Below are 288,358 nucleotides of genomic sequence, written 5' to 3' on the forward strand. Positions count from 1 at the left end.
GATAATCATGTCAGAGGGAATAGATACAAAATAACTAAAACACATAGAAATGAATAAATCAAAGAGTGGATGGTGAGAATGAAAACATTTCAGATAGCTTGAACATTTAGGGCACAATTTAGTGATGCTTATGAGAGAGAACACAAGAAGTTGCATAGTTTAGTTAAGTCTGGCATTGTGCTATGTGTTCAGCCGTGTCTGACTCTTTGCAACCCCATGGACTGTAGTCTGTCAGTTCTTCTGTCCATGGAATTTTCCAGGCACAAAAATACTGGAGCCAGTTGCCATTGCTTACTCCAGGGGATCTTCCAGATCCACGGATCGATTCTAGGTCTCTTGCATCCCCTGCCTTGCCAGGCAAGTTCTTTACTGCTTGCGCTGCCTGGGATGCCCAAATCTGGCATTAGAAATGAGTTTGTTAGTTTAATGAATTTGGAACCCAGGTCAGGGAACTGCACTGTCAACAATGATCTGAGAGTAGTTATCACATGGGTGATAGTTCTTTTTTTTTTTTGGATGAAATTTTCTGAGAATTACACATAATGTGAGATGAAAAGAGAGTTACGATTGAAGACAGCTGCCACTGAAAAGTCCATGAAAATCAAGGATTAAAATGTCTATTAGGTTTGACCATGTTAAAATTGCCTTTGGGAGATAAATTTAGATAGAGTAAGTGGAGCTAGCACCAGATATGAGTGCGATATAGATATTAATTACTGATATATAAAAATCACTCTTTAATATCTTTTATTTTAAAGCAACCTGATGCCACTTTAATAAATGAGAAAATTTATGAATAAATATGGCAATGCTATTATTTTATGTCTTGGAGATCATTGTCATGCTCCATGTAAGTAATTGAATGACTCTCAAAAAATATTTATCATATGGGAACAAGAAGTTTTCCAAACTTTTATCAGTATTTGAGTGGTGAATTCACCATTGGCTGATTTGAGGAGCACCAAGCACTCTGTTTTGAAGATACTCTATATTACAGCAGGAAGCTTACCTCAAAATCCAAGAGTTCTCAGGATTAGGGAGGATTAGTATTAATGGAGGATTAGGGAGGATTAAGGATTAGGGATTAGGGAGAAATAGGTCTCTTCTCCAATGGAAGTAAAAATTTCCCAGAAGAACAGCAAGTTTCATCAGTGTTCCTTACCAATGAAAAAGTTAATAGATTTTCTAGTGGATGAGGCTTTTTTTTTTCAAAGCATAGAATTTGAGTAGGATTGCTGGTTGTGTTTATTTCTCTTTATTTGTTTATTTATTTATTTGCTGATGTGTTTCTTGAGTTCAGCTCTTATTTCTCTTCATGAAACATCCAAGAGCAATAACTGTGTTGAAAGTCTTAATTTATTCCATTTGGGTGTTTTTCCTGATGTTTTAATTCTTTGTTCTAAGCATATCTTTTCTTAGTTGACTTTTGTATCTGTTTTCATGGAAACTTATTTTCTCACTGGATATTCTGTATACTTAGACTCTTTCATCATTTATTTGTTCTGGTTTTTCTGATTTGGGATATTATATCCAAACAGATACATGGAACAAATCTCTTACAGGGAAAAAAAAAAAAAAACCCTTTGCAGTCACTGTAATAGCATGGCAAGAAAGTGCAAGGTGATCAAAAATAAACCAAAAGATTGAATCCTAAAATTTTAAAGTATAAAGTTTATAAATAAATCAAAACCTAAAGTAACCAGTAACTAAGTAATAAGACTTAATTAATGGGAAATAATTGGATTTACTTTTCTGGACTTAATGTTCAAGAGGAAAAATAAACTAAGTATTTATGTTTATGACCTATATACTTCTGGATCTCTAACAACAACAAAAAATTTTAGGATAATTATCTTTCAGTATCTAAATTCTCATATTTTCAAACAACATAATTTTGCTTTCTTACTGTATTATACTTGTTGTTGTGTGACTAAGTCAAGTCCGACTCTTTGAGACCCCATGGACTAGAGCCCACAGGCTCCTCTGTCCACAGGATTTTCCAGGCAGGAATACTGGAGTGGGTTGCAATCTCCTTCTCCAGGTTATCTTCTCGACCCAAGGATCAAACCTGCATCTCCTCCTGAATTGCAGGCAGATTTTTTTACCACTGAGCCACCACGGAAGACCTTTCTTACATTAATGCTCAACTTTAAAAAGTTAAATAACAAGAAATCTCATCCTCCAAGCAGAAAAATTGCCTGCAACTTAACTATGTCATGTATATAGAGTACGTGTTTAGTAATTTATGAAATAATTTTAATACATGACAATCTTATTTCACTGCCTTAGAATGGTCATACCAAGTAGCAGTGGATATATTTACACCATGGTCAAAGTCTAGTACATCCTCAGGATTCAATAAATATGTTTTTAAGAAGCTGAATGTATTACAGTCTTGTAATTTGACTAATAATGCAGATAAGACTCAATCCCAAAGAATATGAAGAGCACGATGACTGCATTATGTCCAGATCACCCCTGGTAAGACATGTGAGATCCACAAGAGTTTAGATTGTACTCATCAACTGCTGCTGCTGCTAAGTCGCTTCAGTCGTGTCCGACTCTGTGCGACCCCATAGACGGCAGCCCACCGGGCTCCCCCATCTCTGGGATTCTCCAGGCAAGAATACTGGAGTGGGTTGCCATTTCCTTCTCCGATGCATGAAAGTGAAAAGTGAAAGTGAAGTTGCTCAGTCGTGTCCAGCTGAAGCCTCTATTTAACAAGGAAAGCAAAATAAAACATAATTTTCAAAAATATGAGAAGGTTAAGAGTCACTATTATCAGAGATCTTACCTTTTAACACAGTATACCCATATTGAATGCATTTCTGAGATGTGTGTTCAGTTGAATCAAATTTTGAGTTGCTATTTTTAGCCTCTTGTTAACTGAATTGACTGACCTTTTTAGCCCAAACAGTTGAGCCGTGTTTGCTTGTAGATGGCATTTTTACCAGCTATTCTTGGACTGAAAAGCACTCTGCACTCTGTGGCCTCAGCAATTCTGTTTATTGCATTTCTAAATGCTATAATAAAAAATCAACAAGTACTGTTCTGTTTATACAATGAACTATTATTTTGCCATAAAAAGAAGTAAAATATTGATTCATTCCATAACATGGATGAATCTTGAAAACAGTGCTTAGTAAAAAAAACTCAGACACCAAAGGTGTCTAAGTTAATTAAATCTAAGATTTAATTTAATCTAAGATTTAATTTACACAAAATGTTCAGAATATGCAAATCCACAGAGATAGATCACTGGTTGCCAATTGGTAGGGGAATGGTGGGAGGAAATGGGGGAATGACTGATAGCAGGTATGGGATTATTTTTTAAGGCGATGAAATGTTCTGGAAGTAGATAATGATGGTGGTTACATAACTATGAATATACTAAAAACCACTGAGTTGTACAGTTTAGTCTGTGGTATGGGAAAGATATTTCAATTAAATTTTATAAAAACTAGCTAGAGCTTTACCTTTCGACTATTAAGCACTGGTTCACTCAAGTGTATCTTTAACCTATTTTGCAATTTATCCTTAAAATGTGTTTTTCCTAAAGGTAAATATGTGAGGTGGCAGCTCTGTTAACTCGACTGTGGACCTCCTTTTACAATGCATACACATATCAGATCATCTTGTCATAGGCTTTCTATACTTCAGTAAAGCTGGTGGGGAGAACAGTCTAGTGAGACAAAAGAAAGACAGAAAACTGCAGCCAGAGCAGAGAGGGTTTGGAAAATATAGGTAAATGAACAGTAAATAGCCTGGTGAAAAGTAATATGAAGGAAATAAAAGATTATTTAGGGATTTCTTCTATGCTTCTAAAATGCCATCTTAATTATGACAGCATAGACCACTTTCAGAGAAGGCAATGGCACCGCACTCCAGTACTCTTGCCTGGAAAATCCCATGGGTGCGGGAGCCTGGTGGGCTGCAGTCCATGGAGTCGCTAAGAGTCAGACACAACTGAGCGACTTCACTTTCACTTTTCACTTTCATGCATTGGAGAAGGAAATGGCAACCCACTCCAGTACTCTTGCCTGGAGAATCCCAGGGACGGGGGAGCCTGGTGGGCTGCCATCTATGGGGTCACACAGAGTCGGACACGACTGAAGCGATTTAGCAGCAGCAGCAGCAGACCACTTTTATTTTCTCATATTAAAACTTCTCTACTCAGGAACTTCCCGGGTGGTCCAGTGGTTAAGAAACTGTCTTGTAATGCAAGGGACATGGGATTGACTTCTGATTGGCCAACTAAGATCCCACATGCCACGGAGCAACTAAGCCCACTCACTGCAACTAGAAAGGCCATGAGCTGCAACAAAGATTCCATTGCTATGACTATGGCCTGATGCAGACAAACAAATAAATATTAAAAACAAAAACAAACAAACAAACAAAAATGACTTCCCTGCTCAAATCAGAAACATCCAAGGCACATTAAAGCAACAATAACAACAACAACAACAAAAATGTATTTTTCTTGTGCTGATCATAGTACTAAAGTGGTATGAATTGGAAACCCTGTGGTCAGGCTGTAACAGATGCAATTTGAGGAAAAGTTCAACTTAAGGAGCACCCCAAGAATGATACTGGTGGTAGTTTTGAGTTATTAGGACCTGTTTCAATAAGTGCTATGAAAGATGTAATGTATGGTGGAAAAAACAGAAGTGCTCTATTGAAGTGACCATGGTGGGAGTTTTAGTGGACAAATATGTGCCAGAGCTAGACTTGGTTTGTGTACCACATCTATGGAAATACAGCTCCAAATTCGACAGTTAACTCTGTTTGAAGGCTCTTCATATGTACGAGACTGGATCAGCAAAGGAACATGCAATCCCTGACATCTGATGTTATTTCCAAAAGTTTTTACCTAGTCCCATTTTATGTTGGTGACATGACTGGTGAAAAACAGGATAAGTCCTCCTAAATGAATGTTTTACTTCTCTTAAAACTGGTGATGGAATGATTTACAAACTTTTCCTTTACCCATAAATGGTTGCATCTCACCAGTGACATTGTTCATCACTTAGAATACTTTCGGGTTTCACGCCCTTTCCTAAAATAAACCTTAATGTTTTCTTGTCTTACTTTTGGTGACTTCCCTGGTAGCTCTGCTGGTAAAGAATTTGCCTGGAGGCAGGAGACCCTGGTTCAATTCCTGGGTTGGGAAGACCCATTGGAAAAGGTATAGGCTACCCACTCCAGTATTCTTGGGCTTCCCCTGGTGGTTCAGCTGGTAAAGAATCTGCCCTCAATGCGGAAGACCTGATTTCAATCCCTGGGTTGGTAAGATTTCCTGGAGAAGGGAACGGCTACCCACCCCAGTATTCTGGCCTGGAGAATTCCGTGGACTGTATAGTCTATGGGGTTACAAAGAGTTGGACACAACTGAGTGACTTTCACTTTCACTTACTTTTATATTGGTGTATTGTTGCTTTAACATGTTGTGTTATCACTATGGAAAATGGTATGGAGGGTCCTTTAAAACTAAAAATAGAGCTACTTTATAACCCAGCAATCCCACTAGTAAGCATATACTCAGAGAAAACCATAATTCAAAAGACACACACTTCAAGTGTTCATTACAGCACTATTTACAATAGCCAGAACATGGAAACAACCTAAATGTCCATGGACTTTATTTAATATTTTATGAATTTGTCTTGGATAGGACAAGTAAACATTTTGCTATATATTGGGTCCCTTTCTGGAGAACTCCAAATGACTGTTATTCTTACAGTCTCCTTAAACTTTTCTTACACACGGATAATATGTTCTAGCATTCCTATCACTATATTAGATGACTCTTTTATATTGGCCGCAGCTAATGAAACAGGAAGTGGTTACCTAAGCCAAATTTGGCCAATGTAATAAAGTGGATAACAGATTAAGACCTAACAGAGATGCAAAGTTCTGCCCACTCGAAGCAGACAATTTTGGAATGTGATGGTCCCAACCATTAAATTCTTGGTTTTGTGGAGTTTAACTAGGGGACCTAGTCAAAACTAAGAGGAAAAAAAAATCTAGTATAGTCAAAGCCAGTTTTTCCAGCAGTCATATATGAATGTTAGGGAAGAGCTGATGCTTTCAAATTGTGGTGCTAGAGAAGACTCTTGAGAATTCCTTGGACTGCAAGGAGATCAAACCAGTCAATCCTAAAGGAAATCAACCCTGAATATTCATTGGAAGGACTGATGCTGAAGCTGAAGCTCCAATACTTTGGCCACCTGATGCAAAGAACAGACTCACTGGAAAAGACTCTGATACTGGGAAAGATTGAGGGCAGGAGGAGAAGGGCGCAGCAAAGGATGAGCCAGTTGGATGGCAACACCAACTCAATGGACATGAGTTTGAGTAAACTTTGGGAGATAGTGAAGGACAGGGAAGCCTGGTCTACTGTAGTCCATGAGTCGCAAGGAGTTGGACATGACTGAGTGACTGAACAACAATGACCGAGGAGCTTAGTAATTGGTAATGACAACCAGGAGACCAAATGAGGAGATTAGCAGTTGATAATGGGAACAGAAACTGGCCGTGTAGAGACATGACAAGTCTGAAGCAGTTACTATACATGGAGAAAAAGCTAGGGGAGAATAACTCAGTCATTATTCATGGAAGCAGTTGAAATAAATTAGGAGTATGTTTGAAACCCAGAGCCTTGGAATAGTGAGCCACGGAGAGTAGGAAGCAATGAGGAAGCTGTGAGGGTGTGACCAGCTGGTGACAATTACCAGTGTTCCAGTGTGTGTTTAGGATGACTTCTCAAGGTCTGGGAATACTGATTTAGAAGGCAATGGCACCCCACTCCAGTACTCTTGCCTGGAAAATCCCATGGACAGAGGAGCCTGGTAGGCTGTAGTCCATGGGGTCGCTAAGAGACGGACACGACTGAGCAACTTCCCTTTCACTTTTCACTTTCATGCATTGGAGAAGGAAATGACAGCCCACTCCAGTGTTCTTGCCTAGAGAATCCCAGGGATGGGGGAGCCTGGTGGGCTGCTGTCTATGGGGTCGCACAGAGTCAGACATGACTGAAGTGACTTAGCAGCAGCAGCAGTATTCATTTTTCATTCCACAGATACTTATCAATTGCTTCTGTGCCAAGTGCATATGCATGAACAGGAGAGAGTTCTTAGCCCTGTGGATTTATATTCCAGCAGCATTGGATTATTTTTATAATTTTCTCCATATCTTTATGACAAAACTGTGTCACCTGAATTAATACAAATGTGCCTTTTTTCCTTTCAGTCTGAAGGAGTCTAAAAACATGCTATCACAGAAGGAACTCTGCTCAATATTATGTGGCTGCCTGGATGGGAAGGGAGTTTGGGGAAGAATGGATGTGTGTATATGTATGGCTGAGTTCCTGTGCTATTCACTTGAAAATATCACAACGTTGTTAATTGGTTATACTTCAGTATAAAATAAAAAGTTAAAAAACAAAGCATTATGGTTATCAGTGGACTTTGATTATACATGTTAGCCCTATTCCTGCAGATAACTGACAGTTTAAAATCATAAATTACTTACAAAATATAAAAACCATCTGAAAGTAAACTCTAAAATTATAGCAAATAGGAAGGAAAATGAAAATAAATTTTTAAGATGTTTGTATTTCATTTTCATAAGCATTATTTAAAGTTTTTTAACAAATAATAATGCATTAAGTTTTCATGATAATTCTATTAAAATATCTAAGTTTTACATAAGAGGAAATAAAGGGGAAAGCAAAGTTTAAAGTTTTCATCTAAGATAGATGGTGCTGGTAGTTCCATGGACAATCACTAAATGGTGCAGCCAAGTTTTTAATCAGATAGTTAGGCTCCAGTGTTTGTGTCTTAGCTACTTTTTCTGCTACCTTTTAAAACATTTGTGGTAGAATACCCTTTGTGTCTGAGCAACTACATTTATATGGATATGATCCTTCTCAAAGAATACTCACCTTGTATCTCATAATTTTCTGGAGCACAGGGTTTCTATTCAGTCTTTAATATACATATCTTCACAAGTATCTCTACGTAAGGTATTATAAATATTATGGAAGGGTGAAGTGATAGTACTGTTGGTAATGTTGGTCACCAGTTATATCAGAAGGTAATAATTTTTCTTCCTTGAAATCTTCCCAGAACCATCAATCACTATAGAAGCACACATTGTCACACATAGTAACATTATGGTGAATCACAGTCATTCTCAGAGGGAAGTGCATATTAATTTCTTTTATTCATCAGAAGCTCTGAGTCACAGGGGTGAATGGACATATCACAGCTAGCCTCTGGGTACTATGGTAATTCCTCTGAAAGATGACTTGTTTGTTATATAACACCTTTGAGAAAGTTTTTCATGTGATTCTCACCTTTGCTACATAGTAAATCTCTACTGGCTCAGATACAATTATGTTTTTGCATCTCCTTTAGATTGTTTTGTTCTGTGGAATTATGCAAAATGGTTGAAAATATGCAAATGATTGAAATCCATACACAATACCAGTTGACCTCACGCTGTCTCTTCAATTTACAACAGTGCTGACACAGAACACAGAGGATTATGTCCACAGTAAATTACTTACACACATGTTTTGAATATCATCTATCTTCTCATTTTTCTTTCAATTTATTGAATTTTGATGGAATTCACCAAGATCCCCAAAGTTACCACAGATGTTTTTGATATATACTTAGGAAGCCCTTGGAGTAACGTTTGTTGAAACTTAAAGATGAACAAATCCCATTGACATTCACTAGTGCAAAATGATTAAAATGTTTAAAATGCTGCAGGTGGCTTTCAGATTTATTCCCTGAGGTATGAACTTGTTTCCAAGGAAACCTCTTGCAAATGGTAGTAAATGTCTTATTGAGTTGCTTTTTCACCTGTTCCCCTGGTTTGTGTATGCCCCAAGCACATTCTGTAGAGTGCTGCTGACAGTTTCTATCCTGCTATATTTATGAATAAATTATAGCCCCCCAAAGAACTAAGCACAACTGTCTAGGAGAAAATTCTCCTGGCTTTATTTTCTGTGAGAAAACAACAAATAGAGGATCACATTGATTAGGAATAGTTTCAATGATTGAAAAAATCTGGATAGAGTCAGAAGGAATTTAGAATAAGCCAAAAGGAAACACAAATTCAGCAATTGTAGTGGTAACAATATACAAACTAAATCATACGAAATAATCTGGATAGTGGCAAATGATTGTTGATAATTTGGGGAACAGTGTGATTAACAGACTAGGTATGAATTAAAGTTCACCTTATAATAATATTATTTGGGGAGGGCAAATAGAAAACTATTTTAAATTTTAAGGGTTTTTCTATTACATTGTTTACTATAAAAAATTCATTATTACATTTAGTGGGTCAGATTCTCTTCTACTCTCAACTTCCCAAGCTCAAGGTATGTATGGGACCATAAATTCTGAACGTGAGAGACATCTAGAGCACTAAAATGCCTTCTTTTATCAACTACGAAAACATAATTTAACTCCAGCTAATAAGAAGGACATAAGCATAAAGCATAAATATTTTTCCAGTAGTTGTTTCTAGGTATGAGAGTTGGACCATAAAGAAGGCTAAGGGCCAAATAATTGATGCTTTCGAATTGTGGTGCTGGAGAAGACTCATGAGCATCCCTTGGACTGTAAGGAGATCAAACTAGTTAATCCTAAAGGAAATCAACCCTGAATATTCACTGGAAGGACTGATGCTGAAGCTGAAGCTCCAATACTTTGGCCACCTGATGTGATGAGCTGACCCATTGGAAAAGACCCTGATGCTGGAAAAGGGTGAAGGCAAAGGGGAAAGGGGAGCGGTAGAGGATGAGATGGATAGATTGTACCACCAACTGATAAATTTGAACTAACTTTGGGAGATAGTGGAGAACAGAGAACCTGGGGTGCTTCAGTCCATGGGGTCACAAAGAGTCAGACACAACTTAGTGACTGAACAACAGCAACAACAAGCATAAAGCAAATTAACTGCCATAGACTGGATTGGTGCTTATTTCTATTCTGAATATTTATATTTAATTTTTAAAGGGAATTATTAGGGAAGCCAGGTTAGGAGCATTCTGACAGCTCATTATATGCCTCAATTTCTACAGTTGCCAACGTTTTGTACTTTGCTATAATTCATTAATTTATTTATAAAGCAATTATATATTGGTTGATCACTTACTAGATAAGTACTTGATGTTAAGGTTACAAAAACAAAGTGAAGTCAGAAAGAGAAAAACAAATATCATGTGTTAACACATGTAGGTAGACTTTAGAAAAATAGTTCAGATGAACCTAGTTCCAGGGCAGGAATAGAGATGCAGACATACAAAATAAACATGTGGACCTGGGAGTGGGAAGGGGATGATGGGATGAACTGGGAGATTAGAATTGACATAAAAATACTGCAATGTGTAAAATACAGAGCTTGCGGGAACCTGCTGTAAAGCCCATTCAGCTCAGTGGTCTGTGATGACCTGGGGAGGTAGGATGGGGCGATGGGAGGGAGGCTTAATTTGGGGGGGGTGATATATGTTTGCATATAACTGATTCGTTTTATTGTGCAACAGAAACTAACATAATATTGTAAAGCAATTATACTCCAATTAAAAAAAAAGTCTCTACTTTTAAGAATGCAGTTCTATTGGGGATATTAGAAGATTTATAGTTGCATGGTATTAGAGATATGAATTAGGGAGAATGTGTGTGTGTGTTCTGTTGATCCTGATCTTCATTTCTAGACTTTTAACTCCATCAATAGATTGTAAAAAATATTAGTCTTGTGTATAAGGAACAGCTTGCTCATGGCTTCATGTGTGGAGTGACACTAAGATTAAAGAAAGGTGCAGAGAAACACATCTAACACTAGGTAGTGGGCTGTGATTTTTAGCATCTATACCAAAGGCCAATCCACACGGTTTGGGCCTCGAATACTCTTTTTTCCACACCTCTTTCGTTGTTGTTGTTGTTCGTTTTTTCATTAGCAATGACTAGAGAAAATTAATCTGGCTCAGAGGCAACTGGACTGCTTCTTGACCACTCCCAAGGTTTAGGTAGCTTTTACATGGGTCGATGATCTCTTTTCGTGTGGTACATATAAAGCAGGAAAACTGAATCTCATTAATCTCCCCTAGATTCTAAAACCTGGTGATGACATAGGCAGGTATAAATTTTGAAGAAGCAGAAAATGTATTTATCTTGAAATATTTCAGTGAAACTCAATCTGACTTTATTGTGATGGCTTCTAACTTGCCAGAAGAAGTCATGTGAAAAATATTATATTCATTGAAAATTCTTGTGATTTATTTCAACCATGACTATGGCTTGATTTATGTGCTTGCTTTTCAGGTTTTGGAAATGGCAGCTAAGCAACAATATTATAAGGAAATTTTCTTAGTTAGTGTACAGGAAGTAAGAGTAAACTCGTAGTTTCAGCTTTTATGCTGACCATCAAACAAGCAATAAAAATGTCATAGATTTATTGAAGAATAATACGTACTTAAAGAAAGACATAAGGGTGAGTAATAGAAAGAAAAGAGGTTCCTAGTTTAACTTTCAAACATTAGGTCAATTCAAATAATTTCATGTTTGTTTTCTTTTTCCGATGCATGTTTCTACATATTACAGTTTCAGCAGGTTTAGCATGGTATTTCAAGGCTGCTGTCAATTCTTATGTTTTTAAATTATTTTGAAATTGGAGTAAGTCACCTATAATTTTTTTCTTAAATTAAAAATTCACCATGTACAAAAGTTGACTTGCAATGTATTTATTTTTCTTTGGGATGTCATAGAGCAGAGATGAATAAAGAGATTTTATCTAAATGCTTTTCAAACCCAGGGATTTGTGCATGAGATGAACGTTTTTAATGTCTACTTAAAATAGTCTCCTTTTTATTATTAAATTGAAACTGAAATTACAAATGAAATGTATCCATATATTGAAAGCTAGAGAGAAAAAGTAAAAGGAAAGATGTAAATTAACAAGTTTTTGTAGTTTAAGGAATATGATTGGGACACTGTTGCTTTTTTGAAAGTATAGATTTTAAATCCTGCATTGAAACAGACAAATGATATGACTCATGATTGAACTAAAACTAGGTCATCTTGAAAATGTATTTTAATTTTCCATAGATCATTTCTCTTAAATATGTGATATGTGGGCCTATGACTTCTACAGTATGAGTGGCCAGGTCACTCAAAGAAATTAAACCAATCATGTCAGTGTTTTAAGATGGAGTTGCTTCATATGCTGGGATAGTATAGAGACAGAGTAAGAGCTTTCGTCTTCTTTCCTTTTTTTTTTGTCTCTACGTGTACCATTTCCCGGTGCTACATTGGGGCTTCCATGATGGCTCAGTGGTAAAGAATCTGCCTGCCAGAGCAGGAGACCCAGAAGCATGGGTTCAATCCCTAGGTTGGGAAGATCCTCTGGAGGAGAGCATGGCAACCCACTCCAATATTCTCATCTGGGAAATTCCATGGACAGAGGAGCCTGGTGGGCTACAGTCCATGGGGTTGCAAAGAGTCAGACATATCTGAGCAACTGAGCACACATGTAGCATTTCCAACTGTCTGGCATCCAACCAATTGTGGAAGAGTGAGATGACATGAAACAAAGCACACAGAAGTGTGATGTGTAGATGATGTGAGACCCCTACATATGTTTTCTTGTCTTCAGATTTAACATATATCCCCAGTGGTGCGGACTCTGTGTTTATACTCCTTATATTAGCTCAGGAGCAACTGCATGGCTTCCAGCAAGAATCCCTGATAAAACTGGAATGGAGTTGAAAAATAAGGTTTCTCTCTGTGACTCTGGAATTTCTCTTTAGCATCTGATACTCATTTTAACTTTAAATTTCTTTCATGATATAGGTGTCTCAGACTCTATAGTGAAATTGTCACTCCAGAAAGATATTAATGTTTATCTTAGAACTTCTGATCAGAGCAAACCAGGGTCTTCTTATCTCCATGTGAAGATCAAGAACAAGGACCAACTGAGAGGACAGGTCTGGGATCCGACCTTTGGCCATTTCTGTAGTTACTGGGATCTGAAGCATGGAGCAAAATCACCTGTATCTTTAGGCTCCATTTCATCACTTGCAACATAAGGGTTTTGAATAGGTTATCCCTCAAAACTCTGCTTAGTAAAGCTGTTAAAGAGCAGGATTATACTGATTTGTACAATTTATTTTCAGTCTATATAAGTACACTCTTGTATGAAAATATTGCCCTAAATACTCAATGAAGTGACATTTAAAATTCCCAAACCAATGGGAGGGAGCCATCTTGTGGTTTAGACCCAGAGCAGCTTACATTTATAAATGGAAAGAATGTATATTTTTTGAAAATGTAATAAATAACAAATATATATATATGTATAATAATAAATACATTATGAACATAATCTAAAGTCTTCATTTACAGGAAATTTAAAGAAAATTCTGGATATGGAGTAATTATTCTTTAAACAATTCTGAGAACTTATTTGAAACCAAGGGTACGTAAGGCCTAGCACAAGATGGTTGTGATTTGTTTTCTTATTTAGCAAAAACAAGTCGGTATGTACTGAGTTAGTAGTTGTAATGCTTACTGAAGATGCCAAAGGTGTTTTGGCCATTTCACTTAGGAAATAATGGAGAATAATGATATTAAAACAGACAATTATATGTTACCTTTATATTCTGTAATTACTTTTCTGAGTCATAAAAATCAAGCACATTGACCAGAGAGTTAATTATGCTGATAATGGCATGTGAGCTTGTCATATTTTGTTGGTTAAGAATACAATGTATAACGCATATTAAAAGGCATACATGTTTATCATAAATAATACCAATGTAATATAAAAGGTAATAAAAATATGTTAATAATATTAAATACTATCACATTAATATTACTTCTTAAATTTCCCTTTTAGAAACTATATTGTCTGTCAGGTGAATAAGTAATATGAATATATTTTCCCTAGGTGTATTTCTTTAAATAAATAAAATAACATTTTTTATATATCCCAGTATTTTCACTAGTCAACTTTGCAGACAGTATGAAAAAGACATTTTTAACATAACCAATTTAGCATCAGCAAATAGGTTCTGATTTTTCAGACTCAAAGTATATTACAAAGACTATATTATTTCTAGTTATTTCTCATGCTTCCTCTTTTTCATTCAACATGGAAAAAATGGAATCAATATATGAATTGGAAAAGTATTTTACTTTATTAAATGCAACACATTAAGTTCCTTAGTTTTAGAAAAGATTGAGTCTTATATAGAGATTACTTATTGCTCATAAACAGTACTGACATGAAGTGTGCATGAAATAAGCTTCTGATCCATGACACATGGTTCCTGCAAATGTTTTCTTTCTTGTTTTGCTCCTGAACGTGGAAGCAGCTTTCCTGTTCACCGCCACTTGGGGTTTCCACTGCCTAATCAGGAGGGACTCAGGAAGATTTGTTGATGATGATGGGAACAAAGAAAGATAGTATTACTCAGAGATAATATTACCAACAGGTAGACTTCTGGTATTTACTAAATATGAAGTAACCAATTAAAACATTATTTCTTTCAAGGGATGCAATAATCCATTGTCAACCTCCTAGCAGCAATTTCCTAGCAACTAAAACAAAAAAAAACTATACTGTTGGAGTTTCTACTCTGTTTTAAATAATTTGGAAATTGAATTCCCTTGCTTTCTTATTTACATTTCATTCCATATTTTTTGACTAGTCACATAGTAAATGCAAGCTTGCACTCACAAGAATGATCTTTCATAGAATAAGTATTTCAAGCTAGGTCATTCTGTACAAAATTAGTTTTTTGGAGAAAAGTAACTGTTTCAAAAAAGACCCTATAAATCTATAAATATGATTACTTCTGTAACTATTTAAAAGAGCCTAATTTATTTATTTACTCTGAAGAAAATGAATCTGACATTATCTCAAAAGAATGATTGATTATTTTTTGGATGGCTTAAACAGAGACCCATTTGGAAGACCAGGGGCCATGAAGCTAGAAAAGCAGATGTTGTCATTAGATTTCTAATTAGTATACCTTGTTTGGAGAATAGTCTTTAGGCCGCTAATGCCTCTTATCACATCTGGGACCATGAGTGAGAACAACCCCAAGTTCCCAGTGTCCTGAGTGGGCTTTTCAGAGCAGCACACCACTGAGGTAAAGACTACTTACTGAGAAAACTTAGTAAGACAACACACAGGGTCAAATATAAGGAAACAATAGCAAGATAGCTACATATTTTCACTGTACCATGGTTCAGTTAATGATAGTCTCATTCCAATTTAATTTTTCCATGAACAAGTAATTAGCAATGGAAACTGTACAAAGTTAGAAACAAGAAATACATATATAGAGGGAAAATAAGTTGATCAAGAAAGTAATTGTCAGCAAGAGTAAACTGGAATAAAATACCAAGAAAAAACAAACAATTCAGTGGTACTGAAAATAGAAAATATAAGAGAATAATAATATTTTAAACCATGAAAATACACATTGATTTTTTTAAGTTATAGTTTATCAATAAGTTGTGCACATGATGCTTATTCATGTACATTTTGGTTAAATGTCTTTCACCCATGTATATCTCTAGCACTTAATGCTTAGAGATGACCTTGCTTGAGTCTATGACATGAAAGAATAAACAGGGAGTTAAACTATAACTTATGTGGCCTTCAGCGTCAAAGAACAAAATGATCATTAGCCATTGAGTAATTAAGCAACAGCAATCAATAACAAATCAGTAACTAAGACTAATATTCTTATCTATAGATTTTCCACCAGAAAAGTAAAACATGTCCCCAGTTGAGAAACCATCTGGGGTCGGTTTTCCAACCCCAGGATCATATCTTGTTTTCAAGATTATGAACTGTCCCCTCTGGACTGGTTCCAAGAGTCACATGCCTTATAGCATCCAGTTTATCAATAGTTATAAATTTATTTTGCAGTCCTTGCTGGGGCCTGCTTTTCTTTTATTCTTCCTGTCTCCTACAATGACAGCATTTCAGTCAAGAGTTTCCACTGACACTGTGGTATGAACCATTCAACTGCAACTCAAGAAGTTAGTAAAGGCCAGGTCATTAAGGAAAACACAATGCCAAAGTAGCAAGCAATTTCCAGTCCATCAATTTTCCTGAACCTTGGGCATTCCATAAACACAAAACTACATTTAAATTATAAGTACTTCAAAAATGAAAGGCCAATTGTCACAGGTCATATTGCAATAATTTCTTAATTTCTGACACATTAATTTTTTTTTATTTCTTTGCCAATTATTGTATTATCACTAAACTCTAGCATCACCGTATGGAGGAAAACACCACACCAAAATTCTAAAAATAGAAAAGACCAACATTCTATTCTGAAATGGTCTCTATGGGCAAGTTAAATAAAAGTGGTTTATTCAACAAAGAGATTTTAAGGAAAAGACTTTCAAACAAACAAAACTTATTAAAAAATAATGTGAAATAATTTTTCTATATAATCATACATCTTCTCTCATTCTATTCTAAGTTGAAAAGTTCCATTCACCAGCCTCTTTACTGTACTTTTTCTGTAATGATATACATATATTAAGTCTTCTCTGAATGGTGTATTACCAAGTTTGTAATCTCTGCATAATAACTTCCATCAGAAATGCAGAAAACATGACCCTTTCATAAAACTCAAAAAAATGGGACAAAACAGTTATTCATATTCTTGAAAAGTTAATTTTTATTGTTTCTGATCAAATTATCTACACTTACATGATAAATATTATATATTATACATGAGTTAATGACTCTGATTTGAGAATTTGTAACTTTCAGAATTGAACTAAAGATCATACAAAGAGGAACAAGTTGATAAAACAATGCATACAATTTTAAATATATTTTCAGCATAGTTTCCTGAAAAATATGACATCATCTGGACAGGAAAGTAGACAGACATCAGACTCAGGAAGACGCGTTTTAAATCTACAGAAAAAAATAAATAAATAAAATAGCTGTACTTTTTTTGGTAGTCTTTTAGACATCTTGGCTCAGGAATAATAAATCACTGTATATGACATTATAATAGTACATTGAAAATATATGGCACATTTTCTTTTCATTTTGTTTTCCACAGCAGGTTATATAATATCCATAGAAAGGCAGTCTAGTTCTATCTTTCCCAAGTATCATAATCTATCTTACATTAAAATACAAATTTAAGGAAAAGCCATTGCATAATTCATAGAGATGAAAGTGAAGGAGTGCAAAATTATTCAAGCATGTGCAATACAGTCTCACTCTGAACCTTTCCTGACCTTTGATCCACAGGTTCTTACTCTTCATTTACATTACAAGCCAGACTGAATAATGAATATGTAGTGGGTTTGCCTGAAGACACCTTGGCTACAACCATCCCAGAAAAAAAAAAAAATCAACAATTAAAACAACTTCATTCATTAAATTTTTATTATATTAATAGCTTTGCTCTGAAAATATTCAGTTCAGTTCAGTTCAGAAAATATTATGTTTGACTGATAAAGTGAAAGTGTTAGTCACTGAATTGTGTCTGACTCTGAGACCCCATGAACTGCAGCCCACCAGGCTCCTCTGTCCATGGGATTCTCCAGGGAAGAATACAGGAGTATGGGACTTCCATGGTGGTCTGGTAGTTAAGACTCCCAATGCAGGGAACCCAGGTTTGATTCCTAGTCAGGGAACTAGATCCCACATGCCACAACTAAGACGTGGTGCAACAAAATTTTAAAAAAGAAAAGAATACTGGACTGGGTAGCCACTCTCTTCTCCAAGGGATCTTTCCGACCCAGGGATCAAATCCTGGTCTCCTACATTATAGGCAGATTCTTTACATCTGAGCCACCAGGGAAGCCCATTAGGGTTTTTTTTTTTTTCTAAACAGATTCATATCATGAAATACATTGTTAAACACTTAATTGAAAATTATTGCCACATTATAGGAAGACATTTAAAATGATTTACATAGAATTTTATCAATTTCTATTTATTGACAAAGATAATTTTAAATTTCATTGTTTTATGCACCTGAAGCATCTCATTGTTGAACGCAAGTGTATCAATAATTTACTTAAATTAGAATAAAGCTAGTGATAGGGGATTAAAAAGGAATATTGATGAAGCCCCCACACAGGAAGTAGATATGAAAAAACACATGATGCACTGTCCTTAAGGGGATGGGGGAGACTTAGTTGGAATATATTAAGTAAAAGTCATTTCTTGATAAACTTTTTTTTTTAATCACTTAAAGCTGTGTTACAGTGGAAGAGGCTGCATTCAGAGTAATGAATTCTCTGTTGCTCTAAGTGTGTCACAAGAATGTGGATAATTTTGTACCAGGAATGTACCAGAGATGGTGAAGATTCTGACACTGGAAGGAAAGCTGACCTGAAACAACTCAAAGGTTTATTTTTAATTTTTAATTATAAGGATACAATGAGAAATAATTACAATGAATATGAAGAAAGAAGCATTATAAAACATTCAGTGATAAATTGAGTGTTATTAGAAGAATAGGTTTGTGTATGTTCATGTCAATTGTTCTCACTTGTGGAACTCTTGTCAATAACCCAGAATTCCATACTCACTCTGAATATACTGAATTCAACACTTACAACAATGCCAGGTACCTAGAAGGCACTTCAGGAATGTTTGTTAAACCAATGATTGAATTATAAACTCTCACGTTGAACACCAGCATGTATACATGTTCAAAAATGTGTGTAAGGGATATTAAGGTACAGCCAGGAATCAAAATCACTATTTTTTAAAATAATACTCTACCACCATCAAAACCCTTTTAGTGTGTTTTATATGTAGTACTAGTTATTACTGACTGTCTTTCGGAAGAACTGTTTGACAAATAGTTAGTCATTCTTCAAACACAGTCCAAGCAGTGTTTTAGAATTCTATCATTAATAGTTGGAGAAAAATTTGACCCACATAGCTTTGTTCTTATGTTGTTGAGCCAAAATATTCTGGTTTCATAAATAAGAGATGGCCAAATCAAATGACTACACTGTTCGTATTTCCTACCAGAAATCACTGATATTACAAAACACATCACAGAATTAAGAGCATCTTCCTAGAAAAGCTGACTTTCTTTGCATTTCCAATTTGAAGACATTTATCCCACAGCAGCAATGATAAGTGTGTGCACACACACACACGTGTGTGTTTGGGAGAAGGGAAGGAAAGAGATGAGGGTAACATAAAAATGGTAGAAGGAAAAATGAGTATCCTAGCAACTGGCTCAGGATTCTGTTTTTAGGCTGATTTCTGATAGAAGCTTCTCCAGAATATTTTCCCTGCCTGAGTTATTTTCAGATCCTTGGGGGCTATATTTTACACATGGACTCTAGGTATCCTTTTTATCAAAGAACATGTGCTTCACTTTTTTAGGTAATTAGAACAACAGCCGTTTCCTTATGGAAGTTGAGGATATTTTTAAAGAGGAATGGTAGCTGAGATAAAACTTTAATTTTAAAGTTATTAAATTAACACAGTTCCTTCCTACTGTGTCCTACTCATTTATTCATAGAGAGTTTATATAGCAATAAGAATAAAACTAGATTGCTATATTTTATCACTCATTGTTGGGCCTTCCCTTGTAGCTTAGATGGTAAAGACTCTGCCTTCAATGCAGGAGACCCAGGTTCAATCCCTGGGTTGGGAAGATCCCCTGGGAAAGGGAACGGCTACCCACTCCAGTATTTCTGCCTGGAGAATCCTGTGGACAGAGCAGCCTGGCAAGCTACAGTCCACTGGGTCTCAAAGAGTCAGACACGACTGAGTAACTAACATTTTCACTTCACTTTTCATCACTCTTTGTAGTCATTGAACCAGAAAATAAAAACCAATGCATCTGCAGAGGAAAGCAGATCAGATATTATGGGTATTTTTATTTGTATTCAGTCAAAGGGGAACCTGTGTGTTCATATACACTGTAGTTTCTAAAATATTTAATTGAAAAGCACCCCACTGTTTTCCAGACACAAACTTTAATTCTTATAATTTTTTAGCATCCCTCATTAAAGAGATGAGTTGGTGAACTTCGAGGTCTAAAATACATCATGGAAACTGAGATGGTGACTGCTTAGTTAAAGGTTGTTACTCACTGATCACTGGGATGGACAAGATTGTTTCTGCACTGTTATGAATGGTCCCAAGAAGATGATACAGTAAGGAATTATGTAGGCATTGTGGAGAATAAGATTTGGTTGCCATTATATTCAAAATTTCAGTCTTTTTTGGAATTCTAAGCCTCATGGTCTTACCTTTCCACTGCCCATTGTTCAGGAAGGTTCAGCTAAGGAAAGTGGTCTTGTCAAAAAATATTGGAAAAACTGCACCAGAAAATCCTTTAGTTTTGCTTCAGCAAATTAGACAGTTCAGGATACAGCTTTAAGATATATTGAAATTTGTCACTAAAAAGTTGTGCAATTTTTGCAACTCAATTCTTCTCTGAAATGCACACGACAGTGGCAAGTTTTTGTAGTCTGCCAGAGCTGACGATGGTGCTAAAAGTTTCAATACCTCCATAATCGCATGTAACTCAGTCCAAAAGCCAAGGGTAGGCAATAAAATGATCTAGTTTAAAAACTGAATACCCAAATGAACAAGCAAAATGTCATTACCATATTTGTGCTTGGTAAGTAAATATAACTCAAAAGACAAATGTACAATTATACAGGTGCAGAAACAATTCTTTGAGTCACTGAAACAATTTCCAACTAATCCCTTAAATGAACTAACATAAATATTAATGCATAGGCTCAGTTTCATTGATGATATTTTCCTTGGATAGACTGTTAAAATTAAAATGCCTTGAGGTGGAACCTATGCTTATTCTCTTAATGTGTTTCAGTCAAGTTCATTACCTTGAAGTCTTTGCCTTGTCAGCATTAATGAGTATGGACAGACAGACTATATAAAAGTCAGTGCTGTGTCCTTAGGGTGTTTTGCTTTTCTTTACTAGGTCAGCATCAACTAGATGAGAAATACAGATGGTATATGCTCGTAAATTTTGAGAACTTTTCCTGTTATCTTTGTTTCAAGGTCTGTGAAATCTATTTAGAGTTGGAGACAGGACCTCAAAGATTAATAATGATTCATTGGTCTAAGAACTGTGGCTTATATGCCTTCTGAGTTTCATTCTGAGAGGGCTCTAACAGGTTGTTAGGGGACATCTGTGAATGTCAGTGTTGCCCACTTCCTATTTATTTAATATTGAAAGAATTTTCTATGTTTAATATTGGCAAGTCCCATCTTTCTTTGAGTACTTTTCATGGAATGTGTACTTTGTAGATGAAAGAACGATTTAGCTGCCAATATAACTCAGTCTTCCAAAGTGAAGCAGGTTGAGGTATATCATGTTAAGAATAGAAAAAGTATATTTTTAAAAACAGGGTGAAAGACATTCAGAAAAGGGAATGTATAGTATGGAGGATACACTTATTTTTCTCTTAAAATCTTAAAAACTACATAAGTTGCACAGAGTGCTAAAACAGGTAACAACTTTCTCTCTTCCATCAAACATGCAGCCTCATTTGCTCACTGTTTTGCCCTAAAATTTCCATTATCTTCCATAAGATCCTGGGAATTTATAAGCACAATACATGTATCCATATTTTAGGGATATATAGGTTGAAAGCATCTGTAATTTAAAATTAAAGTTGTTAGAACGAATATACCTATAGAATAGAAATTGACTATAGGATAAGTAGTCAGAACAGTCCCTTAAATTCAGCAGTTGGGAGTGGCATAGGCTCTCCAGGTGAGTAAGTGTTCTGGAGAAACAACCAAAAAGTATGGAGACATTTTAGAAAGCCTTGGCTTTCTGCTTCTACAGCAACTTTCTGGAATCTGTTTTAAAAAGTAAAGAAAGTTCTAGGTCCTCACTATAATTAAACTCCAATTCTAATAGCTGGAAAAGAAAAAGATGTTACACAGTATATGCCAAGGTATCAATACAAGGTTTCCTAAAATTCACATGCAACCACAGATTTCAGTGGTTGAGATACAAAATTAGAAAAAAAGTGAAGCAAACTGCATGTAGGAAAATAACAAACTTCCTAATGTGACTATTTCAAAATGCTTCAGAATATCCATATGAGAATTTCAACCTATGTGTGGGTACTCAGGGCATATGCACACATTTTAATTTGCACATCATTAACAGATTTGCAATTGGTTTAATTTGAAATATCAGGGTTTGACACAGGGCTCATTTAGGCAAATACTGCCTTAGGATGCTAATTACAATAAAGTTTCACCATTTTAAAGGGTATCTAGGAGTTCATTTTAAAGGGTATCTTCGGGAGTTGGTAATGGACAGGGAAGCCTGGTGTGCTGCACTCTACGGGGTCACAAAGAGTCGGACATAACTGAGTGACTGAACTGATCTGAATTGAGGAGTTCATTAAAGGGGACAGGTTCCTTTAAACTTTTTGCATTCAGATATATTTGCGATGTCACTGTTACCATATGAGTGAAACATCAGAGTATTTTATTTATTTATTTATTGGCTGTACCATGTGGCATATGGGATCTTAGTTACCCTATTAGAGAGTCTTAATCACTGGACTGCCAGGGAACTCCATTTTAAATTAAAACAAATTTTTTTCAGAGTATTTTCTTTGCATAGGGAGACAATGTTAAGTATATATACCTAAGTAAAATTTAAAAATTCTTTTGAGAAAGAGAGATTTCCACCATATCAACACCCTTGCTGAAAAAGTTGTTTCATGGCTAGTATTTTTATATTCCAAGTTTCAAGCTTTAAAAAAAAAAAAAGATACTTTTAATATTCTCAAATGTAAAAACAAGTGATGTTCATAAATTTCTTTAGGGGCATAGGTTCATTGCCTATGTCTATGTATGTCTAAGCAAACACTGTACATTTGCTTCTGGCAGAATTCATTTAATTTAAGCAATGATGAAGAACTTTAAAAATAAGATGTATTAAGTATAGAAAAATGTGTTCAAGTATTTCAGAGATATGTTGAGACAACACAGAGTTTATCATCGATTCAAACCCACTAGCTTATCCTCAGAGAACACAAACAACATATCTACTTTTAATCTACCTTTAGTACAAGAATATATTTCCATGATTTTGATTCATAAACACTCAGTGAAGAAGGAGATGTTTAACCTCGAGATGCAGAGTCCTCAAAATAAAGTACATAGTAGTATCTTCTGCTGTGGCATTTTCATTTAATGGCAACCCTTTTTTCCCCCTAATTGTACTTTAAAGTACCTACAAAGTAAGAAAATTTGGTGTTTTAGTAGCAAAAAATGTCAAATATGCATTATTTTTAAATTTACTTTTTTAAAAGTACAATTAGGTAGACCAAAGTTCAATAATATTGAAACATTCTAGCTTTAAATGGCAGCTCTTGCTTTTAGTTTAATAATAGTTAAAGATCAGAAAATAGTAGTGTCTTGTTCAAAAGTGCCTTATTTATCCCTCTTAAATCTGAGTTAGTTGTTTTTTTCATGATTAAACCTTTCTCCTTCAGTAATTTGGCTTGAGTTTCCATCTAGAGAATCTGACCAGTAATTAAACATTTTTAAAAAGGATTATAGAGCTTTTAAAAAATACAATATTTATGATAAAAATAATGCAAAAAATAGCAAAACTGGAAAAGAATCAGAGTCTAGTTTAATTTAACCCCCAAACTCTGTCATATATTTTCACTTAATTACACTGCACGAAATGAGTTAATGCCCCATTGTAGTTGAAATAATTCCATGGGGTTGCTGATAAGTTTTAAGTAAAATTTTTATTTAGAATGATTCACAACTAGTGGATCTCTTATAGATTGAAACTATTAATTCAGAAATACAAAACAATCAGTTCTTATTTATAGAAGTGATTTATTTATATAATTTAGAATTAAAATCTTCCTATATTTAGGGCTAGGATTTGGAACGCATATAACTTTGATGGGAAGTCTGTTCTTATTTTAAAATATCTCCCTAAATCTATTTTGATTTTTATTAAATTCATTTTTACCAAAATGTAAATACTATAATCCCATTGAATTTTAAAGTCTCATTCTAAACTAAAATATAAAAGTCTTACTGAACTTTGTTCAACTATATCAAAACAATAAACATAATTACTTATAGATGATTAAGCAACTATTAAAAGTCTAATAAAACAAAGATGCTGGCTTGAACTTTTTCAGTGTTTGGAAACAAAGAAAAATACATAGCTATAACACTTTTTTAAAACAATTATGTTTTTAGTATATCTACATTCATTCACAGATATATAAAGTTAAGAAAAGTAGAGTTTATGTATAATATGATTGCTTTGGCCATTAGAAACATTTCCAAAGAGGGAAATTTGATATTTTAAATAATTAAATTTAGTACATAAACAATCAAAGTCTCTTACTTTAATCTTCTGATTTTAATTTTCTTTTACTTAAGTTGGTTCTATAGCATTTGTATGTACAATTTCCTATTATTATTGAGTGAATTTGTCACTTAACTATCTATTTTTCTATTTTGTAACTACAAGAATAATAAAATATTTTAAAGCCTGAAGCTACATTTTAAAAATCTTCAACATTTCTTGTTTTTCCTATTTAAAAGTTTTCTGTGCAAATTTTACTTTTGTTATTTAATACTGAATTGAAAAAGCAAAGAATTTCAAAGCAGTTTTCACATGTACTATTATGTGACATCATATTACATACAAACACATTGATAATAATATGTCCACTTGTAAAATTTACTGTGACAGAACAGATAATCTTAATGAACTAGAATCCCAATAATACATATATTTTGTATTCATTAAAGGAATCATAACTGCCTCATGACTTTGCATAGCAAGTCATAATAACACCTTTCTATATGTCACTTGAGCACAATGGTCATTATTTGTATACCACCCACCCACACACACACACACACACACACACACACACACACACACCCTTATGGCAAAAACCTTCCCTCTGAGTTGACACACTGAGTTTGTACACTTGCACACTCCCCGAGACTTAATCTTGCTGCTGATGAATATCCTCATGCCTAAGGATTTTATAGATAACCCAGTAGAAAATATTAAAAATCAAAAAGGCTAATGGGAAGCAGGCTCGTGAGATGGTGTCAATCTTCTTGGCCCGGTCGATAAAGACCTTCCTCATCTCATCTGGGCTCTTCGGCATTACTTGGACAGGATGGTTGGGGCCCTTTGGAGTCACACCTTCTTTAGTTTGCAGACACGGCCCCATTCCATAAGCTGTGAAGCTGAACCGGCTTTCCCTTATCTCATCATCCTGTCATAAGAAAAATAGAAGCACTGAAGTCATAGAATAAGGCAAGGCATGTATAACAAGTGCTTCAGAACCATTACTGAGGCTTTATAATGATAAATGGTAACATTATTATAATGAAAAGATAGACCATATCAAGGTGAGTTGACTTTTGTTCCTATTCAAGTTTTAATGATTTATCCTGCTGTATCACATAGATGAGTCTATTCAATAAAACTCTCAAGTGTTATGTTTTAATGGAAAAACTAAATATTCTGGTATTCTCTACGTATTGCCAGACCACCTAAATAAACTGGACAAGAAAAAATTCTATGTGGCTAATAAGTTATCCAACATCTGTTGGGTCATTGAAAAAGCAAGAGAGTTCCAGAAAAGCATCTACTTCTGCTTTATTGACTATGCCAAAGTCTTTGACTTGTGTTGATCACAACAAACTGGAAAATTCTGAAAGAGATGGGAATACCAGACCACCTGGCCTGCCTCCTAAGAAATCTGTATGCAGGTCAAGAAGCAACACTTAGAATTGGAAATGGAACAACAGACTGGTTCCAAATCGGGAAAGGAGTATGTCAAGCTGCATAGTGTCACCCTGCTTATTTAACTTATATGCAGAGTACATCATGAGAAATGCTGGACTGGATGAAGCTGGAAAGCTGGAATCAAGATTACCGGGAGAAATAACAATAACCTCAGAGATGCAAATAACAACACCCTTTTGGCAGAAAGTGAAGAAGAACTAAAGACCCTCTTGGTGAAAGTGAAAGAGGAGAGTGAAAAAGCTGTCTTAGGGTGATGGTGGCCTCATAGAATGAGTTTTGAAGTTTACCTTCCTCTGCGATTTTCTGAAAGAGTTTGAGTAGGATAGGTGTTAGCACTTCTCTAAATTTTTGGTAGAATTCAGCTGTGAAGCTGGTCCTGGGCTTTTGTTTGCTGGAAGATTTCTGATTACAGTTTCAATTTCCATGCTTTTGATGGGGTCTGTTAAGATTTTCTATTTCTTCCTGGTTCAGTTTTGGAATTTGTACTTTTCTAAGAATTTTTTCATTTCTTCCAAGTTGTCCATTTTATTGGCAAATAGTAACTGATAATAGTCCCTTATGATCCTTTGTATTTCTGTGTTGTCTTTTGCGATCTCTCCATTTTCACTTCTAATTTTGTTGATTTGATTGTTCTCCCTTTGTTTCTTGATGAGTCTGGCTAATGGTTTGTCAATTTTATTTATCTTCTTGAAGAACCAGCTTTTGGCTTTGTTGATTTTTGCTATGGTCTCTTTTGTTTCTTTTGCATTGATTTCTGCCCTAATTTTTAAGATTTATTTCCTTCTACTAACCCTGGGGTTCTTCATTTCTTCCTTTTCTAGTTGCTTTAGGTGTAGCTGCTGCTGCTGATAAGTCGCTCCAGTCGTGTCCGACTCTGTGCGACCCCAGAGATGGCAGCCCACCAGGCTCCCCCGTCCCTGGGATTCTCCAGGCAAGAACAATGGAGTGGGTTGCCATTTCCTTCTCCAAAGCATGAAAGTGAAAAGTGAAAGTGAAGTCGCTCAGTCATGTCCAACTCTTAGCGACTTCATGGACTGCAGCCTACCAGGCTCCTCCATCCATGGGATTTTCCAGGCAAGAGTACTGGAGTGGGTTGTCATTAGGTTATTTATTTGACTTTTTTCTTGTTTCTTGAGGTATGCCTGTATTGCTATGAACCTCCCCCTTAGCACTGCTTTTACAGTGTCCCATAGGTTTTCGGTTGTTGTGTTTTCGTTTTCATTTGTTTCTATGCATATTTTGATTTCTTTTTTGATTTCTTCTGTGATTTGTTGGTTGTTCAGCACTATGTTGTTCAGCCTCCATCTCTTGGAATTTTTAATGGTTTTTCTCCTGTAATTGACATCTAATCTTAATGCATTGTGGCCAGAAAAGATGCTTGGAATGATTTCAATTTTTTTCAATTTACCAAGGCTAGATTTATGGCCTAGGATGTCATCTATCCTGGAGAAGGTTCTGTGTGTACTTGAGAAAAAGGTGAAATGTCCTATAGCTATCAGTGAGGTCTAACTGGTCTATTGTATCACCCTAATACCAAAACCTGACAAAGATGCCCACACAAAAAAGAAAACTACAGGCCAATATCACTGATGAACATAGATGCAAAAATCCTTAACAAAATTCTAGCAAACAGAATCCAACAACATATTAAAAAGATCATACATCATGACCAAGTGGGCTTTATCCCAGGGATGCAAGGATTCTTCAATATCCACAAATCAATCAATGTAATACATCACATTAACAAATTGAAGAATAAAAACCATATGATTATCTCAATAGATGCAGAGAAAGTATTTGACAAAATTCAACATCCATTTATGATAAAAACCCTCCATAAAGCAGGCATAGAAGGAACATACTTCAACATAATAAAAGCTATATATGACAAACCCACAGCAAACATTATCCTCAATGGTCAAAAATTGAAAGCATTTCCCCTAAAGTCAGGAACAAGACAAGGGTGCCCACTCTCACCACTACTATTCAACATAGTTTTGGAAGTTTTGGCCACACCAATCAAAGCAGAAAAGAAATAGAGGACACAAATAGATGGAGAAATATACCGTGTTCATGGATCAGAAGAATCAATATAGTGAAAATGAGTATACTACCCAAAGCAATCTATAGACTCAATTCAATCCCTATCAAGCTACCAACAGTATTTTTCAGAGAACTAGAACAAATAATTTCACAATTTGTATAGAAATACAAAAAACCTCGAATAGCCAAAGCAATCTTGAGAAAGAAGAATGGAACTGGAGGAATCAACTGCCCGACTTCAGGCTCTACTACAAAGCCACAGTCATCAAGACAGTATGGTACTGGCACAAAGACAGAAATATAGATCAAGGGAACAAAATAGAAAGCCAAGAGATAAATCCATGCACCTATGGACACCTTATCTTTGACAAAGGAGGTAAAAATATACAATGGAGAAAAGACAATCTCTTTAACAAGTGGTGCTGGGAAAACTGGTCACCACTTGAAAAAAAAAAAAAGAAACTAGAACACTGTCTAACACCATATACAAAAATAAACTCAAAATGGATTAAAGATCAAAAAGTAAGGCCAGAAACTATAAAACTCCTAGAGAAAAACATAGGCAAAACACTCTCCGACATAAATCATAGCAGGTCCTCTATGACCCACTTCCCAGAATATTAGAAATGAAAACAAAAATAAACAAATGGGACCTAATTAAAATTAAAAGCTTCTGCACAACAAAGGAAACTATAAGCAAGGTAAAAACACAGCCTTCAGAATGGGAGAAAATAATAGCAAATGAAGCAACTGACAAACAACTAATTTTCAAAAACATACAAGCAATTCCTGCAACTCAACTCCAGGAAAATAAACTACCCAATCAAAAAGTGGGCCAAAGAACTATACAGGCATTTCCCCAAAGAAGACATACAGATGGCTAACAAACACATGAAAAGATGCTCAACATCACTCATTATTAGAGAAATGCAAATCAAAACCACAGTGAGGTACCATTTCATGCCAGTCAGAATGGCTGCTATCCAAAAGTCTACAAGCAATAAATGCTAGAGAGGGTGTGGAGAAAAAGGAACCCTCTTACACTGTTGGTGGGAATGCAAACTAGTACAGCCACTATGGAGAACAGTGTGGAGATTCCTTTAAAAAAACTGGAAATAGAACTGCCATATGACCCAGCAATCCCACTGCTGTGCATACACACCAAGGAAACCAGAATTGAAAGAGACACGTGTATCCCAATGTTCATTGCACCACTGTTTATAATAGCCAGGACATGGAAGCAACCTAGATGTCCATCAGCAGATGAATGGATAAGAAAGCTGTGGTACATATACACAATGGAATATTACTCAGCCATTAAAAAGAATACATCTGAATCAGTTCTAATGAGGTGGATGAAACTGGAGTCTATTACACAAGTGAAGTAAGCCAGAAAGAAAAACACCAATACAGTATACTAACACATATATATGGACTTTAGAAAGATCATAACGATAACCCTGTATGCAAGACAGCAAAAGAGACACAGATGTAAACAGTCATTTGGACTCTGTGGAAGAGGGCGAGGGTGGGATGGTTTGGGAGAATGGCATTGAAACATGTATATTATCATATGTGAAATGAATCGCCAGTCCAGTTTTGATGCATGAGACAGGGTGCTTGTGGCTGGTGCACTGGGATGACCCAGAGGGATGGTATGGGGAGGGAGGTGGGAGGGGGGTTCAGGAAGGGGAACATATGTACACCCATGGTGGATTCATGTCAATGTATGGCAAAACTAATACAATATTGTAAAGTAATTAGCCTCCAGTTAAAATAAATAATTTTTTTTAAAAAGCTGGCTTAATACTCAACATTCAGAAAACTAATATCATGGCATACAATCCCATCACTTCATGGCAAATAGATGGGGAAACAATGGAAACAGTGTCAGACTCTGTTTGCGGAGTGCTCCAAAATCACTGCGGATGGTGACAGCAGCCAAGAAATTAAAAGACGCTTGCTCCTTGGAAGAAAAGTTATGACCAATCTAGACAGCATATTAAAAAGCAGAGACATTACTTTGCCATCAAAGGTCCGTCTAGTCAAAGCTATGGCTTTTCCAGTAGTCATGAATGCATGTGAGAGTTGGACTATAAAGAAAGCTGAGTGCCAAAGAATTGATGTTTTTGAACTGTGGTGTTGGAGAAGACTCTCAAGAGTCTCTTGGACTGCAAGGAGATCCAAGCTGTCCATCCTAAAGGAAATCAGTCCTGAATATTCATTGGAAGGACTGATGCTGAAGCTGAAACTCCAACACTTTGGCCACCTGATGCAAAGAATGGACTCATTTGAAAAGACCCTGATGCTGGGAAAGATTGAAGGCGGGAGGAGAAGGGGACGTCAGAGGATGCGATGGTTGGATGGCATCACCAATTCAATGAACATGAATTTGAGTATGCTCCGGGAATTGTTGATGGACAGAGAAGCCTGGCGTGCTGCAGTCCATGGGATCACAAAGAGTCGGACATGACTGAGCCACTGACCTGAACAAAAGATGTATAAGTAATTGACTTTTGAGTAAATAAGTCTGAAATGAACGCTGATGACCCTAAGTACACGTAACTATTGTAATCTTACAAAAAAACTGGAAACTGATTTTCTAGTAGTCTTTATAAAGGATGTTCATTTATACTGCCAATAGTTTTCACTTATGTGGGATTGTTAAGGGTAAATAACTGTTTTCTTTGATTTTCCTTTTTTCTTTATGGAGAAATAATTGACACAGAACTGTATAAATTTAAGGTGTACTGTGTGATGGCTTGACTTACATATATTGTGAAATGATTACCACAGTAGGTTTAGTGAACATCTATCATCTCATATAGACTAAAAGAGAGAAAAAAATTATCTTTGTGGTGAGAACACTCAGGGTCTATTCTGTTGAAAACTTTCCTATATGTCATATGTGCTATATCTTACAGCAGTGTTAACTACAGTTGTGTTGTTCATTATGTCCCTAGGGCTTATATCTTTAAAACTGGAAGTCTGTACCTTCTAACCCTCTTCCTCCACTGACCATCCGTTCTAGAGAACTGAGTATTTTCAAACCTTCAGAGAGCTCCCCACATAGACTCTTATCTCAAAACAGAGAAAATCCTCTCCAGATTTAACATATGTCATGAACAGCTATATGTTTCTCATCTGTGTCTTTCCAGTGAACTGTGAGTAAGGGGTTAATGCCAGGCCTGGCTGTTGAGGACTGCAGAGAAACACTAGTTCTTCCAGCATCATTTCCTTGGAAATAACAATGGCCTTAAGGTAACAGGAATGAGGAGTGTGTGCCCTGTGCTGTGGCTCCTGCCCCGGGGGAGCTGTGTCGTGGCCCAAAGAGTGTGGGGCCAAAAACGCTCCTGAGTGGCTGCCCCCACCCCCACTCCCGAGAGGGAGATGCTGTGTCTGGTGTGTTGCCTGCCTTGTCTGCTCCTAGAGGACTGAGTAAACACAATATCAGGTTAAAGTCTATTGTGTCTGGAGGGTCTGACTGACAGTTTGAACCCAAAACCTCAGCGGTGATGACAGAAGGTGACTCGGCTTTCAGATCCTTTCAGCCTCAATGTGGCCCAAGTTTCTGGAAGGGAGTTCTGATGAGAACTTGACCCTATCCTCCCTGAGTTTGAGATAGCAAACCCTGCAGGGAAAATAATGGAGATAAATTGTACTGTTGGGAGACGGATGACACAGCTGTATGCCCCGTTGAATTGGCAGGAGGGTGACCATTGAGAGAAAACCAATGGGAAACTAAGTTATAAAACAGGGGAAAGTGGCTCAAGATACAACTGATAACTGATAATCTCTGTGCAACTTGGCTTCCCAGGTGGCTCTAGTGGTAAATAACCTGACTGCAGTGCAGGAGACATAAGAGATGCGGGTTCCATCCCTAGATCAGGAAGATTCCCTGGAGGAAGGTATGGCAATCCACTCTAGTATTCTTGCCTGGGAAATCCCATGGGTAGAGAAGCCTGGCAGGCTACAGTCCACGGGAGTCTCAAAGTTCATTGCAGCACTGTTTATAATAGCCAGGACATGGAAGCAACCTAGATGTCCATCAGCAGATGAATGGATAAGAAAGCTGTGGTACATATATACAATGGAATATTACTCAGCCATTAAAAAGAATACATTTGGATCAGTTCTAATGAGATGGATGAAACTGGAGCCTATTGTGCATAGTGAAGTAAGCCAGAAAGAAAAACACCAATACAGTATACTAACGCATATATATGGAATTTAGAAAGATGGTAATGATAACCCTGTATGTGAGACAGCAAAAGAGACACAGATATATAGAACAGACTTGTGGACTCTGTGGGAGAGGGAGAGGGTGGGATGGTTTGGGAGAATGGCATTGAAACATGTATAATATCATATATGAAATGAATTGCCAGTCCAGGCTCGATGCATGATACTGGATGCTTGGGGCTGGTGCACTGGGACGACCCATAGGGATGGTACGGGGAGGGAGGAGGGAGGGGGGTTCAGGATGGGGAACATGTGTATACCTGCGGTGGATTCATGTTGATGTATGGCAAAACCAATATGATATTGTAAAGTAATTAACCTCCAATTAAAATAAACTTTAAAAAAAGAAAAAAAAAGTCAGACATGATTTAAGTGACTAAACAAAAATTAATAATAATAATAGAAGGAAAATAAATTAGATTCCTCAAGGCTTATCCTCTGACCTACACTCTGGTAGACATGGTGATTCAGGGACTCCCCTAGGCCTGGGTTCCCAGGTGCAAAGGAGGGTATGTATGATTTGGGCAAAGAAGGAGGGTATGGATGATTTGTGGAGAGGTTTACCCTAGCAGTTGACATGCTGGGTTCCACTGATGGGAAAAAAAAAAAAATCTGGGCCATTCAGAAGAAAGACCTTGGCCAGAGGAGAATCTGTCTATCAGCTCTCAGGAGGTGACTTTTAAAACTCAGACTGAAAAGAACGAAAATTGACAGGATTCCTATGAAAGGTTTCCTGGCAGGTTGTCACCAGTTGGGAGGAAGGAAATGGTTTCAAGTTCCTGCAGCTGCTTCCCTTAAGGAACCCCATTCAATCTGCTATTTTCATCTCAGAAGTTAATCCAGTGATGCCAATGGGAATGCAAACAAAAGGGGCTGACAGGGTGGCTGAATTGACTCCATCTGCAAAGACAGAAAGAAGTCCGAAGGCCAAGTTCTTCTTGCCCAGTTCTGAGTGGGGTCCCAGGCTGTGCCATGGTTAACACAGAATAGCCGTGGGTGGTAAACACGGCTCTTTGGAACTGTGGAAGCTGGTGTACCATGTGCAGTCAGACTGTTGAAAAATGAGAAGATGATATTAAGAATAATATTAATAAGCTGGTGGGGCACAGTGATGCTGGGTTTGTAGGCATCATGGTCATAGCAGAATGACCATGATGACACACAGATAGGAAAATAAGGAGATAAGATATGTCCACTGGGCTTCCCTTGTAGCTCATGGACAGAGGAGCCTGGCAGCCTACAGCCGATGGGGTCGCAGGAGCCAGACACGACTTAGCTACTAAACCACCACCTAGACATATCCCTGATAGCTCAGTTGGTAAAGAATCCATCTGCAAAGCAGAAGACCCTGGTTTGATTCCTGGGTTGGGAAGTTCCTCTGGAGAAAGGGAAAGGCTATCCACTCCAGTATTCTGGCCTGGAGAATTCCAAGGCCTGTATAGTCCATGGGGTTGCAAATAGTCGGACATGACTGAGCAACTTTCACTTTTCCTTTCAAGATATGTCCAGTAGGTTGCATCAGCCAAAGACTAAATGTATTAATATAATTGGAAAGGATGTGACCACGGATGAAGGACCTGGCCATTTTCTGTCTTGAGCCTAATCTTCGGCTATTGTTCCTTGTGCCTGCTGTGTGCAGTCATATCCAGCTCTTCGATGGTTGAACACTTGAGTTCACTAAAGAAATCCCCCCAACAGCCTCTACCAGGATGGACATGGCAAAAACTGTTTAGGAGTTTCATGATAGGAATTCCAGGGTAGAATTAATTAGGTGATAGAGTCCCCATCTAGTTGCTGGCTCAGAAGGGAACTATGTGCCAAGGCGATGTCTTAGATTGGCCTTTGACATAGTCATGGTGGTGTCCAAACCATGAGGCAATGGATATAACATGTCCCTCTGTTGACCGCTGAAGCCATTGATGTGGTCGGAACTTGTCCAGAATATTAACAAGATTAAAAAAAAAATTGCTCGGGATTGCTTTTGGGTTGAATCTCCCAAGGACAAGCGCTAACACAAAGCTGACAGATGGAATGCCACTAGGGTCTTTGCCCAGGGCTCTTGGAGGAGTCAACTGACTATAGAAAAAATAGGGCTTCCCTGGTGGCTCAGATGGTAAAGAATCTGCCTGCAGTGTGGGAGATCTGGGTTCAATTGCTGGATTGGGAAGATTCCCTGGAGAAGGGAATGGCTACCCACTCCAGTATTCTTTCCAGAAGAACTCCATGGACAGAGGAGTCTCACAGGCTACAGTCCATGGAGTCACAGAGTTGGACACAACTGAGTGACTTTGAGACAGAGAGTCCATATTTGGCTTTGCTTACACTATAACAAAAGCCACAGCTGAAAATACTATTTATGGCTTGAAACAGCTACTTTCATATCAGTCTGGGCCCCTGGAATCGATCTCTTTGGATAAAGGAGCACATTTACAAATGATCAGTGTATAAAATGGCCCAAGAGCACAACATAGTAAGAGTATATCAAATTCCATCAGCTCACAGAGTAGTGGTTGAAACAGAAATTAAAACCTTACTACTAGGGACTTCCCTGATAGTCCAATGGATAAGACTCAGATCATAAACAATAGAAGCTATATTGAAACAAATTCAATAAAGATTTTAAAAATGGCCCACACACAAAAATAAAAATCTAAAAAAAAAAAAGAAAGAAACACCATTATCACTAAATACAGGATGGTCAGGACATGAACGGTTGCCTGGTTGGGTCACTGGATGAGTATGCAGACCACACAGTGACAGTAAGAAGCAAATGCCTTCAGAAAGGTTTCTGGTTTCTGGTAGTGGACATGTATGTGTTTGGCAGTGGAGGGTCGGGGGATCGGAAGGCTATTACTTAACTCTGTCCCACCTCACAGGTTTCCCTTTTCTATCCTTTTGTATCACCTGATATCGTGGTTTTGGGTCCACAACTGTATTTTCCAGTTGAACGGCTCATTTCTACTCATCATATTATATGTATTTATCTAGACTAGAAAACCATTCATGCTCTCTGTGGAAGAGGGATCTAAACGTCCTATGTGCTTGAATAGCTGAAAAGCCTCCCACTTTGATGAAAACACTTCATCTGCTGTCTCTCTTTCTTCTTATCCTATTGAAGAGCTGAGCAAATGCCATATGAGATCAAAGCTTATTTCTGTCTTGAAAGTACAAATGCCTCCTCAAACCTGTAATCAGAGCTATGGAGCTGCACTGACAAAGCTACTTTACTTTGGAAATTGATTTTAATAGAGAATGACACCTTTGAAAAATTGAAACTTCAACATCATCATGCAGCATTGGCCTGGCATGAAAGCTGGCCACAATTTGTAAAATGACCATATTTTATGTGCATGCAATAATGACAGTCCAGGCCAGGACAAGACTTCTCACACTGAGGTCCATGCAACAGCTGTCTCAGAATTATCTGGAGTGCACAGATTTGCACTCATTAACATTTAGGTTGACTCTGTCATCTGCATTTCCAAATTCTCCAGGTGATCATAATGCTCAAATATGTAGAAACAAAAATTCCCAAAAGACACAATGCAGCTATCCTAGTTAGCTGGAATTCATGGTAATGTAACATTTTTGAATTCCTCTAACACTTTCTAATTTAAATTTAAAGTGGTAGTTTACAAAAAACATACTCTGTAATGACATTTGATGCTTTTGAACTCCGGTGTTGGAGAAGACTCTTGAGAGTCCCTTAGACTGCAAGGAGATCCAACCAGTCCATCCTAAAGGAAACCAGTCCTGGGTGTTCACTGGAAGGACTGATGCTAAGGCTGAAACTCCAATACTTTGGCTACCTCATGCGAAGAGTTGACTCATTGGAAAAGACCCTAATGCTGGGAGGGATTGGGGGGCAGGAGGAGAAGGGGACGACAGAGGATGAGATGGCTGGATGGCATCACTGACTCGATGCACATAAGTTTGGGTGAACTCTGGGAGTTGGTGATGGACAGGAAGGCCTGGCGTGCAGCGATTCATGGGGTCACAAAGAGTTGGACATGACTGAGCAACTGAACTGAACTGAATGACATTTGGGCTAGTACTGAGGTATTATTTTATTTTTTAACAATTCTTGTTTTTAAGTAAGGCTGTGTCTAGGAGAGGCTGTATGTGAGCCTATTTATGTGAACTATATCTTCATTCATTTTTAAATTTATGATGGACCAAAGAATTTTTTAAGAATAGAATTTTGACAGTTACATTTTATAATGTGATTTGGTGCTGCATTGTTTTCAAAAGCATCTGGGATATGATTTCACTAACAAATGTATCACCAGTGGCTTTTCTATTAATTTTGGAGGTGAAGAAATAGAAATATCCCATTTCAGTAAAAATATTTCCCTTGTTAAAACCTGTCATTCAAACATTTATGGGGGGCTTCCCAGGTGGCACAGTGGTAAAGAACCCGCCTGCCAATGCAAGAGACGCAGGTTTGATCCCTGGGGAAAGAAGGTCCCCTGGAGTAGAAATGGCAACCCATTCCAGTATTCCTGCCTGGAAAATTCCATGGACAGAAGAGACTGGTGGGCTACAGTTGATGAGGCTGCAGAAAGTCAGACATGACTGAGCGACTAAGCACCTAACTAAAAAGTACATCGTTATTTTATGACAACTAATTTTTCTGCTTTTTAAAACTCAGTCAAAAGATTATCCTGTGTTTATGTATGTTTACAAGTGCAGTGATATTATTTATTCCAATTAGCACTCAAATATTTTTTTGAGATAATTCAATTTTCTGGAGTTGGCTTTCTAATAGAGTGAAGGGCACAAAAGCAAGGTTTACACAAGCATCTAAAACTTTTGACCCACTATAGGTTAGCTAGTGTTTAAAGTTCATGAAATTAAGCCCCTTTACAACTCAAAATATAGACAATAATAAAGATTAAATAGAATGAATTAAAAATGAACTAAAGAACATGGCTGAGTCAAAAAGTAAAATTGAAGAAACAGCTTAGTTTATCCACAAGTCAATTGTCTCAATATGCTTCAAGCAAGTTAGAAGGATAGGCAATAAAAAATATAAAAAGTCATTTTGTTGGTGTATAATTCTTTCTACAGAAGGACCTGTTTTCACTAAATATGGAAATGAGAAAAATGTTTCAGTAATTAAGCAACAATACCATACTATGAAACATTCTCAGTGCTTTTCCACTTTATTTAGAGAATTATGCCAAAGATTGACTCATGTAACATGCATATTATAACTAGAATTATTACAGAAAGAAAATTCATGGGCAGATATAGTAATTCAATTGAATTTCTTCATCTTTATCATCAAACATGATATACTATCATATATATGAGAAAAGAATTAATTTCCTATCCTCTTCTTAGTTTTAAAATAGCAACAAAAAAATCTTATTTGTTTGCTGGCATGGTGAAAGCATGAAGAGTGCTAGTGAGTAGTTACAAATCATTAATCATATAAGACAGCCTGAATGATGATTAATTATGACAATTGTTGTGAGATACAACAGCATTAAATATGTTATTTTCATCCTTATGTTTTCCCTCTAGTGGATACCTTTGAGATATTCTTTATACAATGAAGATGCTAAGTAAATTATCCTAAAGGTTGTTTTGTTTAAATAACTTTCTGTAACTTTTAACTGTCAAGTAGGAAAATGACAGAAGAAGGAAAAGTAAATTGATAGTAATTCACATTTATATGATTTCAAAGTATGCAGATTTTTTTTAATGTTTTTTAAATTTTTTTGAAAATTGCTAATTAACAAAACAATGGCTTGTTTTTGTTGAGAGAAATAAGCATCACTTAGAAAATTTTAAGGCAAGGTGAAGTATGTGAATGACTTCAAAGTTGTTCTCTAGAATAAGTGTCAGCCTAAAACAAAAATCCTGTTTAATACATCTGTGTACATTTCTGTATCATCCACCCCAATATGGAAGGCTTAAAAGAAGACAACTATGTATGATGTTAAAAATACTTGAGACTTACAAGTCAATTGTCAACATAAAACTCCTTGAAATTTAGCTCCCAGGAGAACCTTGCATTTATTATAGATGACATATGAATTAGCTGGGCTTCCCAGGTGGCTCAGACAGTAAAGAATTAGCCTGCAATGCAGGAGACCCAGGTTCAGTCCCTGGGCCGGGAAGATACCCTGGAGAAGGGGATGGCTACCCACTCCAGTATTCTTGCAGGGAGAATCCCACGGATAGAGGAATCTGGCGGACTACAGTCCATGGGGTCATAAAGACTCAGATACAACTGAGCGACTAACACTTCCACTTTCATTAAGTAGTTATAAATTAGCCAAATTTATGCTTGGTATGTTGAATTTAGATTCAGAAATGGTTTGGAGATTATTGAGTGGTAAAATATAAGCTTAAAAGGATGAATATTTTAGGTGAAACTTTATGAAAATATGATATGTATACATACATAGGGGAATTGAAAAGTCAATGAAATAATATTTTTTAAAAATCTGTATATCTGTTTCTAACAATGTTCTAGATTCTTTCAGTGCCAACTTATCATCATAGGGTGGCATAAGATAATATTTTATGGTAGATAGCATATATAAAAAGTGGTGTGCCTATTATATTTAACTGTGTGATGGAAGTCACTATACAGCATGTGAACTTAAGTAGAGACTATATCATTTTACTGAATATTATTTTCCTAAACAGATATTTCAGAGGGGATAGAGCTCTAAGAAATAGTTGTATTTAACATACACTCGGAATACTTGTTGCAGGAAATAATCAAATTTTTATAATTTTTCTTTTACATAAGAAGAAATTTCTAACCCCTGTCCATCAGTCATTCAAGTAGAATTTAGTTTGAAATTGTTGAGAAACAACTTTTTTTCAAGTATATATCAAATACTTACCTATTGAAAGAATATCTTCTATTTTAGAATATAGCATAAACTGACCTCCAATGGAAACTTTCTAAAATAATTCCGTGTATACAGGTACTACATTGCTTCCAACCATGAAGCCTCATCCCTTCAACCAAAATAGTATACTTATAATTGGGCTTCCCTGGTGGCTCAGTGGTTAAGAATCTGCCTGCAATGCAAGAGATCCAGGTTCAATCTCTCAGTCAGGAAGATTCCCTGGAGAAGGGAATGGCAATCCACTCCGGTATACTTGCCTGGAAAATTCCATGGACAGAGGAGCTTGGTGGGCTACAGTCCATGGGGTCACAAGGAATCGGACACAACTGAGCAACTAACACTTTTTTCACATTTTTCATATTTATATCTGTCCTAAATTTATACTTCATATTTATATTCTAGACCTCACAAAGGGTATTAATACAAGGCAGAAAAATCAATTATTTGTTATTCTTAATAGTTACCTTGAGTTATTTTTTAAAGTAATACAGGACATAAATACATACATAAATAAGTTTTTGTACAGATAATCAATGTGTAGTCAATTATTTTAAAAAGAAAACAAGCAAAAATATACGCTTGGCAATTAGTTTTTGAATCTAGAATTTGTGGTCCATTCTTATTTCATTTGCATACACAAGTAACAATTAATATACAAGAATAAGTAGGAATATATACCAGAACACCACACATATGTATTTTCGCTCAGCAAACTTTCATTATTACACTGCAAAGCAAAAGCTGTATGAAATGCATTAAAGCAATCCCATATCATCCATATTTCTCAACAAGTTGCATATGTTCAGAAATATTTCGGCATGTGTTTAAACCCTCCAGGACTAAAGTAATGATATCATACATGGGAAGAGCAACTTCTAACCAAAATACTTTTGTATCATGCATACACCCACACACACACACACAGCACTAGGGATAAGCATTTATGGCAAGGTGCAGTGGTGTGTGATTGGCACACAGCAGGCTAGAACAGTGTGGGGTGGGGAAATTTGGATACAAGTGCGAACGTGTATTCTTTCACAGTGTACAAAAAGGATCCCTTGTACCTTCAGGGGAAAAGGTAAGGCGTAAAAGATCGCATGCAGTGCCTAGGCCAAATGCTAAACCAAGTTAAAACTTTCCCTGGAATAATATGTTCATCAGTGTAAAGCCCTTTGTTATGTGAAGTTTTCTATAATGGGGCAATTTTATTTACTGCCTCTTCTGCCGAATTAAAATACTATGAAAAATATGCAAATCAGTACTCATGAAAAGAAAGGATATTCGGTTAATTTTTAGACTTATCTTGGTTATGTTAATTTAATGATTTAGATTGCTTAGACTGTCATTAAGCAAAGTACATACTTTTTTTTTTTTTTAATGATGAATTCATTTGGCCCAGAGGACTATTAGGTTGAGAAAAATTGTTTTCAAAAAGTGAAAATGATCAACCTTAATTATCATCAACCTGAATGATAATTAGAATGTTATAAAAATAAATGTGATGCATATATTTCCAATCAAATGTATTTGCATTTATTGTATTTGTAAAATGTATTTGCATTTTCTTAAATAATATGGTTAGTAAGCCATATTGTTTATTTTTTTAAAAAATAAGTATTTATTGACTGTTAGCAAAGGAAATCTGTATTTTCATCAGAGTTATTTTTGTACTGTTTTGTCAGGCAATATCTAATTGAATATATATTTCATATGAACATTCCTTATATACTGTTTAGTTACTGAAAATTTAAATATATACCTCTCCCAAAGAGGCAACTATGTGTTATTATGAAAATTCAAGGCAATGAATTTTTAAAGAAAATTAGTTAGGATAATCACATAAAACTAATTGGATCATGTGAATTTTTCCCCCAGGGATGAAAATTGAAGAAGTAGGTAGCTACAGTGGGAACAACTATGAAATTTTAGTAGAAAAGAAAAATAGTTGAGGAAGTATTATAATATAGGAATATATAATATAGGAATATATTTAATAACTGCTCTAAAATAATCTTTGGTCTAGATACTTGTTATGAAATAAAGATCACTTCACTATTCATCTAACAGTATGTCTGTTGTGTATTCACCTAGTTATGTCTATTCTTAACTGAGATTTGTGATGAAAATCATCTGGAGAGGTATTTTTAAATACACTTTATTCCAGAAATTTTAATTTAGTAGACTGTACTGTTTGGATATGATTTCCCAATCTAAATGCTCAGCTTTGGGTATATTTAAAATTTAATTAGAGTGATATATTATGGATCTCCAAGTCAAATAACTAATATGCTCTACTGTAGATTACATTTCTAAACAGAGCCATTCTAATTGGAGGTGTGTCCTTGTTATCTATTTTAAATCAAACATTTCCAAGAATGCTGAAATCAAAACCAAAATCATTCATTTACTCTAAAGAATCTCAACATATATTAACATTAAAAGTAGTTTCTAAAGATACATAAGTTGGATAAAGCATTTTATTTTTGACTTATTTTTAGGTCTCTATTTTCTGGCAAGAGGAGCTGTTTTTAGAACTTATTTGTACAAATAAATGTCCCATCTATTTTGCAACTACTTTTGTCAAAGTGTATGATTATTTTCTCTACAGAGAATATTATAAGATACATGTGATATTTCTGTTTAATATATATTTTTTAAATTATTTTAACCAACAAATAACTCAGTTCATAGAATGAAAGATAACATTTCAAATTTTTTTTGACTGAGTGAAGAGAGACAAAGGGAATTGTTAGAAAAAGAGAAGAGAATATCCTTAGCTGAAGGGGATTGGTGGTTGTTCAGCTTTAAGTGTTCAGGGGTCTGTGTTTCCCCACCCAACACTGCCTGAGTGCAGAGGATGCTGTCTGCTTTTTTTTTTTTTGTTTTTAACTGATGACCGCATTCTTCTACTTAGAGTTAAGAAAATGAATTTACCGTGTCTGAAAAACGGTAAAACTTCTCCAATGCAAAAGCTTCTGTCTGTGGGAAGGTAAAGTGGACCAACAGGGATTGAGAAACCAGAGAATCAAGTCATAGACGGTTAAAATATAATTGCACAATTGGCTTTCATTGCACAGATCATCTTAACAAACGTATATATCAATTAATAGTTTCTCACATACACAAGCTATCCAGCCCCAGAGTATGAAGTTAAAAAAAAATGAATTTCTTTACTGCACTATATCTTAATTACAATATATGTTCACTAAGTATTTCATATGGTGATTAGAAATATAATCAGATGTTACTGTTTTTGCACTTTGACACTTTTCTAGAGTGCCAATCACTAGAAAAATTAATCTTGCTGTCTTTCTGTGAGCTAAATAATAAAGGGTGTCAAATATCTTTATTCCAATACACTTACAGGTGGTAAACTGAATAAAGAGTTGGTATGGATTTTTTTAAGGAGGAATCAGAAATGAATGTCTAAGCTTGTAGAGCATTGGTGGGTGCAGAAAAGGTGTCAGCTCTCATCTCCCCTTGGAACACCACCTGTGTACGACTCCTCATTTCTGGTGTTGGCAGCACGTGGCTGATACATCCTACACTGAAGGAAGGAGGAGAAAGGTAGAAAAATGTAAAATAAATGTGAAAAGGTGAATCAAACTGAGAGGGGGAAATAAGTATTGCTTTACTTTTGATTCACGATGTTAGAAGGAAAAATTGTCTTGATGAGTCATTTAGCGGGGAAAAAAAATGACCACACCTTCACTCCTGGGATACGGAATGCTCTTTCTTATCACAGTGTTTCAGCCTGTGCCAGGTATCATGAGGAAAAGGAGCAAATGAGAAGTAAGGGAGGTTAGAAAGAAGTGGAGGGGCAGAGGAGGGGGCAGAGTGAGAAAAGCCTAAGGACACCCGCAGACTAGGAGAGGTTGGGGGCAGGAGATAAAGTTAATCTCTCCACGAAGATATATGTTAATATATAAATGATGTGCTTTAATGTTTATTTTAAAAAATGGCCAAATACAAGCTCTGGCATTGTTTTTCTGTCAGCCGTCTTACCCAGAGTATTGCAATGCTGAAATTTCTCCCATGCTACAGATTCACGGGATGTTTACTGGAGCAGGTGATGATTCTGAGGAGTCAGTTAGACACTACTGAATAAATTATTGCTTCAGATGTTTAAATTGAGTAGACTCAGCACTGAGAGATCATGGCTTAGGGATTTTTAAAACATTTTATAAATATATAAATTACAGTCAGTCCTTCAGAAACCATAAGAAATTCCTTAAAAATTAAATTCTTAAAAAGGCATGCTATATATAAACCAGACTATTCATTTTCAGATTTGAGCATGTTTCGACTTAACTATCTCAGTATATTGGGTTCTGGTCACAGTTTTCCCTGTAATATATGACTTTGCCATTTCTCTATAGCTTGAGACCATTTGCTTTTTTAAAATGTCAGCTGGCACATTCACATTAAACGTAAACTCAAAGATAGGTTGGCTGATAGAAACTCTTTCAGAAAAGGAAAAGGGTTGATTGAAATTATGTGCATATAAAGAGAGATGACATTATAAATCTTATTAGAGGGGAACAACCTCATCCTGTACATCCAAATCCAATTAGAAGATTGCTTCTACAGTTTCCTGTGGTCTCCCAAGGATATTCCTGATTTATCAGGTGATAGCAAGGCAAAAATACACCTTACTGTGTTTCCAGTGGGGATCCAGAAGAAATGTCTCAAAAATACAAAAATACATATAAAAAAGAGACCACATAGCTTTATGTGAACATCAGAGTATTATAAAATAAATAGATAATATTTGATTTAAAAATTCAAGGAATTAGTTCAAAAAAAGAAAAAAGTAATAGCAATAGTTTATGACTTGTGTCAAGTAAAGCCATCAGAAGCATTACAGTGATGTAAATAAGAAATGATAGATTTTACTAGTTGAAGCAAAAAATGATGTTGTTCCAGGACAGATATTAGAAAGCAGTCAATAAAGCTCTCATGTCACCAGATCTGCTGTGTAAAGTATTGTAAAGCAGCTAGATGTTATTATTTTCTCCCTGAAGCAATTTTTGACAACATAAGTTTCAGTTGGGCAAAATCAAAGAACAGTCATCTCTTTGAGTTTCTGTCTCCATTTTCTTTCTGTACATCCCTATTAAACATAACAAATTCACTTTCCAGGGAGAATTGTATCCCAAGGAACTTCATGCATTTAATCACTTACCTTACTCCTTCTCTTTCGTCGAAATCTCAGAAGTTCTTTGTGTTGTCTTGATACAAAATTTACCGCTGCATATTCCAGAAGTGCTGAAAACACAAAAAGGAGGCACACTGCCATCCAAATATCAATAGCTTTGACATATGAGACCTAATCAGGAAAGAGAGAGTGAGAAAAGTGACTTGTTACCTCCATGGAGAACAAAAATGGACATCTGTTCCTAAATTATACCATTTATATACTAGTAATTTTTTCCTTAAAATTTTTGCAAGTTTTATGTATTAGTTGTACATTAAAATGTGTATTTCTTGCTAACATTTTTTTCAAATGAAGCACTAGACCAAATATATGATGAAAGAAAATAAGATGAAATGTAATTTTATCTTCAGGGTAAGATAGTATCATACTTGAAAAGTATTCAATAACATTGAAAGCTACCTGCAGAGTAGCAGAACGCTTGAGAAAGTCTGAAGCAATATTGAGTTATAGAAAATACTATTGAACTTGTAGCTTCATATTTTCTTAAGTAAAATTTATTTTTTACTTTGAAATAATTTTAACCTTATAGACATGTTGGTGGAACGACTGGGATGTAAAAAGAACTCCCAAGTTCAAGAGTTGTTAATGTTTACTTACATTTCTCTCCCCTCCCTTAATCTCGATCTCTTATGTTTTTTTCCCTGAATTATTTCACTATAATATGCAGACATGATGCCCTGATACTTATGTGTTTTTTCTAAAAGGACACTCTCCTACACACACTCAGTTGACCCTTCAGGGCTCAGGATAAATTTTGCCAAAATCTGATGCAGAATCCTATGACATCTGTGCTTACCTGAACACACTGCACTGTAATTGCTTATTTCTTGTTTTCTTTTTGTTTAGAGTGTGAACTCTTTGAGGACAGATGGCATTCGTTTTGTTCACCACCACAGTAGTGTCTGACCGATGCGTGCATATTTGCTGACTGAATGAGCAGATAAATGAAGGAGCAAAATGTTAACACACCAGAGAGGAGGGAGCCATAGATATTGATTCATGTGGAAATTCACTATCTCGAGTGATGCTCTCTTAATACCTTGAACTGAATTGATTTTCTTTTAAAAAGAAGTGTCAACTTACACCACTTCCAATGGTGTCAACTTACATGTGAGATGTGCCAACATGCAGGCCCTCTGCATCTCCTCCTGTATCTTCAGTGTGATTTCTGCTGATCAGAAAGAACTCTACCAAGCAGAGATGTATGCCCTCAATTTATTCCATGGTTGTGCTAATTGTCCATATGTTTGTAAAGCGTAGATTTAAATCTCATGAGTTCTGCAATTGTGTCAGAAATTTCTGGCTGCCCTCAAATGCATATGATCCCAGAAGATGTAATACAGTTTTTTTCCTTGGGAAAATAGGACTCATAAAGTGTGTGTGCATTTTTTTTCAACAACCTGGATCTATAATGACATGAACCAAGAGATCAAATAAGAAATTTGGTTTTCAAATGAACCTGACAACTGTTTTCCTATGACAATAGAACTATGTAAACATCATCTATGCAGCCCACATTCTGCTTCTTGTTGAGCAATACTTGATTGCTGCGACTGAAAAGTCAACTCTCCTCATCCTCTTCTCTGACTCCCACCAACTTCAATTCTCTCTCTCCTCCATCCTCACTGACCCTCCAAAGCCAGCAAGCACAGGCCCTGGAAGGCTTGGGACTCTAGCACTAGTAAGTTTAAAATAACACAGCAGTGGGCCTTCACTGATGGTTAAGTGGTTAAGATTCTGTGTTTCCAATGCAAGGGGCATGGGTTTGATCCTTGGTCAGGGAATAAGATCCTATATGTCATAAAGTGTGGCCAAGAAATAAAAATAAATAAATAAATTTAATAATTCTACCTGTTTAAAAAAATGAATAAAATAAAACAGCAGTTTCCTCACCAACACACTGACAACATATTCATGACATACGACACTCATCGCCTGTGATTCTGGTACCACCTTGTTTCCACCCACTCCTGCCCCTGTCCTTTGTGGCAGCCTCATTCTAATCCAGCCAATCCCCCTGGACCAGCTTGCCATTGCCCCATCGTTCACTGTGCTATTGGAAACTTGACCTTATTTTAAGTAACAATCTCTCCTGGGTATTATTCCTTGGGTACAGGAGTATGAGAAAAGGAAGAGTAATATTTGCTGACTAGACACACTAGTCAGGAGGACTGTTGTCTTAGAAACCAACCCAAAGCCACGTGTGGAAGACTGCTTCCTTCCTGAAGCTCGTTCTTCCCCTGGCTCCTTGATCTGCATTCTCTGCTTTCCTCCCTCCATCCCACCCGATTTGGCTCTCTAGGCCTTTCCTCTTCTTCCTGAGATCCTCAGAGACAGGGCCTGGGCCCCTTCTGTTCTCACATTGAAACTTCTCACTTTCAGCCCTTAACTATTACTTTGGATCCAATTTCTCCTTTGCACTCAGGGCCTCCCACCTCCGTTTCCTGACTAAACCTCCCCCTAGCCAGTTTCTTTAGTAGCTTTTGGATGTCTCACGCTCTTCACACTTCATTCATTTGACTGAAAAAGAAGCTAGGAATCTCTACTGGACTCAACCAGCAAACAGACACAACTGCCTCTTCCTCCTCATTAAAGGCTAGAATCTATTCATCTCCAAATCTCACATCAAAAAACCAAGTCTGGGAATCCTGATGCTGCTGCTGCTGCTAAGTCACTTCAGTCGTGTCCGACTCTGTGCGACCCCATAGACGGCAAGCCCACCAGGCTCCCCTGTCCCTGGGATTCTTCAGGCAAGAACACTGGAGTGGGAATCCTACCTTTTAGCTATTTCTGAAATTCATCGTTTTCTGTCCTTTCTTACTGACATCGTATTGTGTATTGATCTCAACCACCATAATCTGTTTCTCAGTATCTCTTAGGGCTGAAGTTACAAAGATAGTAAGACAAACAAGGTATATCTTTTTTTAAATTGGGGTACTATTGCTTTACAATGTGGTGTTAGTTTCTGCTGTATACAACAAATGAATCAGCTATGTGTATACACACATGTATTCCCATCTGGGACCTCCCTCTTACCCCTCATCCCCCTCTAAGTCACCACAGAGCACTGAACTGAGTTCCCTATGCTATTGGAACCAACATTCTAGAGTGGGGAAATAAACAGCAAAAATAATCACATAAACAAAGATAAGTTAAGAGAACTGCAATAATGAAACCCCTGTAAGGTCATGGGAAAGGGACAGTGTGACGGGGGCTGCTAGGTGGGCACAGTTCCTGAAGGCCTCTCTGAGGGTGTGATACAACAGCCATCTCAGGCCACTTTCTTACTTGCCCATCATTCTTCACGTTTCTTCCTCTAGTTCTTGGCAAAGAGACCAACGGACAAGCTCCATCCTGCCTCAGCAGCTTTGAACTCCCTCTTACTTCTGTCTGAAACACTCCTTCCTTTATGGAAACCTTGTTAAATCCTTCAGACTTTAGCTTAAAAGCCATGATTTCAGGGAAACCTTCTCCAAATGCTCAGATCAGTACAGCCCTTCTCACCTTCTTACCTCCACTTTCCTCCTCGAACCCATCTCTCAGATGACTCATTGCAGTTGTAAAGATATTCATCTGTGGGTAGTTCTTACAAGGTGACTACTGGAGAGCATCATTTAAATGCCCCCCCCCCCTTCAGCTAATTCCTCTGTTCCACAGCCCCTAAGGGCCATTTTCCTAAAACTTTGGGTGGAGGAATGAAAAAATGAATATGTCCCTGAGGATTTCAAGGTGAAATATCTATACTGATATTTTAGCAAACTATGTGTTGACAGCAAACACCAAATAATTAATCTTATTATTGGCCTTGCCCCACTGTATCCTCATTATCCATTTACATATCTTTCTCCTTTTAGACTAATGTATCTTGTGAGTTTAGGCAAGGGCCAGGTCTTATTCACCTTTGTGTTTCAAGGACCTAACACAGTGCCAGTTATATGATGGGCTCTCAGATAATATTTAATTGATTGAACCCTGTGGAGTGATTTGCAATCACTGGCCATTTATTATTAGAGAAATAATTATAATAACTAGCATGCCAGGAATGTTCTTAGGCGTGTCTGTAGAACTACTGAGTATTCTTAGTAATTGTCTGAAAGTAACACTTTTAATCCGCACAACTATTCCCCTTTTAAAGGTGAGGAGACCGAGACATGTGAAATAACTTGTCATTATATACACTCAGTTCAGTTCAGTTCAGTAGCTCGGTCATGTCCGACTCTTTGTGACCCCATGGACTGCAGCATGACAGGCTTCCCTGTCCGTCACCAACTCCCAGAGCTTGCTCAAACATGTCCATTGAGTCAGTGATGCCATCCAACCATCTCATCCTCTGTCGTCCCCTTCACACTATCCTGTGTAAAATAGAAAGCTATTGGGCAGCTGCAGTATAACACAAGGAGCTCAGCTCAGTGTCCTGTGATGACCTGGAGGGGTGGAGTGGGAGGGAGGTTCAAGAGGGAGGGAACATATATGTAAGTATAGCTGATTCATTGTTGAATCATTGTTGCACAACAGAAATTAACACAATATTGTAAAACAATTACAGTCCAATAAAAAAAATAACATCACATAGCTACTGCTATACACTGAATATGGTCCTTCGAAAATCCTGATGTTGAAATATACCTCTAAGGTGATGGTAATAGGAGGTGGGATCTTTGGGGAGTGGTTAGGTCATGAGGGTAGAACCCTCGTGAATGGGATTAGTGTTTTTATAAAAAGGACCCCAGGGTGTGTGTTGCCTCTTCCATTATGAAAGAACGCAGCCTGTAGATTGCCATCTATGAACAAGGCAGTGGGCTCTCACCAGACACTCAATCTGCCAGCACCTTGATCTTGAACTTCCCAGGCTCTAGTTTCTATTGTCTATAAACCACCTCATCTACGATATTCTATCATAGAAACCTGGACAAACTTAGGATGCTACTAAGTTGCAAAGCTAGGATTTGAATACAGGTCATCTGGCTAAAAAATCTGTAAATCAACTACTCTTCTACATCACCTGGTTATTAGGCTCCTTCTATTTAAGCTACCACCATAAGTTAACAACTGTGAGCACACTAAATAGAAATAACTATCTGTATCTTAATATTCCAGGCTCTTCAATTTTTACATGATAGTTAAGGGTTAAGTCATCACATAGTATACACATTGGAGGGTTCTGTATGTTTGCTGATCCTAAAATCCGACAATAAACTTCCTAGTAGACAACGTAGAAAAGGAGTTGTGAGAAAGTAATTACCACATTAAAAACCAAGTATTTGCTCTGCAGAAGCAAAACTCTATCAGGGAAACATTTTATCCTTTGAAATACAGTGAGAGTCCCCTCAACAATATTCTTACATTAGTTCGAGTGAAGTGTTTTTATGAGACAGTTGTCTACTTGCTACGTGATATTCTGGGAAGAGATCAGCTTGATAAATTATCATTTGAATGTACAGATAGCTGGGTTACTGCAAAGCCTTATCTTTTTCATGTTAAAAAATAAGTTTTATAATGTGAGGAAGGAATATATAAGCATCATTGATTCTACAGACTTCTTAGATCATGTGATTTTTTTTCCAGAAAAACTGTCTATTTATTTTAATCTGAATGAACTTTTTGGCCAACCCAATGCTTTGCAATGTCATCATCAGAAAACAGAGAAAATCTGCCTCTGGAGTCCTGAAAAGATGCATATTGGATTTTATCATTATTACTTATCCTGGTTATAAAGATTGGGATCCAGTCCCCTTGACCTTGGGAAGCATTCATGTTCAGGAAACTTGCCTAAGCATGAATTTCTTTATATCTATTTCCAATGATACAAAGAAGTGGGCATAGGAGGATTCAAGCTAGGATTTGATAAGAATAACAAACAACCCCAAATCTCACTGGCTTGAAACAGCAAAGCTCAATCTATGTCCACTCAGAGCTGATGGAGACTCTGGACAAGCGTCATCACGCTGTGACCTCAGCTCCTAGTGTGGTCACTCTCTGGAACACTGGTGGTGACCACAGCAGAGGAAAACTAGGGCACAGGTCATCTCACATTTGGTAATAAATACTCCAGGCCAGAAGAGGCACAGATCACTGGGCTCAGAACTCATTGCTTATGTGTTTGTGCCTGTATGCTCAGTCATGTCAGGTTCTTTGTGACCCTTGCAGGCTGCCAAGCTCCTCTGTCTATGCGATTCTTGAGGCAAGAATACTGAAATGGGTTACCATTTCCTCCTCCAGGGGATCTTCCAGACCCAGGGATGGAACTGAGCCTCTTGCCTTAGCATTAGCCAGAACGATTTACAGTCAACATGACAAGAACAGACCTGGGAGGTGCAACCTCATCGTGTGTCTGGAAGGAGACAAAGCTCATAGGTGGCAAAGTGAGTGGAGGTGGGGAAGGGTCTGCTCTGTGCTTCTGAAAACAAACAAACAAACAAAAAAAAGGATTCTGACAAGTCCAGCATTGAAGACAAGTGTGGACTGTGATCTGCTCACTGTGATATCTTGAAGGGAGAACTAGAGCAGCTTTCTGTTCTGTTCAGTTCAGTCTCTCAGTCATGTCCAACTCTTTGTAACCTCATGGACTGCAGCATGCCAGGCCTCCCTGTCCATCAGCAACTCCCAGAGTCCACCCAAACCCATGTCCATCAAGTCGGTGATGCCATCCAACCATCTCATCTTCTGTCATCCACTTTTCGTCCTGCCCTCAATCTTTCCCAGCATCAGGGCCTAGTCAAATGAGTCAGCTCTCCGCATCAGGTAGCCAAAGTATTGGAGTTTCAGCTTCACCATCAGTCCTTCCAATGAATATTCAGGACTGATTTCCTTTAGGATGGACTGGTTGGATCTCCTTGCAGTCCAAGGGACTCTCAAGAGTCTTCTCCAACACTACAGTTCAAAAGCATCAATTCTTAGGTGCTCAGCTTTCTTTATAGTTCAACTCTCATATCCATACGTAACTACTGGGAAAACCATAATCTTGACTAGACAGACCTTTGTTGGCAATGTCTTTGCTTTTTAATATGCTGTCTAGGCTGGTCACCATCTGCAGTGACTTTGGAGCCCCAGAAAATAGAGTCTGACACTGTTTCCACTGTTTCTCCATCTATTTGCTATGAAGTGATAGGACCAGATGCCATGATCTTAGTTTTCTGAACGCTGAGTTTTAAGCCAACTTTTTCACTCTCCTCTTTCACTTTCATCAAGGGGCTCTTTAGTTCTTCTTCACTTTCTGCCATAAGGGTGGTATCATCTGCATATCTGAGGTTATTGATATTTCTCCTGGAAATCTTGATTCCAGCTTGTGCTTCTTCCAGCCCAGCATTTCTCATGATGTACTCTGCATATAAGTTAAATAAGCAGGGTGACAACATACAGCCTAGACATACTCCTTTTCCTATTTGGAACCAGTCTGTTGTTCCATGTCCAGTTCTAACTGTTGCTTCCTGACCTGCATGCAGATTTCTCAAGAAGCAGGTCAGATGGTCTGGTATTCCCATCACTTTCAGAATTTTCCAGTTTCTTGTGATCACACAGTCAAAGGCTTTGGCATAGTCAATAAAGCAGAAATAGATGTTTTTCTGGAACTCTCTTGCTTTTTCAATGATTCAGCAGATGTTGGCAATTTGATCTCTGGTTCCTCTCCCTTTTTTAAATCCAGCTTGAACATCTGGAAGCTCACGGTTCATGTAGTGAAGGCTGGCTTGGAAATTTTTGAACATTACTTTACTAGCATGTGAGATGAGTGCAGTTTTGCGGTAGTTTGAGTATTCTTTGGCACTGCCTTTCTTTGGGATTGGATTGAAACCTGTTTCAGTTCTGTGACCACTGCTGGGTTTTCCCAATATGCTGGCATATTGAGTGCATCACTTTCACAGGATTTGAAATAGCTCAACTGGAATTCCATCACCTCCACTAGCTTTCTTTGTAGTGAGGCTTCCTAAGGCCCATTTGACTTCACAATCTTGGATGACTGGCTCTAAGTGAGTGATCACACCATTGTGATTATCTGGGTCCTTAAGATCTTTCTTGTACAGTTCTTCTGTGTATTCTTGCCACCTCTTCTTAATATCTTCTGCTTCTGTTAGGTCCAGACCATTTCTGTCCTTTATTGAGCCCATCTTTGTATGAAATGTTCCCTTGGTATCTCTAATTTTCTTGAAGAGATCTCTAGTCTTTTCCATTCTGTGGTTTTCCTCTATTTCTTTGCATTGATCACTGAGGAAGGCTTTCTTATTTCTCCTTGCTATTCTTTGGAACTCTGCATTAAAATGGGTATATCTTTCCTTTTCTCCTTTGCTTTTTGCTTCTCTTCTTTTCACAGCTATTTGTAAGGCCTCCCCAGACAGCCATTTTGCTTTTTTGCATTTCTTTTTCTTGGGGATGGTCTTGATCCCTGTCTCCTATACAATGTCATGAAGCTCTGTCCACAGTTCATCAAGCACTCTATCAGATCTAGTCCCTTAAATCTATTTCTCACTTCCATTGTATAGTTGTTAGGGATTTGATTTAGGTCATACCTGAATGGTCTGAGTGGTTTTCCCCACTTTCTTCAGTTTAAGTCTGAATTTGGCAATAAGGAGTTCATGATCTGAGCCACAGTCAGCTCACAGAGCAGCTCTGTTAAAGGGCAAAACTCACTGCTTTAGAGAGAGCAGCTGTTAAGTAATGAGAGGACAACAGAGGGGGGAAAAAAAAAAAACAGTGCTGATCTTTAACTCCACATTTGTTCAAACCATGTCAGGTCAGAGTTCAGTAAAATTAGTCATAAGCAGGTTACAAAAGAATCCAGATAGGGCTCTGAAGCGTTGATTTAATCTACTTAATCTAGCAGAGATTATTCAGATTATAAAGACAGGCAGGCTGCCAGGTAAATTTAGGCATGTGAATGGTGTCCTTGTACCACACAGGGTCTCAAAAAAAAAGAAATAGACTGTGCCTCCAAGTACGGACCACACCTCACCAGTTAATACTCATCCTTGTCCCTTACTAGTTCCACCAGACCCAACTGTTTACTTATGTGTGCATATACCCTCCAAAGTCATCTGGCTGTGTTCCTCTTTGATTCAGAGGAAGAGATGGCTCGCACGTATCTCAGGCAATTCTTCATAAATCAATTTTGTAAGGCAAGTTTTTGGTGAAATAATTAAGTAGCAACAATTTTAGATTATATTCCTTTACAAGATCATTGACTGAGCTAAACTATATGAATGGCACCATCTGCTGTAGTTGAGAGGCTTCTTGTCAAGATACATAACTTCATCTTACCATGCATAGAAATGATCAAATGGATAGCCTTAGGACAAATACTGTCCTGGTGGTAGATGATAAGGCATGAATGGGTAAATATTGATTAGACTATAAGCCAGACGACTAAATTATAGCAAATTATACTTACTAATTTATAAGTGATAACCCAGACTACTATTAATCAAGAATTTCTAGAAATAGAAATTTATAGTGCACTTATAAGAAGCACAGCTTTGAAGGATAAGAAACTGATTAAACCAGAAAGCGGTGTGAATCTCCAAATCCAATGCAAACCAACACACAGGCACTCTACAGGGTTAATATCCCAGGACAGTGAGCATTTTCTCAATTCTTCTCTCAGTTCAAATTTGCTTTTTATTTGAGAAAGAGGTATAGCAAACATCACAGTATGTTGCTTTTGATTAGTTAAAACAGTCCTTTCAGTAGGGTGATTCACTCTCCATTGGATGATGACCAATCCTGGTGAATTCTCCCAGTTCCTGTGAATTGTCAAATCGATGAGTAATTCTGGCTGTGGAATGGGCAAGTGGCTCAAAGGATTTTTTCTGAGTTATGCTGAAAAACTTCCTGCCTGTGTCATGGCTTTTATCCAAGAGGGGGGAGTGGTGGTGTTTCAGATCACATTGGTATTTATTTATCTTTCGATCTGTAAAACCCTAATTGTAGTACACTTAATCCCTCATTTCTTCCAGTGTAAAAGCTGTATAAGAATTTTGAATACTGTAATGCTTATAAGAAAAAATGTTATATTAGTTTCAAAATTATTTTGAGTTTCATTTAAGACTAAAAACCAGAGAGATGAAGTAAAAAAAAATAACTTTTTTAAGTGTTAAAGTAAAATGAAGCAAACAGAAAAAAAAAAAAAAAGAACTGTCTGCAGAACTGTATTCTTGGAATTCTAGATAGTGAATCACACAGATTTTGTGAACTCTGATGTTTATCATCCTGGAGGGCAATTCACAACTGCAGAATCCTACATGTTACGTTCATACTAATTATGATCCTCATAAACTTGGTAAATGAATGATGCTTTGCATAGAGTCTTTATTTGCCATGTAAAGGCTTTTGCTTTAAGAAATGAAATGTATCAGAGAGTCATAATGGCAGAACTGCATTATATCCTAAGTCATGAACTTGACAAATCTTTCCAATCACCAGATGAGAAAAACACAATTAAAAAGGGTAAGGTATTTTGAAAGGTAACTCTGACTTTTGCTTCAGTTAAGGTAGCTTTATTTCCATCTTTTCTATAGGACATGATTCTTAAGACTAGCAAAAAAAATCTAGATGTTGCTAGAAATGCTACTTAGGTGCACATTGTTACTGGCATTTGTTAATATTTTTTGTGTGTGACCTGCTTAAGGAAAGTCAAATTATATTTGTGACTTCTCTCCCCTGTGCATTCTTGCACTGAAAGTTTTGTATTTCTAGAACATCATCTTTATTACACCTAAATACCTTTCCAATCCCTTTTCCCAACACCTCAAGATCTGACATTTTCATATTTAACTTCAACCAGAAATCAGGAAAACAGATAAAACTTGTAAGCTATGCCTAACACTGATTTGGGGACCAAATTCTTTATTCCCTTGGCAAAAGGGGAGTTTTACATCAGATTTTATCTGTTGGCGGGGAGGGTGGGCCATGGTATGGACTGTAGGATTTATGTGAACACAGTAAAGGGGGTTTAAGACATTAAATAGGGTAAAATTGGCTCCAAGTTGCATAAACACCTTTTGTTTGTAAACTTAGTTTGATGTTAAAGCTCCTGTATTATATCATTTCAAACATTTTTAAACTTTGTAATTTGATCATGTATTTTCTCCCAATTGTGCCATCAGATCTAAGAACTTACGTCATGGCTCTGTCTCTATGTCATCCACAGAGGACCTGCTTGATAATTGATAAATTCAACTTAATGAGACCTAGTAAGCCTATTAATTGTAGGCACTAAGATCAAATATAGAACCAGAGACAACTATCAATTTCTATTCTTACTCTGGGATCTACCTATGTTTAGGAATTACTTATTTACTGAAGATAGAAAAAGCAGCAATAAAATTGAATAATATTCATACGTGGTATATCTTTTGCTTTTAAAAGAAAGGGCAGGAGTAAATAATTTTTAAATTTTTTGCACCTTTTTTCTTTCTCTTTTTCCTATGGGAATAAGGCAGGGGAAAAAAAACTATTAACATATTCAATGAAAATACTTTTAAATTAAATATATTACATCAAATACTGTATTATAAACTTAAATATACTTAACAACTATTGTGTCATGTTAATGAATTAAAAATGAGCCGACTTGTATCATATTTGTATTGAACTTGATTGAAGTAATTTTTGTTAACTATACTTTGAATAGAGTCTTTTTTCAGAAGATTTTTTTTCTTTAATGTGGACCATTTTTAAAGTTTTTATTGAATGTGTCACAATACTGCTTCTATTTTATGTTTTGGTTTTTTGTTCCCAAAGCATGTGGGATCTTCACTCTCCCACCAGGGACAGAGCTCACATCCCCTTCATTGGAAGGTAAAGTCTTAACCACTGGACCTCCAGGGAAGACCCAATATTAGAATCTTATATTCAAATAGTGAGAATCAAAACATTATCGACAGTAATAGTTGATAACCTGATTACTATACAACCCCTCTCCCCATTTAATTACTGCTGATATTTACAGTGTACTCTCCTTTAAAACTTCAGGGTAGTTTTTATTTTTTTTTTAGAAGAATGAGAACTAATTAGAAATGGCAATAGTGAATACGAATACTTCATTTTCCTTCCCATCCCCTGTCTTTTCAGTGTAATGCCAATAGACCTCTGTGTGCCCACATAATCATGGTATCCAATTATAAATATCTCAGTTAGATTTATTTTATCTAATCATCATAATCACTTCTATAGTTGATGATTTCAAGAATAAAAGTTACTATGAAAGCTATTGTGATGTTTTCTAAGAATCATCATTTTTATTATACTGCAAGGTAGATACATGCAATATTTAATACCTTTTTCATTAATTTGGTGATTCTCAGGGGCACATATGATTCTTCATAAATAAAAAGTAATTCAACTGAGTTTCTACATTCTTTTTGGAGGGACAAAAAATGGCATATTCTTGCTTTCTAAGTTAACTACTAAGCAAAGTTTAAAACCTCACATTGTCTTTAAATATCTGCATGACATTTACTCTATAGACCTATATCATGTTCTGAGGATAAAAATATGTAAAAATTTTGAGGCTATCCTCTCAAAAAGCTACTCCTGGTGGGTTTCACAGACCGGAGAAGGGAAGATACCATTGTATACCTAGACTTTCCTGGAGTTTCCTAAAGCAATTCTTTCTAGAATCATAGTTTATAAATTAAAATTATATTTTGTTCCTCTTATTATTTTCTCTATTTCTACCCATCTCAATACTGAATAAAAAATATATTGAATAATTTCCTCGGTGTCAAGATCTTAACAACATATTAATATAAATCAAATATATACTAAAAATAGTTTAATGACTAACACTACTCTCTCTTTCACCTGGGTTAAAATACTCCCAAGGAGTATTGCTTTTCCACATCTAAAAAAAAAAAAAATCACAAAATGTTGGTAATCTCAAAGAGCTTGTGAGAAGGGTTTTGAGGTAAGTGGGTCTAGGCTGTAACTAAGCTGTATAACCTTTTCATGTGCGTGGTGGAGACAGAGTCCTAGGGGAAAAAAGGAGGGAAGACACTTTGAATATACAGCATATACACTAAAATATACTTTGAATATACTTCCTCCTCTTTCTGGACTTTCATTTGCTCTTAGAAGAACCATCTCTGGTCTGCTTCCCTATCAATCTGTAGTTCCCTTAAAGTTCTGACTTTTTGACAATTCAGTGTGGCTATCATACACATCTAAAAGTTAACAGGCTTAACCATAGACCTCTTTGACCTTCCTCATGAGTAAGTATTACGACTACATGCCATTACCCAGCTGAAAGCCACTTTTGACTCCTGATTTTCCCTTAATCCTCAAAATTCAGTTCAGAAGCAAATCCTGTCTCTTTCACCGGCAAATATACTTTCTCTTAAAAAAAAAAAAAAAGAAACACTACATCTTTCTAACTCCACCTGCGATGCTTCATCTCTGCAGCTACCAATCTAGCCAGATCATCCTCGGCTCTGAACTATCGTTTTCATGGTAGCACCTCTCCTTCCATTTTTACCTCTTCTATCTGATCTTCACATAGAAATGAGACTGATCACTCCTCTCAATAAAACCCTTCCAAAATCCATCCAAAATAAGCTTTATGCTTACCAAGTTTTATAAAACCCTCCATGACATGGCTCTGTGATCACCACCATTTTTCCTCATTCATTCTACTCCAAATAGATAATGTTAGGAAGTATTCCTCAAGTTTTCTAACTTTGAAAAATTGCTGGCAGTAGGATGCATTGTCACCTCTTCTGGCCATCTACTGCAGGCCCTGCGGAAATGCCAGATTGCTCCAAGCTCCAAGAATGAATCACAGGAGTTTTCTTGCTTTGGGCTATCATACTCCTGATTTATGACACTGTTGAGGCCAGTGCAACAGGAAATTTCAGAGAGGAATCTCAGGTCTATAGTTCATGAGGTGCTGGCTCAAGTACATTCTCGGAGATTTTCTACTTTGACTTTTATTTGACATATTTCCAAGCTCTTTCTTATCTACAGGAGATGTACTGACTGGCACAGCGCCTGACAAAACACTTAGCGACGATCATAAATTAGTGATTTATCATTTCTTCCTCCATCTCTGATAATCCCCTGTTGTTTTGCTGAATTTAATTTTGTTTTCCTCCTTCCTAGATTTCGTCAGTAGGAGAATGGCGGATATTTCCATGGCAAAATTTTCAGGCATCTGAGGGTTCTTTTGGGAGGGTGAGAATAGCAGGTCTTAAGGGGCATGGTTTCACACGTCTCTTCCTAAGTCCAGTGTGAGCCCTTGCCCTTCGCCTTTCCAAATCACAATATCAGGAGTGCATTTTTTTCAAGAGGCATTCTACCCGTTTGAATGATCCCATTCAATAGGAAAATTTTTGTTTATTCTCAGACTTCAGCGCATGCCATCCTGAATTCTAATGTACATAACTGCTGTACCTCACCTGTGCCTTAAGTATCACAAAGGCTAAGATAATTACTGACTCTTAAGATATCTGTTTGCGAATCAATTCTTTGTTATGGGTCAAAAATAAATCTGCTATCATATTTCCAGTGTCTCTATGATCTGAGAGATAGACTTTGTATACATCTATGTATGTAACGTAACTGACTTCATACTTGAAAATTTATTCCTTCCTTGAGATCATGATGAAATTAATGCCTTAAAAAAATTTCTTAAGAAAAAGAACGAAGTCATCTCAGACCTTTCTTCCTTTAAAAAAAACTCATGTCTCCATTCTGTTTCTTTTTAATTTACTGCTTGCTTTATTTCTGCTTCATCCACCCACCCCTTCATGCTCTCCTAATTCTGCCTTAATCTCTTTATCCAAATGTGTTTATGCTGTGCCTCATAGAATCTGTAGTTTCCTTAAACAGATCATTAAGTACCCCCACTTTCTGAATAACAATTTATGGAATGAATGCGCTTTCATTTCTGTTTAACTCAGTGAGGAAAATCAGTGAGTAAACTGGTAATTTCACTTACAAATCGACTATGAAACTTCAGTTATTACTCAGAGCCCTTGAGACATTTATACGTGTATGAATAAGCACCTAATCTTACAAGCAGATTTACAGTTTTCACTTGGACAATATTTTACAAAACACTAGTTGATATGGATCATTTTGAAAATACAATTATATGTTAATAAAAGTAAACCTTAGTTTGAAAGACAGCCATTCAGTCTTAGCAAGGCAGAGTGAACATTGCTAAATATTAATTCTTTCAATAGTAAGTAACATTTTTAATGATAAAATATTCTGCCATCAACTTTTATTCATTTAGATATTTAGCTGAATAAATTAGTCAGAGATGCAATTCATAGTAAGGGGTAAAGGAGGCCATGACAGCAGGTTTATAATTTACTTGGCATGGTGGGAAAGTAGCATCAAGCATGCAAGAAAAGTTAATACGATTTTATTACATTAGTGTACATTGTTGGAATGAAAAGAATAGTGGAGCTTGTTGGAGGCCAGACAGGATTACTTAGATAGGAGAAATTTCTTTCTTAGGAACCACTTAGGAAAAGAAAACAATTTTCTGTTGTTCTGCTGCTAAATGGATATAAAGGACTTCTATGTTTTATTTCACCACATCTTTAAAAAGAACAGTACTGGGTCTTTTACAAACCTCATACAGGAATAGTTTCAATTCTGGCAGCTCAGCACAGACTGAAATATTATGTATTAGATAAGTTTTTCTTTTTATTGACCTATAGCTGCTCAAAAGCCAAAGCAAACACACATACAAAAAAAGTAAACACTGTATTTGGCCCAGGGCATTTTCTACGTAGGGCATTTGACTACGGGTATCTTCATACAGTACTTGTGGGAGTATAATTGCTATAAATTTTTTCTCAAGGGAAATTTGGCAATACAGATCAATGCATACAGCTATCAGTGCAACAATTCCAGTTCTAAGAATTAATACTAAGAAAATAATACAAAATGCATGTAGAGTTATATATTCATGTATGTATATGTGTGTACACACTTGCACATATATATTCATGTATATAACAATCATTATATAAATATTCATTGTTATGTTAGTCCTAATAGAGAGTGCATAGATTATCATGACACATCTGTACAATGGAGTGTTATACTGCCCTTTAGTTACTCTATAGATTCAACTTACATGCAAGTTTGATATGCTTCTAAATATTTTAAAATCTGTAGATAATAAATTCTATCAAGCATAAGAGTATTATTGATGTTTATATAATTGGGGGTCATAACACAAACTATGGATAAGAGATATCATTGTTTGGTAGAATTTTTTTCCTTCACCTATGTCTCCATTTTATAATTTTTTTCTGCTCGATTATATATTACTTTAAAAACTGGTAATGAATCCAGTTCTTCCTCAGTTTATGATGGGGTTACATCCAGATAATCCCACTGTAGGTTGAAAATAACCTTAAGTTGAAAAAGCATTTAATACCCCTAACCTATGAACATCATAGCTTAAGCCAGCCTACCTGAAACATGATCAGAATACTTAGTAGGCAAAATCATCTAACCCAAAGCCTGTGTGCTCAGACGCTCAGTCGTGTCTGACTCTTTGTGATGCCATGGACTGAAACCCACCAGGCTCCTCCGTCCTTGGGATTCTCCAGGCAAGAATACTGGAATGAGTTGCCATTTCCTCCTACATGGGATCTTCCCAACATTTTATAATAAAGTAGTGACTATTTCATGTAATTTATTGAATACTGTACTGTCAGTAAAAAATAGAATGGCTATCTGGGTACAGAAGGGTTGTGAGTGTATCCACTCTTTACCCCCCTGACCACATGGCTGATGGGTGCTGTAGATGCCACAACCCAGCATCCTGAGAGCAGATACCATGCAACACTGGCCCAGGAAAAGACCAAAATTCGAGGCTGGAGGTGTGGTTTCTGCTGAATGCTTGTCACTGTCACACCATACAAAAGTCCAAAAAATTTAAGTCGAACTGTCACAAATCAGAGACCGACTGTAAATACACTGAAAAAGATCTGGCAAAAATAATGATACACATACAAATGAGTGCACGCACGTGTGTCTGCCCTTTCAGGGCACTCACCTTTGGTAAGGAAGCCCGTGATCCTGAACTCTGTGTGGTCATGGTCAGCACAGTGGTTATTCCCAAGGCTACCCGGGCTGGGGCAGCATCCATGTTGATCCAGAAGGAAACCCAGGAGAGAATGACAATCAGGAGGCTTGGAATGTACATCTGGATCAGATAGTAGCCCATTTGTCGTTCAAGATGGAATCGCACTTCTATACATGTAAACTTTCCTAATTGGTTGCAAAATAAATGCAGCGATTGGTTAAAAGAGGTCTTCACTATTGCATCAAAGGTCACAATGTTGCTTTCTTAATAGTTTTGCCCTAAACACTATAATGTTATAATGAAATGGGATCTTAAGTCATATATGCAAACTGGTTTCTGAAAAATATTTTTTTATGTTGGCATCTAGAAACAATGTAACAGGAAAATGCATTATTTCAGGAAATAATATATAAAATTATTATTTCACATTTTATTAGCACTTCATAGTTGTCTAGGTACTAAAAGGTCTATGATTTTACGTGATTCATGTCTGCTTTTGTACCTTCTTTTAAACACTGTACCTTGAGGTTCTAGCCAGGATAATTAGGCAAAAAAGTAAAAGGCATTTAGATTGAAAAGTAAGTAGCAAAACTATCTCTGTAAGGAGAAGCCATTTACTTTGTATTTAGAAAATCCTAAAAAACTCATTAAAAATCTATTTGAGCTGAAAAGTTCAGCAAGGTTACAAAGATACACTACCAATATAGGAAAAGCAATTGTGTTTCTATACACTAGCAATGAACAATCCAAAAATTAAATTGAGTAAACAATTCCATTCATATAAGAACCAAATAAAATAAAACATTTAGAAATAAAGTTAACAAAAAGTGCAAAACTTATACAATAAAAAATAACAAAACAGTTGAATAAAGTTAAAGATCATAAAAAAAAGGTCATTGTGTAGCCATTAATCAGAAGACTTATATGGTTAAAATTGCAATATTTCCCATCCTGATTTACAAATTTATTGAAATTTCTATCAAAATCCCACCTAGTTTTTATGTAGAAATTGACAAGCTGATCTTAAAATTAGTATGAAAATGCAAGAGACCTACAATAGCCAAATAGCCTTGAGGGAAAAAAAGAACAAATTTGGTGAACTCACAGTTTGTAATTTCAAGACATGCTGCAAATTTACAATAATTACAAAGTGTGGTACTGTATGATCATTTATGGTCAATTGATTTTTAAAAAAGGATTAAGACTATTCAATAGGGAAAGAATGATCTCTTTAATAAATGGTACAGGGCTTTACTGGTGGCTCAATGGATAAAAAGCCACCTGCCAATGAAGGAGACAGGGATCCAATCCCCAATCCTGGAAGATCCCACATGCTGTGGAGCAACTAAGCCCACACAGCACAGCCAAAAATAAATAAGTAAAATTATGTTTTTAAAACAGAAGCTAAAGTAAAATAAGAAATAAATGGTACAGGAAGAACTTTGCTTTTTGGAACTTTCTGGAATTTTTTTCCAAATATTTTCATTCCCCAGTCGGTGGAATCTTTGGATATGAGCCCGTGGATATGGAGGACTGGCTGTACAATGAAAGTCAGATAACATTTCTGAAAGTGTTGAGCCCGAAAGGAATCATAGTTACTCTAAGGATGTTAGTGGAAGGGCATTCACTCATCACATGGGAGCAATATTTCAAATGTGGGCAGTTTAAGGGAACTTGTAAGAGTAGGTTAGGAGTTAGAATAGATATTACAGGAATATCCCATGCCAACTGGGAAAGGTGAACAGATAACATGAGTGTACAAGTTTTGCAGTCCTTGATGTTGATAAATACATTTGATATTTATCCTCAAAGGTAACAGGCTACTGCATCAGTGTGAGTGGTAAGTGCTTAGTAAGTATCTTGAAATGCACAACATTGTGGCCAAAATAAAAAATTAGGCAAGAGCAGCCTTAAATATATATATATCTTTCCTTTTGTTAGCAAACACAATGTTTATGACCCAGGGAAAGTTGAAAAGTACATTTTGCTGCTCACATAGAAATTAAAGGAACTTTTTGGAAAAGAGCATTATTATTTAACTATAGGTGTTTCAAAAAGAGAAATTATTTAAATATAACTGAATTCCAAGCATTTCTTTTTCTCCATACAAAGCAATTATATAGCAACATGCAATGAGTCAAAACTTCTGCAAATTTCAAAGATGTCCATTTTCTGCTCGATGACTATAAAAAACATTCAGCTATAAACTGCTGAAATAATTAGCCTAGCACTATAAGAAGAATCTGGAGAGCATATAACTACAAGTCATAGGTGAAATAAAGAACACTCAACCCCTACCTGTGTTGTAATGTTTAGTGCAGTATCGTAAATCTTTCTCTTCTTTCAACAGAAACTGGGGTAAAGTGAGTCCTTCTGCCACTTGTACAGGTGCCTCATCTTGCCATTCAAATATGAGATCATTCATTGTGTACCCAACTAGACAAAACATAATAAAAATATTTAGAATGTAACAGGGCATTCAAAGATGAGAAATTTTAACAAATCACTAGTAGATTTCCCATAGAATGAGAAGACCAAATAGTGTCATCTTAACTCTAGTGACTGAGCTATGCATTGCACAGTTTCAGGCTACTGAAGTCTAGTCATATGAAATGTTTATCAAATAACATAAGAAAATGTAGTAAGCTAATAATAAGTATAGCATATACATCCTTTCCTTAGGATAGGCAGATACTGCATTCACTCAACGATTCATTTTGTTTCCAATACATTAGGTCTCCCTCACCTTTCCTCAAAGTATTCAGGGCCCTTTCAAACAAAAGCTGAAATTGTCACTGGTTAGGAAATGACCTGAACTATAACATCCAGGGAGGGAATGTACAGTGCTGATCCCTTTCTTGGTTTAATCATTAACTGCTTTCGCTTATCACATCTGTTTCTCTGCCCCGAGTCCCAAAGTGGACAAAAGAGTATTTTAGATAGAAATGTTTGCTATCCAGTGTACAAAAAAAAAAAAAAAATCCACAAGTTTGTGGAGGGGTTAAACTCTTGTACATGCAAAGAATCAATTAAGAACATAATTAAATAATGTATTTTATAGTAAGCCAGAATGTTTTAGTAAATTAAAATGCCCTCTGTCTGTAGAAAGAAAAGAAAATGAAAGTGAAGTAGTTCAGTTGTGTCCAACTCTTTGCGATCCCGTGGACTGTAGCCCACCAGGCTCCTCTGTCCATGGAATTTTCCAGGCAAGAGTACTGGAGTGGGTTGCCGTTTCCTTCTCCAGGGGATCTTCCTGACCCAGGGATCAAAGGGATCAAACCCATGTCTCCTGCAGTGCAGGCAGATTCTTTAGCAACTGAGCCACCAGGGAAGCCCTCTGTCTATAGTAGTAGTATCTTTTTCTTCCCTGTGAGTGAGAAGCTGTTGAAATGCACACGTGAAGACTGTTGCAGAGAAGGAGTCAATGTGAAATGTAACCTGTGGGGGAAGATGATTGCCAGCATTCACAACGGCCCTGGAGGTAGGCCTCTGAACTAAGTCAATCAGTTCAGTCCAGTCGCTTAGTCGTGTCTGACTCTTTGCAACCCCATGAACTGGAGCACACTAGGCTTTCTTGTCCATCACCAACTTCCGGAGCTTGCTCAAACTCCTCATGTCCACTGAGTCGGTGATGCCATCCAACCATCTCATCCTCTGTCATCCCCTTATCCTCCTGCCTTTAATCTTTCCCAGCATCAGGGTCTTTTCCAATGAGTAAGTTCTTCTCATCGTCTGGCCAAAGTATTGGAGCTTCAACTTCAGCATCAGTCCTTCCAAAGAATATTCATGACTGATTTCCTTTAGGATTGATTGGTTTGATCTCCTTGCAATGCAAGGGACTCTCATGAGTCTTCTCAAACATCACAGTTCAAAAGCATCAATTCTTCAGTGCTCTGCTTTCTTTATAGTCCAACTCTCACATCCATACACGACTACTGGAAAAACCACACTTTGCATAGATGGACATTTGTTGGCAAAGTAATGTCTCTGCTTTTTAATATGCTGTCTAGGTTGGTCATAGCTTTTCTTCCAAGGAGTAAGTGTCTTTTAATTTCATGGCTGCAGCCACCATCTGCAGTGATTTTGGAGCCCAAAAATTCTCCAAGCCAGGCTTTAAAAGTAAGTGAACCGTGAACTTCCAGATGTTCAAGCTGGATTTAGAAAAGGCAGAGGAACTATGACTTGACTCGACTTGACTATGAGGGCTATTCCATTTCTTCTAAGGTATCTTGCTGCAGTCATAGATATTATGGTCATCTGAGTTAAATTCATCCATTTCGGTCCATTTTAGTTCACTGATTCGTAAAATGTCGATGTTCACTCTTGCCATCTCCTATTGGATCACTTCCAATTTACCTTGATTCACGGACCTAACATTCCAGGTTCCTATGCAGTATTGTTCTTCATAGCATCAGACTTTACTTCCATTACCAGTCACATCCACAGCTGAGTGTTGTTTTTCCTTTGGCTCTGTCTCTTCATTCTTTCTGGAGTTATTTCTCCACTCTTCTCCAGAAGCATATTGGGCACCTACCGACCTGGAAGTTCATCTTTCAGTGTTCTATCTTTTTGCATTTTCATACTCTTCATGGGGTTTTCAAGGCAAGAATACTGAAGTGGTTTGCCATTCCCTTCTCGAACTAAGTCAAGGGGTCAGAAAAAGGAAGCAAAAGCTCTAGGTGAATGAAAACAGCAAACACGAGAAACTCCCAAACAAATTTTCTGCTAGTTAATGTTGTAGACAGGAGGCTGTGTGTGTGATAATAGTAGAAATAGCTGGTGATGCACAGATTAGACTGAACAAAGTGATGTGTCTGGAAGGAAACTGATCACCTTCCCTCCTCCCACAATACCTGGAATAGGATGTCCCTGAAAGAGCTGAATTACATCCAGCTGTGGTGGTGGCAACTGGAGCCTGACACCCACCCTACTCACCCGACCTGTGTGCACCCCTCAGAGCATCCACTCCACTGGACATGGGGAAGGTGGTACCAAGGGCATCCGTGGTGAGAAAGTCTGCGTAGACTGTCTGGGATCCTACTATCAAACTTTTAGCAGCAGCTGCTGCCATGTGATAGCTTATTATGGAGCAAGTGTGATTTGGTAGAGGTTGTCAAGTCCTCCAGATTGAAGGGGACATGAATTCTGGTTCCTGAACACACATGAGAACCTGCAGGACTGTCTTCCAGATGACTGGACTTAGCACAGCAAAGACTCGCTTACACTGGGATATATTTCACTGAACCCTGCAATGAATGATTTGATGGATAATAATAGAAGGCTTTCAATTTTATTTGTAAGTTTCTTGATATAGCCATTGAAAATATCATTTTACCTAGACAGGAAATAGATGCACGTTTCTCCAGGATCAAGAGTTAGCAAAATATACCTTGATTCTTATCTAGGTAAACATTCTTTCACACATGCAATCCCTAAAGACAAACTATGTGATACATTTCCCAACTTAGATAAATGGAGAAATGAACTGAAACCCGGTTTTGTTTTTTACATTTTAAATTTTTCTTAGAGTCTTCTGTGAAAAGAAGGTAGCTCTCTGAAATTCCCTCAAATAGAAGCTTTAGTTAGTCCCTGATGCAGTTTATAGGCAGCATACATAACTCGCTCTTATAATAATCAGCCACACTAGGTAACTTAAGGCTTGGGTATATCCTAACCATGGGGGTTTTCCAGGTGGCACAGTGGTAAGGAATCCACCTGTCAATAAAGGAGACACAGGAGACTTGGATTCAATCCTTGGGTCAGGAAGATCCCCTGGAGAAGGAAATGGCAACCTGCTCCAGAATTCTTGCCCGGGATATTCCATGGACAGAGAAGCCTGATGGGCTATAGTCCATGGGGTCGCAGAGTCAGACAGGACCGAGCACACACATGCTCTCCACATATCCTAATCAGAGTATGCTATTTCCTTAAACTATTTAAGTTTGAAGTCAGAAGAAAAATAGTGAGATGGCAAGTTCGGTTGGGGGGGTAATACTTTTATTGAGTAATTTGCTGGGTGTTCAAGGAAAATAACTGAATGGTAATTTTGCCTCAATAGGCCTTCAAATTTAACTTTAAAAAGATCAATACTTTTCCACACAGTTCACAGTGTTTTAGCATCCTTATGTTTTTGGCTGGCAGAACTTTATACAATTCTGGGAATTGCCAAGATGAACAGACTGGCTAATGAGTTCAAGGCTGTGAGTTGGATTGACTTGTATCCTAATGAGTTTCACAAGAAGGAATACTTTATGGAGGGACCAAAGACATTAACTCTACATTCAGCCAACAATCTCATAGGGGATTTGCAGGGAAGCATGCAAACAAATGACTCAGTGAAACCAAACACTTGTTTCTTCAACAAGTATTTATTGGGCACTGGCAATATGTAAAAGCAACCTACTGGGAATGTCGAGCATTATTACCAGGTACAAAGTAAGTGTCGTGGTTGAGGTACAATGTGCTATGTGCCTTCAGAAGAGGGGTCTATGATATCCACTTAAACCTCATTTGAGTTGGACCTTGAAGAAAAGCAAGACCTGTATATAAAGAACATGAGAAAAAGTGAGACACGCATGCAAAGGAAATAGTATGATTGGTTGAAAGAAACCACAAACTTCCAAGGTTTATAATAGGAATAGCAATAGAAACAGTTTGCATGAGGAAGCATATGGAATGAAAAGATGAATTCATGTAAGATCATATAAAATTTACTCTCAAGGTTGAAAAGTTTGTTTTTTTTAAAATTTCCTGTGGGTAATGGTAACCAATTGGAATCTTTTGAGCAGGGGAGTGACGTGACAAAAACTGCTTTAGAAACATTACTCTAGTAGAATCTTTTCATGGGATGTACAAGATCCAAACTGCTTTCATACTTATAAGACATTATCTGGCCTTTTTCATTGTATTGACATTTGCCCAGATAATTAAAAAAGAAAACAATAAGCAAAACTCCTAGTGTTCAGCATAGTTAAAAACAGTGGCACCAAACTCTGCTAGTGGTTTTTGTATTCTTTACGGCCACATCTTGCATTATAAACATTACCACTTTTATTTAAGAATGCCCTAAATCCTAGATAAAAACAGTAACAATCACAATCTCATTAAACTTTGACCTTTATGTCAATGTTCTTGGAAAGTATGGATAAAACACTTCAGCTGCACACTGTAAACACAATGGTTGCTTTAAGGAAAAGCACTGGTGTGACTGATTTGCAAGTAAGTAGGCTGGTTTTGTTTGAAATCCTATTTTTACTTGAAAAAATAAATGACTGGCAAACTGTGGTTATTAACCTAGAGGGATGGGGTGGGGAGGGAGGTGGGAAGGAGGCTCAACAGGGAGGGGACATAGGTATACCTACAGCCGATTCATGTTGATGTTTGGCAGAAACCAACACAATATTGTAAAGCAATTATCCTTCAATTTAAAATAAATAAATTTAATTATTAAAAGCTGTGGTTATTACAATTAGCTATATGACCACACATTTTCTTGAAAATAAAAGAAGTAACTGAACCTCTCATGTTGAGGGAAACAGAAACTATTTGTTGTCAATGGTAGATTTTGAGCTTTTTATTCAACATTAGACTTCTGGTAAAATTGTTTTTCCATCCCCTAAAAATTTTCTTTGGATGAGCTCAATGGTGATATTAACAAATGTGACTTTTCAGTCTTGTATAATGTTATGTGTTAATGTTTGGAATATCTTAATAACTCATTAAGCCACTGTTTTCCAAATGATCAAGGCATAATTTTAAAAATCATGCATATGGTAATATTGCTCTTTCCATACATCTGTAAAATAGATAGCAAATGGGAATTTGCTGTATGCCTCAGGAAACTGAAACAGGGGCTCTATATCAACCTAGAGGCGTGGGGTGGGGAGGGAGATGGGAGGAAGGTTTAAAAGGGAGGCCATATGTATACCTATGGCTGATTCATGTTGAGGTTTGACAGAAAACAGCAAAATTCTGTAAAGCAATTATCCGTCAATAAAAAATAAATAAATAAAATCATGCATAGATAAGAGATCCATTTAATATTCAAGATGGACAAACAGATTTTAACTTATAAGAGTCTGAAGAGTTCATTACAAGTATATAGCAAAATGATTCATACCACTTTGAAAAATATATATGCATTTTTTCAGATTATTTTGCTGAATTTTACTGTACACTTGAAACTAATACAATGTTGTAAATCAACAGCACTTCAACAAAATGAATTCATTGCAGGGGTTTCCAATTTCACATTGCAACCAACCTTTAAGAAACTACCACCTCTAGAAACTGAAAGGCTTTCCCCCATCTTACAGAATTTCCTTCTTTTTGACTAGTACCCTACTGTTATGTATATACTACATTTTCTTTATCCATTCATCTGTCAATGGTAAGTGGTCTCCACATCTTGGCTATTGTGAACAGTGCTGCAATGAACACAACAGTACTAGTATTTTTTCAAGATCCTGATTTTAACTTTTACAATAAATGTCCAGAAGTGAGACTACTGGATCATATGATAGTCTTATTTTTCACTGTTGCAACCCATGGATGAAGCTTGAAGATAAATTGTGTCAAGCGAAATAAGCCAGTCAAAGAAAGGCAAATAGGGCATGATTTCACATATATGCAGTATCTTAAATTACCATATTCATAGAATCAAAGAATGGAATGGTGATCGCCAGGGGCTGAGGAATGGAGAAATGAGAAAAATCCACAAGCATAAAGTTTTAGTCAAACAAGATGAATAAGCTCTAGACAACTGCTGTACGGCATTTTACTTACAGTCAACAATAATGTATTGTACATTTTAAAAATCTGTTAAAAAGGGAGATCTCATGCAAAGTGTTCTAAACACAATATAAAACATTTTAAAAGGTATGTTTGCATTCTTGAGAAGGTAAAGAAAAAACTCTCATTCTTCCTCAGTGTTTCTTCAGGAAGTCAGAGGTGATAATTTAGTACACCATTTTGTCAAAATAGGGGAAAAATATAGAGAGAAGGGAGAATAAGAAGTTATAGAACTTTTCAGTTTCAAGTCTAAGTCACTGACACATAGCTATGCCTCAGTTCTTTGCTGACATAGACTGTGAGTAGAGTAGGCTTCTCTGACCATCTTATAAAATATTTTTATTCAGTAAGTCTTTCCTGCTTATTTTTTCTATCGAACTTTTCTCTACCTGACAGTCGTGTCTGACTCTTTGTGACCCCATGGACTCCATGGAATTCTCCAGGTTAGAATGCTGGAGAGGGTAGCCTTTCCCTTCTCCAGGGTATCTTTCCAACCCTGGGATCGAACCCAGGTCTCCTACATTGCAGGTGGACTCTTTCCCAACTGAGCCACCAGGGAAGCTCTGACATGGTATATAGTCACCAACTTTTTATTTGGTTTGGTTCCTATCTAACTTCCTAGAATTTAAGCTTTATAGAAGCAGAGGTTATTCTGTTTTAATCACTGGCATGTTTTTTCAGTACCTAAAATAGTATGTAGCATGTACCAGGAACTTGAATATATATATATATATTCACTGACATATATACACTACCATGTGTGAAAAAGCAGAAGAGCTCAGCTAGGTTCTTGGTGATGACCTAGCGGGGGTGGGATGGGGAGGTGGCGGGGAGAAAGGCTCAAGAGGGAAGGGATATATGTAAATATATTTATACTATGGCTGACTTGCATTGTTGTAATGCAGAAATCAATACAACACTGTAAAGCAATTATTCTCCAATTAAAAATTTAAAAATTTGGAAAGGGTTAATTACTGTTACAGAAGGGTTTCCCTGGTGGTTCAGTGGTAAAGAATCTGTCTGCCAATGCAGGAGATGCCAGATTGATCCCTGGGTCAGGAAGATGCCCTGGAGAAGGAAATGGCAACCCACTCCAGTGTTCTTGCCTGGGAAATCCTCTAGACAGAGGAGCCTGGTGGGCTGCAGTCCATAGGGTAGCAAAGGGTCAGATGCAACTTGGCAACTAAACAGCAACAACTGTTATAGAGACAGAAAGACTGATCGAAGGAAACAAAGATAAAGTTTAGGAAGATATCTAAGCATGTATGAACACTGAAAAGTTCTGCCGCTTGCATGCAGCACTGTAAGAGGTAGGGAGTCTAGAGCATCAAGTGTAATATAGCCATGTGAATGTCTGTGGGTTGGGGTAAGACATAGGTGTAATCTTGAGGGATTCAGAAAAAGCTTCTGGAGCCTGAACTTCTTCAGTGGTACCTCTGGGGCTAGTCAAGAGTGAGCAATGCCAGAAAAATGCCCAATGTTCAGCGTTTGGTGGTTTGTTGATACCCATAGGAGTAATTGTCTATTAGCAGTCTGTCTATTAATTGACTGATAGTCAATCTATCAGTAATAGTCTGAAGATTTTTGTTCAAGACTCCCATAGACCCAAGTCGTGAAAGGTAGCAAATCATGAAAAGATATGGAGGAAACTTAAATGCTTGTTACTAAGTGGAAGAAGTCAATCAATCTGAAAGGGCTACATGCTATATAATTCCAACTCCATGACATTCTAGAAAGGGTAAAACTATGGAGGCAGTGAAAAGCTCAGTGATAACCAGGGGCCTGGGGCAAGGAAGGAGTGAATAGGCAGAACAAAGAGGATATTTAGGGCAACAAAACTATTCTGTGTGTGTGTGCATGCTCAGTCAGTCATGTCTGATTCTTTGCAACCCCATGGACTATAACATGCCAGGCTCCTCTGTCCTCGGAATTTTCCAGGCAAAAACATTGGAGTGGGTTTCCTATTCTATACAATACTATAGTGCCATTTCCTATTCTATACAATACTATAATGGAATACAAGTCATTACAGACTTGTCAAAACTCAGAGAATACACACCATCAAGAGTGAACCCTAGTGTAGGTCCATGGATTGTAATAAGTGTATCTCTCTGGTGTGGGGTGTTGATACTGGCAGAGGATGTACTTACGTGTGGGGTCAGAGACTTACACAAGAAATTGTTGATTTTTGTTCAATTTTGTCATGAACCTAAAACTGCTCTTAAAAAGTCTATTTCTAAAAGAAGTTGTAGTTGTTAAATTGTTCATTTTTATATGAACACCAAGTGACTGAACTATAATTCTGTGTGTGTGACAAAGCTGATGTTGAACCAAAAATTGTATTTCATCAAGGCATAACATGTTGTTCTATTTACTGTTTTTCATCAGCTAAATTTTCTTTTAAATTTGAACATTTGAAGAGTTACTTTATAAATCATCTTATATATTCTGCAATGGTATTAAACTTTCAGTAAATAGATTCTCCAAATTTTTGTTGTATTTATTCAAAATCAGTTAGAAATGTTTAGTCAAATTATTTTACAAATGTAGCACTAAAATTTTAGATTCTGAAGCTTTTTAGCAAAAGGAAGTTATAAATATGATGCTTATAAACAGTAACACATTGAGATTAATCCCTACAACAGAAAGAAACACTGAGGTCTCAAAAGTTGTACAATATTTATTTTTTATGTATGTAATAAATCTATTTTGGAACATGTTATGTGAAGATTATATTGATGGGCTGTTTGTTTTTAACTGGATAATTTATAGTGAAATTCAATGGAATTCAGAAGGCATATTTTCCAGCAAGTAAATTAGGTGGAGAACTTGAAAAGATTCCTAAATAAAAATGACTAATTTGACTGAGTTTTGTCCTATAAAAATTTTTTTGATGAAAGTTACTCATTGAAGAGAAAGGCAATATCTGTAAATACATATGGGTTGAACTAGTCAGCTATTAATATTTCAATACAAAGAAATTAAGTTCTAAAATTATCAAATATTTTAGCCATCTCAACTATATAGAGATTATTTTCTCAATAAGACCATTATAGTCTATACAGAAGGGTCCACCAATGGCATCAACAATTACAAATTTAGTACAAAAAATTGCAGCTTTAAAGATGGCTCCAAATTATTTTGATTTGCTTTTATATACTTTGTATATTTCTTTAGGAAGGATTGTATTTTATACATTAGAACTATAGTCATCCTCTAATATAAAAGACATCAGTTAATAGATATTACAAAGATACAGTAATTTAAATACTTGTAGTGCCCTTCATTTATCCTCATAAGCACCCCCATTTTGATGATAAATTACAAGGTCACCCTGATGATAAGGAGAAAGATAGAGACCGAGCTGGATGTAATCCAGCTTGAAATCGCCTGTTCTTAACAAACAGCTGAAATTTTAAAAACGAAAGGAAGAAAATGCTCACATTTGGCAGGTGCTGGCAGTCTTTGGCCAGAAGAGATGTTACGCCAGTAAATTTTACTGACCTGATATATGTGACTGCCATGTCAAAAAGTATTTAACTAAAACATTATAATTCATAATGTGTACATTTCATTTGAATAATTTTACTATAAACCAGACTGTTACATGTGGTTTTAAGTACTTAGGCTTGTTAAATTATTTTCTCTAAACTTCCCTGGTATAAATAACCTATAAGGATTATTCTGGGCTTCCCAGGTGGCGCTAGTTGTATAGAATCCACTTGCCAATGCAGGAGACTTAAGAGATACATGTTCAATCCCTGGTTTGGGAAGATCCCTTGGAGGAGGGCATGGCAACCCACTCCAGTTATTCTTGCCTGGAGAATCCCATAGACAGAGGAGCCTGGCAGGCTACAGTCCATAAGGTCACAAAGAATCAGACACTACTGAAGCGACATAGCATGCACAACCATTATTCTACTAGTATTTTGATTACATTTGTCTTTGAAGACCTGAAACACTTTATCATAGATCATCTGTGTAACCTTTCTCCCTTTCTTTCTTAAGATAATGTTGGAAAAAAAAATTCCTGACTCCTAATCTGTCTTCTCAAATGACAATAACTTTGTTCACATTTTTCGAAACCTCACAAAATTATCACACATTGAATGTACCATGTTTTAAAGTTCTTATGAGAAATCTCAACTAAAGTCAGAAAAGGACCTAATTTTGATCCCATTTTAATGAGGAAAAGGTATATAATTGGTTCTGGCCTGGGAGAAGTATGAGAGGGCTCTTTGGAAAAACACTGTGTCTGCCTATCAGAGTGTTAGAGATTCAGATCTGCTCAAATTTATGAATTGATTAGTTTATTCACAGACCCAAACAATTCAAACAGACTCTGAGCCAACATCAGTTTTGCAACACTTAAAGTTTGTGTAATTGGAGAAGGAAATGGCAACCTACTTCAGCATTCTTGCCTGGAGAGTCCCAGGGACAGAGGAGTGGGCTGCCGTCTATGGGTTCACACAGAGTCGGACACGACTTAGCAGCAGCAAAGGTTGTGTAAGGTTTGAGTAAAGAATAAAAAGGCACTATAAACCTTTGATAGGACCAAAGTTTTCCTGATGCCTGATATGTCAGTATAACTAATCATTCACAAGAACCAAAAGCTAGGTTAACTTTAGAGAAGGAAGTCTTACATGATATTAGCAAGAAAATCCATTTCAGAATCTTAGTTCCAGAAGCATTTGAAGAGTGTCATTACAAAATAGCAGAAATTTTAACATGGCTAGAATAAAATTAAAAATCTTTAGTTCAACTTCTCTTCAAGGTGAAATATTATAAAATGTCTCTCACTGCAATACATTCATTGCAGTACACAAGACAATATAACTAGCATTATGGTAATAAATGGATGTCAAATGTTGAAATTCATATCCAATACATAGAACAACAAAAATGAAATAATAGAATTATTATTTTACAATTTTCCATATAAACAAACTACATTTTTCTTCTCAGGTATCTTGGAATTTATATATTTTTCTTATTCTTAATCTTTTTACTTATTTTTAGAACTTAAAACGTTGCCGAATGAAGCAAAAGATAGCTGATGTTTTATATGCAATAGTAGCCTACATGTGAAAAAAACTTCTATCTAAAATGAAATGAAACTGGAGGATATAAAATGAAGAAACTCAGGCATGTATCTTCAGAAAGGAACTTAAGAACTGAAAGACTGATTTTCTGCAAAAGTCTGACTTACAGAGATGGAGACTTACCTCCTGACCAACAAACATCCACCAAGAATGTCTCCCCATCCCCAAGACAATGAACTTCCTGCTTGGACTCTGCCTGGACTTGTCCCTCTTTGCACTCCTTGCCCATAAATAGTCTTCCAAGAATAGAACCCTCTATGGACGTGCTTGGAACTTGCTACAGCATGGATTTCTCGAATTGCATTTCCTCTGCTATTCCCAATAAACTCAATTTCTGGTCATGTGAGCTTGCTTTCGTTTACTTCTTTACTTAGGTCAACATCTATAACATCAAATATACCTAAGACGAAAGTGACATGTGTGCAGAAAAGTATCTGAAGAGGAAGAAAATGACTTTATTCTTTTTCTCCTCAGATAAATTATGCAGTAAAATCAGCACTGACTCATAAAAGATAGATTTACAGGAGCCATAAATACAGTTGTGAGAACTTGCAATAATAAAATTTCAACTAAATTAGTATGTTTACAAATGGGATGGACTTTTGATGGACTCATCATACCAAGAGGTGTTGAAGGCTTTACTACTTAAAGCTGCATGTGTCTGAAATTGCTCATCACAAATGAACCAGAAGTTTAAAGCTTTACTCAGTGGGCAATATCTCTATATTATTTTAGATAATCGATATTTGTTATTTAACAAAATTTTTTGTTAAATTATTCAATTTTATTGCAATCCATGCTACCAGAGTATTTTTGTGCTCTAAGTCACTAGTTGCTAGCTGAATGCTGATTATTTCAGGTAAACGTGAAAAACTAATTTTAAGAATTGAGGATTTTTGCATCCAGAGGATTATATCGTGGCTATTTGCTAGTGGAGATGAGAGAAACAGTGATCATTACAGGATGAGAAGGAAGGTTTAATTACCATTGAGAATGTCAACTACTTCCAGAGCAATTTTTAGAAGCCTGACCCAGCCTGTGAGTGTCCAGAAGTCTCCAGTGGAGGTGTGGGTGGACAGTGGATGGCTGCAGGGTCAGGAGCACTGAACACAACAGTTCATGCACAGGCCCTTTTGAAGGAGGTCACCATTATCTTTATCACCCCTACCACAGTGTGGTCTCAGTCAAACAACAGGGAGGGTACACAACCCTGCCCATCAATAGAAAATCGGATTAAAGTTTTGCTGAGCATGGCCCTGCCCATCAAGACAAGACCCAGTTTCCCCCACAGTTAATCTCTCCCATTAAGGAGCTTCCATAAGCCTCTTGTAAGGCCTCCCCAGACAGCCATTTTGCTGGTTTGCATTTCTTTTCCATGGGGATGGTCTTGATCCCTGTCTCCTGTACAATGTCACAAACCTCAGTCCATAGTTCATCAGGCACTCTATCCATCAGATCTAGGCCCTTAAATCTATTTCTCACTTCCACTATATAATCATAAGGAATTTGATGTAGGTCATACATGAATGGTCTAGTGGTTTTCTCTACTATCTTCAATTTAAGTCTGAATTTGGCAATAAGGAGTTCATGATCTGAGCCACAGTCAGATCGTGGTCTTGTTTTTGTTGCCTGTATAGAGCTTCTCCATCTTTGGCTGCAAAGAATATAATCAATCTGATTCCGGTGTTGACCATCTGGTGATGTCCATGTGTAGAGTCTTCTGTTGTGTTGTTGGAAGAGGGTGTTTGCTATGACCAGTGCATTTTCTTGGCAAAACTCTATTAGTCTCTGCCCTGCTTCATTCCGCATTCCAAGGCCAAATTTGCCTGTTACTCCAGGTGTTTCTTGACACCCTACTTTTGCATTCGAGTCCCCTATAATGAAAAGGACATCTTTTTTGGGTGTTAGTTCTAAAAGGTCTTGTAGGTCTTCATAAAACCGTTCAACTTCAGTTTCTTCAGCATTACTGGTTGGGGCACAGACTTGGATAACTGTGATATTGAATGGTTTGCCTTGGAGATGAACAGAGATCATTCTGTCGTTTTTGAGATTGCATCCAAGTACTGCATTTCAGACTCTTTTGTTGACCATGATAGCTACTCCATTTCTTCTGAGGGATTCCTGCCCGCAGTAGTAGATGTAACTGTCATCTGAGTTAAAGTCACCCATTCCAGTCCATTTTAGTTCGCTGATTCCTAGAATGTTGACGTTCACCCTTGCCATCTCTTGTTTGACCACTTCCAATTTGCCTTGATTCATGGACCTGACATTCCAGGTTCCTATGCAATATTGCTCTTTACAGCATCGGATCTTGCTTCTATCACCAGTCACATCCACAACTGGGTATGGTTTTTGCTTTGGCTCCATCCCTTCATTCTTTCTGGAGTTATTTCTCCACAGATCTCCAGTAGCATATTGGGCACCTAATGACCCGGGGAGTTCCTCTTTTGGTATCCTATCATTTTGCCTTTTCATACTGTTCATGGGGTTCTCAAGGCAAGAATACTGAAGTGGCTTGCCATTCCCTTCTCCAATGGAAAGATATAAGCATCTGAATGCACAGTTCCAAAGAATAGCAAGAAGAGATAAGAAAGCCTTCTTCAGCAATCAATGCAAAGAAATAGAGGAAAACAACAGAATGGGAAAGACTAGAGATCTCTTCAAGAAAATTAGAGATACCAAGGGAACATTTTATGCAAAGATGGGCTCGATAAAGGACAGTAATGGTCTGGACCTAACAGAAGCAGAAGATATTAAGAAGAGGTGGCAAGAATACACGGAAGAACTGTACAAAAGATCTTCACGACCCAGATAATCATGATGATGTGATCACTAATCTAGAGCCAGACATCTGGAATGTGAAGTCAAGTGGGCCTTAGAAAGCATCACTGTGAACAAAGCTAGTGGAGGCGATGGAATTCCAGTTGAGCTATTTCAAATCCTGAAAGATGATGCTGTGAAAGTTCTGCACTCAATATGCCAGCAAATTTGGAAAACTCAGCAGTGGCCACAGGACTGGAAAAGGTCCATTTTCATTCCAATTCCAAAGAAAGGCAATGCCAAAGAATGCTCAAACTACTGCACAATTGCACTCATCTCACATGCTAGTAAAGTAATGCTCAAAATTCTCCAAGCCAGACTTCAGCAATACGTGAACGGTGAACTCCCTGATGTTCAAGCTGGTATTAGAAAAGGCAGAGGAACCAGAGATTAAATTGCCAACATCCACTGGATCATGGAAAAAGCAAGAGAGTTCCAGAAAAACATCTATTTCTGCTTTATTGACTATGCCAAGCCTTTGACTGTGTGGATCACAAGAAACTGGGGAAAATTCTGAAAGAGATGGGAATACTAGACCACCTGACCAGCCTCTTGAGAAATCTGTATGCAGGTCAGGAAGCAACAGTTAGAACTGGACATGGAACAACAGACTGGTTCCAAATAGGAAAAGGAGTACATCAAGGCTGTATATTGTCCCCCTGCTTATTTAACTTCTATGCAGAGTACATCATGAGAAACGCTGGACTGGAAGAAACACAAGCTGGAATCAAGATTGCTGGGAGAAATATCAATAACCTCAGATATGCAGATGACACCACCCTTATGGCAGAAAGTGAAGAGGAACTAAAAAGCCTCTTGATGAAAGTGAAAGAGGAGAGTGAAAAAGTTGGCTTAAAGCTCAACATTCAGAAAGTGAAGATCATGGCATCTGGTCCCATCACTTCATGGGAAATAGATGGGGAAACAGTAGAAACAGTGTCAGACTTTATTTTGGGGGGCTCCAAAATCACTGCAGATGGTGACTGCAGCCATGAAATTAAAAGACGCTTACTCCTTGGAAGAAAAGTTATGACCAACCCAGATAGTATATTCAAGAGCAGAGACATTACTTTGCCGACTAAGGTCCGTCTAGTCAAGGCTATGGTTTTTCCTGTGGTCATGTATAAATGTTAGAGTTGGACTGTGAAGAAGGCTGAGCGCCGAAGAATTGATGTGTTTGAACTGTGGTGTTGGAGAAGACTCTTGAGAGTCCCTTGGACTGCAAGGAGATCCAACCAGTCCATTCTGAAGGAGATCAGCCCTGGGATTTCTTTGGGAGGAATGATGCTAAAGCTGAAGCTCCAGTACTTTGGACACCTCATGCGAAGAGTTGACTCATTGGAAAAGACTCTGGTGCTGGGAGAGATTGGGGACAGGAGGAGAAGGGGACGACCCAGGATGAGATGGCTGGATGGCATCACGGTCTCGATGGACGTGAGTCTGAGTGAACTTTGGGAGATGGTGATGGACAGGGAGGCCTGGCGTGCTGCAATTCATGGGGTCGCAAAGAGTCGGACACGACTGAGCAACTGAACTGAACTGATAAGCCTCTTGAAAGTGAAAGTGAAGTCGCTCAGTCGTGTCCGACTCTTTGCAACCCCGTGCACTGTAGCCCCCCAGGCTCCTCCGTCCATGGGATTCTCCAGGAAAGAATACTGGATTTGGGTTGCCATTTTCTTCTCCAAGGGATCTTCCTGACCCAGGGATTGAACCCAGGTCTCCCACATTGCAGGCAGAGGCTTTAACCTCTGAGCCACCAGGGAAGCCCAGGATAAACCTCTTATCCTTATCCATAAGAGGGCAGACAGAATGAAAACCACAATCACAGAAAACTAATCAAACTAACCGCATGGACCACAGCCTTGTCTAACTCAATGAAGCTATGAGCCATGCTGTGTAGAGCCACCCAAGACGGTCGGGTCATGGTGGAGAGGTCTGAAAAAATGTGGTCACTGGAGAAGGGAATGGCAAACCACTTCAGTATTCTTGCCTTGAGAACCCCATGAGTATGAAAAGGCAAAAGGATATGACACTGAAAGATGAACTCCCTAGGACAGCAGCTGCCCAATATGCTACTGGAGAAGAGTGGAGAAATAACTCCAAAAAGAATGAAGAGGCTGAGCCAAAGCAAAAACAGCACCCAAATGTGGAAGTGACTGGTGACGGAAGGGAAGTAAAGTCCGATGCTGTAAGGAAAAATATTGAACAGGAACCTGGAAAGTTAGGTTCATGGATCAAGGTAAACTAAGTGAAGTAAGTGAAGTCGCTCAGTCGTGTCCGACTCTTCGGGACGCCATGGACTGTAGCCTCCCAGGCTCCTCCGTCCATGGGATTCTCCAGGCAAGAATACTGGAGTGGGTTGCCATTTCCTTCTCCAGGGGATCTTCCCAACCCAGGGATTGAACCCAGGTCTTCTGCATTAGAGGCAGACACTTTAACCTCTAAGCCACTAGGGAAGATACTGCTGCTGCTGCTGCTGCTAAGTCACTTCAGTCTGGAAGTGGTCAAATAGGAGATGCCAAGAGTGAACATAGACATTTTAGGAATCAGTGAGCTAAAATGAACTGGAATGGGTGAATTTAATTCAGATGACTATTATATCCACTACAGTCAGCAAGAATCCTTTAGAAGAAATAGAGTAGCACTCACAGTCAACAAAAGTCCAAAATGCAGTACTTGAGTGAAATCTAAAAAATGACAGAATAATCTCTGTTCGTTTCCAAGGAAAACCATTCAATATCACAGTAAATCAACTCCATGCCACAACCACTAATGCCGAAAAAGCTGAAGTTGAATGGTTCTATGAAGACTTGCAAGACCTTCCAGAACTAACACCAAAAAAAGACATCCTTTTCATCATAGGAGACTAGAATGCAAAAGTAGAAAGTCAAGAGATACCTGGAGTAACAGGCAAGTTTGAGCTAGGAAACTTGAAGCAGGACAAAAGCTAACAGAGTTTTTCCAAGAGAACACACTGGTCATAGCAAACACCTTCTTCCAACAACACAAGAAATGACTCTACACATGGACGTCACCAGATGGTCAAATTTGAAATCAGATTGATTATATTCTTTGCAGCCAAAGATGGATTAGCTCTATACAGTCAGCAGAAACAAGGCTGGGAGCTGACTGTGGCTCAGATCATGAACTCCTTATTGCCAAATTCAGGCTTAAATAGAAGTAGGGAAAACCACTAGACCATTCAGGTATGACCTAAATGAAACCCCTTATGATCATACAATGGAAGTGACAAATAGATGCAAGGGATTAGATCTGACAGACAGAGTGCCTGAAGAAGTATGGACAGAGGTTCGTGACATTGTACAGGAGGCAGTGATCAAGAATATCTCCAAGAAAAAGAAATGCAAAAAGGCAAAATGGTTGTCTGAGGAGGCCTTACAAATAGCTGAGAAAAGAAGAGAAGCTAAAGGCAAAGGAGAAAAGGAAAGGTATACCTATCTGAATACAGAGTTCTAAAGAATAGCAAAGAGAGATAAGAAAGCCTTCCTCAGTGATCAGTGAAAAGAAATAGAGGAAAACAATAGAATGGGAAAGACTAGAGATCTCTTCAAGAAAATTAGAGATACCAAGGGAATATTTCAAGCAAAGATGGGCACAATAAAAGACAGAATGGTATGGACTTGACAGAAGCAGAGGTGCTTAAGAAGAGGTGGCAAGAATACACAGAAGAACTATACAAAAAGATCTTTATGACCCAGGTAACCAGAGTGGTGTGATCATTCACCTAGAGCCAGACATCCAGGAATGCAGAGTCCAGTGGGCATCACTATGAACAATGCTAGTAGAGGTGATGGAATTCCAGTTGAGCTATTTCAAATCCTCAAAGATGATGCTGTGAAAGTGCTGCCCTCAATATGCCAGCAAATTTGGAAAACTCAGCAGTGGCCACAGGAGTGGAAAAAGTCAGTTTTCATTCCAATCCCAAAGAAAGGCAATACCAAAGAATGTTCAAACTACTGCACAATTGCATTCATCTCAAATGCTAGTAAAATAATGCTCAAAATTCTCCATGCCAAGCTTCAAGAGCACGTTAACCAAGAACTTCCAGATGTTCAAGCTGGATTTAGAAAAGGCAGAGGAATCAGAGCTCAAATGGCCAACATCTGTTGGGTCATAGAAAAAGCAAGAGAGTTCCAGAAAAACGTCTGCTTTATTGATTATGCCAAAGCCTTTAACTGTGTGGATCACAACAAACTGTGGAAAATTCTTAAAGAGATGGGACTACCAGGCCACCTGACCTGCCTCCTGAGAAATCTGTATGCAGGTCAAGAAGAAACAGTTAGAACTGGACATGAAATTGCAGACTGGGTCCATATTGGTAAGGTTTAGGTTTAGTCACTAAGTCGTGTCCAACTCTTACAACCCCATGTAGCCTGCCAGGCTTCTCTGTCTATGGGATTCTCCAGGCAAGAAAACTGGAGTGGGTTGCCATTTCCTTCTCCAGAGTATCTTCTCAACCTAGGAATTGAACCCAGGTCTCCTGCATTGCAGGCAGATTTCCCAAATTGGTAAAGAAGTACATCAAAGCTGTATATTGTCACCCTGCTTATTTAACTTATATGCAGAGTACATCATGTGAAATGCCAGGCAAGATGAAGCACAACTGAAATCAAGTTTGCAAGGAGAAATATCAATAACCTCAGATACACAGATGACACCACCCTTATGGCAGAAAGCAAAGAAGAACTAAAGAGCCTCTTGATGAAAGTGAAAGGAGTGGAAAAAGCTGGTTTAAAACTCAACATTCAAAAAACTAAGATCATACTATCTGGTCCCATCTCTTTATGGCAAATAGATGGGGAAACACTGACAGACTTTATTTTCTTGGCTGCAAAGTCACTGCAGATGGTTATGGCGGCCATGAAATTAAAAGATTCTTGCTCCTTGGAAGAAAAGCTATGACCAACCTAGACAGCATATTAAAAAGCAGAGACATTACTTTGCCAACAAAGGTCCATCTAGTCAAAGCTATGGTTTTTCCAGTAATCATGTATGGATGTGAGAGTTGGAGCATAAAGAAAGATTTGATGCTTTTGAACTGTGGTGTTGGAAAAGACTCATGAGAGTCCCTTGCACTGTAAGGAGATGAAAACGGTCAGTCCTAAAGGAAATCAGTCCTGACTATTCATTGGAAGGACTGATGCTGAAGCTCAAGCTCCAATACTTTGGCCACCTGATGCAAAGAGCCGATTCACTAGAAAAGACCCTGATGCTGGTAAGATTGAAGGCAGGAGGAAAAGGGGACTACAGAGGATGAGATGGTTGGATGGCATCACCAGTTCGATGGACATGAGTCTGAGCAAGCTCCAGGAGGTGGTGATGGACAGGGAAGCCTGGGGGGCTGCAGCCCATGGGGTCACAAAGAGTCACACACAACTGAGCGATTGAAGTGAAGTGTGTCCAGACTACTCACATCAGTTCCAAGAGTAATTTTGGAAAAATTTATGAAACTGCTGTTAACTTAGGGGGAAAACCCCACTATTCTTAGACAATGCTCTGACTTCTATTGATGGTGTGTGTGGCTTCAGTCGTGTCCAACTCTGTGTGACCCTATGGATTGCAGTCCACCAGGTTCCCCTTTCCATGGGATTCTCCAGGCAAGAATACTACAGTGAATTGTCATGCCCTCTTCCAGGGGATCTTCCTGGCCCAGAGATCGAACCTGCACCTCTTATCTCTCCTGCACTGGCAGGTGGATTCTTTACTGGGTTTTTTATTAGCACCACCTGGGAAGCCCCTATTGATGGCATATTTGTATCATATTAATATATAAAGAGCATATTGCAGAAACTGCTCACATTTATGAACTCATTATAACTGTATTTATTATTTTAAGTCAAAACTTCTCCAGCAGACCTAAGGACTGGCAATGATATGAGTCCTTACTCCTAACAAGTGATAACAATTTGATAGTGGGTTTGGCTTTTTATTTTTTTCATTTTGTTCTGTTTTATAGATTTGCATATGGACTCTCTTTCCACTCTGATGCAGAAAGCAAAAAAAATCAACAAATGTCTAGGGACTGGCTACCACAGGTGGGTATCTCGTGAAAAAGACATAAGCTTACTTGGGACTTAAGAGATTCCAGAAATTTGATTAAGCATTCTATAAATGCCTTAGAGACTTTAAAATTTCCTGGAATGTGAGCAGGATACGTACAACATGACACAAGCAGCCTATGGCCATAGCTGTCCCAGAGGGAAAAGCGTGAATTTGTCAGCCACTGGCATTGTCATCACCACTGGTCCTGAGTTTTGACCTCAGTATTGCATTAAAAATGCTTCTAAAGACCATCTCACCAGTGTATTCATGTAAACTATTTAATCACATTCTTGTGTTCCATTAAAAAAAAAACCAGATTATTTTCTCCCAACTTTCATTGCATATTGTTTTCTTTCTTTCATATTTTCATTTTCTTGTGTTTTAGTTTGGCTTGTTTTTGTCTTGATTTTCATTATAGATAATTCAAGTTATAATTTTTTTTCGTTGTTTGTTTTTTTCTCAATTCCTTTTAGTAGATACACCATGGTTTGTAGATGTGATGTTTTTAATGTTACATGTCAGATCTATGGTCTTGCATATTTGAAAAATGTACGGGATTCTAGAGTTGAGGGAACCTTTGTTGTCATCTAATGCAGTTCACTTATCTTACAAACCTGAAAACTGAATATCTGGAAAAATAATAGATCTGCATAGTTTACATAGTTTCTTAATGAAAGGCAAAGGTACAATGAATTTTCCTAAATTTGTTCTCTTATATAGGTAGTAGCAATGCATTGCACAGTTTAATAAGTTATTGAGATTAAACATGGGACAACGTCTGGAGAAGGGACACTCAAGTTTTGAAAAAGCATACTCTGGAAAGATCATTTGGAGTAGGTGGCAAATAGGAGGGCTGGAGGAACTGGGGTTATTTGGGGAATTAATTAAGCAAGAAAGAAAATTGTGACACTCTGAGCTATAAATAGAAAGTGGTAGGATGCCAGAAAAATGACATAACACTTTAAATTGAAGGTGATTTTGAGTACTCCTTTTATTTTTAATTGATGGATAATTGTTTTGCAATATTGTGTTGGTTTCTGCCATACATCAACATGCACCAGCCATAAGTACACATATGTCCCTTCCCTCTTGAACCTCCTTCCCAACCCATACCATCCCTCTAGGTTGATCTTGAGTATTCTAAAAGGATTGCTGAAACTCCTATCCATTGGGATGGCTACAAAAAAAAATGCAGATAACAACTGTCGGCAAGGATGGGAGTAATTAGAACACTTGTGCACTGCTGGTGAAAACATAAAAGGTGCAGCTATCATGGAAAATGGGATGACTGCTGCTGCTAAGTCACTTCAGTCGTGTCCGACTCTGTGTGACCCCATAGACAGCAACCCACCAGGCTCCCCCGTCCCTGGGATTCTCCAGGCAAGAACACTGGAGTGGGTTGCCATTTCCTTCTCCAATGCATGAAAGTGAAGAGTGAAAGGGAAGTCACTCAGTCATGTCCAACTCTTCGCGACCCCATGGACTGCAGCCTACCAGGCTCCTCTGTCCATGGGATTTTCCAGGCAAGAGTACTGGAGTGAGGTGCCATCGCCTTCTCCGAAATGGGATGACAGTTCCTCAAAAAATTAAAAATAGTGTTAGCTTATGATTCAGAAATTCTACTTCTGGATATATAGCCAAAATAATTAAAAGCAAGGTCTTGAAGAGATATTTGTACTCCCCTCTCATAGCAGGGAGAAGGAAATGGCAACCCACTCCAGTATTCTTGCATGGAGAATCCCATGGACAGAGGAGCTTGGTGGGCTACAGTCCACGGATTGCAAAGAGTCGGACACGACTGAGCGACTTCACTTTCATAGCATCACTATTCACAACAGCTAGAAGGTGGAAGCAATCCAAGTGTCCATCAACAAATGAATGAATTACATGTATATCACACACAAAATGTGGCACACAATGGGATATTACTCACACTTGAAAATGAAAGAAACTCTCATACTTTCCACAACATGGATGAACCATGAGGGTATTATGTTAACTCACAAGACAAATACTATACGATTAACATATATGAAGTATCTAGAGTAATCAAATCCATGGAAACAGAAAATATAATGGTGGTTTCCAGGGGCTGCATGGAGGAGGAAATACTGAGTTGTTTCATGGGTACAAAGTTTGTCTCACAAGATGAAAAAATTCTGGAGACTGGTTGTATAGCAATGTGATATACTTAACAATACTGAGCTGTACATTTGAAAATGGTTAAGATGGTGAATTTTAAGTTTGTGTATGTGCATACCTGCCTAGGCACTCAGTCGTGTCTGACTCTTTGCAACCCACTGAACTAGAGCCCACCAGACTTCTCTTCCATGGGATTTCCCAAGCAAGAATACTGGAGTGGGCTGCCATTTCCTCCAGGGGGTCTTACCCACCCAGGAATCAAATCCATGTCTCCTATGTCTCCTTCATTGGCAGGCAGGTACTTTACCACTGAGCCATCTTGGAAGCCTTTATGTTTGTGTATTTTACAAAATAAAAATTAAAAGTTCAAAAGAAAAACTCCTGAAAGTCTTAGGCGGAAGAAGAATGAGGAGAGCATAGCTTACAGAAGACGGTAGTGGCATCATGGCATGAGTTAAAAGTAGAGCATGGGTAAGATGATGAGTTAGCCTCAAGGCATTCACTGTATGTAGAGAGGGCACTTGTTCCACAGAGCTAATTGATAATCTCCTTAAAGAGCTCACAGCAAGGAGGGGAGGGTGGGATAAATTGGGAGAGAAAGATTAACATATATATATACTACTAGAGTACACCAAGGCTGTATATTGTCACCCTGCTTATGTAACTTATATGCAGAGTACATTATAGGAAATGCCAGGCTGGATGAATCACAAGCTGGAATCAAGATTGCCAGGAGAAATATCAACAACCTCAGATATGCAGATGAAACCACCCTAAAGGCAGAAAGCAAAGCCGAACTAAAGAGCGTTTTGATAAAAGTGAAAGAGGAGAATGAAAAAGCTGGCTTAAAACTCAGCATTCAAAAAGTTAAGATCATGGCATCCAGTCCCACCACTTCATGGCAATTAGATGGGAAAAAAGTGAAAACAGTGACAGATTTTATCTTGGGGGGCTCCAAAATCACTGCGGACGGTGACTGCAGCCACAATATTAAAGGATCCTTGCTACTAGGGAAAAAAAACTATGACAAACCTAGACAGCATATTAAAAAAGCAGAAACTTAACTTTGCCAACAAAGACCCATCTAGTCAAAGCTATGGAGAAGGCAATGGCAACTCACTCCAGTACTTTTGCCTGGAAAAATCCCATGGACGGAGGAGCCTGGTAGGCTGCAGTCCATGGGGTCGCGAAGAGTTGGACACGACTGAGCAACTTGAATTTCACTTTTCACTTTCGTGCATTGGAGAAGGAAATGGCAACCCACTCCAGTGTTCTTGCCTGGAGAATACCAGAGATGAGGGAGCCTGGTGGGCTGCCGTCTCTGGGGTCGCACAGAGTCGGACACGACTGAAGCAACTTAGCAGCAGCAGTCAAAGCTATGGTTTTTCCGGTAGTTATATAAGGATGTGAGAGTTGGACTATAAAGAAGCCTGAGTGCTGAAGAATTGATGCTTTTGAACTGTGGTGTTGGAAAAGACTCTTGAGAGTCCCTTGGACAGCAAGGAGATCAAACCAGTCAATCCTAAAGGAAATCAGTCCTGAATATTCTTTGGAAGGGCTGATGCTGAAGCTGAAGCTACGATACTTTGGCCACCAGACGTGAAGAACTGCTTCATTTGAAAAGACCCTGATGCTGGGAAAGGCTGAGGGCAGAGGGAGAAGGAGGCAACAGAGGATGAGATGGTTGGATGGCATCACTGACTCAATGGACATGACTTTGAGCAAACTCTGGGAAATAGTGAAGGACAAGGAAGCCTGGTATGCTGCATTCCACAAAGAGTCAGACAGGACTGAAGGACTGAACAACAAGAGCAATGTGTAACATAGGTTGCTGGTGGGAAGCTGCTGTAAAGCAGAGAGAGCTCAGCTCAGTTCTCTGTGATGACCTAGATGGGTGGGATAGGGATGGGTGGAGGAGGAGGTTCAAGGGGCAGGGGGATATATGTGCATGTATGGTTGATTCACTTCATTGTACAGCAGAAACTAACACAGTATTGTAAAGCAATTATATTCCAATAAAATAAAGAATCCATGGTTTAAATATAATTACAGTGGGCCACCTTAACTGCTCTAGGTAAGACATGCACATATGATTATCTGTGGTTAAGAGAAAGAAAGAGAAAATGATCTTAATTTTCATCATAATTTCTGAGAATAATAAATTACAAACAAAAAAGACAATTTCAAGGAGCCTGGATGTAGTGTCAGGGGTGGAACTCATAGGTATTATTAAGGAAATATAACAGGTATTATTAAGGAAATACAGTGATAGTTATTATTAAGGAAATATAAAAATATTGGATAGAGATTGACTTGTGAGAAAAGGTGGTCAGAAGTAGCCTGAAGAATTGCAAAGCTATCATGAGATTAAAGCTGAGAATATATTCAAGTTTATTAACAGGTAGACTGTGCATTAAAAATAAAGGAGCTTAACACCAAACCCACAAAATTCTGGAGAGGTTAAAATTTAGTCTGTGAGTAAGTAAGTTAGGAAGCCATCCATGATCAGCAGATGCCAACAGCGTCATAAAGGAGAAGCCATGCTTATTAACATCATGTCATGATCTTATGACCAAGTGTGCTAGAATTCTAAGGCAAATGTATGTATTGAATGAATTCTTATGTTATCCTTATGAACAAGGATTTCAAAATACTGTTAAGGACAATATGTGTAAGTGATTTATAACTGATTTAAAGAGCAATTGTTAATTTTTTTCTTCTGAGTAGTACTCCATCTAGAAGAATATCTCTCGTGCATTGTTGAAGCATTTTATCAGACCAGCCCTTTTCAGATTGTATGATGGTACGTTGCTCAATTCTATTAACTAGAAAAGATACAGATCATCAGGTAAGGATTATGGGCTGAATCTAACATAATGATGTTTAACTGGGGCAAAGGCAAAGTTGCAATTAGTCAAGTCATCCAGTTGGGTAGACGTGAAACAAGGTACGTAGAACTTACTTGTGGTATCCACAGTAGCTGATGTAGATGTGGTCTGGGTCAAGAGTGTTTTGCAGCTCCCTGTGATCTCAGATCTTAGACTGCACGTCACAAAATGACTGGCATTGTCAGCCAAGGTGGAAGGGGGTGGAGGGATGTGCGTTGGTGGGTGGGCAGGAGTACACTTTGGTTTGCGTGCATGCTAAGAGGCTTCAGTCATGTCCAGCTCTTTGCAACCCTGTGGACTGTAGCCTTCCAGGCTCCATGTCCTCGGGATTCTCTAGGCAAGAACACTGGAGCGGGTTGCCATGCCTTCCTCCAGGGGATCTTCCTGACCCCAAGATCGAACCAGCATCTCTTACATCTTTTGCATTGGCAAGCGGGTTCTTTACCGCTAGAGTCACCTGGGAAACCCACAGCTTGGTTTAGGCCAATTGTAATACAAGGGAAGACATTCAGGGAAGGAGAAATAGGCAGAGGAAGGAACTCTAAGCCTTTTCATCTGAGAAAGCAAGTAAAATTACTGGGTATATTTAACTGTAGAGCTAAATTATGTATATCACAGTCACACACTATAAATATTTTGAAATTGTCAGATAGAGTTCAAAGTGACTGAATGAATGCTGCTTAATGTAAGTTTGTGGGCTATTAATTCACAAGAATTTGCTTTGTTTACTTCTTAATTGTGTGACTTTGGGAAAGTCTCTTAAGCTTTGTAAGCCTTAACTTGCTGATATTTAAATGGAAATAAAACCTAGAAGGCAATGGCAACCCACTCCAGTACTCTTGCCAGGAAAGTCCCATGGATGGAGGAGCCTGGTAGGCTGCAGTCCACAGGATCGCTAGGAGTCGGACACGACTTCACTTTCACTTTTCACTTTCATGCATTGGAGAAGGAAATGGCAACCCACTCCAGTGTTCTTGCCTGGAGAATCGCAGGGACAGGGGAACCTGGTAGGCTGGTGTCTATGGGGTCGCAGAGTCCAACACGACTGAAGTGACTTAGCAGTAGCAGCAGCAGTACTAAATCAGATAAGTAATGAATATAACAAAAGTAAAAGAGGAGAGCGAAAAAGTTGGTTTAAAGCTCAACATTCAGAAAATGAAGATCATGGCATCCGGTCCCATCACTTTATGGGAAATAGATGGGGAAACAGTAGAAACAGTGTCAGACTTTATGTTTTTGGGCTCCAAAATCACTGCAGATGGTGACTGCAGCCATGAAATTAAAAGACACTTACTCCTTGGAAGAAAAGTTATGACCAACCTAGATAGTATATTCAGAAGCAGAGACATTACTTTGCCGACTAAGGTCCGTCTAGTCAAGGCTATGCTTTTTCTAGTAGTCATGTATGGATGTGAGAGTTGGACTGTGAAGAAGGCTGAGTGCCAAAGAATTGATGCATTTGAACTGTCTGTGGTATTGGAGAAGACTCTTGAGAGTCCCTTGGACTGCAAGGAGATCCAACCAGTCCATTCTGAAGGAGATCAGTCCTGGGATTTCTTTGGGAGGAATGATGCTAAAGCTGAAGCTCCAGTACTTTGGCCACCTCATGTGAAGAGTTGACTCATTGGAAAAGACTCTGATGCTGGGAGGGATTGGGGGCAGGAAGAGAAGGGGACAACAGAGGATGAGATGGCTGGATGGCATCACAGACTCGATGGACGTGAGTCTGAGTGAACTCCGGGAGATGGTGATGGACAGGGAGGCCTGGCGTGCTGCAATTCAGGGGGTCGCAAAGAGTCGGACATGACTGAGCGACTGAACTGAACTGAACTGAATGAATATAAAACAATTGTGACATTATCTTTTTGAAAGATTTTTGAAAGATGGTCTTTATTATATTGTCAAACACTCAGAATATCTGATAATTAGCAAAATTCAAATTACAAATATATGGACAAATTAGAAGAGTTAAATAGAATATGTTAAATAAATGTGTTAAATAGAATGGAATATTTAATGTTTAAGTGGGAACTGATTTTCCAAGTAGTTAGTCAGTTCATTAGTGAATATTTTTGTCTTGCGAAAACTTGCTTTCTAACCACCATTGTAACCACAGAGGCTTAAGTAATAACTACTCAAAAAATAAGGACAATTTGTATCTCTAACTAGCCAGGCAAAAAGCATAATATTATTTTGAATAATATTCACACTTTTTTAAAATTATGAAACAGCTTGAATAACAATAGAGATTATTAGGAAATAACTGTAACCAGTTGTTTTTAAAAAATTAGTCTTAACATAAATTCCAGAGTAACCAGTCTGAATCTTATCAGACATGGTTTCGAAATGAATCTGAAAAATTAAATAGCAAAGAACTCTAATCTATTTTAGATATATCTATTCGAAAACCTCATGAAAGCATATTTCAAAAGCTTCTCAAAATTTCAGTCAGTAATTTTTATTCATTTTAACTCATAAATAACTTTTACTGTAATTTTAGGGACTTAAGCTGTCCTTTGCAGAAAGAATTCTTTCATCAATGAATTATTTCTTCATATTTTCTTTTCCAAATTGAATAATTAAAATTTCTTTAACTTCTCTGGTGATGTTTTCCTCTTTCATTACCTACATTCTTCTTTAGATGTGAAACGCAGAATTATACTGTTTATTGGACATAGTGATAGCTTATGTATCCTATGCCATACTGTCGCCAACTACAAATTGGCACTTACCATCAGTTCAGTTCAGTTCAGTTGCTCAGTCATGTCCGACTCTGCGACCCCATGAACTGCAGCACGCCAGGCCTCCCTGTCCATCACCAACTCCCGGAGTTCACTCACACTCATGTCCATTGAGTCAGTGATGCCATCCAGCCATCTCATCCTCTGTCGTCCCCTTCTCCTCCTGCCCCCAATCCCTCCCAGCATCAGAGTCTTTTCCAATGAGTCAACTCTTCGCATGAGGTGGCCAAAGTACTGGACTTTCAGCTTTAGCATCATTCCTTCCAAAGAAATCCCAGGGCTGATCTCCTTCAGAATGGACTGGTTGGATCTCCTTGCAGTCCAAGGGACTCTCAAGAGTCTTCTCCAACACCACAGTTCAAAATTCTGTGCTCAGCCTTCTTCACAGTCCAACTCTCACATCCGTACATGACTACTGGAAAAACCATAGCCTTGACTAGATGGACCTTAGTCGGCAAAGTAACGTCTCTGCTTTTGAATATGCTATCTAGGTTGGTCATAACTTTTCTTCCAAGGAGTAAGCGTCTTTTAATTTCATGGCTGCAGTCACCATCTGCTGTGATTTTGGAGCCCCCAAAAATAAAGTCTGATACTGTTTCCACTGTTTGCCCATCTATTTCCCATAAAGTGATGGGACCAGATGCCATGATCTTCGTTTTCTGAATGTTGAGCTTTCAGCCAACTTTTTCACTCTCCTCTTTCACTTTCATCAAGAGGCTCTTCAGTTCCTCTTCACTTTCTGCCATAAGGGTGGTGTCATCTGCATATCTGAGGTTATTGATATAGGCACTTGCTATTTACCTCTGAAAGAAAGTGTTAGTCACTCAGTCGTGTCTGACTCTTTGTGACCCCATGGACTGTAGCCTGCTGAGGCTCTTCTGTCCACAGAATTCTCCAGGCAAGAATACTGGACTGGGTTGCCATTCTCTTCTCCAGCGGATCTTCCCAACCCAGGGATTGAACCTGTATCTCCTGCACCTCCTGCATTGGCAGGTGGATTCTTTACCACTGAGCCACCCGGGAAGCCCTCTACAAAGATTAAATCATGTGCTGCTGCAGCTGCTGATTTTCAACACCCATTGAACAGAGTTCAGGGTGGAGAATGGGAATGAGGCAATCTGTGCTCAAGGAAAAACTGGCAGAACAGGTCTTCAGATAGATATTTTCAGGAGTCAATTTTATGAGCCCAATTCTCTTATTTCCTCATAACTAGAAAAGCACTACAATCCTTCATGGAGATGACTGCTTCTTGTGACTAACAGAAACCTTCTATAAAAAAATATGTGTTTGATTGCATGTATTTCCTCTTCACCAAAATCACGTACATACCCATTCTCCCCCGCTGCCCCTTTGGCTCTTTGGAACAGCGTCTCAGAGCTCTCTGATATGTATTCTGGGCTAAGTCCTCATTTTGTCCCAAATAAAATTTAACTCACAACTCTCATGTTGTACATTTTTTAAAGTCAACACTGTCTTTTAATGAACAAGAAAGCTTTATTATGACTCAAAGAAAGTACTATCCAATATTCTTTCAAGATTAAAAATATCCTCTATTTCTTTTTTTAACTAGGGGAAAACAATTGCCCATTTAGAAAGTTTCTTTATGACATAAATGAAAGCTGAAAACTAAATCTTTTTCTTTTTCCTTACCCCTATTTCTGCACGTTGCTTTGCACTCTAAATTCCTTAGGGGCGTAGTCTAAATTATCAAATACCCGTGTTTCCTTCCCTCGTAGATTAGCTACTTATGAAGGAAACAAGTAAGATGCTTTTATAAGTAAAACAGCAATATCAATGAAAATTTATTTTTTTAAAAGATAGCCCTAAGTTTTACTTCATACAGTCAATTAAAAATAAATGAATCATGTATTGAATCTTGAACTTCAGTAAACTAAACTAGTACATCTCATTCTGAGAAGCAAAGTTAGTGGTCACTTTAATATTTAGTTCATCTTCACTAGAAATGCCACTCAGTTTTATGTATTGCCAGCAAATTATAGCTTATTTTAAAATTAAATAAAACTCTTAGTGAAAAGCAGGGCTTCATTGTAGAATGCTATATTTTATTAGGATTCTATTGATGTAAATTTTGGAAAATGCAGATTGTCAAAGTAACTGGCCTGTATTTTCTGGCTGGACTTGGAGAGTAAAACAATGACTACTACAAAGAAGGAAAAATAAGCTAACACAATTTCTTTTCAACCCAAAGCAAGCATTTACTGTATTTATTTCAGAATTCTCTTCTGAGGTTGAAAGAAGGATATTCAAGATCAGAAGAAAATGGTAGATTAAAATTTGGGGTAAATAAAAGCAGTTGGGTAAAACTGTGTTGAGATTTGAGGAATAAGTAGACCACGGCAGTGGTCTCCAACCTTTTTGGCACCAGGGACCATTTTTGAGGAGGACAATATTTCCACAGACCAGGGGGAGGAAGGGATGGTTTGGGAATGATTCAAGCTCATTTCATTCGTTGCGTACTTCATTTCTATTGTTATTACATCAGTTTTGCCTCAGATCATCAGGCATTAGATCCTGGAGGATGGGGACCCCTGGACTGTGCGACAGGCCTTTAGATTTCATAAAGGAAACATCTGAACTTGGGCCATATAAATGGACCACATTCTTCTTTTATTTCAGTGGAATTCTCAGTGATAGGATTCAGCATTTCAGGTTAATCTAAGGGTAAAGTTTCCATTTTTCCTTTTGATATTCTCCATGGGGTTCCCGCAGCAAGAATGCTGGAGTGGTTTGCCACTCCCTCCTCCTCACCATACAGTTGCGCTCATTTCACATGCTAGCAAAGTTATACTCAAAATCCTTCAAACTAGGCTTCCACAGTACATGAACCCAGAACTTCCAGACATATAAGCTGAGTTGAGAAAAGGCAGAGGAACCACAAATCAAATTGCCAACATTCATTGGATCATAGAAAAAGGAAAAGAACACAAGAAAAACATCTACTTCTGCTTTATTGACTATGCTAAAGCCTTTGATTGTATGGATCAAAAAAAAAAAAAAAAAAAAACTGGAAAATTCTTAGAGATGGGAATACCAGACCATTTTACCTATCTCCTGAGAAACCTATATGCAGATCAAGAAGAAACACTTGGAACCCTACATGGAACAACTGACTGGTTCAAAATTGTGAAAAGAGTAGGACAAGGCTGTATATTGTCATTTTGTTTATTTAACATATGCAGCGAAGAGCCGGACATGACTGAGCGACTTCCCTTTCACTTTTCACTTTCACTCATTGGAGAAGGAAATGGCAACCCACTCCAGTGTTCTTGCCTGGAGAATCCCAGGGACAGGGGAGCCTGGTGGGCTGCCATCTATGGGGTCACACAGAGTCGGACACGACTGAGGTGACTTAGTAGCAGCAGAGTATATCATGCGAAATGCCGGCTGGATGAACCACAAGCTAAAATCAAGATTGTGAGGAGTAATATCAACAACCTCAGATATGCAGATGATACCACTCTAATGGCAGAAAGCAAATACGAACAAAAGAGCCTCTATATGAGAATGAAACAGGAGAGTGAAAAAGCTGGCTTAAAACTCAACATTCTAAAAACTAAGATCATGGCATCTGCTCCCATCACTTCGTGGCAAATAGAAGGGGAAAAAAGTAGACGCGATGCCAGATTTTATTTTCTTGGGCTCCAGTGTCACTGTGGATGATGACTGCAACTATGAAATTAAAAGACACTTGCTCCTTGGAAAGAAAGCAATGACCAAATTAGAGAGTATATTAAAAAGCACAGACATCACTTTGTCAACAAAGGTCCATATAGTCAAGCTATGTTTTTTTAAGTAGTTGTGTATAGATGTGAGAGCTGAAAGAATTGATGCTTTCAAATTGTGGTGCTGGCGAAGATTCTTGAGAGTCCCTTAGACTGCAAGGTGATCAAACCAGTCAAACCTGAATATTCATTGGAAGGACATTGAGGCTCCACTACTTTGGCCACCTGATGCAAAGAGCCAACTCATTGAAAAAGACCCTCATGCTGGGAAAGATTGAGGGCAGAGGAGAAGGGCATGGCAGAAGATGAGATGGTTAGATAGCATCACTGATTCAATGGACATGAACTTGAGCAAACCCTGGGAGATTGTAAAAGACAGGGAAGCCTGTCTTTACCCCATGTTTCAGTCCATGGGGTAGCGAAGAGTTGGACACGTATGAGCAACTGAACAACAGCAACCTCTAAATGTAGGTCTTTCTTAAGACCTGGTTCTTCTTTGTGGGTTTGCTTGCATCTCTATACTCTCTCCTTTAGAAATTTCATCTTGTTGAACTACTCTGTAGATGGCTCATAACAGTACATCTTCATAACACAGTGAGCTCAGCTCTGTGTCTGTGATGAACTGGAGAGGTGGGATGGGGCATGGGAGGGAGGCTCCAGAGGGAAGGAATATGTGTATACTTATAGCTGATTCACCTTGTTGCACAGCAGAGATCAACACAACATCGTAATGTAATTATCCTTCAATTAAAATTATATTACAAAAAACAGTACATCTTCAGTGCTAACTCCTTCCTTTGGCTTTTTATGTACATTTCCCAAATCACAAATATATTAAGACTGGATTTATCAATATTCCTCTTAACATTTACTTCTCATTCTGTTTTTTTCTCTGTCAGTATTTCCAAAATGATTCTACTTATCTAAGCTCTTTGTCTCTGACTAACTGGGCACTCAGAGACTTTGCATTCCACTTTGTATTGAAGTAAATGAAAACAGTGGAATATGTACCCCTAAAATATGCCTCTTTGGCAGAAGAATGATTTTAAGCTAAAAGCACCTGGAAAACAGCAGGTGTGAGAAGGGCATTCTAATCTCTCCTTTTCTTTCTGAAAACAGTAGATTAAAAACTTCCATGTAAAGATGTACTCCTTGTACTAGGAGAAAAAGAAACACTCTTCAACAGGGGATCAAAGCCAAGAGAATTCTGTACAGATCGTGTTAAAATAATTCTCATCTTCCTTTCGCTTCCTCACATAGCATTACTTTTCCACAACTGCTTCTTGCTTTTCTTTGTTTAACCTGGTATAAAAGAATTTAGGCTTTGCCACTTCCTTGACTCTTCATTTCCTTCTGTAAAACTTATATTAAATAAATGTGTATCCTTTTCTTCTGTTCATGTTTTATTTCTGCCTAATTTTCAGGCCAAGGCTGAGGAGCCTAAGAAGGTAAAGATAACATTTTGCTTCCTCTACAGCACCAATCTGTATTGTATATACCTTCCATACTGCTCCTCTTCGCTCCTACTTTTATTCTTTTTATTGGAATATTATGGAACCTTCTTAAATAACTTGGTTCATCTGTATGAGAGAATCTTCAAGAGCATAATATTAACCAACTCATGTTCTTGCTCCTAAATCTTCCACAGCTCCTCACTATTGGATAATATTTAGTATTCTTAAATTAATAATTAGGGAACCAGTCTGTCTTAGACTATTTTTCACATGATTTTTTTTTCCTCCATACTCTCCATGTACCTAATTTTGCAACACCTGTCTCTAGAATGCCTTCAAGGTAGAGTTAGAAATCAACACTGCTAGGAATCCTGTATTGCTTCCTACTCCCAACTCCAATCTCCCATTCTTATTGCTAAATAGCTCTTCCAATTAAAACTAAATTTTTATTTTCCTTTCATTTAATTTATCCATGGGTGTGATCAATATTTAAGTTGAAAGTGAAAGTGAAGTCGCTTAGTCGTGTCCAAGTCTTTGCAACCCCGTGGACTGTAGCCCACCAGGCTCCTCCATCCATGGGATTCTCCAGGCAAGAATACTGGAGTGGGTTGCCATTTCCTTCTCCAGGGGATCTTCCTGACCCAGGGATTGAACCCAGGTCTCCTGCATTGCAGGCAGATGCTTTAACCTCTGAGCCACCAGGGAAGCCCTATATTTAAGTTAATAAAATGTAAATATTAATTGAGTAAATTAATATATTCACATTAATTAACTTATATTAATGTAATTAATCCACTTATATAATGTATTTAAATTTAACAAGAAGATATTATATTATATTCCTGCTAAATTTTATTATCAGAGAAATAGGTATTTGCACTTCCTTACTTTAAGAGAAAACCAGGGTGCAGGGTTGGCAGCAAGTCCCCCTACGAAGTAGGCATGCCCTCTAGTGTCAGATTCACCACACTACAGGCCTGGACTCATGCCACCAATTCTGAAGTTCCAGCAGCAGTTTTTTTCTAAAAGAATATGTCAAACACGCATTTTTTTCTAAATATGATTTTTCACAAATAATATTTTCACAAAAATATTACATAATGTCGCCTTTGTGTATGGCATTAAACACTTAAAACTAACCAAGTTTGGGGGTAATAAACAGATAAGTTTAAAGAAACAAAAAGACCTAAAATTTTCATGTGTTAATATTTTGGACAGAAAGAAGGACATTTCTGAGGGAAACCTGACAGATAGAAGGAGATTTCTGACAGAAAGAAGGTCTTTTCTGGGAAAGAAATTTGCCAGAAAGAAGGTGTAGTTTGTACTTACCACCTTGATAAACTGGGGTAAAAATACTCAAAGTAACGATTTACACAGGTGGAAACATGACAATAACAACAGTTCTGTTGTGTGTATGAGAAATAACACATAACAATGTTTGGATTCCAGCACACGCTTCATTTTTAAAAGTACCATATTTTTCAATGTTAGCATCCATTTTACCATTGATGAATATAAAGAGAATAGATATTTCTTAATCTTCAAAAATGGCATTTCTAGTTTGAAATTTACTTTAAATAGCAATATAGAGTGTATAGAATGTAAGACAGATACCAATCCATAACAGGTGCAAAATAACATGTCTTTTCAGTAAATGTCAGAAAAAAACTAAAAAACAAATAATATATATCATCCATTATTATAAATCTACTAATTTTTTACATGTTTTTTCCTAGAATATTTTTTGGGAAAAAAAAAGAGAATTCAGATAGAAACTAGATAGGAAGGAGATTTCTGACAGAAAGAAAATGTTTTTCTGAAGAAACCCGACAGAAAGAAGGCAATTTCTGACAGAAAGAAGGACGCTTCTGAGGGAAACCTGACACAAAGGAGGAGATTTTTGACAGAAAGAACGTCTTTTTCTAGAGAGAAACCTCACAGAAAGAGGGTGATTTCTGACAAATGACAGAAAGAAGGATGTGTCTGAGGGAAACCTAATGGAAAGAAGATTCCGGACAGAAATCAGGTTTTTTTCTGGGAGATAAACCTGACAGAAAGAAGACAATTTCTGACAAAAAGGACATTTCTGAGGGAAATCTGATGGAAAGAAGATGATTTCTGACAGAAAGAATGATGTTTCTGAGGGAAAACTGACAGAAAGAAGGAGATATCAGACAGATAGACGGTCTTTTCTGGGACAGAAACTTGACACAAAGAAGGGTATTTCTGACAGAAAAAGGTCTTTTCTCGGAGAGAAACCTAACAGAAAGAAGACACTTTCTGACAGAAAGAAGGCCATTTCTGAGGGAAATCTGATGGAAAGACGGAGATTTCTCACAGAAAGAAGGGTATTTCTGAGGGAAACCTAACAGAAAGAAGGAGATACCTGACAGAAAGAAGGTCTTTTCTCAGAGAGAAACCTGACAGAAAGAAATCAATTTATGACAGAAAAAAAGGACGATTCTGAGGGAATCTTGACACAAAGAAGTGGATTTCTGATAGAAAGAAGGTCTTTTCTGGGAGAGAAATCTGACAGAAGGCGATTTCTGACATGACAGAAAAAAAGGAAGTTTCTGAGGGAAATCTGCCACAAAGAAGGGTATTTCTAACAGAAAGAAGGTCTTTTCTGGAATATAAACCTGACAGAAAGAAGGCACTTTCTGAAAGAAGGATGTTTCTGAGGGAAACCTGATGGAAAGATGGAGATTTCTGACAGAAAGAAGAGTGTTTCTGAGGGAAACCTAACAGAAAGAAGGAGATATTGGACAGAAAGCGGGTCTATTTTGGGAGAGAAATGTGACAGAAAGAAGGCAGTTTCTGACAGAAAAAAAGAACGATTCTGAGGGAAACCTTACACAAAGAAGGGGATTTCTGACAGAAAGAAGGTTTTTTCTGGGAAAGAAACCTGACAGAAAGAAGGAGATTTCTGACAGTAAGAAGGATGTTTCTGAGTGAATCCTGACTCAAAGAAGATTTCTGACAGAAAGAATGTGTTTTGAGGGGGATAAACCTAACAGAAAGAAGGGAACTTCTGACAGAAAGAACGTTTCTGAGGGAAACCTGATGAAAAGGAGTTTTCTGACAGAAAGGTCTTTTTTGGGAGAGAATCCTGACAAAAATAAGGCAATTTCTGACAGAAACAAAGACATTTTTGAGCAAAACCTAACACAAAGAAGATTTCTGACAGAGTATGTTTTGGGGGAGAGAAACCTGACAGAAAGAAGGATGTTTCTGAGGGAAACCTGATGGAAAGAAGGAGTTTTCTGACAGAAATGTCTTTCCTGGGAGCAAAATCTGACAGAAAGAAGGCAATTTCTGACAGAAAGAAAAACATTTCTGAGGGAAACCTAATGGAAAGATGGAGATTTCTGACAGAAAGAAGGATGTTCTGAAGGAAACCTAACAGAAAGGATATATCGCACAGAAAGAAGGTCTTTTCTGGGAGAGAAATGTGGCAGAAAGAAGGCAATTTCTGACAGAAAAAGAGGATGATTCTGAGGGAAACCTGACAACAAAGAAGGTTATTTCTGACAGAAAGGCAGTCTTTTCTGGGAGAGAAACCTGACAGAAAGAATTTCTGACAGAAAGAAGGATGTTCCTGAAGGAAATCTGCCAGAAAGGAGATATCAGACAGGAAGAAGTTCTTTATTGACAGAAAGAAGGACGTTTCTGAGGAAAATCTGACAGAAAGAAGGAGATTTCTGACAGAAAGAATGTGTTGTTGTTTTTTTTTTTTTGAGGGGGGGGAGGGGAACCTGACAGAAAGAAGAACGTTTCTGAGGGAAACCTGATGAAAAGAAGTTTTCTGACAGAAAGGTCTTTTCTGGGAGAGAATCCTGACAGAAAGAAGGCTATTCTGACAGAAAGAATATTTCTGAGGGATACTGAAAGAAAGAAGATGTTTTCTTCCTAAAAGAAGATTTTTCCTGTGAGAGAAACCTGACAGAAAGAAGCTGATTTCTGGCTGAGAGAGGGACTTTTCTGAGGAAAGCTGACTAAAAGAAGGAGATTTCTGACTGAAATAAGGTTTTCTTTGTGAGTGAAACCTGACAGAAAGAAGGCAGTTTCTGACAGAAGGAGGGACTTTTCTGATTGAAGTAAAAGTTGCTCAGTCGTGGAGAATACTAGAGTGGGTAGCCTTTCTCTTCTCCAGGGGATCTTCCCAACCCAGGGATTAAACCCAGGTCTCCCACATTACAGGCAGATACTTTACCAGCTGAGCCACAAGGGAAGCCTAAGAATACTGGCGTGGGTAGCTTATCCCTTCTCCGGCAGATCTTCCTGACCCAGGAATCAATCCGGGGCCTCCTGCATTGCAGGAGGGTTCTTTACCAACTGAATATCAGGGTAACCCTTTCTGATTGAAACCTGATAGAAAGAAGAGATATGCCAGAAAGAAGGACTTTTCTTTGATAGGAAAAAAAAAGGGAGATTTCTGACAGAAAGAAGGATTTCTTTGTGATAGAAACCTGATAGAAAGATGATATCTATAAAAGCTTCCTTGGTGGCTCAGATGGTAAAGCGTCTGCCTGCAATGCAAGAGACCCGGGTTCGATTCCTGGGTCAGAAAGATCCCCTGGAGAAGGAAATGGCAATCCACTCCAGCACTCTCGCCTGGAAAATCTCATGGACGGAGGAGCCTGATAGGCTACAGTTCATGGGGTCCCAAAGAGTCGGACACGACTGAGCGACTTCACTTTCACTTTCACTTATTTTATAGAAACCTAACAGAAAGACGGAGATTTCTTTCTGTCTTTCTTTCTGTCTTTAGACAGACAGAAAGTCTCTTCTAGGGGAACCTGAGAGATAGGAGATTTCTGACAGAAAGAAGGACTTTTCTTCGAGGGAAATCTGACAGAATGAAAGATTTCTGAGAGAAAGTAGGACTTTCCTGAGTAAATTCTGAGTGAGGTTTGTAGGAGGGAATTCTGAGTGAAGGAATTTTATACTTATTTCAGTCTTTCTGTCAGGTTTCCTTTGGTGAAAGGAATCCTGCTTATAGGTGAGTATGAGGGAATTTTTACACCTTGAAATTGAAATTGAATTTTGAGAAAATGAGATTTGAGATATTATTGTGAAGAATGAGATTCCATGTAATTCTGGGAGAAAGATTGAGAGTCAGGGAAATGTGAGACATAGAAGGAGATTCCAAGAGAATTCTGAGAGTAAGCAGAGTCTGAGGGAATTCTGAGAGAAAGAAGAGGGTCTGCAGAATTCTGAAAGAATCAGAGGTAATTTTTAGAAGAATGATAACAGAAATTACTTTGAGAAGTTTGGTGAAAGGATATCTGAGTGAGGGAGGGTTTGATTTCATTATCCATGAAAAAGAGTATAAGGGAATTCTGAGAGAAGGAGGGTGAGATGGTGTTCTGAGAATGATGTTCAGCGAGTATTCTGAGAGAAATCTATATCTACTATTGTTTTTAAATATTAAGGAAAACTTATGTTATTCTTACTTACAGCTTTCCAGTTGCATTATACATGTTTGTACATCCATCGGAAAATTCTTGAGATCCATTGGACAGGAGAGTGTTAATGTCAACCTGAAAGAATTCAAAGTAATCATTTTATAAAGAAATTTATTATATCATGTTAATATTCTATTATTCAGGATACAATGGAAAACAATGCTGTTTAGGTTGTGGCTAACATCTACTCAAGAAAATTTGCTCCAGCTTGTATATATAGTGTGAAATAACTATCCTTTAAATAAATCTAGTTTTGGAAGGAAGAAAAGCTGTATATATAAACATCTAATCACAGTTATTTATTTTTATATTTATGCTTTCCTTTAGATAGTACTGGAGATATCTAAGAGTGGTCTCTATTTCCAGAAAAGACCCTTTTTAAAAAGATATTTGAGAGTAAGCTTTATAAAATTGATGCCAAAGGCCCAAAGACAAAATTCCCCCATATCATAGAGAAAACATCATTGAGGCAAGTATTGGTTGACCAAAAAGTTCATTTAGGTTTTTCCATAAGATATTACCAAAAAACCCAAACAAACTTTTTGGCCAACCCAACAGATCCAAGGTTTGGAATCTGGATGTGAAAAGACTGAGTGCCAGAAAGTAATTTCATGTGACATCTTTTACTGTCTTTTTAACTACACTAAAGATCTTCTCAGTGAACATCCAGGGGGAAAAAATCTCTGGATCTAGAGGACTCCAAAATTCTCATTATTAGGGCTTCCCTGTTGTGGAATTAGAGCATTTCACCACATTGTATTAGGTCCACAAAATAGCCCTCTCAAACACATATAACATATTCTGTGTTCAGCAAACAAACTTTTGATGTGACTTCACACAAAGTGAGATGACATGATGGTGAACCCTACTTTTCCTCATGTCAGAATGTATTATAATGTTGACTTTCCAGGTAATTCACTGCTCGATTTTTTTTTTTTTCCTTTAAAGAGTACATGACTTCAGGGATTATCTATCTTCATGGATTACCAATAATTTGTAGTTTCTGCATATGAGAAAAAGAAGTCCACATCCAAATAAATCCAAATTTATTCAAATGAAGTTCTTTTCTAGGAAATCTCTGCGGCTGCTGCTAAGTCACTTCAGTCGTGTCCAACTCTGTGCGACCCCATAGACGGCAGCCCACCAGGCTCCCCCGTCCCTGGGATTCTCCAGGCAAAAACACTGGAGTGGGTTGCCATTTCCTTCTCAAATGCATGAAAGTGAAAAGTGAAAGTGAAATCGCTCAGTCGTGTCCGACCCTCAGCGACCCCATGGACTGCAGCCTACCAGGCTCCTCCATCCATGGGATTTTCCAGGCAAGAGTACTGGAGTGGGGTGCCATCTAGCCAGCCCCTTTTATTGAAAAGCTTTCCCACTGAAATGCAGTATATTAGTGGACATCGTAGGCTGAGTCATTCATCTAAACTCTGTGACCAAAGAATTTATGGTCTCCAATTATGTCATTTCACTCTATTTCAGTTTTCACATCTCCAAAAGGAAGGTAATAATAATACCTATTCTGGAGAGAGTTTGTGAGCAATATATTAGTTAATCTGTGAAATGCTCAGTCAAGTGCTTGACACCTAGTAAACAATCAGCATTAGTTATTAAGGATTACTGGCACATTCTCACTACCCCAGGCCTCCCCATTTCCTCCTCCCCCAAATTATACAGTATGCACACAAAGATGACAGGATTAAATCACTTATTTAAAAACTTAAGTTTTACCAAAAAATAACCATCAGCTCTACTAAATGCAACCACATTCTCTGAAGTAGCATTTTTATGTGGGCCATAGACATAAAGCTATAATGATGTACATCTGACAGTGAATACTCTTGGTAGGGTCCCAGTGACGTCATTTGAGAGGCATAAGCTGACAGAGGGTGAAGCTGCTGAATTTTTAAGAGTCCCAGGGGATCATCTGACAATTCATTCAAGTTAGAGTCCACAACACACTAAAAGAACCCAGAGAACTGATTCTTCAAAAGCAAGTTTTCTCCTGACTCAGCTAGGTTAAGTGATCCTGCAAGTGTGATATTGTCCATCTGCCAAATTCTCTCTTCAAAAGGCAATTGTAAAATCTGCTGAACACAATGTTCTCTGTCTTGTGAAAAGGTTTATTAGAAGTATATGCACAAGTACAATTTGAACGTACACTCATTAATTTCCCAAACATCCAAGACTCTCTAGCCAGCCAGTTTCAAATATTGGCTTAGAGAATTACTTCTGTGACCTTTTGTATGGAAGTAAATAGCATTCTTAGAATCTTTTCCAGGCTCTCACCATGCATGTGATGTCAAATTCATATCTTTGGTATTTTTCTGGTGTAAAATAAAAAATGGACATTGCATAATTCTTTTTTTTTTAAAAAAAAGATACTTAGAAGGAATTATTTGGCAATGAAAAACACTGTTTGTAGGATTTTTGTCATAAATCATACCCTGAATAAAAATCCATTTGTTGACTTTCTTTTTGTTTAAGGTATAATACAATAGCTTCTTTAACAGCACAGGGATGAAAAAATGTGTCACCTTGGTGAGTGTGATCCTGCATTTCTTTATTAAAACATATAAATTAAAGATTTGTCCTGACCACATCAAAAGAAAACTAAGTCAAGATGTAATTAATCACATTCTACGGTTTAGGAAATACTGTGTAAGAGAGGACATGGCGTTCTCTTTTCTGAAACAAGACACGCAAACAGGATGTGTGTTTCTTTCATTTTCCCTTAAAACATCTTGGCTTAGTTAAGCAGCAATGTCAAAAAAAAAAAAAAGACTATGACTGTAATCTATTCTAAACAATTCACGTCATTAAAATCAAGGTATTACCAATTTCAAACAAGCATTGCTTGTTTGCCCAGAGTATGTGGTCCCAACCATTAACTGAAGTATTTTGTAAAACGGCTTTTTGACTCCACTTTAGGCTTTATTTGCAAACAATAAGCATTTTATTATTTTTAATATTTCTAAATGTACTGTTAGAAGGACAGCTGCCTCAACTATAAGCATTGAAATATTATCTGTAATATCATACTAGGTAATACTTTTTGCTTACTGTGTGGTAGGCACTATTTTAAATACTTCATATATGCCTTAATTCATTTATTTCTTAATATGAATTTACAGGTAAGTGATGCTACCTTTACTGAGAGATGAGGAGATTAAGACTTAACTCTCCTGATATGTAAAGCAGAAATTGATAGAGCTGAATCAATAGATCTGAGAGTCTAGCTGTAGATTCTATGCCTTTAACCTTTAAGTCTACTGCCTTTCAAGGGCATTAGAATGCTTTTCATGAAAATGAGTTCTCTAATTAATGACTTTGAAAATGTGCATTTCTGTAACATAAAAAATGATGATTTTCATACACTATAAGTTATTAAAGTAAAAGACATACATGGTTTGTTCAAAAAGAGAAAGATAAATATCATATATTAATGCATGTATATGGACTCTAGAAAGATGGTACCAATGAATTTATTTGCAAGGCAGCAGTGGAGAAACAGACACAGACAACAGACTTACAGACACAGGGAGAGGGGAGGAGAGCGTGGGATGTATGGAAAGAGTAACATGGAAACTTACATTACCATATGTGAAATAGATAGCCAATGGGAATTTGCTGTATGGCTCAGGAAACTCAAACAGGGGCTCTGTATCAACCTAGAGTGGTGGGATGGGGAAGGAGATGGGAGGGAGGTTCAAGAGGAAGGGGACATATGTATCTCTATGGATGATTCATGTTGATGTTTGACAGAAAACAACAAAGCTCTGTAAAGTAATTATCTTTCAATTAAAAATAAATTTTTAGAAAAACTTTTAAAAGCATCAAGTGAAATAAGTTTGCTTTTTTATTTAAAAATAGATGGGAAACAGTGGTAACAGTGTCAGACTTTATTTTAGGGGGCTCCAAAATCACTGCAGATGGTGACTGCAGCCATGAAATTAAAAGACACTTACTCCTTGGAAGAAAAGTTATGACCAACCTAGATAGTATATTCAAAAGCAGAGACATTACTTTGCCAACAAAGGTCCATCTAGTCAAGGCTATGGTTTTCCCTCTGGTCATGTGTGGATGTGAGAGTTGGACTGTGAAGAAGACTGAGCGCCAAAGAATTGATGCTTTTGAACTGTGATGTTGGAGAAGACTCTTGAGAGTCCCTTGGACTGCGAGGAGATCCAACCAGTCCATTCTGAAGGAGATCAGCCCTGGGATTTCTTTGGAAGGAATGATGCTAAGGCTGAAACTCCAGTACTCTGGCCACCTCATGTGAAGAGTTGACTCGTTGGAAAAGACTCTGATGCTGGGAGGGATTGGGGGCAGGAGGAGAAGGGGACGACGGAGGATGGGATGGCTGTATGGCATCACTGACTCGATGGATGTGAGTCTGAGTGAACTCCGGGAGTTGGTGATGGGATGCTGCGATTCATGGAGTCGCAAAGAGTTGGACATGACTGAGCTACTGAACTGAACTGAAAGTTTCTTCCTGGTATTGGACGGTTAATACAATCATGCTTCTGCGGTATAAACAGTACAGTTGGATGTCTTGGTGTGCATTTGCAGTGTTAGTAAAGGAAGCAGTAGATAGTACTGAACTGCCAATAATGTGCTTATTATCTAGTGATGAGGATTTACCATTCCCATTTCACAAGTGATAAAATCAAGGCTTAGACTGACAATTCGCAAAAGTTCACAAATTTGCTCATTTATGGATTCTGGAAAAGACCAGAATTTAAACTTTGGGGGGTTTTATTTTCTCTTCAGAAAGATAAAAATAAAAGCTTTAGTGCTAATTGTATGCCTGGCACTATCCAGGTGATTTACGTAGATGATTGCAAATATTTTCACCATCATGCATGTAAGAAGAAAAATGACCCTTTCACAGGTAAAGAGACCTGTCCCAAACCACAGCCAGTAAGTAAATTTACCTCCTGTTGGGTCTATTGAGATTGAAAGACTCTGACGATCCTTTCTCCTGAACCATTTATTTCTCAGGGTTGTTTGTGTAGCTGCTAATTCTGAGAGATGAGATCACATTCCTGTGGACAAAGAGAAGGCTTGCTTGCTGCTTGCTATGAAAGCAATGGATTCCCCAATCTCAGTGTCCACAATTGTGTGGCAGATCCCTGGATGTGTTGTGTCCATCTGTGTCTGCTGTGCTGTTCCCAGGAGCCCTGAGGACAATGCAGAAGTGGGGCCAATGTGCTGAGGCACCTGCTGCTTGGCTGCAGTGAGTAATTCATTCCTGTCTCTGATCCCAGGGACCTGTGTTGGCAGTCAGCACCCATGAAGTACATACTAAGCTAACTTTGTAAGCAGAATAAAGTCAAATCCCAAACTTGAAATCCAAAATCATGTGTCTTGTCCCAACACCTTCGCTTGAAAAGCATTTCACTCCAAGAGGGAGGGAATATATGTTTACATACAGCAGATTCACTTTGTTGTGCAGCAGAAACTAACATAGTCATAAAGCAATTATACTCCAAATTTCTAAAAATTTGACATAAATGCAAAATTCTTCTCTTGCAAGTAAATGAGTAAAAATCATGTTTAAAAAGAAAAGAAAAATTATCAACGTAATTAAAAATTATAATAGAAGTTATTAATATAGTTTACTTCAAATTTATCAATGTAATTCACAGATGTCATTTAGAAGCTTGACAATTACATAAAACATATGGAAAAGAGCTTTGCCCCACCCATCCCTACCCCCAGGTCAGTTCTAGCTCCTCAGAGGCAACTTTCTTTGGAAATCTGTTTGGGACTTACATTCTGTATCTAAATTGCTATCACATTATGCTGGATTTTTTAAATATGTGAAGTTTCCTATTAATTTGCTACAAAGGAAAATAAGAGTATATTTCCCTTATATCACACTCTATGTACACTTAACGTTCCAGCAGAATTCAGAATTTAGTTATGTAAAAATTAACAGTGAAATTAATATTCAGTGCTTACATGTTGTGAATATGCAGAATATGCAATTAGTGTTCATTGTTAAGTTTAGTTGTTTGCCATAATTACAGCTCTTGGACAGTGCTTGTTTACCCTAGTGTTAATAACTGTCTTACTTTAATGATCACTTCAGTTTTTATTCCCTACTATTACTTCAAACTCAACAAACTCCTTATCAGAACCAAGTCCTTCTCGGTGATTAAACAGAGCAGACAGTGGATCTCTTCCTTATTTTTCATGGAGGTCTCTATTTCTTTTCAAGTCAGATATCGAACCTCTGTATTGATACTCCACTTTTCATATCCTTTCTTTCCTATTTCTCAGTATCTTGATTCTGCTTCTTGGCAGATTCTCCATTTCATCTTTCAAATATTCCAGTAATTTTTTTTCCACTTCAGTTTACTATCTGTACTTTTTTATGCTCTGAATGACTTCATTTCTCCTTTCCTGAAAGTTTCCTATTTCATTTCTGTCCAGAGATTTCTTTTCATGGTCTCTTCTGCTTCTTGCATTTTCTCTTGAGTAATTTTTTCTCTTTAATATTCTTCTTTTTGCTCTTTATTTCCTCTGCATGTTTGTTCTGACCGCTGCCTCTTTTTTTAATTACTGTTATTATTATAGGATGTCCTCCAATGTCTGTTTATATTTAAGAATGAGGTAATAAAAACTAGTTGGAATTCAATGAACAGAAAATGATTCATTGAGTAACGGCATGATTCATCCATCATAGGATGGCTGCTCAGATTTTTCACTGGTGGTTCCCCAACTGTCTGTAAACCTTTCCTCTCAGACATTCTGCAGAGAACAGGCTATACCACTCAGTGCGCAGACCTCACACCATCCTCATTTTCTTGATGTGATGCTTCTGACAGACCCAGCGTGCCTGTAGTCCCTACTCCAGAAGCTCTTGGAACAACCTTGTTGGAGTTTTCTGTCCTCCTGCTTTCTGCCCAGATCAGAAGGCATAAAAGTAGATCCTAGTCTGAGAAACACGGGCAAGAAAGTGAAGATAAACGGCTCACTGTTGTTCCTGTAAAGTTTACATTAGATTTTTTTTTTTAAAGACTTTTTGATGTGGACTATTTTTAAAGTCTTTTATTGAATTTGTTACAATATTGCTTCTGTCATTTATGCTCTGGTTTTTTGGCGGAGAGGCATGTGGGATCTTAGCTCCCCAACCAGAGATTGGACCCACACTCCCTGCACCAGAAGGTGAATTTTTAACCACTAGATTGCCAGGGAAGTCCCTCAACTCTTTGGCTTTTGTATCTCCTTTCTAGCCCCCTCTTTCTGATGTCCTAGCTATCTCAAATTTCTAAAAATTTGAGGACATTATTTTCTTCCTTTTAGGTTCCCCCATTTTGTCTTAGGTTTTCCCTATCTCTGTGAAGTCAGTTTTCACAAGTGCATTCATTTTCAAGCTTCCTAAAATATCTTATCACTCATCTGTCACTCTTATTTCCCATTTCTTTCATCTTCCTGTATGTTAATGTCATTTCATTCCTTTCTCAGTTTATTTCTTTGTTTTAGTGGCTTTAAGGAGGAAGTACAGAGAAATTGTAAGTTCAATAGGTCAAGTTTGCCAGGACATTCTTCTTTCTTTGAACAAGCAAGAAAGCAGATCGCTCATGAAACATCACAGGTGCTCCATTTGTAAATCAAACAAGATTTTTTTTCCCAAGCACAACTTTTGTTAACAAAGAAACTGCTTGCCATTTGAAATTTCTAAGTCCTGTGAAATTTCCAAAAACAACTGAAAAAAACATGAATTTAGTCTTTGATCATGGGAGCCAGGATAGAGCAAACAAAAACTAGATGCCAAGAGACATCGTCTGTTTCATCTGAACTCATACTGAAAGAAGAAAGACGCAATTCTGAATTATTCTATAACTTTTCTCAAAATATTAGAAGAAATGTGGGCAATTTATAATGGATGGCACCATTTTCCAAGTTCATTAAGACTTGATATAAACAACTAAATAGACACAATCATACAGCATACAATAACACATTGTTATTTCAAGAAATCTAGATATTATAATTTTGCAGAATGATTTTCCAAGCAACTTGGTGATATATTCTTGCAATTTAACAAATTATGTCTTCCATAAAGTTTATTTTCAAGTTAATGGGAAAAGAAGTAACTTTGATTTGTTTATACCTGTTATGGATCCCCTGATAACCATCACAAAGCCACATCACAGAGGAGTCAAGGATCATGACTTCAGGTTAAAAGCCTCTGCCACTTAAAATATATGTATGTAATTCATAAGCAAAATATAACTCTTATAAAACATTCAAATAATATAAACTTACATACAGGGAAATTTATAACTCATCTTTATTTCTACCTAAATTTTAAGGTTCTTTTCCATAATTGGTTATTTTTAACAAATTGTGGGTATCCTTCTGAACTTCTTGTATGGAATTAGATATATGGGTTTTTTTTATATTTTATTTACTTTTTTTCAGTTAAGAGCACAATGTTAATTTGTTTTTTGTAACTGGAGGATAATTGCTTTACAGTGTTGTGTTAGGGAGTCAGCCATATGTATACATGTATCCCTTCCATCTGGAGCCTCCTCCCAATTCCCCCAGCCCACCCCTCTAGGGCATCACAGTGCATGGAGCTGAGCTCCCTGTCTATAGCGCAGCTTCCCACTAACTACTTACTTTATACATGTATATAGTAAGTGTATATATGTCAATACTGCTCTCCCAGTTTGTCCAACTCCCCCCAGATATATGTGTATTTTTACATACACTGTTATGCTTAAATATATAGAATGTTTTAAACAAAAATAAGCATGAAACATTTCTAACCTTAAGGATATTTTGAAGGCATTTTCTTATCAATTCATTTAGGTCTAGATCCTGAAGAGTATTTCATGATTTGGGGCTATCATTTTGTTCTGCTTTGTTCTCATTAGTGAATATACAGGGTCTTTTGTTGCTGTTTCAGTGGTGCAGTGTGTATCTTTGTAAATGTGTCTTGTTGTACACATGAACACATAAATAACATAAATTCTTAGAAGCAGAATTGTTGGGTTGAAGGATAAATGTATTTTACATTTTTCTATAACCCAACAAATCATTTTACAAAGTCATCTGCCTACAAAAGGGTGTTCAGTTCAGTTCAGTCGCTCAGTCGTGTCCAACTCTTTGCGACCCCATGAATCGCAGCACGTCAGGCCCCCCTGTCCATCACCAACTCCTGGAGTTCACTCAGACTCACGTCCATTGAGTCAGTGATGCCATCAAGCCATCTCATCCTCTGTCGTCCCCTTCTCCTCCTGCCTCTAATCCCTCCCAGCATCAGAGTCTTTTCCAATGAGTCAACACTTCACATCAGGTGGCCAAAGTACTGGGGTTTCAGCTTCAGCATCATTCCCTCCAAAGAAATCCCAGGGCTGATCTTCCTCAGAATGGACTGGTTGGATCCCCTTGCAGTCCAAGGGACTCTCAAGAGTCTTCTCCAACACCACAGTTCAAAAGCATCAATTCTTCGGCACTCTGCTTTCTTCACAGACCAACTCTCACATCCATACATGACCACTGGAAAAACCATAGCCTTGACTAGACGGACCTTTGTTGGCAAAGTAATGTCTCTGCTTTTGAATATGCTGTCTAGGTTGGTCATAACTTTTCTTCCAAGGAGTAAGCATCTTTTAATTTCATGGCTGCAATCACCATGTGCAGTGATTTTGGAGCCCCCAAAAATAAAGTCTGACACTGTTTCCACTGTTTTCCCACCTATTTCCCATGAAGTGATGGGACCAGATGCCATGATCTTCACTTTCTGAATGTTGAGCTTTAAGCCAACTTTTTCACTCTCCTCTTTCACTTTCATCAAGAGGCTCTTCAGTTCCTCTTCACTTTCTGCCATAAGGGTGGTGTTATCTGCATATCTGAGGTTATTGATATTTCTCCCAGCAATCTTGATTCCAGCTTGTGCTTCTTCCAGCCCAGCGTTTCTCATGATGTACTCTGCATATAAGTTAAATAAGCAGGGTGACAATATACAAACTTGACATACTCCTTTTCCTATTTGGAACCAGTCTGTTGTTCCATGTCCAGTTCTAACTGTTGCTTCCTAACCAGGTATTCGACAGCACTAAATATTACATCTCATTAATTTCTGCCAATGTAACTATAAAAAGTTCTCTTATTTCTTATTTGGCATTTTCCCTTACAGCAGTGTTATAATTCTTGCTTCAACTGTCAAGCATAATTTAGAAAATTCAAGAGGAGAAGAAAAGTCTATTATATTTGCTCATATTTCTGATGGCAGTCTCCTTTCTTCTTTCTTGATGCTTCAAGCAATGCTTCTTCTCTTAGTGGTTCCTTTCTGTTTAGAAAACTTCCTTTAGCTGTACTTTCAGGGGAGATCTGCCCACCTACCTGCCCGCTAAGTCACTTCAGTCATGTCATGTCCCACATTCTTTGCAATGCTGTGGACTGTGACACATTAGGCTCCTCTGTCCCTGGAATTCTCCAGGCCGGAATTCTGGAGTGGGTTGAAGTGCCTTCCTCCAACTCACCTCTCTTATATCTCCAGCATGGCAGGCGGGTTCTTTACCACTAGTGCCATGAGGGGGAGAAGGCAGTGGCAACCCACTCCAGTACTCTTGCCTGGAAAATCCCATGGAGGAGCCTGGTAGGCTGCAGTCCATGGGGTCATTAGGAGTCAGACACAACTAAGCGATTTCACTTTCACTTTTCACTCTCATGCATTGGAGAAGGAAATGGCAACCCAGTCCAATATTCTTGCCTGGAGAATCCCAGGGACAGAAGAGCCTGGTGGGCTGAGGTCTATGGGGTTGCACAGTAAGACACAACTGACGTGACTTAGCAGCAGCAGTGCCATGAGGTCTATTTGTGACAAATTCTCTTAATTTTCCTTTATCCAAAAATGTCTCAATTTCCCCTTCATTTTCACCAGGTGAAAGTGAAAGTGTTGGTTACTCAGTCGTGTCTGACTCTTTGTCACACCAGGCTCCCCTATCTATGGAATTCTCCAGACAAGAATACTGGAGTGGGCTGCCATTTCCTTCTCCAGGGGATCTTCCCGACCCCAGAATGGAACCCAGCTCTCCCACATTGCAGGCAGACTTTTTACCAACTGAGTTGCCAGGAAAGCCTTTCACCAGATACAAAGGTCCGTATAGTCAAACTTATGAAGTTTCCAGTAGTTATGTATGGGTGTGAGAGTTGGAGCATGAAAAATTCATGCTTTTGAATTGTGCTGCTGAAGAAGACTCTTGAGAGTCCCTTGGACTGCAAGGAGATCAAACTAGTTAATCCTAAAGAAAATCAACCCTGAATATTCATTGGAAGGACCGATGGTGAAGCTGAAGTTCCAATACTTTAACCACCTGATGTGAGGAGCTGACTTACTGGAAAAGACCCTGATGAAAGTAAAGGGTGAGGGCAGAAGAGGGTGGCAGAGGATGAGATGGTTGGATGGCATCATCAACTCAATGGACAGGAGTTTGAGCAAACTCCAGGAGAAAACAAAGCCTAGTGTGCTGCAGTCTATGGAGTCGTCAAGAGTCAGACACAGCTGAGCGACTGAACAACGAGATGCCAGGGGTACCAGTCCCTTTCCTTCAGCACTTGAAAAATGCATGTCTTCTTTTTGGTTTCTATGACTTCTTATCAGAAATTAGCTAGCATTTCAATTGTTTTTCCCCTACAGGTAAGGTTATGTTGTTCTTAATATTATCTGTCTTTTTATTTAGTTTCAGAAGTTTGCATGTGATGTGATTTGGTATTAATATTTTTGGGATTTAGGCAGCATCTTGAATTCGTAGATCTATGCCTTTTGCAAAATATATACATTTTACCCATTAATTCTTTTAATATTTTTTATAGCTCTATATCTTATTCTCTGTCTCCACCTGAGACTCCAATGACACGAATGTTTGATCATTTGTTATACTGCCACAGGTCCCTGAGGCACTGTCCTCCATTGGCCCAAAATCTATCATTTCTCTGTTGTTTAGAATGTGTAATTTCATTATTCTTAGAGTTCACTAGTTCTTTCCTCTTTTCACATGGAAAAAAAAACATGTGAAAATCATATATATTGGGATAAGGAATTAGCATGATTTACAAAACAGCTTTGTATAAAAATGTTTTCAAAATCACTAACGTACTAAGATTAAATTTTCATTCCTGTTGTTTCTATTTTATATTATTTCATGGAAAAAATAACAACTATCAAGACTTTTTAGAACTAACACCCAAAAAAGATGTCCTTTTCATTATAGGGGACTGGAATGCAAAAGTAGGAAGTCAAGAAACACCTAGGGAAACAGGAAAATTTGGCCTTGGAATATGGAAGGAAGCAGCGCAAAGGCTAATACAGTTTTGCCAAGAGAACACACTGGTCATAGCAAACACCCTCTTCCAACAACACAAGAGAAGACATTATACATGGACATCACCAGATGGTCAACACCGAAATCAGATTGATCATATTCTTTGCAGCCAAAGATGGAGAAGCTCTATACACTCAGCAAAAACAAGACCGGAAGTTGACTGTGGCTCAGATCATGAACTCCTTATTGTCAAATTCAGACTTAAATTGAAGAAAGTAGGGAAAACCACTAGACCATTCAGGTATGACCTAAATCAAATCCCTTATGATTATACAGTGGAAGTGAGAAATAGATTTAAGGGTCTAGATCTGATAGATTGAGTGCCTGATGTACTATGGACAGAGGTTCGTGACACTGTACAGGAGACAGAGATAAAGACCATCCCCATGGAAAAGAAACGCAAAAAAGCAAAATGGCTGTCTGAGGATGCCTTACAAATAGCTGTGAAAAGAAGAGAAATGGAAAGCAAAGGAGAAAAGGAAAAATATAAGCATCTGAAGGCAGAGTTCCAAAGAATAGCAAGGAGAGATAAGTCTTCCTCAGTGATCAATGCAAAGAATAGGGGAAAACAACAGAATGGGAAAGACTGGAGATCTCCTCAAGAAAATTAGAGATACCAAGGGAACATTTCATGCAGAGATGGGCTCGATAAAGGACAGAAACGGTATGGACCTAACAGAAGCAGAAGATATTAAGAAGAGGTGGCAAGAATACTCAGAACTGTACAAAAGAGATCTTCACGACCCAGAGAATCACGATGGTGTGATCACTCATCTAGAGCCAGACATCCTGGAATGTGAAGTCAAGTGGGCCTTAGAAAGCATCATTACGAACAAAGCTAGTAGAGGTGATAGAATTCCAGTGGAGCTATTTCAAATTCTCAAAGATGATGCTGTGAAAGTGCTGCACTCTATATGCCAGCAAATTTGGAAAACTCAGCAGTGGCCACAGGACTGGAAAAGGTCAGTTTTCATTCCAATCCCCAAAAAAGGCAATGCCAAAGAATGCTCAAACTACTGCACAATTGCACTCATCTCACATGCTAGTAAAGTAATGTTCAAAATTCTCCAAGCCAGGCTTCAGCAATACGTGAACCGTGAACTTCCAGATGTTCAAGCTGGTTTTAGAAAAGTCAGAGGAACAAGAGATCAAATTGCCAACAACCGCTGGATCATCAAAAAAGCAAGAGAGTTCCAGAAAAACATCTATTTCTGCTTTATTGACTATGCCAAAGCCTTTGACTGTGTGGATCACAAGAAACTGGAAAATTCTGAGAGAGATGGGAATACCAGACCATCTGACCTGCCTCTTGAGAAACCTATATGCAGGTCAGGAAGCAACAGTTAGAACTGGACATGGAACAACAGACTGGTTCCAAATAGGAAAAGGAGTATGTCAAGTTTGTATATTGTCACCCTGCTTATTTAACTTATATGCAGAGTACATCATGAGAAACGCTGGGCTGGAAGAAGCACAAGCTGGAATCAAGATTGCTGGGAGAAATATCAATAACCTCAGATATGCAGATGACACCACCCTTCTGGCAGAAAGTGAAGAGGAACTAAAAAGCCTCTTGATGAAAGTGAAAGAGGAGAGTGAAAAAGTTGGCTTAAAGCTCAACATTCAGAAAACAAAGATCATGGCATCTGGTCCCATCACTTCATGGGAAATAGATGGGGAAACAGTGGAAACAGTGGCTGACTTTATTTTGGGGGGCTCCAAAATCACTGCACATGGTGACTGCAGCCATGAAATTAAAGATGCTTACTCCTTGGAAGAAAAGTTATGACCAACCTAGACAGCATATTCAAAAGCAGAGACATTACTTTGCCAACAAAGGTCCGTCTAGTCAAGGCTATGATTTTTCCAGTAGTCATGTATGGATATGAGAGTTGGTCTGTGAAGAGGGCTGAGCACAGAAGAATTGATGCTTTTGAACTGTGGTGTTGGAAAAGACTCTTGATAATTCCTTGGACTGCAAGGAGATCCAACCAGTCCATTCTAAAGGAGATCAGTCCTGCTTGTTCTTTGGAAGTACTGATGATAAAGCTGAAACTCCAATACCTTGGCCACTTCATGTGAAGAGTTGACTCTTTGGAAAAGACTGATGCTGCGAGGAACTGGAGGCAGGAGGATAAGGGGACGACAGAAGATGAGATGGCTGGATGGCATCACTGTCAACAGACATGAGTTTGGGTGAACTCCAGGAATTGTTGATGGACAGGGAGGCCTGGCGTGCTGCGATTCATGGGGTTGCAAAGAGTCAGACATGACTGAGCAACTGAACTGAACTGAACTGATCCCTGATATTGGGCAGATGAACTTAAAATCAAGTATATCCATTCCTGGTGAGAAGAAAAGTTAAAAAATAGAAAATAGAGAGGTAAAAATCTAAGGAACTAACTTTCAGGCTATAGATCCAATGCCTAGTTTACCTTGACACTTTGAAAGTATGTTACTGGTGATACACATATTTTTGAAGCAATTGCCTATTGCTATAAATAGAGCATATTGTCTCTTCTAAGAAATATGATATGAATTCTGATCCTAACCTTCTGTTCTTTTTAAAAATATTAACTAACTGACTAAAAATAATCATGGAAAATAAAGATAAATTAAGAGAAAATTAAGATAAATTAATTTAAGAAATTTGAGATAAATTAAGATAAAATAAGTAAGAGTCATTTTATTTTAGAATTTTTTCAAATGGAGCACAGTTCTTCAAGTAGTTTAGTGTAAGTACCTATTTACTGAATTTATACTTATCTGATATTAGGTATAAATAGCAAAACTGAATTTGAATGAATTCTAAAGTTCAACTGTCAAGAAATGTTGCTATTAATGTTTATATTTTGATATTATTGCTATGTTTTGGTATTAGCTTTGAAAGGCCACATCATCTTCTGAGAAATGTATAGTAAATAACTAGAATGTAAATTAGATCTTTTTCTAAAGACTGACCACAGAAGTTCAAGGACATCTTTAAAAAATACATACACCTGATAAATAATTTATGGGAAATGGATCCCAGAGAAGCAAACCTAAATATTACCTCATGTATAAATATTTAAAGGAAGGATGCATACATTAAAATATAATCACAACATATGATTCAAACTACATTCAATTTACCTTTAAACCACCCACCAGTTTGGCTGATGTAAGAACCTGGGTCATTTATTTTAAAAAGTGGATTTCCAAGAATTACTCATATAGTTCCTGGATCTGGAACTTGGTGTCTTAATGTTGATTAAATATATTTGGGAAATGGTATATCATAGGAACTTGAGTGGAACAATGAAAGCACTTACTCAAACATTTCAAAACACTCACTAAAAGCTAAAAAACAAACAAACCACTACTCTGTTTCACTGAAATGCTCACCTTATTGAATAAAGAACATTCCCATTCTTGAAAATCCGCAACAATTTGTTGTCTGTAGTCACTTCATGAAAGTTGGCTCCCTTTTCATTGGCAAAGAACAAATCAGGTTTCCAAATGGAATCCAACATGGAAGGGTCTAGGTCTAAGGAGTCATCAGGGTATTCACTATATGCAAGACGTGGGTCGTTCCATTTCTGACGAAGAAAAATATTCACTCTGTAATCCTGTGACAAAACAAAGAAAGAGGGGAAAAGGCCTGTTTTTAAAAGCTTTGAATTGTATGTGTTAGTCTTTCAGCTTCTCTGAATTATAGCAAAAACTGCTGACATCCTTGTGAGATTTCCATACCCCTCAATCCTCAGTCATTACCACCAAGAGTCTCTAGTTCTGAGGCTTTGCCCATGTTTCTACATACCTCCAAAGAAAAGGCTACAGAAGAGTATACTTTTATCATGCTTATATTTTGCTGTTCCATTCTAATTTTACTCTCTCGAATAAAACACTGAATTGCTATTGGACATTCAGAATAAAATATTTTAGAATCACTTCTTTTAGTAGGTATCTGTTCAGAATGCATTTAGAAAAATTTTCTTGAAAGCTGCCTATTTTGTAAAAATAAACGTATGTATTTTTTACAATAAAGCCCCATTTTCTCATATTTAATACATCACAAAGGTTCTATGAAACTGGTGAGTGGTAAAAATAAAAGGTGGTTTTGGAATAATAAAGGAACGTTATTGCCAGTAATCCTTTAAGATTTGACTTATGAGATTTCCCAATTAGATCTTTCATAGTTATTAATGAAAGAAAAGTCAAAGATTCCAATCAAATTCTTGCTTATAGTTTCCAGACTAAGGTTCAGTTCAGTTCAGTCCTCAGTCGTGTCTGACTCTTTGCGACCCCATGAACCACAACACGCCAGGCCTCCCTGTCTGTCACCAACTCCTGGAGTTTACCCAAACTCATGTCCATTGAGATGGTGATACCATCCAACCATCTTATCCTCTGTCATCCCCTTCTCCTCCTGCCCTCAATCTTTCCCAGCATCAGGGTCTTTTCAAATGAGCCAGTTCTTCACATCAGGTGGCCAAAGTATTGGAGTTTCAGCTTCAACATCAGTCCTTCCAGTGAATATTCAGGACTGATTTCCTATAGGACTGACTGGTTGGATCTCCTCGCAGCTCAAGGGACTCTCGAGTCTTCTCCAACACCACAGTTCAAAAGCATCAATTCTTCGGTGCTTTGCTTTCTTTATAGTCCAACTCTCACATCCATACAAGACTACTGAAAAAACCATAGCCTTGACTAAGGTATAGATTGACAAAGATTGACAACCATGTGTTTGTGTTGTATTTGTACATAATACATAAGCAATATCTATGACTATAAAATCTTGAAATGAGCAAATAAACATGCAGAGTTAGTACAAGCATAAGTAAAATGAACATTTTTAAGAAAGCTTCATTTCCATGGAAGATAGCTAAGGCTGGAGATATTCAGAGAAACTGAATATCTGTTTTCATCTATTTTATCATTCTTTACATACCAAATTACGTCACCAGAATTGAATAACCAAACAATCAGAAAAAATGCTTCCCTAATATTAGACCCAAAGATTGCTTATCTTGCAATGAGGTCAAATTCAGAGTTTGAAGTGCATGTTACAAATATATATGTTCCCTTGATCATTATTTTTGCACCGGGACTCATATTCTAGCTGGAGCTGAGGTTACACACCAGATAGTACTTTTCTGCTTTCTAGTTGCCCCATGTATCTTCCAAAGTGACAATGGGGCAGAGATCACTTCAACTTTCTACCACAAAACTCACATTGATGTGGAAATCTCACAAGCCACAAGGATGGGTCATCCTCCCCTAGCATAGGGCTCAGAGCCCAAGAAGTACAGTTTCATGGCTGGTGGTCAGTTCCCATATCCCTCACTGTTCTGTAATCCGTGCCTCCACCCTAACTACCACCAAACGCATCAGTGATGGGTCTAGAGTCAGTTTGCCTCTGCCTAATCTATAGGGAAAGACTAAAACAAGACAAGTTATGATGATATCTGCCAGGAAAAATAACTGATTATTCCCTTAAGACGGATTCTTAAGACATTTTTCTAAAAAGCTGACGTATTTTTATATTGTAACTAATTTATTGACAGAGTACTCTGCAATGCTAAGAGTACTTTCAAGCTGCAGTTTATGTGATAAGGTGGTGCTAGTGGTAAGGAATCCACCTGCCAATGCAGGAGACTTAAGAGACACAGGTTTAATCCCTGGGTTGAGAAGATTCCCCTGGAGAAGGGCATGGCAATCCACTCTAGTACTGTCGCCTGGAGAACCCCATGGACAGAAGAGGGTCACAGGAGGAAGGTCCCTGGGGTTGCAAAGAGTCAGACATGACTGAAGTGACTTAGCCTGCCCATATGTGATACAATTTGATTGCCTCTCCTCGTCTTTATGTGATTGATTTAGTGATCAATTTGATACACACAATTGCAGGTTCTTCCAGAAACAATTTTTACTCCAAGAATGAGCTGAAAAAAAAGACATCAAGAACCCTTCAGTTTGTTTGTAAATCACACAAGGAAAACATCAACTGTCACCTGTCACCACAGCCAAATATTTTCCGGCATTCAGTGTGCTCCTTCTGTGAATAACCAGAACTATCTTTGTTTACTAACATGTCTAGGTCTATGGTTTAGAGCCCGAGTCCAAAGCATAACTGAAAAATGACCATTTCTTTATAACCCAGAAACTTAGGTTTTAACAGTCCACACAGTTTAGGTTTTGACCTGCCTGCAAATGAACGTTGTGATGGGAAGCTTCCCTATCAAACAATCAACTTCAGCTTTTTGAAAATAAACTTTTAAGCCCAAATCTTCAAGCCAATGTATCCCATCTATGCTCATCAACCTATTATATTAATTATTTTTGAATTCCAAAAAGAAGTTAAAGTGTAGTCTCTCAGTCATGTCCAACTCTTTGCAACCCCATGAACTGTTGGAGCCCGCCAGCTCCTCTTGTCCATGGAATTCTCCAGGCAGGAATACTGGAGTGGATTGCGATTCCCTTCTCCAGAGGATCTTCCCAACCCAGGGATCGAACTCAGGTCTTCCACATTGCAGGCAGATTCTTTATTGTCTGAGCCACCAGAGAATCCCTTATGAATCCTGGTCATATGTGAAAATGTGCAAAGACAAGGGTATGAAACAACATATTCAAATAACACCACTCTAAAAGAAGAGTAACTCAACTTGTTATACATGTAACTCAACTTGAAATAAATTGCTTATAACAAAAGATCATAGATCAGCTCTGTGCGGCGAACACGCGAAGAGGGAAGATGGTCCTCCGGCGGGTAGCCAGTCGTCTGCTGTGGAACCTTACCCAAACCAGGGGGAGGCTGCAACCTGCGCCGTCTTTGCACAGCTACCGACTTGCAGGCTCCTGATTCTCGAAGGAGGGTCCGAGGTGGTGCACGAGGGAGTTAAAACGTCCACCGGTGTGTTATTCTTAAAAGAAGGCTTGAAAGCTTTGGAAGCCCAGCCAGGGCAGTACCCCTTCACAGAGATTCCAGGCTAGCCTGGTGACTGAAGGCCTAAGGTTTAGAATTCTCTTGGAGAAGCACTTTTGGGGTGGCTGGGATGTCCAGGTGATGGTTCCTGCCACTTCAGCAACAGGCTGTGACAAGAAGTGGAGAGCAACAAACATGCCTTCTACCTGGGTACTGTGTTTTAGGATTTTGCTGACGCAGAGGATGTCCTACCTGGTGTTGGTCAGATCCTTGGAACTTCACTTGTTTCCTGCATGAACCTGTGTGAGCAGCTGTCAAACTCCAGTGGAGAGGGGGTGGGCTGCTTAGAAATTTGGGGACCAAAATCAATTAGGTGACCTTTATTAGAAAGATTGCAATAAAATGTTTTAAAGCAAATAAAAATAGGTGGGTCTGAGTAAAAACAAGAGGGTACAGAAAGGTTTAGGGATGTGAAAGTGAATGAGCATCAGTTGACATCTAGCTGTACCTCTTTGCAGCTACATTACAAAAAACTAAAATTAGGTTTGTCATATATTGACACCAGTGTTGAGGATTTCTAGATGGAGTACCATAATATTTTTAATCTTTGAGGTTTTAATTATACTATTAACACAGTCATCCAGTTTTCTTTTTGATGAATTGGTGAAAACATAGTTTGTCTTGGATATATTTCCAGAAGAATAATAATCCTGGTGGTTGTCAGGAGCTGGGAATGAGGACGTGAAGAAGTATTTAATGGGTATTTCACTTTTACAAGGTGAAAGGGTTCATGGCGATGGATGGTGGTGATAATTGCTCAATGTTATGAACAGTTATTACCACTGAACTGTATGCCTAAAAGTGGTAAAGATTTGGGGAGGGATAAACTGGAAGGTTGAAATTGATACATACACACCGCTAAGTATAAAATAGATAACTAATAAAGACCTGTATAGCACAGGAAACTCAGTCCTCAGTAATAGTCTATAAGAGAAGAGGATCACAAAGTGTATGTATAACTGATTCAGTTTACTGTATACTTGAAACTAACACATTGTAAATCAACTGTACCCCAATAAAATTTTTTAATGGTAAAAAAAAAAAAAAGATCATAGATCAAAGAAGGAAACATCTTCGCAAAACAGAGACAAATAAATGTGTATGCAGCCTACAGAGAAAAAAAAGTTACATGGATTTACTAAAGTCACTTTAGAAATTCAGTCATTCCTTGGATATACTTAAAGACTAAGTATCTTTGGTGTTTTGGGTGCTTTTCTGTTTTATTTATTTTTATTAACAATTTTGTGTTAGTTTCAGGTGTGTTTTGTTAATGGGATTTTCCCTGTTCTCCTGGCTCTGCTTCTATAAGGGAGAAAATGTAGAAAGGTCATATGTGAGTTTTTTTAAAAAATGAGGTAATACAACATGAGACTAAAATCAATATTTTTATCTCACATTTCTAAAATCTACCCATTTAATAAATTCATTCCTAAGTCTTATAAGGCAGCTGAATTGACATTTACATGCCTGGAATCATATTTTAGGACAGAGATATTAACGATTCTTTTTCCCTAGAAATGTCTTTTGTAGTAATATATATATGCTTGCAATCTCTTCAGAAGTTAATTGTATTTTTTTCATCATTTTGCATGCTATATAATTAATGAGTTATTTCTAAATGTTATACCAGTGTATTAATCTTACACAACAGTGATAGAAACATTATGATTATTTCATAAATATATAAAAACTAATTTTGACATTTTGGAGTTCAAATTTATTATTATTATTAGAATAGAGTGCATCATGTTATTCTAACTACTTTAAATTAATTGTGCATGAAAATATTCTGTTGACCAAATAAAATTATATACCACGTTTGGATTTGAAAAGAAGCATCCATTAAAATGTGGTTTAAATTCCATATGTATGTCACATAGTAAATAATTATAGAACCACACTACACTTTCTCTCCTAGTATTTGAAATCTTACAAGATATAAGCAAATAGTAATTCTATTAGGTAAATATTATAATGATTAATGCACTAGGCTCAGAAGTAAATCTTCTTGCTATCAAATGTCAGCTCTCCCAGAGAACAGCTTTCTTTTTCTAAATTAATTTTTACCAGAGTATGATTGCTTTACATTGTGTTAGTTTCTACTGTACAGCAAAGTGAATCAGCTATACATATACATATATCTCTTCTTTTTTGTATTTCCTTCCCATTTCAGTCACAACAAAGTGCTGAGTAGAGTTCCCTGAGCTATACAGTAGGTTCTCATTAGTTACCTAGTTTATGTCGACCCCACTCTCCCAATTCATGCCACCCACCTCTTCCCCCCTTGGGGTCCATACGTTTATTCTCTACATCTCTGTCTCTATTTTTGTTTTGCAAATAAGATCATCTATACCATTTTTCTATATTCCACATATATGCAATATTTGTTTCATATACAGTATTTGTTTTTACTTTCTGACTTACTTCACTCTCTATAACAGTCTCGAGGTCCAGCCATTGTCTCTACAAATGATAATGCAGTACATATACACAATGGAATATTACTCAGCCATACAAAGGAATGAAATCTAGTGAATGGCTTTCTATTCCCCCTGTCCCTTGTTTGATCAATGGTGAGATGGGGATGATTATAACACCACTTCCTCTGATAGCACTCTTGTGAGCACTGGATTGATCTATGTGAAGTACTTGGAACCACACTCACTAAATGTTAGACTCTCAAAATTAACAGCCATAGTAAATAGAAATTTGCTTATATTTTCTGTCTAAATTAGTTTTGAAGTACTAGCGGCATTTTTATTTAAATTTGGAATAACTGAATTTGCCGTGGAAGAATACGGGATGGATAACTGTAATGCTGAAATCTGGTGAATAATATCTTTGAAAAATTGCAAGACTATTATGATAAACATCATTAACTTTTGTATTTCAACATTTCTGTATTTTTATGTTTTCTGTGTTTATTCCATTGCCCCTCCTCTCCCTTTATATATAAACATACATACATATACACATATTAAATCTGTTCTGAGTATATAAGGCCCTTTTCCATCACAGTAAGTACAGTTTACATTTCACTTTGTGCCGATGTTACACTAGGTGCTCCGTGGATTACTTCTACCATCCTCAGAGAAAATCTATAAAGTGTTATTAGGTGTACTTAACTGCACAGGTATGGAGAACAGAACAAAGACACATTAAGGAACTTCAGCAGGATTACAGACCTATCAATGGCAGAGCTGTAATTCAGGCCAAGAAGTTGTGTTTCCAGTTTTAATGATGTACTTACTGACTGTGTGGTCCATAGCCATTCATGATTCCCCTGCATGCAAACCAAACATTTTATAAACAAATACAGATTCTGCTCTATGTGGTTAATGGTGGGGATTTTTTGGTAAGGAATTTGGGGATTTACTGATCAACATGCTCTCTGATGGGAAATTACAAGCACTAAATCTAAGTGTGCCCAGACTAAATAATAGTTGCCACGTTGTCATTTCTCCATAAGAGGTACCCTGGTGGGAGAACAAATTTAGTAGAAAACATAACCCTATGTATTAGATCAGCTAAAATGACATATAGAATACTATTTTCATCTTTTGCCTTCAGTTCAGTTCAGTTCAGTACCTCAGTCGTGTCCAACTCTTTGTGACCCTACGAATCACAGCATGCCAGCCCTCCCTGTCCATCACCAACTCCCGGAGTTCACCCAAACTCATGTGCATCGAGTCAGTGATGCCATCCAGCCATTTCATCCTCTGTTGTCCCCTTCTCCTCCTGCCCCCAATCCCTCCCAGCATCAGGGTTTTTTCCAATGAGTCAACTCTTCACATGAGGTGGCCGAAGTATTGGAGTTTCAGCCTCAGCATCAGTCCTTCCAATGAACACCCAGGACTGGTCTCCTTTAGGATAGACTGGTTGGATCTCCTTGCAGTCCAAGGGACTCGCAAGAGTCTTCTCCAACTCCACAGTTCAAAAGCATCAATTCTTAGGCTCTCAGCTTTCGTCTTCTCTGGCGTGCTGTGTGTGATTCACGGGGTCGCAAAGAGTTGGACACAACTGAGCGACTGAACTGAACTCAACTGAACAGCTTTCTTCACAGCCCAACTCTCACATCCGTACATGACCACCGGAAAAACCATAGCCTTGACTACATGGACCTTTGTTGGCAAAGTAATATCTCTGTTTTTTAAGATGCTATCTAGGTTGGTCATAACTTTCCTTCCAAGGAGTAAGCATCTTTTGCCTTATAGGGATGTATATGATTGCTAGCAACTAACTGAAATGACCAATTAGAAAAAAAAAAAATAGTAGAGAGAAATAATAGCTTAATGTTAACAAAGCAAGTTAAGTGCTTGTCTTTCCTTTGATCCATAATTCAGATCATTTTTAAATTCCCTGGTGCTTCAGGAAATTTCTAACCCAGCAACTAAGCCTGCCCCCAACTCTTCCCTGCCTTCCTTCTCTACTCCTGTTTCTGTGTGTCTGTCTCCTCCTTCATCTTTCTCCGCCTGCCCCTCACTCACACACACGCACATGGCACACCCAATCTTACTACCTCTTTAGGACCTGCTGCCAAGTTTTTGTTTTGTTGTTGTGTGCAAGTGTTTTTACATTGTATTATTACAGATCAAAAAAAAAAAAAAACGATGTAAACAATGCCAGCACTGTTGATAACTTGATATCTTTGCTTTTGTTTTTTTTCTGTTTCCTACACACTGTCACATAGTTGAAATTCTATCCTACCTGCACTTTTGCATCTTTCATGTCATTTAATGTATTATAGCATTTCTTGGTATTCTTATTCATCATTCCAATGACTATATGATGCCCTTTTTTTACACAAATACTTTTCCATATGATTGAATAGGATCTAGTGCATAAGGAATTATGAAAGTTGTGAAAAAACTTAAGTGCTCATTTATTTTCAATAGCCAAATAAATTTTTGCTTTATGTCTCAATAAATCTGAGCAAGAATTAGTAGTATAAAATACTTATAAAGAATCTGTGGAGCATATTATCAGAAGATAAATTCTGAGAAGAAAGCATTTAAATGAGAAATTAATATCAAAGACACTTAAAAACTCCATGTATTTGGAAATTAAATGTTCACTTTTAAATGATGGGTTTATCTAAGAAGCCATTACAATGAAAATTAGAAAATATTTGTAACAGAATAAAAATGAAAAAAGAATTTATCAGAATTTATTGCATGCAGCTGAAGCTGCCCAATGCAACTAAACACAGTGTGGAATCTTGAGTAAGGTATCAAAACAAATAATGGACACAAGCATAAAATTTTGTGAAATTTGAATAAAATCTGTACTTTAGTTAATAATACTGTATCACATATTAATTTCCTGGGCTTTTTTTTAACAACATAGTATTTATATTCTCAGAATTGGATTATAAGCTTCAAGTCTTATTCAAAAATTTTTTCAATAAAAAAATTACTTTTGGGAAACAAAAAGTTTTTCAAAAGCTAAAATAATAAGCTTTCTACACTTTTAGCAGTAATATTAAATGCCAGAGTAAATGGAACTATATCAAATTTTCAGTGAATATAAATAGGAAATCTAGCATTCTGTTCAAACTTGTGGTTGTAGTTGTGGTTTAGTTGCTAAGTTGTATCTGACTCTTGCAGCTCCACACACTGTAGCCCACCAGGCTCCTCTGTCCATGGGATTCTCCAGCAAGAATACTGGAGTGGGTTGCAATTTCCTTCTCCACTGTTCATACTTAGTCTAACTTTACTGAAGCTTTCAATGGCTAAGTCAAAGATCTCTCTTGATAAATGTCATTTTGCACTGAAAAATATGTGGGTTATTCTCAAATATCTTTTGATATTGATTTTTAACATAATTCCACAGAGATAGGAGAACAGACTCTGTATGATTTCAATACCCTTAGACCATGAAATTTTTGCACCTTGTTTTCTGTCCCTGGATATGTTCCAGTGTCTCCTGGTATATAATCAATGGGAACTTGAATAGAATTTGTATTCTGCTGTTGTGTGAAAACTGTATAAATCTTATACATGTTGAAAAAAAGATATTTCTAAAACAAGACTTTGAAAATGGTATTGTAAAAATAATCATCACAAAATAGAACAAGAAACACCAAACGGTATTTTTTTCTGGATCACTTGAATATTTCCCAATTGACTGTAAAACTTATCTAAAATTGGGTTTATAGTGGCAATTATCACTGCCTTTCTTATTTATAATTTGATTTAATGAGATTGGTTGACAAATTATACATTCACATACTAAATTTTGAAAAGGATGTTCTTTCCCAGGTAAAAGAGCTCAGTTGCTTTGCTATCCCTATTTTTAAAGTTATTGATGATGTTATCAAAAATGTTGTTAGGAAGTGGTACTTTTAGCTTGATTAAACTATTGGAAATTTATTTTACATTCATGTAATTTTTAACTTGATAAAAATTTTGCCCCAACATATCGTTATTCAGTTACATTCTGCAAAAAGTAAGATGTGAATACTTAACGGTACATACATGTATTTGAGCATGTGTATGTTGAAAAGTTGAGATGGAATATATTTATTTTCTGTATGTTGAAAAGTTGAGATAGAATAGAAAAAGATCTTAATGACCCAGATAATGATAATGGTGTGATCACTCACCCTCAGCCAGACATCAAAGACTGAAGTCAAGTGGGCCTTAGGAAGCATCACTACAAACAAAGCTAGTGGAGGTGATGGAATTCCAGTTGAGCTATTTCAAATCCTGAAAGATGATGCTGCACTCAATATACCAGCAAATTTGGAAAACTCAGTGGTGGTCATAGGACTGGAAAAGCTCAGTTTTCATCCCAATCCCAAAGAAAAGCAATGCCAAAGAATGCTCAAACTACTGCACAATTGCACGCATCTCACACGCTAGCAAAGTAATGCTCAAAATTCTCCAAGCCAGGCTTCAACAGTATGTCAACTGAGAACTTCCAGATGTTCAAGCTGGATTTAGAAAAGGCAGAAGAACCAGAGCTCGAATGGCCAATATCTGCTGCAGCACAGAAAAAGCAAGACAGTTCTAGAAAAACATCTATTTCTGCTTTATTGACTATGGCAAAGCTTTTGATTGTGTGCATCACAACGAACTGTGGAAAATTCTTAAAGAGATGGGAATACCAGACCACCTTACCTGCCTCATGAGAAATCTGTACGTGTCAGGAAGCATTTAACGGGAAGCTTCCTCTGTGCTGTTTTGGATCTGTCAGGAATCCTCTGTTCCTTATAAATTCCTGAATATTCAGGAATTAAGAGGAGAGGCAAGCCTCTCCCAGGGCTGAGAGATCCAGGCATTTCCTTCCTTAGTTTTTCTATATGGTGATATGTACCCTCTTTCTTCTTGTGAACCATATGGTAAAAGTGATTATTTACAACTCTCTCTCTCTTTTTAATATGGATTGCTTATGTTTTGTAAGTCTGGAATTTTAATCTTTATCTTTGCTGAGAATAACTACAGTATATATGCCCACACCATGTTGATTAAAACACCTTTGCTCCATCAGAGCTCTGGTCTCTGTATCTTTCTTTCTCTTTCTTTCTCTCTCTCTCTCAGGCTATTTCTTTGGAGCGCAGAGGCCTTCTCAGTTCACTTTCCTGCCTGGGCTTCTAAGACCCTCTTGAGAAGGCGCTCTGCACCTTCACCCCATTGAGAGGGTGCCTGAGGCCTCTGTGAACAGAGCAAGCCCCATGTCAGGGGCTTTACTGGCTTTCTGCATAAACCAAGGAATATCAGCCTCTTTCTCTCCTTTACTTTCTTATCATTGACTCCCGACCACCAGGTTCCGGTCCATTAAAGGACCACAACATGTATGCAGGTCAAGAAGCAGCAGTCAGAACCAGACTTGGAACAACGAACTTGTTCCAAATTGGGAAAGAAGTATGTCAAGGCTGAATATTGTCACCCTGATTATTTAACTCATATGCAGAGTACATCATGAGAAATAGCGGGTTGGATGAAGCACAAGCTGGAATCAAGATTGCGGGAGAAATATAAATAACGTTAGAGATAGAGATAATACCACGCTTAAGGCAGAAATTGAAGAGGAACTAAAGAGCCCCTTGAAATGAAAGAGGAGAGTGATAAAGCTGGCTTAAAACTCAACATTCTAAAAACTAAGATCATGGCATCTAGTCCCATCATTTTATGGCAAATAGATGAGTAACAGACTATTTTCTTGGGCTCCAAAATCACTGCAGATGGTGATACACCCATGAAATTAAAAGACACTTGTTCCTTAGAAGAAAAGCTATGATGAACCTAGACATTACTTTGCTGACAAAGTTCCATTTAGTCAATGCTATGGTTTTTCCAGTATTCGTGTATGGATGTGAGAGTTAGACCATAAAGAAAGCTGAGCACCAAAGAATTGATACTTTTGAACTGTGGTGTTGGAGAACACTCTTGAGAGTCCCTTAGACTTCAAGGAGATCAAACCAGTCCATCCTAAAGGAAATCAGTCCTGAGTATTCGTTGGAAGGACTGAGGGTGAAGCTGAAGCTCCAATACTTTTGCCACATGTTGGGAAGAGATGACTCATTGGAAAAGACTCTGATGCTAGGAAAGATTGAGGGCAGGAGGAGAAGGGGATGACAGAGGATGAGATGGTTGGAAGGCATCACTGACTCAGTGAACATGAGTTTGAGCAAACTCCAGGAGTTGGTGATGGACAGGGAAGCCTGGCATATTGCAGTCCATGAGGTCACAAAGAGTCGGACCCGATGGAGTGACTGAACTGAACTGATGTTGAAAAATTGAGGTAGAATATATTTATTTCAGCCAAAAACTCAACAGAATTTATTCAAGTTAAAAATATGAAAAGATCAAAGTTATTTACAGTTGTCCAATAAATATTTATTTATCATGTATTGCTAACCTGGAATTTAATTAAAGGCTGATGATACAATATTGAAAGATAATGTCTGCTCTCAATTTGTTCCCTCTATTATAAAAGACAAACTGTAAACATAATTTTTTTCCATTAAAAGTGCTGTGTTGAAGTGCACAGCAAGCTATGGAAACACAGGGAAGAGATAGCTATTTTATTATGACATTATTTTACTAAAGATGAAAACACACATGAGTATGCCTGGACTTCAGTTGGAATACTATATCAAGAATAGAAAATAAACATATAAAATGCATTTTAAGAAATAAAAGAGAAAGTTGATAATAGGAAGCTATAATATCAGATATATTTTTTAAAATAATCAAGTAGAATAATAAATAATGAAAATATACAATTGTTGATATTAAAGATATAGTGAATATGTAAAAGCATGTAAGAATCAGTTGAAAATAGAAGTTGAATTGAATCTACAGCTAAAGAAATATCCCACATTAAAACAGACAGAAAATAATTTCTTAGTTGAGGGGAAGTAGGAAGTGACATGAATTTTAGGGAAAAATAAATATCCAAAAATCTTTGTGATGATGGTTGCACAAATGTTTGAATACTAAAAATCACTTATGTCTATATAATTTTAGCTAGATTAACTGTCTGGCATGTGTACAGTAAGCACTTATCACCTATACCGGAAAATACTTAGACTGGCAGCAAACTTCTCAACATTAATAATGAAATTCACAATACAATGGGTCAATTTACTCAAAATACTAAGAGGAAATTATAGTTAACTTTGAATAGTGTACTCAGTAATATAATCTCAAAATTGAAGGTGAGTCAGTAAAGAAAAAGTATACAGTTTAATCTTGAACATTTACAAAATGGACTTCTAATTAATTTACTTTAAAAAGACAGTACAAAACCCACAGAATTCTGTTCTGAAATGCAAAAAGAAATGATGAATGAGAACTGGTCCAAGTGGATATAAATTTGACACTAGTCTTTGAATTTATGGGGTTCAAATGAACTGAAAATTGAAAAGATATTATCATATACTAAGACTAAAATCATATGTAGAGATACCTCTAAAATATGCTAAACTCTTTCATGCAGAACATTTCATAATTTTCTGACAATGTAAATATTTAAATGGAGAGAGATGCCATGATTATACAAAAAAGATTAAATATTATGAAGTGAGCAATTCTTTCTAAATTAGTTGTTAGATCCAGGGCAACTTTTATCAAAGTCCATCAAGTTTTTTGAGGAAATTGACAAGCAAATCTTATAATTTGTATGATTATAGATTATAAGATCCAGGAATAGCCAAAACATGCTTATAAATAAAGAACAAACATGGAGAGATTTCACGTAATAGATGCTTAAAATGACTAAAATACTGTAAGAGATTATGATATTGGTACAAAGATAAACTGACTAATAGGACTAAAGGAAGAGCCTGAAAACAGTCCTTATTTGACAAAAAAAGAAAAGAAAAGAAATTTTCAGGTGAGAGCTGGGTGCTTAATAAACGATTCTGCCTAGGGCAAAAAGGTCACATTCTATGTCTACATGATACCACCCAAGAAAGCAAGTTTGGGTAGATTAAAAGTTCAAGCAGAATAGTAAAACTGAAAAAATAGAAGAAAATATAGCAGAATATTCTATGGCCTTGATGTGAGGTAGATTCATTAATAAATTCTATGATGTCAAAATTAAGAAATTCTATTCATCAACAGGCTATTTAAGGATAATGAAAAAACAGATCACAATGGAAAAAGATAATTGCCACACTGGTAGAACTTATGATTGGCCATTGCCAGAATATAAAATGTCTCACACCAATGTACAAGAAAAAGACAAAAAACTGAGCAGAATACAGACAGAAGAAGAAATGCTTCACTGGACAGAGATAACAAATATCCAATAAATAAGTGAAAAAATGTTTAGACCAATTTGTAAATAAAGATGTACTAATTAAGATATTGAGATATCATTTTAACCTGCTGGGTTATTAAAAATAAGAGGTTTGATGACACAGATTTTGGCAAAAACATAGAGCCAAATGATAGCTTATATACTGCAGCTGAAAGTAGAAAAAGTGGGAAAAATTGACACTGTAATTTTTTAATTGCAAAAACTGTATTGTAAATTTGATATGTGAATACTCAAGATACCAAAATTTTAGTTCTAAGTATAAATCTTAAAGAAATCCTTCCACTTGTGCACCAGGTGATATTAACAAAATATTTAAAGCAGCACTGTTAGTGATAGTGAAAAACAAAACAAAAACTGAAACCAATTTAAATATTCATTGGCAGAAAAATGTATATTATAATATGTCAAAAAAATCAAGTACAATATAACAGTGAATATGAATTAATACTACTATTGGCAATGAGGATAAATCTTAGAAATGTTAAATTTAGTAAAAAATAAAATAAAAGATACGTTATAGCACCACTTTTGTAAAATTAAAAACCAAGCAATGTCTCTCTCTCTCATCTACCAGCCTACCTACCTACCAATCTATCTATCTGTGTCACTTTCCATCTCTCTAATAAAATTTTGAGGACAAAAGAATTATAAACACAAAATGGTTGACAGTGGTATCCTAGGGAGACCTTAGGAGAACAGGATTTGGGAAGGGTTATATAGGTATGTTTAATATTGGTAATGTTTCAGTTTTGAAATTTGGTGGTGGTAGAACAGTGTGTTATTAAATTATACACTGACACTTACATATATGATTTATGTAACTACTTACCAAAATATTAATATATGAATATGAAATTGATCACTGGAAATGCTCATTGGAACTACCATGTTAATTCAGGGTAAATACCCTACACATTGTAGTGTGTTTCCATTTACATACTTTCAGTTCAGTTCAATTGCTCAGTCATGTCCGATTCTTTGCTACCCCATGGACTGTAGCATGCCAGGTTTGCCTTTCCATCAACAACTTCTGGAGCTTGCTCAAACTCATGTCCATCAAGTCGGTGATGCCATCCAACCATCTCATCCTCTGTCATCCACTTCTCCTCCTGCCTTCAAATTTCCCAGCATTAGGGTCTTTTCTAATGAGTCAGATCACATGAGGTGGCCAAAGTATGAGAGTTTAACCTTCAGCATCAGTCCCTCCAATAAATATTCAGGACTGATATCTTTTAGGATTGACTGGCTTGATCTCCTTGCAGTCCAAGGGATTTTAAAGAGCGCTCTCCAACACCACAATTCAAAAGCATCAATTCTTTGGCACTCAGCATTCTTTATACTTCAGCTCTCACATCCACACCTGACTACTGGAAAACCATAGCTTTGACTAAATGGACTTCTGTCAGCTAAGTAATGTCTCTGCTTTTAATACGTTGTCTAGGTTCATCCATAGCTTTTCTTCCAAGGAGCAAGCATTTTTTAATTTCATGGCTGCAGTTACCATCTGAAGTGATTCTGGAGCCCAAGAAAATAAAGTCTGACACTCTTTTCATTGTTTCCCCGCCTATTTGCCATGAAGTGATGGGACTGGATGCCGTATTTTCATTTTCTGAATCTTGAGTTTTAAGCCAACATTTTCACTCTCCCCTTTCACATTCATCAAGAGGCTCTTTGGCTCTTCTTCGCTTTCTGCCAGAAGGGTGGTGTCATCTGTGCATCTGAGGTTACTGATATTTCTCCCAGCAATCTTGATTCCAGCTTGTGCTTCATCCAGCCCAGCATTTCACATGATGTACTCTGCATATAAGTTAAATAAGCAGGGTGACAATATTCAGCCTTGACATAATTCTTTCCCAGTTTGGAACCAATCTGTTGTTCCATGTCCAGTTCTAACTGCTGCTTCTTGACTTACATACAGATTTCTCATGAGGCAGGTAAGGTGGTCTGGTAGTCCCATCTCTTTTTCGACAGTTTGTTGTGATGCACACAATTAAAGGCTTTGCCATAGTCAATAAAGCAGAAGTAGATGGTTTTCTAGAATTCTCTTGCTTTTTCTATGGTCCAGTGGATGTTAGTCATTTGAGCTCTGGTTCTTCTACCTTTTCTAAACTCAGCTTGAACATCTGTAAGTTCTCAGTTCACATACTGTTGAAGCCTGGCTTGGAGAATTTTGAGCATTACTTCGCTCATGTGTGAGGCGTGTGCAATTGTGCAGTAGTTTGAACATGCTTTGGCATTGCCTTTTTTTGGGATTGGAATGAAAACTGAGTTTTTTCAGTTCTGTGGCCACTGCTGAGTTTTCCAAATTTGCTGGTATATTGAGTGCAACACTTTCACAGCATCATCTTTCAGGATTTGAAATAGCTCAACTGGAATGCCATCACCTCCACTAGCTTTGTTCATAGTGATGCTCTCTAAGGCCCACTTGACTTCACATTCCAGGAAGTCTGGCTCTAGATGAGTGATCACACCCTCGTGAATATCCGGGTCATGAAGATCTTTTTTGTATAGTTCTTCTGTGTATTCTTGCCACCTCTTCTTAATATCTTCTGCTTCTGTTAGGTCCATACCATTTCTGTCCTTTATTGTGCCCATCTTTGCATGAAATGTTCCCTTGGTATCTCTAATTTTCTTGAAAAGATCTCTAGTCTTTCCCATTCTATTGTTTTCCTCTATTTCTTTGTGTTGATCACTGAGGAAGGCTTTCTTATTTCTCCTTGCTACTCTTTAGAACTCTGTATTCAGATGGTATAGCTTTCCTTTTCTCCTTTGCCTTTAGCTTCTCTCTTCTCAACTATTTGTAAGACATCCTTAGACAACCATTTTGCTTTTTTGCATTTCTTTTTCTTTGAGATGGTCTTGATCACTGCCTCCTGTACAATGTCACAAACCTCCGTCCATAATTCTTCAGGCACTCTATCAGATCAAATCCCTTGAAACTATTTGTCACTTCCACTAGCATTGTAAGTGGTTTGACTTAGGTCATACCTGAATTGTCACCCTGCTTATATGCAGAGTACATCATGAGAAATGCTGGGCCGGAGGAAGCACAAGCTGGAATCAAGATTCCCTGGAGAAATATCAATAACCTCAGATATGCAGATGACACCACACTTATGGCAGAAAATGAAGAAGAACTAAAGAGCCTCTTGGTGAAAGTGAAAGAGGAGAGTGAAAAAGTTGGCTTAAAGCTCAATATTCAGAAAACTAAGATCATGGCATCCGGTCCCATCACTTCATAGCAAATTGATGGGGAAACAGTGGAAACAGTGTCAGACTTTATTTTTCTGGGCTCCAAAATCACTGCAGATGGTGATTTCAGCCATGAAATTAAAAGAGGCTTACTCCTTGGAAGGAAAGTTATGACCAACCTAGACAGCATATTCAAAAGCAGAGACATTGCTTTGCCAACAAAGGTCCATCTAGTCAAGGCTATGGTTTTTCCAGTAAACATGTATGGATGTGAGAGTTGGACTATAAAGAATGCTGAGCGCCAAAGAATTGATGCTTTTGAACTGTGGTGTTGGAGAAGACTCTTGAGAGTCCAAGCAGTCTATCCTAAAGGAAATCAGTCCTGAATATTCATTGGAAGGACTGATGCTGAATCTGAAACTCCAAACTTTGGCCACCTGATGCGAAGAACAGGCTCATTTGAAAAGACCCTGATGCTGGGAAAGATTGAGGGCAGGACGAAAAGTGGATGACAGAGGATGAGATGGTTGGATGGCATCACCGATTTGATGGACATGGGTTTGAGTGGACTCCAGGAGTTGGTGATGGACAGGGAGGCCTGGCGTGCTGTGGTTCATGGGGTTACAAAGGGTTACAAAGAGTTGGACACGACTGAGAGACTGAACTGAACTGACTGAATACCTGAATGGTCTAGTGGTTTTCCTTACTTTCTTTAAGTCTGAATTTTGCAATGAGTTCATGATCTGAGCCACAGTTACCTACCAGTCTTGTTTTTGCTGACTATATAGAGCTTCACCATCTTTGACTGCAAAGAATATAATCAATCTGATTTCAGTATTGACCATCTGGTGATTTCCATCTGTAGAGTCTTCTCTTGTGTTGTTGGAAGGTATTTGCTACTCAGGGATTGAACCCAGGTCTTCCTCATTGCAGGCAGATTCTTTAGCAGTTGAGCCACAAGAGAAGCCCTTTATATACTTAATGCAACATATTTTATGATTTATAACATGTTCTTATTAACATCTTTCTATGCACATCTTATATTACTTTGTAGGTAGAGTGGTAGCCCGAAGACATTTGAATTTCAATCCTCAGGACCTGTGAAGGTGTTAACTTTATTTGGCAAAAGAGATTTTGTACATATGACTAAGAACCTAGAGGTGAGTTATCCAAGGTGGGCTCAATGTAATCACAAGGATCCACAGGAGGGAAAAAGTGGCAGAGTCAGTGTCAGAGTGATCTAGTGTGGGAATGGGTTGGTTTAAGATAAGGGAATGGGACCATGAGACAAAGAATGTAGGCAGCCTCCAGAAGTTATAGAAGGCAAGGGGGTGAATTCACTCCTTAGAGCCTCCAAATCATAGCCCTTCAGAAGCCTTGATTTCAGCCCAGTGAAACCCATTTTGGACTTCTGACTTCCGGAATCATAAGAAAATACATTTTGTTGTTTTAAGCCACTAAGTATGTGGCAGTTTATTACAGCAGCATTAAGATACATACATACATACATACATATATCCCTTAAAATCCCATACATTCTCATCCTCACTTTTTGAAGACAGTTCTAGAACAAGATTTTTTTGTTTGTTTTTTGGGGGGTTTTTCCTTAGTCATTCAAGAAGGTAGGACATGTAAGGCAAAAAAATCGCTGGATTTATAGCCAAATGAAAGAAATAACTCAGAATGTTTTCTGTTTATAAAAGCCCTAATCAGAGGCCCTAATTTCAAATAATCAGAACATAGCTTTTCTTTCTAAAAGAAACAAGGATACAGAGCAAACTCCCTAACAAATGTTTCTCTGGTTTAGTGTTATAAGATTGTCTAATTCAGTATTGCCAACATAGGTTACCATGCTTCACAAAGTTGGAACACAATAGGCAATAGTGGAATAATTGCTCCTAACATAAGCCCTTGTTGCTTGTACCATCTGCTCTAGAAACCTCACCACAAGGGGGATGGTCATTTGGGGCCACTGATTCTGAAATAATGGCCCATTGGGAAAATGTTTCTCCATTCTCTCTTGCTACACCAACAGGGAAGAAAGCAGTTTCATAAGAACTCTTCTGAGGCTCAGAAAGGTTATTTCTAATCTCCCCTTGGCGTCTTCATTATCCATATGTTTAGTCATATTCTAGGAAAGTGAAGAATTACTTAAAATTATAATTTTTAAGGAAATCTACTTATATACAATCCTGGAAACATAAAGTTAAGGGATTGATCTTTTTTGCAAAGCAGAAATAGAGACACAGATATACAGAGTTATATACAGAGAACAAATATGTGGATACCAAAGGAGAAAAAGGGGAATGAGAGGAATTGTGAGATTGGGATGGACAAATATATACTGTTGATACTATATATAAAATAGATAACTAATGAGAACTTACTTTATAGCACAGGGAACTCTACTCAGTGCTCTGTGGTATCCTGAATCGGAAGGAAATACAAAAGGGAGGGGAATATGTGCATACATGTAGCTGATTCACTCTGCTGTACAGCAGAAAATAACACAACATCGTAAAGCAACTTATACTACAGTAAAATTAATTTTTTAAAAAAGGACTGCACAAAGTTAGTACTTCCAATAGTTGCTTCCTACCTATGAAAACCAGTAATTTACGTTGATCTTTGGTTGTAAGGTCACAGAGGAATCTTTGCCTTCATAGCTTCACAAGGCTCTGTTTATCCAGCAATGCCCTTCTGTCCCCAGGGTTCTCTTGCCTTCTTATTCTAACCCCTGGTATCTGCAAATTGTATGCCCAATGCTCAGCCTTCCCACAAACTGCCAGACAGTCAAGCAGAATGTTTTCTCTCCTTCACAGCAAGTCACACCAACAAATCTACAGATGGGAGAAAATGGCATCATTTCCTGCCTTACATTTCTGCCGAAATCAGCCCTTAAAATGTTTGTTCACTCCACTTTATACTATACCAAGTAGGAAGAGGAAGTTTATATGTTTCTGCTGGTTGAAGCGACATGGACATAGAAATGTTGTCACTATCATTTCCATTCATGACCCAAATTTTCTATCAAAATTTGTACCCAAGATAGAATGTGCTCATTTGTTTGTTATATTTCTACTTAATGTTGATCACAAAATTGGCATGTTAAAATTAACCGAAGCCTTTACATATATTGCTTCTTAATTTTCAATTTGTATATTGAATGACATGTTGACAGTGACTTATTATTATTTATCTTCAGGTCTTCCATTAAGTAATTGTTTCACTACTGGAAATATGACTTGGATTACAAAAAAATCAAAGTTGGGTCTTCCCTGGCGGTCCAGTGGTTAGGACTTCCGTGCTTCCCCTGCAGGGGGCCTGCGTTCCGTCCCTGGTTGGGGAACTAAGTTCGTGCAAGACTCATGATGCAGTCAAAAAACAAACAAAAAGATCAAATTCTCCTGGAAAATGAACTATCATTTGGTCTTCAGAACATCCTATTGTCAATCAACACTTTAAGAGCTCCTCAAATCAAGCAAGAAATTATAAGGAACTGCTAACAGGAAGAATACTTTTCGAGGATAGCTGAAGGACACTTCACAGTCTAAAAGACGGGTAACAGAACCATAGAATAATAATTTTCTGAAGATCTTCCCTGTTTCCTTCAACATCTAATGTAAACTATATTATATTTTATGTGTCTTTTTCTTTAAATTGTAGTCAAATAATACAATGTTTGACATCAATGACATGTAGTACATTGACAATATAGTGTAACCATCACTCTATCTAGTTCCAGAAAACTTTGTGTCCACTAAGGGGTCACTTGTCATCTTCCTTCCCTCCAGTGACCACTAACCTGTTTTCTGTGTCTACGGCTCTGCCTACTCTGAAGACTTCATACTAATGGAATTATACAATATATGGTCTTTTGTATCTGGTTTCTTTCACTCAGCATAATATTACCATGGTTTATTATATGGCTGTTTTAAAGTGTGTTTAAAAATACACAGAAATCACCTGTTTAATTTACAGAAACCTGAAGAATCTCATTGAGATAATTATATTTGCAAGGTGATATAATTTTAAAGATATAAATGTTTTTGGAAATGAATGCCATATAAATATATATATATATATCTCCACAATAAACATAAAAGATGAAAACAGCAACTATGTAAACTGAATGATTACTAACTTTCAGGCTTGAAACTAGATGCCTTAAATAAAATTTATAATTGAAAATAAATACTGATTAAAATCTGCCTTGCATACAAGTCTTCAGGAATATATTTAACCTTGGAAATGACTAACAGTCTCACCTTGCATTTCAAGTATTTTTCCTGATAGCAGAGTCTGATGTTTTCAGAGCATTACCTAGTCACTTCCCAACAATCAGGTCTTATTTTATTGCTACCTGAAATTGGGGAGTAATGTTACAAAACAGACTAACAAAGGAAGGAAGATTTATTCTGAAACTATATAGCATTAAACACTACCAAAGTAGATAAATTATGCAAATCCTTTCTTTACCTTAAGGTATTCCTACTTTAAGTATATTTAGATTTTTAGTTATACACCAACACAATTTTTACACTTATTATTTTGCAGTAATGTTCACACTTCCCTTCAGAATTTTAATGAAATTTGAACACACCTTGGATTTGGAAAAAACTTGGTTTGTTACATAAAAACTAATACATCTTATTTACAAAGGATTTTTATTTTGTGTTTTTACACTTGTCCTCAGTAGAAAAAATTGGTCATGTAAACAAATTATTCCAATAATAATTAGTTTCAGTAATTTTAAATTGTTTTTAACACTGAAGCTTAAAATATAACACTTTTATATTTTAATGGATATTTAAATATTCATGGTTTTTCTGAAAAACGACTTTGGTGAATCTTTTGATTCGTGAGGGCTTATATTATATATTATTTACTTTGAAATGGTAGATGTTGATTATTAAAAGAAAAAAGTTTCACTTTGGAAAAGTTTTAGTGAGATATATATTAAATGTTCAAGACAAAATTAAATTGTATTTAGAACAATGTTTTCCTTCTGAGCAATCCAGATAATTCTCCACTAGCTGTTGATGATTTGGAGATTGGCCAAGAAGCTGTGCAGAGGCTATTAACTGCACTTTAAAGCTGTAGAGGAATTAACTTCTTTTAGAAACGATTACAATTACAGCCTTATTTAGGATAGTTTTTAAGAGTAACAGATGAAGTGCTTGCTTCTTCTGTATCAAATGAAACAATCCCTTAAAAAAAATCCACAAGTTACTATTAAGGCAACTACCTAAATATTATAACACATATGCAACCCACAAAAATCAGAAAGAAAATGTAGTCAATCACTAAGTATTTTGCTTCTTGGGCAGAAAACACTATATATTTCAATATTTTTATATTTACTAATATTTAAGATGATGCTTATATATTTAAAAGTATTCAGGTGTAGAGTAACATCACAGGCAAAATATAAATGGCCAAGTTTCCACGTGTTTTCACAATTTTGACAAAATATTTGGCAACGTGTAGGTAGGCACTTCTATTTGAATTTGTAAGCCCAAGGACACACATTCTTTATTAAACGCAAATTCTGGAGTGGGTTTAGCACAATTTGGATGTGAGAACTTCTAGGAGTACTTATTTATGATTATTACATTTCCACACCTAGCTTTCTCCTGGCTCATTTTTAATCTGCTGGTGTATTATTTTCCCTTTGAATTAGCTTGCTACTGATTCTTGAATACTTTCATAACTGGAAAATTATTTTTACTGGAAGTATGCATGGAATAAATTGTCTTCACTGATGCCATTTTATAGGACAAGAACAAATGCTGAGATCTCCCTCGTTTTCATTCAGGCCTTAAGCCCTCACTGCATGATTCTCAGTCTATGGCTTACTACAGACAATACCACCTCAAAGCCAAGGTGGTGGCTTTCTTCTATGGTGGCTGATTATTTTGTCTGCCTGGTCCATCCACCAGCACCATCCCACTGTGACTTCTGTTGAAATCATGTGAAAAAGGCCCAGAATAACTGCCCCAAACTTTGACCTACAAAATTATGAAATTATTGTTTTTGTAAGCCACCAAGTTTTAGGAGAGTTTGCCATGCAGCAGTGCATGAAATGGAGTTTGTTGTTGTTCAGCTGCTAAGCTATGTCCACCTTTTTGCAGCATACCACACTCCCCTGTCCTCCATCATCCCCCAGAGTTTGCTCAAATTCATGTCCATTGAGTCGGTGATGCCATCCAACCATCTCATCCTCTGTCATCCCCTTCTCCCCATGCCCTCAATATTTCCCAGCACTGGGGTCTGTTTCATTGAGTCGGATCCTCGCATTAGTTAGCCAAAGTACTGGAGCTTCAGCATCAGCATCAGTCCTTCCAGTGACTATTCAGTGTTGATTTCCTTTAGGATTGAGTGGTTTGATCTTCTCGCAGTTGGGTAACTAGAAATGGGTGCTCTGGTGAGAAAAACTGTAAAGCACATGCAACTGACTTTGAAACCAGAAAATAAGCAGAAGTTTCAAGGGTTTTGGAGACTTATGCAAGGGTTGAAAGTATGAGGAGGAAATTGTTATTATAGGATGAAATAAAAAACCTTTATTTTGTAGCAGCAGAATGTTTGGTAATGCCCTCATCTCAGTATGTGGGAAACAGAAAATGTAACTAATGAACTGTTGCATTGTTTTTAAAGGAAAAATAGGAAGAAAATATTTTAAAATTTTAAGAAACATTTTTATTAGGAAGCTGAGAAGCCAAAATTGAGTCAATGGTTCAATATCTGCATTCATATTGACCAGAAGCATATCTAAATAATTTGAGGTTAAGACAAATCATTCAGTGTTTTTAATATATATGTGATAATATTGAGAAATATGATTTGAAAAGTAAGAGCAGTGAAGCTTGCTTCAACTGTTGACGTGGTCAGAATGAATTAAGTTTTATTACATAATCCTCAATAACTGTAGTACTAAAAATTGTCAAGGGCAAACAATTTATCCCTAATAAGCAATAAGAAATCAAAGCCCCAGAAAAGAAAGAGGATTACAAAACATATTGCCTTTTGAATCTAATAGCCACTGGGCTTTTTACAGGGCAAGATACTGCTTCAACTGATGCAGAAATTTAAGAAGGTAAAATATCTCTCTCCTGTTTGAAATGTTTGACTTTCCCTCTCTGTTTCAAGAGTAAAAAAACGTTAGACAGGAATTCGGACTTGCAGTTTAAGCTGTTTGCAAGTTGTAAAGTCCCCATGATCGCTGCAGACGAATGACAGCTCGTAGAGCCATTTCATCAGCTTTCCCAGAAGGACATGAACTCCTAGAGCAGAATTTCTGTGAAGACATCCTCTTATTAAGACACCAAGTCCTAAGGAAACCCAATCCCATCCAAAGAACAGAGCTGATGGGAAGGAACAATGCCACATAGGAGAGACGGCAGATGAGCGGAGATCCACGCTGCTGCCTCTTCCCTGTTTGCCTGCATCTTTCTCATTTCACAGCAGCGAGAAAGAACGACCTGTTGGATTGTACAAACTTCCATATATGTTATTGAATAAAAACATTTCCTTAGGAAATCCAGAAATGAATAAATAAATCCAGAAATAAATCCTGTCTGATTTTAGACTTGCTGATTTACATAAAGAGTAGAGAGTTCCCTGTACACTTCTGATCCACCTTCCCCTAATGTTATTATCTTCTGACAACATAGTGTTTGAAACCAGAAAATTAACGCTGATACCATACTGTGCTGTGCTGTGCTAAGTCACTTCAGTAGTGTCCAACTCTTTCGCGATGTTATGGACTATAGCCAGCCAGGCTCCTCTGTCCATGGGATCCTGCAGGCAAGAACACTAGAGTGGGTTGCCATGCCTTCCTCCAGGGGATCTTCCCAACCCAGGGATCGAACCAGCATCTCCTGTGCCTCCTGCACTGGCAGGCTGATTCTTTACCACTCGTGCCACCTGGGGAGCCCCTTGATACCATACTATCAAACCTTTTTTAAAACTTCGAGAATTCCCCCTCTAATGTCTTGCTTTTCCCTGGCCTAGGATCCAATGCAAGACCCCACAATGCGTTCAGCTATCCACGAGCTCCAGTCTGTGAGAGGCCTTCAGTCTTTTCCAGGCTTTCATATCCTTGACACTTTTGAAGAATACTGGCCAGTGGTTTTATAGAATGTCCCTCAATTTTAGTTTGTCTGATACTGTCTCACAATTAGGTTGATATTGTTCATTTGTAACAAGAAATGAACACTGAAAGAATATTGGTTTTTTCCCAAGGGCATGCCATCAGGGAAAGTCAATGTTCCTACACCTCATCGTTTGTAACTTTAAGCTGGATTACTTAGGTAAGTGGTGTCTGCCAGGGTTATTCCCATTAATGCTACAGAGAAGTTTATCTGTTACTGTGTGCATTATATTGGGGGTCTGCCCACCCCAAATCCTGGCTGATCTCAATTATTTGTCTGTTTTTGCTGAGGTAAAACATTTACTGTGAATAAACCTGGCAAGTAAAAGAGTATCTTATCTTCTACAGCTTCATGGGTGAGGGGTGCATGGCTGAAAAATAGATGGAAAGGTTGAACCCGTGGGATACTAAACCAGAAAGCACACACGATTCACTTCTTTGCAGAGTGACAGATGCTAATGTTAGGGCCTTGACTGAGAAGGGGCGAAGCTTCAAGCATATGTATGGGTTGGGAGGATTTAGAAACCTCCAAGTACGCTGAGCAACAAAACTCTACTGCTCCTGTGTTTGAAAAAGCTTCTTCTGGCCAGTGTGATGAGGGGTATGCCTGTTCTCACTGGACTCTATCTCTACCATCCAACATTCCCCCCTTGATGTTATAATTAAGATTAGATCTCAGAAAGCAGTCAGTTACTACCAATTCCAGAAGTTTTACACCCCAAGGCACTGCTAGATGCTCCTAATTTATATGTGCATAAATATTTATGTGTGGAATGGGTTCTGAGAGTACTAGACCATGGAGCATGAAATGAAATTTTAGAATCGGTTAAATTTATTGATCTGGGTGCACTTACTGAGATTCTGGATTTAGTGTGTTAGAGCTCAGGGAGTTAGGAGTGGTTCCAATTGCTTGCTGAGTTGGTTAACTAAAAGCTAGAACCAGCAGGGATGTGTGCAGAATGAGGCTGGTATGCTATGCATTTGTTAGTCAATCATCAAAGATCTCTAAAGACTTAAGAATGGAGATGTAGCCAGTTCTGTACCCTTGAAAAATACCCTGATTAGTGACAGAACAGGGTCTTTTCCCATATTTTAGAAAGTTTATTGTGTGTGTGTGTGTGTGTGTGTGTGTGTGTGTGTGTGTTGGTTTCTGCCAAACATTAGCATAAATCAGCCATATGTATACATATGCCCTCTCGTTGTTGAATCCCCTTCCCACCTCCCTCAGAACAGTTCAATTCAGTTTAGTTCAGTCACTCAGTCATGTCTGACTCTATGAGACTCCATGGACTGCAGCACACCAGGCTTCCTTGTCCATCTCCAACTCCCGGAGCTTGCTCAAACTCATGTCCATCAAGTTGGTGATGCCATCAAACTATCTCATCCTCTGTCATCCCTTTCTCCTCCTGCCTTCAATCTTTCCCATCATCAGGATATTTTCTAACGAGTCAGTTCTTCACATGAAGTGGCCAACGTATTTGAGCTTCAGCTTCAGAACGGGATCTTTTTAAAAAGCACTGTGATGGGTGTGCTCTGAAAGTTATTGCTGTCATAAGTTATGGCCACTGGAAAGGCTCCTAGAGTTTAGTGGTGAGATAGTTACCAGGGTGACAAGTATCACTTAGTATTACTTATTACACTTAACCCCAGAGACAAAGCAGACTTAGTTCCCATAACTGGAGCAGAGTTGGAGTGCCTATTCAGAACAGGTGAATCACAGTGGTCTTTGATGGTAGATGGCTGATCACAAGGACAATAAGCTTGAGATATATGGGTAACTTACCAAGGAATATCCAACTCGCCCTGATTAATCAAAAGAACTTTAAGGCTGAGAAATAGATAATTTATTCAAGTTATTGAGACACACAAATGTCATTTAATTAGAAGACGTGAGTGAATTCAGAGTCAAGGTCCCTTGGAGAAGGACCTTTAGTACATCACAAATGCACGCTGTGTTTCTTCTACAGAACTCAGAAGCAATATATTATGAATATATGCTGAGAAACAGGAGCTACAAGGATCAATGCTTCTGAAAATGCTGGGTGACAGATCTTAGTTAACTCAATGCCTGGACATACAAAATATTACTATGTAAGCTGGTCAGAGTAGCAAGTTATGGGAGAGTCAGATAGTCATTAAATTTTGATGAGAGCTTGTCTCATATTGATTTCAATGATTCTGTGAATTCATTTTGTTTTATGTTTTTGTTTCCTCAATGAATGGCTGTAGAGTTGATGTATATAAAACCCCATTAACTGCAGAATCCTGACATAATCTCTTTGACCTATGAAGTAAGAATTATTAAGATGAGAAGATGTACACGGAATCTTCTAAAGCTGTTTTCTTCTCAGTATAGCTAAGGAAAAGCAACATGGAATTTCTGAGGGAGCCAAAGAAATGAGTGACTCCTTCAAAGGTCTGTATCATGGTACAGCAGTGATTCTCTTCACATCTCCATCTAACTTTCCTTTCAGACTATGGAGAAGAGACTTAAATCTTGATAAATGACAACAGACAATCTTAATTTCATTCAGCTGTTCCTTCCATGATAGCTGTGGTTCTATATTTAATTTCTTTATTGGACCAAATTATTTTATATTCACTGGCACCTGATTTATGATTGATGAATGAGATATACTTTTTCTACATTCTACAGCAGAGAACATCAGAAGCATCAGCTTGCATCCAGTAGAGATATCTTTGCTGCTTTGCAAAAACAGAATAGATCCAATCCTGCAACCTTGTGTCATAACTAAGTCTATGAGGACATTGATCTTCCAACTTCATGAGACACGCTACTGGTCTGCTATATTGAAGATCCCATGCTGATAGAATAGGTGAGTAGGAAAGAGCAGATGCCTTTGGAAGAGCCAGAGAATGGAAGATAGGCCCCAGAACACTTCAGCAATGTTTTAGGGCATAGAGGGATTAGAGTATGATTGGATAACTCTAAAAATGAAGGACAATGGAATATTATTCAGCCATAAAAAGGAACAATACTGGGTCATTTGTAGAGATGTGGATTAACCCAGAGACTGTCATATAGAGTCAAGTAAGTCAGAAAGATAAAAACAAATATCATATATTAACACATATATGTGGAGTCTAGAAAAAATGGCATAGATGATCTTATTTGCAAAGCAGAAATAGAGACACAGATGAAGAGAACAAATTCAAGAACACCAAGTAGGGAGAGATGGTGGGATTGACTGGGAGATTGAGACTGACATATATATATAAATAATTGATACTATGTATACAATAGATCACTAATGAGAAGCTACTGTATAGCTCAGGGAACTCTACTCAACACTATATGATGACCTAAATGGTAAATAAATCCAAAAAAGAAAGGATATATGTATATGTATATGCATTGCTGTTCAGCGGCCTCACTTTCACTTTTCACTTTCATGCACTGGAGAAGGAAATGGCAACCCACTCCAGTGTTCTTGCCTGGAGAATCCCAGGGACGGCGGAGCCTGGTGGGCTGCCGTATATGGGGTCACACAGAGTCGGACATGACTGAAGCAACTTAGCAGCAGCAGCAGCAGCAGCAGCAGAAACTAACATTACATTGTAAACCAACTATACCCCAGTAAAAGTTAGTTTTTTAAAAAATGAAGACAAGTTGTTTCCTTCCCATGAAGAATGAGAAGCAATATTGATTGATTGCACTGTTTTTAAAATGTATTTTTACTGGAGTACAATTGCTTTACAATGTGCCTGGGCCATTTTTTAAATTAATTTTTACTGGAGTATATAGGTGCTGTATGATATGCCTGGGTCCTTTTGAATCATGGCAGCAACACATACCACATTGTGTATGATGTTTTGCGCCATTCATTAAATAACCATGAGACTGCTAATTCTGAGTGATGATCAACCTGGAGCTGCCTTTACCAATCCTTCCAACACTTTTACAAGAATTTTCATCTTTGCACTGTATCCATTTCAACCTAAAATAACTAGAGTGTGCTTTGTTCTTATGCAATTTGATGTTGAAAGACAAGAGACAAAAAGAGATTTGAAATTAACATCAAAGGTTGAGATGTCTGAATCTGTTCAAACTTTCAAGTAGATTTCAGTTTTGACCAACTCCTAGGTATCCATAGAGGTGGGTGATGGAAGTGAAAAAGATGCTTACAGAAGATGAGGTCTGGGGGATGGAGGTGTTGGATGCTGCACCCGCTTAGAACTAAGGCTGACCTGGAGACAGAGGACAGCTGCCAAAATCTTAGATGAATGGAGGGACCAGAGCCCTGGTGTGTAACAAGCCTACACAGGGAAGGAGTGTGAATGGTCAAAAATAGTAGTTTCAAAGCCAAATTGAAGAGGAAGTCTGGAAGGGAAACAATGTCACTGCCTAACACCGTTAAAGGGATGGAGGCAAGTCCGGAGGATACAGAAGGAGATAAGAGCTCAGTAGGCTAAATGGAGGAGCCTGGTAGGCTACAGTCCATGGGGTTGCGAAGAGTCGGACATGACTGAACGACTTCACGTTCACTTTTCACTTTCATGCGCTGGAGAAAGAAATGGCAACCCACTCCATTATTCTTGCCTGGAGAATCCCAGGGACAGGAGCCTGGTAGGCCACGGTCTATGGGGTTGCACAGAGTTGGACACGACTGATGTGACTTAGCAGCAGCAGCAGGCTAAAGTAGGTGGGGGGGGGGGGGTTCTTCACTAATTCAAAGGGGAAAAAAAAGAATCGAAAGAAGAGTCCTAGTTGGGCTGGAAGACTTAAGGAGGAAGCGAGCACTCCCAAATGTCTTCCCTACCCTAAGGTGAAAAATAAGACTTTATTATCATCTACAGAAAAACTGAATAGGTTGGACAGATGATGGCTACCCAGGACTGATTTGTGAATATCTGCACTATATCTATTTAGTGTTGCTATATGTTGTAAGATCAATTTTGTTCATTAAACCTCTTAATATAAATGCCATGAAGAGGAACACCATTGTTGTGAACTGTTCTTGAACTCGGATCATTTCTATGTCTTGTTAGGTGGCCAACAAAAGTGCTTAATTGATCTTGTGACAGCAAATTCTATAGAATTATAGACATTCATTTTATAGAATGTCCTCCACTAGAGAGGACCATGTGCAAATAACAGTCACTTTCCACTACAGTTACTTTCATCAAAAGCCTCTTGATGAAAGTAAAAGAGGAGAGTGAAAAAGTTGGCTTAAAGCTCAACATTCAGAAAACGAAGATCATGGCATCTGGTCCCAACACTCCATGGGAAATAGATGGAGAAACAGTAGAAACAGTGTCAGACTTTATTTGGGGGGGCTCCAAAATCACTGAAGTTGGTGATTGCAGCCATGAAATTAAAAGACGCTTACTCCTTGGAAGAAAAGTTATGACCAACCTAGATAGCATATTCAAAAGCAGAGACATTACTTTGCCGACTAAGGTCCGTCTAGTCAAGGCTATGGTTTTTCCAGTAGTCATGTATGAATGTGAGAGTTGGACTGTGAAGAAGGCTGAGTGCTGAAGAATTGATGCTTTTGAACTGTGGTGTTGGAGAAGACTCTTGAGAGTCCCTTGGACTGCAAGGAGATCCAACCAGTCCATTCTGAAGGAGATCAACCCTGGGATTTCTTTGGAAGGAATGATGCTAAAGCTGAAAGTCCAGTACTTTGGCCACCTCATGCGAAGAGTTGACTCATTGGAAAAGACTCTGATGCTGGGAGGGATTGGGGGCAGGAGGAGAAGGGGACGACAGAGGATGAGATGGCTGGATGGCATCACTGACTCGATGGACACGAGTCTGAGTGAACTCCGGGAGATGGTAATGGACAGGGAGGCCTGGCGTGCTGTGATTCATGGGGTCGCAAAAGGTCAGACACGACTGAGTGACTGAACTGAACTGAACTGAAGGCAGAGAGAGCGGAGTTAAATTAAGTGGCATATGTCTTTGATACTACATTTACCCCTATAATCTTCTTCATTTTTCCCAACCCAAATATTTCAAAACAAAATATAATTAATCTTTCAATCTACTCCACCACAGTAAAAGGAAACTATTAATACAAGAACACATGTTCAAAGGAAGGAGAGAAATTACAGAATTATGTGCCCAACAACTCCCTGCTCTGAAGAGAGTACTCTTTCTGTTTTCTTGCATCAGTTTCTCTTTGGCACTTACCCCCACAGAATTAAAAATATGCTTTCAAACTTTGCGTTTCTTTTAACAATATTGTGGCACAACTGGACAATTGTATTCTTTGGGATATTCTTTATAAGAAAAATTTACCTGGGTGAATAGGATTTGTACACTGTCTTTTTGGGGGATACAGTAATTATAAGGATGGTTTGTAGATGACTACACTAGGCAGAGATTTATTCCTATTTCTATGGGGTCACCAGGATGTGTGACCTTCATGATACCTTATCTTTCTGCAACCTCTCCCATAAATATTGCCTGTTTCTGATTCATGCTTATAAATGAGAGTTCAGAACACATTCATGCTGCCAGTCACTGGTTACTCATGCTTGAAATTAAAAATCTTTCAGACCAATACCACTGCTGTATCTGTTGAGGCTTTACCCATCTCTCAAAGTAAGAAAAAAAAAAGGCAGTGAGGATAAGATATTAACAGACACATTGCGGAAAAGATAGCAGGATGCTTTCAGGTTATGCTTAAAGTAAGTGAAATAGCATTTGTCTAATTATATGTTATATTCAGATTATTAAATTTATAGATATGAATGAGACAGAACTAGTCACTGAACACTATTATGGCACTCATTAAATAACTTCTTTTACAATAACTGAATTGTTTGGCAAAAAAATTAGAGGACCCTTGACTCATTTGGGGAAAGGTTACAAAAAAACAAACAGGAAAAAGTGGACTTTTCAAATTATACACACTTCATTCCTAGTGTCACAAAGAAAACATTACTGTGAAACATAGTTGATACCTGAAATAATTGCATCCCCATACTTTTTATTTTTAAACATTACTCTTCAATTACCATAAGCACTATTTAATAGCTCTTATTTCTTATCATAGAGAACTTCTCTGTTGGTTACTATGAGTGAAATGACACAGAACATACAAGACATATGAGACGCACACAAGAGATATACACTCTGGCCAGAGGGACAAGAACTGCGCCAGCAAGCAAGCTCACGGTTTATTTTTATATAGCCCCCCTGGGCATAATGCCAGACTGTATGACCAAACTTGTTCAGTACAGCGCATGTGCATAAATGTTATCGTACAGCAAAAGGGAGCGAAATTCCAGCTTACTGCAGAGTCTGTCCAGAGCCCTTATCACAAGAAGGGAATGTTCCATTATTTGCAAGTGACCATTAATCTCAACGCTGTGTCCATCTCCTTGGTAGAACATGCTGTTTGCAAGCAGCACATCTCCACTTTCCCTATTGTGGCTGCATTAACCCTTCACTTCTCACACTGTATTTTAGCATTCTTAATGAATTTATCTATCAATACAGCTAAAAAAATACATTTTGAGAAAAGATTATAAAATTCCATGGGAAGATGTGAATTAAAACATCAAGTTCATTTGGGCAGTAAGAGCCAGCATTGTGTACAATAGTTACTTAGCTTCTGTTTTAGAAACTTTAGCACGAATTTAAGATGGTGACTAGGACTCAGACTGTAAAAACAGATCATACTGCAAAACAGGGAAAAAATAATAATTTATTCACTTGTGTTAAGTGCACAATAGCAAAGTTCTCCTTTTAGAAACAATACTTCTGGTTAGCCTATATATGTGTATACACATATATAGGCTATATACATATATATATATATATATATATATATATATTTATACACACACACACACACACACATATCTATGGGGCTTCACTGGTGGCTGAGATGGCAAAGAATCAGCCTGCAAAGCAGGAGGCCTGGATTCGATCCCTGGTCAGAAAGATCCCCTGGAGAAGGGAATGGCTATCCATTTAGTTTCTTGCCTGTAAAACCCCAAAGACATTTATATGTGTACATATATATTCAAAAATATATTTAAGAGCTACTTTGTGCTAAGATTAATCTAGTTATTAATGATATAATTATTAATTTATCAGAGTGGACTCCTACAGCCTATAATCAGCAACAAAAAATTTTAATGCCCATAGATTTAAACAAAATATTAAAAAGGAAAAGATGATTAAAACATAAAAGTAAAGTGGATAAAACATAGGATGTCAATGAAGTCAATTTGATAAATCAGTACAAGGAGTTAAATGACTTTCTAACAGAGACAAAGTAGCATTAAAAACAATCATATTGTAGTGTGTGAATATATTTTCTTTGTGTAAGTTGTTGAGTTATTTGTACTGAAGGAATCTAAAATGGATTGATACGAAATTACAGCTTATTTGGGACTCATGACTTCCTTGTAATGTATTTACTAATTATAATCTTTAAAGACAGGAAATATGCAACACAGAAATAAAAAGAGAAACTCTGATGGAAAGAATGAGGAAAAGAATATCCAATGTAATCGATTTCACAGAAAGAACAAAGGAAGGAATGAAATTTGAGTAGTATTATTCTTAGAAGGCAATGGCACCCCACTCCAGTATTCGTGCCTGAAAAATCCCATGGGAGGGGCATGCCTGGTAGGCTGCAGTCCATGGGGTCACTAAGAGTCGGACATGACTGAGGGACTTACTTTCACTTTTCACTTTCATGCATTGGAGAAGGAAATGGCAACCCACTCCAGTGTTCTTCCCTGGAAAATCCCAGGGACGAGGGACCTGGTAGGCTGCCGTCTATGGGGTCTCACAGAGTCGGACACTACTGAAGCAACTTTAGCAGCAGCATTCTCAGAAAATTAACATTAATCATAGATTCAGAAAGCAGTGAAAATTCCTTCAGTTCAGTTCAGTTGCTCAGTAGTGTCTGACTCTTTGCGACTCCAGGAACTGCAGCACATCAGGCCTTCCTGTCCATCACCAACTGCTGGAGTTTACCCAAACTTTTGTCCATTAAGTTGGTGATGCCATGCAACCATCTCATCCTCTGTCATCCCTTTCTCCTCCTGCCCTCAATCTTTCCCAGGTTCAGGGTCTTTTCAAATGGGTCAGCTCTTCCCATCAGGTGGCCAAAGTACTGGAGTTTCAGCTTCAACATCAATCCTTCCAATGAACACCCAGGACTGATCTCCTTTAGGATGGACTGGTTGGATCTTCCTGCAGTCCAAAGGACTCTCAAGAGTCTTCTCCAACACCACAGTTCAAAAGCTTCAATTCTTTGGTGCTCAGCTTTCTTTATAGTCCAACTCTCACATCCATACATGACCACTGGAGAAACCATAGCCTTGACTAGATGGACCTTTGTTGGCAGAATAATGTCTCTGCTTTTTAATATGCTGTCTAGGTTGGTCATAACTTTCCTTCGAATGAGTAAGCGTCTTTTAATTTCATGGCTGCAATCACCATCTTCAGTGATTTGGGAGCCCAAAATAATAATGTCAGCCACTGTTTCCCCATCTACTTGCCATGAAGTGATGGGACTGGATGCCATGATCTTAGTTTTCTGAATGTTGAGCTTTAAGCCAACTTTTTCACTTTCCCCTTTCACTTTCATCAAGAGGCTCTTTAGTTCTTCTTCACTTTCTGCCATAAGGGTGGTATCATCTGCATATCTGAGGTTATCGATATTTCTCCCAGCAATCTTGATTCCAGCTTGTGCTTCTTCCAGCCCAGCATTTCTCATGATGTACACTGCATAAAAATTATATAAGCAGGGTGACAATACACAGCCTTGATGTACTCCTTTTCCTGTTTGGAACCAGTCTGTTGTTCCATGTCCAGTTCTGTTGCTTCCTGACTTGCATACAGGTTTCTCAAGAGGCAGGTCAGGTGGTCTGGTATTCCCATCTCTTTCAGAATTTTCTACAGTTTATTGTGATCCACACAGTCAAAGGCTTTGGCATAGTCAATAAAGCAGAAATGGATGTTTTTCTGGAACTCTCTTGCTTTTTCCATGATCCAGTGGATGTTGGCAATTTGATCTCTGGTTCCTCTGCCTTTTCTAATACCAGCTTGAACATCTGGAAGTTTACAGTTCATGTATTGCTGAAGCCTGGCTTGGAGAATTTTGAGCATTACTTCACTAGCGTGTGAGATGAGTGCAATTGTGGGATAGTTTGAGCATTCTTTGCCTTGCAGAATAAAAATCCATGTGTGAGTTTATGAAGAAAAAGGAGCTAAAACCAAATTATCATTAAGAGGAATGAAAATGAAGGCAGTATAAATATTCCTCAGATGAAAGGATTGTAAAGGATTGACGCAGTAAATAAGTTTATGTCAATAATTTGAAAGATGTAAAGAAATGGACAAACTCCTCGGAAAACAAGACTTTTTCAAACTGTATACAATAGAAAAACTAAATAGTCCAATATTTGTTCAAAGAATGAAATCTATCATTTAAAATCTTTCAACAAATAAAATGACTGACCCAGAAAGCATTTTTGGTGAATTTTACTAAATACTTCTAGAAGAAATAACACGGGTTTTACACAAACTATTTCAGAGAGTAGAAGAAGGAACACTTCCTAATTGTCTGAAATACAGCATAATATTTTTACCACACTGTTCTCTTGGCACTGTAGAAAAAAGAAATTCATAGTTCAATATCTTAAACCAGATGTTAGAAAATTAAATCCAGCAATATACAAAAGGACAATCAATTGTGATCAAGTAGGACTTAACCAAGGAGTACAAGATGATATACTGTTTGAAAATCAATTAATTATTTGTATATATTCTATAATATTAACAGAATAAAAGAGAGAAGGCAATCATTTAAAAATGAATGCTGGGTAGTACTGAAGAAAATTCAGTGCTTCTTCACAGTTAAAGAAAAAAACCTCAGCATCCAAGGAATGGGAAAAAACTTCCTCAATGTGATAAAGCTCATTTAGGAGAAACCTAAAATTAATACTATTCTTCATTGTGAAATGTTGCATGCAAACTAACTGGTATCAGAAAAAAGACAAAGGTGTCTAATCTCCATCCATTTTTTTAGCATCATATGTAAGTTATGAATTAGTACAGTAAGATAAGAGGAAAAATGGAGAGAGGATGAGTAGGAAAAGGAGAAGGAGAGCAAAATGAAGTGAGATTTAAAGCATAAAGACTGGAAGGGAAGATGTACAAATCAAAGGTGTGTTTAGGAGGTATTAAATATCAAGTCTGATTTAACGCTATATAAAATAAAAACAATATGACATTGATAAGCATAGACAAATTGGTCACTGGCACAGAACTGAGAACTTTGAAACAGACTCATTCAATTTAGGAACATACATGACAGAGGTATAGTTATGGATTATTGGAAATACTCAATTGTGAAGTAAATGAAAATTAATGCTTCCTACACATCATACACACACATAGAACTGCACAAAATTCCAAGTGAATTCAAACCTACATAGGAAAAGCAAAAGCCTTTTTAGGAGAAAATATAAGAAGATATCTTTGTGAGCTTAGGTGAGAGAAGAATTTGTTAAGACAAAGAAACACAAGTCAGTAAGTAAAACAAGGTTACATTTTGTAAACAAAAATTAAGATTATTTATACATCCAAAGACATCATAAACACATTGAAAAGAGCAGAACTGGTATTTATATGTATGCAACTGACAAAGTATTCACCTTTGAAATAATGCATGTACGTGTGTGGGTGGGCTGGAGGTTACATTTGTGTGTATACAATAAAAGCAAACAAATATAAATTGGGAAGCAACGCATAGAGGCATTTTGCACAAAGAACACCAAAGTGACTCCAAAACACTCAAGAAAAATGCATAATCTCACTCATAATCAAAGAAGTTTATGATAAGAAACAATTAAATCCCAAGTGGGTAAATACTAGCTGTGGGAAACTTAAAACAGGAAATCTCATAAGTCTGGTAGTAGGTGTTTCAGACTGGCCGCTTTGGAAAGCACTGTCTAAACCAAGTGATTTTACTCCTAAGAATATCAACTTGGGCCAAATTATTCCAATTCTGGGTACCTACGTTGTAGAAGAGGGCTTCCCAGGTGGCTCAGTGGTAAAGAATCCACCTGCCAATGCAGGAGACACGGGTTCAATCCCTGGGTGGGGAAGATCCCCTGGAGAAGGAAATGGCAACACACTCCAGTATTCTTGCCTGGGAAATCCCATATACAGAGGCGCCTGGCAGGCTACAGTCCATGGGGTCACAAAGAGTTGGACATGACTGAGTGACTGAGTGCACACATACTCACACACACCACTCACACATAGCCTACAGAATATCCTACATATGTATATTGGAAGATAACGTGCAATAATTTTGAAGGCACAGTTTTTTATAGAGGCAAAACATTACAGACAATCAAAAAGTCCAACAAATGTAAAACAGATGACTACATTATGGAATATTTGCTCAGATGAAAGTGAATATAGCAGTATAAGCCTAAAAACAAGGATTATCTCAAAAAATATACATTTGAACCAAAAAAATGAAGTTATATGTGAGTGTTACAGTATGGCAATCCTATTGACATTTTCAATCATGCAGAATGAATTTAATATTAAATTCAGGAACAAAGCTTTCTTTGGGAAGGTAGAGAAATGCGCTTTGGGCAAGAGTTCATAGTCAATTTCAATTTGTCTTTGTAATGTTTAGTTTCTTAAGATGGTGACAGTTGCATGAGCATTATTATGTTATTAATAGCTATGCAAAAACTGCAGAACTTTATTTGATAAAAATACACTTAGGAAAAAAGACAGTGTAGGAGTTTTAAAGATTCCATTAAGAACACGTAAATGACACTATCAATTTTTTATGCAATATTAGCTTAGATTTCTCTGAGGAATCTAATGATCCAGTGATTTGAAGTAACACCTACATCTGCATGATTACTATTGCAACTAAAATGTGAACCTATAATTTGTGTGGAAAATGGAAAAGGCATACAGTCCGACCATTCGGTGAGATCACAGCAGACCATCAGACGCTTTCACCCAGTCCCACTATACGTCTCTATAGACAGGCATCTGAAAAAGCATTATACCAAACACCTCACCCTTTTTGTTTTTATTTTGTAAAATTAATTTATTCTATGGGCCTGGTGAAAAGCCACAGTTCACTGAGTAAATATTGACTTAAGGCACATAGCAGAGCAATTCTCTCTCCAACATATGTGTGGCAAGATGGAGAGCCATCTGTTTGCTGAAGATAGGCGGTTATGCCAATATATCAACTTTGAAATACTATGCTATATACACACCCAAACTGCTGCAGAGGTATATGTGAGGCATGCTTTTTTTAAAAAAGCCCAACTTACAAATGCTGTCATCCTGGCATATAATCCTTATGCACAACTCATCACAGGTTTACAGGAATGTGCTTACCAACATGCACTTAATGCAAAGATGTTAAGCTTCACCTCATCATAACAATAAAAACAATTACTATAAATACAGAATAAATTATTATTTGGGGAATTGAAAAAAAAAACAATTATGAGCCCCTCTTGTCACCACCATTTTAAAAGACAGGATAAATGCACCTCTCTCACCAAGGCCATGCTGTAAAATGGAAGGGTGACTCATGATAGTAAGCAAGTTATATTTTTAATTTAATCTTTTTTAAGAACTATGGTTTCTGACAATTGTTAAGTCATTACCTGCTGAAGAAGAAAGTGAATTTGGTAGAATAGAGGCTGAACAAATCCTTAGAGAATCTCATTATATATAATGACATCTGACTCTGAAAAAGTGAAAGTTCCTCAGTCGTGTCCGACTCTGCGACCCCATGAACTATACAGTCCATGGAATTCTCCAGGCCAGAATACGGGAGTGGGTAGCCTTTCCCTTCTCCAGGGATCTTCCCAACCCAGGGATCGAACCCAGGTCTCCCATATTGCAGGTGGATTCTTTACCAGCCGAGCCACTAGGGAAGTCCATCTGACTCTAACAGAAGGGAAATAAGGAAGTTCAGTATTTCCACTACATACATGGAAAAATTTCAGTGAGTCTATCTCAAGAATAATAAAATTGTACTCAAGTGAGAATGATTGGTAATGCATTATTCAGACCAATCAACATTGGGAAAGGATGAGTTTCACAGTTAAAAAGAAGTTTGAACTTATGCTATCGGGAAGAAATGCACATAAATACTAAGAAAAATGAAGTTGGGGCAAGAAGTAGATGCAAAATAAGTTAAAGATTCGAATTAACTTAATTTTCCAAAAAAAAAAAAAAGGCTAAATAAGCAGAATATCAGCTAGAGAAATTTTCTCAAAAATCAAATCATTACCTCAAATGGACTAATGTTTATTCTTAAATGGGGAGAGATACAACAGGTTAGAGACTAGATCAGAGAAGGGAGCTTCATCTAGTTGGTTGGTGAAAACACTGAGCATGGTTAAGGTCTTCGTTAAGCAAAGACATAAAGATTGGGAGAATTATTTAGTTTTATTTTAGATATGAATTCTCAGATGCAAAGATATCCATTAACGATTATAGGTCATTTGAAATTCCATCCTCTGAATGTAATACACTGTCTTAGTTGAATTCAGTTATTTACTGTAAGAACAAAAGGAAAGTACATTTGTATAAAAAAATGTGAATGTTGAGTAAAACTGGATGAACGAGTAAAAATAAGTTAACTTAATATTATGGCTAGTAAAGCAATGGAATAAAGTTTAGTTGCAAATCAGCGATGTTGGAAATGATGCAATTAATACATCAAAGTAATTAGGGGTAGCAAAATAGTTTATGATTTTAAAGTAAAAGATATAACAACAAGTTCTAATTTCATTCTATGCCTGTATAGACAGACACCATATTTCAGATACTATATTTAATACCATTAATTTTTTAAAAGTACTGAATCTGATTATGTGGATAAAAATAATGTCACATGATTTAGGGGTCTTGGAGACTAAAGGGAACTATACTAAGGTGGACTTAGTTAATTTTATAATATTTTACCTCTAGGATGTTTCACTAGTATTCACTGATGCTGCTCATAACTGAAGAGGAAGATGATAGATGCTAAAAATAATTTGAAAGTGATACATTATGATAGAAGATGAAGGAATGGACAGGATTTCTACACTGGAGAAGGGAAATAAAACTGAGTGTCCCTAAGAAGGTGTATTTGTAATATTTTTAAAGCTTTGGGTATAGTAGTATTCGGCAAAGAAATCTGTCTAAAATTATTAAGGGTAAGAAATTTAGCGGGTACAGTCATCCTATGCAGTTTGTGTTATAACCACTTGGTGGTAGACTGATGAATTATGTCATAAAAAGCAGAGACCTTCAGGAACATGACAGTTTTTGAGGTTTTAATGAGGAAATCTGGCCATGTTCTCTCTTTTTTCCAAATCCCTTACTCCATCCCACAAAAACAAGTCAGGCCAGAAACCTTTCCAACTATTGCTGTTGAAACTGTTTTGCTGAAGTGATCTTGCAAAAGATAAAGTATAAACATATGTCCAAGCTTTCAGGATGACACAGTGTTGGATAATAGCAATTAAAAAGAGGAAGTTTCCAGGGCTAGAAATATAATTTGGAAAGTCTAGTTAGAAAAAAAAATCAATAGAGTTTCCTTTATCTATGAATATGATTTGAACTGGGTATGGACAAATACAGGACTATAAATCAGGGCCACACATTCAATAAGAATCCATAATAGGTCAACTTCTGAAACAGAATTATAGTGACTTCAGGGTCAAAATAACACCAGAATCACAGTATGCTTTTACAAGCAAATAATATAATTTTCTCTGTGTTTACACATATGTACAAACCTAAGAGTTAACTTATATAGTCCAATGAAGATAATTCTATGCAATTTCCCCAAAATGAATTCAGTTCTTTTCCAGTGATGCTTTTATTGTAATTACACTGTATTGAGTTTTAATAGAACCACAGAGATGGTGCTAAATGACTAAATGTATACATGAGCAAAACAGCATTTTTAAAAGTGGTGCCTGAATAAAATCTCTTCCTGTTAAGAAAGATCTTCTATATACACATATATACACACATGTCCACACACACAACTCCACACAGCTCCCCATAAAATAATTTACATATTAGATTATTTTTCCTTAGAAAATTTGCTATCTAGTCATTCTGATACATGTAGAATAAGAATAATTCTCTTAATAATGGTTTTAGCTAATAAATCTTTAAGTTCTTCATATATTTTAGCTAAAAGCAACTCTGAAAATTAATTTGGATTATATTTGCTAAATTTAGGAATGAAGTATAACTAGGTAAATTAAGAAGCACAATACATAGTTTCAATTTTTAAAAATGTCCCTGATAATCTTAACAGATATTCAGTGGTTCATGAGTCTATCTCTGCATTTTCATTTTCCCTAAAATGCACAATGAAAACTATAGGACAAAGAAAAGATACACCATAATCTTTACAAAAAGTTATAAAATCCAAATCAGAATAAGCTGGGCTTGGAATGATAATCTGTTTGGCTTTAATAACTTGATTAAGTTCTCAATCAAGCAGTAATGAAGTCTCAGTTCAGTGAGTTTAGTTAAATTAAGGCACACACCACAATTTGCAAAATATTTAGGATATTTAAGCAGATACCATATTCATTTGGAAAAGTAATCAAAATACTTAAAATAACATTATAAGCACACTTAAGTATACAGAATAATTAAACATGACATTATTTACTCCTATGCTTATTTCTGCTGATTAAACAGCATTGCAAATGAATAATTCATATGGTAAAATTTTAGTTTTTTTTTTTAATTTTAGTTTTAATGTGAGATCTAATAGTTACTGAAATGGGAGAGATCAATTGTGTTTTCACTTACATTTATTCTCTAATATATCATCTCTAAATGAAACATTATTACCTGCCTTGATTGTAAATTAATTATACAATCAATTGTATCCTTTAAAATTTCATTATATGAATTTTAGCTTTAAATTACATAATATTAGCAGAAAAAATTGACATGAACATTATTATAAATTAGTCCAGTGTGCAATTCGTTATAAAGTCAACAGGCCTACCTACCATGGTTGTCTCAGCAATAGAACCAAAGCTGTTTATGAATATGTTGCATGTGACGTTAACTGCAGGGCCTGAAAGAGAGATTAAAACAGAAGCGCTGATTGGATGCTTATCTAAAATATTTTCAAATAATTCCATGCATCTGATGTGTCATTTTAAAAAAAGAATTCAAAGCATTTCATTATCTGGCTACAAACTTTGTTATTAGGCTTGATATTATATAAACCTTATTATTAGGCTTGATAGCTATATAAACAAAAAACACTGAAATACTGTGTGATAGGAGTTAAAATAATTCAGTTCATCTTGTCTAAGCTAGTCATATAAAATCACCAAAACTGATACCTAACCAAAAATTTCTTTTGTTAGTTTATTTTCACATAAACACAATTGAGTCTCTAAATCAGTTGTGAGAGCTGGACTGTAAAGAAGGCAGAGAGCTGAAGAACTGATGCCTTCAAACTGTGGTGCTGGAGAAGACTCCTGAGAGTCTCTTGGGCAGCAAAAAGATCAAACCAATCTTAAGGGAAATCCACCCTGAATGCTAGTTGGAAGGACTGATGATAAAGTTGAAACTCCAGTAGTTTGTTCATTTGATATGAACAGCTGACTCGTTGGAAAAGTCCCTGATGCTGGGAAAGATTGAGGGCAGAAGGACAAGAGGGTGTCAGAGGATGAGATAGCTGGATGGTATCTCTGATGCAATGGACACAAACTTGGGCAAACTTTGTGAGATGGTGAGGGACAAAGAGGCATGGCATGCTGCAGTTCATGGAGTCACAAAGAATCAGACATGACTGGACAATTGAACAGCAATGTGGGACCTAGTTCCCTGACTAGGTATCAAACCTGGGGCCCCTGTAGTGGGAACATGGAGTCTTAGCCACTGGACCACCAGGGAAGTCTCCAGTTTTACTTTATTATGACAAGGTAAATAGTATCCCAACTAACCATATAATATACTATGATAACTATTTCTTTTCTGCAAAACATGTTCCTGAGGTGGATAATTGTTTTATGTGTTTCATATAGTTTCTTCCATATGTATCATCAGATTATCCACAAGTTCTGAAATGTCTAAGCTGTGTTTCCATATCAGACTCATCACATATTCTGTTAACTCTCTCTTCCTTCAAGCTTACTCCATTCTAGATTTATTGTCCTGGAGCATAAGTCATTCATGCTCTCCCATTATCCTCCTATAGGAGATAATGGAAACTGAGAGACTCTACTTTGGGGGGCTCCAAAAATCACTACAGATGGTGACTTCAGTCAGGAAATTTAAAAATGATTGCTCCTTGGAAGAAAAGCTATGACCAATCTAGACAACATATTAAAAAGCAGACAAAAGTCTTCTGTTATTTTGCTGACAAAGGTCCATCTACTAACCGCTATGGTTTTTCCGGTAGTCATGTATGGATGTAAGAGTTGGACTATAAAGAAAGCTGAGCACCAAGAACTGATGCTTTTGAACTGTGGTGTTGGAGAAGACTCTTGAGAGTCCCTTGGACTGCAAGGAGATCCAACCAGTCCATCCTAAAGGAAATCAGTCCTGAATATTCTTTGGAAGGACTCATGTTGAAGCTGAAACTCCAATACTTTGGCCACCTGATGCAAAGAACTGACTGGGAAAGATACTGGGAAACATTGAGGGCAGGAGGAGAAGGGGATGACAGAGGATGAGATGGTTGAATGGCATCACTGACTCAATGGACATGAGTTTGAGCAAGCTCCAGGAGCTGATAATGGACAGGGAAGCTTAATGTCCATGGGGTCGCAAAGAGTCGGACATGACTGAGCGACTGAACTGACTAAAGGGAAGAAAAAGCACGGATATTTTATTCCATGGTCACTTTATCCCATCATAAGAGACATATGAAGTCACAATTAATGGTTAGAAGATACATATATATAGTTAAATATGTACATATGTATTTCACTTAATGTAAGTGGTGGTGAACTCTAAAATATATACACAGTTACAGTTACAGTTTAGTTGCTCAGTCTGAGCTCTTTGCGACCCCATGGACTGCAGTAAGCCAGGCCTCCCTGTTCATCACCAACTCCCAGAGCGTGCTCAAACTCATATCCATTGAGTCAGTGATGCCATCCAGACATCTCATCCTCTGTCGTCCCCTTCTCCTTCCACCTTCAGTCTTTCCCAGCATCAAGGTCTTTTCAAATGAGTCAGCTCTTCACATCAGGTGGCCAAAGTATTGGAGTTTCAGCTTCAGCATCAGTCCTTCCAATGAATATTCAGGACTGATCTCCTTTAGGATTGGCTAGTTTGATCTCCTTGCAGGCAAGGGACTCTCAAGAGTCTTCTCCAACACAGTTCAAAGGATCAATTCTTCAGCACTCAGCTTTCTTTATAGTCCAACTCTTATATCCATACATGACTACTGGAAAAACTATAGCCTTGACTAGATGGACATTTTTGGCAAAGTAATGTCTCTGCTTTATGCACAGGCTGACTGAAATCTTGAAAAGCTAAAAACCAATCTTTGATACTTTCTAAGTGTTAGTTGTTCAGTTGTGTCTGACTCTTTGCAAGCCCATGGACTGTAGCCTACCAGGCTCCTCCACTTATGGGATTCTCCAAGCAAGAATACTGGAGTGGGTTGCCATTTCCTTCTCCAGGGGATCTTCCTGACCCAGGGATCAAACCTGCATTTTCTACATTGAAGGCAGATTCTTTACCCTCTGAGCCACCAAGGAAGCTAAGCTATTCTCTTTTTCTCTTGAGAACTCTAAAACTCTGCTAGTTTCCTTTGCTGGTGACAGCAATGTGAATCTGGGGGATACCCTTTTGCTTAAGATAAATTCTGTTGTGCTTTATTGACTCAAATCCATTGGAAGAGGGAAAACACAAATGTTTTAGTATTGGGTTAATTCACCTTCCAATAAAATGCGGCTTCAGGAACATCCACATTGGATGTAACTTCTGTAACTGCTGTTACAGAACTGTCAGCCCAATCTGACTGCAATCTCTTTGGCTGAAATTGGAATAAATAAAACAGTGGGAAGACGATTTTCTTATTTTAACTTAGCAAGGACCAGGGGCTTTATTTATTTATTTATTTATTTGGTCTCATCCTTTAAATTAATTATTATGCATAGAATTGTAGGTAAAATTGGTGAAAAACTGGATTAGTTGAAAATTCAGTGTAGGCTTCGGTAACCTGAAGTTAATAAAGTCTGTTCTGATGCATTCCTTGGGACCAGGCGCTATTCAGTACCACCTAATGACTCCAGAAAAACTCTGAAAGGAACAGAATTAAGCCCTGTGCTGGGAGGAGTGCTCCTGGGGTACATTCGTTTTCTCTCTAAAATAGCATGCTTCCACAGAAAAGCCATGGTCACTCGTAGGGGAAGCGGGTACTGAGGACTGGCCCTAACAGTTGGGAGCATGATGCCTCACATCGAATGAACAAGACTCTAGGTCTTGCTTCTCCAATATGCCTCCCACCGGATGCAATAACATCTTCTTAACAACAGAAAGGCAACCTGGCTTCAAAATCTGTTTGATGTGTCGTAAAGTAAATCCCAGTGCTTTCATGTCTAAGCTTTATTGTCCAATCCATCAGTTATCAGACGTGCTCCTCCCTGGTTATTAGTACATACGAAAGAGCAGATCTGGTTCCTATTTTACTGCTTATTTGTTGTGTGTTCTCTTCTTCAGCAGAAAGAAAGGTGAAGGGATTCGGGCACCAAATCTTAATTTCAAAAACAGAGCACTCACTTGAAAGATATACATATATATATCCACACGATATGTATATATGCATATACCTGAAATACATATCCATAATAGAATTAATTTTTTAATTTAAAAAATATGTTAAGATATGAAGCAATGTGAAAAAAATGTCTATTGTTTCTAAAGATAGTCTCAGGCTAGGTCATAGAAATTCTACAAAGTAAAATCACATTATTTCATAATTTACTTCATGAACATGAAGGAGTCATTACAAGATTCCTTATCATGAGAGTGAAGTAAATCAATACAACATGGTGAATGGTTGAATGGATAGCAAAAGCTTAGAGACAGAAAAAAACCGGGATTTATTGTAACTGTTCAGATGGGAAATAGAATGACCCTGACCAAGGATAGTGACAATGGAGATAGGTTACCAAGAACAAGATAGATACACTACCATAATATTTATAAAGCAGATATTCTACATGTTAAGCTTCTGGTCCATGTCAGATCAGGGCAGGTCATGGAGAAGTCTTTTTATCTTCACTGTTATTATATATTGGAAGGACTGATGCTGAAGCTGAAACTCCAATACTTTGGCCACCTGATGCTATGAACTGACTCACTGGAAAAGACCCTGATGTTGAGAAAGATTGAAGGCAGGAGGAGAAGGGGACAACAGAGGATGAGATGGTTTGATGGCATCACCGATTCGATGGACATAAGTTTGAGCAAGCTCCAGGAGCTGGTGAAGGACAGGGAAGGCTGGTGTGCCCCAGTCCATGGGGTCACAAAAGAGCTGGACACAACTGAACAACTGAACTGAACTGAACTGATTATATATACAGCATTAAAATGTTGTATAGAAAATGATGCTCAGAGAAGACTGTAGAACTTCTATTGCCATTATAGAGAGCACCTGTTTAGCAGTTGTTGGTCAATTTGTTACTTCTGTGCCAAAGCAAAAGCTATTACCTCCATCTGATACACCTACTACTTCTGTGCCAAAGTAAAAGCTATTACATCCATCTGATATACCTGTATGTTTAGCAACAGAACAAATAACTGCTATAGGATCTATATGGCAAGTTGTGCTTTAAAACTGTTCACTACATTAGCCATCACTGGCCTGAAAAGCAAATGACAGTAGCTGCAGATGTTTTCAGCCGCATGTTTTCTTTTAGATGTTTCTTAAATAGAACGTGGCTTTTAAGCTCCGAGGTGGACCAAGGCAAAATGGCAAAGTACAAAGCAAAGCCTTGGCAGTTACATTATTGTGATTCATGTTGGGGAAAAATTGTTCACCAGGCAGATACAGAGCAAACAAATAGACCAAAAAAAAAAAAAAAAATCCAAGTGTTCATGAAAATGACTCTAAAAATGTTGCATTAAAGCCTCACCCTTATTAAAGATATGAGTGCAATCAAAAGATTAAATTTTTTAAAAATCTGTTTAGATTTTGCATTTATGTTTGTTTTTATTATATATATATATATAATAGTCATGTCATGAGGAAAGATTTTTTATTTTGATTGACAAAAGAATATTTGATGACTTTAAATCCATATTTTCAATTATGTTTCAGATACTAGAAAAAAGGTTTGAAAAGGATGGCCTGGATTCAGTTTATTCTTCCCCTCACCTTTTATTCCTGAAACAATGTAGCCAAAAGCCATTCACCTGGGCAGTGCACAATAGGCTTCAAGCTGGGGTGGCTGCGGGAGTGTGGTCAGCTAGAGCAGGGTGAGGATTTCACAGCACCGGGTGTTGAAGCCTGAATGAGGCAGCCAGGTGTGGGCTATTAGAACCGGAGAAGGGTGAGGAGTGTGTCCACATGGGGGCATCCTGGCAAGGGGAGCGACCATCTGAACAGGACTCTCGGGCAGGAGAGGGAGTGGCAACAGACAAAGGAGATTCATTATGTGCTGATCAAACACGTAATCATATTAAAGACAATGGGAGTCAAGACTTCCCACGTGGTCCGGTGGCTAACACTCCACGCTCCCAGTGTAGGGGGCCCAGGTTTAATCCCTGGTCAGGGAACTAGGTCTCACATACTGCAACTAAGAGTCCACACGCCACAACCAAGATCCAGTGCATTAAAATAAGGAAAGAAAGAAAATAATGGGAGCCTCACTGTCAAATGAAGGAGTTAAAACATGGAAATTCAAAAACTAGAATCAATGTATGGTAGTATAGCCATCAGCGAGAGCACATGGTTTTCAATAGATAGAGATATAAATACACAGATGTAAATTAACATGTGTGTGTATGTATATTTACATGTGTATGTGTGTATATAGGGACACATTCTATCACGAATCCACTTAGCCAGTTAATCAAAACAAACATCCTCAGTCATGGCAAAAATTTACAAGGTCCACAATCTAATAAGGTGCAATTAGAACACAGCATCATTTCTGTGATATTCCTATCAAGATGCATTATCTAAACTGAATCATGAGGAAACATTGGACTATTGCAAATTGAGAAACACTCTGTTAAATAAAGGAATAATATTTTTTAAATGCCAAGATCATGACAGAGGAAGGAGGGTCTGCTCTGCCTAAAGGAGACAATGAGAAATGACCCATGAAACATAAGACATGAGTCTAAACTGGATTCTTGTGCTATGAAGCCATTATTTAGATAATTGATAAAATCTGAATGGGAGCTCTAAATTAGATGGTAGCAATATATCCCCTTGAGAAGGAAATGGCAACCCACTCCAGTATCCTTACCTGGGAAATCCCATGGACAGAGAAGCCTGGTGGGCTACAGTCCAAGGGGTCTCAAAGAGTCAGACATGACTGAGCACAATATATCCATGTTAATTTGCTTGTTTCAGTGATCAGACTGTGGCTATCTAAGAGAATATTCTTATCTGTATGATACACCCAACCAATGGGGCATCAGGTCAACAACTTACTTTCAAGCAGTTTAGGGAAAAAATAGTCTGTGCTAGCTATACTTGCAAATCGTCTGTTAGTCTGAGTTTGTTTTAAAATAAAAAAGGGAAATAACCACTACAGAAAGAATATATTAAAGAATAATCAAACAAAATCTAAAAACATATGGTGCAGAATTTAAATCTGTGAATCTTTCAGGTGTTAGTCTACAGTTTTAGAAAGATTTATTATCAAGGATTTTTCTTGTTAAAATGACCTTGCATAATATAAAAATGCAAATAGAAAATACAGCTTTTTCAAAAGAACAACTGTGAATTTTATTCAAGAAAAGTAGTGTCTGGATGGATAGGAATAATTAAAATGGATAAAGAGATTCTAACACTTTCCCTGAAAAAAAATGGGCAGAAATGAGTACTGGGTACATATACCATTCTGGGGATAGAATGTGTTATAGCAGAATAGACTATATGAAAATTGGATTTATGAAATGGGATAAAAGGAAAACACAAAGACATAGTGAAGGCAACAGTGTTATTCCTGGATAAAGGGAGTGGTCCCTGGAAACAATAAAAAAACACCAATGCGGTAAATGTACAGGGGGAATACACAAACAGGTGACTTCTGGCAGTCCTTCCTGCCTGGATCCAAATTAGACTTAAGGTTATAAAGACCAACTGAGGGCCTAAACAACAGAGTCAAAGAAAAGAAATAAAATCTAAAAAAAGCTAGCAAAATAGTCTGGTGAAATAATATTTTATTGCCTATGGACATCCTCTTATTTGCTATTTGATTGCTTTTTATCTGTTAAACTGGCTTCTAGTTTCAAATGACTCCTGGAAGCTTCTATTTCAAGAAGGAAGATTGAGCATGGTTACTTTCCGAGGACATAAAAATGATATTAGTGAATAAAAATGAGACTAGACATATCACACCAAAGAGAACGACAGGAAAGTCAGCATTGGTTTAATGATATAAAATATAGAAGGCAGAAGAAAACAGTTGATATATGAAACAGAGAAAAGCCTAAATAAGTGATGATTAGAACATGGAGAAGGAAGCGAACACGCTAAGAGGCACAAAATTCAAAGTCACCATCAACAGGAAAGGAGGTGGGGCATCAGACAGAGTAGCAGAGGGCATGGATACCTGTCCCAAAAAGCTCCCTGCCCCCATCCATCATCCCCTAGAGCAGGGCTGGCCTGGGGTTTCCATGGGTTTGAAGGATGCACATTTTTTTTTCTCCTTTTTGCAGACATAATTTATGAAGGTGATTGGAAATAATATGAGTCTGTAAGCAATGCTAACTTTTTAAGTGTTTTCTTTTTCCAGCTTTATTGAGATAAAATTGACACACAACATTGTATAAACTTAAAATGTCTTAATACAATGTGTTGATTTGGTACACTTATATACTGCAATAAGATTATGACTTTAGCATTAGCTAACACCTCCATCATGTCACATACTTACTATTTCATTTCGTGGTAAGAACATTTAAGATCTACTCTATTAGCAAATAGTATGGATGAACTTGGGCTTCCCTTGGAGCTCAGTTGGTAAAGAATCTGCCTGCAATGTGGGAGATCTGGGTTCGATTTCTGGGTTGGAACAATCCCCTGGAGAAGGGAAAGGCTACCCACTCCAGTATTCTGGCCTGGAGAATTCCATGGACTATATAGTCCATGGGGTCGCGAAGAGTCGGACACGACTAAGCGACTTTCACTTCATTTCATGTCATAGATGAACTTACTTGCAAAACAGAAAACACGGACACCAAGGGGGATTGTGGAGGTGAGATAAACTGGGAGATTGGGACTGACATATATACATATATACACTACCGATACTATGCATAAAATAGGTAATTAATGAGAACCTAATGTATAGTACAGGGAACTCTACTCAGTGCTCTGTGGTATACTACAAGGGAAGGAAATCCAAGGAAGAGGGAATATTCTTATATGGACAGCTGATTTACTTTGCTGTACAGTAGAAACTAACACACCATTGTAAAGCAATTACACTTCAAAAAAAATTTTAATAAATTCAAATGTACTTCAGGGAAAAAAAATTTTAAGTATATAATACAGTACTGTTAACTATAACCTCAAGGTTATGCATTAGATTTCCAGAATTTATTCAACTTCTCTTTACAAAAAAACAAAGACTGGGAAAAAAAGAGTTCCTGACAGTACCTCAAAACTAAAGTCATTTCTATTCTGGCATTTGGAGAACCGCAGACCAAAGCCTAGCAACTCAGCCCTCAGCTGAAACAAAGCTGTGCCCAGGGCAGAACCATCTCTGTCACATGTCCTTTCCCTGAGAGAGAAATAGCACAAAGCCACCTCCTTCCACACACACAGCAGACAGAACACATATCAGCACCCAGGCAAATGGACTTGGTCCCTCCTGAACTACAGAGCATTTCTATTACATGCAAGAAAACTAACAACCGAAAGAGAGTGAACAAGATGAATAAATATTGCTCCTGCAGGAAGAAGAATCATTGGCCCAAAAAAAGTAAAACAGAAGAGGCGGAATGCAAGAACGGAGGCATCCAATTAGCAGTCTAGTTAGTGCAAAGAAAGGTCATAACACCTTCTTTGTAAGAGGCCTAAAAAGCCATCAGAGATTAAACAGATGCTCACTGCAAATTATCAATTTTCCTTTTGAAGTGTTTGCCTCTAAGAAGTAGAATTGTGCCAAAGGACTGTTGAAGCTATTCATCACTAATATATTTGGACAATTTAGCTTTTACCAAGTTCAGGTACATGATATTTACTACTGTCATAAAACAACAAACAGATAAACATATAAAGTAGCACCTGCCTAGCAACTTGGAGCACCATCTTTCTGTAGTTTGTGTGGCTTTTGCCTGATAAACTGTGCCTCTTCCATTTCTGCTTTTCCCTAAATAGAAAGTTCTACAGGAAACGTTTCAAATCCCAGGAAAGAAGTACTAGCATCTACCTATTATTTTTGCTTTTCAAAATGGAAATAACTGCTTCTATACACATCACTTCTTCTGCCTAAGACCAAATTTTTGAAATAATAATTTGTACAAAACTCTGATTTGTTTTGAATGATTAACTAATTTAGTGAGATATGGAGCTTTATTTGCCAATTCCTTTTTAGCAGACTCCCAGATTATTTCTAAACCCAATTATAGTTATTAAATGCATTCTTTATAATAGTTCAAAATCATTATATTTAATAGGTCTAAGACATAACAGATTTCATACTCCAATTATGGTAAAGGCACAGAGTCTTTCTTGGAGAAACCTGATTCTCAGAAAGGTTTAAGATGAATTATGACTATCCTGGAGGGAAAGAGAATAGTTGATTAACCCATGGAAGGAAAAAAAATAATAATCTTAGTAAGTTAGACATCTAAGTGTTTTAATGTCTTTAAATATTTAGTTTTATAAATAGCTAACATTTATATTTAATTATTTACTAACATAATTTTCAATGGAAGAGACCATCCTATCTGTGCTCAGGACCAATTTAAAGTAATTTAAGAGAATTATTTATTTCTACTTTTGTGTAATGCATTTTAATAACATTTAAAATATTTAATCTCAAGTAAATCAAAATTTTTTAAATGTACTATATTTTAGAGAAATTACACAAAATCATACAAATAAGTATCACAATTTTGTTTAAAGAAAAATGTCTACATCTAGGGTTTTTATTGATTGTTAATTAGATTGAATATTCTTATTTAATTTTTGCAAATTGTCTGAGAATGTCTCTACCAAGATTATTTTGTTTTCCTCTTACAAAATTTATAAATTACTGAGAGGTCAAACACACAAGTTTTTCCCAAGAATTTTATATTTTAAAAACATTTTCCTATTGCATAATCATCTATCTAGGCATTTTCTAAGAGTTTTCTTTTGTCACCTTTCTGCTTTAAAAAAAAATTATTTTGTATGGGGGTATAGTTGATTAACAATGTTGTGACAGTTTCACGTGAACAGCAAAGGGACTTAGCCATGCATATATTCAATACATGTGTTCATTCCCCCACAAACTCTCTAAAGGTTTTTTTTAACTATGTCACCGTGACCATCACTTCATAATGTATAAAAAATAGAATCATGAAGCTGTACACTTAAAACCAACGTAATGTTGTACAATCCAAAGAAGACAAATTATGATACCTATTAACACGAGAATATATTTCTTCTTTGACCAACATGGTGCTTGGAGGATTACTGGAAATAAGTATTAGAATTCAGGGGGAATCAATTTGGAAATTTGTCTTGCTTAATCATATATATTGTAGTAAGCAGAACAATTACCTTTAAAATTGGGTCTGATTCTCGCATCATACCCCGACGTCCTCCCCATTAATTTATCTAGAAAGTCAGAAGGTGACATTGGGGCACTTCGAGACCTTGCACTGTCTGTTTCCTTTGTTGCAACCAAACTGCAAATGAGAGAAAAAAAAAATAGATTTTTACCAAAAAGTCTTCCTAACAGTTGTTACCTTAAAATGTAAAATTAAAATGCAAAGCAAAAAGTACCTTTGAAATCAAACCCCCAAAAAGGTCCATATACTGTAGAATGAATATTATCATGACAGATGTTTATAGATTTACAGTCAGAATTTACAAGTTTTCACATGTATTTAGCAGTGACAATATTTGTGTTAAGTCTGGAAACAAAGCTACTCCAAACTGTTAGGCTTTCAAAATTTGTATTTACCCAAACTTTATTTCTGATTGCAATGTTTAGCTAAAATTACCCTTTGTGATTCAAGCATAAGAAAATGTGAATGTTCAGCTGTAAAATACAGCTCCTATAGCTTTTAAAGAGGGAAAACACACCACCTTTTAGGTTTTGAGAATTTTTCTTAACAGCAATAAACTTCTGCCCTAAATATTAAACAATAATGTTCTTTTCATCAATCAGAATGAGCGCTTCCTATATTAGTAACATGTTCAGTTAAATTTATTCTGCTTTCACTTTGTGTCTCTCTTCTACAATACATTTTGTTCAGATCTAGAATGTGTGCATGGAGGTTGAGAAATTACCATAAATGTGGTCTGTGTACTTGGCTATTATCCAGTGAGAAGCTGTGTCTGGGAAAGGTAGAGGGTTATTGCATTTTTTTTTCATTCAAACATGTTCCTTAGACACCCACAAGTGACTGCACCCCCATCCAGCTCCTCGTTTACCTAGGCTAGTCCCCAGAAGATCTGGGCCTCCTTGCTAGTGTCAAATGAATCTTTTTATTTACAGAGCTTTGCTCAAGAAAGTGAAGCAGACTTTCTGAGGACATGTGTTTGATATATATATAAATATATTTGACCTGATGTTACTTTCTAGAGGTTGTCAGTCATCACATCCTCCCAGCTCTGTCACTCAGAGTATTATCAAACTCTGAACCTTTGTGGTCACTCTCAGAAGTATCAGGTTATTAAATTCCTCCTGCCAGAATTTCCAACAAGTAGTGAAAATGGGCTTAGAACCATAACCATTAAATTGCCTACTACACTCATATGAAAAGTGAAAGTGAAGTTGCTCTGTCATGTCGGACTCTTTGCAACCCCATGAACTGTAGCCTACCAGGATCCTCTGTACATGGGATTTTCCAGGAAAGAGTACTGGAGTGGGTTGCCATTTCCTTCTCCAGGGGATCTTCCCGACCCAGGGATTGAACCTGGGTCTCCCACATTGTTTGTATTCAGTAATTAATAAGCACAACTGTAAAATCTAATATCAATGATAATGTGAGAATAATATTTATGAAAGTATAGTATCACAGCTAACAGCACTTATTAACTCTTGTCCTGTTCTAGAGGATGTATCTAGTTCTGGACAGTCTAAGTCAGTTATCTTCCCAATAACTGTCTTTCTGTCTCTCTTGCTTTCTCTCTAAACAGAAGCTTCTTCTCTCCCTATTCTGTTGCCTCCATATTACTTTGTAATCCTTTATCTCTGATCATTTCTGGTCAGTTGAACCCCTTGCCATGGTGATCTCTGGAAAGTTTTTTCTAAGATCACAATAATCATCATGAAAAGAAAAATAAAAAACCTACTCTCTTCTAAATAACTCTAGAAATTTCCCCTACCATCTGGCTTTAAGAAACTTTTGCCTGTCCTTCAGCATTTGCTCATTTTCCATAGCCCAAGAACAGTGGGCAGAAAAGGGCATTTTGGGGGCTCTCCTGGCTACATACTGTTGCTTCTAAACTATTCCCTGGGTTTCTTTTGCAAAACCCTTCCTTTCAGTTGTCAGAAAATAAAATTCTACATTTTTTACCAACAAACAAACCAACTTACCTGGATCTCGATACTCTGCCCATCAACTTTTAAAAAACAATACCCTGAACTGGCAAGCACTCACATTTTGCATTTGTGGAGAAGGTGGTCATAGGTTATCTGGGTCAGCTCTGTATGCAGTGACACGTAGCCTTAGAAGAGAAATGCAGTGGCATGTTTGATTGTGAGTGGAAGAGGAAAGGCCGTGTGGCCACAGAGGCAGACATCAGAGCGGTGTGCCCATAGCCAAGGAATTCCAGTGATCAACAGAGACTGGAAGCAGAAGGAACAGATTCTCCGCTAGTGCCTCTGAGGGTGGGCGGTCCTACTCACATCTTGTCTGGAGCCCAGTGAACTCATTTCAGGCATCTGGACTCCAGAACTGTGAGAAAATAAATTTCTATTGTTTTAAGCTACCCAATTTGGCTTGTCAACGACAGTCATAGGAATCTAATAGAAGCCTTCTGGTGAATTTTTTGACTCTACTTTTCAACTGAAGAATTACTCTTCTGTTCTTCCTGCAATTCATTTTCTTTATTATTTGTTTTAATTGGAGGATAATTGCAATAGTGTGATGGGTTTTGCCATACATCACCATGAATTGACCACAGGTACACACGTGTCCCCCACATCCTGAACCTCCCTTCCCCCTCTCTCCTCCCCGCCCCACCCTTCCAGGCTATCCCAGAGCACTGGCTTTAGGTGCCCTGCTTCATGCATCAAACTTGCACTGGTCATCTATTTTACATATGGTAAGGTATATCTCTCAATGTTATTCTCTCAAATCATCCCACACTCTCCTTCTCCCAGAGTCCAAAAGTCTGTTCTCTACATCTGTGTCTTTCTGTAGTTTCCATCTCTCTGTTGGTATTTTGTATTTGGTGAGATACTATTGTCATGACTTTCTTTCCAGTTCTTTGGGCATGGTATCCTTTAGTTCTTTGAAAGTACTTTAAAAAGCTGATTTTATGTCTTTGGCTATTAATTGACTTTTCTGAACTAATTCGGTAAAATCTACATTCTTTATAATATATGACTGTGGGAATATCTGTTTAGTTCACTTAGAGACCAACTAATAATTAGACAGTGATTTTTTTAAACTCCTAGGGCCAGTAAGTCTCCCAGTATTCTCTGGGGGTCCTAAGCTCATGGGGCCATTCTTCAACATTGAGTCATGCAGTTGATGAAGCTGCTGTAGCCTTACTTCCTATTTGCACAAAAGACCCAAAGACACTGGAGGGAGCGCAGAGTCTTCTTGGTATTCATTTGCTAGGGCTCTCTTAACAAAGTACCACTGGCTAATGGTTTAAACAACAGAAATTAATTTTCTCACAGTTCTGGGAGCTAGGAATCCAACATCAAGGTGTTGGCAGGGTTAGTTTCCTTCGAGAGTCTCCCTCCCTTGCTTCTAGGTGGCCATCTTCTCTCCGTGTCTTCACATGGTCCTTCCTCTCTGTGTATCTGTGTCCTAATCTCTTCCCAGAAGGACACCAGTCACATTAGGTTGGAGTCTACCAATATGACCTCATTACATCTTAATTATCAACAAATAAAGTCACATTCTGAGATACTGGGAGTTAGAACTTCAACATGCAAATTTTGGAAAGATGCAGTTCAGCCCACTATACTGGATCTCATGACCACAGACATATGTGTGGACTTCTAGATGCCCAGGAATATATGGGGCTTTTCAAAACCCCTAGGGATATTTATCATTCCACTGCTTTTTCTTTCAAGCTTCTTGGTTAGTCTGTTGTTTACACTTACTGCCTCAGGTACCTGTGAAGTTAAGAAATACACAAACATCTTCAGGAAAAAGCAAATGGAGTCTCCCAGAAAACCTCCAGACAGGTAAAATCAGGGCAATTTCCCAAGAATATGATTTTAAAGAAATTCAAACTCCATTCTGTCCCCTCTGGTAACTACCAGGCTGCTGTTTTGACTGTGACTTGTGCTATTGGCTTACAATGCTACTAAGGAGCTCAGGAAAAAGGAAGGGAATACGGCAAGTTACAAGCCAGAAATCCCATTGTTCTTACCAAGTTTCAGACGTTTTCCTTGATTAAACTACTTCATGGATTACTGCAAGTCTCTGATTAATTACCAGAGTTCTGAGAAAGCTGATTGTCACTTTTTTTGGACAGTTTTCTCATTCTTTTCATGGAGGAAGGAGTTTACAGAAGTTGGTATTCCATTAATTTTGCTATCACTGTTCTGACACTGTCTTCGCAGATTTCTTTTTGTATTTGTTTTACTGTATTTAGGAGTTAAAGAACCACCATGGATAGAGCTCACAGTTCCATCCATCTTTCTCTGCTTGGTACTTACTTGTGTTTACTCCCATGGTAACAGCTAATTCCCATAATACTATTTTGTAGAACTCTCTAAAAACTCTTTTCTTGTAAGTAATGTAAAGGTTTGTTTTTAAAAGAAAAGATACAGAGTTTACCTTTTGGGTTGCCCCATAATGAATAGTCAACAATTTTAATTAACTAACAGTAAATATTCTACCAATAAGAGAGAAGAAAGGGGAATGAGAAAGAGAGAAATATCAACATGAGTTAAATATCAACATGACAAATGTTAGTTGATCATTTTCAAAATTTGGCTACCTATATTTTCAGATATATTAAGTATTATATAGCACATTAAAGAAATAAAACCGTGAAGGGCAACAAATGTAATTAAGATTCATACTGCATCCTTACAGTTTTAACAAAAGAGAAGCAATTTGATTTTTTTAGGCAGATAAATGCTAAATTTTAATGATAATTGCTTGCATTCATACAGTACCTACCTTCCAAAAGTCTGTCTTTTCCTAACACATTTTATTAACCTACTTATAAAATAATTTTTGCAAATGTTACATCTAACATTAATCTTAAAATAGAATAAGAGGCTGGGAAGAAGATGGAAGAGGAGTAAGATGGGGAGATCACAAGCCTCCCCCCAAATACATCAAAAACTCATCAAGATACAGAACAACTCCTACAAAGCAACCTCTAGGTGACAGCTGAAGACCCCAGGCCCCCAGGGGGACAGGCTAAGCTCCCTGAAATGAGAACACAGGCACAAGTCACCCCCAGCAAGAAATCAACACGCACCACCCAACCAACGTTTCCCTCCAAGTGCAAAAATCAAAAGGAAAAGGTAACACAACCCTAAAGGCTGGGAAAAGGAGACCCCAAGTGGAGCAAGTTAGAGAAAAAAAAAGATGAAAATACAGAGAAATACAGCACAAATGAGAAAGCAAGGTAGAAACTCACAAGACCAAATAAATGAAGAGGAAATAAGTCATCTCCCTGAAAGAGAATTCAGAACAATGATAGTAAAGATGTCCAAAGACTTGAAAATATAATGGAGAAAATGCAAGAAGCATTTAACACAGTTAATACAATCACCAAGGACATAGAAGAAATAAAGAATAAGCAAACAGAGATGAACAACACAATTACTGAAATTAAAAATACTCTAGAAGGAACCAGTGGCAGAATGACTGAGTCAGAGGAACAGACAAGTGAGCTGGAGGATAAAATGGTGGAAATAACTGCTGAAGAGCAGAATAAAGGGAAAGGAATGAAAAGAATTGAAGAAAACCTCAGAGACCTTTGGGACAGTATTAAATGCACCAAAATGCAAGTTATAGGGGTCCCAGAGGAAGAAGATAAAAGAAAGGCACTGAGAAATTTTTTGAAGAAATTATAGTTGAAAACTTCCCCAACATGGGAAAGGAAATAGTCAATCAAGTCCAAGACGTGCTGAGAGTTCCCTACAGGTTAAACTCAAGGAGAAACACATTGAGAGATATATTAATCAAACTAACAGAGATTAAGCACAAAGAAAGAATATTAAAAGCATCAAGGGAAAAGCAACAAGTAACATACAAGGGAAAACCCATACAATTAACAGCAGATCTTTCAGCAGAAACTCTACAGGCCAGAAAGGAATGGCAAGATATATTTACTAAGTACTGAAAGAGAAAAACCTACAACCACGATTACTATACCCATCAAAGATCTCATTCAAAATTAACAGATAAATCAAAAGCTTTACAAACAAGCAGAAGTTAAGAGAGTTCAGCACCACCAAACCAGCCTTGCAACAAATATGAAAGGGACTTATATAGCCAGTAAACACAAGAGAAAATAAAGACCTACAAAAACAAACTCAAAACAATCAAGAAAATGTTAATAGGAACATACATATCAATAATTACCTTAAATGGAAATGGATTAAATGCACCAACCAAAAGATACGCACTGACTGAATGGATACAAAAACAAAACCCATATATATGCTGCCTACAGGAGACCCACTTCAGACCTAGAGACACATACAGACTGAAAGTAAAAGGATGGAAAAAGATATTCCATGCAAATGGAAAGCAAAAGAAAGCTGCAGTGGCAATCCTTATTTTCAGACAAAATAGACTTTAAAATAAAGAATATCCTAATAGACAAAGAAAGACACTACATAATGATCAAGGGATCAATCCAAGAAGACATAACAATTGCAAACGTCTATGCACCCAACATAGGAGCACCTCAATACATAAAGCAAACACTAACAGGCATAAAAGAAAAAATTGACAGCAACACAATAATAGTAGAAGACTTCAACACCCTACTTTCATCAAGGGACAGATCATCAAAACAGGATCAATAAGGAAACATAAACCTTAAATGAAACATTAGACCAAATGGATCTAATTGATATTTTCAGGACTTTCCATCCAAATGCAGAATACACTTTCTTCTCAAGTGCATATGGAACATTCTCCAGTATAGACCACATCTTGGGCCACAAATCAAGCCTCACCAAATTTAAGAAAATTAAAATTGTATCAAGTATCTTCTCTGACCACAATGCTATGAGACTAGATACCAACTACAGAAAAAAATAGCACAAAACACAAACTCATGGAGATTAAACAATACATTACTAAATAACAAAGAGGTTACTGAAGAAATAAAAGAAATCAAAAGATTCCTAGAAACAAATGGCAATGAAAACAGGGTGACCCAAAACCTATGAGACTCAGCAAAAGCAGTTCTAACAGGGAGGTTTATAGTGATACAATCATACCTCAAGAAGCAAGAAAAGCATCAAATAGACAGCCTAACCTACATCTAAAGAAGCTGGAAAAAGAAAAACTAAAAACCCTCAAAGTCAGCATAAGGAAAGAGATCATAAAAATCAGAGCAGAAATAATTGAAAGAAATGATGGAAACAATAGCAAAGATTAATAAAACTAAAAGTTGGTTCTTTGAGAAGATAAACAAAATTGACAAACCACTAGCCAGATTCATCCAAAAAAAAAAAAAAGAGAAAAATTGAGTCAATAAAATTATAAATGGAAAAGGAGAAGTTACAACAGACAACACACAAATACAAAGGAACATAACAGAATATTATGAGCAACCATATGCTAATAAAATGGACAACCTAGAGGAAATGGACAGATACTTACAAAAGATCAGCCACCCAAGACTGAACCAGGAAGAAATAGAAATTCTGAACAACCCAGTTACAAACACTGAAATTAAAACAGTGATCAAAAACCTCCCCCAGAACAAAAGTCCAGGGCCAGATGTCTTCACAGGGGAACTCTATCAAACACTTAGAGAAGAACCAATGCCTATTTTTCTGAAACTCTTCCAAAAAATTTGCAGAGGAAGGAACACTTCCAAACTCATTCTACGAGGCCAAAATCACTCTGATACCAAAACCAGGAAAAAACAACACAAAAAAAGAAAATGACAGGTCAATATCACGATGAATATAGATGCAAAAATCCTCAACAAAACTATAGCAAACAGAATCCAACAACACATTAAAAAGCTCATACACCATGAGCAAGTCAGGTTTATTCCAGGATGCAAAGATTCTTCAATATACACAAATTAATCAACATGATATACCACACCAACAAATTGAAAGATAAAAACCATATAGTCATCTCAATAGATGTAGAAAAAGCCTTTGACAAAATCCAGCATTCATTTATGATAAAAATGCTTCAAAAAATGGGCATAGAAGGAACCTACCTCAACATAGTAAAGGCCATATATGAAAAGCCCACAGCAAACATAATTCTCAATGGTGAAAAACTAAAAGCTTTCCCTCTAAGATCAGGAACAAGGCAAGAGTGTCTACTCTCATCACTATTATTCAACATAGTTTTGGAAGTCCTAGCTATGGAAATTAGAGAAGAAAAAGAAATAAAAGGAATCCAGAACGGAAAAGAAGTAAAACTCGCACTGTTTGCCAATGACATGATACTGTACATAGAAAACCCAAAAGAAGCTATCAGAAAATTACTAGAGCTAATCAGTAAATTCAGCAAAGTCACAGGATACAAAGTCAATACACAGAAATCATTTGCATTCCTATATACTAACAATGAAAAATCAGGAAGAGAAATTAAGGAATCAATACCATTCAGCATTGCAATAAAAATAATAAAATATCTAAGAATAAATCTACCTAAGGAAACAAAAGACCTGTATATGGAAAACTATAAGACACTGATGAAAGAAATCAAAGATGATATAAACAGATGGATAGTCCACATTCCTAGGTAGGAAGAATCAATATTGTGAAAATGACTATACTACCAAATGCAATATACAGATTCAATGTGATCCCTTTCAAATTACCAATGGCCACAGAACTAGAACGAAAAAATTTACAATTCATATGGAAACACTAAAGACCTCAAATAGCCAAAGTAGTCTTGAAAAAGAAGAATGGAGCTGGAGGAACTGACCTTCCTGACTTCAGACTATACTACAAAGCTACTGGCATCAAGACAGTATGGTACTGGCACAAAAACAGAAATATAGACGAGTGGAAAAGACAGAGAACCCAGAGATAAACCCACGTACCTATGGGTAACTTATTTTTGACAAAGGAGGCAAGAATATACAATATGGCAAAGACAGCCTCTTCAATAAGTGGTGCTGGGAAAACTGGACAGCTACATGCAAAAGAATGAAGTTAGATCACTACCCAATGCCATACACAAAGATAAACTCAAAATGGACTAAAGGCCTAAACTTAAGACCAGAAACTATTAAACTCTTAGAGGACAACATAGGCAGAATACTCCACGACATAAATCAAAGCAAGATCTTCTCTGACTTACCTTCTAGAGTAATGGAAATAAAAACAAAAGTAAACAAGTGGGACCTAATTAAACTTAAAAGCATTTGCACAGAAAAGGAAACTACAAACAAGGTGAAAAGACAACCTTCAGAATGGGAGAAAATAATAGCAAGGGAAACAACTGATAAAGAATTAACTTCCAAAATATACAAGCAGCTTATACAACTCAATATCAGAAAAGCAAACAACCCAATCAAAAAGTGGGAAAGGGAGCTGAAGAGACATTTCTCCAAAGAAGACATACAGATGGCTAACAGACACATGAAAAGATGCTCAACATCAGTCATCATCAGAGAAATGCAAATCAAAACTACGATGAGATACCACTTCACACTAGTCAAAATGATCAATATCAAAAAGTCTACAAACTATAAATGCCAGAGAGGGTGTGGAGAAAAGGGAACACTCTTGTATTGCTGGTGGGAATGTAAACTGATACAACCACTACGGAAGATGGTATGGAGACTCCTTAAAAGGCTAGGAATAAAACTACCATAAGACCCAGCAATCCTAGGCATATACCCTGAGGAAGTCAAAACTGAACAAGAAACATGTACCCCGATGTTCACTGCAGCACTATTTACAATAGCTAGAACATGGAAGCAACCTAGGTGTCCATCAACAGATGAATGGATTAAAAAGCTGTGGTACATATATACAATGGAATACTACTTAGCCATAAAAAGAAATGCATTTGAATCTGTTCTAACGAGGTGGATGAAACTAGAGCCCATTATACAGAGCGAAGTAAGTCAGAAAGAGAAATATAAATATCGTACACTGACATATATATGGAATCTGAAGAGATGGCAGTGATGAATTTATTTTCAGGGCAGCAGTGGAGAAACAGACACAGAGAACGGACCTATGGACAAGGTGGAGGAGAGGAGGGAGAAGGGGGGATGTATGGAGAGAGTAACACAGAAATTTACAATACCATGTGTAAAGCAGATAACCAATAGGAGTTTTCTGTGTGACTCAGGGACCTCAAACAGGGGCTCTGCAACAGGCTGAGGGTGGGGTATGGAGGGAGATGGGAGGGAGTTCTTGGAGGGAGGGGACATGGGTGTACCTGTGGCTGATTCTTCTTGATGTATGACAGAAAACCACAAAATTATGTAAAACAATTATCCTTCAGTTAAAAAAAAATTTTAAGGGTTAGAATAGAATAAGAACATTAAATAAAAAACTTTTCATTTCCTATCAAGCAATCATTTATTCATTTTAATGGGTTATTAAAAAGTTTCATATTTGGACTAATGTGCAGAATATGACAGTGAATATTTCCCAGTAGAGATGTCCACTGTATATTTTTTTCTCTAATTATTACCCCACATTCAAGCTAGTGGTCAGCACTCACATGCTAAAGACATGTTATGTTGTAGTTTGTATAGTGTGTCATCACATTACTTAAGAACCCCAGGAATTCTGCACCCCTAGGGGAAGATAACAGGATTACACAATCAGCATATAATATTTTCTGTGGTTAATGTATGATTCCACTAATGGTTATTTCTGCACTTGACTTTTAACATAAAGAAATATAGAGTAGCAACAGTATGCTGTGTTCTACTTGCTTCCTCTCTGTATGTATCTGAATAGAAGCAAGATGACTCACCACCATCTTACTAGATAGTAACTGAGCCTCTTCCACAGAACACATACACACACATTATACCTGCACTGTCCCAAATTACCAGTGGAATATCTTAAACTCTATTACCAAGAACTATCTGCTCTCACCCATCTCAAATTATTTGAATAATTAAATAATAAAACCAAGATTATTATCTTTGGATAAGATGAAATTATTTTAATAACTGAATACTAAAACCAAATATTATGTTTGAATAAAATGAAATTATTTGAATAAATAATGAAATCAAGAATACTATTGTTTGAATAAGATGAAATAGTTCTTGATTCTTTTAAGATTAATAAATTATTGCTTTAATCTTTTAATATTAATTTAAATTCATTTTAATTTTAATCTTTTACTTCTAAAGGTTTATAGTTTTAACTCAAAAGGAATTATCAGCAAAATTACATTGGTTAATTTGGCTTAAAAGCATTTCTACACAGGCTATCCCTTCACTTCTGAAAGTGGTGGAGGCTGTGCATATGGGTATGGCTTCCAATCACCTACTATTCTTGCTCTGGTATATTTTTTCTAGATCTTTCTTCCAATTACAGTAATATGTGAAACAGCACTGTAGACTGTAGTAGACTGTCTTCAAAGAACTGTAATCATTTAAGAGAGCCGATGGTAATAAATACATGCATGCATAGTGTGACACTCCGCATGACCAGTCTGGGATCTTAGTTTAATTTTTAAATAGTCAACATCATCTCTATATACATATTCAAAACTATGTTTCTTAAGTTATTAAAACTCAGGGTAGAGGGAGCTGCCATATGATCCAGCAATTCCACTATTGGGCATATATTTGAAAGGATATATGCACCCTAATATTGATTGCAGTGCTGTTAACAATAGCCAAGACATTGAAGCAACCTAAATGTCAACAGAGAAGTGGATAAAGAAGACGCGGTACATATATACAACAGAATACAACTCAGCCATTAAAAATAATGAAATAATGCCATTTACGGCAACATGGTTGGACCTGGATATTATAATATTAAGTGAAGTAAGTCAGATGGAGAAAGACAAATATTATATGACATCACTTATATGTAGAATATTAGATAATGATACAAATGAGTTTATTTACAAAACAAAAACAGACTCACACAGGTAGAAAAAAAAAGCTTATGGTTACCAAGGGGAAAGGGATGAGGGAGGGATAAATCAGGAGCTTGGGATAAACATACATCCTACAATATAAAAAACAGATAACCAACAAAGACCTACTGTACAGCACAGGGAACTCTACTCAATATTCTGTACTAACCTAAAGGGAAAGAATACATACGTGCATGACTGAATCACTGTGTTGTATACCTGAAACTAACATAGCATTGTAAAGCAACTATGAAAAGTGAAAGTGAAAGTCGCTCAATAGTGTCCGACTCTGTGTGACCCCATGAACTATAGTCCATGGAATTCTCCAGGCCAGAATACTGGAGTGGGTAGACTTTCCCTTCCCTAAGGGATCTTCCCAACCCAAGACCTGAATTGAATCTAGGTCTTCTGCATTGCAGGTGGATTCTTTACCAGCTGAGCCACAAGGAAAGCCCAAAATAATCCAATATGAAATAAAAATATTTTTAAAAAGAAAGACTCTCAGGGTAAGGGGAGGCAGTAAGAAGAAATCTAAGATGTATTTAGAATGAATTTTGGATAGGAAACTTTTTTCTTTGGTCTAAACCTCATACTTTCAACACAATTGTTGTATTTACAGCAAGTTACTAAGTTCTTAGCAAATCACTTATGATCAATACTGTTGAAGGAAGTATCTCCGGATATTTTAGGAGTCTTCTGTTTATGAAAAATCTCTGCACTGCCTGCCTCCCACACTTGGCTTATCTTTTCTATGCTGTACCAAATACTAAATTTACTATTAACTTTCTCAGAAATTCTATGTGGGCTCATACACATTCACATCAATGAACACTTTTTCACTTAAGAATCTTATATATTCTTATTTTTATAATGATATGCCACTTGAAGTTCAGAGACTTCAATTTCTTAGAGACTGACAGAAACTTATTTTCTTAGGCATTAAAATCAAATATCAAAATTCATCAAAAAGACAAGTCTCATTCCCTTCTCTTGTATTCCCTCCCTTCCTCTTTGATGAGACAAGAAAGTAAAACATATCCAAGTTTGGAAAACAGAAATAACCACTAAATACCACTAAATATAGATATTTTAAAGATGAATATCAGTTCAGTTCATTCGCTCAGTCGTGTCCAACTCTTTGCGACCCCATGAATCGCAGCACGCCAGGCCTCCCTGTCCATCACCAACTCCCGGAGTTCACTCAGACTCAAGGCCATCGAGTCAGTGATGTCACCCAGCCATCTCATCCTCTGTCGTCCCCTTCTCCTCCTGCCCCCAATCCCTCCCAGCCTCAGAGTCTTTTCCAATGAGTCAACTCTTCACGTGAGGTGGCCAAAGTACTGGAGTTTCAGCTTTAGCATCATTTCTTCCAAAGAACATCCAGGGCTGATCTCCTTCAGAATGGACTGGTTGGATCTCCTTGCAGTCCAAAGGACTCAAGAGTCTTCTCCAACACCACAGTTCAAAAGCATCAATTCTTCAGCACTCAGCTTTCTTCACAGTCCAACTCTCACATCCATACATGACTACTGGAAAAACCATAGCCTTGACTAGACAGACCTTAATTGGCAAAGTAATGTCTCTGCTTTTGAATATGCTATCTAGGTTGGTCATAACTTTTCTTCCAAGGAGTAAGCATCTTTTAATTTCATGGCTGCAATCAGTTGCCTGCTAAAATGCACCTTAAAATTGAGAGGAAAATATGAAAGCTGTAGCTAGGAAACGTAATGTGGGTTTGAGACAAGTCTTGGCAGCTGGGGTCACAAATCTTTGTGCATCTGTTTTCTTGAGTTGGTTTGCACAGAAGAAAACATGACCTGTGGGGAATAAATCATGCTCAGACTCCCAAGTAGAGAAGGTTTGGGGTATATGAGAGAAAGACAGTTGGACATGTATTCTTTAGCTTTAGAAACCAGTCCCATGGGATTACAATTCTTAATGGGGGCAAAAAAAAATATCACACATCATTACTTGGAAGTTTCTGACTTGTCAGAACAAGCAATTGACACTTCAAGCCTCGGTTTGAAAAATAAAACCCAGAATGGGAGAGATGAGCCAGTTCTTCCCAGTTCTTTATGGTTTTAGTCTCTTTACAGGAGAACTAAAGAGAAACTGAGACATCTGAGAACACGTGGAGTTTTGAGCATTTTGCACTAAGGCATCATTCCGTCCTAAAGAGAAAGCACTGTTTGCTGTGATGACACAGGAAGTTTAGAAAATCTGGAAAACTCAGCAGTGACTACAGGACTAGAAAAGGTCAGTTTTCATTCCAAAGAAAGGCAATGCCAAAGAATGTTCAAACTAGAGCACAATTACACTCATCTCACACACAAGCAAAGTAATGCTCAAAATTCTCCAAGCCAGGCTTCAACAGTTCATGAACCATGAACTTCCAGATGTTCAAGCTGGGTTTAGAAAAGGCAGAGGAACTAGAGATCAAATTGCCAACATCTGTTGAATCATCGAAAAAGTGAGAGTTCAAAAAAAACATCTATTTCTGCTTTATTGACTATGCCAAAGACTTTGACTGTGTAGATTACAACAAACGGTGGAAAATTCTTCAAGAGATGGCAATACCAGACCACCTGACCTGCCTCCTGAGAAATCTGTATGCAGGTCAAGAAGCAACAGTTAGAATTGGACATGGAACAACAGACTGGTTCCAAATCGGGAAAGGAGTACATCAAGGCTGTATATTGTCACCCTGCTTATTTAACTTATATGTAGAGTACATATAAGAGAGTTAAATACTCTCATGATGCAGAGTACATCATGAGAAACTCTGGGCTGAAGGAAACACAAGCTGGAATCAAGATTGCAGGGAGAAATATCAATAACCTCAGGTATGCAGATGACACCACCCTTATGGCAAAAGGCAAAGAACTAAAGAGCCTCTTGACAAAAGTGAAAGAGGAAAGTGAAAAAGGTGGCTTAAAACTCAACATTCAGAAAACTAAGATCATGGCATCTGGTCCCATCACTTTATGGCAAGTAGATGGGGAAACAATGGAAACAGTGACAGACTTCATTTTGTTGGGCTCCAAAATCACGGCAGATGGTGACTACAGCCATGAAATTAAAAGACGCTTGCTCCTTGGAAGAAAAGTTATGACCAACGTAGACAGCATATTAAAAAGCAGAGACATTGCTTTGCCAACAAATGTCCATCTAGTCAAAGCTATGGTTTTTCTAGTAGTCATGTATGGATGTGAGAGTTGGACTATAAAGATAACTGCTCACTGAAGAATTGATGCTTTTGAAGTGTGCTGTTGGAGAAGACTCTTGAGAGTCTCTTGCACTGCAAGGAGATCCAACCAGTCCATCCTAAAGGAAATCAGTCCTGAATATTTATTGGAAGGACTGATGCTGAAGCTGAAACTCCAATACTTTGGCCACCTGATGCAAAGAACCAACTCATTGAAAAAGACCCTGATGCTGGGCAAGATTGAAGGCAGGAGGAGAAAGGGACAACAGAGGATGAGGTGGTTCAATGACATCATCAACTCAATAGACATGAGTTTGAGTAAGCTCCGAGAGTTGGTGATGGACGGAGAAGACCGGCGTGCTACAGTCCATGGGGTCGCAAAGAGTCGGACACAACTGAGCGACTGAACTGAACTGATTGAGCAGATTCTAGAACATCTTTGGAGATTCAGAGATATAAATAAAAATTAACAGAATACTGTGATCTTAATTCTTACCATTGTGAGCAATGTGCCAGTGAAATATGATTATCACTTTAAAGTGATCTTGTTTCCCCCTGCATTTTGGTGAGGCCTGGGATATTTTAATTAACCTAACTCTGCTTATTTAACTTATATGCAGAGTAGATCAAGAGAAACCCTGGGCTGGATCAAGCACAAGCTGGAATCAAGATTGCCGGGAGAAATATCAATAACCTCAGATATGCTGATGACACCACCCTTATGGCAGAAAGTGAAAAGGAACTAAAAAGCTTCTTGATGAAAGTGAAAGAGGAGAGTGAAAAAGTTAGCTTAAAGCTCAATATTCAGAAAACTGAGATCATGGCATCTGGTCCCATCACTTCATGGGAAATAGATGGGGAAACAGTGGAAACAGTGTCAGACTTTATTTTGGGGGGCTCCAAAACCACTGCAGATGGTGAGTGCAGCCATGAAATTAAAAGACACTTACTCCTTGGAAGGAAAGTTATGACCAATCTAGATAGCATATTCAAAAGCAGAGACATTACTTTGCCGATTAAGGTCTGTCTAGTCAAGGCTATGGCTTTTCCAGTAGTCATGTATGGATGTGAGAGTTGGACTGTGAAGAAGGCTGAGCGCCAAAGGATTGATGCTTTTGAACTGAGGTGTTGGAGAAGACTCTTGAGAGTCCCTTGGACTGCAAGGAGATCCAACCAGTCCATTCTGAAGGAGATCAGTCCTGGGATTTCTTTGGAAGGAATGATGCTAAAGCTGAAACTCCAGTACTTTGGTCACCTCATTAGAAGAGTGGACTCATTGGAAAAGACTCTAATGCTGGGAGAGATTGGGGGCAGGAGGAGAAGGTGACGACAGAGGATGAGATGGCTGGATGGCATCACCAACTCGATGGACATCAGTTTGAGTTACTCCGGAAGTTGGTGATGGACAGGGAGGCCTGGCATTCTTCAATTCGTGGGGTCGCAAAGAGTCAGACACGACTGAGTGACTGAAATGAACTGAACTGAACTGAACAGTAAAAATGGAGTTGCTTCCTGATCTTTCAAGCACAAGATTCATATAATTATGGTATCATTTTTTTTCTCATAACAACTTTTCTAGCAAGATATTATTACTTGTGTATTACAGATGAAGAAACTGCAAGGTGTTTTCTCCCCAGGCCAGTCAGATATTGAATTTATAACCCAATATTTTAAGTCAAATTAAACTTTGCACTGAAAACACTAGACTCAGTTCAAAAGAAAACAAAACAAAACCATGCATTAGAGAGCTAAAAACACAGTGGAAAAAAATCATATGGCTAAGATCTAAGACAGGTTTCTCTGGTGGGTGAGTTAGAGGTAAAGAATCTGCCTGCCAGTGCAGGAGACATAGGAGATGGGGTTTGATCCCTGGGTGGGGAGTTCCCCTGAAGGAGGCTATGGCAGCCCACTACAGTATTGTTGCCTGGAGCATCCCATGGACATAGGAACCTGGTGGGCTCCAGTACAAAGAGTCGGACACAACTGAAGCAACTCAGCACAGCACAAGATCTAAGACCAAGTAAACTCACAGAAGTAAACCAGGTACTTTAGGGATGGCAGCAAACTTCAGAGTATCAGCTGAGTGGTTAGCAATCTGTGCACACATTTTGAAAGCTTTATGGATTTTAGGGACATAAAAAGGAGTGAATACCTATGAGTTGGTTTGAAAGCACGAAGAATTACAACTGTTGAGTAAGAACGAATCAAAAGTACAGAGGTCTTAGCAGGAAGCTAAGCATCCCTTGAAATCCTCACTATTTCTGAAATTGGAATAAAATAGTCACAGATTGCCAGCAGCCTAGCTCTCTAATAAAAGCAAACATAAAGCAAACTCTTACTATTCTCACATAAGCTTGTTTCTTTTCCATTCTCCCCAGACTTTGCTAATGGCAACTCCATCTTTACATTTTGGGGGAGGAAAATCTTTGATAACTCGACTGTTCTTGGATTCCACATATCATATTCCTATCCACCCAGTTTGTCCTACTTTCTAATTTTATCAGTAATCCAACCACATCTCTATCTTCTTCAGCTCCTTCAGTACAACCTTCCAAACTGTTTACTCAAATTTTTTGACACTTTTCTCTTCAAGGGGGGAGCTTAATCTTCCTCCTCTTGAATGTTCCCTATGCAAAGTAACTGCTTGATGATGCAAATCCTGTAATTCAATCATAAAATGTGTTGCTATTTCCACTCAGCTCTCTTTTGGATTATTCACTCTTCCTCAGCCACTCAAGCAGCTACATGGAAGAAAATGAGAGTTTCTATCAGGTGGATTCACCAACTCACCAGTTATCTGACTGAGACACCTTGAAATCAGATTCTCTACTTCAGTCAAGCCTTCACATAGCTACAACCAAAGTTGACATCTTGACAGTAGCCTAATGAAAGATTCTTACCTAGAATATCTGTTAATACTTAAGCTGTTCTTGAATTTCTGACCCATGGACTAAATATTCATTTTTCTTTCAACCCACTACTTTTCAGGATAATGTATTACACAGCAGTAGTTAAGTGACATCAACTCTTAGCTTTCTGGTTTGAGCAACCAAATGGATGGAAACACCATTCACCAATATAAGATAGTGTGTAAATGGAGACCAACTTTGAAAGTTATGATAGTGGGTTCAATTTTGGACCTGTTGAATTAAAGTATGGTTTTAAAACATCTAAGAGAAACTTACCCAGTATAATAGGTCATCTCCATTGAGAAACAAAAATTTGGGATGATTTTTTACTGGATGGTTCCTTTGAAAAGTTTTAATAAGCATGCTGGCATCTAAGGGCCCTCACACTTGCCACTTCTTCTGCTAGGGCAGTTTCATCTAGAATCTACCATATTGCTCCTTCATCACCTTCAAGTCTTCACTCAAAAGGTCTCCTTGAAACTGTCTTCCCTTCTGCATATATATGCTACTACATGAGCTTCCCTGATGGGTCAGTGGATAAAGAATCTGCCTGCAATGCAGGAGACTTGCAGAAGACCCAGATTCAATCACCTGGGTCAGGAAGATACCTTGGAGTAGGAAATGACAACCCATTCCAGTACTCTTGCCTAGGAAAATCCCACAGACAGAGGATCCTGGCAGGCTACAATCCATGGGGTTACAAAGAGTCAGACATGACTGAGTGACTAAACATACTACACATATGAAAAACAAACAATAAAAACCTACTGGATAGCACAGAGAATTCTACTCAATACACTGTCATGGGCCATATGGGAAAAGAATCTTTAAAAACATGCATATGTACATGTATGTGTACAACTGATTCATTCTGCTGTACACCTGAAACTCACCCAACACTGTAAATCAACTATACTCCAATAAAAATTCATTTCAAAAAAGAAAATGTCTTCCCTTCTCACATATTCTCTCTTGCCTTTCTGTTTCTCTTTTACTTTTCTCCATAAAATATATCATGAGCTAAAATTACTATTTATTCCCTCTTAATTTGATGTTTTCCTCTGTTAGAAGACAACATCATAGGGATCAGAGCAGGGATTTTTGCTTACTTACTACTGTATCCCCAAATCCTAGAACATTGATTGGTAAATAGGAGATATTATATAATTTTTTGGAATAAATGAATAAATAGTACTTGAAATTTGTCATAAGAAGGATAAACTATATACATAACCAAGAAGACTTGGAACTCAGTAAGCTTTCAATAAATCATATAATGTGTTATTATTTTCACAGACACTTCACAGGTCTTCAAGAGAGCAGTTCAAGTAAGGATATGTTTTCCCAATGATGCTATCTGATAAAGTCAGTGATTCAGCTCTTTCAACTTTACTGTAGCTCCAGAGAGCAATAAAAGCACCCTTTATTTGATTTAGAATATTGCTGTCTCTTTGGGAAGTAGAGCACATAGAGCCTTTGTCCAGATGCTACTTTGTATGTTCTTTCAAAAAAAAAATCTCCCTTGAAAAGATCAGGAGCAAGCTCCAGCAAAAACTTCTGAAGATTATAGTTCATGCTCTTATTCCCTTTAAATACTCTTGGTAAATCATTTTATTTAACCTGAGAAGTGCAAAGTTGTGAATCGGGCATTTACAATAATTAAGTTTAAAATTATAAACTTAAATCTTTAGTTTTATACACATATATCATTACACGAATCACTGTAGGCAAAAGTGTTTCAGTAAAAGTACACTGAATTTCCCAAATAACAACAAAAGCACGTTTTTAGGAATCTAAGAATAAATCAACAAAAAAATTTCAAAAATTTGATAGAAGAGTAAAATGAACAGGTTGCCAAGTTAAGACAAAGAGGATTTGTTCTTCTGTATTTTATTTAGTATGTAACATATAAATGTATGTATGTAAACAGACAAGAAAGGAACACGTAAGTAATCAAGATGATTAGAGATTGCTCCAAGTTCTCAAGAGAAAATAGCCAGGATGACAAAACAAAATAAATGAGAGCAGCCATGCTGGATGGCACGGTGGTTGAAGACTTTCTGAGAGGCTGAAATGTGAGCTGAGTGGGAGCAAAGGCAAGGATGTCTCAGGCAGAAGGAACAGCTTCAGACCACCAGCACAGCAACAACCAACCGTATATTACTGGCAAAAATAACATCAATTTGATCTATTTCATAGCATGAATATAAACTACTTTCAGATGGTTAAAGCTCTAAGTATAAATATGTAAATAATGAAATGTATATTTTTAAATAGTTTAAGAGCAAGCGTGTGTATTTATTCCCGCTTTCTTGTAATATTTTTTAAAATAATACCAAATATACCAAAAGAGGTATAAACTTTAATTACAAGACAACAGGAAGGAGATGTCAGCAAATAAGAGATTCCTACAAGTTCTGCAAGATGAGAAAAGAGGAATAAATAGAGAGATAGATGGAGAGACAGAGGTGAGGGAGAATCTTCAGAAATAGATAAAAACAGAGTGAAGTAAGCCAGAAAGAAAAACACCAATACAGTGTACTAACGCATATATATGGAATTTAGAAAGATGGTAATGATAACCCTGTATGCGAGACAGCAAAAGAGACACAGATGTATAGATCAGTCTTTTGGACTCTGTGGGAGAGGGCGAGGGTGGGATGATTTGGGAGAATGGCATTGAAACATGTATATTATCATATGTGAAACAAATCGCCAGTCCAGGTTCGATGCATGATACAGGATGCTAGGGGCTGATGCACTGGGATGACCCAGAGGGATGGGATGGGGAGGGAGGAGGGAGGGGGGTTCAGGATGGGGAACACATGTATCCCCATGGCAGATTCATGTGAATGTATGGCAAAGCCAATACAATATTGTAAAGTATTAGCCTCCAGTTAAAATAAATAAATTTAAAAAAACATATATTTTCAAAGTGAATGAGCCCACTGAGTCCAAATAGAGAATTATGGTAGACCTATTATTGAAAAATTGCCAAACATTAAGATTTAAGACACAATCCCAAAGGAATTTGAAAGAAAAAGGAAAACACAAAAGAATGAGACAAGACTAGCTTTAGGCAAATGGGCATTTGTATATGCTACCAGACAACAAGAAAAAGCCAGCAAAGTTCTTGCTGGCTTGTTCTTTCCTTCCATATACCCAATCCAGTATTACAGCCAATCTATGGATCAAAGGAGAAGTTGTTAAGCAGCCACAAATTCAAGGAATGGAGCAGTATACCTGCATAAATGTTCTCTTGAGAAAATCATGGAGAAGATACTGTAGTGAAATGAGGAAGTAAACCAGGAAATAGAACCGTGGAAGGAGCTGACACAACTTAGAAAGTAGCTGTGGGATTTCTTCAGATGAGTTCTCTGTGAAAAACATCAGAAAACAATCTCATTTTTATTGGAAGTAAGAAATTTAGGAAGGTCGTTTTGTTATCAGGCTCACAGGGGCGTGAAGTTTAGAATATGTGCATAGAATTAAGAGTGTGAGGGAAAAGAGAGTGAGTCTTTCAAGAAGCATTTCTTGTAACTAAAGGCAAAGGAAACAAAACATAAAGCAGTAATAATAGAATATTGTTCAGGTTATGGGAGAGGCCTTCAGAATAAGTAAAACACATTTAAAACTGATTGTTCTTAGGAAGGACAATTAATTGCAGTGAAGATGGGATGGAGATGGGCTATGAACAATGTTTCAGCTCTCTGTCCCATTTGATTTTTAATCCATGAGCAAATTATATTTGGAAAAAAAAAGATTATAGTAAAGGATTTTAAAAATACAAGAATTTGTTTAAAACTTGTCATGGACAAGGCAAGACAAAAAAGGAAGGCTGATGCATTTAGTACTCACACTTTTTCTCTTTGTTAGATGCTGAAAAATGTACAATATGCCTAGCCTTGTTTGGAGGCTTTGAATTCAGCAAAAACCAAAACAGACCAAAATCCTTCATTTCCATGAGCTTGTATTTCAGCAGACTGGGACATAATTAACAAAAACTATTACAAAGTAGTAAATTCTTTACTATTTTGAAAGGAAGGAAAATTTAGAGCAAAGCAAAAGATAATCAGAAGTGACAGGACTTGGGGGACCTGGGAACATTTTACAGAGTTGTTAGGGTAAGCTTCGCTGAGGAAGGGTCGCTTTATCCACGTGTTGAAGGAGGTCACGGAGGTGGCCACCTGAAGCAAAGTATCTGTTCCAGACAGAAAGAGCAACCTGTGCGAGGGTCTAACTAAGCCAGGGACACACTTGATATATTCACAGAACCAACAGGGACCAGAATCAAGTTAGAAGGGGGGGATAATAGCAAGAAATCAGATCAAAGGATTAAATGGAACAACAAACCGTTTGTGAACATAAGAGTCTTTATAAGGAAATTGCTTTTACTCTGAGTGAAATGGAAATTGTTAAAGCAATGGGTAGGAACATGGAATGGCTTGCCTTTCATTTGTGAAGAATCACCATGACTGATCTATTAAATCAGACTGGAGCGGGGCCCAGATGTTTGGCAAAGATCAGTCAGATTATCAACAGAATTCAGGTGATGGTGGCTCAGACCAAGTTGTCATATTGGAGGTGATGGAAATTGGTCACATGTTGGATGTATTCTGAAGCTTGAGGTAAGATGATTTTCTAACAGATGAAAGAGAGTAGTCAAGGAGAAGTTCATATTTTTGGCCTACACAACTGAAGAGATTTGATGAACTGAAATGGGGGAAACAGTGAGTGAAGCAAGTTTACAGCAAGACGCCAGAGACTGATTTTGTAAGAACATCTTTTTTTTATTGTTGAAAAGTGCTATAGACAAATATATGATATTTGAAGCCTTGTGACTAGACGAGGTGACCAAGGAAGTAAGTAGAAATGGAAAGAGAAGAGATGGGGAAGGAGAGAAGAAAACAGCAACGCTGTTTAAATGCAGTCTATACAATACGTTGAAAGGCAGCATAAACAGTCATTGTAAGAGGGAACTTCATGGTCTGTATTTAAATTACTGACACATCTTCCTTATGAGCCACCACTATCTGATGTACTATTGTTGGCATCAATAAAAATTTAAGATCACCTAGATAGCTATCAACGTGTTTTTTCTTAAATCTCTAATGTAATCCCACTTTAGATTTGTACAGCCTTAATAAAAATAAGGTTATTGTACATAAAGTGTTTAAAGAAATATCATTGAGTGAAACAAATAGCAAGTACAAAATGCTAGTTATTATTCAATATAACTCTCAGGATCCAAGAGACTTCAAATTAGCATCCTCTCCTCAGCTCCTCAAAATACGAAACAACTCAAGAAATTTTTTCAAAAAGAGTAAAAAAAATTGGGATCAAACTGATGTTACAAAGATGACTTGGCGGAAATTATCTGATATCCAAAGACACACTGGCTTCCTAACATTGAATTGAAAATGATGCCTCCGTGTCCCACATCACTCAAAGCCCCACGTAAAAAGGACAAAGACGGGCACCAGGCTACATTTGCCCAGATTTTCCTTCCAAACTCCTCAGATAGAAGACTCAGTTTTTTCCTCTAGGGTAGAATGAATAAGAAGATGGTGAGAGGTCAGAACAAATTCTCGATGGGACCTCTCATCTCCTGAAAGAAAACACATAAAGTGGGCAAACTGTATAGCTGCTCTAATTAAAACTTGTTTCTTTAAAAAATGTAAAAATCACTCTGTGTTTCTTTATGTGCGCATCAGTTCAGTTCAGTTCAGTCACTCAGTCGTGTCCGACTCTTTGCACACATACATTTATATAAATATATGGAATATGATCTGGGGGAAAAAAAAAGCACACCAAATTATTTCAGTCATTCATCTAAGGAAAGGACTAAGAGCAGCGGCGACCAAGGTGGGGGAGGGTGTTGATTTACCTGAAATATTTGAATTTTCACACTGAAAACACAAGCATGTATTACTTAAGTAACATGAATTCACATAAACACCTGGAAACTGGTTTTAACTAAGTGTCTATAATGATTAAATTCATAATTATAAATACAGATGTGTGGGTTTTGAACATCAATTGCTACAGAAGTTGCATACTTAAGCATTTCAAAAAAAAAAAAAAAAACGCTAGTTACATTCTAAAGTCCAATAGCAAAGTTCAATGGAAAATATGTTAGCAACATCACCTTTTGTCAAATCAGTGAAATACCACTTGATTTATTCAAGCCAATCATGAATCTCAAAAATAATGTTGACCCTCTCTTCCTTCCGAGAATAAGTATTCTTTCTTTTCACTCTGACTTATCGTAAAAAACTTCCTCCTTTAGCCTGATTCTAAACCCTAATCTCTACAAACGATCTTTTGAAACCCTCTTATTCAAATTGTGTCCACTTAACACACACACACACACACACACAGCCAGAAGGCACAAAGCACTTCACCACCTCTAAACATTATTTTTTGCAACTGAAAAATGACCAGGGATTTTTATCTGACTCCGGAGTATGGTGCACTCTTGGACGATAAAGCCAATAAAGACACTGAGTCATCAACAAAATCAAAATTAGAAAGGTAAAATCTCCTTGGAAGAACAGACTTAATTTTCCTTCAGTCAGGAAAGACTCAGGGCACCCTAGGAGTTTCAATGGTAATCCTTCAAAACCCAGAATGTGCCCAATCACTTGTTTGTCTTCAAGAAGTTTATTAGTTATTTTGCTTAAATGCCATGTCCTCCACACTGCCTTTATTAGCTTAACTGAGTGGGAACTGGTCTCTTCTCCACTGGATTCTTACAGGCCATCTGTTCTTATCAATCACTGGTTTCCATTGTGGACGTCTGACGCTTTCATGCCATGATCTCCCCTGCTAGCTGGAAACTTCGGGTATGAGGCAGAGACTGGATCCCATCACTCATCATCTCACTGGAACTAAATCAACAATTACACTAATACACAACTTCGCTGGCTTCCCTGGTGGCTCAGTGGTAAAGAATCTGCCTGCCAGTGCAGAAAGACGCAGGTTACATCCCTGGGTCAGGAAGATTCCATGGAGAAGAAAACTGCAACAACTCCAGTATTCTGGCCTGGGAAATCCCATGGATGAAAGAGCCTGATGGGCTGCAGTCCATGAGGTCATGAAACAGCTGACATGACTTAGCAACTAAACAACAGCTCAATTTGATAAAGTGTGAATATTCTGAAATTCAATCCAAGAGTTTAGTGTTTCTTATATTCCAAATATACCTCAATCAGTTTAACTTGTCCAAACATCACTGCATGTGGTTTCAGAACTATTTTTCTAGTGATAATTAAGAAGTGATTACATCAAACCAATGTAGGGGGAATGTTAAGAACTGTATTTCTCTTCTGAATCTTATTTGACAAAACTCTTATTAGACCTGTAAAATGTGGATAAAACTTGTTTTATAAAATTTCATTTTAGTGTATGTCAACGGTACCCAAAATTTCATAAAAATATCATAAAAGTAAGGGGGTAAAATCCCACCAGCCAGAAGTGAGTGATACAGAAATAATCCTTTTACTTGAGATGCTTAACTGAGTTATACTTACAAAGGAAATGATACAGCAGAAAGAGTACTGCTTGATTTTGAACTGATCGTACTTGCATCAATGAAGGCTTACTAATAAAATGTGTTTTTATAAATCCCCATATTAATCAGATTGAGGGCATAAGAGAATGATATTTTAAAGCATCAATCTCTGGGTCTCTGACTCTGAAAATAAACGTACACAGAATATTAAAACGGAGCCATACTCAGGTTTTTTCCATAATAATATTGAACCAGCAGAGCACTGACTTATTCAGGTTATGGTAGCTATTCCCTTTTGTGTGACTACCAATGTTTATGTTAATGTCACCTTTCAGTGGAATGTGTTCTGACTTAAGCATATCTGAGTTATTGGACACTTTTCTTCCGTGGTGAGGGAAGCCCTACATTTACCTGATTGTTACGTTCCTTTAAGGAGAGAGAAATGATGCAGAATGAAGAAGGGAATCAACGATACAGCCAAAAGGAGTTTACAATTAGAAGTGGTGAGGAAAGGTAAATAGAGTGGTGAGTATGTTGTTCAGTTCCCTCTAGTGAAAATCAGACTATATACCAAGGTTTTATTGGATTATATTTTTTTCAAAATTAAGAGAGGGTGTACACCCATGGCTGATTCATGTCAATGTATGGCAAAACCCACTAAATATTGTGAAGTAACTAGCCTCCAATTAAAATAAATTAATTATTTTTAAAAAATTAAGAGAGGGAAGATCTTAGCAAGATACAATCAGTGATTGTACCTTAAATCAGTTGGTTACCTTAAATTAATTAGTTATATCAATTAGTTAAAGCTAATATTCAGCTGAGGTTGTATACATACATCCTTCTCCCCTTTTTTCACTCAGCCTCATCTCCAGTCTTTCTTTCCCTTTCCATCAATCATTTTGGGCAAAACATTTACAGTTTCTCAGGAAACAAAAAGATTATAAAAGCTTCTGGATTATAGACATGATTTCCTTTTCCCATAAGAACATATGTTTTCCTTTAATCAAGCATAACAAGATCCCTGGAGATAATGCCTCATAGGAGAAGACTACCTATTTTCAAGATGTAAAAGAAAAGGTCAGAGATGTGAGTGTGCACACCTACACTGTGTGCATGTACAGATCTCTGAGAAGAGCAGAAAGTTTGAAAGTGGGTCTCATTCTTAGATTTTTTTTTATGAAACTGTTGAAACTTTTACTGTGATTTTAACTGAATGAGTCACATTTCACCTTTTAAAGAAGGGTATGATCTTTTCTTTTTCTACTGTAGGAGAACATAAATCACTGTGCTCTTTTGGAAAAATAAGCAGTTCATTTGAATTAGGTGATGTGGGTTCTGTCTCTGGCTTTGCCACCTAAATGAGTGAGGCCTGAATAAAGATCATGTCCTAAGTGGGGAATGCATGTAAATGGAATCTAGGGTGGTACTGACGAATCTGTTCACAGAGCAGCACTGGAGATGCAGACATAGAGAACAGACTTACGGACAAGGGTAGGGGAGAAGAGAGGGTGAAATGAATGAAGAGCAGCGTCAATGCATATACACTAGCACAGGTAAATAGACAGCCAATGGGAGTTAGCGCTATGACTCAGGGAACTCAAACTGGGGTTCCGTAATAACCTAGAGCGATGGAAATGAGTGGGAGGTGGGAGGGAGACTCGAGGAAGGGGACATGTGTACACCTATGGTTAATGCATGTTGATGTATGACAGAAATCAATATTGTAAGCCCATCATCAGTCAATTAAAAAAACAAAGATCATGCCCTAGAATTCATCCCCCTCTTCTGCAGGGTGAAGGGGGCTTCTGCTGTAGTAGGCTGGACCGACCCTTCTAAGAGAGCTGGGAGCACAGCCTGCCTTGTAGCAGAAGTAACACGGACTTGGCTCCATTCTATGTTTTGTAACCACCAAATCAGCCTAAACCTGTCTGCTTTGTTGTTCATCTTTATTCCAGACTAATGACCTTGTCTCCTACTTCAAAGAGATGATTGAGTGCTCAGCCGCTGAATTACAAAATCTTAGTTCCCGTCTCTACTCCTGTCACATTCTGCATCTAGTCCCAGCGAAAGACTTACACTCTTCTGGTTCAAAAGCTACCCTTCAACTACTGCTCTGAAAACTCTTTCTTTTCATCTCATCAGTGACCTTGCCTCTTCTCTTCTAAACCTTCTTGTGTCTTCGTAAGTATTTCCTAATCTACTGACTTTTTTCTCCAAGATGTAAGCAAGCTCAAATTCCCTCTCACTGTAAACACAAAATTAAACAAACAAGTCAGGGACTATCAATCTCACTGTGTCCACTGTTACTTTCCCTTGTTATAGCCTCTTGGAGATAAGGATTGACATATTTACACACTTGATACTATGTATAAAAGAGATAACTAATGAGAACATACTGTATAATACAGGAACTCTACTTACGGTACTGTGGTGACCTGAATGGGAAGGACGTCCAAAAGGGAAGAGATATGTGTATGTATGGCTGATTCATTTTACTGTACAGTAGAAATTAATACAACAATGTAAAGTCACTATATGCCAAGAAAAATTAATTTTTAAAAAGGGAATCTTTTTGCCTTTTTCTTTAACTCACCATTCATGTTATGATAACATATTTGCACATGTACTTTTGTACTAGAGTGTTCTTGAAAAGGTGACTAATAATCTTCTGTACTTCTTTTTGTTTTTATGGCATTTGATATTATATTACTGATTATTCTTTTATTTCCAAACAGACTCTAGGGTGAAAATTTTTATTCTTCTTAACATGTAAAGCACAGATCTATCTCTATGTATTTGTATCTATATACCACACATGAGCAAATATATAATACATAGTGATATTATAATTTCAGGCAGTCAATTAGAAAGTCTAAAAATATCTCTTAAAAAGCTCTTTAGGAGGCAGTGATGGGAAAAAAAGCTTGAGAAATAATACATTACACAATAGAAATTTCAGTTTCTCATGGTGATAAGGAGAAGTAAATCCATTATTTTTCCACTAGGTGCTGACAATTTTTATCTGTTTTACAACTTCTTCTCAGAGCAGGTAATGTCTTCCAAGCCATCTTACTTGATTTTATATCCTTTGTGGTGTCTAAAACACAAGATTCCCTTCTCACTCCAAGTGATAACACAGATCTAAATACACTTCAAATCTAAAATTATAGATAAAGAGAGATGACAGGTGTGTCATCTCGGTATTTATTTGTTGCTTATGGAGCATCTACTCCATGCATGACATTGAATTAAATATTATGGCAGTAAGCAAGACCAAAAACAATCCAGTCCTCGTGGGACTAACAATTAAGAGGCAGAGACAGACCTGCATGAAAATCTAAAACATACATGTGAAGGTGATGTGCACACACACACACCCCTGCACAATGGTATATTATAGAAAGTTGAGATTCTGTTGCTCCAGCACATTGCACTCTTCCTAGAATGTAGTAATTGCTGAATAGATGTTTATAATGCTACAAAGAAATTCTACAGCTATAGGCACTCTAGACCTGGAGCATATACGCATCATGCAAGGAGCAACCACATGGAAAAGGCTATCGATTCAAAACATGCCTCAAACAGAAAACACACTCTCCAAGGGTCATTTTCAGTAAAGAGGCAAGCATTAAAAAAAGAAGAAGAAGAAAATACACAAATATTGGCAGGAAGGGGGAACCACAGGTGGCAAGAAAAAGTTTCCTATGGCCAGGAGAAAATAAAATGACATTTTGTTTTTTATTTATTATTAAAATGGCTTGATAAATATTTTCCTTTTCAGGTAAAGAGGCCCTTATTGCTCGAAATTTAAATGTTCACAGGATGACTACCTGTTGTAGATATTTTTGAGATATTTTCAAATTTAGGTAGGATATTCAGTGAACTAGTTATCTCCGATGTTAGCCCAACCATCCTATGTTGGCAATGTTTGTAAAGTAGGATCAGATATATCTGAGTTTATCATTCCTAATTTGTTATTTTTGTCTGTATGCAAATTTTGCATGAACTCCTAGGAATTCTTCATCATTAGCATTAGAACTTATTCCATGCAACAAACTATTTCAGAGGATGTTGATAATATTTCCATTTTATGATATTCTTAAATTTTCCACTGAGGTTATTGCCTCTGTGTATTAAATTGTCTGAGAGGTAACTGGTAATACTTCCTTCTAAAAACATCTCTAGTATGGAGATTCTGAATTTCAGGAATGCTTTATAGTGAGGCTGCTTATTAACTATTTTACTATTGTTTCTTCTTCTGCCGACGTCTAAGGATTTCAAACTTTGTTTCCTAAAGTGTGTGTGGCTGCCTTGCATCTTCACCAAAATAGTTTCTTTAAAAATCTTCTCAGAGAACTTGAGTGGGTAAAATATACCATACATGATTGTGGACTAGTTTATGAGGTTAGTTGAAATTAGAGCATTGATTCCCTGGTGGCTCAGACAGTGAAGAATCTGCCTGCAATGTAGGAGACCTGGGTTCGATCCCTGGGTCAGGAAAATCTCCTGCAGAAGGGAATGGCTACCACTCCAGTATTCTTGCCTGGAGAATCTTCCCTGGACAGAGCACCCTGGAGGGCTACAGTACATGGGGTGACAAAGAGCTGGATATGACTGAGTAAATAACATACCTACCGAGCATTTGAAAGCTCTATAGAAAAGTGATAAATATACGCTATCGATAAAAGCAAGTCCTTGGGATCGACAGTATAAAATTATGATAAATCTGTTTATTTGTCACTTATGATCAGTCCCACCACCACAGTTTAGCTCAGAACTCTCTCTGAGTATTTCTCTGTGCCTGCTCTAAATGTTCTGCCGTCATTTCAGATAAACATTTTTTCTGTTTTGTTTTTTTTTTCTTTTTTGCACACAGTGTGATCACCTTTATAACAATTTAACTATTCAACCTACAGGTCAAGCAGGGTCTCTGCATTCTCAGCTGACAGCAAGATCGAACAGATCTACTGCTAGCATCTCAGACTCAAAACACCCAAACCCAGTTCCCTGGCATCCTTTCTTCCAACAATCCAAATCCTCTATCTGATAGTCTTTTTTGAGAGAGATCATATTTTGATGATAAATTCAAACATGAGCTCCAAATTCTAAAACAAGCAGACTGTCATTGTCTTCTAGTCGTTTTGTCATTGTTCTCTGTCTACACATCATAGTTTTTACTATTCCTGATGGTTATGAGCAATCTTCTGATTAATTATAATTTGGAGGTAAACACTACCTCTGAGAGAGAAGGATTTGTAGAGCTTTTTTGAGCCACATTACAAGGCCATTCCTATAATGATAACTATTCAGTTCTAATTAAATTATTTGCTTCTGAATTTTACCCATATTCCATTATGAAAGGAAGCTGCAACTCCTCTACCTTTCAGCAGGTTTATCATTGTAGTGAGCTCTATAGTTGTTGCTAGCAGATATGAAATTAAACAATGAACTGGAGATATTTCAACTGAATTTGACCATCACCATTCCCTCAGCATATTATAGGATTGTATCATAGGAATGATTTTACATTCCTATACATTTCCTAATGATAGGAAATGGAATAGAAAATAGAATATTTTCTTTATATCTCACTTCTGCCCATTGAACAAGCATCTTATAAGATCCATCACAAGTACCGATTCTCTGGAGAACTTCCCTGTTTCACATTCCCTAAAACGTTGCCACTTCTGTTGCTCTTTTGTCACTTGGGCCTTTGTATTTTCTTTCCTTCTAGGCTCTAAGTTTCACGATGAAAAGGTGATAATTTCTTGATCACCCATGGCCAAACTGTACCTAGCACAAACGTGTGCACAGAATGTGGTGAAAAATCTTGCTGAATTGCTTAACATTACACATTAAACACATACTTGGTGATTGACTGGCCTCAGTATATCAAGGGATCAAGGGAGAGAAAAATTATATACAAGAGGAAATATTTTACAAGCTGTTTCCTGAATCGGCAGGGCAAACTGCTTGAGGCATTGACTAAAGAACTGGGCCATGAGCCTCCTATACTTAGGAAAATGTATGATTATTTATAGAAACAAAGGAAAAAAGCATATATTATGTACAGAATCCTGCTACAGTACCTACATACAAGAAATTATCATAACAGTAGGAGTTTATTCCTTAAAGTACATTTTTCTTCAAAGTCTTACATAAGAAAATAGACCCAACATTAAAAAGAATTTTCCCCATCTTCCAAAACATACCAAAAGAAAAAAAAAAAAACAAGACATTCTATGCCAAAATGTTTTTCTTAGACTTTGAAGTCAATCAAGAAAATATTTTATTTGTGATTATCATAAAGCCTGAAATTCATACATTCAGTTTTTGACACAATGTACCATAATTTATCCAAATAGCAAGTCTGTATTGCTATCAAACTATCAAGATGAAAAACAAAATTGCATGTTATGAAAATAATTAATTTAGATGGAATACTTTTGGCACTTTTCTTGCTTTTGGAAATTGCTCTGCAAGCTCTTCATAATCATCACTTATTTACATTTCAAAGAAAGCTGAACACTGGTGTTTTGTTCTTTATTTCACTAGTATGAGAACTAGAATTCAAAAGCCAAAGAAAATTTTTTTTCAAAAACTGCAATATCTGAGCAAAGGGTGAAAATTTTAAAAACTTCACTACTAGGAAATTTAGATTTCTTATGTCTATTTCTGACTTGTATTTATTAAAAGAATTGTCCTCTTTAATAAGTCCATTTTAAGCACTATGTTTCTAATACCTGGTGTATTCTGATAATGAATACGCCTAATTGTACTATAGTAGTAAATATTTTTGTTCTGCTGTTTGCCTTAATAAAACTCATTTACTAAAATGTATAAATTATGCCAAAGTAAACCCTTCAATCACATCTGTGGGTTTGCAATAATAGTCTAAGAAAGTGCTATAAATGTTTATAATAATACTTCACTGATAAAATTTTTTACTAGTAATAGCAATAGGAAGTTTCATATATTACTAACAGAAATGTAACTAGGTACAACTGTGTCAGAAAACTTGCAGTATCTACTAAAGCTAGACATACTCATATCCATCCTGCTGCTGCTGCTGCTGCTAAGTCGCTTCAGTTGTGTCCGACTCCGTACGACCCCATAGAGGGCAGCCCACCAGGTTCCCCCTGGGATTCTCCAGGCAAGAACACTGGAGTGGGTTGCCATTTCCTTCTCCAATGCATGGAAGTGAAAAGTGAGAGTGAAGTCGCTCAGACGTGTCCGACTCTTCGCCATCCCATGGACTGCAGCATACCAGGCTCCTCCGCCCACAGGATTTTCCAGGCAAGAGTACTGGAGTGGGGTGCCATTGCCTTCTCTGAATATCTATCCTATATTACAGCAATTCTTTGCCCAGTGAGACTCTTGGACCCAACTCACATAGTCCCCAGAATGCACACATTCACAGGTACTCACCAAAAAAAGCAATCTCAAGGAGGATCATAGCAGCACTAACCAAAAACTTGTTTAAAATACCCAAATATTCCTCAGTAGGACAAGGGATAAATTGTTATGTCTTCATATAATGGAATACGCTGGGCTGGGTTTAGTAACTCAGTGGTGTCCAACTCTTTGCTGCCCCATGGGCTGGAGCCCACCAGGCTCCCATGGGGATTCTTCAAGCAAGAATACTGGAGTGGGTTTCCATGTCCTCCTCCAGGGGCTCTTCCTCATCCAGGATAGCACCCAGGTCTCCTGCATTGCAGGCAGATTCTTTAAAACCATTTGAGCCACCAGGAAAGACCAAGAATACTGGAGTGGGTAGCCTATCCCTTCTCCAGGGGATCTTCCCATCCCAGGAATTGAACCAGGGTCTCCTGCATTGCAGGTGGATTCTTCACCAATTGAGCTACCAGGGAATCCCTCACATAACAGAATACCATACAGAAATGAAAATAAGTTATTGCTACGTGCTACAACATAGCTAAAACACATACAATTCATAAAATAAAGCAGACCCAAATAAGTATTTATAGAAAGTTCAAGAGCAGGAAAAAATGTTATTGTTGCATAAGTCAGGATAGAGATTATCTTCAGGCAAAGTAATGCTTAGGAAGGGATATGGTGGTAAGAGGGAGCAGGGTGAACGCTTCTGTGATACTGAGAATTCTGCTTCTTGATCCATGGTCTCTTTACATGAGAGTGTTAAGTTTGTACCACTTTATACAGAACTTTGCTATTTTTGTACTTTTCTGTATGTATTCATAATCTCAATTTAAAAGTTTTAAACTAAACCAAAATAAAAAGAAAACAAAACACTTCTACTAGTATGCTATTTAATCATGACTATCTATGGTTTCTGGTTGTTGTTCTTACTTCCAAATTTCCCTGGAAACAGTATTTTTAAATTAAAAAGATATATTTGTGAACTTAAAAAAATACTTGTTTGAATTTAATTTTTCCTTTACTTGTTTTCCTTTTTTGCTCAATACCTCACAAATAGGCTCAGTGAGCAGAGTAGAAACTGTATTTTATAAGATATTTCCAGTAGAGGGAGCTTTACTTTCAAAAGGAAATTTCTATAGGAAATTTTCCTTCAAGGACCATCACTGAAAAATTAAAATATTTGATTTTTTATGTATGATTAAAAATTCTTCAGAATGATGAGCTACTTTTATCTAAGAGAAAAAAGATAAAATTTTTATTTGATTTGTGAAAGAAAATGATGAAGAATATATATATTGCACAAACTTCTATACTGGATATATCTTTTTTGAGTGATTACATTTCTGAAGTATTCATAAGAAGGATTTTAAACTAAATTATTTAATATTAATTAACAATAATTCTTTCTAAGAATATATTATAGCAAATATCATGGTGATTTTCTATTATACAAATTTGACCTCATCGATCAAAATATTTTAGTTATCAACATTAAATTTCCTAAATCTAAGTATCAACTAGGCTCTTCAGATTTCTCTGAGAAAATAAGTATGCATATTATCATCTAAGATACTAAAAGATAACTATAATAAAATAATCAGCTTATCTTATGACATGAATTTTGCACTTTTCTATAAAATTTACATGAATGTAAAAGCTCTACATTCTTTGCTTTTATCACTATATATGAAATTTGTACCACTTGTAAAGTTACAAAAATTTACTATGTTAAAATATTTTTCACTGAAAATATTCTCATTTACAATGGTTCAACTCTTTACTTCAGGAAAAACCAGTAATTTCAGAAATATAGTAGACTTCACAATTAGTTCCTGGTTCCTAAAGGTAGTTTTTGTGAGATATGCTATATTTTTCAAGGTGCCTAAAGATGAAAAATTGACATAGCAACCCAGAGAGAATATTTACATACATCAAATGGAAATCATTATACATGTAACTTAGCACTCAAATTTTTTATTTCAATCTTTTTGAAAAGCTTGTGAACCATAAAATGGAAATTTTAAGGTAATTATAATAGTAAAATAAATTTTACATTGGCTTATATATTGTTTCATTAAGAACGGGGTTAAATTAACTGATCTTGTGCTTAGTGTCTCTTCTCTTTTAATTAAAAAGAAAAAGAGCCTACCAAATATGACTGGAGATGATAAGAAAATAGCACGTCATAGAACAATTTTGCTGTTCAGTAGGCTTTATTACTTTCTACAAAATGATTTTTCTTGGCATAGAACATACCTAGTGATTTATTTATCACTTTGTCTCCATGAACTAAGTTCTTTAGGAATCAGTACTTTCAAAGCCTTTATTATTTTATTCATTTAAACTTAACCTCTGGATATATAAATAATATTCAGAATTTCTCTCACCACTAAATGCTTATGTTCTGGATATTTTTTGTCTTCTAAAATGTACGTAATGTTCCACTTTTAATAACTAAATGTTTTTTAACTCTCAAAACGAGAGTAACACCCAGAATTTATAATTCACTTAGAAAAAAAAGAAACTATAAACGCAATTTGAGAAGGAAAATCCTAGGCTTTGGAAATATTTGTTTCCTAGGGTAACCTCAGTTGCAAATAACAGAAGATGCCAGTTAATAAAATACATTAATTAGTGAAAATAAAGCAAAGTTACATATTTCAGAGGTCTCAAGAGACAGACTGCTAGATAGAAAAGAGACTGTTAGATAGAAAGCAATACTATTTAAGGGACACTTTCAACAAGTCAACCTCGAGTTGCATCCTTGGTTTCAGCAATGACAAGTGGTTGTAGGCTTGAATGAGTTCTCCAACTGTTAAATACAAGTGGACTCACCTGAGTAGCAGTGCTGCTTCCCAGAAGTAAAATCCCGAAACTAAAGTCCGAAAGTGTCTCACGTAGGCCATGATACGGAGGGATATATTCACGGCTCTGAAATGAGTCTTATCCAAGGCATGGGGAAGCCGTGAATGAGCCGGGAATGAGAGTGTGCTGCCTGACTCCGTGTCGTGTTGGCAGGGACCAACGACTGGAAAGCTTCAGCACCTGAGACAGCTCCCCACGGTCCAAGGAGACCCTCTCTTTCAAACTCTTGAAATTCCCTTTCGACACCTTCTCTGAGCATTGAGCTGCGGGGAGATTCACGGGATTATAAATGTGCAGGTGATTTATACAGTGGCCGCGGAATAACGGATGAGAGATATCTGAGGTGCCTAGGTTCTGGGCAGCAGATCCTTGGAGCTCTAGCGGCAAAGGAAAAATGCTAGTCCTTTCCTGACTCAGACTCACGACTGGAGGAGAAAAAACAGCAACTGCGGAACAGGAATGCGTCTGCACCTGCTCCAAGCGCCGCCCGCTGGAATCCCACTTGCCACCTTTGGGTAAATCCCGAGCCACTAGCGCGGCAAAGGGAAGCGGGGGCGGCGCCAAACGACACCGCCTTGCCAGCCAATCACAACTGCACAGCGGGGCAGAGTGACGGGCCACTCACGACGGAAGGCGGTGCTTAGCTAGCCGTACTTCAAAAAAAGCGTTGAGTAACTGGTGCAGAGCCTAAAGCGCGACTGGAGGGAATTGGGGGAGGGAATCCTCAGCGCTGAGAACTGAAGGAGTCAGCAGCCTTTATGGATTAGGTAGCAGAATCGCACTTTGAGGGACCCTCCATTTTTGCCTTTCGGGAGAAGGCACAATTTAGTGATAAAAGGTCTTTTCGGATGTGACCCTGTCTCTTTGACCTTACATCAAAATGCAAGAGTCCGCAGTAAACCCAGACCCTTGGAAAGGGCTAAGGAAGAGCAGAGAACGTGGTGCGGAATCAGTTGCTTCTAGAATCATCTCACAACCCTGGCCAGCTTCTGGCTGAGAAGCGTTGCTGACTTGTCAGTTGAGTTTCCTTCAGTCACAATAAGGGTCCAAAAAAGGTGAAGCTGGGAAATCTAAAGAGATGGCTACTAGTGGGGAACAACGCTACACACCATTTTTCTTATGCATTTTCCATGTCTAAACATTAACTTCAAGGGAAAGTGACAACTAGGTCATATGGTACATCTTTTATTGTCTCATCTTTCTCTTTCCTCTCCCCTCCATGACTATCTTTATAGGAACTTGGATTGGAAGACTGGAAGGAGAAAGAGTGTGTGTGTGTGTGTGTGTGTGTGTGTGTGAACTGGTGTTGTGAACACACACCACGCGTGTGTATGTATGCAAGTGTGTGTGTGTAAGTGTGCACATGTTTCTGCGTTTGTTCATGCATCTCAAAATGATGGGATTTTTAATAATTAAAACATGTTGTTAGAACATTATAGTGGCTTTTATTTACTATCAACTAGGGTCAAAATTACTTTAAAGCAGAGACATTACTTTGCCAACTAAGGTCCGTCTAGTCAAGGCTATGGTTTTTCCTGTGGTCATGTATGGATGTGAGAGTTGGACTGTGAAGAAGGCTGAGCACCGAAGAATTGATGCTTTTGAACTGTGGTGTTGGAGAAGACTCTTGAGAGTCCCTTGGACTGCAAGGAGATCCAACCAGTCCATTCTGAAGGAGATCAGCCCTGGGATTTCTTTGGAAGGAATGATGCTAAAGCTGAAACTCCAGTACTTTGGCCACCTCATGAGAAGAGTTGACTCATTGGAAAAGACTCTGATGCTGGGAGGGATTGGGGGCAGGAGGAGAAGGGGACGACCAAGGATGAGATGGCTGGATGGCATCACTGACTCGATGGACGTGAGTCTGAGTGAACTCCGGGAGTTGGTGATGGACAGGGAGGCCTGGCATGCTGCGATTCATGGGATCGCAAAGACTCGGACACGACTGAGGGATTGAACTGAACTGAACTGAACTGAACTGTAGTGAATCAGCTTATTGGATATAACGTCATATAAGAGGGTGGCTAGAATCACCATATTACTTGTTTTTCATATCATCGTGATTACTTCCTTCAAATTACTTGTAAACAACCTACTGTTTCCCTCATTTATTTGTTTGGCTTTTGCACCAGAGTGAAGTAATGGCTGTTATTTAGTATAGCAAGTAGCATATAGTTGATAAACAATATTTGTTAAATGTATCCTGCTGCTAAGTCACTTCAGTCGTGTCTGACTCTATGCGACCCCATAGACGGCAGCCCACCAGGCTCCCCTGCCCCTGGGATTCTCCAGGCAAGAACACTGGAGTAGGTTGCCATTTCCTTCCCCAATGCATGAAAGTGAAAAGTGAAAGTGAAGTCGCTCAGTTGTGTCTGAACTCTTAGCAACCTCATGGACTGCAGTCTACCAGGCTCCTCCATCCATGGGATTTTCCAGGCAAGAGTACTGGAGTGGGTTGCCATTGCCTTCTCCTAAATGTATCCATGATCATATTAGAAACATGATACTTTTAATTAGTAAGCAAATAAGCTTGTTATAGCACATTGGTTAGTAGATTAACTTTGATTAAATAATTAGAAATGAATCAAAGTGGGTGGTAGTGCCTTGCTTAACATTTGAGGATTAATTTACCAGTTGTTTAGCAATTTCACTTGTTGCCTGTGGATTTTTATATTGTTCATTCTTAATTTCTATAAAGTCAAAATAAATTTTATGCAACTACATATGTGATAGCCATTCTTGTAAATTTTACTCTTTTGAGACTAAAATAGTCCTGATTTTATGGGTAGGTGACAGAGTATGTTTGCGGGGGAAAAGAAAAAGCATTTTATGGCTGATGAGTAACTGACCAGCCCATTCATGTAAAATTAAGCTGGATTCTGATATGGCCAAGTCTCTACTCTTCTTCAAGTCTTTATTATATCCTTCTTGCACAAACAGATTTTATTTCACATTGGACAAGACATGGGCTTTTTGAACTAAATGAGATATTAATCATATTTAATATCTTCCTTTTACAAGGAAGTAATTATAGCCTAAAGTGGTCAAGTGATGGTTACTAACCTTTGTACTCAGCAAGTTGACAATATCAAACTTGAAATTGGTGCTTCTGGCCCATTGTCCACTATTTTGCATACTATCACAGAGCTATCTTTAATGTTGTATTTTCACTACTGTGTCAAGATATAAGCATATTACCTAAACTACAGAAAAGTAGATCGATTTTGATGTAAAGGTAAAGCTTTTTTCATATGCTCATTTGTTACTACCAATGAGCTAAAATATACATAATATTTCGTACATATTGCTAAAATGACCTATTTAATGAAAACTTTAGTTTTTGAATAAATAATAAATATTTTTTCAATGTAGTATGAGGGTAAAAGCATTTACTACTATTTTATCATATTCAGTAGAATTAGGTCATTCTATCATCTCATCAAAAGCTTGTAATATGAGTGAAATGTCAGTTTTTAAACTTATAAAAAGCAATGCCACTTTTAGAATAATTAGAACAGTCATTTCTTTGAATTAACAGTCTCTGGGAAGATTAAAAAAGTTTTAATTTAAAAAATCAATCAGAAAGTCACTTGTTTAATACAAATTAGGTAGAGGAAAATTAATCTTATGGTGGTGATAGATATCACCTCCAAGTATGTGTGTCTAGTGAATTTATCTTTGCATAGAGATCTACCTACTGAACAGACTAATTGTGACTGGCTAGCTGATCAAATGACCCTCTTTTTTTTCTGAAATACTAACAGAAATATCCAGTGATTTATATCCATTTTTTTTTGTTCAGTCCACAAGTTTTTTCACATAGATCTCAGCAATAGTCTCCAAATAGTTTCTCTTGTTTGACCTCTTAGTCCCCTTGATTAGCCCTCCATTGTGAATACTAAGGGGTTTTTGTTTGCTCTTTGTTGGTTTTACTAAATCAAATGATACCTCTTCTATTCTTAAAACACTGCAATGCCTTTCCATTACAGATTGAAATACACATTCCTTTTCACAGCTGGTTCTAAAAGGCTGACAATCTTTTCAGCCTCACTGTTCACTGGTGCTCTTTTTCCCCATAATGCACTAGTCACATGAGCTGTTTCTTATCTCATGATTTCTCTACTTAAAACTTCTTCCTTTGGACTTCCTATGTCCAGTCTCTTTCTAGCCATTAACTCACAGTTTAAATATCTCTCTTTCTCTCTCCTTTCAATAAAATTTCCTCCATTCACTTTTATATCCGGATTTATTTCCTTCACAGATCAAATTATAATTTGTCTTTGTTTAATTCTGAAAGATGAGGAACTTGTATTATGCCTGGCACATGTCTGGCAGATATTAATGATCAAGAAATATTTGTTGAAGGAGGGAACAAAGGCAGACACTTTCTCTGCTCCTTAGTTCTTTCTTTTCTAGATGTCATTCCTACTAATCTCTTTTAACCTATTCTTTTTCCAGAAAATTATTTAGATTATACTGCCAGACATACTTTTTGGCCATCTAAAAGTAACCTTTGAGTTTATATGTGTGTCCTTGGTTCACTCTGAGAGTGCCTTATTTATAAAAAAGACAATATAACCCACTCTATTGTGATATTTACTTTTTAACTCTCAGACTGTCATCTTTTCTCCAAATTATAGTGATAATTTGCCATAATCCCCTAAATGACTTCAAATATTGAGATATTTGAAGCACTTAATTGACTTGATTTGATTTAGGTCATACGTGAATGGTCTAGTGGTTTTCCCAACTTTTTTCAATTTATGTCTGAATTCGGCAATAAGGAGTTCATGATCTGAGCCAAAGTCAGCTCCCGGTCTTGTTTTGGCTGACTGTATAGAGCTTCTCCATCTTTGGCTGCAAAGAATATAATCAATTTGATTTCGGTATTGACCATCTGGTGATGTCCATGCATAGAGTCTTCTCTTGTGTTGTTGGAAGAGGGTGTTTGCTATGACCAGTGCGTTCTCTTGGTAAAACTCTGTTAGTCTTTGCCCTGCATCATTCTGTACTCCAAGGCCAAATTTACCTGTTACTCAAGGTGTTTCTTGACTCCCTACTTTTGCATTCCAGTCCCCTATAAAGAAAAGGACATCTTTTTTGGGGTGTTAGTTCTAAAAGATCTTGTAGGTCTTCATAGAACCATTCAGCTTCAGCTTCTTCAGCGTTACTGGTTGGGGCATAGACTTGGATTACTGTGATATAGAATGGTTTGCTTTGGAGATGAACAGAGATCATTCTGTCATTTTTGAGATTGCATCCAAGTACTGTATTCCAGACTCTTTTGTTGACTATGATGACTACTCCATTTCTTCTAAGGGATTCCTGCCTGCAGTAGTAGATATAATGGCCATCTGATTTAAATTCACCCATTCCAGTCCATCTTAGCTCACTGATTCCTAGAATGTCGACTTTCACTCTTGCCATCTCCTGTTTGACCACTTCCAATTTGCTTTGATTCATGGACCTGACATTCCAGGTTCCTATGCAATATTGCTCTTTACAGCATCAGACCTTGCTTCTATCACCAGTCACATCCACAACTGGGTATTGTTTTTCTTTGGCTCCATCCCTTCATTCTTTCTGGAGTTATTTCTCCACTGAGCTCTAGTAGCATATTGGGCACCTACTGACCTGGGGAGTTCATCTTTCAGTGTCCTATCTTTTTGCCTTTTCATACTGTTCATGGGGTTCTCAAGGCAAGAACACTGAAGTGGTTTGTCATTCCCTTCTCCAGTCGACCACATTTTGTCAGAACTCTCCATCATGATCCGTCCATCTTGGGTGGCCCCACATAGCATGGCTTAGTTCCATTGAGTTAGACAAGGCTGTGGTCCATGTGATCAGATTGGCTAGTTGTCTGTGATTGTGGTTTCAGTGTGTCTGACCTCTGATGCCCTCTCTCAGGTCCTACCATCTTACTTGGGTTTCTCTTACCTTGGACGTGGGGTATCTCTTCACATCTACTCCAGCAAGGCACAGCCACACTCCTGACCTTGGACGTGGGGTAGTTCCTCTCGGCTGCCACTCCAGATCTTGGATGTAGGATAACTCCTCCTAGCCACCGCTCCTGACCTTGGGAGTGGGGTAGCTCCTCTCTGCCGCTCCTGCACCACTTCTACTGCCTAAATCAAATTCCTATTATACAGTGGAAGTGAGAAATAGATTTAAGGGACTTGATCTGATAGAGTGCCTGATGAACTACGGGCAGAGGTTTGTGACATTGTACAGGAGACAGGGATCAAGATCATTCCCATGGAAAAGAAATGCAAAAAAAGCGAAATGGCTGTCTGAGGAAGCCTTACAAATAGCTGTGAAAAGAAGAGAGGTGAAAAGCAAAGGAGAAAACAAAAGATATACCAATTTGAATGCAGAGTTCCAAAGAATAGCAAGGAGAGATAAGAAAGCCTTCTTCAGCGATCAATGCAAAGAAATAGAGGAAAACAATAGAATGGGAAGGACGAGAGATCTCTTCAAGAAAATTAGAGATACCAAGGGAACATTTCATGCAAAGATGAGCACAATTAAGGACAGAAATGGTATGGACCTAACAGAAACAGAAGATATTAGGAAGAGGTGTCAAGAATACACAGAACTGTACAAAAAAAGATCTTCATGACCCAGATAATCACGATGGTGTGATCACTCATCTAGAGCCAGATATCCTGAATTGTGAAGTCAAGTGGGCCTTAGGAAGCATCACTACAAACCAAGCTAGTGGAGGTGATGGAATTCCAGGTGAGCTATTTCAAATCCTGTAAGATAATGCTGTGAAAGTGCTGCACTCAATATGCCAGCAAATTTGGAAAACTCAGCAGTGGCCACAGGACTGGAAAAGGTCAGTGTTCATTCCAATCCCAAAGAAAGGCAATGCCAAAGAATGCTCAAACTACTGCACAATTGCACTCATCTCACATGCTAGCAAAGTAATGCTCAAAATTCTCCAAGCCAGACTTCAGCAATACATGAATCATGAACTTCCAAGATGTTCAAAATGGTTTTAGAAAAGGCAGAGGAATAAGAGATAAAATCATCAACATCCACTGAATCATCAAAAAAGCAAGACAGTTCCAGAAAAACATCCATTTCTGCTTTAGTGACTATGCCAAAGCCTTTGACTGTGTGGATCATAATAAACTGTGGAAAATTCTGAAAGAGATGCGAATACCAGACCACCTGACCTACCTCTTGAGAAATCTGTATGCAGGTCAGGAAGCAACAGTTAGAACTGGACATGGAACAACAGACTGGTTCCAAATAGGAAAAGGAGTACGTCAAGGCTGTATATTGTCACCCTGCTTATTTAATTTATATGCAGAGTACATCATGAGAAATGCTGGGCTGGAAGAAGCACAAGCTGGAATCAAGATTGCCGGGAGAAATATCAATAACTTCAGATATGCAGATGACACCACCTTTATGGCAGAAAGTGAAGAACTAAAGAGCTTCTTGATGAAAGTGAAAGAGGAGAGTGAAAAAGTTGGCTTAAAGCTCAACATTCAGACAACCAAGATCATGAAATCTGGTCCCATCACTTCATGGCAAATAGATGGGGAAACAGTAGCTGACTTTATTTTGGGGGGCTCCAAAATCACTGCAGATGGCGATTGCAGCCATGAAATTAAAAGACAATTACTCCTTGGAAGAAAAGTTGTAACCAACCTAGACAGCATATTAAAAAGCAAAGACATTACTTTGTCAACAAAGGTTCATCTAGTCAAGGCTATGGTTTTTCCAGTAGTCATGTATGGATGTGAGTGTTGGACTATAAAAAAAGCTGAGCACCATAGAATTGGTGCTTTTGAATTGTGGTGTTGGAGAAGACTCTTGAGAGTCCCTTGGACTGCAAGGAGATCCAACCAGTCCATCCTAAAGGAGACCAGTGCTGGCTGTTCATTGGAAGGACTGATGTTGAAGCTAAAACTTCAATACTTTGGCCACCTGATGTGAAGAACTGACTCAATGGAAAAGACCCTGATGCTGGGAAAGATTGAAGGCAGGAGGGGAAGTGGATGACAGAGGATGAGATGGTTGGATGGCATCACTGTCTCAAAGGACATGAGTTTGAATAAACTCCAGGAGTTGGTGATAGACAGGCAGGCCTGGTGTGCTGCAGTTCATGGGGTCAAGCAATGGGAATTCAAAAACATTATTTCAGAATAGAAAGCATGAGGAGATTAGAAAATGTGGATAGAGTGGGGAATATTTAACAAAGCTTTGAAACCAGTTCACTGTTCATTTTTAGAATTTGAATATATGAAAAATATACTGGACAACTTTTTGTAGAGGAGTGAAAAAACTTCAAAGCATAGAAGCAGAAAAAATTGGGGTGAATAGGATTTTAGTAATTTTAGTAGTTTGTGCAGGTAACTATTGGATGTTGTTATTTATAGTTGCCAAGTTGTGTCCGACTCCCTGCGACCCCATGGGCAGTAGCCCACCAGGCTCCTCTGTCCATAGGATTTTCCAGGCAAGAATCCTGGAGTGGGTTGCCATTTCCTTCTCCAGAGGATCTTCCTGACCCAGGGATCTAATCTGCATCTCCTGCACTGGCAAGCAAATTCTCTACCACAGAGTCACCTGGGAAGCCTAACTGTGTTGGATACGTTCCGTCTTATTTCTGCTCCCAAGATTCTAAGGTATACATAATCCTATTCATGTTTTAATCATGTGTTCTCATGAATTTAAGAAGCTTTTCCAATATCACACTATTATTACGTTAAGGCAGAAATTACATTCAGATTTTATCTAACTTCTAAACAATTTATATTATTGGTAGGGAAAAAAAGTGATGACTGAAGGAAAATAGCAGGAAATGGGCTTCAGGCATATCATGGAGGACTGTAGATACTGGATCAAATAATGAACCAAATTAAAAATTGTTACTAAGAGAATGTGGTTGTAATGTCAGGAGATACCTTCATTCACTTATTAGTGTGTGTGTGTGTGTGTGTGTGTGCGTGTGTGTGCTGTCACTTCTGTTGTGTCTGACTCTCTGCAACCCTATAGACTGTAGCCCACCAGGTTCCTCTGTCCATGGGATTCTCCAGGCATGAATAGTGGAGTGGGTTGCCATGCCCTCCTCCACCACTTATTAATAAATCAACCAATGAAACCTCCATTTCATATCTGCATTCCTGCAGAGGTTTCCCTATCATGTAGATTTTTTTCATCACAGGCCTCTTATATAAATATAAGAAAAATAGAAGAGCTTTAAAATATACAAAACCCCAAATGCCACAACCTTGACTGTTCTTTTCATTTTTCACCTGAGGTGAATTTTGAGTCTGATACTCATTCTCACTATTATATATGTGTCTTATACGCTAAATGGATTATGGCCGGCAGCTGCAGATTGGAGTATTTTACCATATGTTATTTCTAAATGAAGTAACAACACTACTTTCAGAAAAATTCCATAGAATATTTTCTCAAAAATTCTGACTTAATTTTAAAATGAATACTCATATATAGTGTTAAATTTCTAAGCTAGAAAAAACTGAAAACTTTAGCAATCCCTTCAGTTTAGTTCAGTTCAGTCGCTCAATCGTGTCTGACTCTTTGTGACCCCTTGGACTGTAGCACACCAGACTTCCCTGTCCATCACCAACACCCAGAGCTTTCTCAGACTCATGTCCATCAAGTTGGTGATGCCACCCAACCATCTCATCCTTTGTCATTCCCTTCTCCTCTTGCCTTCAATCTTTCCCAGCATCAGGGTCTTTTCCAATGAGTCAGTTCTTCGCATCAGGTGGCCAAAGAATTGGGGTTTCAGCTTCAGCATCAGTGCTTCCAATGAATATTCAGGACTGATTTCCTTTAGGATGGACTGGTTTGATCTCCTTGCACTCCAACGGACTCTCAAGAGTCTTCTCCAACACCACAGTTCAAAAATCATCATTCTTCAGCACTCAGCCTTCTTTATGGTCCAGCTCTCACATCCATATGTGACTACTGGAAAATCATTGCTTTGACTAGATGAACGTTTGTTGGCAAAGTAATGTCTCTGCTTTTTCATATGCAGTCTAAGTTGGTCATAGCTTTTCTTCCAAGGAGCAAGTGTCTTTTAATTTCTTGGCTGCAGGCACCATTTGCAGTGATTTTGGAGCCTGTCACCTTTTTATAAATGCTCATTTATTTTTCAACTGGTAATACATAGGATGTACATGAAATTTTAGACTTTCTTATGGTAATGATCTTATGGTTCTCACGATCCCCTCAGGTCCTTTGGACTAGAACCAGAATTTCGTGCTGAAACTTGCCCTCCTTAACGGCTTCTGAGGTCATCACCAATCTAGAGCTTAACTAATATCTTCAGTAGAGTATCAGGGACAGACAACTGACTTAAACATGGCCATTGTGGACTGAACTAAATCCCCTGAAGAGAGGTATAGTTGAAGTTCTAAGCCCTAGCACCTCAAAATGTGACCTTAATTGGAGATAGGGTCTTTATAGAGATGATCAAGTCACAACAAATCATTTAGGATTCTAATCCAATATGACTGATGTCCTTTTAGAAAGGAGAAATCTGGACACAGAGATTAGACTCATTTAGAAGGAAGATGATGTAAAGAGACACAAGGAGAAGATGACGATCTAACAATTCAAGGAGAGAAGCCTGGAACCAATCCTTCTCTGTCAGCCCTCAGAAAGAACCAACTCTGCTCACACCTTGATGCTAGAATCCTACCCTCCAGAACTGTAAGACTATAAATTCTGGTTGTTTAAGCCACCCCATTTGTATCATGTTTTTATGACAGCCCTACCAAACTAACAATGTGACTCCCTACACCTTTTCTCCAAATTTCTGACTACTTCTCTTTTCCAAGTCAAATTGCTGTTGAAATTGGTTTATATGGTGGAACAGACGAAGGTTTAGTCTTGGAGGAGATCTTGATGGAGAGAACTGGTAGAGAGTCTTTCTTCCTTTGTTTCTACAAAGCAAGGGATTTGTTGTTGTTGTTGTTGTTGTTGTTCAGTCATTCAGTCATGTCTGACTATTTGCAACCCCATGGATTGCAACACACCAGGCTTGAGATAGAGAGTAAAGTTAGCCACAGTCTTAGAAAATCCTAGTACAGAGATTCTCAGAGGAAATTTTGACATGGCTGGAAATTTGTGCAGTAAGTGTGACCTTGAGGACGAGGGAGGAGCCAGACTAGGTCCTCTGCTCCTGAAGTTGAGAATATGTTTATAGTTCTGGGAACAGAAAAGCTGCATCCCGCTCTTGCTCCTCAGCAGGGGACCTGCAGCCCTTCTGCGCCACACAACTAGCTCAGTGTTGTAAAGCTCGTCAGACTGTCTCCACTTGTTTACTTCCACCAGATCTGAGGGCTAATATAGAAAACACAAACTATCTAAGGGGTTCTAACAGCCAGAGAGAGGAAGATTCAGTCAGTACAAACACATTTCATTCCAACAAAGTAGAGCTGCTGCAAGAGAGAGAGAAAGCCACTTGAACAAACAAATAACAAAACACTTAAGGAAACTCAAGTGTATCCCATTCACAAACTGTTTCTGGAACTAAAATCACATGACTTTCCAACTAAATACTTCAGTAGGTAAACTGATAGAATTATACTTAAACTGTGAACCCATTTATAGATATGAAAGATCTTGTAAAGAAATGTTTCAAACACAGACAAATAATGTAAACAGGTATAAATTATAATGGAAAAAAACTAAACAAGTCTTCATTTTGAGGCTGCTATATCCATGGAATTCTCCAGGAAAGAATACTGGAGTGGGTGGCCATTCCCTTCTCCAGGGGATCTTCCTGGCCCAGGGATCAAACCCAGGTCCCCTAATGCAGGCAAATTTTTTACCATCTGAGCCACCAGGGAAGATCAAAATTAAGGGGGGGAAAGGACTTCCACAAAAAAATGACAGAGTTTAAGAAAGTAACAAATATATGAAGGAAATTCCAACTGAGTTGAATAAAGAATCAAATTATCACCAAATTATCAAATTGATGAGTCTAAGTTTGAGGCAGATTTCTAAAGAAAATAAAGTTAGGCATACTCTGCTATAATTAGTAAGTTTCACTTCAGTCTCTCATTCATGTCTGCCTCCTTGTGACCCCATGGACTGCAGCACGCAAACCTTCCATGTCCATCACCAACTCCCGGAGCTTGCTCAAACTCATGTCCATTGAGTTGGTGATGCCATCCAACCATCTCATCCTCTGTCATCCACTTCTCCTCCTGCCTTCAATCTTGCCCAGTATCAGGATCTTTTCCAATGAGTCAGTTCTTCACATCAGGTGGCCAAAGTATTGGAGGTTTAGCTTCAGCATCAGTCCTTCCAATGACTATTCAGGACTGATTTCCTTTAGGATGGACTGGTTGGATCTCCTTGCAGCCCAAGGGATTCTCAAGAGTCACCTCCTACACCACAGTTCAAAAGCGTTAATTCTTCGGTGCTCAGCTTTCCTTATAGTCCAACCAACTCTCATGTCCATACATGACTACTGGAAAAACCATAGCTTTGACTAGATGGAACCTTGTTGGCAAAGTAATGTCTCTGCTTTTTCATATGCTGTCCAAGTTGGTCATAGCTTTTCTTCCAAGGAGCAAGTGTCTTTTAATTTCAGGACTGCAGTCACCATCTCCAGTGATTTTGGAACCCAAGAAAATAGACTGTCACTGTTTCCATTGTTTCCCCTTCTATTTGCCATGAAGTGATGGGACCAGATGCCATGATCTTAGTTTTTTGAATGTTGAGTTTTAAGCCAACTTTTTCACTATCCTCTTTCACTTTCATCAAGAGGCTCTTTAGTTCTTCTTCACTTTCTGCCATAAGGGTGGCATCTTCTGAGTATCTGAGGTTATTGATATTTCTCCTAGCAATCTTGATTCTGGGATTAATAAGCTTAAAACCAAGAAATAAGTTTAAAATCAAGAAAAAAAAAACACTATGAGCTTTCAGATTCTAATGCAAAAACCTAAATAAACTATTAGAAAAAAAAAAAAGAACTCATTAATTTATCCAGGGAAAAAGTTCTTTATAACCAAGTGGAGTTTATAGGAAGAAGACAAGGGTTTTTCAGTATAAGGAAATGTGCCATTATAATCAATTATCAGCAAATTTAAGAAGTAAAGCATATCATTAATGGAGTTTGGCAAGATTTGATAAAATTTCTGAGTTTAACAAATAAAGCAGTATGCTTTTTTGAATACAATAAATATCACCAAATATGCTGCAGAAAATATTATGCTAAAATTAAAACATTATACCATTTTAATGAAATTGGTAAATTAAACCTATTATAGAGTTTATCATAAGTATTTCAAGTTTTTATTTACTTGCTTGGTTCTTCAGCTGAATTGCAAGTTCCTTTAAGGAAATACTCAATATATTTTTTGGTCTACATCACAGCTTTGAAACTTATTGATGTACCTGACACAGAATAGAGGCTAAACAAATATTTTAAATGAATGAATGAGCAAAATATGTATTGTTGTTAACAGTTATATAGCATCTCTTTTGTAATTTGGAATTTTTAGCTAGGGTGACTGATTTGCCTTCACTTAGTAGTAACAGAACTAATAAATGGTCTAAATATCAATTCAGCCTATTCTCATATCAGAGGATATTTTTCTTATTAAACAGATTCTATTTAAGCAGATGTTCCTAAATTAGGTGCCCAAAACAAATGAAACAGAGCTTTGATGCCACAAAACCAAACAATTGTTTCACACTTGCAGTTTAGATCTATGATCATGATAGTATTCTATTTGTGTGCAAAGAATTTTTATTAGTCATTTTCTGGACATTTTTGAAATGTTAATTATTTAAAATACTTAATATGCATTTTCCTTTTCTTATGCCCTGGAGGAAATTTGTGAGAGGTGTAAATATTTTAAAAGGATTTATTTTTAACACCTTATAGATTTTGTTATTGTTTGTGTTCTAGAAATATGATCTTTTTTTTTTTTTTTACACATTTTGGCCTTGCTGCGTGGCATTTGGAATCTTACCTACCCACCAGGGACTGAACCCAAGCCCCCTGTGGTGGAAGCATGAAGTCTTAACTACTGGACCACCAGGGAAGTCCCCTAAGAATATGACTTAATATGAAAAAGATATTTGCTTGCTGAGACACTGGAATTTTAAGGAAACTTCAAGATCAAAAAAAAGATTTTTAGCAATGGATACTCAGGTCCCAGGGTTGTCACTTAACCTCTGTGTTATCTTGGACAAAGTCCTTTTGTTACTTATTATAAAATTAAAGTTATAATGTTTTATATATTTTCCTTTACTCTTCAGTTTCTCCAAATAATTCTGACTTCTTTAGAACTTCTCTTGAAACTTCCATACTTATTAACAGAAACTTTTGTAAATCTATATTATTATTTGATTTTATCTACTTAAAAGGTCTTCCCTGGTGGCTCAGATGGTAAAGAGGAGGAGTGCAGGAGACCATCTGCAGTGCAGTAGACCCAGGTTCAATCCCTGGATTGAGAGGGAGAAGGAAATTAGCTACCCACTCTGGTATTTTTGCCTGGAGAATTCCATGGACAGAGGAGCCTAGTTATTAACTGAAAAGTTTGTAAATCTATGCTACTATTTTATTTTATCTACTTAAAAATGTTTTAATGTTTAAAGGTATTTTTATTTTATTAATACTTTTTCTTTTTTTTTCTTTTTTTTAATGTTTTTTAAATTTTTATTTTTACTTTATTTTACTTTACAATACTGTATTGGTTTTGACATACATTGACATGAATCCACCACGGGTGTACATGCGATCCCAAACATGAACCCCTCCCCCACCTCCCTCCCCACAACATCCCTCTCGGTCATCCCCATGCACCAGCCCCAAGCATGCTGTATCCTGCTTCAGACATAGACTGGTGATTCGATTCTTACATGATAGTATACATGTTTCAATGCCATTCTCCCAAATCATCCCACCCTCTTCCTCTCCCTCTGAGTCCCAAAGTCCGCTATACACATCTGTGTCTTTTTTGCTGTCTTGCATACAGGGTCATCATTGCCATCTTTCTAAATTCCATATATATGTGTTAGTATACTGTATTGTTGTTTTTCTTTCTGGCTTACTTCACTCTGTATAATCAGCTCCAGTTTCATCCATCTCAACAGAACTGATTCAAATGTATTCTTTTTAACGGCTGAGTAATACTCCATTGCGTATATGTACCACGGCTTTCTTATCCATTCATCTGCTGATGGACATCTAGGTTGTTTCCATGTCCTGGCTATTATAAACAGTGCTGAGATGAACACTGGGGTACATGTGTCTCTTTCAATTCTGGTTTCCTCGGTGTATATGCCCAGCAGTGGGATTGCTGGGTCATATGGCAGTTCTATTTGCAATTTTTTAAGGAATCTCCACACTGTTTTCCACAGTGGTTGCATTAGTTTGCATTCCCACCAACAGTGTAGGAGGGTTCCCTTTTCTCCACACCCTCTCCAGCATTTATTGTTGGCAGATTTTTGGATCGCAGCCATTCTGACTGGTGTGAAGTGGTACCTCATTGTGGTTTTGATTTGCATTTCTCTAATAATGAGTGATGTTGAGCATCTTTTCATGTGTTTGTTAGCCATCCGTATGTCTTCTTTGGAGAAATGTCTATTTAGTTCTTTGGCCCATTTTTTGATTGGGTCGTTTATTTTTCTGGAATTGAGCTGCATAAGTTGCTTGTATATTTTTGAGATTAGTTGTTTGTCAGTTGTTTCATTTGCTATTATTTTCTCCCATTCAGAAGGCTGTCTTTTCACCTTGCTTATATTTTCCTTTGTTGTGCAGAAGCTTTTAATTTTAATTAGATCCCATTTGTTTATTTTTGTTTTTATTTCCAGAATTCTGGGAGGTGGATCATAGAGGATCCTGCTGTGATTTATGTCGGAGAGTGTTTTGCCTATGTTCTCCCCTAGGAGTTTTATAGTTTCTGGTCTTACATTTAGATCTTTAATCCATTTTGAGTTTATTTTCATGTGCGGAGTTAGATAGTGACCTAATTTCATTCTTTTACACAATAACACAATAATAGCGGGAGACTTTAATACCCCACTCACACCTATGGACAGATCAACTAAACAGAAAATTAACAAAGAAACGCAAACTTTAAATGATACATTAGACCAGTTAGACCTAATTGATACCTATAGGACATTTCACCACAAAACAATGAATTTCACCTTTTTCTCAAGTGCTCATGGAACCTTCTCCAGGATAGATCACGTCCTGGGCCATAAATCTAACCTTGATAAATTTAAAAAAATCGAAATCATTCCAATCATCTTTTCTGACCATAATGCTTTAAGATTAGATCTCAATTACAGAAGAAAAACTATTAAAAATTCCAACATATGGAGGTTTAACAACACACTTCTGGATAACCAATAAATCACAGAAGAAATCAAAAAAAGAAATCAAAATATGCATAGAAACTAATGAAAATGAAAACACAACAACCCAAAACCTGTGGGACACTATAAAAGCAGTGCTAAGAGGGAAGTTCATAGCAATACAGGCATACCTCAAGAAACAAGAAAAAAGTCAAATAAATAAACTAACTCTACACCTAAAGCAACTAGAAAAGGAAGAATTGGAATCCCAGAGTTAGTAGAAGGAAAGAAATCTTAAAAATTAGGGCAGAAATCAATGCAAAAGAAACAAAAGAGACCATAGCAAAAATCAACAAAGCCAAAAGCTGGTTCTTTGAAAGGATAAATAAAATTGACAAACCATTAGCCAGACTCATCAAGAAGCAAAGAGAGAAAAATCAAATCAATAAAATTAGAAATGAAAATGGAGAGATCACAACAGACAACACAGAAATACAAAGGATCATAAGAGACTACTATCAGCAGTTATATGCCGATAAAATGGACAACGTGGAAGAAATGGACAAATTCTTAGAAAAGTACAATATTCCAAAACTGAACCAGGAAGAAATAGAAAATCTTAACAGACCCATCACAAGCATGGAAATTGAAACTGTAATCAGAAATCTTCCAGCAAACAAAAGCCCAGGTCCAGACGGCTTCACAGCTGAATTCTACCAAAAGTTTCGAGAAGAGCTAACACCTATCCTACTCAAACTCTTCCAGAAAATTGCAGAGGAAGGTAAACTTCCAAACTCATTCTATGAGGCCACCATCACTCTAATACCAAAACCTGACAAAGATATTACAAAACAGGAAAACTACAGGCCAATATGCTTGATGAACATAGATGCAAAAATCCTCAATAAAATTCTAGCAATTAGAATCCAACAGCACATTAAAAAGATCATACACCATGACCAAGTGGGCTTTATCCCAGGGATGCAAGGATTCTTCAATATCCACAAATCAATCAATGTAATTCACCACATTAACAAATTAAAAAATAAAAACCATATGATTATCTCAATAGATGCAGAGAAGGCCTTTGACAAAATTCAACATCCATTTATGATAAAAACTCTCCAGAAAGCAGGAATAGAAGGAACATACCTCAACATAATAAAAGCTATATATGACCAACCCACAGCAAACATTATCCTCAATGGTGAAAAATTGAAATTGTTTCCCCTAAAGTCAGGAAAAAGACAAGAGTGCCCACTTTCACCTCTACTATTCAACATAGTTCTGGAAGTTTTGGCCGTAGCAATCAGAACAGAAAAAGAAATAAAAGGAATCCAAATTGGAAAAGAAGAAGTAAAACTCTCATTATTTGCAGATGACATGATCCTCTACATAGAAAACCCTAAAGACTCCACCAGAAAATTACTAGAGCTAATTAATGAATATAGTAAAGTTGCAGGATATAAAATCAACACACAGAAATCCCTTGCATTCCTATACACTAATAATGAGAAAGTAGAAAAAGAAATTAAGGAAACAATTCCATTCACCATTGCAACAAAAAGAATAAAATACTTAGGAATATATCTACCTAAAGAAACTAAAGACCTATATATAGAAAATTATTAATATTTTTAAAAATAGCTTTATTGAAATATAATTTATTGTAAAGTAAATATAATTTACTGAAATATAATTCATATTTTACAAATTCATCCTTTAAAATTACATACCCTTTAAAATGCACATTCTTCTATGTGCATTTCAGTGGTTTATAAGTGTATTTATGTAACTATGCAACCATTTCCACAATCCAATTTTGGAACATTTTAACCACCTAAAACAAAACAAAAATCCATACCTATTAATAGTCACTTCCCATTTTCCCCAGTCTTCTACCCTTGGGAGCCACAAATCTACTTTCTGCCTCCACAAAATGGTCTATTCTGGACATTTCCTATAAATGAAATAATACAAGATGTGTGCTTTTGTGACTAATTTCTCTCATTAGCATAATGTTTTTCAGATTTATTGTATACAATACATTGACCCTGATATCTTAAATTAGTTTGATGTCGAGCAAATATAAGTACTTATGGCTCTCTTTTTTTTATTTAATAGACTTTGTATTTATTTAATAGACAATTTGTTTTTATTCAATAGACTTTGTTTGTCTTTAATAGAGTTTATTTTTAATAGCTTTATGTTCACAGCAAAAATGAGCAGAAAGCACAGAGATTTTCCATTTACCTCCTGCCCGTACAAGTGCATAGCCTCCCCATCATCAATTCCCAGACTAGTATACTTGTTATAATTGAGCCCACATTAAGCATTGTTGTCACCCAAAGTCCAAAGTTTACCTTAAAAGTTTTTAAGATTTTTTTGATGTGGATCATTTTTAAAGTCTTTACTGAATTTGTTACAATAACGCTCCTGTTTTATGTTTTTGCTTTTTGGCTGTGAGCCATGTGGGATATTAGCTACCTGACCAGGGATTGAACGGATACCCTCTGCATTAGAAGGCAAAGTCTTAACCACTGGACCACTAGGGGAAGTCCCTACATTAAGGTTTACTGTTGGGGTATTACATTGTATGGACTTGGACAAGTGTCTTAAGGACATGTATCCACTATTATAATATTATACAGAATAGCTTCACTGCGCTAAAAATCAACTATGCTCTGCCTATTCATTCTTCCCTTCTTGCCTCCAAATCCTGGCAACACTGACCTCTTCTTGTCTCTAGTTTTGCCTTTCCAGAATTTCACACATCATGCAGTATGTAGCCTCTTCAGAATGACTTCTTTTGCTTATTAATACACATTTAGGTTTCCTCCATGTCTTTTCATGGCTTAATAACTTATTTCTTTTTAGAACCAAACAATATTCCATCACCTGGATATACCATAGTTTATCTATTCATTCACCTACTCTTCCAATTCCATTGATTTCTTCTCTAATTTTTATTATTGCATCTGTTTTGCTTACTTTGAATTGAATTTGCTCTCTTTCACTAGTTTCCTAAAGTGGAATCTTTAGGAATAGACCTTTTAGACCTTTTTTTCCTAATACATTCATTCAGTGCTCTAACTTTCCCCATAAACATCACTTCTGCTGTGTTCCACCAATTCTGATAAATTGTGCTTTTACTTTCATTTAGTTCAAAATGGTTTTAATTCCTCCTAAGATTTCTTTTTGACCCATGGGCTGTTTAGAAGTATGTTGTTTCATCTTCATGTATCATGGGACATTCCTAGTATCTTGCTGTTATTGATTTCTATTTTAAATTCCATTGTGGTATGAGAAGAAATAGGGCTTCCCAGATGACTCAGTGGTAAAGAATCTGCCTGCCGATGCAGGAGACCCAGGTTTGCTCCCTGGATTGGGAAGATCCCCTGGAGAAGAAAATGGTGACCCACTTCAGTATTCTTCCCTGGGAAATCCCATGAATAGAGAAATCTGGTAAGCTACATTCCTTGGGGTCGTAAAGGAGTTGTACATGACTTAAGGATGAAACAACAACAATGAGAAGAGATATGTGGTTTTTATTATGTTTAAGTTTTTTAAGAAGTGTCTTATGGCCCAGAATGTGGTCTGTCTTGAGGATTGCTTCACGTGAACTTAAAAAAAAAAAATGTGTATTTTGCTTAAGTTAAATGAAATAGGCTATAGAATCCACTATATACAGTTGATTCATGGGGGTGTTAGTTCAATTATGCCCTTGCTGACTTTCTCCCTGCTGAAACTATTTCCTGATAGAGGTCTGCTGAACTCTCCAATTATGACAACGAATTCAGTTACAATAGTGGAACTACTTGTGCACAAAACTCTAGTAATGTCATGAGCTGGGGACACATTTCAGTTCTATGCTTAGTTCTCATTCTCAGTCTTTTAATGAGCCTATGCCTGTGGATGGTGAACCTCACCAGTGCTTCTCACTTTTTTTCTTTACTCACCCTTGAGGTGATACAAGATGGCTAGAATGGTCTGGAGTTGGATATCTCTCCTCCCTCAGATCAATTAAGTTCTGATAAAACCCAAGCAGCTTAAGTTAGGCTATACTTAAGTAGTGTCTCCTGAGAACAGACCTTGATAAGAAGTACAGAATGCTGTGGTGTATTTCAAAAAGGTTCTTTCCCCATCACCCTGCTGAAAGCAGGAGAGGATTTTTCTCTGATATTCACCCTAAGAACCTGGTAGAGTTCCAGGTTGTAAGCTTCACAGAAGTGTGAGACCCTGCCAATGACGCTGGGTCCTCTGGGGTTTCTCTGTCTCAGACTTTTCTACACAGAGTCTCCATCAGTTCATCATTGAGCAAATTTAGGTTTCCCTTCCCTGGCCCTGGTTCCTGTGATGGTGTCTGCTAGTGGGTTTCTGCTCAAGTAAGTTGTGATCCTCTGTAGTTGTCTATTAGTCTATTCAGTTTGATGGCACTGGCTTGCCCTGCGACTTCACTTTTCTCTTAAGAATTTAAGAAGAGCTGTTGATTTTTCAGTTTGCTCAACTTTTCACTTATTGTTGAGATTAAGTGACAGGCTGCACAAGAAACCTGAAGTTTATTATAGTTTTAAAGAATTTTAAAAGCCTGACCTGATCTTAGGTTTTGGGGATTTCCATATCTTGGGGAATTTCTTGACTTTTTAATTACTGCCTATTTTGGCCTGTAGAGAAGACTTCATTTGAGAATAAATCATATTCACTATAAGATGTAAGTATGTTTAGGACATTTCAAGAAGGCAGTAGAGCCTACGTACATGTGTAAGTGAATACCAAGGGGTGAAAAAAAACTTATTTTAAAGTCAAGTCAAGTCATGTAGATTCTGTGATAGATTAGCTTCATTTTAGTTCTTCAATATACTTAAATAGACTTAGTTCTCTATTGCCTAAAGAATTTAAATTTATCGTTGCCTCTAAATGGAATATTTACTTTCTGCATTATTAACTCCTCTTGTCCTTCATGTCTCAGGGAAGGCTTTCCTGATTAGACTGTGTAAAGCAGACACTATACCTGTAATTTTCTATCACATAAACAACTTTATTTACTTCACAGGTAATAATTATGTATGTGTGTATGTACGTATGTATTCTCTGTCTCTCCTCCCCTAAGGTAAGATCCAAGAGGTAAATACCCTCCTTGACTTTTCACCTGCATTTTCCTGTGTCCTAACATGCAAGGAAGACAATGAAAAAAAGAGACAGACTAGGACAGAGAGAAGGGAAATAGATGTTTTTCTATAATGTGGGACACAAAAATCTGAGCACTCAGATCAGAGACAACATTTATGCTGATTAGTGAAGATAAAGGTGAAGGATGGCAAATTTGGGAGTACTCCTGGGCTAGGCTGTGCTCATCAACACTGTCAGTCACCAGTAGTTGGTGCAAAGGTCAGCACGAAGGCCAGCTCCGGGGCCCCTATGTGACTCTGTAGCAGCAGCAGGAGCAGTTGTGTCTCTGGTGGGTATTGGTAGCACAGTTGACATCTGGGGAAGAGCAACAGCTGAGATACTCAGTGAGCAAAGGAAGAAAGCGAAAAGTGCTAAAATGCATGCAGTAGCTATGGAGACGACTCATTTCTTGGAGCAGTGGGAATGACAATTCCAGGAACGTCCCAAGATTATCTAGCGGGAGACTGGATTTCCCGAAGAAGAAATAAGAACATGCAGGGCCAGAGAAATTTTACTTTGCTTGCTTTTAATCTTTTCTAATTGTCAAATGACATCTAAGAAATAAAGGTTTCCTTCGGTAAGTAATTAATCTTATTTGTCCCTTCAAGAGAGAAATCAGGAAACCAACCAACCAACCAAACAACAACAACAACAACAAAACCCACCTATCTCTAAGGATTTTCTGTACACAAGAGGATATAAAAATACAAAACAAGTAATTGTTCTTTCTTTAGCCATATAAATTAGGGGGAAAATAGGTGTTTAGAGTAATTGTTTTTTTCTAGTGCCTTGAGCTCAAAGCCAAGTTCTCTCCAACTCAATGCAGGAAACATTACAACTAATATTATTATTCCAAATTTTCTCATATCCCAATCATGTTATGTAATTTTTCTTCCAGGAAGAAGCTGATAGAAACACTTTGCTTGGGTGGCTTAGCTTTCCTGCAGCACAAAATGAAATTTCTAGCAACCCAGTCTTGTGAGTATTGCTCTTTGCTGTCTCCATCCCTAAAAATGGAGCACTGGTGGTTACCTATGTTTTATATGTCAGCTTTTCATACTTGTGAAAATTATCTCAACTTGGTCACAGAGTTTCACAAATAAATGTTGAGTTGATCCACTTTGATCATTGCTCTTGAATTTTTTTCCCCATACTTTGTGTAAATTCTTGTGGTGAGTTGGTAAGTAATGTGAGTTGTCTTGTGTCTTACTCTAATCTATATCCTATAGAAGACATTGTTTCTTACAATGACTTTATAGTTAGAGTAATCTACCATTTCTCTCTACAGATAATCATTTTAACAGTACTTGAATATCATGCATTACCTTTAAGGTCCAGGATCCTTAGTCATAATTTTTCATCCAAGTCTTACAAACTGCATATAGGTTGTATTAAAACTGCATGCTTTCTTGGAAAACCTATGGGCTAACAAAATCTTAAAACATTTTCAGGTAAAATTATATTTTGTGTTTATAGATGAACACTAAAGTCAAACTTATTGTTCAATTTTCCCATTTATCCAAGAGTGAATTCAATTTAGAAATAGCTAAAGGGCATTTATGAACTTAGAGATGAGATCTGATGGTTAAAAATAAAGATGATGCCTTTTATTTTTCAATCATTTTTTTTTCCAATGTTGCTCTGGGTAAAACAGGTGCATATTATAGTTATTATTGGATTCTCTCCAATTTATGACATTATGTATTTTATATTCTTGTAAAACTGTCTAAAAGAATGCAGTTTCTTATATAAAGAAAATAGGAATGATATTTATAAAGTAACTTATAAAGGATTTATAAAGTAACATTTCTAACAGATCTAATAAATTATATATTTATATATATATAGTACATAATGAACAGTTATTTTCTTTCCTTTCAACTATACTCATATTAAAACATGAATCTTTAGCTTTCTTTAATTTTTCCTCAAAATCTTTAGTATAAGATATTAATCTATAATGGGCTTCCTAGGTGGCGCTAGTGGTAAAGAACCTGCCTGCCAGTGCAGGAGATGCAACAGACACAGGTTCGATCCCTGGGTCAGGAAGATCACCTGGAGGGGGGCTCAGCAACCCATTCCAGTATTCTTGCCTGGAGAAACCCATGGAGAGAGCAGCCTGATGGACTACAGTCAACAGCGTTGCAAAGAGTCAGACATGACTAAAGTGACCTAACACAAGGGCATATTAATAATTGTGTGTTAGTCACTCAGACGTGTCTGGCTCTTTGTGGCCCCATGGACTGTAGCCCACCAGGCACCTCTGCCCATGGGATTCTCCAGGCAAGAATACTGGAGTGCGTTGCCATTCCATTCTCCAGGTGATTTTCCCAACCCAGGGATTGAACCTAGGTCTCCCATAGACATTTTAGGAATCAGCGAACTAAGATGGACTGGAATGGGCGAATTTAACTCAGATGACCATTATATCTACTACTGTGGACAAGAATCCCTTAGAAGAAATAGAGTAGCCATCATAGTCAACAAAAGAGTCCAAAATGCAGTACTTGTATGCAATCTCAAAAACGACAGAATCATCTCTGTTCATTTCCAAAGAAAACCATTCTATATCACAGTAATCCAAGTCTATGCCCCAACCAGTAATGCTAAAGAAGCTGAAGCTGAATGGCTCTGTGGAGACCTACAAGACCACCTAAAACTAACACCCAAAAAAGATATCTTTTTCATCATAGGGGACTGGAATGCAAAAGTAGGAAATCAAGAGGTACCTGGAATAACAGGCAAGTTTGTGCTTGGAGTACAAAATGAAGCTGGGCAAAGGCTAACAGAGTTTTGCCAAGAGAATTCACTGGCCATAGCAAACTCCCTCTTCCAACAACACAAGAAAAGACTCTATACATGGACGTCACCAGATGGTTAATACTGAAGTCAGATTGATTATATTCTTTGCAGTCAAAGTGGAGGAGTTCTATATAGTCAGCAAAAACAAGACCGGGATCTGACTTTGGCTCAGATCATGAACTCCTTATTGCCAAACTGAAACTTAAAGAAAGTAGGGAAAACCACTAGACCATTCAAGGATGGCCTAAATCAAATCCCTAACGATTGTACAGTGGAAGTGACAGATTTAAGGAATTAGATCTGATAGAGTGCCTGATGAACTAAGGACGGAGGTTCATGACATTGTACAGGAGGCAGTGATCAAGACCATCCACAAGAAAAAGAAATGCAAAAAGGCAAAATGGTTGTCTAAAGAAGGCCTTACAAATAGATGAGAAAAGAAGAAAAACTAAATGCAAAGGAGAAAAGGAAAGATATACCCATTTGAATGCAGAGTTTCAGAGAATAGCAAGAAGAGATAAGAATGATTTCCTCACTGATCAATGCAAAGAAATAGAGGAAAACAGTAGAATGGGAAAGACTAAAATTCTCTTCAAGAAAATTAGAGATACCAAGGGAACACTTCATGCAAAGATGGGCACAATAAAGGACAGGAATGATATGGACCTAACAGAAGCAGAAGATACTAAGAAGAGGCGGCAAGAATATACAGAAGAACTGTACAAAAAAGATCTTCATGACCCAGATAACCACAATGGTGTGATCACTCACCTAGAGCCAGACATCCTGGAATGCGAAGTCAAGTGGGCCTTAGGAAGCATCCAGCTGAGCTATTTCACACCCTCAAAGATGATGCTGTGAAAGTGCTGCACTCAATATGTCAGCAAATTTGGAAAACTCAGCAGTGGCCACAAGACTGGAAAAGTCAGTCTTCATTCCAATCCTAAAGAAGGGCAATGCCAAAGAATGCTCAAACTACCACACAACTGCACTCATCTCACACACTAACAAAGCAATGCTCAAAATTCTCCAAGCCAGGCTTCAACAGTACGTGAACCATGAACTTCCAGATGTTCAAACTTGATTTAGAAAAGGTAGAGGAACTAGAGATCAAATTGCCAACATCCACTGGATCATTATAAAAGCAAGAGAGTTCCAGAAAAAGATCTATTTCTGCTTTATTGACTATCCAAAGTCTTTGACAGTGTGGATCACAACAAACCGTGGAAAATTCTTCAAGAGATGTGAATGCTAGACCACATTACCTGCCTCCTGAGAAATCTGTATGCAGGTCAAGAAGCTACAGTTAGAACTGGACATGGAACAACAGACTGATTCCAAATTGGGAAATGAGTCTTTCAAGGCTGTATATTGTCACCTTGTTTATTTAACTTATATACATACATGTATATACATATATACATTTGTATATACATATATTTAATTTATATACATACATGCAAAGTGCATCATGATAAATGCAAATACCAGGCTGAATGAAGCACAAGCTGAAATCAAGATTGCCAGGAGAAATATCAATAACTTCAGATAGGCAGATGACACCACCCTTATGGCAGAAAGTGAAGGAGAACTAAAAAGCCTCTTGATGAAAGTGAAAGAGGAGAGTGAAAAAGTTGGCTTAAAACTCAACATTCAAAGAACTTAGATCATGGCATCTAGTCCCATTATTTCATGGCAAATAGAAGGGGAAACAATGGAAACAGTGACAGTCTTTTATATTCTTAGGCTCCAAAATCACTGGAGATGGTGACTGCAGCCATGAAATTAAAAGACACTTGCTCCTTGGAAGAAAAGCTATGACCAACTTAGACAGCATATTAAAAAGCAGAGACACTACTTTGCCAATGAAGGTCCATCTAGTCAAAGCTATGGTTTTTCCAGTAGTCAAGTATGGATGTGAGACTTGAACTATAAAGAAAGCTGAGTGCCGAAGAATTGATGCTTTTGAACTGTGGTGTTGGAGAAGACTCTTGAGAGTCTCTTGGACTGCAAGGAGATCCAACCAGCCCATCCTAAAGGAATTCAGTCCTGAATACTCATTGGAAGGACAGATGCTAAAGCTGAAACTCCAATCCTTTGGCCACCTGATGTGAAGAACTGACTCATTGAAAAGACCCTGATGCTGGTAAAGATCGAAGGCAGGAGGAGAAGGGGCCAACAGAGGATATGACATGAGTTTGAAAAAGCTCCGGGAGTTGGTGATAGATAGGGAAGCCTGGTGTGTTGTAGTCCATGGGTCACAAAGAGTCAGACACAACTGAGCAAATGAACGTAACTGAACTGAATGTAAAATTAGGATATTTGCATTATGATGGGAAGCTTCATAATCTTAACACATACACAATAAACTATTTTTTAAAAAGCAAACATTAATTGTGTATGTACTCAGGTACTGAGATATAATTTCACATTCTTTATCTCTCCTGTAATTCTATCAAGAACTGATTAAGGAGTTGCCAATTTTATTTCTGTAATATAGAAGAAGAAATTGACACTTAATGATTTTAAAAACAAGATGATAGATCCAAAATGGAGTCACCTATGCTAAACCCTATGTCACCAACTTAAGATTTAAACTAACTACAGTTTCTGCTTGTAATGGAATCTTAAACCAGAAAATCAGGAATCACCTGATTAAGGAATCACTAGTTAATCCACCTGACAGATCACCTCCAGCCTCCAAAGGAAAGTAATATTGCAATAACCAACCTGCTTTTTGCCTGTTATCTTCCTTGTTGCCACTCCATTCTGACCGTGAACATTCTTCACTTTATAAAGCTCCTTGGCACCCCTTTCTATCAGCCAGATTGGATTCTGCCCCATTCATGAATCATTGAATAAAGTCAAAAAAACCTTTAAATTTTATTCAGTTGAATTCTGTTTTTTAACAGAAAAATTATGTAACTTTTTTATGGCCAAACAGCAAAGAGCAGATGTGACTCAGTCCTATGCCTGTCTGACTCCAAAGGCCATATTCTTACCTACATTACACTGACTTTCGTGTATGGAATAGTAATTAAATTTTACCCACCTCTGAGTGGAGAGGTAAGGAAGATGACCTGATTTCTTGCTGCTTTCAACAGGGTATATTGCCTTACCCTCTGAATATACTTTAGAGTCATGAGAGGTTTAATTGATTTTCTGTTTTAAAATCATATTCAATGTGTATGATAGTCAATAGCTAGTTAGATAGGCTATTACAACTATGCTGCTAATAAATTTTCATTTCAAGTGGATGTTTTACTAATGTTGGCTAGCCAATCACAGACATATTTAATTGGTCTCAAGGAGCTCTGAGGATTAGTGTTGGTCCCTCACCAAAAAATAGAAAAAAAGTAGCAAAAGCTGGTGTCCTAGAATATGGTAGTAGTTCAAATAACTTCATGAATCAATTTTTATTTTATTTTAAATAATTGAGTTTTAATACTATATAGCTAGCCATTGTGTTTAGCATGATGAAGTGCCAAGATAAATGATAGCACCTCAATATAATCTACATATGATACATTGACATCATGAAATAGCATCAATAAATTGAGACTATAAAGATAAGAATATTTTCCTGATTTTGTAAATAATTTTTTGAACTAAAAATCTTAAAGCTAATTGGTTAGAAGTAGAATGTACCATTTCACCTGCCAAGAGCCTTGCAAGAATTTCTTCACTTTGGAAAGAATGGCTGATAAGAATCTAGAGTCATCTCAGGTATTGTGTTCCTGGGACGAAGAGTTCCTCTTCCTGGCACAGGAAAAGGAGACATCTTTACAAATTTAAATTTTCTTTATAAAAATAAATTTCCTTTTACACAAAGAAAAGGTATGCTCTTCTTTAGAGTTTTCCTTGTATCCAATGTTCCTCAATTGCCATCAACTCAAAGTAATCATTATGCAAAAGTAGTATGTTTTAGGGTCACATATTCTGGTCCCCTTCCTTGGTTAACCAGTAGGTAGGGTAAAATCTCAAACTCTTCACTGCAGAAGGTGGCTCTCAAACTCCAAAATCACTGAAGATGGTGACTGCAGCCATGAAGTTAAAAGATGCTTGCTCCTTGGAAGAAAAGCTATGACCAACCTTGATAACATATTAAAAAGCAGAGACATACTTTGCCAACAAAGGTCCATCTGGTCAAAGCTATGGTTTTTCCAGTAGTCAGGTATGGATGTGAGAGTTGGACCATAAAGAAGGCTGAGCAGCAAAGAATTGATGTCTTTGAACTGTGGTGTTGGAGAAGATTCTTGAGAGTCCTTTAGACTGCAAGGAGATCAAACCAATCCATCCTAAAGGAAATCAGTCCTGAATATTCATTGGAAGGACTGACGCTGAAGTTGAAGCTCCAATAGTTTGGCCACCTGATGTGATGAGCCAACTCATTAGAAAAGACCCTGACGTTGGGCAAGATTGAAGGCAGGAGGAGAAGGGGACAGAGGACAAGATGGTTAGATGGCATCACTGACTCAATAGACACAAGTTTGAGCAAGCTCCAGGAGATGTGAAGGACAGGGAAGCCTGGCATGCTGCAGTCCACGGGTCACAAAGAGTTGAACACAACTGAGTGACTGAACAACCACCACAACAGCCGAGGTAAAATCTCAGACTCTTCACAGTTCTTGATGGTTCTGTCTATGGCGAGGGGCTGCTGAAAGAGAAAGGACAATGACCCCACACTCTGAGATCAGTGGCTTGATTACCGGGAACTCATTACTGAGTGGTGTCACCCAGGTACTGAACGGTGGGAGGATGAGGGGGGCAGCAGTGCCCTGCTTGTTAAAGAAGTTAAAGAGGCTGAGTGATGAGAAATATGATTCAAACTGGTCAAATGGTGCCTTGGTCATTTTCAGTCTTATCTGGGTAAGTAAAGGAAGAGCTATTATCAGGAAGACGGGGTGCCCCTCTCCACAGTTCCACAGCTCCATGCAAAAGACGATGCAGTTGTGGCACCTGAGCCAAGGAGCTCCTAAGCTGAAATGATGTTGGCAATGAGGATCTTGCTATATAATATGGAACTCTACATGTAGTATAAGCATTAGAACTTTATTTGGTTGAGGGAGTTCCCTGGTGGTCCAGTGGCTAAGATTTCCTGCGCCCAGTGCAGGGGGCCCAGGTTCGATTCCTGGTCAGGGAAATAGATCCTACAAGCCACAACTAAGAGTTCACATACTTCAACCTCAAAATCCCACAGGCTGCAATTAAGACCCAGTGCAGACAGATAAATGAAGAAAAAGACTTCATTTGGTTGAGCCCTGAGTGGCTGACAGCTGAACCTAAAAACAAATGTGCCCTGCCAACCAATGTGAAGCTGTGATCTCTCTCTTCACCCACTGGACCCTCACTCCCATTCTATTCCAGTTTCATTGGCTGTAAGGATAAAGAGAATTTGTGGTAGGGCCAAGGTCTCTCTGGTCCCAAGGAGGATCAAAGGCCATATACACTCTGAACTTTGGGATATGGAGGGTTTTAAACTTCTGTGACTCTACAGGATCAGCCACCCAAAGGGCCAACCTTCTCACTTTCATGGAAATGAGAAGAGGTGCCCAGGGGTGCCCAGGGAAGACAAAATGCCCAAATATAGTTAATACAGTTTGGATAAGGCTCATAGGGGTCAGGGCTTCCCTGGGCTCAGATGGTAAAGAATCCACCTGCAATGCGGGAGACCTGGGTTATGTCCCTGGGTTGGGAAGATCCCCTGGAGAAGGAAAAGGCTACCCACTCCAGTATTCTCGCCTGGAGAATTCCATGGACTGTATAGTCCATGTGGTCACAAAGAGTCAGACACGACTGAGCGACTTCACTTTCACTTTCATAGGGGGCACAGTAAGTGAGGAAAGCTGATGTGACCTGTGGGTGGGACCTATGAACCAATTTGATGTTTGTTTGTTTTTTTTTTTTTTGGTTGCTTCTACAATGGCAACCCACTCCAGTATTCTTGCCTGGAGAATCCCATGGACAGAGGAGCTTGGTGGGCTACAGTCCACGGGTCACAAAGAGTCAGACACGACTGAGCGACTTCACTTTCACTTTCACTACATCTAATGTATAGTAGGAATTGGTATATTATATTGGTATACCTCCCATCCCAATAGTGTCAAGGGATTCTCCCATGAGTTGTAGGAAAGTTGCTTCTAACTTTGGCACTGCACACTTTTTGAATTTCAGTGACTAATGAATTGGTCTTCAGAGGGCTTCCCAGGTGGCATCAGTGGTTTAAAAAAAATGTGCTTGCCAATTCAGGAGATGCAAGAAACATGGTTCAATCCCTGGGTCAAGAAGATCCCCTGGAGTAGGAAGTAGCAACCCACTCCAGTTTTTTCTTGCCTAGAAAATTCCATGGACCAGAGGAGCCTGGCAGGCTAAAGTCCATGGGGTCACAAAGAGTTGGACACAACTGAGCGACTGAGCACACACACACAAAGGGATTTAGGGGAGCTTAGTACAATAGCTGGTGTCCTTGTAAGAAAAAGTACATTTGGACAGACATACAGGAAAGGGACACCATCTGAAGGTGTAAGCCAGGCAAGAAGACTTCATGATGATGGAGGTTAAGAGTGGTGTGAATCAGCAGGGACACCAAGTATTAATAGTAATATTAGGACAAAGCAATGAAGGATCTTTCTCAAGAGACTTCAGAGGAAATGCAGCCCTGCTAGCACCTTGATTTCAGATTTCCAGCCTCCAGAGCTGTGAGGGAATAAATTCCTCTTGCTTTAAGCCACCTAGTTTGTGGTACTTTATGACAGTCCAAGGGAGCTAATATAAAGGCTCTATCCATGGGATTCTCCAGGCAAGAATACTGGAGTGTGTAAGCCTTTCCCTTCTCCGGGTATCTTCCCTATTCAGGGATTGAACGGGGTCTCCTGTACTGCTTGCAGATTCTTTCTGTCTGAGCCGCCAGGAAAGCCCCTCCCTAGGCTGAGCCCTGAGGAAACTCAGGGTGTGAGAATGCAGGAAACTGGCCCCAAATAGCTGAGGTGCATATCAAAGGAATGATTTCAATGAGCCCAGACTCTTGTATCTTCCCATAAATATAAAAGCAACAAATTCCTTAACTCGAGATACCTGGCTTTCTTTAATTAACAATCATTTTTGGATGTTCAGACTACCTTCCCTTCTAAATAACCTGACTCCTTCTCCCCTCACTTCCTCAGAGCAGTTCTCTCAGGGTTACTTGAGATGCTGCCTCAGAGGCTTGAAGTCCTAAAAATTCCCACTGAATAAAACTTAATGCTCTGGGACTTCCCTGACGGTCCAGTGGTTAAGACTCTGCACTTCCAGCGCAGGGATCATGGGTTCAATCCCAGGTCAGGGAACTAAGATCTTGCATTCCATAAATAAGTAAATATTTTCCAGGGGTAAATATGCCACCTGTTTCTTCTTCTGCTTATAAGGGGAGAAATTGAGGGTAAACTGTTAAACAAAAAGGATCCAGGACTTGATGAATTTGGACAGCCTCAGGTGTTAAGATGGCAAAGAAAAAGCCAAAAATGTGACTTTAAACTTCTGCTGAAACTTCAGAAAAAAAGAAGTATCCACTCACACACCAAAAAATCCTTTGAAAAGATGAAGGGTGTGCCTCTTAGATTCTCTTAATCAAACCAGAGGCCTCCAGGAGGTTTAAGGGGCACTGACCCTTATCCATCTCAGCGGGAAGCTGTAATAGAGAAGGGATTAATTTGGAAAGATCTGTAGAAATGGGTTTTATCAAATGAAGTTAATTCCACTGAAGTCCAGGGGAGCCCTACAAAGTTTTTGAAAAGCTTAGCTTATTTTTTTTTAAAAAGGGGAAAAAAAAAAAAAAAAACACTGCTTATTGGACTGAAAGGGCAGACAGAGTGCAAGATGAAAGGAAGTTGTCAGATCTCCAAAGTTCTGTGGGCAGGAAGAGCACTGATAAAATTATTCAGCTTTAGAAGAGTTAGGGAAAACACTGAAACCACTCGCCCTGGACAAGCACCATAGTAACAACGACTTGAACAAGTTATCTTAAAAAGGAAGTCCTGGTAAGGAACACAGAACTAACAAATTACCAGAAGAATTCAGGAAAACTCAGGAGAGGAGATTCCAACCCATATGTCCTACCACCTCCCAGGATTCCCCTCACGAGAATCCACCGTGACTGAACCACGGGAGCGCCCTCAGGAAGGAGGCGGAATCAGAGTGATTGGCCAGAGACACCCCGGAAACTAATCCCATCACCATGAAACCCAAGGCTGTGTTGTGAGCCACATGGCAGAGCAGTTCTCCTGGGTTCCCTTACCCTTCTGCTCTCCAACCGGGCACCCCTTCCCAATAAGTCTTTTGCTTTTTTTAGCCCCTGTGTCTCCTCATATGATTATTTCTAGTGTTTGACAAGAGCTCACTCTTGGACCATGGAAGGGGTCCCCCTTCCTGCAACAGAAGTGTGTTACCTTCCATGAAAAAGGAGAAAACCAGAGTGGAGCTGAATGACACGTAGGGTTAAACCCAGATTTTGAAAACTAATCAAGAGATGTGAAACATGTGACCAGCTGTATTTCAGAGCTGCTGGACCCAGTGACCCCTGTGAACCCCCTAGTGTCCCTCTTTTTGACTATTGAAGGGCAGCAGAATATGTCACCCCAAAACATGAAAGGTAGCACACTTCTGCTGCAGGAAGGGGGACCCCTTCCATGGTCCAAGAGTGGGCCTTCTTGGCATAAGGATCGTTTTGAGCTATTAAAAAAAAAAAAAAAAAAAGCTGCAGGCATAGGAGAAACTCTGAAAACAGAGAGGTTACCCTTTACTAAAGGAAATCTACATTTATTTTACATTAGAAAGGGAACCTATACTAGCAAGGGGCCTGTGTACCTGCCAAGTCGCTCAGTCATGTCCAACTCCTTGTGACCCCATGGACTGTAGCCCACCAGGTTCCTCCATCCGTAAGGATTCTCCAGGCAAGAATACCGAAGTTGGGTTGCCATGCCCTCCTTCAGGGGATCTTCCCAACCTAGGAATTGAGCTGGCATCTCTTATATCTCCCGCACTCGCAGGTGGATTATTTACCACTAGTGCCACCTGGGAAGGGACCTATTATCAAAGATAACTTTTCACCTGAGAGACTTATCTCCAGGGCAGGGCAACCTCTGTTTACCAAACATTTTCTACACTCACCTTCCCTTGAATTGAATTTCCTCTCCTCGGTATCTTTCGTCTTTAGCTGAAGATGATATTTTGCTGCTCACTTGGACCATTTTTGGAGGAGGAAATGGCAACCCACTCCAGTACTCTTGCCTAGAAAATTCCATGGATGGAGGAGCCTGGTGGGCTACAGTCCATGGGGTCGCAAGCTTTCCTGTATATCTCCCATGTATACACTGATGCCAAATTGTATTGACTGCTGAAATTCCCTGGTGACCCAAGGGTTGGCCTTCCCTGGTGGCTCAGAGGGTAAATAATCTGCTTGCAATACAGGAGACCTGAGTTCAATCCCAGGGTCAGGAAGATCTCCTGGAGAATGGAATGGCAACCCACTCCAGAACACTTGCCTGGAGAATCCCATGGACAGAGAAGCCTGGTGGCCTACTCACTAGTCCAGTGAATCACAAAGAGTAGGACGTGACTGAGGGACTTTCACTTTTTTTCACTTTCCAGGGTTTGGACTCTGAGCTTCCCCTGCAGGGTGCACAAGTAGAATCCATGGTCCAGAACTAAAATCCTTCAGGCCACGCAGCTTGCAAAGTTTTTGTCACTGCTGGATCTCCAAATCGTCACCTGTGTGACTTAAATATAGTTTGATCATCGACCTCCTTGATAACTCTATTGAAACTGCAGAAGACAGCTCGAAACTCTTTACCTGCTTTGGGGTAAGTGATAGACTGTTCACAGTTTCTGACTCAGGAATCTTGTGCCTTCTGTCTGCATTCATGAAGCTATGGCAGTCTAACCTGTTGATCTGCAAGTAGTGAAAACTCTCAGACCTTTAGTTCTCAACAGGTGATATATGTTACATCTGGACCAAGACAGAGGAGGAAGTTAAATGCATGTTCTGCCCTCTCACCCACCCCACCTTTTTTTTTGTTTGTTTGTTTTTTCTTACCAGATTGTACCAGGTTTAATAGTGGTCCCCAAAAGGTATGTCCAAATTGTAATCCCCAGAACCAGCAAAGGTGACCTTATGTGGAAAAATGACCTTTGCACATGTAATTATGGATTCTGAGATGAGATCACCCTGGATTCAGGGTGGCCCCTTGTTTGTGCTCACTCAGTTATGTCTGACTCTTTGCAACCCCATAAACTGTAGCCCAGCAGGCTCTTCTGTTCATAGAATTTTCCAGGCAAGAATACTGGAATGGGTTGCCATTTCCTATTTCACTCCCCTCCCGCCTCCTTTTTTGCCTCTATCAGCCAGAAGCACACAATGAAAGAAATTGTTTCTCTGAATTGTTTCATGGAAGACAGTTCTTAGGATAAGTGGAAAAACCAGCCATTCTGTTAGATAAGAGAGAAATAAATTTTTAGTATATTGACGGAAATGTTGATATTTATTTGTGATAGAGGTGGGAGATGTGCTTTAATTTGACCAAAAAATGACAGATGAACAAATGTGAGTGGCTGGACAGTTCACACATGAGGATTCCTGGAAATATTTGTGGAAACCAACTACTACTGAATGCAGAAGGCAGTCCATTTTAGTGGGCACCAGAGGGAGTTATTCTGTTTATTCATCTGCCAAGTTATATAAGCTGTCATTTCAGAGCCTAAAAGTCCCATAGAGTGAAGGGTGTTGGGGAGAGGAACCAAGAGAAAAGACAGGCTTGAGAACTACTTCTAAGAAAGAAGTTTGGTATGGATCCTGGTACCCTGAACTGGCTAGAAGCAAAAACCTTCCCAAGTTGTACATTTGCATTAAGTCACTTCAATTGTGCCCAATTCTGTGCAACCCCATGGACTGTAGCCAACCAGCCTCCTCTGTCCATGGGATTCTCCAGGCAAGAATACTGGAGTGGGTTGCCATGCCCTCCTCCAGGGGATCTTCCCCACCGAGGGATAGAACCTAAGTCTCTTACATCTCCTGCTTTGGCAGATGGCTTCTTTACCGTTAGTGCCACCTGGGAAATCCACCCAAGTTATAAGGGATTTTCTTGTCAAAGAAACCAAATTCCGGCACAGAAAACCTTTGACATTTATTGCTAGAACTGCCACCAGATCCCCAAACTTGCCTAAGCAGAAAGCAGTCGGCCAAAACCTTACAGCCAGCATGGAATGTATAACCAACATCCACTTTACCTGTGACTATCCAGGAAAATGAAGTAGGAAAAACCACGCAGAATACAGTTGAGGTTCATAGAGGACAAAGTTCCCGGGTGCTAGTTCTCAGATGACAACCGGGATCTAATCAAGTAACTTTTCCATCTCTGCCAGGGCAGGTCCTCATGGTGTTCCCACCCCCACCCACCCCCCATATCTACCCATCTCTGAATGTTCAGGTATTTTTTATAATGGGTATCTTGTAACTGTACAATGGAGGGGTGAAGGGACAAGGGCATATGATCATATTTTATTTAATAGAGAATAAGACCATGACAATGTACCTGACAGCAAGATCCTGGATTCTGAGCCCAGAGTTCCCAACTTTAAGGCATTGGGAACTGTCTGAACCAAAATTTAGAAGCAGTGTGTGCTTGAATCATCAAGTGGAAGAAAGCAAAGCCACATGAACATATTAATGAGAAATGTATTGCTGTTAGGCCACTGAAATTGGAGAATTATTAAGAAATAACAGGACTGGTGTTACCCTAAGTTGATGGTTCTCAAACTTATACTCATTTTCAGTCCTTAGAGTTTTTATTTAAGACACTTCTTTCCCAGTCATGGCCTCTGCATTAAATTATAACACCATAGATATAATCTATACCTATTAATTTACTGTAAGTATTTGTGCTTCATATAGTAAGATTCACCTCCTTCCTGACCCAAAACCAATTTTTGTCCCCTTGAGGGCACTGTTGCCCTGGTTAAGAAGGAGTGCTCTACATGAGACTGGTATCTGTCTCATTCCCACCTCTCTCACCTCAAATTTCCCTCCTGTCTCTGCATACTGATAATTTATTTTAGCCTTCTTTCAATTCCTTGAATGTGCCAAGCTCTTCTGGGCCTTAAGATCTTTTCTCCTTACTTCCCTTTTTTTCCCTTCCTTTTTTTCCTGTCCTCTAATTTTTCATATTTCTTAACATTTTCTCAGTGATACTTTTGCCCAGAAACCTGGTTTTAAAGTAGTTCTCATATTTCTGTCTTAGTGCTCTTGTTTTCTGTAAGACCACTTAAGACTATTTATATTTTACTGTTTTGATACTTAATGTCTGTTTTACTCACTACAAGACACTCCATGTATACTGAGAACCTAGTGTTGAAATAAGTTTCTAAGTCCAAGATGGAGCTGCTGCTACTTGGTGTGCTATGTCAGAAAACTGAAATTTAGATAAATTTAGTGTCCCTGTAAATGGTCTACTTGACCAGAAATGTAGCATGTGTATCCAGGCAGCTGATTCTCCATTGCCAATAATCTGTGAAGATTTCCTGGTTCTAAACAAAGTCAGATATACAACCCCAGCCAACCAACTTAAGTCAAATCTCTTTTCCTTATTCCCCAACTGACCTGCTAGGTTTTAAGGAAACTCCTGACCTCCAAGCCAATCATGCCCTGTTTCCAAATGGCTATTTCCAACATGTTATAAAACTTACTCTTCCCAAATATTCAATTACAAATTTAAATTATAATGGAGTGATCACAGTTCAGTTACACAAAAATAGAGGATCTGGTCTCAAACACGTCTCTGTACCACTGAGAACTTGAACTTTCTTTGAACTGTTCTGGGTCCAAGGACATCGCAAATTGTATTCAGAACACCTGCCAGCTACAACCTTGTGGTCTTAAGGTCTCCCTTGTAACTATGCAGCATTTTTGGATCCCAACCAATCCTTACTTAACAAGCATCCCAATTCTTGCCAGCTCCAATTGTAATTCTTGATTAACAAGTCATGTAATTAAATGTAACTTTGCAACTTTTTTGCCTTTATAAGCCTCCCCCATTTTGTAGTCCGAGGGAACACAATTCAAGTCCTAGAATCTGTGTTTCCCCACATTGCGGCCCTAGATAAGCCCCAAATAAACACCTTTTAATTTCAATCAGGCCTCTGTTTCTGAAATTTTGGCTAACACGTCCACTGGGAAGTGTTCCACTGTTTGTGAGACACTGTACTCATCCAATCCATGGATTGTTTTCCCTTGAATAAAGGATATCAAACTAACTATGAAACTGAGCAGAACATTATGGCTCCTAGGGCTTCTCAGGCGGCGTTAGTGGTAAAGAACCCACCTGAAATGCAGGAGACATAAGAGACTCTGGTTCGATCACTGGGTTGGGAAGATCCCTTGGAGGAGTGCATGACAATCCACTCCAGTAATCTTGCCTGGAGAACTCCATGGACAGAGGAACCTGGCGGACTACAGTCCATGGGGTTGCAAAGAAATAGACATGACTAAGCAACTTAACACACATATACACTTAGGTATAAGCCCCTCTGTATCCTTCACTTCTTGTTTGGTTTTCCTGGAGCTTCAAAGAAAGAAGCTCAAACACTAGATGATTATAGAAGTGGAAAAGGCAGAAACAAAGGAAAGCAGTCAAGCAAGAGATGTAACAGAAGCTTGAACAATAGTCACATGACTCCTAGTTCCTCCTAAAGGGATATAGTAACAATCTGATGCAGATCTTTGAGTTGTTCTGTGAAACTAAGACCCTCACCTGGTGGGGAATGGTGACTCCATGCAGATCACAAGCATGTAGATCTCAGACTGGTTGGAACCAGAAAGTCAATGATTAAAGTTCTCTAAACATCACCCTGTTACTTCACCACCAACCAATCAGAAGAATGTCCATGAGCTGAACACACATTCTCCAACTCTTACTCCAAATGTTGCCTGTAAAAACTCTTCCTTGAGTATGTACAACTGAATCACTTTGCTGTGCATCTGAAACTAAGACCACATTGTGAATCAACTATGTGCTATATGTGTGCTCAGTCGTTCAGTCATGTCCATCTCTGTGTGACTCCATGAACTATAGTCTACCAGCCTCCTCTCTCCACAGGATTTCCCAGGCAAAACTACTGAAATGGATTGCCATTTCCTTCTCTGGAGGGTCTTCCTGACCCAGGGATCAAACTCAAGTCTCCTGTATTGGCAGGCGAATTCTCTACCACTAAGCCACCTAGGAAGCCCCAGCATGTTATAGTCCATGGGCCAAATCTCACTCAGGGCCCATTTTTATCATTCAAATTGTATGGGGACACCGTCGTATCATTTATGTATTGTCTGTGGCTGTGTCTGCACTACAACCATAGAGTAAAGTAATTCTGCTTAATAACAGGGTTGAATAGTTAGACATCAACAGTGTTTAGCAGTGGCATCAAAGACCCAAGGGCCCTCAAAGCCTAAAATATTCACCATCTGACTGATTGCAGAGACAGTTCACTGACTCCTGCTGTATAACATCACTGAAGCTGCTAGATCACATGACCCAAGTGGTAGCATCTACAAACCAACAGCAACCCCAGGCCAACAGCAAGGAAGAAAAGTGAACCTCAATCCTGCAACTGCAAGGAACTAAATTCTATCAACATTTAAATGGTTTGGATAAGGACCTCCTACATCCAGCTGAGAACCCAATCCTGGCAAACGCCTTATTGTCAGTCTGCAGAGACTCTGAGCAGAGAACACTAATTTATGGCAATTTGTGATGCAGAAATAGAAAACAATGAATGCATGTCACTCATTTAACAAATATTTATAATATTCTTGCCAATAAACTAAACAAAGTGTTACAAAATTTTCTGCTTAATATAACCAAAATGGGTCTGGCACTCTATGTATTGTAAAGAGAGAGAGGGAGTGTGTGTGTGATATTTTAATTACTTTTCTGTTTATGAAAAAAAAACTTTTAATTAATATGATTGCTATAGTCTGAGTGTTCATGTCACCACAAAATTCATACATTGAAACCTTAATCCTCAAAGATAATATTGTTAGGAGATGGTGAGAGTGGGAGGTGCTTAAGTTATTAGGGCAAAGCCCTCTGGATGGGCTTTGCCCTAATAAAAGAGCCTTCAGAGAGGTCCCTAGCCCTTTACACTCTATGAAGACACAGCCAAGAGGTATTCATGGTAAAACAGGCAGAAGAATACTCACCAGAATATGCCCGTATTGACTCCCTGATCTTGGACTTCCAGCCTCTGGATCTGTAAGAAATAAATATCTGTTGTTTACAAGCTTCCCAGTTTATGGTATTTTGGGATAGCTGCCCAAATAGATAAAGATGATGACCATAATCAGAACAATTGGGACATTTCTTGGTAGTGGTCTTTATGAGCATATGAAATATCTGGCTTTTACTCATATACATCTTCTTTTTATTCATATGTATATAAAGTAATAATGTCTAAAGATCTATTTTATATTTTAATTGCCAGCATTTTCCTGTATAATGAGTGCACTTTCTTTTTTACTGTTATGCTTAACTATGAGTCAGAGATAAAAATATCTACTTGTTTCAAGGAAATTATTTTTCCTCCTCATTTGTTATAGACACAGTTAAAAGAAAACCTGGTATTATTCTATTTGTTCTAATTTGGGGAGTAAATGTATATTTTGGGCTTCCCTGATGGCTCAGTCAGTAAAGAATCTGCCTGCAAAGCAGGAGATAAGAGTTCAATCCCTGGGTCAGGAAGAACTCTTAGAGAAGGGGATGGCAACCTACTCCAGTATTTTTGCCTGGAAAATCCCATGGACTTAGGAGCCTGGTGGACTACAGTCCATAGAAAAGAGTCAGACACAATAAAAGCGACCAAGCACACGTGCACACATATACTTTACTGACCTTAATTTAACTTATAATTTCTATTCTACACTCTATTTATATGCTTGGTTTTTTATTTTGTTTTTACATAAAAATTTACTGAAAGATTGTTTATCTTTTATCTTTAAAGATTCCTCTCACCAACAAATAGTAGGAGAGAAACACTTACTCCTTGGCTTCCCCTACCAAATCTCCTGTCTGGTTGATAGGAGCAATAGTGAGTCAGGCGAATTACCAGGGTAACACAGCAAGTCAGTGGCAGAACCAGACTGTCTTAAACACAGTAAGTAGTGTGTCACTACTTAAACACTTGAGGAGTGTCTTAAAAACTACTTTTACACTTACTCAGTGACATTTGAAAAGCTAGAAATGGCACAAATGACAGAGTAATGAACTAATGAACTTTTGACAGAGTAATGAACTAATATCTATCCCTAAAAATCAGTATGCTATATAAAATAAGTTGTGGGATGCACAAATGGGATGCACAAATTTCTAGCACAAAGCTAGAAATGGCACAAATGACAGAGTAATGAACTAATGAACTTAATGACAGAGTAATGAACTTTTATCTATCCCTAAAAGTCAGTATGCTATATAAAATAAGTTGTGGGATGCTGACACAAGACAGAGAAAAAAAATTTAAAAAAAAAAAAAACAGAATTTTTAGTTTGCAGGTAATAATTAATCAGATTATATCATGTAAAATACCTGAGGGGTCCTGGAAACTCAGAAATATTAAATATTGAGCATATAGAGTGTTTCTCATAACTTTTCATTCATTATCCTCTACCTGCATTGTATGCAGAGTTTTCGTAGTTCATCAAGCATAATAAAGTAGGATAAAGCATCACTATGTTTGAAAGTACTTTGCTCACCATTTTTGCGAGTCTGGGGGTACTAGAGAGAGGGACTGTTTTTGGAAAGGAATTTTTTATCTCTGTCAATTGGAGGTACTCAGGCAATCTGAAGCAGCAGCTCATCAGAAGCAAAGCAGTCGAAACAATGGTGTACTTGGGCAGGCTCATCTCAGCTTGCAAGAGCACACTATTACATTTTCAGAAATACTGTGAACTTGTTGGGATTATGATATGTGTGTGTGTTTATATGAATATGTTAAAAATATATACATATATATGTATGATATATGTAGTATATATAATGTTTATCTGTGTTATGTATGTATATATAACATGTGTATATATCATATATGTGTTTATACATAGTGTATACATATGTATATACAAAACAAATAAGTTGTATTGAAAGCAAAGACAACAATTTGGGAAAATATTTTTCCCTTTCTACAATACAACTGGGCTTCCCTGGTGGCTCAGGAGGTAAAGAATCCGCCTGCAATGCAGGAGACCCAGGTTCGATCCCTGGCTCAGGAGGATCCCCTGGAGAAGGGAATGCCAACCCACTCCAGTATTCTTGCCTGAGAAATCCCATGGACAGAGGATCCTGGTGGGCTATAGCCCATGGGGTTGCAAAGAGTTGGACACAACTGAGTGACTAACACTGCCCATAATACAACTAGACAGAAGTACAGATATAAACAGAATATTTATTAGTATGTATATATATTTATATGTGTATAAAACTTGTTTTACTGTGTCTCAGATAAGAATTCCAGTGGCGAAGCTTTTATAGATGCTATGACAGCCAGTGTAGAATTGAACTGGAAGTGACTGAGAGAAAAGACATTCAGAGTAGGAAATACATAATTCATGAAGGCACAGATGGGTTCATAAACTTCAGAGACAATAAACAGCTTTGTTGACTTGAAGTCAACAGGCATGTGGACTCTGCAATCCCATGGACTGTAGCCCACCAGGCTCCTCTGTCCATGGAATACTCCAGACAAGAATATCGGAGTGAGTAGTCATTTCCTTTTCGATAGATTCTTCCCAACCCAGGGACTGAACCCAGGTTTCTTGCATTGCAGGCAGATTTGTTACCATCTGAGCCACCTGCCTGGAGAAAATTACTTAATCACTCATTCCTTACCTATCAAATGTGGATTATAGGATCTACCTCACAAGAGAATCAGTTCAGTTCAGTTCAGTGCAGTCACTCAGTTGTGTTGGACTCTTTGGGACCCCATGGACTGCAACACGCCAGGCCTCCCTGTCTATCACCAACTCCTGGAGTTTACTCAAACTCATGTCCATTGATTTGGTGATGCCATCCAACCATCTCATCCTCTGTCATTCCCTTCTCCTCCTGCCTTCAATCTTTCCCAGCATCAGGGTCTTTTCAAATGAGTCATTTTTTCACATCAGATGGCCAAAGGATTGGAGTTTCAGCTTCAGTATCAGTCCTTCCAAAGAATATTCAGAACTGATTTCGTTTAGGATGGATTTGTTGGATCTCCTTGCTGTCAAATGGACTCTCAGGAGTCTTCTCCAACACCACAGTTCAAAAGCATCAGTTCTTCGGTGCTCAGCTTTCTTTATAGTCCAACTCTCACATCCATACATGACAACAGGAAAAACCATAGCTTTGGCTAGATGGACTTTTGTTGGCAAAGTAATGTCTCTGCTTTATAATATTCTGTCTAGGTTGGTCATAACTTTTCTTCCAAGATCTCTGTTCATTTCCAAGGAAAACCATTCAATATCACGGTAATCCAAGTCTGTGCCACAACCAGTAAAACTGAAGAAGCTGAAGTTGAACGGTTCTATGAAGACCTACAGGACCTTTTCAAAATAGCACCCAAAAAGATGTCCTTTTCATTATAGGTGACTGGAATGCAAAAGTAGGAAGTCAAAAAATATGTGGAGTAACAGGCAAATTCAGCCTTGGAGTACAGAATGAAGCAGGGCAAAGGCTAACAGAGTTTTGCCAAGAGAACGCACTGGTCAAGCAAACACCCTCTTCCAACAACACAAGAGAAGACTCTACACGTGGTCATCACCAGATGGTGAATACTGAAATCAGATTGATTATATTCTTTGCAGCCAAAGATGGAGAAGCTCTATACAGTCAGCAAAAACAAGACTGGGAGCTGACTGCGGCTTGGATCATGAACTCTTTATTGGCAAATTCAGACTTAAATTGAAAAAAGTAGGGAAAACCACTAGACACAAGCTAAGTGCCACGTTAGTTACTGAATGCTGCTTAAGGCACAATTTTGTTTCTGTGATTTAATTATAGTACATTGGTTGATTTATTTTGACTAGTACTATTGGGAAAATCTAGAGTTTATTTTGCAATATTCTCTTAAAAACTTGTATAACATTATTTTCTCGTAAATTATCAGTTCAGCTCAGTTCAGTCTCTCAGTCGTGCCCAACTCTTTGTGACCCCATGAATCGCAGCTCGCCAGGCCTCCCTGTCCATCACCAACTCCCGGAGTTCACTCAGACTCACGTCCATCAAGTCCGTGATGCCATCCAGCCATCTCATCCTCTATTGTCCCCTTCTCCTCCTGCCCCCAATCCCTACCAGCAGCAGAGTCTTTTCCAACGAGTCAACCCTTTGCATGAGGTGGCTAAAGTACTGGAGTTTCAGCTTTAGCGTCATTCCTTCCAAAGAAACCCCAGGGCTGATCTCCTTCAGAATGGACTGGTTTGATCTCCTTGCAGTCCAAGGGACTCTCAAGAGTCTTCTCCAACACCACAGTTCAAAAGCATCAATTCTTTGGCGCTCAGCCTTCTTCACAGTCCAAATCTCACATCCATACATGACTACTAGATTATGAGTGGAAAAAATATATTTGCTATGGATGGGAAATTTATTTAGAAGAATTACATAAGACTTTCAAAAACTTAATGAAAATAAGTGCTTTAGGTTAGTAATAATTGTACTTTCTTGACATGACAAAACTGAGCTTACTCATAATATGTTTTAGGAACAATTCTTCATTGAAAATTCTTATAAATTATGAAGCATGGCTGTACCATAGAACTCATTTGAATTAGACCTTGTAAATAATTTCTAATACTGAAAAAAATGATAAACTTTGAAATGTTCTACATTTCTCTGTCCATTTTATAAGTTCATTTTATAATTTGAAAGTTTATCTTTGTTTATACATGAAAATTTAAAAAAAGAAAATTATTCTAAATGATGTAAATTATTACTCTTCAATACCATAAAATTATTGAACAGCTATAATTAATGAAGGTAATAAATTTAAGTAGATCATAATGTGTCAATAAATACTACTCTTTTGTATTATAAATGTATAATTGTTTAATTTTTTGTCACAAAAACCTATAATTGACTTTTGAAATTTTATCTCATAACTGCAAACTAAAAACCCTTTCTATAATGACTACTATATTTTTCATGCTAGCAAAGTTTTCATTACTGTGTTCCTGAAATACTTATTGAGATCCTCTATTATAAGGACCAAAATATTTTTGTTATCTCAATATCTGTTCTTAACTTTAAATTATAATTTGAGGATTATAAATATTATATACACATACATGTATGTGTTGTGCCAACATGTTGACTTAATCACAACCAATAGATCAGGTTGCTGCTGTCAAGTCATATTTGGGTTTATTCTTCTATATTCCCACTTACTCTCTGGGATCAAAGCCCTGTTCTCTGTTACCTAGGAGTTATAAGCTTTATTTTTCAGCTATCTACATAGAAAAAAAGGGAAAGTGGCTACATTAGGTGATCTAATCCAGGTCAATATCCAGAAAGTTGTTCTTAGAAAACCTACACTTGAAGATAAAAGGAAGCATAACTCATAAAAGGTTGCCTTGCCTCTGGACACAACAGGCACTTTTTGATTGACAAAGAAAGGTCTACAGGAACCATATTTAATAGTACACATACTCAAGAACTGGGGCTCCCTGACGATAACCAGATTTTTGTACTTCTGAGGCAACTTGGGCCAGGTCAGAGACTTTTGTACTGTTATATGCAACCCCTCCTCTGAGTTTTAATTCCATTCCCTTCTTCTCCACTTGAAGTCCTCTTTTTTGGATGCTCAAAAATTTTTTGAAAGTAAAAAAAAAAATCAGATATTAATTTTTTCTATAACAATCTTAATTTCTCCATTAAGTAGAAGCTGAGTTGACCTGTGAGAATTGACCTTGCTAAATACCAAACTCATGAATTAGCTGATGAAACTCAGTCGAGAAGAAGAGAGAGGAATGTTAAATTGGGTCACAGGAGTTAATTGTTGGAGCAGCTACAGAATAAATAATGCACCCCTCACTGTAAGTCTTGCCATTTCTGTGATGATCCTGGACATAAATGGCTTCTTTTTTCTTTTTTTGATGGATTTGAATGTTTGAGAAGAGGCTTTTGAGGGGAGTAGTATTTATCAGTCTAACAACTGATCATTGATGCATCTGTTGCATTGTGATAATAAAAATGTGTTTATATGGAGGCCTTTTACTCTTTCTTCCTGTAGGATAGCCACTAGTGAATTTTAAACAAGAAAGAAATCCAGGATCTTTCATCTGGAATTTAAATGAGGAGTTGTTAAAATTTTCTTGGATAACACATCATAAGCACTTAACTAAACTCGGTGTTGCTCTGGGTCAAATATTATAACAAGGAAACTACTTTATATAAACTCTATCTTTTAATAGCATAACAGTATTAACTAAAATATTTGACCTCTTAAACAGTTTCCAGCTTCACAAAACAACATGACACATAGTTTGATAATGAACATGATCACACACACACAACACTCTGATTTTTTAGATAAGCTGTGGGCTAGTCAAGTTTGAGAAATAAGATGACAGAGTTTAGTTCCTCTGAGGACTTCTTACACTTCAAATTATTTAAGAAATGGGAACTATAACTCGCTTTGTTTAACCTTAGAATACCCATAAAAAGAGACCCAGATAGATATGTTGAGACTGAGCTATAGACCTATAGATATTTATATATAGATAAAAACATATATATAAATAAAATCCACTGGTAGAATTAGTGGGAATACCTCTCAGTGTCTTGCCAAGTGTTTTGATCTGAAATGACACTTTCCCCTCTGATACTAATATGAATTATTAAGTTTAAGATTTTCGTTAAACTCTGGTTTTATAGTATCATTCATTTTAAAAGTTGATTTATAATATTATATGAACTTATGGTGTCATAAATAGAGCCGTTGTTGACAAATTATCCACTGCAAAATATGGGATACATAATTAAAGTATAAAATTATTATTTCTGATCTGTCTAAACAAATACATTACTTTTGAAATTAGTGTTATGAGTCATATAACTAATTTTTAAAAGTTAGATTTTTTTTAATTTATAAGCATTCTGTTCATAAAAATTGATTACACTAATCCTACAAAGATGAAAATAGGGACTTAGAACTCAGCATTATTTTCTAATTTACTCTCTGCTTGATTATAATTTCAGCTAGTGGTCAGCTAGTGGTCAGCTGACTTTCCAGCGAAAAATGGCTTTAAGACACAGTACTGGAAAATGCTTTAGATTCAACCCAAATAGAAAGAAAATTGCATAAAAACCAGCTGTTGTGTTCTGATGTCTTCTCAGAGGTTTGGAGAAATAGGGTTTCTCCCTCCCTCACCATAGGAAAAAAACCTTGAAGATGCAAATTAATAACTTCAATTAGATAATAAAAACTTCCATGGGAAAAAAAATTGAAAATAAAAACAGGAATGTGAAAGCACACTGCATCCACCAATCTGCTCACCCAAGACATAAGATGCTGAGTGGCATATAAGCTGGTAGGAAGAATCAATCAGAGTTGAATTGCCAAATCTGAGAGTAGGTAAGCCTGAGAGAGACACAGGCAAATTAAGTTTACACCCAAGAACCCCCCACAGGTACTTTCAGGGAAAACTGGAAAAAATCCTAAGAAAGTTTCCCTCCAGGTGTTGTCTGGGAGTGAAATGGCAGATACCAATGTGCTGATACCAAGTACCTGATGTCCACCCAATCTTATCTTCCCTATCAGCCTTATGGAAATAAAGCCTTAATACACAAGGCCCTCAAACTCTGATGCCCAGGTACACAGATGGGAACACACCGTACTTAGAAGAAAAATGAGAAAAAAAAAAAAACCCTATCACTTGTGAAGGGTGAATGCATATCTAACACTAAGCAGTCATTCTCTCTGGAGGAGGGCCAGGATCGCTTGTGAACCAGACCTCACATCTGGGTCCCACTCTCTACATTTACCTGCCTAAGACTGCAACTTGGGATAACTTCAGAGACTGTACCTTCCTGCCCGCCCCCCAAATCCCAGCATCCAACCATCATATCACAAGATTTGAGTAAAAATAAAGGTGGAATAAAAGTGAGGGAAAGTGAAGAGTAAAATGTGAAATTTCAAAAAGAAAAGAAGTAAAGCTAGAATTTGACAGTAAAACTGTATTAAATCCTGCTTAGCAAAGGCCAGAGAGTGTCCTTGAAAAATCTTTCTTATCGACTCTTCCTTACTTTCTCAATAGTATACATTTTTAATGGAAAGGCTTGCACTGATTTTTTTAGCTAAGACACAAAAGGGGAAAAATAATAAAGTGGAGCAATTAATGAAGCTTCTCCAAGGGGGAATCAAGTGACCAATTTTCTTTTATTTCAAGGGCCAATTTCTCTAAATACTAAAGAAAAACCTTGCAGATTTTGGATTGATGGGCTGTATGACAGGACTTCCCTATAGCTCAGACAGTAAAGAATCTGCCTACAATGCAGGAGATCTGGGTTCAATCCCTGGGTCTGGAAATTCTCCTGGAGAAGGGAATGGCTACCCACTCCAGTATTCTTGCCTGGAGAATTCCATGGACAGAGGGACTTAGAGGGCTACAGTCCATGGGGTCACAAAGAGTCAGACACGACTGAGTAATAACACGTAACACGTCATATTTCCTGAAACTCTTATCCAACCTCTCACTGGGAGAAAACAGCTATCAAGTGCTAGGTACTTTTAATAACCTTCAAACACTTTGCCTGGCCCAGGCGGTCACCCTCAGACCTTTCAGAGAGAAACATTCTTCTCTCCTTGTGACATCACACCCACTATCTAAATGGGGTGGGGTAGGGGATTTACTCTAAAATAGATGCTCTCCTGATGGCGTATTCCTGGACATTCCTGAGGACTCCTTAATCATTATCAGGTCATAGATAATTTAAACATTGATTTACTTGTACTCTTAATAGAAGTTACATGTCTAAGGAATGATCATACTTCTGGGTATAAATAATGCTGATTTTCCAACATTATTTGAGCTGAACTCCCCAAACATCTCCCCAGGCTTGGAACACACCCTCTAAAACCAAAAGAAGTACTGAAATGAGTAGCAAGATAAAAACCAAACAGAGAAATGAGTCATTAACCTTGTATTACTCTTTGTAATAGTTCTGTTTTCTAAGCTAAGAAAGAAAAGGAGAAAAAAAAAATCCAAAGGGAAGGGATATGGATTTGTTCAAAATTTCAGGAGTAGAACTCTAATAATAAATTCCTACATCCTAATAGTTCAATTCAGTTCAGTTCAGTTGCTCAGTCGTGTCTGACTCTTTGCGACCCCATGGACTGCAGCATGCCAGGCCTCTCTGTCCACCAACACCCGGAGCTTACTCAAACTCATGTCCTTTGAGTCAGTGATGCCATTCAACCATCTCATCCTCTGTCATTCCTTTCTCCTCCCGCCTTCAATCTTTCCCTGGATCAGGGTCTTTTCAAATGAGTCAGTTCTTCACATCAGGTGGCCAAAATATTGGAGTTTCAGCTTCAACATCAGTCCTTCCAATGAGTATTCAGGATTGATTTCCTTTAGGATGAACTGGTTGGATCTCCTTGCAGTCCAAGGGACTCTCAAGAGTCTTCTCCAACACCACAGTTCAAAAGCATCAATTCTTCGGCACTCAGCTTTCTTCACAGTCCAACTCTCACATCCATACATGACTACTGGAAAAACCATAGTTTTGACTAGATGGACGTTTGTTGGCAAAGTAATGTCTCTGCTTTTTAATATGCTGTCTGGATTGGTCATAACTTTCCTTCCAAGGGGTAGGCGTCTTTTAATTTCATGGCTGCAGTCAACATCTGCAGTGATTTTGGAGCCCAAAATAATGAAGTCTGCCACTGTTTCCACTGTTTCCCCATCTATTTGCCGTGAAGTGATGAGACCAGATGCCATGATCTTAGTTTTCTGAATCTTGAGCTTTAAGCCAACTTTTTCACTCTCCTCTTTCACTTTCTTCAAGAGTCTCTTTAGTTCCTCTTCATTTTCTCCCATAAGGGTGGTGTCATCTGCATATCTGAGATTATTGATATTTCTCCCAGCAATCTTGATTCCAGCTTGTGCTTCTTCCAGCCCAGCGTTTCTCATGATGTACTCTGCATAGAAGTTAAATAACCAGGGTGACAACATACAGCCTTGATGTACTCCTTTTCCTATTTGGATCCAATCTGTTTCTCCATGTCCAATTCTAACTGTTGCTTCCTGTCCTGCATACAGTACAAATCCCAAATATTCTTTTATTTTTGTTTATAATTTACAGCTATAAATCTGTTTTCTGTTATTTAACATCTTTCTTATTCAGTCATTTCTTTGCTTTCTCTTAGGAAAATCAGTAAAGTCCTCAACCAAGACCTGAGTTACCTGCCCAAATTTTGTTTTTATCATATATGTTGACCATCTTTTTTGGACTCAAGTTCAGCTGAGCTCTAGAACTGACTCCATCTCTCTACTTATTGTTTTATCTCCAATAAGCTATACACTTTCTGAGGAGAAGCAAAATTTCATCAAAGTATAGTGTATTCCTTGGGGCATAATTTATATCAAGGAGGTGCATTTCTCATTCCTGAAAAATTGTAACAATTCAAAATTTTCCCAGGTGAGTAACTAAAAGATCATCAGATGACTCCTGGCTCTCATTGGCTATAGCAGGCAATGGGTCCCCAAATGTATTAATTTTCTATTGCAGCAACAAATTAGCACACACTTAGGTGCTCAGAACAACATACATTTATAATATCACAATGCCCATGGGTCAGGAGTCCAGGCATGGCATAGATGAGTGCTTTGCTCAGGGTCTTACCAGCTGAAATCAAGGTATCTGCCACATTGTAGTCCCGTCTAGAGTTGGAAGGACTCTTCCAAGATCATTAGCTTTTTGTGGTTATAGCATTGATGTCCTCAGCTCTGGAGACTGGTGCTCTCCACTGGTGTCCTTCAACTTGGCTGTTTCTTTTTCTTTGAGGACAGCAGGAGAGCTTCCTGCTTTTACAGCTTTCATTTGATTAAGTCAGTCCTACCCAAAATAATGTCCTTTTTGAATCACTCAGTCAACTAATTAGGGATCTCAGTTATACCCATAAAATATTTTCACCTTTGCCATGTAACAAAATCTAATCACACAAGTGCTATTTATCATTTTCACAGGCCCTTATCTACACACAAGAGGAGACGATTATACCAGGGTTTATCAGGAAATTTGGGGGGCTCTTTTAAGCATTCTGCCTACCACATCAATTTTCAGAAATTGCCAATACTGCGTGACTTAACCACATCTTTGTTAACCAAATCTCTCACCTGGAGTTTAAACATGAATAGGCATTTTGCGCTTTAAAAAATTAACTCTTCAATAACCTCTCACAAAGGGCCTTGTTGCTGTTGTTTAGTGGCTAAGTTGTGTCCAACTCTTTGTGACCCCATGGACTGTAGCCCACCAGGCTCCTCTGTCCATGGAATTTTCCAGGCAAGAACACTGGAGTGGGTTCCTTCTCCAGGGAATCTTCCCAACCCAGGGAATGAACCCACATCTACTACACTGGCAAGCAGATTCTTTACCACTGAGCCACCAGGGAATCCCCACTATAGGCCTACCTTGTCACTAATCTCACTACCTATTCATACATAAGAGATCTGAACAAGGCCTCAGTGTTCTGACTCAACTTTATGGAATTATCACAGATCAGTATCAGGCAACTGTTTTCCATTAACCCAGTATCAAAGTTCTACTCATTTAAAGCTGATTGCCATAGTTGCCACATCGTAGAGGCTTCTGCTAACATAATTTCTTTTAGGGTTTGTCTTAAACTTAATGGTTTAAGCTGCTGAATTTTGCTGCCCACCAAAACTATGCAATATTTACCAGTAGGTAGGCTACTTCCTATCAAGTCATATTACTTACTGTATTTTCATTCACCATTGTAATACTTTAGATTCTACTTTTCTTGCACAGAAGGAAAGCTCATTAGTCCCTAACTGCTGGTATTCAAATATCTGATAGATTTATCAAGACAATCCTAATAACTTTATTAAAACATGCCTAGAAACCTAGATTTAATCTTATTTGTAGATCATATCTTAATAATGGAACCAGAAAATATTAGGCAGGATACATTATAATGGATCTCAACTCACCACTAGAATATGATCCCTTTCCAGAAACAAAATTCACCCAGATGACAAAGTTGGTTCTGATCCCCATAAGCTTCCTGGCTAAATGAAAAATGTAGGGTGTTTATACACACACTAATGGTAGAAAGCTTTTAGAAATAGTCTATTATTTTTAAAAGCTTTAGAATAGAGATGCTTAATCTACGGAGGAACCCTAATTTAGAATGGTCAGCATATTAGGGACATTTTAATAGCTCTATTTTTTTTTTTAAGGAATTGGCTATTTTCAAGATAGACACCCATTCATAAAGAGATACTCAAGCCAAAGGAAATGACCTTGTTGATCATTGTGCCAAACAGGCAGTCACTATTAAGACCCCAAACTGCACAATACTAAAGAGACCATGTCTTTGGAGAATATCAAAGAGAATATTATGAAATATTATACAATGTCAGCCTTTAGTCCAGAGTAAGAAAAAACGTATTTATTAATGCAAATAACTCCTTCCACAGTTAGAGTGGCTACTTACAGCCTCAGATAAAAATCTTGAAAATTTTTACATGATATTTATTACCCACACATCTAGGATAAATTAGTCATTGTACTCACTCAACATTAGTGAGGAGATATTTATTTCGTTGACTTTTGCTAATAAATGGTACCCAAAATTTAAAATATTATTGGACAAATCCACAAGAGCATTTTGATCAAAAATCTCACTGGGTGCCCTCCAGCAACTGATAATGAGTTTGGAGTACAAAAGCCTACTGGCTATTATCCAAAACTGGACAGGGATATGTTACCTTTTCACACTGATGTGTGCCTTAAGGGTGTAGGTGAGGCCGTCACCTAGTACCCATTGCCACCCGTCAGTTTCCACTCTCGGCAAAAGAGTTAGTTAAATGAATTCTCGAGTGAGATCATCTGGACCTGGATTTTAGGTCCAAAATCCTAATCACCTAAGGAGAATTCTGGAGTTTTTCCTCTGCTTCAGCCTCTTCATGTTTTACAAAACAATCAGAAATAGGGTGAATTCTGCATGCTATGGTTCAGAGACTTGTCAAGGTCAACTAGAAAATGCCACCAACTCTTAGCCCAAAATGTCACTAAATTGGACAGGTAGTTAGTAGTTCAGAGCAGAGTAACTTTAGATATGATGTTGGCCTTTCAGAGTGAATCTACATGACTTTACAAGAAAAATATTGTGCTTGAATCCCTAAAAATATCTCTGGCATTTTTAATATTACTAGAATAATCTGAATGAATGAAATCCAGCAATTTAGTACAGAGTGATTCAACTTAGGATTTTTCAATTTTCCAATAGTGAGAAAGCCATATGCATTCAGTAGAAACTGTATTTGAATTTAGAGTTTTGAGCTTTTTTCAATATTTTGTCTGATGCTTTATTGTGATGCTTGGCGGTGGCAGCCACAGCTTCTTGTCAGCCATGCAATCACAGGAGTGTGTGTGTGTGTGTGTGTGTGTGTGTGTGTGTGTGGCACTCAGCTGTATGTGACCCCATGTACTATAGCCCACCAGGCTTCTCTGTCCATGGGATTCTCCAGGCAAGAATACTGGAGTGGGTTGCCATTCCTTCTCTAAGGGATCTTCCCAACCCAGGGATCAAACCTGGGTCTCCTGCATTGCAGGCAAATTATTTACCATTTGAGGCACTAGGGAAGCCCCAATCACAAGGGTATGTGTGTATATGTGAATGTTCTTAGTTGTTCAGTTGTGTCCAGCTCTTTGCAACCCTATGGACTATAGCCTGCTAGGCTCCTCTATCCATGGGGGTTCTCCAGGCAAGAATACTGGAGTGTGTTGTCATGCCCTCCTCCAGGGGATCTTCCCAACGGAGGGATCAAACCCAGGTCTCCCACATTACAGGCAGATTCCTTACCTTCTGAGCCACCAGGGAAGCACAGTCACAAGGGGAAACAAGCCTAAATCTACTTACCACCATTCTCTACCCATATGCCCATTCTGTTTTTCACTGTCAGTGCAGAATTCAATAATTACATGAAATATTCAACAAACAGACACTATGTTAGATGATTTTGCTTCACTGTAGGCTAATGTAAGTACTCAGCATATTTAAGGCAGCCTGGGCTAAGCTATGATGCTTGGTACATCAGGTGTATTAAATGCGTTTTGACACGCATATTTTCAATTCATAATGTGTTTATAAGGACATAACCCCAGTGTAAGTTGAGGAAGATCTGTGTTTCCTTTAAAGTGAAGTGAAGTGAAGTGAAGTCGCTCAGTCGTGTCCGACTCTTTGCGACCCCATGGATGCAGCCCACCAGGCTCCTCTGTCCATGGGGTTTTCCAGGCAATAGTACTGGAGTGGATTGCCATTTCCTTCTCCAGGGGATCTTCCCGACCCAGGGATCGAACCCGGGTTTCCTGCATTGTAGACAGACGCTTTACCGTCTGAGCCACCAGGGAAGTTTTATTAATATATATGAGAATGCTCTGGAAGGAAACCTATTATTTTTAACAGTGGGGGTAATTACAAATATATCCTGGCATTGTTCAAATTAAAATTGTTAAAACGAAGTTAAAATAAGACGAAAAATGGCGGAGAGCATACATGTTAATGTGATGTCATTTTCAAACATAGGATATTTAACTTCCAGAATCCACTTTAAAGAGAAATCATTAATGGTCTTCATAATTCACTTTTACATAGTGTTACATTATTATACATGTAACTTTAATACTTCTTTTCCATATTAATATATGTTACATGGTGCTGTTCCACTGATCACTAAAAGATAGAAAGAGAGTGACATCAAAAGACAAAGTCATAAAAGTTATTATTGATTATGCTAACTACATACGTGTCCCTGTAGAAGTAGCAATTATGTTTTAAAAATTATTTATTAGAAACTAATGTAAACCATAGAGCAACCAAGACTCTCCCCAAGTGTTCCTCTGACTCATTCTCTAGCCTGAAATTGCCTAAACCCAGCACCTAATGCAAAGAGCTGACTCATTTGAAAAGACCCTGATGCTGAGAAAGATTGAAGGCGGGAGGAGAAGGGGATGACAGAGGATGAGATGGCTGGATGTTGTCACTGACTCAATGGACATGAGTTTGAATAGGCTCCGGGAGTTGGTGATGGACAGGGAGGCCTGGCGTGCTGCAGGCCATGGGGTCACGAAGAGTCGGACACAAGTGAATGACTGAACTGAACTGAGCACAAATTCTGTTATTGTCATACTCAAATACGTTTCAATTTTATATTCTTGACCTTTTTTATTATTAAGGCAGACTTTTAAAAACAATTTTATTTATTCATTTGTTTGTGGCTGTGCCGGGTCTCTGTTGTTGTGTGGGCTTATCTCTAGTTGCAGCAAGCAAGAGTTGCTCTCTAGTTGTGGTGCACTGACTTCTCATTGTGTGGCTTCTCTTGTTATGAAGCATGAGTTCTAGGGTGTGCAGGCATTAGTAGCTGTGGCAAGTGGGTTCAATGGTCGCAGTTCCCAGGCTCCAGAGCACAGGCTCAGTAGATGTGGCTCATGGGCTTAGTTGTTCCACACTATGTGAGATCTTCTCAGATCAGGAATCCAACCCATGCCCTCTGCATCAACAGGTGGATTCTTTACCACTGAGACTCCAGGGAAACCCCAAGGCAAATTTTTATTATTTTTAATTGAGATATAGTCGACACAAAACTTTAGTTTCAGGTAGGCAAAGTAATGTTCTAACTCTAAAAAATAATCACCTCAATAAATCTAATTAAAAGTGGTTGCCGTCAGTTCAGTTCAGTTCAGTCGCTCAGTCGTGTCCGACTCTGCAACCCCATGAATCGCAGCACGCCAGGCCTCCCTGTCCATCACCACCTCCCGGAGTTTACTCAGACTCACATCCATCTAGTCAGTGATGCCATCCAGCCACCTCATCCTCTGTCGTCCCCTTCTCCTCTTGCCCCCACACATAGCTGCAAATTTTTATTCCTGTGATTACATGTACTCATTCCAAATGTAAGCTAATTTGATTCTTGTAATAAACTCCTTTTGGGACATGCCATACTACCACTTTATAGATTTGATTGTTAATATTCTGTTCAGATTGAGGCTAGGTCTGATAATAACTAATAAATTTACTTCTGATATCTAATATCTTTGAAAGGTTTTGATATCAGAGTTCAGTTTGCCTCATAAAGCAAGTTGAGATATAGTCATTCTGTCCTCCTTGTGCGGAAGGAGTTTCACTGGTATTATTTCTTCCTGAAATGATTTTAGAACACTGCAATGACATCATCTGTGCCTGAAGTTTTCTCGGAGCAGATTTATAAATTCAGTTTCTTTGAAAGACTAATAGCAATTGATATTTTCTATGTAATCTTAATTACTTTTGCTAAATTGTATGTTTTCAAGGAAATTATTCAGTTCATGAAGTTATTCATAATATCCCTTTTATCCCTTTAATGTCTGTAGGATCTGAAGTGATATCACTTTTTTCTTTCTTGAAATTGGTAATGTATGGTTTCTCTTTTCTGATTATTCTCACTGGAGACATACCATTTTTATTAGTTTTTTCAATGAAGAAAATTTTGCCTTGCTAATTTTGTTTCCTTGGTTTCTACTCTTTATTATATCTTTCCTTCTGCCTACTTTAGATTTAATTTGCTCTTTTTCTTCCCTGATTGTCTTTCTTGTTATTAGAAAATTTCTAATGATAGCATTTTCTGTTTTTCTAATAGCATATGTTTAATATTTCCTAATAAAAGAATGGCTTTAGCTACAAACTCCTAATTTAGATGTTTTATTATTCATTACCATTCAGTTTGAAACAGTTTTTAAATTCCTCTTGAAATTTCTTTCCAACATATAGACGATATGGGAGTGTACCGCTCAGTTTACAAATGTTAAAGGCTTTTCTAGATATCTTAGTACGAACTTCTAATTTGATTCTGTTATGTTAGATAACATACTTTGAACTATTTCAGTACTTTGAAATCTACTGAGTTTTGGTTTATGATCCTGCATGTGGTATACTTTACCGAATGCTCCAGGCACACTTGAAGAGAATGTGTGTTTTAGACAAATAGGGCACAGTGTCCTACCAGTGGCAGATCAGGATGTTTTATAGGATCATTCTCATCTTCTATGACTTTACTGTTTCTCTGACTACCAGTTTCTCAAATAAAGCATGCTTTCAAACCACACCAGAGTTAAGCTAGAAATAAAAAATAAATTGAACAAGAGCTGGAAAATTTCCAAATATTTGGAAATATAAAAATTCGCCAGTAGTTCAAAACAATGAAAAAAAAGACATCAGTTTGAGCATAACAAAATATATGCAGAATCTAAGTGTGAAAAATTATAAAATTCTGATTTAAAAAATCAAAGAACATCAATATAAAAAGAGAAATATGTTTATGGATTGAAAAACTAAATGTTATTAAAATATCAGTTCTTCTCAAATTGATCTATATATTCAACATAATTACAATCAAAAACCCAGGAAGCTATTTTATAGATAGTTATCAACAGGTTCTAAGTTTTAAGGAAAGGCCAAAGACTTAGAATAACCCATATAATTTTAAACAACAATAAAGTTGGAGGACTATTCTATCTGGCTCAGTATAAAGTTATAGTTTAAAAAAAAAGCACAGCACTGGTGAAAGTGTGCACATTAATGAAACAGAATAGAGAGCCTAGAAACAAACCCACACAAATATAATCTCCTGATTTTTGTCGAGGTAATAAAAGCAAGTCAACAGAGAAAGATAATCTTTTGACAAATGATTGAATATTGAACAAAGACATAATCTTATAACTTTCATAAATATTAACTCAAAATGGGTCTTAGACATAAATATAAATCATGAAAATGTAAAATTTCCAGAAGAAAACATAAAACAATGTCTGGATGCTTTGACAACAATTTTTTAGGTTTAACACCAATAGTATGATTCATAAAAGAATAAAAATGATACACTGGGTTTTATTAAATTAAAAATTCTGCTCTGTGGAAAACATTGTGAAGAAAATTTAAAAAGTGGTCACAGACTGGAAAATTATATGCAAAGTATATATATGATGGAAGATTTGATCCAAAATATAAAATAAATCACCCTTAAAACTCAACAATATTATTACCAACATCTCAGCTTAGAAATGCAAAATAATATCTGAACAAACACTTTATCAAAGAAAATATATAAATGGCAAATAAGCAGAGGAAGGAATCCTCAAAATCATTTTTCATTAGGAAACTGCCAATTAAAACAACAATGAAATACTCCTACATACCTGTTAGAATGAGTAAGATCCAAAAAACGTACAATAAAAATTCCTGCTAAGGATGCAGAGCATTCATTACTGGTAGAAGCACTATGGTACAAACAAGTTTAGAAGATGGGTTATAAATTTCCTGCAGAGTTAAATATAGTTTTACCATAAAATCCAAGAATCATACTCCTCAGTATTTATGCAAATGATTTGAAAACTTATGTTTGTACAAAAACTAGAATTTTTTTGATAATAAAAAATTATTATCAGCTTTATCCACAATCAAAAAAAAAACAAAAACAAATCAAAGTGACTTCCAATATGTGAATAAACACGCTGATTTTATCAACACGTTGGGATAACATTTAGTAATAAAAAGAAATGAACTATAAAGGAAATGGCAGACCACTCCAGTATTCTTGCCTGGGAAATCCCATGGACAGAGGAGCCTGGAGGGCTATAGTCCATGGGGTCACAAAGAGTTGGACATGACTGAGCAAACACACAGACACAGGAAGCAACAACAAAAAAAAAACATGCATGAACTTTAAGTGCATACTGCTAAGTGAAAGAAAACAATCTGAAAAAGCTACATAGTATGATTTCAGTTACATGATATTCTGGAAAATGTAATAAAAAGGCAATAAAAGAACTAGTGTGTGTTAAGAATCTAGGGTAAGTGCATAATTCCCCATTCCTTAGATATGGGCTGCACAAAATGACATCTTTTTAAAGAGTACAATATGAAAAAATGGAAAAAAGAGTAACTTTACAGTAGAGAAATTGGACAACACTACCAAGCCAGAAAAGGCTGGGAAAGATTGAAGGCAAAAGGAGAAAGGGGCCGCAGAGGATGAGACGGTTAGATGGCATCACCTACTCAATGGGCATGAATTTGAGCAAATCCAGGAGACAGTGGAGGACAGAGGAGCCTGGTGTCCTACAGTTCATGGGGGTCTCAAACAGTCAGATGTTTCTTAGCAACTGAGCAATGAACAACAAAAACAACCAAGCCAGATGATCAACATCAACAGTGATATCAGTTGTTAGTAAGGGCCCCGATATATTGTGATGAAATGGAAATTTACGTCTGTGACCTTCCTTACAAAAACTTATAATCTCAATCTAATCATTTTTTAAAAATCAGATAAGCCTCAATTGAGGGGTATTCTGCAAAACAACTGCCCAGAGCTCCTCAATATGTCAAGGTCATCAAAAACAACAATGTCATAGCCAAAGGAACCTGAGAAGACACAATGGCTTATCATAATGTGGTGTCCTGGATGGAGTCTCAGAATTAAAAACAGGCATTAGGTAGAAAATACGGACATCTGAAATAAATGTGGGCTTTAATAATGTGTCAATACTGGTTTGTTACCTGTGAAAAGGGTAATATAACATATAATTATATCATATATTAATATATAAGATATAATTATATAAAAATATATATAATATAATAAAAATATAGAAAATTTAATATAAGATGTTACTTATGAGGAAAATGGGCATGAGCATATATGAGAACTATGTACTATATTTGGAATTTTTCTGTAAATCTAAAACTGTTCTAAAAAGCAGTTTTGCTTTTTTTCTTTTTTGCTACTAAAATATCATGGTGATCTTGTTCCTTTCCTATGTTCAAGCTTCCAAGGCTAAAAAATATATCATTGAATTAACTAAATGAATCTGCAGTCAAAAATAAGATGAAGGGAAATACCTCACAATGAGATGGGGCGGGGCAGAATACTTTAAGCAATTTTCTCTTTTAAAACTGTTCAACTCAAGTGTTTAAACTGTTCAACTCAAATGTTCACAAGAATATTTTGTTTTAAATCACTAAATCTGAAAGAGTTTTCACACCTCTTGCACTTACGCCAATAAAAAGGAACCAGGAAAAGTATCCATTTCAAAGGAAAGTGGAAGTGGCTATTCAGTTCATTATGCAAAATCTTGTGCTCCCAAAAAAATGGAGAAGTGAACCAAACAGAAGACAAAATATCAAGAAAATTGATGACAAAAATTACTTTGAAAGGTTTAGAAAAAAGCTGAAAATTCTTGTACGTATTTTCTGTTTTCTTGCTTGCAGAAAAACAAATAGAATCAAAGTATTAAGGTGCAGATGTGTCTAAAGATATGGAATCACACAATAGAAACACTGCTTCAAAGACACTCTTTAATGAAAATCAACTTCCCTCCAAATCCATTTCAGAAAATTACTTCCTGTTTAGTATAAAAGAAAGCATCTTTTGTAGATCATTAAACAGAATGAACTGGAAACTTGTGAAAACATTGTTGGTTTTATTTAAAAATAATAAAACTATTATTTAGCAAATATTTAACATGGTAGGCATTGTCCAAAATATTTAACTTCAATTATCTCATTTAACCACCAAAACCATCCCAGGAAATATACATTTCATTTCTATTTTACAAAAAAGAAACCAACTCTGTGATAGTTTAATCAATACATCTAGTAAGCATAAGTGCTGGTACTACAACCTAGCAACAATGCTTCAGAATGATATCCACTTTATAACACTGCCTCCTAGTCATAGGTTACGTAGCTTACAGAAGCTTTGCTTCAATTCAAAGAGGATATAAATTTGTAGATATATATGTTGGGAAGATCCCTTGGAGAAGGAAATGGCAACCCACTCCAATACTCTTGCCTGGAAAATCCCATGGACAGAGGAGCCTGGTGGGCTACAGTCCACGGGGTCACAAAGAGTTGGACACGACTGAGCGACGTCACTTTCTTTCTATGCACACACATAAATGTATAAAGCAAACATTAACAGACCTAAGAGGAGAAAAAAAGAGCAACACAAAAATAGTAGACGACTCCAACACCACACTTTTATCAACAGGTAGATTATCCAAGCCAAAAATCAAAAAGGAAACATTGGACTTAAATGACATATAAGACCAATATGTCAGTATCCCCTGCTTAAGATAGATGTCAAAAGCCTCAACAAAATATTAAAATCAGAAAACTGAATTTAGCAATACATTAAAAGGATCATAAGTCATGATCAAGTAGAATTTATTTCCAGAATGTAAGAGTGATTCAACAAACACAAATTAATTGGTATTTTTATACCACATATAAATGATAAATGATAACAAAATAATATGATTGCCAATAATCATTCAATCAACTTAACAGATGCAGAAAAATCCCTTGACAAAATTCAGCATCTATTCATGATAAAAATGCTCAACAAATTGGGTATATAGAGAGCACTCTTCACAATAAAGGCACACTTCAACACAATATATGACAAGCCTAGAGCTCTTCCCACACTCAAGGTTAAAAAGTTGAAAGCTAAAAGTATTTTTGCTAAGATAAGGAACAAGACAAGGATATCTAGTCTTTCCACCTTTATTCAACTTAGTATCAGAAGTCTAAACCAGAGCAAATAAGCAAGAGAAGAAATGAGGCATCGAAATAAGAAAGGAAAAAAGAAAACTATCATATTTGCAGATAACACATTATATATAAAAAATCCTAAGTGCTCCACCAAAAAACTGTTGGAACTAATAAATTTAGTAAATTTTCAGAATAGAAAATCAATACACAAAAATCTGTTGCATTTCTATATACTAATAATGAACTATCAAAATGAGAGATTAAGAAAACAATCTCATTTTCCACTGCATTTACTAATGGATAAAGATACAATCTTTATACGCTTATTTGCCATCTCTATATCTTTTTGGTGGAATGTCTGCTGAAACATTTTGAATATTTTTTAAATCTGGGGGTGTTTTTTTGTTTGTTTTTTATTATTAAGTTTGAAGAGTTCTTTATATAAACCAGGTACAAATCCTTTAACAATTATTTGCAAATATTTTCTATCAATCTGTGACATGTGTTTTCATTCTCTTAAGATATTCTAGAGCAACTGTTTTTAATTTCATTAAGTTCCAATTTATTGTATTTTGTTTTATTTTACAACCGAGCTTTTGTTATATCTAAAAACTGTTTTCTAACAAACAACCCCAATCAAAAAATGGGCAGAAGATTTAAACAGACATTTCTCCAGAGAGGATATACAGATGGCCAACAGGCACGTGAAAAGACGCTCATATCACTAATTATTAGAGAAATCCAAATCAAAACTATAATGAGGTACCATTGCACACCAGCCAAAATAGCCATCATTTTAAAAGTCTACAAATAACAAATATTGGATTGTGTAGAGAAAGGACAACTTTTCTGCACTGTTGGTGGGAATGTAAATTGATGCAGCCACTATGGAAAACAGTATGGAGATTCCTCAAAAAACTAAAAATAGGATTGCCATGCATGCATGCTAAGTCGCTTCAGTCATGTACAAGCTCTTTGTGACCCCACGGACTGTAGCCTGCCAGGCTCCTCTGTCCATGGGATTTTCCAGGCAAGAATACTGGAGTGAGTTGCCATGCCCTCCTCCAGGGGGTCTTCCCAACCCAGGGATGGAACCTGCATCTCTTTATGTCTCCTGCATTGGCAGGCAGGTTCTTTACCACTAGCATTACCCAGGAAGCCCAGAGCTGCCCTATAATCCAGCAATCCCATTTTAGGCATATATTCAGACAAAAATATAATTCAAAAAGATACATGCATTCCTATATTCATAGCATCATTATTTACAATAGCCAAAACATAGACAAAGCTTAAACATCATTCATTGACAGGTGAATGAAATGAAGAAGATGTGGCATCCTCACAGTTACATCCTACATGGTCTGAAGAAGAATCAAGAGAACAAAGCACATCGATTCATATAAAATTAGTGGCCAGATTGGGGTTAGTGGGTTATACGCCAGGTGATCTCTGTGTGAGCATGAGGAGAACAGCAGCCACCAAAGGACAGAACTCATTCACAGAACAGAGGCTTTGTTCTCTCCTCACTGTGCTTAGAAGACATACAAGCCCCTTAAAAATGGGAGAAATTTCCAGAGAAAAGAAAGGGGGCAAAATATTGAGTCCTCCAAGTGTAAATTCAAGCTGAGAGAAAACACTGAGAAGGCCAAGTGTAATTTGAGTTGCTGACAAGTCTCTCTCTAACACAAGGGAGAAAAAAATCCTAGAGATATTAGTTCAATTACAGAAAACCAAGAAGATGCATGCCTACCATACCATTCTTTCAGTTCAGTTCAGTTCAGTCGCTCAGTCGTGTCCGACGCTTTGCGACCCCATGAATCACAGCACACCAGGCCTCCTGTCCATCACCAACTCCCCGAGTTCACTCAGACTCACGTTCATCGAGTCTGATGCCATCCAGCCATCTCATCCTCTGTCGTCCCCTTCTCCTCCTGCCCTCAATCCCTCCCAGCATCAGAGTCTTTTCTAATGAGTCGACTCTTTGTGTGAGGTGGCCAAAGTACTGGAGTTTCAGCTTTAGCATCATTCCTTCCAAAGAAATCCCAGGGCTGATCTCCTTCAGAATGGACTGGTTGGATCTCCTTGCAGCCCAAGGGACTCTCAAGAGTCTTCTCCAACACCACAGTTCAAAAGCATCAATTCTTCGGCGCTCAGCCTTCTTCACAGTCCAACTCTCACATCCATACATGACCACAGGAAAAACCATAGCCTTGACTAGACTGACCTTAGTCGGCAAAGTAATGTCTCTGCTTTTGAATATACTATCTAGGTTGGTCATAACTTTTCTTCCAAGCAATAAGCGTCTTTTAATTTCATGGCTTCAGTCACCATCTGCAGTGATTTTGGAGCCCAAAAAAATAAAGTCTGACACTGTTTCTACTGTTTCCCAATCTATTTCCCATGAAGTGATGAGACCAGATGCCATGATCATTTTCTGAATGCTGAGCTTTAAGCCAACTTTTTCACTCTCTCTTTCACTTTCATCAAGAGGCTTTTTAGCTCCTCTTCACTTTCTGCCATAAGGGTGGTGTCATCTGCATATCTGCGGTTATTGATATTTCTCCCGGCAATCTTGATTCCAGCTTTGCTTCTTCCAGCCCAGCGTTTCTCATGATGTACTCTGCATAGAAGTTAAATAAGCAGAGTGACAATATACAGCCTTGACGTACTCCTTTTCCTATTTGGAACCAGTCTGTTGTTCCACGTCCAGTTCTAACTGTTGCTTCCTGACCTGCATACAGATTTCTCAAGAGACATGTTAGGTGGTCTGGTATTCCCATCTCTTTCAGAATTTTCCACAGTTTATTGTTTAGGGTCATAATTATAAAGTTCATCATCCTGTATTTCTCTTTATTATGATAGTGCTGTTGTGATATAATTCACATTAAGTTCAGCCTTTAAAGTGTAGGATACAGCGGTTTTGAGTATATTCACAGTTATACAGCCTTTACCAGTAACTATCTGTTGCTTTGTTGTTCTAGTTGTTTAGTTACTAAGTCATGTCTGACTCTTTGTGACCCATTGACTGCAGTGCGCCAGGCTTCCCTGTTCTTCACCATCTTCCAGAGTTGGCTCAAACTCAGGCCTGGAAAATCCCATGGACGGAGGAGCCTGGTGGGCTGCAGTCCATGGGGTCGCTAAGAGTTGGACACAACTGAGCGACTTCACTTTCACTCTTCACTTTCATGCATTGGAGAAGGAAATGGCAACCCACTCCATTGTTCTTGCCTGGAGAATCCCAGGGATGGGGGAGCCTGGTGGGCTGCCGTCTATGGGGTCGCACAGAGTCGGACATGACTGAAGCAACACCACAGCGCAGCAGGTCCATTGAGTTGGTGATGGTATCCAACCACCTCATGCCCTGTCGCCCCCTTCTCCTCCTGCCCTCAATCTTTCCCAGCGTCAGTGTCTTTCCAACAAGTCTACTCTTCACATCAGGTAGCCAAAGTATTGAAACTTCAGCTTCAGCCTCAGTCCTTCTAGTGAAGATTCAAGGTTGATTTCCTTTAGGATTGACTGAATTGATTTTGTTGTCCAAGGGATTCTCAAGAGTCTCCTCCAACATAATTCAAAAGCATCAATTCTTTATGCCCAAGCTTCTTTATGGTCCAGCTCTCACATCCATACATGACTACTGGAAAAACCATAGCTTTGACTATATAGACCTTTATCACCAAAGTGTAGTCTCTTCTTTTTAATACACTGTCTAGGTTGGTCATAGCTTTTCTTTCAAGGAGCAAACGTCTTTTAATTTTGTGGCTGCAGTCACCAAGAAAATGAAATCTGCCAGTTTCCACTTTTTCCCTATCTATTTGCCATGAAGTGATGGGACTAAAGGCCATAATCTTAGTGTTCTGAATGTTGAATTTTAAGCCAGGCTTATTACTCTCCTCTTTCACCTTCATCAAAAGGCTCTTTAGTTCCTCTTTGCTTTCTTCCATTAAAGTAGTATCATCTGTGTATCTAAGGTTGCTGATAGTTCTCCTGGCAATATTGATTCCACCTTGTACTTCATCCAGCCCTGCACTTCTCATGATGTGCTCTGCATATAAATTAAATAAGTGGGGTGATGATACTTGACATACTCCTTTCCCAATATTGAACCAGTCTGTTGTTCCATGTCCAGTTCTACTGTTGCTTCCTGACCTTTATACAGGTTTCTCAGGAGCCAGATAAGGTAGCCTGGTATTCCCATCTCTTTAAGAATTTTTCACAGTTTGCTGTGATCCACATAGTCAAAGGCTTTAGTGTAATCAGTGAAGCAGAAGTAGATTATTTTGGAATTCCTTTAGTTATTAAATGATCCAGCAGATGTTGGCAATTTGATCTCTGGTCCCTCTGCCTTTTCTAAACTCAGCTTGTACATCTGGAAGTTTTCAGTTCCGATATTTTTGAAGCCTGTCTTGGAGGATTTTGATCATTACCTTGCTAGCATGTGAAATGAGTGTAATTATACAGCAGTTTGAACATTCTTTGGCATTGCCCTTCTTTGGGATTGGAATGAAAACTGATCTTTTCCAGTCCTGTGGCCACTGCTGAGTTTTCCAAATTTGCTGACATATTGAGTGCAGCACTTTTACAGCAACATCTTATAAGATCAGAAATAGCTCAGCTGGAATTCCATCACCTCCACTAGCTTTGTTAGTAGTAATGCTTCCTAAGGCCCACTTGACTTCACATTCCAGGAGGTCTGTCTCTAGGTAAATGACCACACCATCAGGGTTACCCAGGTCATTAAGACCTTCTTTGTACAGCTCTCTGTGTATTCTTGCCACCTCTTCTTAATCTCTTCTGCTTCTATTAGGTACTTGCTGTCCTTTACTGTGCCTATCTTTGCGCAATTTTCCCTTGGTATCTCTAATTTCCTGACAAGATCGCTAGTCTTTTTCATATTATTGTTTTCCTTCATTCCTTTGTATTCTTCACTTCAGAAGGCTTTCTATCTCTCCTTGTTATTCTTTGGAACTCTGCATTCAGATGGGTATATCTTTCCTTTTCTCCTTTGCCTTTAGCTTCTCTTCTTTTCTAAGCTATTTGTAAGGCCCTCCTTACACAACCACTTTGCCACCTTGCATTTTTTTCCCTTGAGGATGGTTTTAGTCACCACCTACTATACAATGGTACAAACCTCCATCCATAGTTCTTCAGGCACTCTGTCTACCAGACCTAGTCCCTTGAATTTATTCATCACCTCCACTGTACCTCCACTATATAGTCATAAAGGATTTGATTGAGGTCTTCTTATATCTAAAGTAAATGTTTTTTCCACTGGACAGCATATAATTGAGTCTAATTTTTTTATACCCATTCAGTAACTCTCTGTCTTTTGATTGGTGAGTTTAATCCATTTATATTTTTTTATTATTTGATAAGGAATGATTTGATGTTGTCATTTTATTCTTTGTTTTCTATTAATCTTTTTGGTTCTTTTGTCTGTCTTCCTCCCTTGTTGCCTTCCATGTCGTATTTTGTTGATTTTTTGGTATTTTACATATATTAATTCCTTTCTGGGTTTTGTGTGTGTGTGTGTGTAACTTCTATAGCTATATTTTTTTGTGGTTAACTTGGGGCTTACATAATATATCACTGTTAAAGTATGCAATGTTTTTAAGTGCAATTGCATACAAAAACTCAACACTGTAACTTCTCTTCAGCTCACATTTTATGTTATTGTTGTTATAACTTAGATATCAGTTTTACTGTGTAGGTTTTTTAGTTTTAGTTACTTATAGTTCTTTCATCTTTTACTTTGATGCATGCATGCTAAGTGGCTTCAGTTGTGTCCAACTCTTTGTGACCCTATGGACCGTAGTCTGCCAGGCTCCTCTGTCCATAGGATTCTCCAGGCAAGAATACTGGATTGGATTAACATGCCCTCCTCCAGGGGATTGACTTTGATTCTAAAATTAAAAGTGTTCACCATATGAACACCCACTGTATGAATATCCAACATATGAGCACCATATGTTCACCTGCCATAATTAAAGTAATAATGTATTCTAATTTTGCTATAGATGGGTTTACATTTATGTGTTTTTGTATGAAATATGTATGTATATTTCATACTTTTTTATACTACCATGTTGTTCTTTAGCATTCTTTCAACTTGAAAAACTCCCATTAGCACTGCTTATAAGGCAATTGTAGCAGTGATAAACTCTTTCAGCTCTTGCTTGTTGTTTGGTGATGTCTTTGTATCCTCTTTATTTTTTTCAAAGACAGTTTTGCCAACTATGGCATTCTTAGTTGATAGGTTTTTCCCTTTCAACATTTTGACATCACCCCACTCCCTCTAGACTTGCAAGATTTCTGCTGAAATATCTGCTCACAGTTCTATGGTGGTTCTTTTGTATGTGACATGTTTGCTCTTACCACTTTCAAATTTTCTTGTCTTTGACTTTGCACAGTTTTAATGAATCTTCATTCTGGATTTAACTGTTGTCACTGGGCCATATTCAGATCTGGAGATGTGAAGAACAGAAGCCAATAGGCTATGTCTCCTATGTCATTTGGTGAAGGGGTGGGATATTTCAGGCTTTATGAATGAAGCTGCTATGTTTAATATAGGGTTCCATTCTCTGTCATAGTGTTGAGCTGAGGTTGGATCAAATTGTTCGGATTTTGCTGCTGCCTCTGAAGGCAGATTTGTTACCTAGATGTTGAATGAGGGTTAGGCTGGCCTCCCAGGGCTTTATATTGCCAGTGCAAGTGGGCTGAACAGCCCACTAGTTCTCTGATTGTGGAATGTGTTTTGAGTTGGCCTACAAATATCTGAAGTTGTCACTCTGGGTGAATCAGTCACGTTTGACTTGCTCAAGAGTAGATGCTGGAGCATCTTACTGGTTCTTTGTTGAGGTTTTCATTCTCTGTCATTTTTCAAGAGAGAGGAAAATTATTTCCGAGGCTTTCTTTCCTGCTTTTGTCTATGCCTAATGGTGATTCTGTATTAAAGACCTCTCTAGCACTTAATTTGCGATAAATATGAACTATGGCACCCTACTGCCATTCCTCAAGTCTGGAGAGCTCTAGTCAGTCTGTCTTTTGCTTTTTAGCTTTCAGAGGTATTTTTTGTCTTCCGTTTAATTATATCCAGAGTATTTAGTTGTATTTAGAGAAAGTAAGCAGAAAAACATGGGCCTACACCACTTTGTTCCAAAAGCAAAATTGGTTACAGATATTGAATAGTGTTCTACATTAAAATGTAATCAAATGTAAATAGCTTTTCAGTAATACTCCAAGGAACAATAAAAGTCAAGTTGACCATTATTTACTATATAAAGAATTTAGTTAGGCTTTATAGGAGATACTAACATTTATGAAAGACATAGATAATACTCTTGAGTATTACTAATATGACAAGTCTAGTGAGGAGAGTAATGTAGGAAAGATAAAAGAAAACTAAACATTTTATTGTAGGGAGGGAATGGTAGGTACTATAGAACAGATTTTAAAATAACAGGAGACATTTGCTGAGTTTTTGTGCGCTGTTGTTGCTTTTAATATGTATCTTAGGTAATTGAGTAATTTATGGCTTGAGGCTGAAAAAAACAGGTGTTACTACTTATATCAATTTAACATATGTAAATTAGGATAATCCCAGCAATCCAGGACTTATGGTCATCTTATCCCTAAGATTTTTTTCTTTGAACTATTTATTGTGGAAATATTTACATATATACATATATTTAGAGAATAGTATAATGGATCCTTAATCACCCATCATCCAAGTTCAATAACTATAAATCTATGGCCAGTTTTCAGTCTTATAGACTCCCCCAGTGCCTCTCTGCCTTATAAATATTTAAAAACAAATTCTGTGCAGTTTCTAGAGTCATTCCGTGATGAAAACAGTAATCACTTTTATTGTATGTGTTTCCTTTTCTCTCTTCCAGGCCCTTTTCTAACCATCCCCTCCATATGTTGTATTTTGTTTTACTTATAGTGCCAATGTTCTAATGATTCCACTCTTCCAGAAGACAAAGACTTAATGATTAGTTCTGCAGTTCAGAATAAGGAGCCAGACCAACTGTGACTCCCAGCCCTGCCTTCCTTCCTCTCTGAACCAACAATGGTAGCTTCATAATGACTGTGATCAAATCTCTGTTGTATATGAGGATCGTACCCCTGCTACACTGCCTTGGAGTGTTTCTGTTTTTTACAGGACACACTCAGGCTGAGAATTTCCAATATCGCAGTCCCCCAGAAGTGGTCATTCCTTTGAAGATAACTGGCACTAGCAGAGGCATGAAGCCTCCAGGTCGGCTCTCTTACAGCCTGCATTTAGGGGGTCAGAGACACGTTTTCCACATGAAGGTCAAGAAACATTTGCTGTCCAGACACCTCCCAGTGTTCACCTACTCAGAAGAGGGTGCTCTCCTGAAGGACCAACCTTTTGTCCAGAATGACTGCTACTATCATGGTTATGTGGAGGGGGACCCAGAATCCCTTGTTGCTCTCAGTACCTGTCTTGGTGGCTTTCGAGGATTATTACAGATAAATAATGTTGTTTACGAAATTAAGCCCATGATTTTTTCTACCAAATTTGAACACCTGGTGTATAAAATGGAGAGTGAAGAGACCCGATTCCCAACTATGAAACCTGGTTTTGTGCAAGAGGAAACTGTAGAGCATTTTGAGTTTCAAGAGACTGGTAATTTTACTCTGAAACAAAGTCATTTTGAAGGCTGGTGGATCCACTCATTCTTTGTTGAAATGGCAGTGGTGGTGGACTATACTCTATATAATTATTTTAAAAAGAATGTCTCAAAGGTGAAGGAAGATTTATTTGCTATTGTAAATATAGTGGATTCCATTTATCAGGTATTTGGTATGAAGGTGTTACTAATTGGTTTGGAGTTCTGGACTCAAAGAAACCTTGTTGAAATAGATGCTGTTCAGAGAGCTCTGAGAGACTTTTGCGTCTGGAAGGCTAATAACATTGATGCTCGCATAGAACATGATACTACACATATTTTTATGCAGAAGACATTAAGAGGACTAAGTGGTATAGGCTTTATCGCAGGAATGTGCAGACCACACTTCAGTTGCGCAGCTGTTACTTTTGCAAACAAAACCTTGGCCATTATTGGAATTGCAGTGGCTCATCATTTAGGTCATAATTTGGGAATGACTCATGATACTATATTGTGTGTGTGTTCAGCAGGTTACAATAGATGTATAATGCGTCATGACAACCCACCAATAGCGAAGTTTAGCAACTGTAGTTACTCTTTTTTTTGGGGATATGGTGTACAGAAGGCAAAATGTTTGCGGTACACTATATACACAAAGGACATATTTTCAAGGAAACGCTGTGGAAATGGTGTTGTTGAAGAAGGAGAAGAGTGTGACTGCGGATCTTTCCAGCAGTGTTCAAGAGATGCCTGTTGTCTGACAAACTGCAGTCTGAGTTTTGGGTCTGTTTGTGCTTTTGGGCTTTGTTGCAAGGACTGTAAGTTCTTGCCATCAGGAGAAATGTGTAGAAAGGAGGTCAACGAATGTGATCTTCCAGAGTGGTGCAATGGATCATCCCATATGTGCCCAGATGATGTATATGTAGAGGACGGAATTCCCTGTAATGACATTTCTTACTGCTATGAAAAAAGATGTAATGATCGCAATGCACACTGTAGGCAGATTTTTGGCCAAACAGCAAAGAATGCAAACGACAGCTGCTACAGACAAATAAACACTCAAGGTGACCGTTTCGGTAATTGTGGAACCCAAGGCCCTACCTATCTAAAATGCAATATGTCGGACATCTTCTGTGGAAGAATTCAGTGTGATAATGTGGCAGAAATTCCTCTTCTGACAGAGCATTCTACAGTGCATGGAACTCGCTTTAACAATGCCACCTGCTGGGGTACAGACTACCATTTTGGGATGGGCATACCTGATATTGGTGAAGTGAGAGATGGCACAGAGTGTGGCCCAGAACATGTCTGCATTGGAAGGAAGTGTGTCCATATCTCTCGCTTGGATAGTAATTGTTCACCTACGTTCTGTAACTTGAGGGGGATCTGCAACAATAAACATCACTGCCACTGCAACTATAAGTGGGACCCTCCTAACTGCGTAAAGCGAGGCGATGGAGGTAGTGTTGACAGTGGCCCACCACCTAAGAGAAAGAAAATACCCAAGATTTACGTGGCAATAGCATTATTTATTTCATTGTTAATTTTATTATGTTGTCTTCTGTTGCTTTGTATGAGGAAAAAGCCTAAGGGAAAAAAGGGGAAAAATCAGCCTCAAGAGGAAAATCTGAAGCAAAAAACTCCAAGTCAGCGTGGGAAATAAAAACAATTACTACCCAAAAAATGTATCTGAATAGATATGCATTAAAAAACGTAACTCCTATAATGTTCCTACTTATTCTCCTTTATTTTAAACAATTAGAAATTTTATTTTTCTTGAGATTTATTTCTGTATATTTTCTAGAAAAAGGCATGACACATGGATGGTTTACCAGTTTTTAAGTTACTGCTTTTCAGCTCCAAAGCTGCTTCCCATTTTGTATTCTGCATTATAGGAACCACATTTCTGCAGTATCAGCCCTCAGATCTGTGGTAGGGTGAATGCCAGGGACTTGGACATCTGGGTGACCTGCTTCCTGTATGTCAGTCTTATCTCAATAACAGATTTTACAGTGGCAATTATACTTCATTTCAATATCCTTTTAAAAAATTCAATCCAAAATAAAGGGAAAATAAAACAAAATTCAATCCAGACCAACCTCACTGTGGGTCTAAAACAAGCTAGCAGAGCTGGCTAGGACTGAGCCCCAGGTCTTTGATCTTTCTACCAATGTCTCAAATTCTTTGCACTAGCCTAGCAGTACCTGCAGGAAGAGCTTTGAGTCTCATTTTTGAGATCCATGGAGCCAGTCCTACAGTTCTCTAGATTCAAGTATCTCAATCTCTTCTTTTTACTCTTTGCCTCCATGAATGAAATCACCATCTTTAATTGGTATTTTATGGCTATTAACCAGTTACTAGCACAATGCCTCCCTTTACTTGCTGTGTTCCTAAGTAGCTTTGGTACCTAATTTCTTATATTCAATTCTATCCCCCTACAATCACTAAGTATTCTTTTCTGACTGAATTCTGTTACAGTACTCTTGAGAAACCTGTATGCAGGTCAGAAACAACCATTAGAACTGGACATGGAACAACAGACTGGTTCCAAATAGGAAAAGGGGTACATCAAGGCTGTATATTGTCACCCTGCTTATTTAACTTCTATGCAGAGTACATCATGAGAAACACTGGGCTGGAAGAAGCACAAGCTGGAATCAAGACTGCCAGGAGAAATACCAATAACCCCAGATATGCAGATGACAACCACCCTTATGGCAGAAAGTGAAGAAGAACTAAAGAGCCTCCTGATGAAAGTGAAAGAGGAGAGTGAAAAAGTTGGCTTAAAGCTCAACATTCAGAAAATTAAGACCAAGGCATCTGGTCCCATCACTTAATGGCATGGGGAAACAGTGGAAACAGTGTCAGACTTTATTTTTTTGGGCTCCAAAATCACTGCAGATGGTGACTGCAGCCATGAAATTAAAAGACACTTACTCCTTGGAAGGAAAGTTATGACCAACCTAGGTAGCATATTAAAAAGCAGAGACATTAATTTGCCAACAAAGGTCCATTTAGTCAATGCTGTGGTTTTTCCAGTAGTCATGTATGGATATGAGAGTTGGACTCTAAAGAAAGCTGAACACCAAAGAATTGATGCTTTTGAACTGTGGTGTTGGAGAAGACTCTTGAGAGTCCCTTGGACTGCAAGGAGATCTAACCAGTCCATCCTAAAGGAGATCATTCTTGGGTGTTCATTGGTAGGATTGATGTTGAAGCTGAAACTCCAATCCTTTGGCCACCTGATGCGAAGAGCTGACTCATTTGAAAAGGCCCTGATGCTGGGAAAGATTGAGGGCAGGAAGAGAAGGGGATGACAGAGAATGAGATAGTTGGATGGCATCACCAACTCGATGGACATGAGTTTGAGTGGACTCGGGAGTTGGTGATGGACAGGGAGGTCTGGCATGCTGCGGTTCATGGGGTCGCAAAGAGTCAGACACAACTGAGTGACTGAACTGAACTCATCTTGATATAATGAAGAAAGTGGGACTGAAGAAATATCCATTTTTTTGGTTTGTTTGCTTAAGTTTTTCTTTACCATTGCCCTCAACTATTTTGGGGAAATTACTGAAATCTACCTCAAGTTTACAACAAAATTTTTAAAATTACAGAATGGTAATAACAGTTGCCTCTAAATTTCTGGGTTTGTTTAATTATAAAATGGAATAAGAGAGATACTTTCAAATTTAGGTAAGTCTCTGTAGACAAGCAATTTTTCTGAAAATAACAGCCATACAATGCCAAGTACATTTCTGAAAATGACATATATTTTGAAACAGTCACAGAAATGTGGAGGAAATGAAGATTAGAAGATTTAAAAATTACAAGGAAGAGAAAACAATTTGAATTGTCAGTACATTTTTCCCTGGAACAGAAATGTTTGTTCCATGTAACTTGATGACTTTGAATATTAATTAATGATGAAGTTTGACCTATCCAGTTCTAATTCCTCTGTTGAAGAAAAAGAAACCTGAAAAACTCTTGGTGTGTAGAATATACTAGATTCATAAATTAGGCACTTAAGGGCATCAAACTCACAATCAGTTTTTCCCACATCACTTTTGCTGAGTTTAGATTCATTTGCTGGGCAATAGGTTGAAGTCTTTAAGGACAGCGTTATCTGCAGTCTATTGTAGTTAGGGAGAGAAGACCTAGTGGAACGGAGCTGGACTCAAGAACAGGTAAGTTCTTCCCTTTAAAACATTTGGCTGATTTTGAAGGAGCTTGAGGTATAAGCTAGAGAATTTAGTTTTGAAGATTTGAGTATTAGAACATAGTCACCCATTGATTTTGCAGCTGAGAAAATACAGGCTTATGGGTTCCCAGTAGAAAGTACAGTAAGGTATATATGTCTTTCCAAAACTACACTTATTTCTGATCAAAGTCAATTCTCTGTTGTATTGAAGTTATATGTCTTTCCAAAGCTACACTTATTTCTGACCAAAGTCAATTCTCTGTTGTATTATCAGTCATTCAGCCTATCTTCCAAACAGAGAAAAAATATAAACTTCTCAAGTTGAAGGTACATCTACTTTGAACTCCTATGGTTCCTTATATATGGAACATGTGTGAAGTGAAGTGAAAGTCGCTCAGTTGTGTCTGCCTCTTTGCAACACTATAGTCCATGGAATTCTCCAGGCAAGAATACTGGAGTGGGTTGCCATGCCATCCTCCTAGCATACAATAAAGCATTATTACATATATAAAAGGAAAAAATAAGGTCAATAAAAAAGAGAAAACAACAACAAAGAGTAAAAACAAAGATAGAAGCCAGCTAAAGGATGATCCAAAGAGTGGAAAAGACGATAATGAAGAAAAATACCTATGACTACTATTTCAGAGAAACTAGAAGAAAAATGAACAAGACATGAAAGATGGTAGATTCATTTCACCAGAAAATTGGCATCTATGCAGACTTGTTATATACATATTCTAGAGCTTAAAAATAAAATATCTAAATTCAGAAAATCAGTGGACAGTTTGAATCATAGACTGCATTGTAAAATTACCTAAATTAGTTAACTATAAAAAAAAAAGTTAGTAAAAAAAATCAGTGACTAACAACATAGAAAAAACATTAAAATACAGAAATGATGTGTGAAACATATCAATCAATCTGAAAACACTAAAAAGGAGCATCATTTGAGGAAAAAGAATTGAAGCAATAAAAAACATATAATGAGGGAGAGTTTCCCCAAAGTATGAAAATATATTAACCTTCTGCTTTAAGGAAATCAGTGGACTTCAAGCAGAACAAGCACATGGAAATACACACCTAACCATCATAATAAAACTATTGAACAAGAGGCACTGAGAAATCTTAAGAGCAGCCAGAGATTTTTTTAAAATCCATATCTTAAATGACAATAAAAGACATGATTAACTTCAACAAAAATGATTGAGTGCAGAAGACACTGAAATAACATATTTACTCAGTAACTTGCAATTGCGTGTGCTGCTGTGCTCAGTCATCCAGTCATGTCTGATCCTCTGCGGCCTCATGAACTGTAGCCCACCAAGCTCCTCTGTCCATGAGATTCTCCTGGCAAGAATACTGGAGTGGCTTGCCATTTCCTCCTCCAAGGGGTCTTCCCAACCCAGGGATTGAACCCACGTCTCCTGTGTGTCCTACATGGGCAGGCAGATTCTTTACCACTGAGCCACCTGAGAAGTTACTAAACTGGAATTCTTTTGTTTGTGAATATACTGTTCAGTAATGAAAAATAAAACTTTCCTTTGGCAAACAAATCATTGCCAGCAGGCTAACACTCAAAGAAATACCACTTTGGGGTTTTTTGTTTTTCCAGTCAGGAGAAACATGATACCAGAAAGAAACATGAATGTTCAGGTAGGTGCAAATATATTTGTCACAAAAGTTGCTGCTGCTGCTGCTGCTAAGTCGTTTCAGTCGTGTCCGACTCTGTGCGACCCCAGAGAGGGCAGCCCACCAGGCTCCGCCATCCCTGGGATTCTCCAGGCAAGAATACTGGAGTGGGTTGCCATGTCCTTCTCCAATGCATGAAAGTGAAAAGTGAAAGTAAAGTCTCTCAGTCATGTCCGACCCTCAGTGACCCCATCGACTGCAGCCTTCCAAGCTCCACCCTCCATGGGATTTTCCAGGCAGGAGTACTGGAGTGGGGTGCCATTGCCTTCTCCGAGCAAAAGTTGGGAGGTATGTAAATAGAGATAAAAGGTCTAAGCTTCTAGCAGTACTGGGAAGAGGTAACTTAAGGATGTGGATTATACTATATGATGTAGATGCATGTTGCAAATCTAGGGTAATCATTCAAAAGGATTACACACTTAAGAAATGTATTGTAACAAGAGGCATAATAAATGACATTTATTTCTACAAATACAGGCAAGTGAGGGGAAAACAAGCATAATGCAGACATGTGGAATAAAAAAATAGATGACTGGTAGATATAAGATCTGTGTAAAATGGATCACATTAACCAGGTAGAAATGGAGAAGGAAATGGCAACCACTCCAGTATTCTTGCCTAGGAAATCCCATGGACAGAGGAGCTGCAAGCTACAGTCCATGGGGTCACAAAGAGTCAGACATGACTTAGAGACCAAACCACCACACCACCAACCAAATAGAAGATTGACATATTTCAGAGTGAATAAAGTATAATATCTAGCATTATGCAGTTTATTAGAAACAATTTAAAAGCAAAGACATAGAGTGTAAAACTTTAAAAAAATTTCATGCACATGTTAACCAAATTAAATTGGTATAATCCTTTTAATGGGCTTTCCCAGGTGCTCACTGGTACAGAATCCACCTGCCAAGCAGGAGACACAGGTTTAATCCCTGGGTCAGGAAGATCCCCTGGAGAAGGAAATAGCAACCCACTCCAGTATTCTTGCATGGGAAATCCCGTGGACAGAGAAGACTGGTAGGCTATGGTCCATGGTGTTGCAAAAGAGCCAGACATGACTTAGCGACTAAACAACAACAATAACAATTCTTTTAATATCTGATGACAAAGACTTTAAGGCATAAAGCATCATGACAAAGAAAGGGCAATATTTTGTGATGATAAAAGGTAAATTAACAGGAAGATATGACAATCTTAAATGTATATGCATCCACTAATAAAGACAGGGAAGTACAGAAATAAGCAAATCTACAATCACCAACAGGGGCACTTTTCAAACAGTTCTCTCAATAGTAACAGAAAGAGTAGAAAATAAACCCTGCAGGCCCAGGAGATTTTCAATACATAGTTAACAAACTTGATATGATAGATATACAAAGTTGTACAAGGGCTTCGCCATCTGCAATGCAGGTGACGCAGGAGAGATGGATCCGATCCCTGGGTCCAGAAGATCCCCTGAAGGGGGACATGGCTACCCACTCCAGTATTCTTGATTGGAGAATCCCATGGACAGAGGAGCCTGGTGAGCTACAGTCCATGCGGTCAGAAAAGAGTTGGACACAACTGAGATGACCGAGCAAGCACACAAAGATACACAAAAACAAACTTGATAAAATAGGTATATAAAGATCAGGACATTTTCAATACATAATTAACAAACTTGATATAATAGTTATATAAACTTGATATAATTTAACCAAACATGGCTAAATTCACTTTAATTCATCTGCAAATGAGCTATTATCAAGGTCAACCTTATGATGGGCCAAAGAGAAAGTCTCAACAAATTTCACATGGTTTTAATTTTAGAAAGTATATTTTCTCTAAACATTATAGTTAAGCTGAAAGTCAATAGCTTTAAGTGAAAGTGAAAGTGAAGTCGCTCAGTCATGTCCAACTCTTTGCGACCCGTGGACTCTAGCCCACCAAGCTCCTCTGTCCATGGGATTCTCCAGGCAAGAATACTGGAGTGGGTTGCCATTTAACCCGAGTCTCTCATATTGCAGCCAGACGTTTTAACCTCTGCACCACCAGGGAAGCCCCTAATAGCTTTAAAGATAACTAGAAAAACTCCAACTATCTGAAACAGTTCTGACTCTAATCTCACATCTGACCTCAATTAACATTCTGCACCCAACTTCAATGCGTGTAGGGGGTGGGGTGTTTCTTACACCATCAAGCAATTCTCCTGGGCCAGCTGGGTGTTCTACAATTCAACTCAGTTCTAATACTACCTTGAGATAGTGTCAGATCCCAGAGGTTAAGGGCTTAGTCCTATATGATTGCTCTCCCCTCCTTCAGATTCCAATCATAAGTCTAGGCTGTAACCCGTGTTTCTGACCAGCCAGCTGTATATATGTTGGACGTTCCAATGACCACTTCTTTGAGATCAGTTAATTTGTCAGAACAGCTCACAGAACTTGGATAAAAATTTCACTTACTAAATTACCAGCTTATGATCAAAAGATATAACTAGAAACAGACAGATGGAAGAAATGCATAGGGCAAGATATATGTGAAGAGTGAAAGGCTTCCATGCCTTCTCCAAGTGCGCCTCTCTCTTTGAATCTGTCTGTGTTCAGCAACCCAGAAGCTCTTTGAACTTCACCCTTATGGAGTTTTATGGAGGCTTCATTACTTAGATATGATTCATTAAGTTATTAGTTATTGATGATTGATCTCAAGCCCCAGTCCCTTTCCCTTCCATGGAGGTGAGAGGCGAGGGAGATTGAAAATTTCTACCCGGTAATCACAAGGTTTGCTTTCTGAAAGTCGCCCTCATTAACGAAACAAAGGGCAACTTTATTCCTCTCAACCCTTAAAAAATTCCAAGGTTTTTAGTAGCTCTGTGACAGAAACAGGGAATTAAGCTCAAATATATATGTCTTATCATAAATCACAATATCACAACTGGAAATAAACTATATATTTCCAAATAATTATATGTCAAGGAGGAATTAAAACAAATTAAGGGATAATTCGAATTGAAATCCAAATAACTACAATATATGTAAATTACACAGTATCTACACTAAAGCAGTGTTTTATGGGAGATGTGCAGTATTATATAGCTCAGCTGCTAAAGAATCCACCTGATGCAGGAGACCCCGGTTTGATTCCTGGGTTGGGAAGATCCCCTGGAGAAGGGAAAAGCTACCCTCTCCAGTATTCTGGCCTGGGGAATTGCATGGACTGTATCGTCCATGGGATCACAAAGAGTCAGACACGACTGAGCAACTTTCACTTTCACAGTCTTATATACACATGTTGGTAAAAAAAAAGGAAAGGACTGCAGATGCATTGATTTAATCTTATATGTCATGAAGTTAGAAAAATAACACTTTAGATTTAAGGCAATTAGAAAGCCATAATAAATCAGGAGACGGAATCAATGAAATTAAAACAAATGCACATGGAGAAAATCAGCAAGCAGAAAATTTGGTTCATTAAATAAACTTAAAATATCAAAACTCATGAAGAAAATAAAGAAAAAACACAGGTTACCATGAGCATAAATAGAAAGGGAACATCACAAATGAACATGTATAATGAAAAAATGAAAACTTGACAATTTAGATAAATAAGTTTATTGTACAAGTCAAACTACCAAATCATCAGAAATAAATATATTAAAGAGATTTAATTAGTGTTTCAGAGAATTGGTCAAATAACCTTTTCAGTGAAATCTTTAAAAACATAAGAAATATATACCATTACTTTCACAAGAACTTTATGAAAAGGAATAGTTAAAATTGCTAAAATGATGATACACTCCAAAGTAATCTAGAGATTAAATGTAATCCCTATCAAAATACTAATAGAATTTTTCACATAAATAATTCTAAAATCTGTATGAAAATATGAATGATCCCAAACAGCAAACACCATAAAAAAGAACAAAACAGGGGTTATCACACTCCATGACTTTAAACTATACTCAAAACTCTGGTAATCAAAACAGTATAGTACTGGCAAAGAAGCAGATACACAGATCAATGAAACAGAATATAGAGCCCAGAAATGAATCTACACTTATATAGGCAATTAATCCACGACAAAGGAGGTCATACAATGGGGGAAAGATAGCCCCTTCAATAAATGGTGTTGGGAAGACTGGAAAGCTATACGCAAAAGAAAAAAACTGGACTACTTTATCATATTATAAATAAAAATAAACATGGATCAAAGACAAATATAAGACCTGAAACTGTAAAACTTCTAGAAGAAACATAGGCAGTACACTCTTTGACACAGCTTTGGCAATATTTTTTGCATCTGTCTCCTCAGGCAAGGGCAACTATTTCACTTGGTGTTATATCTTCAGTTTACCCAAGTAGCATGTGTCAGAATTTTATTCCTTTTAAAGTCTGAATAATTTTCCGTTGTATGTATACTCCACATTTTATTTATCCATTCATCCTTTGAGAGACATCTTCATTTTTCTAACTTATAAGGGTGTTGTTTTTTTACAGCTAACAAATATTTAAAAGGAGATGTGAGATATTCAGCCAAAATGATTCCAGAGATTAAGTGAAAGATCAGGCATGAAAACATAAATCTGAAAGTCCTGGCATAGGCCTTGATGATGTCATACTGAGACAGAGTATCAAGTCACGGGGATCAAGTTCAAGTTACCAGCAATACCTTCCCTTGTTCCTGATTTCACAGAAGAGAGACAAGATATCTGTGTGAATACTGACCAACAAGGACTGATCCAGTCCTTTAGGACATTTCACCTGTGTGAATACTTTGCCTCTCAACCGAAGGAGTCAGATTTCACAGAGATTGTCCTAGTCCTCACACAGGGTTATTATTATACAAAGATGGTGCTTCTTGAGCCAAGAAATGGGAATAATTGGTTGTATTTACTGTTGTTTCTAGAAGTAATTGTGGTTCCTGGGAAACACCTGTCATATCTGCTAGAGCTAACATTAGGCAGCATCAACTCCTGGCCAGAAAGAGACTCCAATCCACCATTCACGGACCAACTGAACACAGGTCCCCTCAGAAGTAAAGCAAAATTTTATGTCATTTTTGTGTACCTATAATACACCAGGCACTCTATAACAGTTATATCTAATTATCACAAGGGTCTTGTGAAGTAGGGATACCGTCTGGTGTATTGT

The 288,358-nt window shown here is 37.7% G+C and overlaps 2 protein-coding genes across 2 annotated transcripts; one reads left to right on the forward strand and one right to left on the reverse strand.

Moving 5' to 3' along the window:
- Positions 1 to 25,040: 25,040 nt before the first annotated feature.
- GLRA3 (glycine receptor alpha 3) lies at positions 25,041 to 207,655 on the reverse strand. The gene is made up of 9 exons (XM_068974238.1): positions 207,585 to 207,655; positions 171,843 to 171,970; positions 160,930 to 160,997; positions 118,211 to 118,434; positions 102,475 to 102,557; positions 63,570 to 63,707; positions 61,242 to 61,456; positions 44,201 to 44,344; positions 25,041 to 25,319 (listed from the first exon to the last, which is right to left on the reverse strand). Exons 1-9 carry the CDS (start codon positions 207,653 to 207,655, stop codon positions 25,041 to 25,043), a joined length of 1,350 nt encoding a protein of 449 aa, XP_068830339.1.
- A 69,163-nt stretch (positions 207,656 to 276,818) lies between these two features.
- On the forward strand, positions 276,819 to 279,005 carry LOC138081244 (disintegrin and metalloproteinase domain-containing protein 29-like). The gene has a single exon (XM_068974368.1). The coding sequence runs from the start codon at positions 276,819 to 276,821 to the stop codon at positions 279,003 to 279,005; it is 2,187 nt and encodes a 728-aa protein (XP_068830469.1).
- Positions 279,006 to 288,358: the final 9,353 nt, after the last annotated feature.

Source organism: Capricornis sumatraensis, chromosome 6 (assembly GCF_032405125.1).
Source record: "Capricornis sumatraensis isolate serow.1 chromosome 6, serow.2, whole genome shotgun sequence".
Lineage (NCBI taxonomy): Eukaryota > Metazoa > Chordata > Mammalia > Artiodactyla > Bovidae > Capricornis > Capricornis sumatraensis.

Coding starts and splice junctions, on each gene's coding strand:
- GLRA3 (XM_068974238.1), bottom strand. CDS start 207,655: ATGGCCTACGTGAGACACTTTCGGACTTTAGTTTCGGGATTTTACTTC. Junction 160,998..171,842: donor AATCAGACCCAATTTTAAAG/GTAATTGTTCTG, acceptor TCTCTCTTTCAG/GCCCTGCAGTTAACGTCACA. Junction 102,558..118,210: donor AATGTTCTTTATTCAATAAG/GTGAGCATTTCA, acceptor GAATTCTTTCAG/GTTGACATTAACACTCTCCT.
- LOC138081244 (XM_068974368.1), top strand. CDS start 276,819: ATGAGGATCGTACCCCTGCTACACTGCCTTGGAGTGTTTCTGTTTTTT.